The sequence below is a fragment of the Neovison vison genome, chromosome 12 (genome assembly GCF_020171115.1).
Source record: "Neovison vison isolate M4711 chromosome 12, ASM_NN_V1, whole genome shotgun sequence".
NCBI lineage: Eukaryota > Metazoa > Chordata > Mammalia > Carnivora > Mustelidae > Neogale > Neogale vison.
The window spans coordinates 118589837-118878194 of NC_058102.1; the positions used below are offsets into that span (position 1 = coordinate 118589837).

At 45.0% G+C, this 288358-nt stretch overlaps 1 protein-coding gene, 2 long non-coding RNA genes and 1 other non-coding gene across 13 annotated transcripts; 2 read left to right on the top strand and 2 right to left on the bottom strand.

The window, feature by feature from the left end:
- Window positions 1-8749: 8749 nt before the first annotated feature.
- LOC122891369 lies at window positions 8750-12864 on the bottom strand. Its single transcript, XR_006381279.1, has 3 exons — window positions 12828-12864; window positions 9925-10057; window positions 8750-9841 (listed from the first exon to the last, which is right to left on the bottom strand). It is a non-coding gene; the product is annotated as an uncharacterized LOC122891369 (long non-coding RNA).
- Window positions 12865-17501: 4637 nt separating this feature from the next.
- LOC122891751 lies at window positions 17502-41867 on the top strand. Its single transcript, XR_006381322.1, has 3 exons — window positions 17502-17550; window positions 25742-25844; window positions 41795-41867. It is a non-coding gene; the product is annotated as an uncharacterized LOC122891751 (long non-coding RNA).
- Window positions 41868-71228: 29361 nt separating this feature from the next.
- SVIL (supervillin) lies at window positions 71229-193858 on the bottom strand. Of its 10 annotated transcripts, none has more exons than XM_044227666.1 (37): window positions 193787-193858; window positions 170465-170522; window positions 164972-165063; window positions 156655-156712; window positions 156388-156539; window positions 153455-154088; window positions 140744-140824; window positions 137641-138537; window positions 136371-136405; window positions 135745-135806; window positions 135323-135462; window positions 131948-132191; window positions 130749-131322; window positions 129727-129952; window positions 122108-122237; window positions 118248-118295; window positions 107713-107860; window positions 103458-103547; window positions 103281-103367; window positions 101683-101854; window positions 99443-99615; window positions 97512-97667; window positions 96081-96217; window positions 95316-95463; window positions 95050-95195; window positions 93364-93539; window positions 91208-91352; window positions 90573-90849; window positions 84492-84643; window positions 81683-81788; window positions 80856-81063; window positions 78836-78969; window positions 77248-77403; window positions 75710-75853; window positions 74590-74714; window positions 72326-72481; window positions 71229-72228 (listed from the first exon to the last, which is right to left on the bottom strand). In XM_044227666.1, the coding sequence occupies exons 4-37, from the start codon at window positions 156660-156662 to the stop codon at window positions 72142-72144; spliced, it is 6354 nt and encodes a 2117-aa protein (XP_044083601.1). In that variant the 5' UTR covers window positions 156663-156712; window positions 164972-165063; window positions 170465-170522; window positions 193787-193858; the 3' UTR covers window positions 71229-72141. The 10 variants fall into 10 exon arrangements, with proteins under 10 accessions (XP_044083601.1, XP_044083602.1, XP_044083596.1 ...); XM_044227667.1 differs by lacking the exon at window positions 193787-193858 and adding an exon at window positions 191535-191578; XM_044227661.1 differs by lacking the exon at window positions 193787-193858 and adding an exon at window positions 172259-172334 and having other exon boundaries at window positions 129727-129949.
- On the top strand, window positions 114670-114777 carry LOC122892809. The gene has a single exon (XR_006381491.1). It is a non-coding gene; the product is annotated as a U6 spliceosomal RNA (small nuclear RNA).
- Window positions 193859-288358: the final 94500 nt, after the last annotated feature.

Sequence of the window (288358 nt, forward strand, 5' to 3'; positions counted from 1 at the left end):
CAGGGATGCAAGGATGATACAGCATCCACAAATCAATGAATTTGATGCACCACATTAACAAAGAAAAGTATAAAAATCGTATGTGCAGCACAGCATGTGCAGAAAAAGCTTTTGATAGAACTCAACACCTTTTCATAATAAAAGCTCTCAGCAAATTGAGTATAGAAGGAATGTACCTCAACATTTCAAGCCCACATTAACATCATACTCATGGGTGAAAAGCTAAAAGCTTTTCCTCTAAGGTCAGGAACAAGACAAGGATGCTGAATTCTTGCCACTTTTATTCAACATAGTATGAAAGTCCTGGCCAGAGCAATTAGGTAAGAAAAAGAAATAAAAGTCATCCAAATTATAAAGGAATGAATAAAATTGTCTCTGTTTGCAGAGGACATGCTATAACATATAGAAAACCCTAAAGACTTCACCAAAAAAACACAAACCTGTTAGAACTAGTAAATCCACTAAAGTTACAGTATAAAAAATCAATATAGAAAAATCAGTTACATTTCTATGTATTAATAACATATTATCAGATAGATATTAAGAAAATAATCCCATTTATAATTGCATCAAAAGAATAAAATCCTTAGAAATAAATTTAACCAAAGAGGTGGAAGATCTGTACAATAAAAGCCACTGAATCTTGATCCAAGAAATTGAAGAAGACACAAACAAATAGACAATCTGTGTCCACTGATTAGAAGAATTAACACTATAAAAATACTCACAGTACACAAGATGATCTACAAATTCTGTAATATCCCTATCAAATTCCAGTGGCATTTTTTATAAAAATATGAGAAACAATCCTAAAATTCCTGTGAAACAACAAAGGACCTATATAGCCAAAGAAATCTTGAGAAGGAAGAACAATGTGGAAGGCATCATGCTTCCTGATTTCAAACTATATTACAAATCTACAGTGATCAAAACAGTATGGTATCAGCATAAAGATAGATAATAAATCAGTAGAACAGAATAGAAAGCCCAGAAATACAACCATGCATATATGATCAATTAATTTTCAACAACAGAGCCAAGAATATACAATGGGGAAAAGATAGTTTCTTCAATAATGGTGTTAGGAAAGCTGGATATCCGTAAGCTTAAGAGGGAAGTTGGACCCCTGTCTTAACCATATAAAAAATCAACTCAAAATGGCTTAATGAGTTGAATGTAAGACACGAAACTATGAAACTCCTAGAAGAAAACATAGGGTTGAAGTTCCTTAACATTGGTCTTGGCAATGATTTTTTGTATTTTACACCAAAAACAAAGGTAATAAGAGCAAAAATCAACAAGTGTGACTAAGCCAAACTAAACTAAACTAAACTAAACTAAACTAAACTAAACTAAACTCCTTCTGCATAGCTAAGGAAATCATCAATGACAGAAAAGGCAAACTACAGAATGGGGGAAAGTATTTCCAAGCCACATAGATACATATTTTTAAAGATTTTATTTTTTTATTTGACAGAGAGATGGAACACAAGCACGAGGAGGGGCAAAAGGAGAGGGAGAAGCAGCCTTCCCGCCCAAGCAGGGAGCCTGATGCAGGGCTCGATCCCAGGACTATGGGATCATGACCTGAGCCAAAGGCAGAGCTTAACAACTGAGCCACCCAGGAACCCCAACAAGCCATATATTTGATAAAGGTTAAATATCCAAAATATACAATGAACTCATATAACTCAATAGAAAAAAAAAAAAAACCCAAGTAATCCAATGTAAAAATGGGCAGAGGATCTGAATAGACATTTTTCCAGAGAAGACATACAAATGGCCAACAGGTGCATGAAAAGTTGCTCAACATCATTCATCATCAGGAAAATGCAAATTGAAACTACAATGAGCTATTACCTCCCAGCTGCTAGGATGGCTGTTATCACAGGAGATGACAAATGCTGGCAAGGATATGAAAAAATGGGAACCAGGGTACATTGTTGGTGGAAATGTAAGCTGGTATAGCCACTATGAAAACAGTATGGAGGTTCCTGAAAAAGTTAAAAATAGAACTAACATATGATTCAGCAAGCTACATTCTGAGTATATACATCCAAAGGAAAGAAATCATTATCTTAAAGAGGTGTCTTCACTCCCATGTTCACTGAAGTATTATTCACAGTAGCCAATGTATGGAAACAACCCAAGAGTTCATTGGTGGATGCATGGAGAAAGAAAATATTATATCTATAATAGAATGTCATTGCATCTTGAGAAAGAAAGAAATCCTGCCATTTGTGACAACACAGATGAACCTGGCGGACATTGTACTAAGTGAAATAAGACAGACAGAAAAAGACAAATACTGCATAATATCACCTAGATGTAGAATCTAAACAAACAAACAAACAAAAAAACCATTAAACTCATAGAAACAGAGAATGGCCTGGTGGTAGCCAGGGAGGGGAATAGGGAGAGATGGCTTAAAGGATATGAATTTTCACTTATAAGAGCAATGTGGTCTGAGGATCTAATGTATAACGTGGTGACTACAGTTGATAATGCAGGTGATGTCGTTGAAATTTGCTAAGAAAGTAGAACCTAAGTGTCCTCACCAAAACCAGATCATCTGTGAGGTGATGGATGTGTTAATTAACTGGACAGGGGAAGTCCTCTCATAATGTTATTTGTATATATGTATATCCAATCACCACACTGTGCCCTTCAGATAAACTACATTTTTTATCTGTCAATTATACCTCAGTAGAGCTGAAAAAAAATTGAAAGAAGCTTCGTGACATCCAGGGCTTGCCTCAGTCACCTGCTGTAACACTTACTCACAAGCCCTGTGCTTCCGGATGCGAGAATGTGTGGGTCTAGCATCATGGCTCCTTGGCTCAGACGTAAAGATGGATTTCCTGTGCACAGCGCTAATAAGACCTCCATGGATTTGCAGTCCAATCTCCAAAGCTCATCTCAAACATCTTCTCCTTTAAAAATAAAAAATAGTTTCATTGAAATTGAAATCACCATACAATTCTCCTGCTCAGAGTAGATCATTCAGTTCCACGATTCAGAACTGGGCAACCATCACCATGATCTATTTTAGAACACTTCCATCACGGCCCAGGAGGAACCCGGCCCTTAGCCATCAGCCCTCTCCAACCTCCCACCTCTCCTGGTCCTACACAACCCCCACTCGAGTTTCTGTCTCAAAGGAGTTGCCAATTTTAGATCTATTGTATAACCGGGTCATACAATATGTGGTCTTTTGTGAATGGTTTCTTTCACTTATTGTGCTGTCTTCAAGGCTCACCCCTGTTGTAGCACGTGTCGACACTTCATTGATATTCATGGCTGAGTAATATTCTGTTGTGTGGCTATGCCACATTTTACTTCTCCATTCATCAGTCGATGGACACATGGGGTTTTTGCACCTTGGGACTCTGCTGAATAGTGCTGCTATAAAACATTTAAAACACCATCTCCTTTTGAGGGTTTTTTGGGTTTTTTACCCTTCAACCAAATGTGATTCTCCATTATGTGTCCCCCATGGCTCGGTCCCTCTCCCATGATGCTTAGCACTGCCATATTTACACCACAGTTATTCATGGGCTCTTTCTAAGGCCATGCTGGAGGCTCAGTCCCATGAGAGATGCATTGTGTCTCACTCCTCTTGTCTCTTAGCTTGTCTTACTCCCTTTGCCCACTTAGCTTGGCAGCTGGGGATTAGCAGAGGATCCTTTCTCAGGGGCTATTGGAGGGCAACGTTGTCTCTCTAGCTTTGTCTTTGGGAGAGGCAAGTGGCAATGTCTATATGGAGAAACAAAAGCGAGCTGTGTTGCAAGTTACCCTATTCATTTTTTCAAGTTCTTTCCACATCCAAGGAAAAGAGAATCATCCAAATTAAAATCAATGCCATCGAATGTAAAAGATCAGCATTCAAAGAATAGGCAAATATGGTCTCCCCTGGCTCCCTGATGAATTGGGTTAAAATAACCATGGCGTTAAAAGTAGTTCTATTGTTAATCACACAGTCCATAATGCTCAGAAAAATACTGGTTTTAGGCTTAATCAAAATTTTAATGAAGACTTTCAATGTTTAGGTTCTAAAGAAAATCCTCTTTTTTTTGGGATATGATGTAATTGAAATGAATAAGTTGTGAATTATGAATTTTAAACAAGGGCACTTCTGTCCTAGCCTCTGATGAACACTCCAGAATATGCATAGGTCAGAAAAATGTGCTTTTATGGACTTCAGATTTTTCCTTAGTTACCCTTACTCTAAACCTCAGTGACCTTTGCCCCTAGTGGCTCCTCGTGCCTCTGTCTCCCTCCTCCTCCCCAAAGGGGTTGAGAAATAAAGTCACAGTAAGATGTAACTGACACTCAAGGCCATGGTGTCACCACCCTAGGGAGCTGCTTTTTTATAGAGTTGGGATCCCTTGTCACTAGGAGGACCCCCGCCCCCTGCTGCCGTCTCAGCTGTCCTTTCCTTGCCAGGAGCCATCTTATCCCTCTCCTTCCTTTAGGTTGTGTCTTCATTCTAATCTTCTTCTGCCCACTCCCAGCCCAAAATATAGTGGACAGGGGACAGGGGAGTAGATGTGAGGTCAGAGGGCTGAGATTTGGATCTGCCATTTTCCAGCCATGTGATCCTGAGCCAACTGAATGGCTCTGGGCTTTGCACCTTTCGCTGCAAAGCGGGATAACAATGCGCCTGACCAGGTCCTGCTTACACCTGACAGTGGGTGCGGGGCCAGGCACAAAAGAGTCAGGCACGCTGGGTGTCCTCCCTTCCCTGTATTTCTCCCAAACGTGTAATAACCTGTCATTGGAGCTTCCAGGAGACATTCAGTTTATACCCTCTTGCGTTATTGACGATTGTCCCTGCGGGCACAAACCCCTCCTGTGCTGATTACCTGTCTCCCCCCGCTCCTGGCAGAGGTCTGAGCACCCGGAGGATATACAGGGCCCCTGTGCGCACTGGATGACAGATGACTCTCTTTTCTTCTGTCCCAGGGAGGGGGACCACTGCTCAGTGTTACCAAACGTGAAGAGTATTGGTGCGTAATGACCAAAGCCACTGCCTGAATCAATTATTTGAACAGGATCTAACGTCTATGCATTCTTTCCCACCCTCCTGTTATAGCTAGGAGAGGGAAAATTTCCTAATTCATCTGTGTGCCGTTTCGTGCCGCTTCGAGGAGAATGAAATTGATAAACGCACTGCGGTTCCTGTAGAATAAATAGTTCTTGTAAAGCCAAACTAAGTAAGGTGATTTGCAATATGGATTTTTCCCTCCGAGTTATTAGAATATGTTCAGTCAGCACATTCGGCCTCTTGTCTCCAGCGATACATTAAATTAACAGCCCTCACCTCCACCCCCATCTCAGGTTGTGGATGGCGCCCTGCGTTTGTCTTGGCGGGTTGGGCTGAGGGAAGCAGGGACCAGTAGAGCAGGTTCTGCATGTGTGTACTCACGGAGATGCTCATTGGCTTACTGCTCTCTCGAGGGCATGTCCACCAAGAGCTCTGGAAGCCCCTGCAAGGTGCACCCAGGGGTCACTGTGCCTCCCTCCAACCTGCATCTCCCATGGGTGCTGCTCCCATGGGGCCCTACAGGGCTTTTACTGTGCCTTGCACACAGTAGATGCAACTGCCCAACTCCCTCTGTCTAGCAGGTCTACCCAAAGGACCAAGTGACTGTGGGAGAACTCTTACGGGACCTGGCCCAGCTTGGAGGGACACCCGCACACTAGAGTCAGGCTGGGCATCTAAAGCGGTGGGGGTGAATGAGGTGGGCAAGGGGTCAAGTACAGTTTGCAAATGCTTAAACAAGAAAACCTGATGTAGTAGTTCTGCTTAACTCGAAGATAAACCTCTCTGTAGCGAACTATGGAATCTGTAAGATATAAGGAGCCCAGATGCTAAACAAGGGGGTGGGGCGGCGAGGACATGGGAGCTTCTTTCTGGGGTGATTACCCACCCAGCTCCTCATCTCCTGCCTCTCTGAGTGGCCCGAGCTTGGGCTCTGATCCCAATGCATTGATTCACCTAGCTCTTGCCACCTTCTAGCATTACTGTGCTCTGTAATAAATTTTTGGTTCCCCTGGCCAGTCAGGTGCCTTCCTTTGCTTTCGGTGAAATGAGGCAACAGTGATACACTGTGTGACACATCCTGCTGGAACAACCAGCTCTTACTTGAAGGGCCCAGGTTTGAGGTATCCCATTTATTAAAGGATTCAGGGAGCCCAGCTCGTACCTCCTGGGTCCGTGTGGGTTATACTGTGCTCCTGTCCTCAGGATCTAAGAACATGAAAGCGCCCTATAAGCAAGGATATTTTTAGAGTCTTTGGATGTGGTAGTGGGGACCTTTTCCCCCTTGCACCACATCCCCCATTATCACAGCTACTGACTCAACACCCCTGAGCCTTCCGATCGCTTCCTCAATAATATGCAAGGACATAATCCCAAATCTTTCCCTCATTTATGAAATTCTACCATTTACACCCAAACTTCAAGAAGCCTTCTTAGCACTGTGCGGAGTGATTCCAAGTGTCCTTGCCAGGCACTGAATCCCCAGTCCTGAGTGATAGCCCCATATCAATAAATGCTCTCCTTTTCAAGCTATTCTGCCCACGACAGGTGAGAACCATCTTCTTCAATGCCGTCATAGAGGCCCCTCTGTCCTTCACCATGTGCCTTGAGTTGCTACCTGGCTGTCCCGAGCCTATCAGGTAACACCTGGCCAGCTCTGGCGTCCTCACTGTGACCACTGCCTCCACGCTGATGAGATGCCACAGCTTCATGTAACCCCATGCTTCCCTTCCACGCACTTCAGCCAATCAAAGGGAACGATCAGAGTAAGTAGGATGCGATTGCATATCAGACGTTAACACCACCCACTTGCCACATGGCCACCAGTACAGGCCACTGGTCCTCATTCCTGAGAGAACTGTAGCATTTACGAGTGGTAAGGCAGAACTCTCTGCTCGGAGACAAAGGGTAGAAGGCTTTACCCATCAATTCCTGTCCCCTGCCGGGTGAGGATGGACCCATGGGCATTAAGCCCCCACACTTCCAAGTTGCACAAGTGTAAGAGCCAAGCACTTTCCTGCAGGCAGAGGAGACACCAGAATCGGGAATTGAGAGGTGCGCACGCTAGAGGAGCCTGAGGCAAGATAGGGTCTCGCTGTACCTGTCAAGGTCAGTCGGCCTCCATGGAACAGGTCTCTGCAACAGGGGCTGGATCCCAAGGTCGGGGTTGAGAGTATATGAAGTGAGGCTTGAGGGTGTCCTGCACAGCTGCCTGTGCTAAAGGAGGAGGAAAAAACAGACCACACATGTTTGATTTGAGAATATCTTTAATCTTTCTACAGATTCTACCTTTCAAATTTTGTTTAGCTCAAGTTAATGTTGACATTGCTTTCCCCAAGCACCCCTAGCCTGGGATGGCTCCCATCCCAGGGAAGCCCAAACTGTTCCTTGAAATGCCCTGCATGGAAAATCCACATGTGACTCATTTGTTCAGGGGGTAAAAAACTGTTCTAGGCAGTAGAATTACAGTAGTGAACACAACAAAAGAAAAATCTCTTAGGTAGCTTACAATATGAGGGAGGGGGATAAGGCAAGAGGAAGGTAGGGCATACAGGTGACAGGGGAGGGCTTGCTATTTTCAACACGGTGCTCAGAGAGAACCTCCTGGCCAGGCAAAGCATGAGCAGAAACTCAAAGGAGGGAGATGCGTGGATATCCAGACGCAGCATTCCAGGCAGGAGGACTAGCAAACACAGAGGCCTGGTGGGACCATGTCTGCCCACTGGAGAAGGGCCTGGTGGCCAGTGGGCTGGCATGGAGTGGGGGAGTGAGGCTGAGGGCTGGCAGGATGCCTGTGGCTTTTACTTGGAGAGAGGAAGGAGGGGAGTCTTCAGAGGGGTTTTTGAGCAGAGGAGCAAGTGATGCTGATTATATTGCAATTGTGTACAAACTGTCACAGTGATGGGAACACATCCCAGCCTCACCACGGTTCAGGCTGGTATTCTCAGGAAAGGCAGCCAGCAGGTGCAGCGGGTGAGTGGAGTTGCAGGGAAGGCAATACTGAGTGTCACTATCCAGGCACAGAGACAATGGCGGGGCTTTGGTCATAGATGAGACAGGACTGGTGGTGGAGATCAACTTCCAAACTGTAGAGGTGGTCCAGGCTGGAGGACCCAGACCCCTAGAGGTACACGCCAGGGGGAGCCCGGGCAGCACTTCGCATGGGGCTGACGCAGGGGGTTGCCTGTCCTCCCGGGCGGGAGGCTCCTCTGTCTTCCACGGTCCTGTACAGTGAGTCCACTCGTAAACTGCGCCATTGACAAGCATGGCAATAAAACTTCATTGTTCCTGATGGCAGTAGTCTATTTTTTTAACCTTTGGCTTCCCTTTTTCCTGGTACTTTTATACATCTGGTTCTGGTAAAATAAAAAGATTCACTCCATTTACAACTGGACTTCCTGCTCAGGCCTGGGCTTCCCTCCCCATCCCCTCCCCAGCTGAGGTGCAAGTGGGGGTGCTGCTCCTGGAGGGAACCATCTCTGCACCGGACAGTGGCACAAACATCCCCATGGCAATCAGAGGCAGCTCCTCCCTGGGCCTGCCGGAGAGCCTTCTGGAAGTCACCGTCTGGGAAGAGACTCTCCAGGAGACCACTCCGATGCACTCCCAGCGCCCCAGATGGGACTCAGTACCGAGTGGTGGTCCACAGGACAATGACACCTCTTAATTATTTGGATCCTTGGTCCTGGGTGGGTTTTACTTACTACTTTCTACCTCAGCTGTTTTTGCTTGTGTTCAAGCAAGATGAAAACTCTTCAGGGTGCGGGTAGCCTCTTACCTGCACATGCGCCACAGTCTGTTGGAGAGAAGGAGGAAGACAGCTGACACAAGAACAGCGGGCCCCTCTGAGGCCCCTGGTGAAAGCTGCTCAGTGGGGCAGGGCAAGGAAGAGAGAAGTCGAACCCAGGTCCTTATCACCTAACGAGGGGCTCGAAATCAGTCCCTCTAACTGAGAGTGAGTCCAACTTCTCCTCTGGACCGTGAGGAAGGCAGGACAAAGACAAACTCGCCCCCAGCCAGGCCTCAGGTTGTTCTTCAAATCTCACCATGCAACAGCAAATCTCACAGCCAGACATGTGCCCGAGAAGACTCTTGGGGACACCACTACGGAGTACGACCCACGACCAAATATTCACTCTGCCCACAGCAAGCCTCACTGTGAGCAACACTCCGGGCACAGGCTTTGTCATCTGCCCTCATCCTCTGTCAACACGAAAAAGGCTATTTCATTATCTCCAGCTTATGGAGGGAGAAAACACCTCAGAATTTGCTCAAGTTTCCAAAGTTCCTCATGACTCCAGACCCCTATGGCTTCGTGGGTGTAGATGGACAATGGACACAGACCTCCTCACACACCCACACTCCACTCCATACCCGCCACCCGCATACTCCCCATGGGCACAGACACACACACCGCTCACACACACTCCACACACACTCAGACACGCATGTCTACTCACCACACGCACCCACACACACATGCAGACACCACATACCTAAACACATAACCCACGTGACACTGCGCACCGAACACTCCACACACTTCACCACACACGCATGATACGCACATCCAAAAATGTGACAGAAAGGAAAAAAAAAGATTAAAATATTCAGACTTACTAGTGTTCAAGGAAATACAGATTTTAGAAAAATCTGAACTCGGCCACATGAGACCAAACACTGCTCTGGGAGCGGCGAGTTCAGACTTCCTGGGTGGCCGTGTCGTCAGTACAGCTTCTGTGCTAGGTGACAGCGGGTGGGTCACTACACCTGTGTCTCCTCCAGCTCCACAACACTCTGGGGATAATGACGCCTACTTCAGAGTGCTGTTGAGAGAATTTAATAAGTACAACACGGGAAGTGCTTAGAACAGTGCCCACCGTGTCAGAAGAGCCACGCGCATTCCACTGTTACTACTGTTGTCACCGTCACTGATGCCTTTCAGGTGGGAACGCCTCTCTGGAAGGTGGTTTGGTCAAAATCCTTAAAAACTGTCCCAGCAATTCCTTGACCCTGAGAACGGGAACAGAGAAGCTCACACAATCTTCTGGGGAAGGGTGTTCACTGCAGCATTATTCGTAGCCAAAGGGGGAAAAATGGAGACAATCTGAAGTTCTGACACCAGGAGGTTGGTCATGGTGCCCTCTGCCTGGCCACTCTAGCAAGAAGCCTTGAAGCCCTCCTTTGTTCCTCCCTCCCATCGAGTGTTGTCACCACCTCCTCCTCAGAAATCTGACCACTTCCTGCTTACACCCCTCAGAGAAGGCCTGCCACCGCCCTGCCCACCACGGACCACCCCCACTGCCCCGTGTTGACCTGATGTTCTGTCCTTTCCCATGGCGCTCATCACCTCTGTACTGGCCAGCTCCCCACTTCTGCCTCTCCCACTAGATGGTGAGTCTCCTGAGGGCCCCATGTAGCTGTCTTGTTTCCTAAGATATCCCCAAAGCCTACAACAGTGCCTGGTACACATGGTGCTTCCTGACCCAGGAATAAGCAAGCGAAAGAAGGAATGTGAAATGTGATTCAGTCTTTTTTTTTTTTTTGGAGAGAGAGAGAGAGAGAGAGAGAGAGAGAGAGAGTGCAAGGGGCAGAAGGAGAAGCGGGGAGAGTCTTAAGCAGGCTCCATACCCAACGTGGAGCCCAACACAGGGCTCCATCTCATGATCGTGAGATCATGACCTGAGCCGAAATCAAGAGTGAGATGCCTAACTGACTGAGCCAGCCAGACGCCTCAAGAATGTGATTCAGTCTTAAGGCCATATTCTCAATGAATCCATATATCCATATGATACAATATTCAATGAGAAAAAAAGTCTACAAAACTGTATATATCACATGACATTAACCTTATTACATAAAAATATATGTGTAAAGACCCAGGCACTAAGTTGTTAGCTGTGGTTATTCTTAGTCATTTTAATTTTTTCTTTATATTTGCATGTATTTTCAAGATATTTTATAATAAACATCCATTGCCTTTTTTTAATTAGGAAAACAAGGGGTAAGACAGATATTGCAAAGGATCCAGAACTTTTGAAATAAACCATTATAGCGAGCAGGATCTGAATGGTTGAGGCTTCCTGGGAAATACCCACATTTGAACTTGCCCACAGCAATTGTCTATTACAGCTGTCATTTTCAGAGCAGTCTGCCCGGTCACCAGTGACTCCTCTAATAATGGGCTCCTTCCTTTCTCCTGGGGACACATTAGGCCAAGTCCAGCAGAGATGACAGGTAGTGGTTTCAGTAACATGACATACATTTCTTTCTTCTTCCAAACAGAAAAAGTCAGGGTAAACGAGTTTTTTGTTTTTTGTTTTTTTCCGAGTTATCCTACTCACACATTCACAGTAACGTCGTAGAGGCTCTCAGAGAGAACTTGTTTCTATGTTCCCATGGCTGTGTCTTTTACTGATTGTAGGAACTGTTGAAAGGTACCAACGTGACAGCCATCACATGGGGACATCAGAGGGCCACTAGACCAGACCTCCTCCAGCCTGGGAATCCAAGTGAGCCCAGGGTGCCAGAACACAGAGAAGGAGCCCTTGGATGGAACTAGGGAGGCTGTGACCAAGTGGCGACATGCCTGTGGAATTCAGGACAGTGGTTTCAAGTGCTGATCTAGACCCTGGATTTCTTCTATCGCCTGATTTCTCGGTGCCTTAGTTTTCCCATAGGTTAAACTGGAATGTTTATGCACCTCTCTGAGATAGTTTGAAGGACTAGTGAAATTTACAGCACTACCACTGGGGATGCGTCATCCCAAGCTTCTGCCCACAGGCCTCTGTTAAGCAGATAGCCATATGAGGAACCGAATGGAAAGAAGTAGGGCTGCGCAACCTGGAGCAGAGTAAAGAAATTATGGGATGGTGGAACATAAAAATTGCAGCATGCTCGAAAGACAGATTTGTTCCAAGTGGCTTCCCAGCAGCAAAAGTTCTAGAAAGCCAGATTTCTGTGTCACGTAAAAAAAGCTTCTAAGAACAAAAGGTGACCGAAAAGGCTACCTTATAAATACTGAGTTATCCATCACTGTGACTATTTCAGTGGGGCTGAGTGATTGTGGGCAGTTTCGGTAGAAGGGATTTGGAGTAAAGTTGAAGACCAGACAGATAAGTTCTCACATCACTCCCAATTCCCAGAACCTATGTTTTTTCTGCCACTTGGCCTTTTTTGCTTTTGGAGCTATTTGAAAATAATTTACAATTCATCCTCAACACCATGTTATCAAGGTCCAGCCAGAGCACAATCGCCAGGAGGCCTCCCTCCCTTTGCTCCTCTGATGGTGGAGATTTGTCTCCTTCGCGGCTATCTCCTTGTTACAGGAAGAGCTCACAACAGGAGTCCAGCCTTCCGAATGAGAGCCAGAACTCAAATTCCCAGCATCCCTTGAAAGAAGGATGAAGTCTTGGTCCTTCAAATGCTCCCATTCAAGACTTGAATTTGGAAGTCAATAACCTGAAGGGGAAAAACCCAGAGGAGGAAGTTCCACTTACTGGGGTCTAAGACTGGGTCTCAGGGACCTTCCTGGAAGGTCAGCCTCAGCTCTGACTCCCACCTGCGTGTGACTCTCCATGTTTCCTAACATCACTTAAAGAACGGCTAGATATCAACTATTTTCTTTGTCCTTGGACACACACAGAGCTGGACCCGCTTTCCCACTCTTCCTTGCTCTTGTATGAGGCAACATGGCTGAATCCTGAGTAATGGAAAGTGGGCATAAGTGACAGACTTCCGTGCCTGATCCCTAAAACCTATGGCACAATGTTCCATCTCTTACCTTCCAGCGTAGTGCAGAGGATCAAATGCAGGACAAGATCTCTAGAAACACCGTGGAGCCACTGGAAGGAAGAAGTCTGGGCTCTTGAATTCCCCAGCTAGACTGTGATGCAAATGAAAAATAAGCTTCTTATTGCTTAAGTCACTTTGATTTCGGGGTTGTTAAAGTGTTAGCCTTCCCTGGCTAATACACTTATTTTTTTTCCCCCTGAACTAGCCAAAGTTAAATCAATAGTCATATACACAGTAGGCTCCTGTTCCCTCAGAGCTGGAGGCACTGTGCTCCAAATATATCTCTCCCCCTCAAGCAGGATGGAGGGCACCCGCCAGTGCCGTAGCCCAGAAATCCCATCCTTCCTCAGGCCCAGGCCACAGAAGTTTCTCTAAGGAGAGTTGGCTTCTCCTCTTATCTGGGATGGCAGGGCTCCTCACACCCTACTAGATGCTGGGAGAAGTCATGTTCTTCCTAGTGACCCTGAACTCACTTTAAGGAATCCTACCCTTCCTCTCTATTAAAAGGTGAAGCCAGCTTCTGGTCTGGAGCCCAAGAGCTATCGCTAAGGAAATTAACTTGTGTCTAGCAGAAACCAGACTTTGAGTTAGTGCAGTAGCCTTTGGCAGGTCAGGCCGGCTCGCCCCCTAACTCCCCTCCCCTCTCCAGGTGGAACCCTCTGGCAGCCATGTTGTGGCATGTGACTGACCCGCCTCTCATATTTTATCGGACTAAGTCTCGGCACGTGACCCCAGCTGGACCAATTGGAGATTGTGTCTCTGAAATCTGGAAAGGCTCTCTCAGACCAGCGGCCCTTAGCTCATTTCTCAATTGAATGGGGCTCTTGTAAACTGATAGAACAGTGTGGGTGGGACCATCTTCTATGCTACGTGGACAGAGGAACAGGCCTAGGGGAAGCCAGTCGGCTAACAAAACCAAAACAGCAGAAAAAGAGATAAGGTGAGTGAAGGAGAAAGCAGGAGCTTTTTGAATCTGGCTGCATTCTGTGTTGTGCATCCATGGGTCTATCCATAAAAGAAAATTTCTCATGTGGCCTTAAGCTAGGTCCAGTTAGTTTGGAACTGGAATCAGAGGTCTGGGCTGCTACAGGAAGAAGTAGGAAATGTTATCCCGCAGACTGCACCTCAGGGAAACCAAGGCACCTCCTAGCTTGTCATGAGCTGGGAAACCTAAAAATACTCTGAGCAGAAAAATATGGTGCGCGGATAGATCTCTTGGGATTTGTTCCTACGTGAAAAGGATGGGATTGTTTCTCCAGTGCGGCAGCCTCACATCAGAGCAGGGCAAAGGCAGAGAGCCCAGAGAATTGGGGTGACTTACCCACGCTCCCACAGGCAGCCGGAGTTGGGACCAGAATCTTGGCCCAGAGCCTCCAAGCTGCAAAGTCAAGTGAAACCCCAAACCTGAAACCCCCCTTTAGAAAGAGCATCCCTTTCTCACAATCGGCCCGGGCGGGCGCTAGCCGGTTAAGTAAGCACGTGTTGCTAGGCTGGCGACAAATGACGCGGCTAATTCCCCTCGCCCCGCTGGTCCCAGCGCCGCGGTGACGCCGCGCTCCCGGCGCACACGTGCGCACTCGGGCGGGCGCGGGAGCAGCTGCAGAGGCCGGGCTGCGGGGGAAGCTGGCGGGGGGTGGGGGTGGGGGCTCAGGAGGCCCCTGAGCCCCCACCCCACCCCTCTCACCCCTGCGCTGCGGGGAGGGCCCAGCCAGCCGGGCCTTTCAGAGTTAATTAGCCTTCATGAATATGGATGCCACCGCCGATTGAATACGGTTGAGAGGTCATAACCTGACCCCGGCGAGGCATGCATAAAGAAAAGACTACTTTTCCCGGCTCGGTCCCTAATTGAAAGCCGAGTTGTCAGGCGCTGCGCCGTGGGTGTGATCGCCGCCGCCCCGCTTCTCCCGCAGAAGAAACACTTCGCCGGGCCGCTCTCCCCGGCGCCCGGCCCCCATTAGCAGTCCCTCTAATGACCTGCAGGTCCGTGCAGGCCGCCCCGCCACCGTCCCCCTGCAATGTCGCCCTAATGATATCTGCTCTGGGAATTCATTCCGAAGCGTTCCTTTTCCACGATGGTTTTCATTTCCTGTCATTTAGAGCTGGAAGCATTTATGGAATATCACATGGTTTTCGTTTACACAGGAAATCAGCTGCAGTTGTGAGAAGATACCGACTTACTTTTGGTGTTTGTTTTTGGAAATCCACCCCCGAACTGAGGAGGGGGGGTGGAGGAAGAGAGGAAAACTAGCGTGCAGCATTTTCTTTGGGAACAGTTTTCCCTTTTGATCCAGAGTCCCTGTTCTCCCGAGTGGTCTGTGATTATTCAGAAAGCAGCGGTTTATTTCTGACACGTGGTAATCACTTTATGCGAAGAAAGCCCAGCCAGAAGAAGAGACGCTTTTGCTTTTCGCAGAGCGAAGGCGGGAGCTGCGGGCCGGGCGGGCGCGGGGGCGCGCAGCTGTGCCCAAGCCCCGCCCAAGCCCCACCTCCCGGCCGCGGCGCGGGACCCGCCCGGTGGTGGGGGTGGCGGGGGTCAGTGGGCTCTGCTGTCCTCGCAGCGCTGGCCGCACCTTCCGGGCACCACGGCCCTTGCTGCCCCGACCACTCGCTGGCACCGCTCCGCTTGGACCCGAAAAGAGCGGTGTCTTGCGCCCACCCCCTTCACCCCAAGGACCTTTCCGTGTCGGGCCGTTCTTGACCCAGCCGCGACCCATCACCCCAGGAACCAGAGATCTGCAGGAGCTGACAACAGAGATGCGGACTAATGTGGGAGAGTTTGCGATTTGTTCTTTAGGCTCCGCCCTCCGGTGGTCACTGAGTTACAGACTCCAGACTCGCCGCACCCCACAAAGACGGCACTCTCTAGTGACACCCCCCGCCCCGCTTCCTTCCCCAGTGTGGCTCCAGGGACTTCTCCCTCTCCGCCCGGGTTCTGAGGGCAACTAGACGGCCCTGGGCAATAGCGCCACCTTGTGGGCATCTCCTCTGCACACGTCTCCTCCGATCCTTGGCCAGGATGCTGAACAATCCCTGCGTGGAATGGAGACTGCCTTAACAGATCCAGGGGCCCCAAAACGGATCCAGGGCTGCAGAGGAACCCCCACCAGGATTTGTAATGGAAATGGTCTCTATCCCTAGAATGAGCTGCAAACAGGATGACAGGTTCTCCTTTCGTGTCATGTACTAAGACATTCCACAGTAAGAAACCCATTCTTATTTAAGGCTGACCCCCACCCCAACAAAATGGAAAATGTCCTAGTAGAGATAGGATTTAGGCACTTATTTCAGAGTGAACTGGTTTATTACCTTTTCTCAAGGGTAAGAAGGCTTCTAGAGAAGGGAGAAAGCAAAGAGCAGGAGTCCCCCCTTCCCCCTTCCATGTCCAAGAGGGGCAGGAAGCAGCCCTGGGACCACCCTTCGAGGGCAGGGATCACCCATATGGTGAGACCAGGGGGTGATGAGATGGTGTCTGTGGGAGACAGGGTGGGACAGAGTCCTGTGCACATTTCGGGGGTGGTAAGGGAGCCTTCAAAGAATGAGTCCCCCTTGGGCCCCCAGTACCCAGGTGTCCCTCTATGGTTGCTGGTTATCTCTGGCAGCTGAGTCCCATTTAATGGAGACTCTCAGACAGCCTCACTAAGGCCATCCTCTTCCGCTGCTCTCCCCCGCCTCTGTAGCCCGTAAAACCAACAGCCATCTGTGTGAACATGAGCCCCACGTTTTTATAGTCTGTCTACTGGCGGCTGCAGGACAAGTAGGGGACAAAAGCTTCTTGCTCCAGCCCTTTCTGTCTCCAGTATTAAACTGTGTAACACGACCCGTGCTCTGAAACCAAATATTCCAGAGGACACCCAGAAGCCACCTGGCTACCACATCTCTTGATCAGGCGGGTCACTGGTTCTGTGAAAATCCCACCTGGGGAATTTTCTGGGCTTCTTAGAGGTCAGCAGGCAAAGCTCCCTCCCATGGTACAGGGAGCCTGGCCTCCCGGCTGTCACAGGCAAGTTCCAGATCTCGGGGTGTGCAGACTCTGTCTCAGTGCGGCCTGGGAGGGGACTGGGGGAGATGCTGCTCCTTTCCACAGCAGGTGGTTCTGGTCTCCATCTGAGGCTCTCCACTGCTTTCCTCCCAGGAACTGCGTTCACCTCATGTTGCTTGTTACCTAACTGATGAACTATTTGAGTCAGCGTGGTGCTTCTCTGAGGCTCTCCAGCTCTGCACTAGCTCGGCCCCCGAGGAGCTCCTGAGAGCAGCCCATGGCAGGCCCAACGCACTGATCTGGTATATTCTGAGATCCATCTTCTCGCTCTCTTGTCTCTCCCTCTCTGTCTTTCACATGGTGCTCCTCTTTTTTTCTCCTCTCTCTCTGGAAGTATGGAGTTTATTGGCCTCTGCTGGAGGGAAAAACAATCACAAACTTAATTACTGTAAGATCCAAACCCTGCCTGGCTGTTTTTGGTTTCAGGGTTGTTCCCAATGAATCACTAGGGCACACCCTCTCTCAGCTTAGGGCTCTTCTGGGTCCCGTTGGCTTGACCACCTGGAAAATGGGAGGATTTTCTGAAGGAAGGGCAAGTTTTCAAAGGAAAAACCAGATGCCTGAGAGCTTCTCTGTCTCCCAACCCCACAGGGGCCCAAGCCAAGCCCAGTCTCACAGGAGAGGGCTGGCAGGAGGCTGTGGCCTCTCCCAGAGAGCACCTTCCCCTGAAAAGGTGAGTGGCTTCAACTCCCCCCACCCCTACCCCCCCCCAACCTATGGCTTTACAGTCCTGGATTCAATTTTAAATAGATCAGCATTTCAATATGTATGTATTCCTGCTGCATTTACAAAAACCCGAACCCAACCTTCTGGTAACATGCCAGAAGAGATATATAATGATGTTGTTTAGCGGCAACTGTGTTATTCGGTGTTGTTGACAGTAAAATAAATTAACATAATAAACATAATTTGCTCAAAAAACGGCTAAGGAAAAGCAGATGGTTAGCACATTTCGCAGGCCCTGTTGGTCCAAGTTTGCACGGATGTTTAGACGCTGTGCTGCCTGCAACAGATGCTCGCCTGGGTCCCCACGTGATGGGCACAGGCATGGGGGAGGGCCCTGGAAAAGGAGGTACAGGGCAGCCACATGGGGCAGGGTCCCAGCCAGGGCCAGCCCAGGGCAGGAGCGTCCACAGAAGCGCCCAGAGAGGTCTCCCAGTGCCGGGCTATTAGCATTCACGGCCTGTCCCTGCCCAGCGCCCTTCCTTTGTGCGCCTGGAACAAGGAAGCTTTCTTCCGGGGCGGGCTGGCGCTGAAGCCCTCAAGCTGCTGCCTCCCAGTCTCGCAGTGGCTTCCGGGCCAGTGGGCCTTGCCTGGATGCTCAGAGTAGTGCCTAAAAAAGAAGAAAAAGTCATTTTTTTTAGGAGGAGGCCTGGGGAGTGGGGGTTGGGACGGTTCTCTCTCTCCCTAAGTTGGAGGGGAGGGGGCCCACGGGTCACTGTAGTCGAGGTCCTGGTGGTCTGGGGGTACCAGCTTCTCCCCCCTTGCGTTCAGAAGAGCTTGAGAAGCTTCTGAAAGTTCCTCTACTGCCTGGGCACCTGTAGGCAGAACCCTGGGGTTCATACTGGAGATTCTGACAGGATAGAGCTCAGAGCAGGAGGCTCAACCCTGTAGGAGATGACTGGAAAGATGGATGCTTGTCGTAGGATGACCTAGGGGCCCGTAGTGCCCTAGCTTGGCTGTGAACTCTGCAGTGAACCTGAGTCCAGCTTCTTGTTCCCTAAGTGGAATTCTTATGAAGGCCGGATAGAATGGCTGTTACAGCGCGCCCAGCATGCTGCCCTGTGTGCTGTCCCCACGAGTGATCTCCATAAGTGGCAGCCATCTTTAATCCTGATGGCAACAGCTAAGATGGTTTCATGCAAAAAGCAGCATTCCCCCTGGATCCAGAAGATAATGAGGAACCCATGCAGGGGTCTAATGGGCCACTCAAACAGCATGACCAAGACTTAGCTGTCCCCAGCAGCTCCTAGCTGATCTCCAGCTCCCTTTGTGACCCTACATGCCATCTTCCATCCAGCAGTCCCCGAAGCAGAACATGCTGTTCCTCTGGTCCAGACCCGCTGTCAGGCTAGGTTCTCTGGGAAGCAATTGCAAGGCAAGATTAGAAGGCTCGTGGTGGTGGTGGTGGGGGGGATGTGCGAGGGAGAAAGGGGTGAGACAGCAGTAGGAGTCGGAGAGTCTTCAGACCAGGATGCAGGTCTGACAGCTGGGAAAGGAGAGACTGAGGAAGAAAGTGGGTAACAACAGCCTTGGACCACAGTGCTGCTCTAGAAAGCCTGTTCCAGCCCAGCAGGGAGTACACTGTTGGGGTCCCAGCTCCAGTAATCCTATATGGGTCAGTCATGGGGCAGAGCGTGGCCTCAGCTTGAGTGCTGGGTGGATCTTGATGGCATTGCAGCTGGAAGCTGTCTGACCACTGTCCTTCCAGAAGGTTCTATCCTGAAGGGAAAGCAGAGCAACACACCCAGATGATACCGCACTGACATGTGGGTTCCCACCGCACTTGGGACAATATGCCCCCGCTCTCCAAGCGCCTGCCTGGCTGTCACACTCTTCTGTCCTCCACCTCACCCCCATTCCCAGCCACTGTGCTCCAAGCCCTGGATCCTCCGCAAGGCCAGCTTCTCCCAGTGTTGTGGCTTTTAGGGCTGCCCAGTATGCTGAGCTCCTCCTCTTCCCCTGGTGGATTCCTCTTGCAGTCTGAGTTCAGATGTCAACAAGGCTTTCTCGGGACCTGGCGCTCTGAAGTCGCCCCCATCCCCGTCTTCCACAGTTTCTTATTTCAGCTTTGCATAGTCCTTTTCCCTGTCTCTATTCTGTGTGTTTCTTCTTGTTGTTTATGTGTGTGGGGATTGCATCACTTGTGGAGATAAGGGGCCTTCTCTGATTGCTTACCACTGGTTTTCTAGAACAGTGGCTTGCTGCACAGTAGCCATACAATCTGTACATGATGCAGGTGCGAATGCAAGACCCAGAAAGGCTGGGGGCACTAGAATCTGGTAGCTGAGTGCTCTGAGCGAGGCTCTGCCCACTTTTCAGAACAAAAAAAGAATTAGATACTGAGTGTTTGTGGGCCTCAGCTCTGCTCCCCTGGGACTCTTAGACAGGTCTAATAGGAAAATCGAACAGGGAAAGTGCTCCAGAACCAAGGGCATGAGACCCATTGAAGGTATTTATGCTTTACTGAAACCTTTCAGGACTATTAGCATAACAACCACTGTGATGTGCTGACATGGCAGTGAAGGGTGGATCACAACCTCTTCCCCCAAAATCCCTTCTCTCTGAGTTTTGTTTTTTTGTTTTGTTTTGTTTTTTGTTTTTTATCCTTTAACATAAAAGACCTGCTTTTGCCTCTAGCCCAGGAGGCCGGCTCAACTGTTGGCAGTTTAGTTATTACCAGCAGAATGTTCTAGAACATTCCAGTAACTTGCTCTATGATCTTGGGCACTTTTCAAGCACAATTCTTCAGTCATTTTGCAGGGGCCATGGGAGGCTGTAGCTATACCAAGTTCTTCTGGCTGACGTTTATAAACAAATGTTTGCAATTGATACTTCTACACCAAAACCAAGCAAAACGTCCCCCTAGAACCACACCCAATAGCAACCTTAAAAACCCTGAAATTTCCAATTATCCCAAATCCTCTGGACTCACAGAACATAGCCCTCTCAGGACTGTGCGTACTGTGCTAGCGAATCATTCCCAAACTATTACAAAAATCTCCACCAGGGCCATGGCAGCTGCGGCACAGATGTTCCTCAGAGCGGCTTGGGCATTGTTTAGTATCAATAAACACTATCTCTAAGGCATAACACTTGAGCCGTGAGCTAGAAATAGTGATAACAAGAGCCATGCCGACCATTTGCAGGGAAATGGGATCCGACTGGGGACTGAGGGCAGACCCCTCCCTCCCGCATGGAATGCCCAGTTTCAGAGCACACTGTGATTTAGGTGTTGAGCGTTGGCAGGCCTCAGGCTCGGATCTCTGTGCCAAATGGCCAGTTTGCTCCTAGAGATGGACGCCTGGAGTTTGTGCTAAACCTGGACACCCCAAATTTGTGGTTCTCAAGCCCTGGGCCCGCCCTTTGGAGTTTGCCTAGCAGATGTCTCAAAAGATTTAACTCTGCGTGTGCTGATTTCTGAAACCACACAGGTTGTGGTCGGCTCAGCCACCACCGGTTTAAAAGAAGTAACTCCCAGCTAGATGCCATCCCTCTGGGAGAGCCAGCTACTGTGTCCCTGTTCTCATTTCTGCCAGAACAGGCCCCCTGCAGAGATGACAAACCATAGTAGACCTCAGAGCTCTCCAGAGGTCCCTTGAGGTGTAATGCTAAAGCAGTGTGCTTGCCCCCCAGCAGGAGGTGATGAGGCCAAGGCCATGTTCAGGGCATCCCCATATTGAGCCTGGAGGGGACCTTAGAGATGGGCTAGCCTGACCCTCATTCTGCAGATGTGGACCCATGGCCAAATCACTGACATGATTGTTTCAGGTCACATGACCAGGTAGAAGCAGCTAGAACTGGCCCAAGGTGCAGTTTGATGATTGATGTCAATATCTACTTCCATCTAGTCCTTCTGTGGTTGTGCCTCATCTTTTAAGTGCAGATCATTGCGGGGTGATTAGTATACCCTCAGCTAAAGAGAAATTCTTCCATAAATGACATTTTTTTAAAAAGTCGACCAAAGCAGCTTATCAGCCTGAGGATCTGAGTTCAAAGTTTCCTGACCCTGTAATATGGGAAGGACACGGGAGAAGGACATGAGATTTTAGACTGATCCAGCCCAAGGACATTTATTCTTAGTAGGTAAGAGTCTGGGGGTTCTATATGATTCTAAAAGTGCTAAGAAAGGGTGAAGATTCTAGAAAGTCTTGCTTGGGTCTTTTCTAGTCTACACCAGGATAAGTCTGATCAATGTGTGAGTCACAGTGTCACGTGCTGCTCTAAGTGTTAGGGGCAGGTCCGGGGTGGACACCTCCCGAGGACTGTCTGCACCAAGGGACAGCCTTCTCAGACCACCTGGAAAAGACCCCCTTCCACCTACTCTGGTCTGGACCAGGCTACGTGCATGCTCCCCAGCCTGTTACACTGTGACTTGTCTGAACTGACTGTTCCAGGAAAGGAATGAATTTTAGGACCTTTTTGGCTGTTAAGGGGGAGTCTGCCAAGTTCTCCACTAAGTCTCCCTCTCCCTATTTCAGAGGAAGAGTGTTTTTTCCAACGTGGCCTGTAGCGACTGTGGGAGGCAGGGCCTGGTCAGGAACCCAGACCTTCAAATCCTGGCCACCGTCTCTCTGCCCTGGTGAGCCAGCATTAATGAACGAGAACACGCCCCAGCTCGTCGGAGCCTACAGAGCAGCTGGCGAGGGGTGGGAAGAGTGGACAGCTGCACACGGATAGCCTTCCAAGTTCTCCGGGCAGCCCCAGAGTGTCGCAGGCGGGGGCCCCAAACCACGGCAGTGGATGCTAGGCCTCATGGAAGGCAAGTCTGGGAGCATCTGTTATCGGTAGACCAATCTTGGTTGAGCGTCCACCACTTGCCGGGCACTTTGCTGGGCACCAGTGCCACGAGGACTGGGGAGCCAGCTGCCATCCCCAATCTTGGCAGATATAGGAGGGAAGCTATTTCAGGTCCATCAGACAGATGCCCCAGTACAGGGGAGGTGTGTGTGTGCTTGACAGAGAGCACCTCGGGCCAAGAGAGCCACTCCGGTCAGCCCTGGCAACGGTGCTGGAGGCTGGTGGCTGAGCATGTCACATCCATTTCTCTGCTGGTGAGTGTGGGGACAGAAGTCCTGCCCTAGGCTCCTTGTCACTCCATTGTGTGTTTGTACCTGGCTGTTTTTATAGCACTGACTTCAGTAACTGCCCGCAAGATAGGGTCCTGGGAAGGCAGTGGGAGCAGCCAGAGCCCTGCTTCCTCTCTCCGCTCAGGTGAGCTAAGACAGGGTTCGAGTCCCTGCTTCAGCGCCTGTCCCACCTTCCTGAGCTTTTCCTGATGGTGGCTCTGAAGGGCGCCCCAGGTACACCTGTGCCACAGGTCAGGCATGTGCTGGGGGTGCTGGATTTTCAGGCATGTTGGGTTTAAATGGAATTATTAATCAAGCCCTGTGGCTGGGGCAGAGCCCGAAGGGAGATGGGGCTTCAGTGTTGAACAGGGGTTGGCTCAGGCCAGAATCTCCCTCTCCCGGCTCTGCTTTCTGCTCTGGAAATCCAAGTGGGTGCTGTATGGAGCGCCCAGGTTGGACCAAATCTCCGGATGCATCTCAGTGGGGATCCTGAGAGTGGCTGAGGGAACACCCCCCCAACACACACATTGCCCCAAGCATTGTGGATTAATAAACACCATTTAAAAATAATTACAAGTGCTTGATAATTAATTTCAGAAATAGCCTTTGCCAAATAACTCATTAAATGTAATCTCCCCGGATGTCAGCTCTGCTCATCGTCAGGCCTTTGGTGCACACGGAGAGCAATGCAGAGCTTAGCTTAAGTTTCCCTTTGGAATTGTTGCCATCTTTAGCTGTTTTCCTGATTTGTAGCCGGTTGATGTCCCAGCAGAGTCCATCCTGGTTCTCTGCAGTCCAGGACCGTGTTTGTGTGTAGGGGGAAGCGGGGGGTTCTGGCAAGATATTTGGTTGGAGGGCACCTTGGGCTTCTCTCTGAGGCAACCACAGGCAAAGGTGAGAAGTTCTCATTTCTGTACTTAGATCCTCCCTGATCTTTTTTCTGAGATGGACTTACACTGCAATTGCCCAGTGAGTGAGGGTAAAAGAAGGTGGCATGGTGGGCAGCGTATGCCAAGAAGCCTGCCAGGGACCAAACGGTGGTAGCTTGGTGAATGGCATTTTCTTCCCCTCTTTCAATTTAGGTCAGCAGTTGGCTCTGCTTTGACTGTATGGGGGGGATCCGGGCAACAAAGCTGGCCATGACTGGCTAGACACAACAGACCCAAAGAGCTGTGACACAGGCCCTTGCCCTTTGGCGACTCATAGTCTCCTTAGAGGACTGAGACGTGTGTGTATGAGGGATATAAAACCAATGGAACTCTCCATTGATGGTGGAATGTGATGTCAGATGAGGGATTTGGAGAATGATTCCTTTTAGAGGTCCCAAGAGAAGGAGCTAGTCCCTTCTTGGTGATCCTGGGAACCCTTCACAGAGGAAAGGAGATTTAAGTGCTGTCCTGAAAACATGGTAGAATTTGAAAGACATGGGGGTGGCAGCAGAGGACAGCAGACATAAAGGCCCATGGGCAGGACCACACAGGGCACTTTGCTCAATGGGTTCACTGGCCGGGTGGGCTGGGGAGGAGATAAGACAAATCAGGCTGGAGAAGTGGGTTGGGACCAAATTGTTCAGGGCCTTGAATGCTAAATTTTAGTCTGACAGAAAATTTGTTTTGAAAGAGGTGATGAGATCAGGGTGGGAGTTAGAGGTTTTACAGTGGAAGGTATTGTAGGGGAGATTTTGCCAGCCCCCACATGTGGTGTCTCAAGAAACTCTGGCTATGGGTTACAGGATGAATGGTTGAGGTACAAAATATTCACTGTAATCTGCTACTCTGAGAGTAGGTTGTACCCCAAGTGACAGAAAAGCCCCAAAATAACACCAACTTAAAAATGGTTGGGTTCTCTCATATTCTAAAACTTCAGTAGATAGTTCAGGGATTGGATGGTTTTCTATGGTATCAGCAATCCAAGTTGTTTCCAGCTTATGGATCTGCAGCACATGACTTTTCTTCCCAATAGCTTCTCATGGGCCAGTATGGCTGCTGCAACTCCAGCCTTCACATGTCATTCCAGGCAACAGAAAGAAGAATGGAAAACTAAACATGGCCATGAATTCCTTGACAGTTCTCCCACTGAGAAGTGGGGATTATGTCCTCACCCCTTGAGTAGACTACTTTGTGCTCTAGAAGATGACAGAAGTGATGTTACACCAGTTTCCAAGTCTAAGTCTTAAGAAAATGGCAGCTTCCACAGCCTCTAAGAACATTCTGGAAACCTTGGGTTGCCATGTGACACATCTGACTATCCTGATGGCAGTGCTGGAGAGGCCCTGTGTAAGGACTGCCTTTGACAGTTTCTGTTGAACCCAGTCTTCTAGCCTTCTCCACCAAGGTGCCATTATGGCCGCCATTGGCTAGCCCACCCACCAGCTGAACATCACCAACTGACTCTGAGAAGGGAAAAACATACCACCTAGTGGACTGTATCTAAGTTTTAAGGTCACAAAATTGGGAAAGACAATAAAAATGATTATTGTTTTAAGTCACTAAATTTTGGGGTGATTTGTTATTCAACAATAGATAACTAGAACAAAATTTGGTACCCAGAATTGGGTTGCTGCCACAGCAAAAAGCTAACACATGGCCTTGGCTTTGGGATGAGACATTGGGAAAAATCTGGGAGGACCTTGTGAGAATTGTTAATAAAAGTTGGAGGGACTTCAGAAAAACTACTGTGAGAGCCTGGAGGACAGTGAGGAAAATGTTATTGGAGGCTACAAGGAAGTTTGGCACACTGTCGCCTATGGTCACACCAGCTCATGCTCTCTCTCTCTCTCTCTCTCTCTCATAAATAAATAAATAAAAGAATTAAATAAATAAAAATCTTCAAAAACAAAAACAAAAAACAAGAATGTTAAGGGCATTGTCCACAGCAGCTCTTGACCAAGAGCTGCTGGGAGCCACTCTCTGAGAGCAGGACATGGCTCCAACCAGGGAACTAGAGACATGAGCCTGGCTGGATTTCAAATTGCTATGGACCAGTTGCTTACACAGGCTTCCCCTCCTCTCTGCTTTCGAAGGGAGGGTATTAAATGGAGCTTTCCTATCCTGACATCCCCATCATTTGTTGTAGGTGTGGGAGCCATGGAATTCTTTTTCGATTTCGGTCTTCGGAACATGGCGCACTAGACTTGAAGAGCTGCTCCTGAAGAAGCTTCCGGACAGACCTGCCTGAGGTAATGAGAGGCAAGACCTTACATCGGAGCCTCAACTGTGGTGGAAAGAGACCTTTGGGGGTCCTGGAATTTTGTGTTTTGGAACAACTGTAAGTAATCTGCGCTGGAGTGTGGCCTGTGGTGGACTAAATATAGCGCACGTTCTTTGAGGTGTGCCCACCACGCTTTGGGCTTGGGTCACAAACCAGCTGGATTCGAGGACCCGTTCATTTGAGGTAACCTCACAGTCTAGTTTGAATGCAAACAAAAACATTGTAGGTTAATCCTCGGGGTCTACGAATCCTCTGTCAGCACTTCACCTCTGGAAAACCCATGCTGGACTCAGGGATGATACACTAATAGCACCAAATGGGGGGTGGTGTGGAAGGAAGTGGGTGAGAGAGAGAACCACCAAAGAGAAGAGTGACCACACTCCAGGCCCACCAGCATGTGCCCAGTTTTCCACAAGGCTGTGGAGGGTGCCCCTCTTTGGGGGAGGGGAAGCAGTCTAAGAGGCTTCTGGGGGACCCTCCTGTCAGGTCACATGTGGAAGGGCAGAGGCAGTTACTGAAGAACCACACTCGGGCCTCAGGACACCAAGGAGCCTGTGGTGAGACGCCGCTCCCCAGACAGGCGGCCATCGAGGCCCAGTGCTTCATCCGCTCCCTCCCAGAAATTCCCGTTCTCTGCTCTACAGCTGTCAGAAACCTTAACTAACTGAAGGAAATGGATTCTATTGCACACAATCATAATTGCCTCCAGTGAAACAATAAAAAAAAGTTTTACTGCTCCTCTGCAGTTTAGTTGTTAGAAAGTAAAGTGGAGTGTGCCAATTTAAGAGCCCGAAACGTAGTTTCCTTTGGGGACAAAAGCCCGAGCTGTCAAATGCCTGGTGGCTGGTCAAAGCGGAACTTCCGGCGGCGGTAGGAATGTGACAGCAGACGCCGAGAGAGGGAGTGGGCAGAGAGTGGCTCCTGGGAGCCTGGTCCTTCTTTCTCCATAACTTTTTCCTAAATGAGCAAATGCCCTACTATAGAAATGTCCAGCATTTTCCAAATGATGTTCCAGGTAGAGCCAGTTGACTCGCCTATCTGAGGAAGCACTTAAAACCAAGCTTCAGGGGCAGATTCCAGGGCCTCCTGACGCTAGTAAAGGCGCAGGTGGCGACTGGCCCTGGGGAACGGATGGGGCAGGGATTGGCCTTGGCTGGGAGGCAACACCGCTCACCATCCCCTAAAACCACCATCAGGGTGAGGAAGGAAGCCTGGGGAAATGAGACATACACTTGAAAACACACATTTTTATTCCGGATTAGGTGTGTCTTCCCATTATAAGAGGGAACAAATGACCCAGGCTGCTGCTTAGGACTCCTGGTGACAGGACCCCAGACTGGGCCAAAGAGCCTGGGCCTAGGGCTCACCCTTGCCTTGGCCTCACCGACCTTCCAGATGGTGCCCGGGACACACCACATGGATGGCTCCCCCGGATCACTGAGCTGAAGGAGTAGAGCAGCGTGGGCCCCCCGGGTGGGAGCAGAGCCAGTGCCTTGCCCCCCACCCCCAGCATCTCTGTGCATGCTCCCCGTGCTGCCTCAATGAGCCGTCCTGTCCCTGTCCCTCCCACACCACGGTGGCCAACGTGTCGGGCCGGGAGCGAGGGGCCACGCCACAGATCTTGTTTCAGGAAGCAGCGCGGCCTCTGGCCTAATTGTAGGGGTGGGAGCACAGAGGCAGCCACAGGCCTTTCCTCTGCCAACAAAAAGGCTGAAGTTCAGTCCTCCTAGGTTTCATTTCAAAGAAAGCTAAAACCCCCTCATTTCGCCTAAGTGCTGCCTTCACAGAGTGGAAATGGAGACTTTTATTTGTCTCTGCCCACTGCTTTCTGCACCCCACCTGCTTCGGAGGTGGTCTAATGGGTAAATTACTCATGTCCTGCTAATCAGTTCCAGGGCCCGCGACAGGGAAGTGAAGGAGGCCAGTTACCACAAGGGCTCCTCCTCCCCGGGGCCGTGACCCCGGCAAACTCCCTGCTTCCACTTAGGACCCAGGCTCCCTCGGAGCGCCTTCTGGGAGCCCTGATCTGGGTTCAGCTGGGGCTCCTTTGAATGAGAACTCCCAGGAGAGCTTCCTACTCAGGCCTCTTGAAAGGGCCAGCGGGGTCTGACCTGGGGTAGGAGGAAGTTGTTCCTGTCCCCTCAACCCCCCATTCGTTCCCAGGGGGCACAGTAGGGCCCCAGGAATATTTTATTTATTAAAGAAATATTATATTTATTAAAGTTAGAAACGTTAAAAACTCAGTCTTTCTTAAGCTTGTAAGTTCAGCTTCCAGTAAATCTAGCATTCACTTTGAACTTGAAATGTTTGATTCCACTTTTTTTTTTTGAGAGAGAGAGAGAGGAGAACGTGCAGGCGCACAGGGTTGGGGGTGCAGGGGGAGAGAGCAGGAATCTTAAGCAGGCTCCATACCCAGCGCAGTGCCCATCCTGGGGCTTGGTCTTAAGAGCCTGAGCTCATGACCTGAGCCAAAAATCAGGAGTCAGACACTTAAGCAACAGAGCCACCCAGGCAGCCCTGTTTGGTCCCATTTTGAGTTCTCATCTTACCCAGCTGTTATACTTAAAAGCTTGGAGGGCTTCGTGAAATCTTCCATAATAGTCTTAGATTTCCATACAGTTTAGTCCGGCCAGTTTCCCTCTGACCCCCTTCCCATCCAAATGCCCCATCGTCTTAGGGAAAAATATGACCTGGGAATTACTGTTCAAATGGGATGTTTCCTCAGATGTAAATATTGGAGACTTGGTTCTCAGCAGACTCCAGTTGCCCTACGTGCTTTGACCACGTGGCCTATGGTATTTTCGAGACTGGAGCCAACTGCCTCTTTCTCCACATAGACCTGGGTATTTCAGGAAGCCGCCTCTCCCTGTGTCCCTCCTGCTTCTGTCTGGAAGCTTGGGTTGGACCATGCCTGCCTCAGGGTGGGCTGCTGACAGGGCACAGCGTCCCCTCAGCAGGCTGGAAACATCTGGGCGCTCCCCCTCAGTCCTGCCCCGGGCCCGCCTCCATCCCCCACTGCTCCCGTCTCATCCTAGGCCTGGGAGGTAAGCGAGGCCCCTCACTCACCTGGGGCACCACCACGGCCCACCTGGTGAGATACTTGGGCACCTCATCTCTGGACCTCAACTCACAACTGCGATTCAGTCAACAAACATCAGTGGCGAATCGCTAATCTTTCAGGATTTCCCCAGTGGCATATTCTTTATTTTGGAAGATTGGTTTTGTATTAATGAATAATTTCCATGAGAAGTGAACTTTCAGGTGTGACTTGGAAGAGAAAGTCATTGCTGGAAAATTCGAGAGACGTCCCATGTTAAACACACACACACACACACTTTTACAATAATAGATTTTTAACAAAGGACGTCTTTGGAGAGTTTTAAACGAGTCCCCTCCCTGTGTTGTCCCTGGACTATCAGCAAGGGTCATTAACAACGACGGGGGGCACTTGGGTCACCAGTCCTCTCGGCTGTAGCCCCCCGTTCACGGACCCGAGCGGCTCTAACAGCACGGGGCTGGTGTCCAGCAGCCTCGGCCTGGCTTGTTGAAAACCAGTAGTTGTGTAATACTCCGACTAGGTAATTTGAAAGTTGCCCTTGGGGATCCATATATTTTAATTTCAAGGCCTTAATTCACGAGCAAGTCTATTCAATGAGGAACAGGCTTAGGGAATTGCGCAGAGGGAAAGAAAATGTCCACGAGGCCAATTACACCAACTCTGGACCTTTCCCAGCTCTGGGGCCGGGTACGACCCGCCTGTGAGAAAGCATGGGCCGTTTCCCTGGTCTGCGTGTGTTTCAGGGAGTAGGGATTTCTGCTTTTACTCAGGTTGATTTATTTTTCTTTTCCTTGGTAATTGTTGAAAAACAAAATAAAACCTCCTGTGAGCCTTTTAGAACTTCTGGAAAAGTCCCTTCGCTGAGGAGCTGACTCTGAGAATTGTGGAGAGCAGAGCTGGAAACCACTTCTCCGCAGCCCTTTCATTCCTGGGTGTGTCTGGGAGACATGGGGCTCCCCAGGATGCCGTGAGGGAGTGGGTGCTGCCCGGGGAAGTCAGCAAAACTGGGTTTGTGTTGGCTGGAGGCACAAGAAAACCTTGCTGATGGCACAAAAAGATAACTGCACCATAAGGAGAACAAAATTTTCCTCCTCACCTCGAATGAAAAGAAAGAGAAAAAGGTGACCAAAAAAAAAAGAAGCTTTCAATGGCTTCATATAAGAGTCCTTTTAACTCAGAGCTACTGTCTTATGCTTTGAAGGCCACTTTGAGGCGGATTCCACTTGTAACGCCCCTTGAGGGGGGTTTAAAGTGGGGATGCTGGGCATTCTGTTCCAGGGTAAGTGTCCTTCAGGCCTGTGGGATGGTCGCACTTCCTTAGGTGGGCGGATGGCTCTTCCTAAAAACAAGGGAGAGAGTTTGTGGGGTTGGTTCGATCAGGGTAGAAACTGCCATGGGTATCCCTGTCAGGGTCACTGCCAGCAATCCCTTGGCACCTGCGCCGTCCCCTTCCTCAGTGGCCACCTCGCCTGGATCCCAGTGCCTGCCAGACACTGCAAGGGCCATAGGGACATGGGGACTTCTTCCCCACAGCTCTCGGGGTCTTCCTGGGCCATGGAGGGGATGAGGGACCCCTACGTTTTTGGGCACAGTGAGGACTGCTGTGCCCTCCAAAGCCTGCAGACACACTGGGCTCCATGTGAACCCCTGGGATTCGGAAACTTTCCATCCCCACAGAATCCCATCTCCTGTTTTTCTAGGATGACCCCATCACCTGGCCCTCAGCCAGACCCTGGGGAGACCGTGGGTGGCAGGAGAAGGGACTCCCATGGAATCTACAGGTGCTGGGCAGAAGAGGACTCGGGGTCAGTGAGGGTCATTCTTAGGTATTGGCTGAGCCTCTTGAGCAGGTGGGGGACTTTACAGGGTCCCTCATGCAGCTCATTTGCATATCTTTGACATCATCCTGAGCCCCCCAGCCTCTCGTCTTCTACAGTCCTGCCTTGCTGTTGTCATTGCTGCGCATGGTGGCTCAGGTTTCCCTGTGCTGTTTGGGGTCCATGTCACATCTCACTTTGTGACCGTGTCCCGCCCACCTTTGCCTTGCCACCCCAGCCGCCCACAGCGCCTCAGCTCTCCCAGAGAGCTTGTGCTGAATCGCTTTTTCTAGAAAGCACTTAAGGTAACTCAGAAGATACGTAAAAATACAATCCGATGAGAAACATTATTTTCTGACTCAATGAATTTCAGTTCTTTCCAGCCCTGAGAACCTAGGGATTGATGCATCTAAATTTCTTTGATGCAAGGGTTTACCCAGAAATTGCCCCAAAGTAGACACATAAAGAAGCAGTCTTGGGTTTGGAAGGAAGACCCCCCCAGCTGGCTCCTCTCGTTCGGTCATGTGGCGATGGACGATGATTCCAGTTTCATACCTGTAAATCTTTTTTATTTGCTGGAGTGTATGACCCTCAGTGAGAGGCGTGATCAGTCCCCTCCGTGGCTAATGTTTGGGCCCCCAGCGTGTAAGAGAACTTCGGCCTGATTTGAGCCCAGCCCTGAAGATAGTTGTTCATAAAGTCTACGGCCTGTGATAACACATTTTCCTCATCCCCTAACCCCCTCACATGAGGGGAGCAAATCGCTGCCTGCCCTCGAGTCTTTTTAAACCTCTGTAGCATTTAGTGAACTATCCAGTGTCTGTACTGGATTTTTATTTATTTATTTTTTAAATTTTATTTATTTATTTGAGAGCGAGAGAGAGAGAGAGAGAGAGAGAGCGAGCACAAGCAGGGGGAGTGGCAGGCAGAGGGAGATGGAGAAGCAGGCTCCGCACTGAGCAGGGAGCTCAATTGGGAGCTGGATCCCAGAACCCCGGAATCATGACCTGAGCCAAAGGCAGACGCTTAACTGAGCACCCCCCCTACCCCAGGCACCCCTGTACTGGATTTTTAAGCACAGAAACAGACCCTGGGGAGTTTCTTCAGAACAGTGATTTCGTGGAAAATCACAGGTAGCTCACAGAATGTGTGGAAATCCTTGGAGTCTGGAAGTGTCAAGAGCAAGGATAGGGGATGGGTAGCAAGGTGACCCTATCTGGACTTGGTCTCATTGCTGCTGCTGACTTGCCACCACGTGGGTCCTTGCTTTCGCTATCCTGGAGTTGCAAAACTGCCACTCCCACAGCCATTTCTCGGTGGCCTTAGCCCTGTACCTCACTCAAGAATTAAGCCCTGGGGGTTGCAGTCCATGCCTTGAGAGGCAAAACTACTGATTTGACTTAGCTTTCCTCTCTAGCTGTCCAGTTCCATTGTAGATAGCCACTTTGCCCCATAATCCTTGCATCCTTCATGCCCCAAACATCATTCTATGACAGATCCAGCCCCGCCCCCCAAGCTCTGCCCTCAGTGGGCATTCATTTCAGGCAACCTCAAGTAGTAATTTAGCTAGCTATTTTCCCGCTGTGGCTCATGGTCCCATCTCTGAACAATGGAATTGCTCTGCCCTCAGCCAAGTAACAATCTGGTCTAGTCTCCATCTCCCTTGGAGTCAGTTAGTGGCAGTCTGCTTACAGTGAGCAATGCAGTCCCCACTAGACTGTCAACTCCGGGAGGGCAGGAAATTAAGAAATGATTGCCATAGCCCTCTGTAACATAGGGCCATGCTTAGGAAATTCTTCTCTGGAATTCTAAAACCTTCCACTCACAGCCAAGATCAGCCATCAAAGACTGTGTATGTTTCTTCAGGGAACAGCAGCATCGTAGGTGGGAGCCTTGGTCCTCTCTTAAAGGCCAGGGAGGAAGCAACCTGGAGTTGTACTCCTCCAGCCCATCACTGTTTCAAGTCAGCGATGGAGCAACGGGTGGGTTTGATTACCCGGATCCAACCGTGCTAACTTGGGGTGGGGGGCCCAGAGCAGGGGTTCCTTCTTCTTGTTTGCCTCCTCAGTGAAGTGGATTCAGGTGGAAACCCTTAGATCTTCCTGCGGAACTATGACCTCTGGGTGACCACCTGAGATGGAGAGATTCAGGTGTGAGAATATTCGAGAAAGCGATTATTTACCGGCATTGCTTAGAAATTTATTTTAAGATTTTGTTTTGATTTTTTAGAGAGAGCGTGCATGTGCAAGAAGGGGGAGGGGCAGAGAGAGAGAGAGACTCTCAAGCAGACTCCCTGCTGAGCAAGGACCCCCCCCTTCAACCCCGCCCCCCAACTCAGGGCACGATCCCATGACCCTGAGATCCTGACCCGAGCCAAAATCAAGTTAGATGCTAGACTGACTGAGCCACCCAGGTGCCCAGCTTAGAAAGTCTTATAAGTGAATGATGGACTGAAGTGTTTTGAGTCTTTGCTGAGTGACAATTTATAAGAAACCACTTAGAAATTGTGTGGACAAAATTCCCTCAGTTCTGAGCACACCCTTGTTAGTCTCTGTACTAACATGACAAATAGCGTTCATTGGATCCCTTGGTGCCCCCTGCTTTCATTTCCTGGGACGCCTGTGTGTGAGATCTACCCAAGAGGAAACCGTCCTGTGTTAGTGCGTCTCGGAGAAAGCTGCCTATTTGTAAAAGCGTCATTGCCCAGTTGAGCTGCTCTTAGACAGACCCGCCCTGAAAGGGGCCTTCAGCTCTTCCACTCCAGCTTCTGTACCTGAAACAGTACTGAAGGCCCACGCTGGCCTGGAACTCTCCTTTGCCCCTCCTTTTAAGAACCCCAAGACTCTCGATGCCGGTTCTGGCCAAGGAGACGGAGAAGTTAATGACTTGAACCTGAAGGCTGGAGGGTTCTCAGGCCTTTCTGGGGCTCTGTGGCTTTTCCTCTTCTGACTGGACACTTACTTTCCTGAGGGCTTTCCCTCATCGCGAGCTAGGCCTCCTGGTTTTGAGGAGCTATGCAGGCTGGGCCCCCTGGTGCAGAGCCTGTGTCTGGCGGTGACCCACCTGTCCTCCCGCCTGGTTCCCGGATGTCCTGCTCTGGGGGCGGGGGTGGGGGGGGTTGGCGGGCAACTCTGTCCCCTGAGTGGGCGGGAGGCAGCCGGCCGGCCTGAAGCCACACAGCTGGGACTCATTCAGGCCCAGCCCAGCATGGAACCTCGTTCTCTGTCAAGTGCTGGCCAACTCCATCTGCCCCACACCTTCTCCACACGAAACGTTCTCCTGGCTTCTTTGGAAAGTAACTTTACCCGCACCCGTCCAAGCTGAAGCGAGGAGCTGAAATTTTAGCAGAGGCCCATTGGGAAGCAGAAACAAAAATTAAACAGCTCAGGATAGGATCCTTTTTACCCATTCCAACACTGATTACATGGCCTCCAGCTGGAATGTGGAGCGTGTAGCTCAGAGCACACGTGGACACAGCTGGAATTTATCAGAGGACCTCATATTAACCCATTGGCTCCGGGACGTGGGATTTCCTGGACCTAAAGCACGAATTTTTGCACATTTTTTTGGATCTTTCCTTTCTGACTTTTATGGAAGCAGGGGGTATGTGTGAGCAAACAGGCCGACTCGAGAAGCAGCAGGTTGCTGCCCTGTTCGCTTCCCATCGCCGACAGAGGAGCCCGGAGAGAAAGGAAAACGTGTTCTGGAAGGCCATTTGTTTATTGCTCCTCGCAGGTATGCTGAGGTCCCCATGTCCCTGCCCCACGCTGTACCTTTAGCCTGTAGACTTTGGTAAATAAGACCTGACATAACACTGACCCCCATCACCCCTCCCTGCACCGATTCAATAGGCGTGGGAATGTCGGACCGGAGAGGCACAACTCCCCCCTCAGGAGGGGTGCTGACAGTCTCTGAGCCAAGCCCTACACCCCCACTGCCTTTAGCAGGACCCCCAAGGAAGAGTCACGAGAGGCAGTGGTGCCTGGGCTGGAGGGGAGGGGACAGAAACAATGGAAATCCCTAGGCAGCTTCTCGCAGGTGCTCAGAGTTGGCTTGATGCTCCTCTCAGCCCCTCTTCAGAGCTGCTCGGAGCTCACCCCCAGGAGCCTGCCGGGAGCGAGACCCTCATTGGCAGCTAAACTTCAGCTGTACAAGACAATCCCCTCGGACCGGCTTCCCCGAGGGCTGAACAGGTGCAGCCCCTCTAGTGTGCGGGACCTGGGGGAGCTCAGGAGTAGGGAGGCCTCCTCCAGGCACCACCGCTTCCAGTCCATCCGTGGTAGCTCCTGCTGCCCGCTCGGGCTCTTCCACATGTCAGGCTTCTGCAGAAACTTCCCTGCAAAGATCGCCACCCGGTACGTATATGTTGCTCCACCGTCTAGTGGCTGGGGGGTAAACAGCGCCGGCATTTTCCCATGAGTTGCGAACCTTCAGAACTCCGGCGGCCAAGTCTGCACACCGCCGGCACACGCTGGCCCCCCTCGACCACGGCTGCTCCTTTCCCGAACACCCCGACCCTCCCAGGTGGATCCCTGCCTCAGGCCAGCAGATCGGAGGCCTGTTTTCAGTCAGCACACTGGCGGGGTGGGACTGCCCAGAAGACCCTCCAAACATCTCTCCAAGGCCCAGGGCCATGGGGGAGGGGCCCAGCATTGAGAGAATGCAGAAGCCTCCATACTGGCCTTGCAGAGTCAGAGGGGAAGGAATGTTCTCTCAACATGGAGCCTTCCCGAAACTGTGACCTGGCATCTTAGCATGTTAGTACATGTGTGGGAAGGCAAGTCTGGAGCCTGGGACCGAGATAAAAGCAGTGGACACCCCATTTTCAGGCTAACAGGCCAAGGAGATGAAGGGAGGGAGGGCAGCTCAGACAGCAGGAGGTGGGCAGACGTTGCCAGTGGGCCTATAATAGAGGCCTCCAGAATATTCCAAATGCTGTGATGCAAAGGGCCCAGGAAGCAGCGCCACACGGCTCTCCAATCTAGAAGTATCGGTAGCATTTGTGGGAGCTGGGTGGTCTCCTAGACTGTGAAGCGCAAATTCCCCCAGGATGGGTGTACTTTCAAGAGTCTGTGGGCCAGTTTCCTGGAGGACAAAGGGGTGCTGACAAGCAGGAGGAAAGAAAGGAGCAAGGAGAGGAGTGTGGCCATAGTTCATCTCCTTTACAATTAGGCCCTGGGTGGCCCAGACAGCAAATGGTGAAGCAGTCTTTTTAAAAAATAAGGAAAGGACACAAAAATAGTAAGAGACTTGCCCTTAGACTTGACTCTCACAAAAACCCTAGAAGCTAGCGCAGCTTTGTTTGAAAGACCTGGGTGGTGGTTAAACAGGTGGGCGAAGAGGATCTCGGGCAGCTGTGGAGAGGTGATGGAAGACACCGGACCAAACGGCTGCCGGCGGCCCCGGCTTCCGAGCTGTGGGCCTGGGAGTCCTTCCCTGCACTGGGATGGGAGGCCGGGAGGTGGTGGAGGGTGTACCCAGGAAGGCGGAGGGCCGCCAGGCTGACTGCACCCCCACAGTCTCATTCCTGGGCTCAGCACGCTGCAGGGAAAGCGTTTGGATCGTTAATAGAAAAGAAAGGTAGAGAATATTGAGTTTCTGATTAGGCCTGCTGCCTGCTGCTCATCAGATCAGCTCTGAGTCCTCATGGGCCACAGTTCGTTGTTATGACTGGTGAATAAATGATTATTATCTACATAATATCCCAGGCAAAAGCGGCCTAGGCTGCCAAGGCTCCGGTGCCATCCCTTAGGGGTGGGGAAGGGCTGGGCCCGGGCAGCTGTTCTGTGCTCCGTGGCAGCTCCGGGACCTCCCAGTAAAGCTAGACCTGAGAACGCAGTCAGGGCAGACACCCAGGGCCTTGGGGCCAAGCTGGTGGGCTGAGCTCAGGTAGGGGCAGGAAGAGAGATGGGGGTGGCCCGTGTGGCCTGTAACTGGCACCAAGCCCGCTCCAAGCCATCCTGGCTCTGCACACGCTCCCCACACGCATGAAGGAGGCTGCAGGCTCCCAGCCCCTTCTGGAAGGAAGGAACAGAAACCCCATCTGAATGACCTCTCTCTCCAGCAGACCCCAGGTCCTGCTGCGTGCAGGGGTGCAGAGGCAGGGCCTCACCTGAGTTGAGCTGGAGGGTCGAGGGGCTGCTTTAGTGTTTGGTGAGCACCTTCCTAAACGCGAGACTGTCACAGCATTTTCTTGTCCCACTCTCCCTCTGGGCACCGTCTCCAGACCCAAGAGCCATGGAAGCTGCAGGCCCCCTGCTGGGGCCACATAACGCAGGCACGGCTCGGCAGTCACATTTAATTTTCCTAAGCTGTCACATCTCCGCCTCTGGATGGCACGGCTCCCTGGAGAGGGGATCTCAGCCTCGCCTGCATGGTCCCCGCTTCTGTGTACCAAATGGCTCCAGCGCTTCAGGTCTGCAGCAGGCTATCAAGTAGTGCGGGTGGACTGCCAGCCTGCAGGGCCAGCCCTCCTGGAGGCGTCACTCTCCATCCTCTAGAGACCCTTCCAGCTTCAGGATGACCATCCTCAACCCGGTACGAAGACCAGAGCCGGGTCGGAACTTCCGATGGCCAGCGTGAGCCCCGTGGCCTTTGGCACCCGCTCAGATGCCGGCTCTAAGAAAAAGCAGGGCTTCCTGGTCCCCGTGGGCCCCTCCCGCCTGCAGTTTCCTTTCCTCTGGTTTTGTAATCTCTGCTCATTGCCAGGCACTTTCCATTGTAAGTGACTTCATCGTGGACTTAAGTCTCCGTCAGTCCGGCGAGTGGGGACCGAGCCAAATGGTGTTCTGATCAACTCATCCTCTAGTGTGTTCTGGCCTCGCTCAGCAGCACAAACACGCACCTCTGCGTACAGCTGGCTCCCCAGATGGGCCTGAGGCCCCCTCTGCCGGCAGCCGGCCTCCATGGCACCCGGCAAGAGGCCCTGCCTCAGGCGGCCAGCCAGGCCATCTGCACTATAGAAGCAAACTCAGAAAGTCGACAGGCATTTTCCTTAGCACGGTGAGATGACTGATAACCCGCTCTCCTCACTTGACTTAACTAAACTTCTGTGCTTGGGGATCACATCCACGGTTTAGATGCGTGGCCCTTCGTGGCATGTGGCACAACCTCCCACAAGCTCAGGAGAGCTTTATAGGGTTGGGTCTGTGCGCTGTTGGCTTCTTCACTCCGAGATCTCGCTGAGATCCCACGTTGGGCAAAGAACCCTGCTCATGGCAACAGTTAGTATTTCTGCATAAATGTGTGAACCACTCTATGAATGACTCAGTGGGTGGCTTGTTGCTATGTGGGAGAAAGGTCTGGTCACTAAAATAGCAAGAAATGAAAAAGGCCTGTTCTAGAGCTCACGAGGCCAGTCACCAGGTGCTCTCAGAAGCTGCCCAACCTGGTACCCCGCCCCAAGGCTAAGGACCCATTAGCCCATCTGAGCTCTGTCAATAGTCCCCCAGAATTCATAAGCTGGAAGTTCTCAGAACATCTTCCTGAACACACATCATGTTGAAATCCTCACAGGTAGATGGAGGTACAGGCAGATAAGCATCAGGTCAGGCCACATAGAATAAAAATAGACTAATGACCCAATGGGTGTTTTTTGTTTTTTTTTTTCGTTGCCTCTTGGGGCGGATTTCCTGAGGAGTAGGAGTGTGAAGCATTTGCCCCTTGCCTCAGGAAATCCTGACTCCCCAGATGGTGGTTAGAGCAAACACCTCTGTCACCTCCGCCTCAGAACCAGGAAGAGGCCTAAGTAAAGACTTTTCATTTGGCTTTGGAAGGTCAGGGGACAAGGACAATGGCTCCTGTGATAACTGGCCAGTCTTAAGGGAGAAGTCATTTGTCACAGCTTCTGAGCACAGTGAGGCCCAGAACATGGCCTGGGTCCATGTAGGGCAGGCAGGTGGCCCACAGCCCACGTAGTCCTCACTGAAGTTTGAATACACAGCACCTCTCTCTCTGAGGCAGCTTTTGTGGTCCGCTCTGACAGGCTGGAGTTCTGTCAGAACCGCTGGTGGAAGCCAGGGAAGGCCTCTCCTCCAGGTCACAGGGGTCCTTTAGTCCCATCCCGAATAGATGTCCACACCTGAGCCTGTGGGCACACTCTAACCCCCACGCTTGGGACCAGGGACCACCCTGCCAAGACCTGTTTCAGCATTAGCTCCAAACTCTTTGCTGGCTCCCTGAGGCCTGGCTCCATTCCCCTGCCCCCGCCTCTCCCCACAGTAGGTCCCTCTGTCCTCCTGGTACCCCATGGGCCCCCCAACTCCAGCCTTTGCCTTTCATTCTCTCAGCAGCCACACCTCACCGGACTTCCCTCCAGCCTGCAGCTCCCAGGCCACATTCCGTCTCTTTCCCTTGTCCGTCCTCATCTAATAGGAACCCCATCCTGAATGCCCCCTTTTCTCAACTCCCATGGCCCTTGAGTATCAGGCAGAACTTGCTGGTGTTTTTGTCTCTGCGAGTCTATAATAAATCCTTTGAGGGGAGATACTGTGGTGACAGAGGATGGGTCTTTGGCTTTGGCTCTTGGGCTCTGGTCCTGGCTCTGGGCTCCTCTTTAGCTCTCTAACAAATTATCCCACCTCTGTAGCTCCCAACTTGGTGGGGGGGGGGGCATGGTTTTGCCATGTTTGGAGACTTTTGGGGGCATCAAAAAGTGCTGGTCAGCAGCACCATGGGATGGCGCTCCCCATCTCTGTCATGCCAAGGCCGGGGATGATGCCAAACGTCTTACACTGTACAGTCCGGCTCTCTGGCCGAAGATTATCTGGCCCCAAGTGCCAATAGTACCAAAAAGTGAGGACTGCTGCCCGGCCTCCAGTCCCTCACCTGTAAAGGAGGAGGGCTGTGAACAACTCCCCTGAGCCAGCATTGAACGAACACTTCTTAGGGATTATGTTCTTTGATTTTCACGGAAACCAACTTCATGACCATGAGGATGGTCCCTGCTTTCAGTTGAGAAAGTGATGTTTGCAGCCCCGAGGAGGTCGCCAAGAGCACACAGGGGCCCAGCTGGGTCTTCGGAGCTCACACTCTAACCGTTGCTTGTGCCACCTCAAGACAATTTTTGTGAAAGCATTTGGAAACCTAGAAGAACCCTATAAATGGGATCATAGTTCTCTCTCAGTGCAGAGGCAGGCATGCAGCTGGGTTGTGATAAATCCTTGCAAGTTAATTCAATATGGCTTCCTCCAGTGAGTCAGGAGAGGCTGAAAAACTGAGCAAGGCTGCGAGGCCTGCAAGTTAGATTACTAGAAACTTGGAAAGTGCTAGAAGCTGGTAAGAGTCTCAGTGTGGCCCCAAAGGAGACTGAGACCTTGTGAGTAGGACAGTTCACAGCCCACACCCAGCCTGACCTCCATTCAGAGGACACATGGCTGCTATGCATTTTCCCAGGGCACCTGTTCATACAGCTGGCAAACACAACCGGCAGCCAGGGCCCGGGGAAGCCTTCTCTGCAGGGGCAACAAAGCTGTCACCCACAGTTGCCGACCAAGAGTTTGAAGGACTGGGCAGGACAGGGTGATGTCCACAGCATGACTGTCCCCTGCAGTGATGCCTTGTTCTCCATTGAGAAGGGTTTTAATCTCCAGGGAGAGGTTACCATGTTCCTTGTGGGGAGCACATGTCCACAAGGACGGAAGGCTTCGCCACAGCTATAAACTCTTTACCAGTTCATGGCTGACCATTAGTCTTCCTATACGTCACAGCACATGAAGTCATTGTGGCTTGCCTATCCTGACCAGGGCAGCTTTGAAGAGCAAAGGTCCTCATTGCCATTCATCACTTCCTCTTTGTTTTTCCATCTGAGAAGTACAAGACGAAATTCATATCTGGAAATCTCTTTCCTAGGTTCTTCTCTGAAAATAAGTCTGAGCTCAGGAGTGGTTCTTCTCAAGCCCTGGGCGTTAGAGCCTGTAAAACTAATGACATTAACAAAATTCTCTGAGCAACACACAGGAGGCAACATAGTCCTTCTGGTAGGATGAACATCAGTCTAATAAGAAGATGACATATTGCCCCTTCCCCTGTAAATAGAAACGGGCCACATCAATTTCTCTTCTGTCTGTGAATGATGACCAGTTTATCAAGTATACACTGAATAATGATTTCCATGGGGACAACAGCTCTTATGATAAACTATGACTGCTCTAGCTGCATTATTGTAAACAGCATCCAATTTATGGAGTTAGGAAGCAGATACATTTCTCAGAAATGTGTCACCATTATCTAGAACCAGCCATAAAATCTAGGCTGTCATGTATTTTCTGGCTGCAGACTGGAAGCAATGAATATTCCTATAAAACAGTCTTGATCACAAGCCCAATTTAGAAATTAGTTGTTCAATATGATGATTACATTCCAGAGCTGGAACTTCCTATGGCCGAATGTGAGTAGCCAAATGTGACAAATCTTATACAGCTTTTCAGATGGAAGGAACTGTTTGAGACATTGGGGGTTTTGGGTGAATTTCAAATGAGGCACCTTCACCTTAGGAAAGGGCCACAATCTTGCTCGGCCTTCCAGAGGAAGATGAGTCACCGGTATTTTCCTGCATCAAATACCATGGCTGTTCCCTAGGCGTGAGTCAGTGTTCTGGAGGCAGTGCACGCACGCCCAGCTGGACACTGCACCAGGATGGATGGCGGAATTTCAACTCTGCTGTCCCTAGGAGGGCTTAGATGGCATCCCGTCTTCTTCCTTAGCCCAGGGACGCCACACAAGATGAGAACTAGGAGACATGAAATGGTGGGAGAATAGAACTTGGAGTAGTATTTGAAAACACAACCCTCTAGAGTATAGAGCCGATGCTACCAGAAACTAAGTGGAGAGAGTGACAAGCCTTTGGGACATTGTCACTGGCTAATCAGTCATTTTAACTAGATGGACACGGTCATGGTCAGAATTTTAATCCCTAATATGTCAGCAAGAGAGTTTTTTTCTATCATTTATTTTGCAAAACCTAATTCAGCATTCAGTTCACGTTGAGATATGTCATTCGTTTCCCTGGTCATTGCAGAAGGCCTGTCTTTTGTGTATCTGTAGGCTACCCAGGATGGCGATGAATTCCAAAGATGAATTTCGCTGTTAAACATGGCCCGCTGTGTTTAAAATGAAAGAGGCAAGAAGAAACCACCACTGGCTGATGGTAAGTGTTCGGGGGAAATGAACACTCATGCACTCTTGTGAGGGAGCACACTGTAATGTTATGAAATTTGCGAGAAACCATTTGGCAGTAAGTATCAAAAACTGGATCCTTTGACCCAGCCATTTCATTTCCAGGAATTTTTCCTAAGGGAAACCGTTAGTAGGGGAGATCCTGAGGGGAGCACTGCTCATGCTCACAAATGTCCGGCGAAAGAGGATTGGTTAATGAGGGTTGGGACAGCCATGCAATGGAATGATATACAGCCATAAAAATCATGTTATGCAATGTATAATGGAAATATTGTTCAAAGCAAAGAGCCAGTTAAGAAGTAGAATATATCATAAGATCTCAATTTTATATTAAAAAGAATATATTATATATGCTTGAGGAAGAAGAGTCACCAAAACATTAGCATTCTCTGTATGGTGAAAAAGTGAGTGATTTTCAATTTTTCTTCTTTGTGCTTTTCTGAACATTGGGTTTGTTACCAAAGGAAAAGAAATAATGTAATTATTGAAGATTAGGCAAAAATGTGATTGTTGAAAAACATTACCCATCTTATAAAGACCATAATAATTTATATGATATATGATACTATATTCTATTAGACCATGTTATACTATAAAATTCTATTAATCATGAAGGGATGCATTGGGTTGACAATTTTTAAAATTTTATTGAAATATAATTGACACAAATAAAGTGGTATATTTGTTTCGGGGATACAACATAGTGATTCAAGATTTATATAAATTATAATCATAGTAAGTCTAGTTCCCACCCATCACCATACAACATTAATACAATATTTCACCGATTTTGCATACCCCTTTTCAAATCCCTTTTCTCTGGCCACCTTGGGTCTGTTCTGTGTATCTTTGAGTCTGGTTTTGTTTTGTTTGTTCATTTCTTTTGTTTTTTTTTTTTTAGATTCCACATACAAGTGAAATCACATGGTATTTGTCTTTCTCTCTCTGACTTATTTCGGTTAGCGTAATAACCTCCAGGCCCATCCATGTTGTCACAAATGGCAAAATCTCATTCCTTTTTATGGTTGAGTGATGTTCTGTTGTATGTATATATATATATATATATATATACCATGTCTTCTTAATCCATTCATCTATTTATAGTTCTGTTGCTTTCATATTTTGGCTGTTGTCAATAATCCTGCGATGAACATGGGCGTATACAGATCTCTTCAAGTTAGTGTTTTTGTTTTCCTTGTATATACCCAGAAGTGGAATTGCAGGATCATCCAGTTGTTCTATTTTTAATTTTTTGAGGAAACTCCATATTATTTCCTATAATGGCTGTACCAATTTATATTCCACCAAGAGTGCACCAAGATTCCCTTTTGTCCACATCCTCACTGACACTGGTTTTTTATTTTTTTGCTGATAGCTATTCTGACAGGTGTGCTGTGATATAACATTATGGTTTTGATTTGCATTTCCCTGATGATTGCTGATGTTGAATATCTTTTCATTTTGTCCATCTGTATGTATTCTTCTTTCTTTTAAAAGATTTTATTTATTTATTTGACAAACAGAGATCACAAGTAGGCAGAGAGGCAGGCAGAGAGAGGGGGGGAAGCAGGCTCCCTGCTGAGCAGAGAGCCTGATGCGGGGCTCGATCCCAGGACCCTGAGATCATGACCTGAGCCAAAGGCAGAGGCTTACCCCATTGAACCACCCAGGTGCCCCTGTATGTCTTCTTTAGAAAAATGTCTATTTAGATCTTATGCCCAGTTTTAATTGGCTTTTTATTTATGATTATGATTTTGTTATTGAGTTGTATGAGGTCTTTATATATTTTGGATGGTAGCCCTTTATCAGATATATGATTGGTGAATATTTTCTCCCATTCTGTGGGTTGCTGTCTTTTGCTGATCATTCTTTTTGCTCTGCAAAAGCTTTTGAATTTGATACAGGCCTGTTTATTTTTGCTTTTTTTGCTCTTGCCTGTGGAATCCGGTTCAAAAAAAATATCACCGGGACGCCTGGGTGGCTCAGTTGATTAAGCGGCTGCCTTCAGCTCAGGTCATGATCCGAGCGTCCTGGGATCGAGTCCCACATCGGGCTCCTTGCTCAGCAGGGAGCCTGCTTCTCCCTCAGCCTCTGCCTGCCATTCTGTCTGCCTGTGCTCGCTCTCTCTCCCTCTCTCTCTGAGAAATAAATAAAATCTTAAAAAAATATATATCACCAAGGCTGGTATCAAGGTGCTTATTGCCTATGTTTTCTTCTAGTTTTATGGTTTCAAGTCGAATTCATTTTGAGTTTATTTTTATGTACGGTTAAGGAAGTGGTTCAGTTTCATTCTTTTGCATGTGGCTGTCCAGTTTTCCCAGTACCTTTTGTTGAAGATGCTGTCTGTTCCCCATTGTATAGTCTTTCCGCCTTTATTTAGATTAATTGATTATCTACATGTGGGTTTATTTCTGGGCTCTCTATTCTGTTCTCTTGATCTATGTTTCTATTTTTGTGCAATACCATACTGTTTTGATTGCCATAGCTTTGTAGTATAGTTAAAATCAGGGGGTGTGATACCTCCAGTTTTGTTCTTCTTTCTGAAGATTGCTTTGGCTCTTCAGGTTTTTTGTTTTGTTTTGTTTTGGTTTTCTTTTGTTTGTTTTTGTTTTTGTTTTTGTGGTTCCATACACATTTTAATAGTATTTGTTGTGGTTGTGTGAAAAATGTCATTGGTATTTTGATAGGGATTACACTGAATCCATAGGTTGTTTTGGGTAGCATGGACATTTTAACAATATTAATCCTTCCAATAATAAGCATGGAATATCTTTTCATTTGTTTGTGGTTTGTTTGATTTCTTTCATCAGTGCGTACAGGTCTGAGTATAGATCTTTCACCTTCTTGGTTAAATATATTTCTAGGGAATTTTTTTTAATATACAATTGTGAATGGGATTGTCTTCTTAATTCTTTTTCTGACAGTTCCTTTAGTGTATAAAAACGCAGCTGCCTTTGTTTTATATCCTTCAACTTTGCTGAATGAATTTAGAGTCTTTAGAACTTTTTAATATATAGTACCATGTCATCTGCATATAGGGGCAGTTTTACTTCTTCATTACCAATTTGGATGCCTTTTTTTCTTTTTCTTGCCTAATTGCTGTGGTGAACTTCCAATACTGTGTTGAATAAAAGGGGCAAGAGCGGGCATCTTTGCCTTATTCCTGATCTTAGGAAAAACTTTTAGCTTTTCACTGTTGAGTATGATAGTTGTGCATTTGTCATATATAGCCTTTATTATGTTGAGATCTGTTTCCTCTGTAACTACTTGGTTGGGAGTTTTTATCATAAATGGATGTTGAATTTTGTCAAATGCCTTTCTACATATATTACAATGATCATATGATCATCTTCCTTCATTTTGTTAATGTGGTGTATCACATAGATTGATTTGTAGAAGTTAGACCGTCCTTGCATCCCTGGAATAAATCCCACTTGGTCATAGTGTACCATTTTTTTAATGTATTGTTGAATTGATTTGCTATTATCTTATTGATGATTTTTTACATCTATGTTCATCAAGGATATTGGTCTATAATTTTTTGTGTGTAATACTGACCTGGTAAAATGAGTTTGGAAATGGACCCTTCTCTTCATTTACCTTGGAATCATTTGAGAAGGATAGTGTTAACTCTTCTTTGAATGTTTGGTAGAAATCACCAGTGAAGCTGTCTGGACTTTTGTTTGCTGGGAGTTTTTTGATTACTCATTCAATCTCTTTATTGGTAATTGGTCTATTCAGATTTTCTATTTCTTCATAATTAAGTCTCAGAGGACTGTGTGTTTCTAGGAATGTATCCATTTCTTCTAGCTTGCCCAATTTTTTGATGTATAATTTGTTCAAAGTAGTATCTTAGGATTCTTAGTATTTCTATGATATCAGTTATAACTTCTCTTTCATTTTTTATTTTATTTGGGTCCTCCTCTTTTTTTTTTTTCCTTGATGAGTCTGGCTAAATGTGTGTCGACTTTATCTTTTCAAAGAACCAGCTCTTAGTGTCATTAATCTTTTCTATTGTTTGTTTGTTTGTTTGTCTCTGTTTCATTATTTCCACTCTGATCTTTATTATTTCCTTCCCTCTACTAACCCTGGGCGTGGCATTTTTTTTCTAGTTCCTTTAAGTATAAAGTTAGATTGTTTATTCAAGATTTTTTTGTTTATTCCTTGATGTAGGCTCATATTGCTAAGAACTTTCCTCTTAGAACTGTCTTTGTGGTATCCCATAAATTTTGGACTATTGTGTTTCCATTTTTTTTGGTTCAAGATATTTTTTGATTTTACATTTAACTTCTTCATTGACCCATTGGCTATTTAGTCTTCATGTGCTTGTGTTTTTCCCATTTTTCTTCTTCTGATTGATTTCTACTTTCCTGCTGTTGTGATTGGAAAAGATGCTTGATACGACTTCAGTCTTCTTATATTTGCTGAGACTTGGTTTGTGGCCTAACATGTGATCTACCCTGAAGAATGTGTGCACGTGGAGAATGTGTATTCTGCTGCTTTTGAATGGAATCTTATGTAAATATCTGTTAAGTCCACCTGGCCTAATATGTCATTTAAGGCTGATATTTTCTTTTTCATTTATTTTGTCTGGATGAAATATCCATTGACGTAAATGGGGTTTTAAAGTCATCTGCTATGATTGTATTGCTGTCAATTTCTCCCTGTGTATCTGTCAATACTGCTTTATATATTTAGCTGCTCCTCTTTGGGATGCATAAATATTTACAAATGTTATATCCTCCTGTTGGATTCACTCCTTTATCATTATGTAATCCTTTCCTTTTTTTTTTTTTTTTTTACTACAGTCTTTGTTTTAAAGTCTGTTTTGCTTGATATTAAGCAAATCCCAGCGTTTTCATTTCCATTTGCATGGAATTTCTTTTTCCATCCCTTTACTTTCAGTCTGTGTGTCTTTAGCTCTGAAGTGAGTCTCTGGTAGATAGCGTGTGGATGGGTCATATTTTTTTTTTAATTCATTCAGCCACACTATGCCTTTTGATTGGGGAACTTAGTCTATTTATGTTTAAATTACTTATTGATAGGCATATATTTATTGCTATTTTTCTCATTGTTCTCTGGTTGTTCTGTGGCTTTTCTCTGTTCCTTTCTTCTCTAGCTCTCTTCCCTGTGGTTTGATGACATTTTTCAGTGTTATGTTTAGGTTCCTTTCTAATTATTTTTTATGTATCTATTATAAGGTTTTGGTTTATGGTTATCATGAGGTTTGTATGTAATTACCTATTTATATAGCAGCCTACTTTAAGTTGATAGTCACTTCAATTTGGCTGCATTCTAAAAGCACTACATTTTTACTCCCTACTCAGTTTTTATTTTTGACATCTGTAACATATTTTTATTTTGTGTATCCCTTACCTAACTATTGTGTAGTTTTTACCACCTTTTTCTTTGAACTTTCATACTAGCTTTATAAGAAGTTGACCTACTACCTTTACTATATTTTTCTTTACCAGTGAGGTATATTATATTTCTAGTTATGACCTTTTCTTTTTAGCTCAAAGAGGTTCCTTTAACAATTCTTGTAAGGCCAGGTTAGTGATGATAAACTCCCTTAGCTGTTTCTTGTCTGGGCAACTCTTATTCTCTCCTTCAGTTCTGAATGATTACCTTGCCAGAGAGAATATTCTTGGTTGGAAGTCTTTTCCATTTAGCATTTTGAATATCATGTCTCTCTCTCCTAGCCTGCAAAATTTCTGCTGAAAAACCCGATAGTCTTATGGGATTTCCTTGTATGTAACCATTTGTTTTCTGTTGCTGCTTTTAAGATTCTCTCTTTATTTTTAACTTTTGACATTTTTAAAAAAGATTTTACTTATTTATTTGACAGACAGAGATCATAAGTAGGCAGAGAGGCAGGCAGAGAGGGGTGGGGAAAGCAGGCTCCCTGCCAAGCAGAAAGCCCAATGTGGGGCTCCATCCCAGGACCCTGAGATCATAACCTGAGCTGAAGGCAGAAGCTTAACCCACTGAGCCACCCCGTGCCCCAAATTTGACATTTTTAATGATAATTTGTCTTGGTGTGGAACTCATTGGATTCATCTTATTTGGGACTCTGTGCTTCCTGGACTTGCTTGTCTGTTTTTCTCCCCCCCGCCTCAGGTTAGAGAAGTTTTCAGACATTATTTCTTGTAGTAAATATTCTGCCCCTTTCTCTCTTTATTCTCCTTCAGGAGAATGTTAATATGCTTGTTGTTGTCATCCCACAGATGCCTTAAGCTATCCTCATTTTAAAAATTCTTTTTTTTTTTCTTTTTGTTGTTCTGTTTGGATACTTTCCACTACCTTGTCTTCCAGGTCACTGATCTGTTCTGTATCATCTAGTCTGCTGTTAAATGCTTGTAGTGTATTTTTCAGTATAGTTATTGTATTCTTCAGCTCTGTGAGTGTCCTGCTTTGTACTTTCTTAAATTTTCTCTCTTTACTGAAGTTCTCACTATGACCATCTGTTCTCTCAAGTTTGGTGAGCATCTTTATGGCCATTAATTTGAACTCTTTATCAGGTATATTTTCCAGGTAAGTTATCTCCATTTTATTAAGGGTTTTTTTTTTTTCCCTGAGATTTTATCTTGTTCCTTTATTTGGAGCAATTTATTTGTGTCCTCATTTGCTTGACTATGTTTTTTCTGTGTATTATGTGAAACTGCTCTCTTTCCCTGTCTTGACGGGGTACCTCTATGTAGGAGATGAACCTTATTCTTCAACCTCGCCTTAGATCTTGGTTGTGTCTTAAGTTGTCTCTCCAAGTATTCAGACTCTTGGGGTTCAGAAATGCATACCCTGTGTGGCTTGTGGTCCCCATGGTCTCTGGTAGGGTCATGTGACCAGTTCAGGCAGGGCAGGGCTGCTCGGTGCTGGTCTGGGGGTGCAGTGCCAGCAGACATTACAGAATGGGGGTGAGCTGTTTGCCCAGGATTGTTGGGTGGTTAGAATGAGGATGTAAAAATGGCACCACCCGGGCAGCAGCAGCAAAGTAGAAGTAGCTGATAAGAAGGCATCTGCCAGAGAGTGCAGACTTTCCTGAGAGAGTGCCAACAGACTTTTGCTTGGGGGACTTTCTAGCACTTCTATTTTTGAGCTGCTAATCTTGCGGGGAATCAGTGAGAGAGGAGTCCAGGCTGGGGAGCTGGGGGGATCTGCATCCACCCAGCTGGTGGCTCCATGAGGCCCAGTGTTGAGCCTCCAAGTTTACCCAGACAAAAGACATGGCAAGGTAAGGATCAACTGTCCTTGGACCATGCATATCCATCCACATGTGTGTCTGTGTTCACCAGCCAGAGTCTATCCAAGGGCACACGCATGCACATGCTTGCAAGCATGCATGCCAGCCTTAGCCAGGCCTTGAGGGTCCCGCTTTGCTTTGGCACCAGGACTGGTAAAAAAGGAGGAGGCAGCTGTTGCCACAGCTTGGTTCTTTATCTTAATAAACAGTGATTTCCTCTTTTCTTAGTATTGAGTGCTCAGTTTCTTAGAATCGTGGGGCTTGTTTAGGGGGATATGTGATTGTATTATGCCCTCCCCTACCCAAATTCCCTTTGGTATTTCTCAACATAGGTGATGTTGGCATTAGAGCATGAAAAGAGTCTGCAGCATGGGCTTGACTCAACACTGAAGGATTCTTAGTTTCCCTGGCCTTCTAAATGAATACCAGTGGGATGATTTCTGGCCCCGTGATAATCAAGAATGCTCCTGGCACTCTTCCAAAGCTGCTGTGGCAGACTTTCTGAAATCAGAGGTTTAATCTCCAAATAGAATGGGATTAATTCTCAAAGCCTTTGGACCTGACTCTTCTTTTAGCCTGTGACCTTTTCTCTAGGAGAGTGACTTTTAATAACCACACATTTGCATGATGGCTTCCCTATTTGTTGTTCCCAGCTTTACAATCCCCCCTATCTCAGATAAGAACCTATCCCTGTGACAATGTGGAACTTGGGCCCTGACCTATTTTGTGACGTCATAAATCTCGGATCACTAAAGGATGTGTCATTTAACTCATTCATTCATTCAATCATATTTGTTAAGAACCTACTACTGTGTTAAGCTTCTGGGATGCAGAGAAATCAATCAAGCAACCCCATTCATAATATGCAATTGCAAATTGAGATTCATGCTCTGAGGAAGGAAAAGAATAAGGTTCAAGGGGAATTTATTATAAAGGAACCACCTAAACTGAGTAGTCAGAGAAGGTTTTTAGTAAATGATGCTGGAGCAGAGATCCAAGGGTCATGTAGAGGCTAGCTAGATGGAGTGGTAGTTATTGTGGCATTTGATCATTCTAGATGGAAGGAACAGTATGTGCAGAGGTCTTTTTGAGAGGATCACTGGGACATGGGAGAAATTAGACAAGCCAGTATGGCTTGCACAGAGAACAGGGGCCTTTGAATAGAGGCCTTGTAGGCTTGTTAGAGAATTGTTTATTATTTTAAGAGTAATGGGAAGCCCTTGGTAGGCTTTAAGTAGGAACAGCCATGTTTTTTGGGAAAGATCCTTATAGATGCAGTGTGGGAACAAGGTTGGAAGAGAATCTCACTGGATCCAAAGAGGTTGCTACCACAGTCATCCAGGCAAGAGATAAAGACAGTCTGGATTAGGGGGACAGCAGGGAGAGCGCTGAGCACTGGATTTAGAGATATTTGGGAAACAAAATGGTGGCTTCTTGGTGATGGTTTGGTTTGGGTGGTGAGAATAAAGGAAATACAGATGACATTGTTTCTTGCTTGGAAAATGACTGTTGATGCCATTTACTGATGTGGAAATTCAGGAAGGATCAGATGGGGCTGGCAACCAAGGTGGGGAAAAAACCACGAGTTTACTTCTGGATAATTTGGGTTTGAAGTGTCTAAGACGATTTGAAGAGAAACTAAACAGGGAAATGCCTGGTGGGGGGGTGTGGAACAGGGCAAAGACCAGAGAAGATGCTGCAATATTGGGCTTACAAATCTTTGCAAACATTTATTTGTCTTACTTTTCTTTTCTTGAGGGTTCTGTCAGATGCAAGAGTGGCTGTCAGTGTGACAAATACAAATATTTATATTTCAAAGGACAAATATTTGTCCTTTGAACACCTAAGATATAGCATGACATATACCATCTGAGATCTTTTAACAAGCCACCAATATTAATTAAGAATTCAAGTGTTAGGGGGAAAAAAGTGTTTAGAAGTATTCTGACCTGTTAGGATTCCCTAAAGTGCCCTAGAGACCTTGGTTTGGAGGAAAGATGGGGCTGGACTCTTATCCATGGAGGCCTATGTGTGTCTTCAGGAAGGTTCTCAGAGGCCCCTGCTGGGGTCCTTCCTAAATGACACTGTGTCATTTAGGGATGTCTCCCTTACTTCTCAGGGCTCCTGGTCACTGTGAAAGTGTAGATGATGGTGTTTTTATTTTCCAGTGCCAACAATCAGTTTTCTGATTCTCCTGACACAAATGAGTGTTCAACAGTGCAGTTCGATTCTGACACCAACTACCCAGAGTGAGGGCAAATCCTACCACGTAAGGGCTTAGTTCCTCAAGACCACCCCCACTTTAGATACCAGCCACAAGGCCTAGGCTTTGCCATGCTTCTGACCAACCAGCCGTAAGTCCAGCATTCCTGTGACAATTTGCTAAAACACCTCACATAACACAGGAACATGCTTTATATATACTTTTCATTTTGTGTTAAAGGATAATATAAAGGATACAAATGAATAATCCACTGAATCAATACACAAGGCAAGGTCCAGAAGGATCCTGAGCATGGCAGCCTCTATTCCTGTGGGGTTAGCGTGCGCCCCCCTCCTGCCTCACAGATGCATGCCCGAAACTAGAAGTTCCCCAAAACTCCATGCTTCTGGGAATTTTATGGAAGCTTCCTCCCATAGACATGATTGATTATTACCTCATTCTCCAGTCCTATCCCCTTCCCCCCAAGGATGGGCGGGGAAGGGCCAAAAGTTCCAGGCTTCTAATCAAGGTCTAACCTGGCAACCTGCCCCATCCTGAAGCTATCTAGGGCAACAGGGAGAGTTGTCTCCTTAGAACAAAAGATGCGCCAATCAACCAGGAAATTCCAAGAGATACAGGGGCTCTGTTGTCAGGAACCAGGGACAAAGACCAAAGAGTAGAACAAAAGACAATCCTATCACCTCCATCACTCAGGAAATTCCAAGGGTTTGAGGGGCTCTGTGTCAGGAACCGTATCTGTGTCTTATTATACTATAGATGGCTGGTGCACTCTGGAGGTGCTCCTTGGGTGGGGCTGCTCCTGTGGGGTTTCTAGAAGCCACCTGTGGCTAGGCCTCAGCAGCAAGGGCCTCCTGTCCCCTATTCCCTGCCCTGAGCACCATCCTTACTGCCTGGCAGGTGGAACCCATCCCTGATGCACGAACCACCACTGACCTTCCCCAGACTGGAGCAGAAAACCCCAAATCCATTCAGTTGAGGACTTGCGAGCAGGGGAGAGAAAGTGTGGGCTGGGGCGGAGGCCATGTTCATGCTGCAGGTTTGTGTCTCTGGTGTACAGGGGTCCCACAGAAATGGTCACTCTTCCATCACAGGTGTGCTGTCAACCAGAAAAATAAGGTAATGCTCCCCACTCCTGGAGTTTCTGATCTGTGTGAACACTTACCTTATTGCTAATTCTCGAATCCTGGAGGGAGATGTCACTATCCCTCATTTTATTCATAGTAATTGGAGGTTTTTAGAGGTTGGAAAACTCCATGATCACAGTTCAGTGGCAGAGTCTGGATTCGAACCCGCATCTCTCCGGTGCCACTATCTGTTCTGTGACATTCAAGGATGCCTCTAGGTTAAACGTGAGGGGGACGAAAGTCAGACCCAAGAGCCAGTGCCTGGAGGTTGGTCAGGCCCAAACAACAGCTGACCACATACCCCACAAACTCAGTCAGGGAGATGAGAGCCCCCAAGTGTCTGAGAAATCGGATTCAGGGTTAGTGCCATGAGCTGCCCTCCGCGGCTCCTCTGGCAAGATGGAGGTGGATTTCCCAACTCTTTCCAAGCGCTCACTCTGGTGCCTTGGTGATCCTATTTGGAGCCTTGTTGTGTGTCTTCATGAATGCAAACTTTCCAACTGAGAGAGAGCCCAACACAGAGCCAGTCAGGATGCTGGCCCTCGCCAGGCCCCCGATGCCCCATCACACAGGCGAGAACTTGGCGTTAAGTCCATCAGCGGGTGTAGACAAGCCCTGTTGCCTACTATACAAAAATAGCTTTCCTTCTGAGAAAGGGCCCACCCAGTGCTGTTGTACCCACTTCTCATACTGCCGTTAAGAGCATTTAACTCACTTTCTTGGGCCAGAGAGACCGGCAGGGGAGGGGAGTTCCAGCTGGTCCCCTGGGACCACTCAGCTCCTTTATTTGGATCCATAGAGCCTTCCACATTGGCTCAAACCCCATCCTCTCTGGAAGCCTTCCTCATCCCTCTGCCCTGCACACCCCCTTCCCTGCTCTGAATCCTTCTAAGGCTGCCCGGTTGCACCATTATTACTGTTTAAAAACCCCGGGTCCTTAAGCACTTGGGTGTAGGGGATAAGGACTGCGTATTCCACTTTAAAGTACTTCCTTCCCTCCAGATTCCTCCTTGACCTCTGGGGCGGGGTGGGGGGGGTGTTTCCCAGATATTCATCTGTCATGGCCTTTGGTGTGCACATGCCATCTCACGATTTCCTTCCGGAAATGTTGATTTCGGAGGTGCATGTCCATGTATGGACATCGGCGGCACGCCTGCCATTTCCAAGGGTGCAGCAGAGGGCTGGCTGTCCTGTTGTGGAGCCTGGGGGTTTGCTTAGTCATTATGGGCTTGCAGGGCATTTGGGCGGCCTCCAGCCTGCGGCTGGTATAAATAGCATCGTGGCCTCCCTGTCACTTTTGCATTTAATCACCCGTCGGTTGGATGTTTAACTGTTTCCTGGGGTTGGTCCTGCCTCTTCGGAGGTGGGGATGTGGTTTTACTTTTTGTATCCCCCTCACTGCCCCTGAGGCTGCTGGACCTGTGTGGGAGCCTTATAACCAAACTAGCCCTTTCTCACGCCCTTGTCACCTGCCAGACAACGGAGGATGCCCTTGCTGGGCACGAGCTTATTTTCTCAGTGACCCTGTGTGATAGGTGCCAGGGTGCCCCTCATTTGCTGAATGGGAAACCCATGCTTAAAGTGACCTGGTCATTTCCCCAGCACGCAGTAGCCAGTTAGAGATGGGGCATGGATCTGACCTTGACCACCAGACTCCACACGCCCCTGTCTGGCCCATCTCCCTGCATTTGTCTGGCCAAAGCAAACAGACTCCTCTGCACACCTGCCTCGTCCTGGGCTGACGGGCTGCTTGGGAAGAGTCTTCCTTGAGGTTAGGCCCACACAGGAGCACCTGATTGAGAATTCCTCAGGTGCCTGGCCTGCTCATTCCACTAGAAGGCCCCCTGTGAGGGTGTGTCCTGGGACAGCCTGCCTCGTCCTCCAGGACCACAATGGATGGCTGCTACTGTCAAGTTCCTGGGTCCTCAGACTTGTGTTCACAGAAGTTCTTCCTCCAAGTCCTATGAGCAAGGGGAGAGGGAAGGCCAGAAGGGCTGGAGTTCTGCTTGTGGGGTCCTTTGCTCCTCAAATATTTTAGAGGAGAACTGCAGATGTGCCCTCTGCCTGAGAAGCTAAGGCCCAGTGCCCAGTGGTCTGGGGGTGAAGGAGACCTGGCGGGACCACAGCATGAGAGGAAAGGACAGAGCCTGGTCCTTTTTTTTCTGAAACTCCTGCTCAGAGTGGCTCTGGCAGGCGTGGTCAGCCCAGAGCAGCCGCTGCCCTTGACGTGTCCCTCCACTGTCACCTGTTCAGCACGACGTGGAGAAGCACACAGTGTCTGCCATGCTTGTGTCTCCAGTCAGCCAGCCCTAGTCACGTGTGTCTGTACTTTGAGAAAAGTGGCCCCGTGAAGGATCATCAGAGACCAGAAGGCAAGCCTTTCCGGCAGCTCCGGGTCTGGCCACCTGCCAGGTGGGTGAAGATTAGTTATCCCTGTTCTACGGGTGAGACCACCAAGGTCCAGAGAGGGGAACCAACGAGCTCAGTAATGGGGTTGAGGTCTCACATCTCAGAAGCTACCGCTGGGGTGTCACTGATCTATAACACTGGATATATCTTGATCCGCAATTATCAAACCCACTGATTATCAAACATCTTTTTTAAAAAAATATTTTATTCATTCATTTGAGCGAGAGAAAGAGAGAGCACAAGTAGGGGGAGGGGAGAAGGAGAAAGACAAGCAGACCCCCCGCTGAGCGGGGAGCCTGACATGGGGCTCTGTCCCAGGAGCCTGAGATCGTGACCAGACATTTCACCAACAGAGCCACCCAGGTGTCCCTCTCAAGCATCTTTTAAAATAGAATGATTTTTCTTTCTGACTAGAAAAATAGTACATTCTCATTTTAGAAACTGTCAAAAAAGGAAAACCAAAACTGTCCATAATTGTCTCACTTGGAGGCAACCCAATACTCACGCTTCCGTATATTATATTCTCTTCTTTATGTGCATACTTTTTACATCACTGCTCATGTATAACATTTTTTGTAGTCTACTTTCCTCACTTTATAAACATTAATATAATATAATTATTATATTAATTATATATTAATTAATATAAACAAATATATAAACATTATAAATAAGTCATCAAAAAATCTTTGTAGGTGTGCTTTTCCTAACTACATACATTTTGACATCATGTGAAACTTTTCTTAAATATTTCCTTGTATAATATTTGCTCAATTCCAATTTTTGGCTGCTACAAACAATTCTGGGATTAATGTTTTTGATATCAGCTTTTTCTGCATTTTTGTGAGTTTTTATGATCTAGATCACCCAGAATCTCCTCCATGATACTCCTGATCAGTAATTGCTCTCCAGAGGAGTTGTGTTCTTTTTTTTTTTTTTTAAAGATTTTATTTATTTATTTGACAGAGAGAGATCACAAGTAGACAGAGAGGCAGGCAGAGAGAGAGGGAAGCAGGCTCCCCACTGAGCAGAGAGCCCGATGTGGGACTCGATCCCAGGACCCTGAGATCATGACCTGAGCCGAAGGCAGCGGCTCAACCCACTGAGCCACCCAGGCGCCCCGAGTTGTGTTCTTTTATAAACCTACCAGCTCTGCCTGTTCCACACCTCCCTCTCCAGGTTAAATGTTATCAATAAAAATGTGAAAATAATCAAATGATTTAGGCTATCAATAGCTTTAGTCACGATTTTCTCTATGGCTCCCCCTCCTTCAGTCACTTGAGTGATAATGACTACATTTGGGGGAGTGTCCTATAAATCAGACTCTGTGGTAAGCACCCTATGTGCTTTGTCTTGTGTGGTCATCCCAGCTTCCCTGGTCAGGCATTGTTATTACCTTGGCTTTGAAGGTAAGAAAACTCAGACACAGCTTAAGTGAGTGGTCCAAAGTGCACAGTGAGTGAGTGGTAAGATCCTCTTCTGTACCCGGCTCCCACCACCAGGTCCAAGTGCCAGGGCGAGCCTGGGGCCAAGTCTGGGCTATCTGCCCTGCATAGATCCCATTCCACATTCTGAGTGAGGAACCCGTGACCCACTTCCTGCTTGGTTGCATCATGGCGAAGTCAAGGGGTAAACATGACAGGGACAAACCAATGGGCCTCATCTATTCAACCCCACAAAGAGCTGAGTTTCATGATGTGCCTACAGGATTTAAGATCAGCAAAACATCGTCTTTCCCTCAAAAGCTTACAGCTGGTTGAGGAGTGAAGGTAAATACACAGATGACTGTTCTAGAAGGTAGAATACGTAAGGGCCTAAAAAGAAGTACAATGTAGGGGTCTTAGGCATTGAGAGAAGAGAGTGATGATTGGACAAGGTTGGCAACATGGAAGCCCCTACTGGGGGAGGAGAATTTCCTTTGGCAGAGATGGCATGAGGGGACCTCAAGCAGAAGCTCTGAGGCTCCTGTAGGATAGAAGGGTGTTGGAGTGGCGGGCCTTCCATGTGGGAAATGAGGGAAGGGGATTTGAAGGGTTATGGTTGCCAAAGGCAGACGTCTGCACCTGATGTGGGCTGTAGGACCGCAAGTTGTGTCCACAGCCAGGGGGATGATGCCAAATGCCACGGACGTGGAGGATGAGATCTGAACTCAGGAGAGAAATAAAGCATTGAACTGGGGAGCTGGGAAAGGAAGCCAAGTGACGGATTTGAGAGAGTTTATATAATGCAGTTTGCAAGACTGAGTGATGGGCTGAGAGAGTCATTCATGATGGCCTGAATCCCTGACCTCCTTCCCTGTCTACCTCCCCACTCAGTCTAGAAGCTGTCCCACTGGGTCCATCTCTGTAACATCCCAGGGACATCAGTCCCCTCCAGCTGTCCAGGTCCCCACCACAGCTTGTCCACCTGACTGCACTCACTCCCAACCGACTTCCCAGCTGCCACAATGGCTGTCCCTACACCTTTGCCTTCCTGTGGCTGGAGTTGGGGGAAACTTCTGATTTCTGGTCTGAACCTGGACGCTTTGGAAAGTGAAAAGAGGCACTATAAATAATTGCACCATGCGAAAGGCATAAACTGGGAATGTTCTGGGCAAACCCCAACGTAGCCAGAGAGATCATTAGCAAATGTAAGTTACACGGCAACTCTCTCCTGTTTAATGGCGTTCCACGGCAATGAGAAGGAAGCCTGCGTGTCTTTCCCGCCACTCCCCTGCCATCGGCCCGATCTCACCCTCTTCTCTCCCTCTGCCTGGGCTCTGGCCACACATAACTTCTTTTAGTACCAAGACCTTTCACCTGCCAGTCCTAGTGCCTGAGCACCCTAGATCTTCATGAGGCTGCCCCGCCTGCGTTCGTGCCTCTTCACATGCCCTCCCGGCCCCTTCTCATGACCTTGCCGTAACTCCTCTCCGTCCCCAGCTCGTCCTCTAACACTTACCGCTCTCTGAAAGTAAGTTGTTAACGGATTTCCAGGCTTAGCTTCAACTTGTAAAGAGCTTGGAAGTTGTCACTCCCATCCTGACAATGAGAGAAGCTGGACACACTGAAACTTAATGACTATTTTGTACTCATTAGAGAGTCGAGTGAGGTTGCTGGGCCAGCCCCTGCCCTGGAATCTGCAGAGTCAAAGCCAAGAGCAGCCCCATGAACTGGTACAAACATTTTGAAGAATTGCTGAAGGCAGCATGTGGACTAGTGCGAGAGCAACGCATTCCTGAGGATGCCAGCCCTTTGGGGGACCCCACGCTTTCTGGGCTCCAGCTGTAGGAATTCACCATGTTCTCCTGGGAAGGCCTGGGGAAGGTCCCTGGCTCTGGCTGGGTCAAGGAAGAACCATCCTGGTGAATGTACCAGAGCATTCTCCATAACAAAGGCCTGCCTCCAGGGGAACAGCAGTCCTCCCACCCCACCTGCTCTACCTTCCTGCCTCACCATTCCCGAAAGCCAAGCCGCTGACTGGAAGCACAGGCCCACTGGAGGCCCCAGATTGGTTGGAAGATTAGAGCTCCCTCCCCCTTCTCTACACCCACAGAGCTAATAGGCTCCCTACAGGAATGGTAATATAACAACCTTATCTTAACCACCATATCTTAACCTCCTCCTCTCAGGAGGAGTACTTAGGGAAGCCCAAAGTCAAGAGAAAAGACAAAAAACAAACACAAGAACCCAAGAGTCCAGGCGCCTGGGTGGCTCAGTGGGTTAAGCCTCTGCCTTCGGCTCCAGTCATGATCTCAGGGTCCTGCGTTGGAGCCCCACGTCAGGCTCTCTGCTCAGCAGGGAGCCTGCTTCCCTTCCTCTCTCTGCCTGCCTCTCTGACTACTTATGATCTCTGTCTGTCAAATAAATAAGTAAATAAAATCTAAAAAAAAAAAAAAACACAAAACCCTAGAGTCCCCAGCACCTATAGACATAGAAAACATTAGCCAAATCGGCCGTCTCCTAGGCAGAATTATTGGAAATTCGTAAGAGGACAATTGATCTTGGTTCTCACTACCCAGTATAGCATCTCCTGCCTTCAACAACCAAAGAATAACCAGCCCCACCAAAACCCAAGAAAGCACACAGTCTGCAGAGACAAAGCAAGCATCAAAACGGGACTCAGATATAGCACAGATGTTAAGAATGCTCACTGTGGGAATTTAAAGTAACGATGATTAATTTGTGAAGGGCTCTGCTGGAAAAAGTTGACCCACATGCTGGAACAGCTGGGGAATGTAAGCAGAGAGATAAGAAAGCCTCAGAGGAAAGGCTGGACATTGGAGAACACCCTTAATGAGTTCATCAGTAGACTCAACGTAACTGAGTGCGGAATCAGTGAGTTGAAGATCTATCAATATAACTCCAAAAGGGGAAAAAAAAATCCAGAACAGCCAAAAACCATGGGACAATTACAAACGATGTAACAGACGCATGATCAGAATACCAGAAGGAGAAAAGGGAGAGCGGGGAGCAGAACAAATATTTGAAGTAATAATGGCAGACAACCTTCCCAAGATTAATGAGGCACAGCAAACCACAGATGCAGAAAGCTCGTGAAATTACACGAAGTCACTTTGCATTTATGGATTGTCGTGTGCCCCCCACTGGCGGGCAAGCTCCTTGAGAGCATCTGTTCTTATTCTTCTTTGTATCTCTAGAGCCCAGACAGGGCCCGACACACAGTAGGTGAGCAGTAAATATTTACTGAATGGTGGTAGGGTGGTCAGACTAATTTTGATCGCGTGCCCGTGCACAGTTTCCATAGCTGCACAGGACTTTGAGGCCCAGGTGTCTCTTTCTTATCCCTGGCATCCTTCATTTAGCTGACCAAGAGGCCTTCTGAAGAGCGATGGTAACCTGCATGGGTGGAGGGCCAGGTCAGCCCAGCTCACCAAGTGTCCCCATAGCCTGGGTGTGTGACCCAGGATCCAGTAGGTACCCCTAGGGTCACCGCAGTTTGGATCACCATCACGTCCTACCTAGATCATGACAGCCCCTGTCCTACCTGCTATTAAAGCTTCAGTGCCCTCCAACTCCCTTTCTACACTCCAGCCAGAGTGGGCTTTATCAGTAACCTTGACCCTTCAGATGTTTCAGTGTCTCCTCTTCTCGTTCAGGATAAAACCCCAGCTCCTGAGCCTGGCACACAAGACAGTTCATCGTTGTACCTGTGTCCCCGCTAGCTCTCCTGCTTGTTCCAGTCCCAGAACCATCCCCTGGTCAGCCTCAGCCCAATGACCAATTTGTAATTCTCCAAGGCACCCCCCGCTCAGAGCCTTGGTGCTGATTTCTCCTGCTTCTCCCTTCCCACCCAGCCCCTGGCACCCGGTTAACTCTTTCAGCCATCTGGCTCCCGTCATGCACCATTTCCTGGGGAAGCCCTGTGTCCCCACAGTCCAGGCTGAGTCCAGTACCCCTCTTGGGGGCTGGCATTCGTCATGGAATGTTTTACATGTAATGATGTTTCCTTATGTCTTCGTCCCACTACAATGTAAGCTTCCCAAGGAAGTAATGATTAGCCAAAACTTGGAAGTAACGCGCAAAGATGACTTCCTGGCTACTGGCAGCCGGACTGGCCCCCGGTGAAGCCACCAGCCATGGGGCCACTTGAGGCAGTGCCATCCTGTCTGATCACAGCTTCCTATTGATTAGGGCCCAGACTCTAATGGTACATGTTAGCCTGTAGGAAATGGATAAGCTGGAATGATTTTTGTCCACTGGAGGTGCCAATGACTTCTGACTGAAACAAAAGAGGAATCGCCAGTGGTAACAGTTTTACTTCCTGGTGGGACAGTAGCCCGTTTGAAGTCTGATTCACTCCCTCCTTTCCCCACCGTCTCCCCCCTCTGCATAGACAGGAACAGACACGTGTCTGTGTATATGTAGTATATGTAGCTGTTCTCTATTTTTTCTCCTAGTTTTTCCCAAACGGACGTTACTGTCTTGTCTGGTGGTTCCATCATTAACCATCTAATAATAATTGTACTTAAGTCTTTGGTTCAGTGCCCCCCCCCTTCCTCTCGCTCAGCTTCCAGGCTTCTCTGCCTTCAGGCCATGATCAGGTCTGGCCAGCGACCCAGCTCAGGTAGTTTCAGGGCCTGGCCCTTTCTGCCGATGTCCTCAAAAGAGCAGCCTTGGTTCTAGGGCTGCCCACGGGCTGGCCAAAAATCTCTCAGCACTGTCTTTCAGGCTGAAGCTGACTCTCCCATATCCTCCCTCCCTCCCCACTTCCCAGCTGTCCAGCCTCCATCACCAGCAGGAGGCTCCCTCTGCCTCCTCTTGCTCCCCCTCTTTGCATGTCACCAATAAATGTTCCTCCCAGTAAATGTCTTGCATGTCTCACCCTGCCTTGGTGACTGCTTCCTGGAGGCCCCCAAATGTCACCCATGTTCACCATGTATCTGGCTGAGGGTTTTGTTTTTAGTTTTCTGAATATTTCGCTTTAGCAGTAAGTCCAAGGCCATTACTGGTACCATTTCAAGTGTGTGTCTGGGAGAGCCTTTATTCTAGCAGCAGGTGCTCAGTCCGGATGTGCAGGATGAATGAATGTGGGTGGGGGCGGGGGTTTTGCTTTTAGAGGCTTGCGTGCCCAAGTAGAACAGCATGGTCTTGGTGGCCCAGGAGCCCTGATCTGAAAGTAACTGGGCCATGTTGCTGCAAAGCAGTTGGAAATGCCTCTGAGTCACCTTCACTCTCAGCCGGTTTGGTGTCTTTCCTTTGAACTTGCCCACATCTCCTACGTGACCTAATTCCTCCTCACAGAGCCCCTGCCAGGGCAGCAAGGGGAAAGGCATGTGACAGACAGGACGTGAGGGAAGTACCCTGAGTAGGACAGAGAAGGGGACGTGCCAGGACAGAGAGGAGCTCCGGGCTGGAAAGGGAGGTGGGCCCAGTACACGCCCAGGGCCAAGCGTGGCAGGTGGAGGGGCGGTCATATGCACCAGGCCGAATGGAAAGGGAGACTGTCTCCTCAGGACCCTGAGAGCCAGGGCGGAAATGGAGAGCTAATTTGAAAAGTCTCTCCCCTTGTCCTGACAGGCACAGAATCTATGAAAACCTGTATTTAGAATCATTTTTCTGATCGTGCCATTTTCTCTGGTTATTCAGCACATTGAATAGATGATTACAGATCATCCCCCAACGGTGGCTAATTAAATATTTGATAAATAGAATTTAGCACTTTTCATCAGCAGAGAGCTTTCCTGACATTAACTAATTGAGTCTAAGAAAGGTATCACCTTCATCCTACAGATGACAGAAGCGGGGAAGGGAAGACATTTAAAGATGAAAAAAAAATATGTATACGGGGGAGAGGTCCTTAGAGCCAGGCTGTCCCAGCCCCCAGAAGCCCCTGTCTTTGGGAAGTTTCGTGTTTGCGATTTTTCGCTGCTCACTGCTTGTATTCCTGCAATGATGGCCTCTCTGGATTTGCTTCTGGAAATGTTCCTGGAGCCCCAGTCGGAGACAGGTTGAAAAGAGACAGGATAGGGACTCCTCGCTCCAGGTCACCGGACTCAAGTTCTTTGGGGTATAAACACGCCCGTGAGGGAAGGGGGGGGGCTCCTCAGGGTCCACTAGGGTCTTGGGAAGGTCTTATCCCACCCCAGTGCGTAAGGACTGGCTCTAGCTGCCAGGGGAAGGGCGCCAGGGGCGCTCCCCGGGCTCCTCTGAGGCTGATGGTGAGCAACAGCGCCACCTGCTGGTGATACAGCTCGTCCCAGACTGGGCCTGTCCCCGGCTTTGTGCCTCTGTCATTTCCCCATTTCCTTCCCTGGCCAGTCCCAGCTCCCAGTCCTGGCTTCTTCAGCGGGAGGAATGCAGCTGACAGGTTATTTTGGAATCAATATAAATCTATATAAATTTCAGAATCAATATCAATCAAAGGACCATTTGTATATAAACAGCAAACCTCTCACTGGGGTGAAAATCCATGTTATTGAAGAAATTTCCTGCCTGGGTGGGTGGGACTAAGGGAAACGCTCCAGCAGGGGTGGGTTTCGGGACACTTGTCTAGAAGTTGTTTGTGTAGTAAGCACTGTTCTCCCTGAGGCAGTGCACGTGCTTGGGGGTGGTGGGGGCGGGGGGGGGGATGGGTCTGGTGCAGCCACGAAGCCTGGCTTCATGACGACCCCACGTAAGGCATCTGGTCACCTGCTGTGGCACCTACCCGGGTCCCCAAAACAGTGCTGGGGGTGCCATCTGAATATTTTACTCTCTCCAAGAGAACAGAGATGAAAAAAAAAAAATCTCCATCTGCTCTCCCGGATAATGGGAACAAGTTCTGAATTACTTTCCAGGCCTACCCATCCTTTCTCCTAGAATACAGGGTGATTCGGCTTCTCCTTTCCCACCTGCTGCGTCCCTGGAGACCCCAAACAAGAATCGCCCAGTGGGATCAGGCTCAGGAAGCCTGTCCACAGGCACCTAGGGCCATCAGAATCCCAGAGCGAAGTGAGGCAAAACCCTGCTGTGGCTGGAATCAGGGCAAGAGGGCCCCAGTCTTTCTCCCACAACTTGGGAAGTGGCAGAGTTCAGCACATGGGGACGAGGAAACCTCCCTTGCCCCACCCAGCTTTTAGAGGGGAGCCCTTCATACAGAGTCCTGCCTGGGCTGGAAGGGCCCACCTGCATGGCCTGTTTCTCTCCCCACCCCCAACCCTTGCTGGGGTCCTACTGAAGATGACATTAAAACTATTCGAGATGCAGCTTTCAATTTCCAAGATGTGTCTGCCATCCCTCAAGCAAGGGCAGTGTTGGATGTGGGCTGAGCCGCGTAATGCCGTGTCTCCGGTGGAGTTCCTATGCAGTGATGGTCCCCCATCCTCCTGGGGGAGTCCTGGGCCCAGCCTAAGCCCCCGGGGAGCCTGAATGTCGAGGTCGTGCAAGTATCAGTGGTTCCCCGGCTTACTTCTCTAATGAACCTTTCCCACTGGGTGCTCTGGCTGGCATGGGTGATGGCTTTACAACATGGCAACTTTCTCCTGTCATCGACATGTCTGGTGGCCGGATGGCACTTTGCACACATTGTTACTCCAGGCAGCCTTGTGAAGGGTGGTGCCAGGTTCATCAAGCCCATGAACCTGAGGTGCAGGGAGGTTAAGGAACTTGTACAGGCTCATGGGCTGGAAGGGGTGGGGCTGGGGTTGCAAGTCTGGGAGCCTGTGCTCCTCGTTGTGTGACTGGTCCTCCCTCCTGTGTTGTTGTTTGTGGCATCGGCAGCCCCTCCAGTTATCTTCGTTCCCAATGGCCGTGGCAATGGGGAGGAGGGAGCAGGTGGGCAAACTGAGGCACTTTCTAATACTTGAGTCAAACGGTGGGTCAGAGATTGTGAGAACGGGTAGCTGCTTTCTTCTGGTCGTGTGGAGGCAGGGGGTACAGTGGAATCAGGCAGAGTCAAATTCACCCTCTACCATTTCCTGGCAAATGGGAAGACAGGCAGGAACTTGGCTTCTGAGCTACTCATCTGTACCATAGGGATAATGAGCACCTCACGGGGCTGCTTCCCAGGATGGGATGAAATCACCTGGTACAAGACTGAGCATGTGATTACTCTTCCGAGTGCCTCCTAATGGAGATGATAATGGACTTTCATTGGTCTTGATTATTCAACACAATCAGACAGAGATGGAGTGCAGACAACCTCATGTAGGTCTGGTCTTGCTTTGCCTTTGCTGTAGCCAGGTCTTCCTTCGCTGGACTCCTGAAGTTTTCCATGCCTTAGTCTTTTATCTACATTATGCCCAATCTTCCAGGGCTTGATATATATATATGTGTGTGTGTGTGTGTGTGTGTGTGTATCTCATATATATGAGAGACAGAGAGAGAGGGAGGTCTATTTTTTTTTAAGATTTATTTATTTATTTGACAGAGAGAGAGAGATCACAAGTAGATGGAGAGGCAGGCGGTGGTGGGGGGGGGTAAGCGGGCCCCCTGCCGAGCAGAGAGCCCGATGCGGGACTCGATCCCAGGACCCTGAGATCATGACCTGGGCCAAAGGCAGCGGCTTAACCCACTGAGCCACCCAGGCACCCGGGAGGTCTATTTTTTAAAGGACCAAGTGAAGTGTTGCTATATTGTAATGTTGCTATAAAAATTATATAGTTGGTTTTCTAGTAGCAATTTTATGATTGTTGTAAGGTGCCTAGAAGTCATGCATACTTTGATAAAGAGTTTGTTTTAATGGAATAAAATTTAATGGATCTTAAAGCAAAAAAAAAAAAAAAGGACCAATATTTAAACAGCGCTTACATTTAACACTTAAAATAGCAATATAAGGGGCGCCTGGGTGGCTCAGTGGGTTAAAGCCTCTGCCTTCAGCTTGGTCATGATCCCAGGGTTCTGGGATCTAGCTCTGCATCGGGCTCTCTGCTCCATGGAAAGCCTGCTTCCTCCTCTCTCATTGCCTGTCTCCCTGCCTACTTGTGATCTCTGTCAAATAAATAAAATCTTTAAAAAAAATAGCAATATAAGTGCAAGATTCAGAAACTTCAATATTTTTGGTGCAACAGGATCATGTCTCGTCTTCTTGAGTAGCTTCTAAGACTAAAGGAACAGTTGGCAGAGCTCCTTCATGGTCGCAGGATAACTCTAAAAGACGCGCTATTGTGTAAAAACCCTATGCCAGCATTTCCCACATACTGTGTTGTCTGCCAGAGATTTCAGAAATACCTTTATGAGATTAGACTAGAAGGGGATTGAGCAGAGTCAACACCTTTGTGAGAATGTAAAGGTACAAGATAGAAGTGGTAGCACGTGGTGTAAGACAAGACAGTAAGGAGAGACCAACAAGCCCTGGAAACAAGTGCACCAGGTCACTGTGAGAAAGGGACGCTGCCCGCTTGGTCTAACACCTCCTAGAGACCAGAGCAGTCAGTCCCAGGTGGCGTGACCAGATCCTCCCCACATCTGAACGTGTCCTTTGCTGGGTCAGTCAGCTTGTTCATTTCCAGCATCCATCTCCCTTCGTCGCCTGTCGCTGCATCCATGAGACCCTGATATTCTCCCAGCCTGCCCGTGCCGTAGCAGGGAGACTTGTGGGCCCTCCCTCTCTACCTCTCCCTTTCCGAATCTTCCCCTCTGGAGCTGCTGCCTGATGGGTTCATGCCCAGCTGCTGTGAGAAATCCTACCCGCCCTTCCAGTCCTACCCCATGGGACTTCCTCCATGAAGCTACCCTGATTCCTCCCCTCCCACTTCCCTCCAACGGGAAGATCCAGTGTGCGCTCTGTGTCCATTTCCTAGGCCGGCTGTGACACAGGCTGAGTGGCTCAAACAACAGAAACTTAATGTCTCATAGTTTGGGAAGCTAGGAGTCTGAGGTCAAGGTGTCAGCACCTTGGCTTGGTTTCTTCTGAGGCTGTTCTCCTTGGCTTGCAGACGGCTGTCTTCCCTCTATCTCTCCATCCAAATTTCCTCTTCATATAAGGACACTAGTCACATTGGCGTGGGGCCCACCCTAATGATCTCATTTAACTTGATTACTTATAGACTTTCTCCCAAGAAGGTCACATTCTGAGATCCTGGGAGTTAGGATCCTGCGTAGCTTTCTTTTGGGGGGAAAGGGCGCACAGTCCAACCCCTGCCAGACTCCCATTGCATCATTATTGATAATTTGGGGTGAGTTATCATCATTCTCCCCTCCTCTGGAAGGCCCCTTGTGGGATCTAAGCCTTGCTGTAGCTCATATTTATGTTCTCTGTTGAGCCTCTCATGATGCACACACTCCATAAATACTTGAGTGAGCAAGCAGTAAACACATGTGTTCCTGGGGGAATATGGACCGCTGCCAAAGATGACAGGTCTGGAGTAGCCAGTATGTGAGCCTAGAAACGCACCTCGGCAGATGACGTGGCTGCCCCTGCAGTCAGCTCCGCCCTGTGGGAAGACCCCCGCCAACAAGGAGAAACAGTGCTTCCCCCCTGGGGTCCCAAGATGTCACCATTGGCAAGTGGGCTCCATGCTCACTCTTTGTGATTCCTGATTCAAAAACCAGAATGGCCACCTCCTTCAGGATGCACAAGTGTCCAGAAGGGAACTTGCTTATTCCCAGCCGGACGGGAGGCAGGGTGCCTGTTTTATAATCTTCTCCGCAGATGGGCTTGGGCACTAAGCATGTCCAACAGTCCTCAAATGCATTGTTTAGTTGCTTGGGTTTTTTTGTTTTGTTTTTAATATGGAGAAACCACTAACCAAAAAGGACCGCTTAGGCTTGTCTGTCAACCTGCCCCCTTTTCTTTTTCTTTGCTTCCACTTACGCAGAAGGCTCCTTGCTCAGTGGCGGTTTGATATTTCTTTACCTGGATGGAGATAACACAGCCAGTTAGAACCATCTCAGAGTGAATGTTAAAACGGTGTTCGGATGGCAAGGTTGGGCTTAACAATTCAGTGAGATTTAATAACAGGCAATTGATGTCAATTTCCAGATACTGAAAGTCAGTTCCAATCTATCCCTTAAGAGACTTGCAGAGCTCTGTGGCATTCAGCGAAAGAAACATGTCCCGCCGGCGTGGCGAGGCTGTGCAGGTGTTTTGGGGCCTGCCTGTGCTTCAGCTTGCATTTGCTTCTACTTCTGTAGCCTTTTTCTCAAACTCAGCATGAGGGAAAAGCTCAGTAGGGGACAAGTTTGTTGATAGAAACAAGGGATGCTGATCTGTTCCTCTTTCTTTCCCCCAACCCATAAGGATCAAGGTCATGCCGTGTGCATTCGAACGGTGAGCATGGGGGGGTGGTGTTTCAGCACATCCGTGGTGTGCATAAACACATCCGTGGTGTGCATACAGGAACTGAGAACCTCTAATGTTCTCCCCTTGCAAGTGTGTCTTTCTGATCTAACTCTTGGGTTACCTCTAATTGCATCATCTGGAGCAGCCCAGCCTTCCTTTTCTGGTGCAGAAAGAGCAAGTATTTGCAACGCATTTCTTCTTTAGAAGTAAGGTACGGATTTTTCTTTGGGTCCAATGCCATACTGTCTATATTTGATTTCCCATCATTTGCATTTGAATCATTACCTTGATCTGTGATTTTCTATTGTCCCCTTGACACTTCCTAGTCACTCTAGTCATTGCTGTTCAGCAAGGCTCTGTACAGAGGCCCATTTGGAAGCTTCTAGCTCTTACCCTGGATTGGGGATTGAGGAAGGCCCGTGAAAACAAATCCCTAGATGGGTTCTCTGGGCCCCAGCTTTATGCTGCCCATCCTCAGCGAGGACTGGGGAATGCTTGTGGGGTGGTGGAGCTGGGCCCCCGCGATTGCTGGCTTAGGCCTTTGCAGTGTGGCCCAGGTGGCCTCAGCCTCACACACGCTCAGACAGACATCGAAGAATCAGCGTGGGAGCCCTATCGTTAACAGAATAATACGATGGCAGAGAACAAATGTGACTTTTTTCTACAAAAAAAAAAAAAAAAAAAAAAAGAGCATACATCTCTGTTAATAGATGCAAAGAAAAATCTAGAAGAACATAAGCCAAATTATTGAAGTACTTGGATTTGAGAAGTGGGGACGAAGATACTCTCCTTGACCAAACTTTAGTCAGCCTTCTCTGAGCCCAGCTAGGTCCTGTCCCTGGGCGTGTCCTCCAAGAGCACAGTTTTAGCACAAATCCTGTCAGATAGGTTTAGTCAGATCCCCTGCCCTCTCCTCATTATCCCATTGCCCTCGGGATCTGATGGGGTTCGTCATTCTCCACCATCCCCCGGTGCTGTCTGGTCACCCCAGCCCAGCTTCAGCAAGAATCCGGTGAGCTTAGTGGAGCCAGATCTTCCCTTTCCCTCGTGTTTCCTCTTAGTCATTTTCTCTCCACTGACTTTGGCTATAAATTCCCACTCTTCCTTGTATCTGGAGTTGAGCCCAATCTCTCTCCCCTACACCTCATCGCCAGGATCCCTATACCTATTGTGATAGTCCCAATTAGTCTGCCTTACTGCCTTCACGAGCGGCATGAGTGATTATTTAGCCATGGGGACACACCTGTGACTCTCAATTCCTAAATTATATATTAGGTTTGCATCCTGTCATTTGCATCATACTTTCATGTTTGCATTTTTCACATTGATCAAGACTGATCAAACAGTCTCCTTGACCTGTGCATGGCAGAAAACCCACCTGTGTAAGGTGTACAATAGAGTCCTAGGACTTCATTTATAGAGTTGTGGGACCATCACCAAAGTCCAGTTCGAGACGTTTCCATCACGCTCCCCCAGAAGATCCCTGTGCTCCTTTGCAGGCAACCTTCCCTCCCATCTCCTTCCCCAGCCTCTGAATGGATTTTCTGAAATTTCATATACGTGGAATTAAGTAACAGGTGGCCTTTCGTACCGGTTTCTTTGGCTTGATGGTGTTTTTGAGGTTTACCATGTGGAAGTGTGTATCAGTTCGCTCTCCACGTCGTTAGAGAATATTCCTTTGCACGGACACACCATATTTATCCATTTCTAGTCAGTGGACATCTGGGTTTGTGGGCTTGTGCTATTATGAATAATGCTATGAACGTTCATGTGTAAGTCTCTGTATGGACAGAAGTGTTACTTTTATAATCAGGAAAAAAAAATGACAAAAGTAAAGACCAACATGGGTATAGATTGTCAAGCTGTTTCGGAATGCATCTTCTTTTAGCAAAATGGGAGCTCTAGACATGGGGCCAAAGTTTTAAAATAAAGAGGGAAAGATGTGGGTCTTTGAGCCAGATTTCCCTGACCCTGACCTGTGCACGGCCTAAGAGGAACAGGGACAGTGGTCTCTGTCCTCTGGAAACTGATGGCATTCGTGCAGTTCCTCCATCGCCTCGGAACACACGTGGCAGTCTTGAGTCCCACTGCAGCTCTGACAGCAATCCCAACCCAAACAAGCACTCCTCTCTTCTGAAGTCCTTTGGTTCAAAAGTCAAAAATTAAGACAGCTACACGACTCTGCCGTGTTTAATACACGGACCCCAGGGTGGTTTGCTTCTGGAGCGGCTATAGAGAAAGGCCTGGAACGCTGGAGCAACTCATCGGCTGAGTTGCTCAGATTCAGCAATTCCAGTTTTTAGGCTGGGTCCTTCCCGCCGTATGCAAAGTTCCAAAGTTGCCGCTGTGAAGGGAAAAGCAATAGAAAAACCAAGGAAGAGAGGATCCGGGTCTGTAAGCAGGAAAGAGATGCAGGAAATGACTCAGATGAAGAGAGGCAAACAGGAAGTCAGTAGGTATACGAGATGGGCACCCCCGTTACAGAGAAGAGGCAGGAAGCCGATTGCCGGCACCCTGTCTACACCGCTGATGACACCGATCTTATCTGCTGCCTCAGCAGGCTGTCCACTGAAGCCCTCCCAGCAACCTGAGCTGCATCTGTGTACGCAGGGATCTGGGTGACTCTGAACGGTTGCCCTGCCTCTGTCCTTTGGAAACTCGCCCGGTTGGCTTACCTGCTCTGAGCCCCTGTTCCTCTTTGCGTTCTGCCTACGGGACACTAATTCTGAATGTCCCCATCTCCTTTCCCCTCTACTTTGATTTCTTTGGAAGGTTCTACTCATTCTGGGTTAATCTGTAATTCCGCGGTGTGTGACTACACTACTTTACTTCACCACCGAAGCTTTCCTATTTCAGCTCCTGTAATGGAAACATCTAGAAGAAAAATGATGATGGCAGGCATCAGCACTTGAAATATCCAAAGAGCTTCTGCTTGATCCTCCCCAAGAACCAATCCTCAGAAGTGGGCAGGATAGCTAGTAATGACTCTTTTTTCCCCCCCCCAAACTGAGGCAATCAAGGTGAGAAAGTTCAGTGACTGTCCAACATCCCACAGTCTCCAAGCAGTGGGCCGGGGAGCAGGTGATAGGCTGCTGACCTGGAGTCCCAGGGTTAGGACACACAAGCAACGTTAAGTGACAATGTGTAAAGCCAATGTGCTGTTATGCGATGTGTTAAGACTGAGACCAAAACAGGGCTGGGTGGGTAGGACAACAATTCACAGCAGGTTTCTGGTATTCATTCAAAACCACAGTTATGGGATTTTATGAATACAGGAGCCTGTGGGGAGTTTTCTCATTTTTAGATTTCCCATTCTTAAAAAGACACTGAGATCCTAAGTAAGAAATGCAAAAACAGTTTCAGGGTAAAAAGCTTCAGTTGAGGGATGATTTGCAAAAACCTATCTTCAGTCTACTACTCAGAACGAATGTTACAGGTCCAAAATCTATTCAGTTATGTGACCCTATTAAAAAAAAAAATCTGGCCCTAAACTAAATGAAAAGTTATAGTGGTTAATATTTCATAGAAAAATACTGATATTAGGTTAACATTTACAAAGAAAACCCCACATTGTTCAGAAAGGACCATGCCTGGGATCCAATGTGAATCAATCGATTACTGTGTTTATTCTTGAAGCTTTTATTTTGGAGTTCTGTATCGCAAAATGACATGTTTCATGTTTACAACAGGTGTTAGAAATTTGAGATTTTTTTTTTCCTTTCTACTATTTGAGAGTAAAATTGGAGATAATTGTTCCAAACCATCATCAAAAAATGCAGAGCAAACTTTTCTGTATATAAACTGTACATAAAAACAAGGCACTATACATTTTGGGGAGATATTAAGGTAGAGAGGTGGATTCGCACAGAGTCTTCAGAGCCCATGCCAGGAAGTACAAATTCATTTGTTCATTTTAGCACCAGAAGCAGCACTCAGAACAAGTCAGACCTAATGCTGAAGGAGACGTTTCTGAACGTGTGTGAAAATACGGAGGGGTGCCCGAGCTAATGCCACAGAAGCGACTCCATCTACCTTTTAAAATTATTTTGACACCAAAAGAAAAACATATCTTAAGAGTGAATGAATACATACTGCTTTGTTAAATATGTATTTGATTTATATGGTGTTTATATAAATATATATATTTTAGAACCCACAAACTATCAAAATAACGCTTTAGAAAGAGAATTGCTTCCAAAAAAAGGTAGGCAGCCCACAGGACGCGGCGGGCAGCGCGGGAACCGCCGCGCATGTGCACATGGGGGACGCCTTTATTAACATCACCTGCTGAATCATGGAAAGAACGTTTCCAAAGGGCTCGCTTAAACATTTACAAAATGCACAAATCCGGGACAAGCAGTAGAGCTGATCACTTCAGGTTTTGGAAAACTCTGATTTAAAAAATCTTTGTTGTTTTTTTTTTTAAAAATACCAGTCCAAGAAAAAAAAAATACCCATTTCCCTGGTCCAGCGGTATTGAAAGTGACGACAGAGGTCCCTCCAGCATCTCTCCTGCTCAGAACAGACCCTTTGCTTTCTTCAGGTTCACCTGCTTCCAGGCAGGCAGTGTGTTGTACTCCTCTCTCGTCATGTCTAGTGCAAACTGCAAAAGGGGGAGAAACGCCCCGTGGGTGAGGAGGAGCACTCCCAGCCAACCCCTGGGAGTGCTTAAATGCCAGCCCCCGGGAAGACCAGCTTACCTCGAAGTCTTCATCCGTGAGATAAATCTCAAGCTTCAGAGGATCAACTCCCTCGGGCAGTGGCCTGGCCAGCAGATCGGCCAGGGGGTAAATGGTTTTACAGAGCTTGGCTAACACATCTTCCACAAGGGTGATTTGATTGGAAACTTCTGTATCCTAGAGAAGAGGAGGAGGGAGCAGAGAGATCTTCATGCCCTGCCCGTGCACAATGTTCCCGCGCACCTGGGCACACACAGCCTCAGGGGCTCGCTGGGGCGGAAGCAGGCTCTGATATGGAAAGGACTTGCCCAAAGCCTCACAGTCCTCCTGACTTTTAGATGTCTCTTCACCCCTACCAAATAAATCCTGCCTTGGGGCTGCCTCGGAAAAACGTTTAGGGACCCATCACATGAGTGAATTATGGCACAAGATTATTAAATTTGAACTCTGTGAACACTAGAAACATTCAAATAATGGAATTTGTTTAAAAGTCTTTTAAAAATAACCTTAAAAGGAATCATATCCTCTCCTATCAGCCCGATTTCTCAATCTGGAATAGAAAAAGATAAGCAAATGCATCTAGAATATGCTGTTGAATCTAGATTAAAAACAACAACAACAAAAATCGCTCTGTGCATATAATCTGAACAGGTTATTCCATGTAAATGATCTTCTGGTGTTAAACCTGGAATCCCAGATTGGCTGCCCTCCTTCTAAGTGGCGGGAATGAATGACTAACGGCGCTGCCAGATTCACTGATGAAGGCACAGACTAGTGATCACGGAGGGGGTTTTGGAGCAAGCCTGCATCTGAGACCAGGGACAAGCTATGGCAGGTTTCTGGGCCTCGCTCCTTCCCTGGAAAAACAGGGATAACACGAAGATGCATCTTAATAGACTACTGTGAAAATAAATGAGAAAATACACGTCAAGAGCTTGGAGCCGTGCCTGGCGCACAGCAGGCACCTGGCAGTCGGGTTATTACTACAGGTTGGTGTCTGCACACTGCTCCAAGCCCACGACCTCCAGCAGATGCAGGCAAGAGGGGGATTACTGCCTTCAACGCAGACTGTGGGAGGCCATGACCATATGCGTCGTCCCTCGTGTGGACTGCACGTTTATGGTGAATGCAGCCTCTGCCAGGACTGTCAGGCACCTCCCCGTGCGGACCCAGTCCACTTGGTTCTAGAGAGCGATGAGGCTCAGCAGGGCCGCTTGAACAAACATGCCCTTGCACTAAATATCCATTGTTAAACAGCAGTGAATTCTCTTTCTTTAAACCTGTTCAGACCTCCCATAAAATGCCATGACCTCTCCCCTGGAACAGCAGCTTTCCTACACAGTAAGAAAACTGAAATGGAACAAACTGATTTCCTTACCAAAGCAAAACAAAACAAACAAACAACAACAACAACAAAAAAACCCCTTGGAATTCCTACTGCTGGCAATGTAAAAAACTCCTAACTTAAGAATTTCGACAAAGCTGTACTAAGCTTTTTTTTTTCCCTATGTGGTTGGAAATTATGACGTTATAGTTAATAGTATGTTTTAGCAAATAAGGGTTATGATAAATGCTTCATGTGCTAACACCAGCTGGTGTCATTAAAGACTATTAATGGGCTATTAACACTGCTTATCAGGAATGACTCGCGATACATTCATTCACTCTGTTATTTGAGCAGGTTAATCCATCACGGGTTTATTTCATGTCTCCTCTAACACAAGGTTAATGTCTGAAACAAGAGGATTTTGTTGTGCCTTATACAGACCTTGAAAAGCGACAGATTTTTAGCTAATAGAAGGAAAAGATGGCAGCTTTTACTTATGTATATTCTGCACAGTAATTAAGTTCACCTTTGCTGTTTTTTTCTTTAAGATTTTATTTATTTATTTGACAGAGATCACAAGCAGGCAGAGAGGCAGGCAGAGAGAGAGGAGGAAGCAGGCTCCCTGCTGAGCAGAGCCCAATGCGGGGCTCGTTCTCAGGACCCTGAGACCATGACCTGAACCAAAGGCAAAGGCTTTAACCCACTGAGCCACCCAGGCGCCCTCATCTTTGCTTTTAAGTTCTTTTAACTTGAGCACCAAGTATAGAAAATTAAGCAAAATAGTTCAAATGATTTCTTCTATTCCTGAGCAAATTCTATGTAGACTCGTTAATGTGTTGTAAAAGAAAAAATGTTTTCCCATTTCGAAAATGCAATTGATGCTTTTCCCCAAAAGTAGAGTCAACCTACAACCTGTACAGCGGGGAGCTACCTTCACGGGGAGAGAAAGCGCGCTCACCAGTTCTGTGATCTCGGCGATGTCCTCTCTGTGCTCCCAGCTGGGGAACATGTTGGTGAAGGTCAGGGGCTCCAGACCAGCATGGATAAGGTAAGACTTGGGGGGTGGCCTCTTGATGTTTTTTCCTGTAGGTACACAGAAGGCAAGGTCAGGACACCCAGGGTTTGGTCTGAAGAAATGGGCTTTCTTTGATTTTCTTTGAAAGCTTTTCTTGTTTGGCTCCCTTATGGTTAAAATGCAAGTTATGAGTAGTTCATAATAACACATGGATGATGTTTATACAAAATGTCAATTTCATGCATATAATGATGCATAAAACTGCAGGTAATTGACCTGAGTCTGACAAAATGCTTCTAGAACTCTGGATGGGAGAAAGCCTCTCTCCATGGCTTTTGGGTAAGACATTTTCTTTCTCTTGTGCTCACTTGTAGAGAATGCCTCTGCCTTCCTGATGCAGCCTTAGGTTCAATGACAGTTAAACAGCTAATGACAGCATTTTATAAGCCACTCTAACTTAAACATTGGGTGGAAATGTGTTACTTATTACCGACAAGCTTTTCAAGAGAGAATCAGCTGTACAAACTCAGTGAAACTAATCCATGAAACCTGAAAAATTAAGATAAGAAACTAAGGGCATTTTTCACTTCATAAAAAATGCTATAAATTTTAGGTGGATGGTATAGTTAAAAGCCATGAGTTCACTACAGATTTCTTTTTTTAAGATATAACACTAAAAATAATAGTGAATGATAAAAAGGTTGCCATTGGCTCTCCAGCCTGTGTGGGGGAGCTTTCCACTCTCAGACAGTGTGACGCTCCGTGGTGTGTGGGGGGTAGGGATAGGAGGAGGCCCTCATGTCCTCAGCATGGTTCATTCCCAGGGCAAAAGGGTTTTAACCAGTCCAGGGTATTCTATAATGTAGTCTTTGACCTTGAGGGTAGCGACTTAGATGGCCCAGTTATCTAAAAGAGAAAAATGAATTCTCATTTAGGCTGATAGCCAAGAACACACTAATCTCAAAATTAAGAAGCCTTACAAAATTACTTGGCTTCATCACTGTCTGCCAGCCATATCAAGATCCCCACATGCGGTGGTTCAAGCTTGTGCCGTGACCCTCACCTTTGCAGTACCGGAGAACTGTCTCCATGGCGCTCTTCCGGTCGGAGGCCCAGCGAATGCGGGCTGAACCGGTGATCTTGTTCTCAATGGGCCACCAGCCTTGCCAGAGGTACACCTCATGGTGATTGTCAACAAGGAAAAGAGCTGTGAGGGCAAGGGCAGAGCAGACAATCAGGGCCTCCTTGGATGCTTCCAGTTCACTCTTCCCCAAACCCAATGGAGGTCTTCCCTCCCTACTGCTTTTGTCAGGGGGGCAGAATACCTTTGGCACGGGCCAAAGGGTGTTTGTGATGCCTCAGCCCTTTGAACATTTGATCAGAACAAGCCTCTGGGCACAGAGGTGGCATCTGTGACGCTGGCCTCTTCCCTTCCCTCTCCCTGCATCCTCTCTCCTCCTGTCCCTCTTCGGCTGCTGGCCTGCCAGCGGCCCTTCTGGAACTGGCAGTGAGCTGAGCAGAGGAACAGCGCACATGCCACTCGGGGGCCTGTGAGCACTGTGTATCTCCTGAGAGCAGTTTACAAACTGGAGAGTGCATCTCCCTTGCTCTGTAGGTCACTGATGTCCATGCCCCACATGACTGCATCGTAAGCGACCAAGTTCAGGGTTCTTTGTGAGAAAAGTGGGCTGTAAGTAGATGTGCTCTGCCTCTTCCTCCTCGCTTCTTCTCATCCAGTGGTCACGCTCTTACTCCATATGGCCAAGGGGCTCTCGCACTTGCCAGGTCTGCCTGACCTAAGTCCCTCCCTAATGTGCGTTTCAGGATGCTGTGCACATGATGCATGTGAAAAGCCCCAAGAGTTGACTGCAGGAGGGCTGGAGGGTCCATGCATGTAGCCCACTCTCTGGTGACTGTGACTGTCCCAACCAGAACAAGAGCACAGAGGTTCTGTCTTGAGGTTGAGGTCAAGTGGAAACAGCCCTGACCTCGGGATCAGAAGACACGGGCGGGAACCTCAGCCCTACCCTCCAGCCTTGGCAGGCACGGTTCTTTGGCTGACTCAGCTGGTGCTCTGACTCCCTTGCTCCCCAACCACTCACTTTCCCAGGCTCTCTTGCAGCAGAGGGTGGTCATGTGACAGAGCTCTGGCCAATGGGATGTAAGCAGAAGACAGCCGGGGCTTCTGGGAAAGCTTTTGCTTTATCTGATAAAAGGGAGAGACATGGCCATCCCTGCCCTTTTCCCTACGCCTTCTTCCTGTCTTGAACGAAAACTTGACAGCCAATTGCAGACCATGAAGCAACAAGACTGAGGGGAGCCTGGAAGAACAGCATGGATTCCCGACCTCTCAGCTTATTCTTACCTAACCTACCCAAATAGGTCGGTTAACTGGGTCTCAGTTTCTTAGGCTGTAATGTACGGTTGATGTGCCCTTCCTTTGAGGGTAGGTGTGAGGATGAAATGAGGTAACATAAAGTTTCTTGCCAGTGTACTTGGCAAATAAAAACTGTTTACTAAATAAGAGCTTCAAATAAAAAGGCCCTTTGGAAGGTGCATCTTCTGCGGCTCAGGGCACGATGTCCCCTTCCACGGCCATACCTGGCTGTGGGGCACTATAAAGATCTTCCTGCAGGAAGGGCATCGAATTGACCACGGAGGGGTCTCGGGCAGGGTACATGAATTCCGTGGCTGCGAAATCACCAGAGGAACTGCTGAGGATGAACAGGCGGGGTGTGAAGTTAAAATTTCCAGGATCTTTGAAAAGAAAAGAGAACAAAGCTGAAGACAAAATATGCACAGAAGTACATCCTAGATGGATTGGAGAATTAACATAAAACATAAAATAATCCAAAAATTAGTGCGAGGATGGTAAGATTTGTCTGAACTTGGAGGTGGGAAGGCCTTTTTAATCATAATTCTAAAGGAAATAATGAAAGGAGAAAGGAGTTATGTGTTGGCAGTACAAAAATGAAAATTTTCATTGCCAGAAAAAAAAAACCCAAACAAAATGAAAAGGCAGGTGACAACATGAGAAATACAGAAACCTGCTACTATCTTTAGTATATAAAGGAATATAATAAAGATAAATTTCCTAATAAATTGTGCAAAAGGCAAAACTAAAACATTTGCCAAAGTAGAAATACAAATGACTAAAAAAAATTAAAGTATTTCACAGTATTTCCAACTTAAAACACTAAGTTAAAACAGTGCTTAGGTATCAGTTTGCCCCACTAAATTTGGCCAAGAGGAAAAGGTGACCTACTGAGTCTCTGTACTGGAAAATGCACAGTCCGTGTATATGTATATTGTATGTATAATATTGCTGGTGTGAAGGGAACTTGGTGCCAATGTCCTGGGGCACCCTGTTGATATGTACTCTAAATCTTTTCTACCTTTACCATAGCAATTCTGTATCTAGGAAATTAACTAGAAATAAATGCAGATATTTATTTTAAACTTATTCACATTTATTGTATAATGAGGAAAAATTGGAAACAGCTCTCTAATCTAAAATCAAACTAAAAGAGGTTAAGTAGAAAATGGCAATATGCCATTTTCATGGAATACCCTGTGGCCACAGAAGTCTAATGAACACCTTGAGAAATTGTTTATAATAAAGGGGAAAATCAGGGTATAAAACTATATAGTGCTATCCAAAATTTTCTTCAATACAGATATGTATGGATCACACAGAGAAATGTTAATTCTGGTTCTCTTTGAGAGAGGTGATTATAAGGGACTGAGTTTCTTTTTCAACTTCTCTCTGCTGAACTCCATTACATCCCAGTGCTAAGGACGTTGGCCACACCAAAAGCATCTGGTTCCACAGGGTTATGGTGTGTCATTGCTCAGCTGGTTTCTTGGAATCTTCTTCTGCCCTCTCTTCAAGTCATACTTAACCTTCAAGGCTCTGTTTAAATGCCGCGTTTTCTGTGGGACCACGCATAATTTTCCGGGCGGAACCTCTTTTTTCAACTCTCAGCCTCCTTCATTTGTACCTCTTTTAGGACCCACAGAAAGTTTTATTTGGCATTATACCTGTCTTGCATATTATTTAGCATCCTTACTGTTGTAGGCCTGTGAGGACCTAGCCTAGGTCTGATTCATTGGGTGTTGTACATAGTACAGGCTCAATAAACATGTATTGACTAAATTAGTGACGGAAGGCAACAGAACATTCTCTTACCTTGAAGCATACAGTCGTAGGCTTTCCTATCTCTCCTTCCTAAAGCATCCCAGAAGCCCAGGGGCTCAGATCCCTCGTCACACTCATGTATTGTCACTTTGCTGCTACTATGCAGTCCTGCTTCCAGGGGACATCTGCGTGGAGAAAATCTAGTAGGTTTTTTTTTTTTTTAAATTTTTCTTTTATTTATTTTTTAAAAGATTTTATTTATTTATTTGACAGACAGAGCTCACAGGTAGGCAAAGAGGCAGGCAGAGAGAGAGGAGGAAGCAGGTTCCCCGCTGAGCAGAGTGCCCCATGCAGGGCTCGATCCCAGGACCCTGGGATCATGACCTGAGCCAAAGGCAGAGGCTTTAACCCACTGAGCCACCCAGGCGCCCCTGTTTTGTTTTGGTTTAAATAAGCCCTGAAGTGTTGGCAGTGCAAAATTATTCAAGACTAAATCTACAGACAAGTTCACCATCTCTCTTCTTCTAACTTAAAACATTTCTTCCTAACGAATGAAAACGGGCTTTGTGGTTTCTGAGTGTGGGGGAGGGGGGCTTGGGGAGCAATGAGGAGGACTGGCTGGGCCCTCAGAGAAGAATGTATGATTACACGTAAGATGTAATGAAAGTGATACACATTTTGATGTATCAACATACATACTGACTATTCCTTGTCCTCTCCTGCTAGCTTATGATAAGCTTCATGGGGACAGAGACTTGGGTTTGTTCACTAGCCAAGTCCCTGGTCCCTAAATCTGGGCTGGGCACCAAGTACGTTCTCAATGGCACCTACTGAGTGAATGAGTGAGGGAGTTCATTGTTTTGTTTTTTTCTCAGGGGCCCGAGAGGGAAAAGCCGATGGACCAGGGAGGACTCTGACTACCTCACTGAAGGTTGGTTATCGCCCCTCCCTTCTCCCCAGTGCACACAACGGGGTCTGGAGAGATGTGTGGTTTCCCAATAGGCTGCCCGTTGCCAAGGGCACTGGCCTGCGTGCTCCTCTCCACCTGCTCCCGGGGTGCGGGCTTTGTGAGCAGTCCCAAGGGAAACCTGCCCTCCCCACCCCACTTGCCATACTGCCCTGGGGCCCAGAGCACGGACTGGACCCGATGACACTTTGGTGGCATACTGCGGCCCTGGAAACTTTTCACTTTTACCGTTCATATGTTACCACCGTCCTCCCGAGGCTCAGCCTGAGGGAGTACTAGGCAACCCCCGAATGCCGGGGCGAGGCTGGGCTCTCGCTGGTTGTCTGTGGAGCCCACCGAGCTCGGGCTGCACCTCCTCTAGATGGTGACTGCACAGTACGGCCCGCTCCCTTGCAGGCCTTCTCTTCCTGCTTCAGTTTTCCCCCTTCCCCAGCGGCCCTCGCATAATGCCCTGCACTGGGTGCTTCCTCGGCCAGCTGCCCAAGTGTGGGTGCCTGCCTGGGACAGGAACCAAACCCAGACCCTGCTGTGCTGTGTTCCACAACTGGCCCAGGCGGGCCGACCACTCCCTGGCAGGTGGCTGCCTTACAGAAGGCAAAAATGCCGTCGTCCTCTCAAAGGGGGGCATTTGAGAGTCGGGCATGGTTGTGGTCTCCCAAACTCTTTTTCAGCTCCATGCTTTCGAACTTTCCACGGCTCTGGCAGAACTAAAACTCTGAACCCTTAAAAGGTGTTTGAAATTCGCTCTCATTTTTAAGTGACAAAGGATTCCAGGCTTTTCATTCAAAAGCTCAGTTGTACCTACAAAGAAACTAAAGCCCTTATTGGGGTCATTTCCCTCGCTCCTCCCTCTGCTTTTTCTGGAGGCAGGGGAAGCCTCAGAACGCTGGGGAAGCCCTCACGTTGGCAGTATCACGGGAGTCGTGTGTCACATCTGTTTGGAACGTCAGAGACAGCTGACAAGGTTCATAACTACCGCCGCTGAAGTCTCTTTAAGTATACCGGGGCATCAAGGGGCTTCTACTGGGTGGGTCTCCCCTCTGGCCTTAGCCCATGTCCCACAGGGAAGCCCATTCTGGAGAGGCCCTCATGCACAACACTCACTGTTCTTTGATTTTATTTGCTGCAGTCCTTCCAACCTCCTTCGTGTGGGCTTGGGCTTTGCATCCGTGCCACAAGTAAATGAGGGCTTTGTTTACGTTGAGGACAACCATGGAAGTCCTGGACCTCAGGCTACTACAGTGACAGGCCACTTCCAGCAAGTTTCCTTCCATGGGCACTTCTCCTCGCACACAGTACAGCCTCCACTCGCCTGCAGGGGGCACCAGCGGCACGGAGTTAGGCCGGGTGCTGCCGGGACAGCTGCCCTCCTTCCGCAGTCACCAGCCAACACAACCCCCCAGTCCGGCCCAGCCTGGGGGGAGCAGCAGCCAGCCTCCTGGTAGCCCAGAAGATACAACTTTTGGGAGTTAGAAGCGGTTTATGATGTAGAAAGACTATTTTTACAAAATTTGTAAATACCCAAGTAAATCCTATAACCGGCATCGACACTAAGCCCTTTCTTTGTGGGAGGGGAAGGGATGTTGGCTAACAAAAATCTCAGCTTATAATGGACAACCCACTTAACTTTCTTCTCAAGAAGAGACAGAGTCATTGTGAGAATTCAGTTTAAGGTGGAATCATCTTCCAGCCTCCTACATGCAAAGCCGTATCCTGATGAAACTCCACAGGACTGGGGGTGGGGGGTGGGGGGGAGGGGTGGGTTTCCACTATGAGCTCCCCATACAGCTCATTTGCAAGGCCAACGTTAGGAAGCTTTCAGGAGTAAAGACACACCTATATAAAAGGAAATTAACTTTGACCCCACTTTTATATAAAAATATCTTTCAGGGGAGGGAGAAAATACTAATTCCAATAGTAAAGTGACTTACTTTGTGCATTTTCTTCCTCCTCCTCCCGTCTCCCGGAGTGCACGACCATCCCCCCTTGGAAACACTGCAGAAAGCAGGGGGGCTCCTTTCCCTGCAGAACCTGGACCTTCAAGGTAAACATACTCCAATAAGTAACACGTACTGGGTTTTCAGAGTCTTAAAAATAATATAGGCCTATGGTAGAAAATCTGGAAAATATCAAGAAGTGCAAACAAAAGCCAGCGATAATACTATTATCTATCTCCAAATAACCACCATAAAAATTCTAGAGCCTAGCTTTCCTTTCCAAGTATTTTTCAGGTATATGTTTTTCCCAAGCAAAAATAGGACTATTGTTTTATGTCACTTTATATTGATTTTCTTCACTTGATGTTTTTCGGTCACCAAAGGCTCTTGAAACGTGAGTTTTGACGTTTTAATGGTATTCCATGGTGGAGATGTAACATGACTGATTTAAACACATTTTAAACAAAATCTGCTTCTCAGTAAGGAAAACGACTGATCACTTAGTAATTCGGAGGGGAAAGAACAGTCTCTTTTGCCACTGTGCCCAGAGTCCACTCACGGAGCCATGTGCCTGCTGACCCCAGACCACAGCCTGCCTCTCGCCTGTGAACCACCATGTTCCAGCAGGTGGTAGCTGCTTAGTAAACGTGTGGGTTGACTCCACCCACTCTCACTTCTGCTAGACAGTTTCCTTTAATGGGAGACTGCTGACTGAGCCTGGCAGTTGGGGCACCCTGAAAGGTAGGAAGAATTTCCCCACCAACTGTTAACCTGCAAATCTCAGGGCCTGTTCTGTGTAATTAAGTGCCATTTTGCAGCAGTGTTTCATAGGTCCGAAATGTTCTTATATCCACTGGCTTGACCCAAAAAAAAAAAAAAAAAAAAAAAAAAAAAGCGATGCTCAAACTTGAGAGGTTAAGGCTCAAAATTCTAAAGGGGATTTTAAAGGCATGATTAAAACCTGGCCTTTACGAAAATTAAAAAGGCAGTTGAGATGACCCATAATTAAGAATAAATTAAAAGACAGTGGTCTTAATAAATTAAGAGACAGTGGTCTCTAACAATTATTTACAATTATTATATGGTCTACAGGAGGAAAGGTATATCTTTTAGGGAAGAGAAGCGACTCTTAGGAAAAGCTAAGTGAGTGTTAATCTATTTTGGAGAAAATTCCTGTTCTCTTCCCATTTTTTTTTTTTGAATTTTTATTTGTTTAGTGTTCCAAGATGCATTGTTTATGTACCACACCCAGTGTTCCATGCAATACGTGCCCTCCTTAATACCCACCACAGGCTCACCCAACCCCCCAACTCCTCCCCTCCAAAACCCTCAGTTTATTTCCCAGAGTCCACAAACTCTGGTGATTCGTCCCCCCAACCCTGCCTGCCGATTCCCCCAATTCACTTTTCCTTTCCTTCTCCTAATGTCCTCCATGTTATTCCTTATGTTCCACAAGTAAGTGAAACCATATGATAATTGACTTTCTGTGCTTGACTTATTTCACTCAGCATAATCTTCTCCAGTCCTATCCAAGTTGATAAAACTTCATCTTTCTCTTCCCTTGTGCTATCATTAACTACTCATTTAAGACCGTGAAGATATTTGTACATGGTATCATGTTCTCTCAAGACCCCACAGTCAACTCTTAATTCCTAAAGGATGGGACCTGATGCAAAGATAATCTGAACATCAAAAAGAACTGTTCACAAAGTCTTGGCACTGCTATTACACAGGCCCTGAGGTTATAATGGTGGGGAAGAACAGCAGGCACTGTCTCTTCCATGCTTGTAGGAAAAGGCAGATAATAAATAAGTAAACACAGTGTGTTCAAAATGTAAATGAAATGACAAATTGATTATGTGGTTTTAAGTAGTGGTAATAATGTAAGTGCTATAAAACATAGTAACAGGACAGAGAATAGGAAGGGATTTGGATAAAATAGGTGACATTTGAACAGATTTCAATCTTCTGAGGTTGAAAGTTACTATGGATACAGAGGAGATTGTGGGAAGGGGAAACTGTGCAAAGGCCCTGGGGTAGGGAATGGCAAAAAAAGGCTAAAGCAGCCCTGTCCATGGTGAGGGTGAGAGGTGATGTGGGAAGGTGTGCAGGACCAGACACGAAGGTGCTAGCAAACCACCAGGAGAATGCTTTGACTGCAGTCCATTTGTGATGGAGGAAAAGGGAATGACATGATCTGACGTGATCCAAAAACATCACTCAGGCTGCTGTGAGGAATGCAGATGATGGCAATACTAATTTTCATTTTAATCTCTGATATTTCCTTAGGATAGATCTGTGTAAGTAGAAAAAGTGATCAAAGTTTATGAGAATTTCAAGGTCCCTGAGCCAACTTGCTTTCAGGATGGCTGTTTCAAGCTATCCTTCCCAATGGAAGTGTCCTGCTGAATCCTTACCTGCCCTGGATCCATTCTTCACAAAATCTCTACCAGTGGAAAATAGTATCTCTTTGTTCTGTTTACAATTCCTTGAGTATTAGTTAAGCTGAAACTTAAAAAAAAACAAACAAACCCACCACTCACTGGCACTCTGTACTTGATTTATGGATTTACTGTTTACAGATAGATCTCATATAAGAGCACATGACTGATGGCCAGGCGGTGGAGACATGATTACGGAAGCCCACTGGAATCTAGGGGAGCCTGCCAGGACTAAACGTCGCTTGTGTGATGCTGTTTTTGTTCACTGGACTGGCTCTTCAGGGGGCCAGACCACGCCCCCTGGAGCTCCTCAGGAAGGCTAAGACTCTCCTCCATGGGGGCAGCCACTTTCTAGAACTTACCTGGGCACCCCTCTCCTCATCCAGCTCCACGGTCATCAGAGCCGACGTGCCCTTCTCACTCACGGTCGACTGCCGGCCTTGCCAGAAGAAGTAGACACATTTCTCCTTGCCAGCCACCCGCACTGAGTGCTCTCCCTTTTGTCGACTTCCCACTGCAAACATACAGAAACCAAGAGGGTGAGGTAAACAGCTGAGAAGCCAAAAGAAGAGCAAATATATGGCTTTCTTCTCCAGGCTCCGTGAGGACAAACTGTGAAGAAATAGCTTTTGGCCACGGGGCTGAGGAGAAAAACCATCTTTCTTCTAGTTAACTGATCCCAAACCTCCAAGCTGGAGAAAAAAATGATCTTGCCTTCTTGATACCCTGAGAAAAACACCTGTCATCCTACAGGAAGGCAGATAACTCCAAGTGTGTGACAGAAAAATATGGCGGCTGCCAGAGCAGGCCTCCCAAAGACACAAATGCGTTTTCCATATCATGCCATTTTTTTGGCATAAGATTAGCCAGTAGAGAAAAGATATTAAAAACAACAGCTGGGCCAGCTTTAAGCACAAAGGGAAAAATTTAGTCTGTGAAAATGATTCAAGTTAAAAAAAAAAAAAAAACTCTGAAGTTTCCAAGTTCTGTCAGAAATGGAAGAGCTCTATTGCTGACATATCACTTCCATAAACGAATCTGGGATTTCAATTGTATCTGTCCCCAGGATGGCAGCCAGGATGGAGTGCCTGCTGTCCTTACTGTACGACACCTCCCAGGCACATTGGTCAACATTACCAGCACCCAGGACACAGATCTCATGAAAGAGCGGGGGAGGAAAGTTCACTGGTCAAGTAGTTGTTTTAAAATGGCCGCATTTCAGACCTTGCCTCACTACTTTCAGGTTTATACTGCACTCCAGACTCCTCTCATTCATTCATTCATTCATTCATTCAGCAGATAGTCACTGAGCACCTACAGAGGGCCGGGGCCTCTTCACAATACCAGGATAAGCAAGACACACCAACCCCCTGCTTTCATGCTGACCAACAGATGAGCAAGACAGTTTCAGAGAGTCCCAAGTGCTCTGAGGAAGACAGACAAGGGTACGTAACCCAGGGCAGGGTGAATACCGATGGGATTCCCTATTGAGGGAAGGCCTCTCTGAGAAGGCAACCGATGACAAGATGACAGGACGTGCAGGCAGACCATTCTGGAATGAGGTCAGGAGACTAAGCTGTTACCTCAAAATGCCTGCCTGGGTGGTCCCAGATAGTGGTGGTCCACAGGGGGAGAAAACAGTTATAGCCCCCACACTTGTTGAAATTTAAAGATGATAACTGGATTCTCTGTTTCTGTATGAACTCAATTTTTCTCACCTCCGAACCCATTTATAACATCACAGCCGTCTTGGAGTTTGAAGGTAAGAAGAAAGCTCATTTATCTTAAGTTCTTAAGAGACCAGGGCCATATTTATTTGATTTTTTGGCCCTTGAGCAAAGTACTCTATAAACTGTTTTCATAAATGATTATAATATTCCTTATAGCACTTTGCCTAAGCATGGCCTTTAGTGCCATCTTTTGTGGACCTGAACTGGTCAAGCCCATGTATTTCTTTCTTTTCTTTTCTTTTTTTTTTGAAATTTGATTTGTTCATGATTCTTTTTTCTTTTTTTTTTTTTTTTTCAGCGTAACAGTATTCATTGTTTTTGCACCACACCAAGTGCTCCATACAATTCGTGCCCTCTCCAATACTCACCACCTGGTTCTCCCAACCTCCCACCCCCTGCCCCTTCAGAACCTTCAGATTGTTTTCCAGAGTCCATAGTCTCTCATGGTTCACCTCCCCTTCCAATTTTCCTCAACTCCTTTCTCCTCTCCATCTCCCCTTGTCCTCCATGCTATTTGTTATGCTCCACAAGTAAGTGAAACCATATGATAATTGACTCTCTCTGCTTGACTTATTTCACTCAGCATAATCTCTTCCAGTCCCGTCCATGTTGCTACAAAGGTTGGGTATTCATCCTTTCTGATGGAGGCATAATACTCCATAGTGTATATGGATCACATCTTCCTTATCTATACTGCAATCTATACTTTTAATCTATACTTTAGCAATCTATACTTTTAATGCCATTCCGATCAAAATTCTACCAGTATTTTTCAAAGAGCTAGAGCATTTGTATGGAATCAGAAGAGACCCTGCATTGCTAAGGAAATGTTGAAAAACAAAAATAAAACTGGCAGCATCACGCTACCTGATTTCAAGCTTTACTACAAAGCTGTGATCACCAAGACAGCATGGTACTGGCATAAAAACAGACACATAGACCAGTGGAACAGAGTAGAGAGCCCAGATATGGACCCTCAACTCTATGGGTCAAATAATCTTCGACAAAACAGGAAAAAATATACATTGGAAAAAAGTCTCTTCAATAAATGGTGCTGGGAAAACTGGACAGCTATATGCAGAAGAATGAAAACTCGACCATTCTCTTACACCATTCACAAAGATCAACTCAGAATGGATAAAAGACCTCAACGTGAGACAGGAATCCATCAGAATCCTAGAGGAGAACATAGGCAGTAACCTCTTCGATATCAGCCATAGCAACTTCTATCAAAATATGCCTCCAAAGGCAAAGGAAACAAAAGCGAAGATGAACTTTTGGGACTTCATCAAGATCAAAAGCTTCTGCACAGCAAAGGAAACAGTCAACAAAACAAAGAGGCAACCCAAGGAATGGGAGAAGATATTTGCAAATGACAGTACAGACAAAAGGTTGATATCCAGGATCTATAAAGAACTCCTGAAACTCAACACACACAAAACAGAAAATTATATAAAAAAATGGGCAGAAGATATGAACAGATACTTCTCCAATGAAGACATACAAATGGCTATCAGACACATGAAAAAATGTTCATCATCACTAGCCCTCAGGGAGATTTAAATTAAAACCACATTGAGATACCACCTTACACCAGTTAGAATGGCCAAAATTAGCAAGACAGGAAACAACGTGTGTTGGAGAGGATGTGGAGAAAGGGGAACCCTCTTACACTTTTGGTGGGAATGCAAGTTGGTGCAGTCACTTTGAAAAACAGTGTGGAGATTCCTCAAGAAGTTAAAAATAGAACTTCCCCATGACCCTGCAATTGCACTACTGGGCATTTACCCCAAAGATACAGATGTAGTGAAAAGAAGGGTCATCTGTACCCCAATGTTTATAGCAGCAATGGCCATGGTCACCAAACTGTGGATAGAACCAAGATGCCCTTCAACGGATGAATGGATAAGCCCATGTATTTCTAAGTGGACAAAATAAAAGAGAAAATATCAATTAACAGGTCAGGCATTTTCACAGTTAGTTTGCAAGGCACTTCTTTGAAATTTCTGCTACTTTAGATAGGAACAAAACTTTGCCTTTGATTAGCAATCTCACCCTTCAAAGCAGTGAAAATTAGTCCTGTCAGCTGGGGAAAGATATGCTTAAAACAAGTCACAGAAGTTGAGACATATCTTGAAATTTGTTACCACTTAAATACATTGTTTAAGTATATACTCAGGTTTCAGTAAGAATCAATGTTTTACCACCTACCATCTTAATATGGACTTCAGTATCCACACCTAAAACAGAAGTATTTTCTTAAAATAGTTCATAATAGTGTTCAGTACTTTTCCTTGGAGTTTTTGTCAAAATACCCAAATTTCATCCTACACACAACTTAATTTTTAGTTCATTTATTTTTAATTTTAGCCAAGTAGAGACTCAGCTTTCAGCAGTAAGACATGACGGACTGTAACCTTTATAGCCTTGATCAGAGGGCTGATTTAGAGTGTTCACTGTCTCATGCCTCAAAATACTTCCCAGAGTCAATTTGTGACCAGGAGTTTCATTTAGGAGTAACGGAAGACACAAAGAACATCAAGGACTTCTCCTGGTCAGGTGGTCTTCAGGCAGAGTCCTATTTACTGCTCACCTACTTATAGTAGCTCGGCCTGTATCACGCCCCCGAGTTGCCTGACCTGGTTCCGGGTTAGGACCGACCCCACCAAAGCCTTCGGTCTCCCTTCCCTGGATTACACAGTTCACCCCCGCAAGGAGCTTCTCTGTGGGCTCGTGCAGGCTGGCTGGCGTCCGCAAGGAGGACGGCTGTCCTGCCTCTACAGCCTCTGGCTTCTGCTGACCCTGCCCCAGAAGAGCTTCCCAAGCTCCAAGTTCAGTCCTGTTTGCAGGTGTGGCCCTTGTGGGGTACGAGTGATGAGGGGCTGGACTGCAGTCCCCCAGGGGCCACTGTTAATGTCACTGGGCTATGCTTCTCTGCTCCCAGAGGGACCATCTGGAAATCTGAATGCTCCCTGCTCTGACTTAATGCTCTGCAGCTGGACTTGTTCAGAGTTGTGGCTGTGGAGATGCTGCCGGAGCTGGCTGTGAAATGTGCGTGGAGTGTACCGGGAGGAATACTGCGCCAAGTCATTATTTCTTAGGGGCCTCCAAGAGAAGAGGCTGTAAAGGCCTCCTAACTCTTAGATTCACCTGATTCACAATGATCTTGCTTTTGTTGCTCAGGACATCAGTGATGATTATTCCTGTGCCGGGCCCATGCTAAGCATCATCTGTGCCAGATTATAATAATCTGTGAGCTGGGTACCACCTCTGTTTTCTAGGTGAGAACATTGATGCTCGGACAGGCTAAGTCACTTTACCCACCTTGCAGAGCTGGTATGTGGGGCCTGAGAGAAGATGCGGAGCTGGGCTGTGTGGCTCCTGGGCCTGTGGCCTTTCTTCCAAGCCCCAGGGCCTCCTTACAAATGGGTAAAGGCAGTCTTAGAGTTCTAACCTGCTCTCTACTTGCTGTGTGACTTTGGGCAGGTGACTTAAGCGTGTGTCCTCTTTCTCACTGAGCGATTGGCATAACAACAGGGTATATCGCATGAAGCCTGGGGAGGCACTCAGCCAGGGTGCGCTGCAAAGCCGCCAGTGCTGTGCCTCGTGAACTGGGTGGGCCTCCAGGACCAGGGCATACCCAGACAGCTCTGGGCACGGCCTCCTGTTCCACCAGGCGATGCCCAGCCATGGGCCTCCCACACAGCCAGCCTCGGGGAACCCAGCTCCCCTCCCATGGCATGGCACAGCTGATTCTCCCCACACTTGCCTTAGTTATTTATGCCATATGCGTTTAGAAGGTAGGGCCTGACGTCTTTACTTCCCCTTAAAATATATGTCTTATACCCAGAAGAGAAATTAGGTGCTCAGTAAATGCCATCAGTGATTAACAGACTGAATTAGGAAAGAAATACGTGGGTTTTGAGTCTATGGGGTCTGATCAGCAGACCACGGCCTCCACCCCCCCTGGGGCCCTGGGGGAGCCACATCTGGACAGCAGAGAGGCTGTCTGAGAGGTGAGTGAACTCTCGAGAGCTGAATCTCGAGACCACAAGGCTGTGACAAACTCCTAAACGGTGCTGAGAACGGGCTACTTCTTGGCAGGGAATACGGATTCTCCCTCCAAAGTCCACTGGCTCTCCCCACTTACTGCCTCTTGTGCGAAACATACAACTGAGTGTTTTCCTCAAGTGTTTCACTGACAGGAACCGTGAGCAGCTGGACTATGTATTTCTTCTACCAGATCCCCAGAGCAGGCTGGTGCTCTCAGCCTCAGAGGAAATAGCTCCTTTTAGTTCTCATCAATCTCTGGTGTGTTACCACACCATGTGGTTCCAGTTCTAAGCCATCCGGATACACTTCACAAGACTTTAGGCAGCAGACAGCCACATGGTAAGTATCATTTGGAGGCAAATCACCACTTTCCTAGAGAACATCTGGGGACGGAGCTGGGGAGGGAGTGAGGGGAGCAGAGAAACCTTAACGCGCACGTTTAACTTCTCGAGGGAACCATGACATTCACTAGCAACACTGGCTCATTGGGACCCACCTTCAACGTTGACCAAATGGTCCTCAGAGCAAACCATCAGACTGGCGCACTGTCCGCGCGGCTGAGGGAAAGGCAGCGTGCACGGGGACGGGGCTCGAAGACGGGCTCGCCGCCACCCCCAAGCCCCCCAGGTCGGCGCGGAGAAAACGGAAGTGCTCACTAACCTGCGGTGCTCACCATGTACTTCCACTTGACCACATAGGCGTCCCCCTCGTGGAACTGCCCGATGCTCTGTTTGGGAAGCCTGCTGTAGTCGAACTCCAGGATGTGCCAGACATCCACAGACACGCTGGCGATCTCAAACTGCCTCCTGTCGTCCCCTTCCACCAGGCCATAGCCGCGACCCACGTTCACCCCGTCCAGCACTGTGCCCGCTGTCGCCTGGGGCACCGGCACCATCAGCGCCACATCGTACGGCTTGGCTTCGGCCCTAGGATCTTCCTACGAGGGAACGGAAGGATGCTGGTTCAGTGGCCTGTTTCTAAAGCCACTTCTTGTGACACTCACTGCTGTTCCCCTATTAGTGGGACAGCGGAAAAGGCTTTCCAGCTCTGTCTCAGCATTTCACTGCATTTTAGGGTAGGGCTATGGACTCCTAAATAGCCCCCCACAACACTGAATGGGTCGCCTGGAAACCCCGGAGGCACAGGCAGGCCTACTCCGCCTCGGAGAGATGGACTATAATGGGCAACCTGTTATCTGATCTCCCAGAAACCGTAGGAAGGCTTTTAGCATCCAGGCCTCTTCTGCTGGGACCTCGAACAAAGCCCGAGGTTTGAGACTTGCTTCCCAAAACTACCTTTGGCTGGGCAAGTTCGCTGGCGCTCTTCTCATTAGGCCTCTTCAGTTCAGTCCAGTCAAGGAACTTCTCTTTGAACAAAATTGTCTCATTGTGTTCTGTAAGTCTCCCGAATATTGCCCAATCGGGTCGCCCCTGTCCTTTCCTGCAAGGGTGGATGGGAGGGGGAGGAGACAGGAAAAGAATAGAGATTAAGCCACGTGTAAACAAAGGAAAGGGACCGAAAACAGATACACGTGGCTACTGAAAATAACTCAGAATACATTAGTGGTTTGGAGAATGAGTGGTTTGTGTGGTCAGGTAAGTGATATTTTAGTATTTCAGCCTGAGGCCTGGCAAAACTTTGTGTGCGTGGAGTTGAGGTGCCTGAGTGGGATGTGAACCCTGTCAGGAGGGGACTTTTCTAGCAAATTTTATCTGGGACCCGCTGAGGGCGGTGCACTAGTCTGGGAGCCAGGAGAAGGCAGGAGCCACATGCCCCCAGAGTCCCTGGCAGATGCTCACCATGTGTCTGTCACTTTAATGGGTAGATGGGAGGGAGGCCCTGAATTCTCTATTAAGTCATATTACGATGAAGCTCTCTGGCGTCCAGGAACAGATGAAATTCTCCCGTTACTAAAAGGAGCATACTTTCATAGATCATTAAAAGAATTTCTGCATATTTATTTCTAAGCCACCAGACAAGACAGTGGCCCCGGGGGAGCATAAGTGCACAGAAAAGGAAGTGGCACAGCCCAACCTGGAGGCCTGGTTCTGCCTCAGGATCACAGAGCTTGAAACGGCTCTGAACACTGGTAACTCAGAAACCAAGTCAAGGACATGGTGGCTGAAGAGGGCTCAGGAGAGCACTGTTCATCCTTCCACATCAGTCTTTGGTTGTGAACAGAGACTGGGACGCTACACCCTACGAGACTGCTGAGCAGCGCTCCCTGGGGCCCGTGCTCCGTCACTTCCTGTTTCGTCAGGACTCGGCTTCTGACGTCACAGCTAGGGCCCATCAAGGAGGCTGCCGGCCCCTAGGGAGGCTGCTGGGGGACAGCACGGTACACACATGCTCCCGCCGCGTACTCTCGCAGGACTGGGAACCAGGTACCAGCAACTCTGGAAAATGCAGGGCTCCCTTGTGAGGCTGGGGTCTTTCCCGGCAAATGTCTGAATGATCATCCTTCATATAAATTTTACTCTGCAGAGTTCGCTAGGATGCCTATCGGCAGAGTGCTTGCTTTCAGCTTTAGACAATGATTTTTTTATGCTGGGAGTCAAGCAAGCACAAGAGGCAGTGGGGGGCAGGGGCAGGGGGGCAGGGGGGCAGGAGCGCGCGAGCACTTTCCTCCGTGCTGACTTCCATGTTCGAAGTGGGCTAAGTCTGGACACCTCAGTGCTTCAGGCCCCTCATCGGGTAGGAGTGGCTCAGGGCTCACTCTTGGCTGCCCCTTAGGAGGAGGCCCGAGGAGGCTCTTAAGACACACGGACTCAAAAGCCCTACCCCACACGAACTGAGAATACATCCCAGGGGCCGGCGCTGGGGCTGGGCCTGGCACATGCATGGTTTTGAAAGCTTCTCAGGTGATTCTGCTCTGAGATGTGCTGAGAAGCCCCGGGGTAGATGCTCACTCATCTACTCCCAGTGGAAATATTAAAGTTACAGTGATTTCAATACAGTATCCTCCCTAACACTCCCTGTCCCCCAAAAGGCACAGACGTCATCTACTGCCAAATAAATGGTAAATCCTGGCTGGACTTTGGGAGCTATGCTGAGGAGGCGTGAAATGAGAGGAAAATATGTCGCTTTTGCCCCTTCGGATCGATGGCGTTATTCCAGGTCCTGGAGCTTTTCAGATCCGCATGTGATTTGTTTCAACAATTGCTACTCATCTGCCAGGACAGCCCCTGGGAGGCCGCAGGTGGGAACAATTTGTTCACCTCAAGAAAGGAGAGACTGAACACAGCATTGGGAAGATGACGGCATCCGTATTTCCACATCAGTTAGGCAAAAGCTAAAGAAATACTCTTTTTGTGAGTATTCAGGGTACTGCCTGCAGTCAGTGATGAAAAGGAAACCCTAGGAAGAGTGACAGCAGGTGAGCGTGGGGGAACTCAGGCCCGCTGAGGGAACCTGCTTGATCTCCCACACCACTGGCGGCTGACGGAAATACCTGGGAATAAGTGGGTTGCATTCTCCAGGATCCAACGGGTTGATGTCACAGTTCTCATAGTCAAAGGTTCCGTTCCATAAGTGCTTTGCCAGCTGAAAAGCTATTTTCCGTTGTGCTAATGTGACTTCTTTTCCGTGCCACACGTACACTTCACTACCGAAGTCAAACACCAGTACCTGGAAAGGCCGCAGAGAGCAACAGGTTAACTTCAGAGCCCTGCTCCGGTTGAATGAGGTGTGCACTGACCAAGTCTGATGGGGTGACAGCTGGCACTGCTCTGCCACGCTGGCCCCTGGCCTGTGGCTCTGATTTCCGTCTTGTTCTGAACTCACCAGCTTCCATGGCAAGTTATTTAACCGCATTTTCCTACCTGCCTTCTTTCCCTTCTTTCTTCCCTGTCCCCCTGCTCTTTCATTCACTGAGCATATACAGTGGCCACTTCTTAAATGCTAGGCCCTGAGGACCAGTGAGGCAGACTCCCCTCTATACAGTTCCAGCACCCTCCAGGGCAGAGACCATACCGTACTGACATTTACAGGACCTTAGGAAGTGTTTGCTGAGTGAATGCATGAATGTAATGCCATTTCTTATTTCCGTACCTCTGGTTTATCTGACTCTTTCATCCTAGAATAATTTCTTCCTTCCTGTCCGGCAATCCAAATCCTACTCAGCTCCCAGCAAGGCTCAACAGCACCTTCCCTTTAAAATTACTCCTGATTATTTCTTCTCTGTGATTTTGCTTTTCCATTTAAATGCCCACAGGTGTCATACAATCCACCTAGCTCTGGAAGACTTTCTTTCTAATACTCCTCTACCCAATGAAATTTAAGGATCTTTCGTGTCTTCCACTTTTTTCACAAGACGATGGTAATGATGGTGTATGTGATTAGTAAATAATTACTGATATAGGAGAAAAAGCTAGTATATTACTTGGTAAACCCAAATTATATAAACATGCATCTATTATTCCTGAAACTTTGTTTATAGAAAATCAAGAGATAGGGCTAAGGAGTATTTATATCTTATTCCCTGGTTATACTGATATATACTTGCACACAGTGCCATATAAGCGTAAGACAGAAGGCACAATGACTTGATTTACATGTACTGTGAAATGATTACCACAGTTTAGTTCAGTTGACATCCACTACCTCATACAGATAAGAAAAAGAAATACAATAAAAATCCTCCCAAAAAATAAAGAAAAAAATTTACATTTTGCCTAAAACAGAAGGCCTTCAATGACCCATGACTCCTCTGAACAATGTTCTGAATTCTGGGGGCGCCTGGGTGGCTCAGTCATTGAGTGTCAGCTCAGGTCGTGATCCCAGCATTCTGGGATCAAGTCCCGCATCGGGCTCCCTGCTCGGCGGGAAGCCTGTTTCTCCCTCTCCCTCTGCCCCTGCTTGTGTTCCTCTCTCACTGTGTCTTTCTATGTCAAATAAATAAAATCTTTAAAAAAAATCTTAAAAAAAAATCTTTAAAAAAAATATTTTTTGAATTCTATCCTCGTATTTAAGATGGAGTGATGGTTTGCATTCACAAGTAAATATCCTGTAAAAATACGTCACTGTTCCACACCAGGCACGAACGCCGGCCAGCGTTTCTCTGGCACGTGGGGTGGGTGTTACTGGGCAACCCCGTGCCAAGCGCTCTCTTGGCGAGGACGGTGCCCACGCCCTGTACCTCTTTTGACTGCAGAAGGGAGCACTTGGGAATCTTCCCCCAGTAGTCGTCATCAGGGACAAGTTTGTCGTCCATCAGACGGTAAATGCAGTTTGTTTCAATTATGGCTGTTTCATAAAGTTCATCTTCTTTCGGGTCTCCAGCAGCTTTGGGATGAGAACAAGAAGACAGGATGACATTTTACACTGAAAAGTGGCCGGTTTAGAAGAAGGAAGTAGGGGATTAGAAAAGCCTCACGAGGCTCTGAAAATACGGTAAATTCTCACACTGGTAACTGGTTTGGCCGCCCAGAAGCTTCCAGAAGTCTTTGGCCGCATGAGTGTGTGTATTAATTCCTTCTTCAATAGTCTGGACGTAAGTAGCTCTACAACCAAGTTCCCTCTTCGTCTGAATTAAGCTTGCCAGTTCTGAGGCCTGGAAAAAGGAAGGAGCACAATTACCTAGAGAGACCAGCCTGTGGTGAGGCAGCGTGGTGCATACTGAAGCTGGAGGCAAAGACGGCAGGTCTGCAGGGGAGACCATGTGACCACAGGGGCTGCAGGCATGGGGTCTTGGGTATTTTCAGCAAGGTCAGGAGAATGGAACTCAAGGACCAGGGGGCACAACTCTCTAGAGCGACCATTCTTTATTTTTAAATACAAAAGGTCACTCGGGAAGTTTTGGAAAAATACCCATTCTCTGGGCTTTTGCCCATGAGGTTTTTTAATTCAATAAGCCGGTATCAGCATTTCATAGGTACCTGGGATAAACAGCTTTGAAGGGATGTGCCGTTCCTTTTTCACACAGGAGTGGGATACGAGTTAAATACTGGTGGGATAGGTCATAATCCTTCTAAAACTTCCCACTCAAGCACCTAAGGAATGCGTGTTTGAGAGGCATTCAGCAAAAGAAATACTGCCTCTCTCCCTTCTCACTTGCATGAAACATTTGGCATTTGAGAAGCCTTGTAAAGACCTAGCAACTGGTAGAACATTCTATCAGTGCGTAAAGGAGGTGTTTAACTCAACATTTCTTATTTTTCAGATACCAACCTTTGCCTTTTCTATGACATTTGCAAACTCTCCTACCCACACAAAACAGTAATGGGGAGAGAGCAGGAGGAAGCAGTCCCCACTGTTGAGGGACGAAGCTCGAGGTTCAACCAGTCTGGTCTGCACATGTCTTCTTCCTGTAAGGCAGGAGGCAAAGAGTCGCCATCTTGCCAGAGAGGAGAACTCTCCAAGCCACAGGAAGGGCCAGGAAGCACCCCTGCTACAGACTCTTACAGCTCTAAAGATTCTCGTCTACCAACACGGGCTCCATGACAAACAGTGGTAGAAGGGGGTTTCTAATGATGGCCTTCTAGATTACTCTCCCATGTTAGTGCTTTCCTACATGTCATCATGTGTCTTAGGACCGCCACTGGGGTCCTTTTACAGCATGTGTGTGGATTCATTAAGTTCCTTCCTCCAGGAAAGTTAGTAAACATAATCCTTTTTCCTGTTCAACTCCTCCCCGGAGCCTTTTCTCTGTGCCCAGCCCACCTCCTGCATTTCATAGCCCCTGCCAGCCACACTGCAGGCGAGGGCCTGCCTTCCCAAGCATCATCTTCTTGAGGTTTGCACGCTAAACCCAGGACAGTCTTAGAGGCAATCAGCTTGGAGGGAAGAACTGCTTTGTGCTGCTTTCCACAGCTTCTCCTAAAAGACTGTTGATTTAGGCCTTTCCACGGTCACACTGATAGTGTCGTCTCTGGGTCAGAACTTGGGACTAGACATTGGTTATTTGCGCTCATCACTAGTCCTCCGAATGCACTAAAAAGGCCAGTGGTCACGAAGAAACACACGGGACACCCTCCGTGAAGGATATTCCACCAGCCTCCTCTTCATTATTATTCTAGGATTGCCACTCGGAGGACACCAAGGCTCTCCTCACAGCCCACGGTCTCTCTGGTCATCTCCCTTGCTCTTGACAAAGGGGGTGCTGGAGTGGAAATCTAGGTCGGCTTCAGTTGCCTCTGCTTTCCCTGGATTCCCTCTCCAAGAACTTGCCTTTCTGCCTCTGGCCCACACTAACCTTGCTCACCTCAGCGAGGAGAATTGAGTGGAGACAGCCCCCACGAAGACTTCAGGGACTGCTGGAACTACAGGACAGCGTGGTGATGGGGCTCAGAGGGCAAGGGGAGGTGGCCACAGAAGCTGAGCTTCTGGAATGGGAGAGACCTGGGTGCAAATCCACCTCTGCCACTCAAACAGCCACTGTGACCTCAGGTGCATCACTAACCACACCAAGCCTCAGTGGGAATCACATCTGCCACCTCATGGGATTTTGTGAAGCTTAGGTGACTGGAGGTAGCACAGCGCTCTGCCCACAGTAGGTTCTCAAAGAGCATGCACTCCCTCCCCCTGAGGGTCAGGCCTTTCGGTGTTATCAGACTCAAACCCCTGCTCTATGCGTGGTTCCTCCTCACAGCTCCTAAGTACCTTTAATCTGTAGGAGCATCAGCTTCTTGTAGGGCACCGCGCTGTTGTTGGAATTCTGTTCGGTCAAATTGACGCTCCGCAGGCTGATGTTGCTGAAGTTTTCTTTACTGGCTAAACCTGCCAGAGTGACTTCGGAGAAGTTGGAGTTGGCAGACACTGGGAGGGTTGAATAAGGAAACAGTGGGGAAGGGAGAGCAAGACGGGCTGGTGAAATGACATTTGCCACCAGAGATTCATCATCAACTAGCTTTTTCTCAGAAGATTAATCCTGAGGGGGAGACCATCCTCAGGTCTAGGTGACGAGGCGGTACAGGGCTGAACTCCTGTACTCAGGATTTAACTCTGTCCTCAAAGTACCAGCTGCTTGCGGACACACGTCACATCTCACCTTGCAGGGGGACAAGAATCAAGGGACAGTGTGGACCAGCTCTTTTGCTACAAAATCAGGAGCTGGACTCACATGTCCCAATTCCACTGAAAGCGAATATAATCCCTAACAATGTTTGGATGTAAATGTCAACACACTCACAAGGAAGGCTATGAGGTATCTTTCAACAAAGTCTTTATATGTAGAAAAGCAGGCACTCTTGCAGGGATGGGTTAGTCCTAATCTTTCTCCTGGAGGCAAAGTAATCAACTAGATAATCCCTCAAAGCCTTCTGCCCTCAGAATTAAGACCATTATAAGAAGATGCTGGGTTTTCCATGTACACCAACAAATGTGTACGTGTCAGTCATCACAAAGCCATCTCCAAGCCCCCAGAAGTGGAGATAGAGGAAAAATACCTAAAATTTGTGCCAAGAAGCCTTTATTTCTTCAACTGATTGTTTTTTTAAAAATGTCTAGGCTGAAAGAAATCGAGAAAATTATTTTGCCGGGATTAAGGTCTTATACTACTTGACAATTCGTATGGCACAGAGGTTTTGAAGTATCTTCTTAGTCAATCAGTTATAATGAAAAGACCAAATACTTCATGTAAATACTGTATTTCTAAGAAAAACTTTCAGAAGTAGGTTTACAAGTGCTAAAAGAAAATACAAATTATAGCCAGACTATTCAATCTGCAAATGGTGTATACCCAAATTACCTCCACTAAGAAAACCACTGTTTCAGAACAAGGGACCCTACCTCATCAGGCTGAGGAGAGCAGAGCAGCTGAGCCAGAAGTGGGACACAGGGCACAGAGCTACTGCCTCACTCATATTCACCACCTCTACCCCAAAGCCCCAACAGTACCCAATCCACATCCCCAATTTCCAAGGCTCCTGTTAAACGCAATTTGGAAAGCATTGGTTTACGCATTAATTAGTAATATGAAAATCTAGGACTAGGAAAAGCAGCCATTTGGGACATCTTCTCATGAGAAATTTTCTCATTTTCTCATGAGAGATCTAATGATTTGCTCTCAAACAAGATTAAGTGGGGAATTACTGTGTTTGGGCTCTACGGAGCTGAAAATGGGTTGAACTACAAAACCCTTCTCCTCCAATCTCTTGAACAGAAAACTCAGCAAAACAGGGTAACTTAAATATGGGGCGCCTGGGGGGCTCAGTGGATTAAGCATCCACCTTTGGCTCAGGTCTTGATCTCAGGGTCCTGGGATCAAGCCCCACACCGAGCTCCCTGCTCAGGGGGGAGCCTGCTTTTCTCTCTCCCTCTGCCAGAGTACTCTCTCTGTCCCATAAATAAATAAAATCTTTTTTAAAAAATAAGAAAATGAGTTAATGTAGTGAACAGACACTCACGCTCTAAGAAGTTCTGCAAAAAGCCTTTCCATTTCTAGGCAGGTGTGCACGTACGTGTGTGCAATCATTTTTATTTGATGAGTGTCTTTTGAGCACATGACTGACCCCGGCAAGGCAGAAAAAGATTAAAATCACCTAATCGCCAGACGCCCACAGAGAGGTGAAGCAGTGGTTCCATATACTCACTCTTTTCTACTTTCATGCGCTTCGACTCCATGAAGGCAACGTTTAGTCTCTGCTCCGTGTATTCCTGAAGGAGGTCTTCTCTGGCTGCCAGCATTTTCAAGGGGTTTTTGGAAGCCTGGACCCGACGCTTGGGCCTCACTGCACGCTTGTGCTCGGCCACAGAGGAGGTCAACCTGGGGAGCAAAGTGGAGTTGTGGCCTTGGTCTGCCTATTGTCCACGCCTGGGTTATCTGGGGCTCTCTGACGTGAAATAAGTCTCTTATCATTTTATTTTCTGATTTCATGGTCTTACAAGTCCTCCTCCTGTCCGTCACTCCCGGACATGTACACATAGAATCTTGGAGATGGGGGATTCAGGCCCATTTAGTCCAAGATCCTGGAGGCTCCGGGCCCCACACACCACAGCACACCCTGTGGTCTCTGCCTGGCCGAGGATCTGACGCTTTGTGGGGCAGCTCATTCCACTACTAGAATGCTCTGAAGGGTAGAAAGTTCGTTCCTACCCTGATCACACCCATGGACTGGAGTATTAGGCACGTCTACTCCTGTCACTGGTGAGCCCTTCAGGAATTTACAGCCCGTCACTGATTCTCGATTTCTCTTTCCTCCAGACTAAACTTTGTTTTCACACAACTGGTTTTCAGCTGCCTTCGGAACTCCCCCACAACCGGCCTCCTCTCAACTCTTTGCACCTTTCTGAAAAGTAACCACTCTTTGAAGAATATATTGAAATAAGACAGGCCCAAGAAGCCAGCAATAATGGCCACGTACTCACACGACTCTCTGGGGGCAGACCAGACACGGGGAAGGGGGGCGATCCGGTCACATGGTCTCCTGACAGATTCCACTCCTACCTACTCTGTTTCCAACCGCACGTCCTCTGTGCTCTGATACATAATTCTGTCCTCTGTGTGACAGTGTGTGTATAAACATAGCTATAGCTATACCGAGATAGCTACAACAATTTAAGCAATGACATTTGGGTTGGGAGAAGAGGACAAATGTGCAAATACATAACATTTCATTTAAAAAGTTGGGAAATGGCAAACTGTTCATTTTTTTTAAGATAGAAAATTGAGGAAAACTGAACCCCCCTCCGAAATATGCAAAAAATGTATTTGGAGCAGCTTACAGGAAAATGTATGATAACCCCACAGTCTTCTGGAAGAGGGAGTCACTCAGATAAATTTGTGGGGAGGAAAAAAATGTGGTCTGGGGCTGTGGGCGTAGCCTGGCCAGCATATATTCTCCCTGGCTTCTGGTAAGAAAACCTTGACACTGGCTCTGGCTCTGAGGGGCAGGCATCCAGAGACCAGCTCTGGCCAATCCTCACCTTCCATCCCCTTGGCTACAATGACTGCTTTAGAACAGGGCTCGGACCCTAGAAAATCCAGCCTGGAACTTGGGCTGGAGGGAACTGCTGAGGAGAGAAGCTGCCTGTACTGGAGCGGCAAAGCCAGTGGGGAAACAGCCATACCAGGGGGTGGCCATCGTCTGCCACGTGGTTACAGCTTGGCAACAGCAAAGCAGCCCCAAGAAACACCAGTAAGAGAGAGACCTCATTCTGAGGAGCCTCTGGAACCTTATTCACACTCACACTTTCCAGTGAGTGGGCCTATAAATCCCTCCACACCTTTCTTTTGTCAAAGTCCATTTGACTTGGATTTCCTTCTGGCACCTGCAACCAAAGGAATCCCAAAACCACAATGGCTTTCCTGAGGTGCTTTAGTCATGATCCTGCGTGAAGAGCGACCCTTGGTCATCCCTGAGAAGACTCTCAGATCTATTCACTTCATAGATTATTGGAGGATAAGTAGCCTGCTTTATTTATTTTCTAGTCCATTCTGTGAGTCTGAGCCCGTGTGATCCAAATATTTTTCAAGGTTACGAGTATGAGTTCAATGTCAAATGAAAGACAGCATTGAGATTGCTGGCCAAATTTATGTTTGTCTAAAAATCTGCAAAACAATATTCAGTCAAACGCAGTGACCTTACTTTTATGGGCGGGGGCAAACATCCGCGGCGCACACGGTCTTCACCGACCCCCTGCCTAAGCGCATATCCATTCTGGAGCGCGCATGTCACCTACTCTAAGTGTCTGGCTCTAGAGAATAACCCTGTGTCTGTGAGGAAGGTCTGCGGCAGAAGGAGATGGCAGCGAGAGAAGATCCTCATGTCGTGCGAAGGCTGACGACAGAATCATCCCTTCTCCGTGGGTGAAAGAAACAGAAATCACTCACTTAGGGGCATAAGGATCAAAAATGACATCGAAATCCTCGTCCAGCTCCACAGGGCTTCGCGGGATGGTGTCATCCATGCTGCGGTAAAATCTGGCAAAGGTCTCGTCATCGTCCAGCTTCATGACCTCCTTCACAGATTTCCCAGTGACCGTGAGTACGGTCTCTCCGCCAACTATGACAGAAGAAGCGAATACATGACCTTGGATTTGTGTCAAAACACTACCCCAACTATGCTTCACGAGGTCTTCAAAATATTTCCCCCTGAATGCCAAGAGCAGAGAGAACGTGATAGTTTCTGGGCCTTCCGGACGTCTCATGGAAGGACTGTCCATTGCAAAAACCTTGCACCCGGCAGGTGTTAGGAGAGGAGGCGATAAAGGCCCACCGAGCATTTCTGAACCACTGGAGGCAGAAATGGCCTCGGCCTCATTCTAGATCAGAAACCAGTAAAAACTTTTTCTGGAAAAGGTCACATGGCAAACATAGGCTGTGCGTGGGAGGTCATAGGGCCTGTATGGCAAGCACTCACCTCTGCTACTGGGCAAAAGGGACTCTTCACAATACATTAACAAGGGAGCATGACTTCGTTCCAAACAAACGTCATTAACAAAAACAGGTGGAGGGCTGGATTCGTTTCCTGACCCCCTGAGCTAGATCACCGTTATACATATGTAACAGGCTTCAAGATGTTTGAACTCCTTGCCTTGCCAGTTTCGTTATGACCTTACACTTTGATGTTGCTGGTATTAAGCATTTGTCTACATTATCCCCAACCTGTTAGGAGGTCGCAGTCAACAGTAGCGACTCCCAGTGCTTAGTATGTGATTGGTTTCAAGTACTGGACATTTTTATTGAGATGATGCTAGTTCTGCATATTATTCCTTTACTTCATATACTTTAAGGACTTTTATACTGACATGTATATTTCAACATGTATTCAGAAATCACTTGCAATACGTCATCTGCTACCTTATTAGAAACTGACAGATAGGGGTGCCTGTGTGGCTCAGGTCATGAGCCCAGGGTCTTGAGATAGAGCCCTGCATTGGGCTCCGTGCTTCTCCCTCTATCTTTTCCCTGGCTCACGCTCTCTTCCTTACTCTCTATCTCAAATAAATAAATAAAATCCTCAAAAAAAAAAAAAAAAAACCACCTGACATATACAATTTAAACTTCATCCAGTGTGCGATCATGTCAATTTTGTGTAATATCTGCTTTCAAGCATAAAAGCAAAATTACTATGTTCCCAGTCCTGACGGGGTGACATCCCAAGGACTGAGTGGGACTCAGGAACCCATCTTACTGGAGATCCCCGAACTAGTACAGTAAGAAGTGAATCAGACCCGGGTAATCCAATCATTTCTGACTTCCTTTTTCAAACAAATGGTAATGAAGATAATACTTTCACTATGACTTAGTGAAGTCAAACAGAAAGGAGACAATTAGCTGAGGAGAAAAAGCAATCAGAATCACGATTTAGAGACTCAGAGAGAAGCGGGGTTTTCTTTTTAGGTTCCCTTAGCTACTCATTGGACTATGAATCACAGCCGAGCTACAAGCTCAAAACCCAAAACCTCGCTCTGGCTTCCGGTATGTACCTTTGTTATTCAGCCTCCTCAGAAAGGTTTCCAGCCTGTCAAGCTTCAGGTCCGATTCCAACTGCATGTCTGGTCTGGCTTCGATATCTAGGTAGGCGGAAACCATCCATGAGACAGCGCCATGGGAACTCTTCTGGTCTTAGACCCATGGGCATATCAGGTGCCTCGGTGACTTACCTTCCAAGGGCTTAGAAACTGGTGTGGTGCCCCTTGTTTTACTGCAGATGGGAGACGCCACTGGGGTTATGGCTGTGGGTGATGCCAAACCTGCAGAACATCAAAGGAGCTAGTTAGTATCTCAGGACCATTTCTGGAAATTCCAGGGACCCTGCCGGATCTCCAATAGTCGCATTGTAGGCTTTACAACTTACAGACCTCACACACAGGCACACATGTGCACACGTACGTACATTCAGCAGGTATCATTGCTACATAGGACAGCTGCAGATGTGAACAGAGATTTATCGTTTCTAAGCCCTACAGTAGCTGAGAAGCTGCCACTCCAAAAGGAACAATGAAGGCAGGTGAGAAAACGTGCCCGGAACATGTAAGTGGAATAGAAGAGTACATAAAGCATCAGAATATACTAAAACACATGGAGTTTTGAGTCCTGAAGGCCCTTTAGGTGGTGGAGGTAGTTCAAGAGAAAGTATATTTGCACCACATCCCCCAGAGGGGATGGGCCGGGTCATACCAGCTGCCAAGCGGCCCCTGGCACTGGGGTCTTCCTGCAGGATGACCCGAGGTAGGGCAGTTTGGTCTTTGGGGGCATCAGTCAGAGAGTGATTTTACTGAACAATAACCTAAGGAGTACAAACCTTTTAGAAGAAAGACACAGAAGAGGATACATTTAAATTGATTTATGACAGCTGAAGGGTCATTTCTATCTCAGGTGTGGCTGGGAACTAGCTAAATGCTTTCACATACATTTATCAAGGAGCAGAAGGGGGGCGGAATATGCCTGGGCAGTACATTCGGTTAAGAGTCTGCCTTTCGGCTCAGGTCATGATCCCAGGGTATTGGGATCAAGTCCCGAGTCAGGCTCCTTGCTCAGTAAGGAACCTGCTTCTCCCTCTGCCTGCTGCTCCCCCTGCTTGCATACTCTCTCTGCCTGTCTCTCTCTAATAAATAAAATATTTAAAAACAAAAAAAAGCAGAGTGGGGAATTTTTTTTTTTTAAGTGTAAGTGTTAGGGACATATGAAAGAAAGGCATTCAGCATAGAGAGGGTTTCTGGTTGGAATAAGAAACCTTAATAAGGACAAAGATGAGTACCTTTTTCCACACCTAAGTAAAGAGATTGCAAAGGAAAGTAATTAGTGCATTTACAAAGAACAAAATGAGATGTTAATGTTCTTTGTATTCATTTGTAATAAATGTGAAATCATTAGATGACACTGTCCCTTTAAGCATCCCTCAAAGAATAGCATTTGAGGAATATGTAACTCACTATCGCTGACTAGGAAAAATAGATGAATGAATTACTCTCCTCCTGTTCGCTGGAGAGGGATGTATAATAACATAAAACTTTTAATGAAAAAAATACAGAAATGTGGCTTAAAACTTCAGTTTTAGGTGATATTCTAGAAGTACTTCTTAATAGGTACATACATTTGCTTGATGATGTCCATAAAAATCCAAACATTTGTTTCAATGACCAAGCCTGAAAAAGGTTTATGTGAGAAAGCAAACTTTCTTGAAAGATAATAAAGTAATTGAGAGACTATGGACTCTGAAAAACAATCTGAGGGGTTTGCAGTGGCGGGGGGGTGGGAGGTTGGGGTACCAGGTGGTGGGCATTATAGAGGGCACGGCTTGCATGGAGCACTGGGTGTGGTGAAAAAATAATGAATACTGTTTTTCTGAAAATAAATAAATTTGAAAAAAAAAGAAAAAAAAAAAAGAAAGATAATAAAGTAAAATTTGGTAACACAGCCTGTACAGGTGCCGTAAACCATCACCTACTAAAAGGATGCAAGGGAGACTACAGAAGAGTTCCCAAGTTCTGAAGCGCAGAGAACTTGGCCCGCCGGACTGTAGGGGCGCCCCCTGTTGCCCATCCAGCCAGCAGCATGCACAAGAACTCCCAGAGGTGGGACGTTCCCTTTCCCAACTACTGGCAAGGGTCTCTAACTCAACACTGTTAAACAAAGCACTCCCCGCAGCCCTTCTCAGTGAATTCTACCTGCAATAACCAGCCACCTACTCTCTTCAGAGACATCTTCCCAGCTCTCTTATTCAAAGGCATATTTTGAGAACTTTCAGGAGAATTGTCAAATGCCGCAAGAACTAGAGCACTACTCCTTAGGTATAGTCTAGGAACATCAAAACATCTTAATGAAGTAAAAGAAGGGAAGGAAAATCAGGGTTACTATGTAGCAACACTCTGAGCTGAGAAGTCTCTGTGGCTGTGGCGTAGGGACTATGTTATCCTGCAGTGAGCATATTACTGCAAATCAGAAAGAGCTGATGATTCCAGTGAAACATGTAACAGCAGATGGTAAAAATATTAGAAAAACAGGATACAGTTTTTTTCCTTACATGAAAAGTACAAGACATTTATTTCCTGAGCCAGCCATATAGCACCTGTTAAATAAAGACCCTGGATTTGTTCAAGAAATGTGAAAGCAAACTCCTGCACTAAAGGATACGAACGTCTCTGACCTTGTTCTCCAAATCCACTTCCTCTGACATCCCTGTGGACAAGGACAGTGTATTTGGTAATAAGGACCTGGTTACAAATAAATGGTAATTTTTAAGATGGAAGAAGAAAGAAACCAAAGTTCAAAGTTATTGGGATAAAAGTCCAGGCTAAAAGTTGGAAGATGGGAACTCTGGTTCAAGTTCCCAGCTTGAGTTCTTAACCAGCATGGGCCTCAGGGTCTGCTTTTGTTAACACAGGAACAGGGCTCGGGCCAAAGTTGTTCAACATGCGTATACAGGTCTCTGATCTGAGGAAGAAAATACGCAGTTACCACCTCATTCAGTGGGAGCAAATTACCTTCTGTTTTCCTACACCAAGATTTGAGTTAATCACAATTCAGGGTTTCCCCGCCCTTCCTTCTGCAAATATTTATTATGTGCCTACAATGAGTTAGGCACTATTTATAAGTGAGGATCCTGGAAGTTTTCCAGGGAAGAGAAGCATGAACTAAGAAAGCTGATGACAACATACATTACCTCTAAGTGCGTGTGAGCACTTATATCACGAAGTCAGGAAATTTGTTTTCAAACAATACCTTAGGAAATGAAAGTATAGGCATATAGGTGATGAATGGACCCCAGATTTTAACCATTTCCCACAGGATATGGAGGCTCAAAGCCTTACTGACCACATGAGGCAAAAAGTGACTTCACTGACCGTGTGAGGCATTGGTCAATTTCATAAATCTTTCCATACCGACTTCAAATCAGTTTTAAGAGCTCAGCAGCAAAGAAGTGACCATCTGCAGGGAATCCTACTTCCTCAGGATGGCACACGTCTTTTAAAGATCTACTAAAACCTCTCCAGAAATAGGGTTTTGTAAGTCAGCAGACTCTAGTTTGATGGAAAGGGACCTAGGAATTCCTCTAAGAGAAGATGCAAACTCCTTCTTCATTGACAAAGGCTTATTTGGGTTAACTGATTGCCAGGTGGCAAGAAAATGAAAATAATTTTAAAGCAATTATGGGAAAGGACTAAGATTTTTTAGAAGATTTGCCATTGCTTTTTTTTTTTTAAATATTTTTTATTTATTTATTTGACAGAGATCACAAATAGGCAGAGAGAGAGAGGAGGAAGCAGGCTCCCTGCTGAGCAGGGAGCCCGATGCGGGACTCGATCCCAGGACCCCGAGATCATGACCCGAGCCGAAGGCAGCGGCTTAACCCACTGAGCCACCCAGGCACCCAGATTTGCCATTGCTTTTGAAACCTGTGCTCAACTTCCAAATGGCTAAATTCGGGTGGCTCAGTTGGTTAAGCAACTGCTTTTGGCTCAGGTCGTGATCCTGGAGTCCTGGGATCAAGTTCCTCCTCAGGCTCTCTGCTCAGTGGGGAGCCTACTTCTCCCTCTGACCTCCCCCCTTCTCATGTGCTCTCTCATTCTCTCTCTCTCAAATAAATAAAATCTTAAAAAAAAAAAAAGCGCCAACTGGCTAAATTCTGAAATGTAACTAATTGAATTATACTTCTTACATGAAGATGATGCCATTTAGGAAGAAAGGGTTTTCAGTAGGAAGAGCTCCCCAATCTAACCCCCCAAAATCTGTACAACTTCAATAAGAGTAAAAACTAAAAAAGACCATGGCTTGATTTTTTAAATTGGGCTATCACAGGCCATTCTCCCTTCCGTGGGCAACTGAGTTTGTGTGTGTGTGTCCCCACCCCCCAGCATGCACACATGCGTGTGCGCGCACATACACACACACACACAGACACACACAGACTCTGACCTTTCTTCACCATTCTGCCAGCCACTGTAAACTGTGTGGAGTCGTTGGCCGCCCCTTTGCCTTTTGTCTTCCAGGCTTCTTCTCTCACAGAGATGAGATGCTTCCTCTCTTCGATAGTCATCTGGCTCTCTCGACTTTCTGTGACCCGCTGTTTACAAAGCATGCCAGGGAGAAAAGAGGACAGGGAAATGACAGAGCTGTGAATTTCAGCATGTAGCATATTGTGAGCCGAAGAGCAGGCAAACAAACAGGAGGGCTACACTGCCCAAAAAATGTCTGTAACTGTTCTAGCGGAAGTAGTTGGGGCAACCTTACTCCCAGCTTGGGTGAGAGATCACCACCAGCAACACCAAAACTTTAGGTTAAAACACTGATTTTTTTTTTTCCCACTTATTCATTTGGACTACTGGACCACCAAAATGACACCTTGTAAAAATAAACAAAAATAGAGACTCTCTTCCAGGCCATCAATTTAAAAGTTGCTCAACTGTACCGAGCTAGCTAAACTCCACTGATTAGGAAATTTCATCCATCTGTTCTCACAAAAGACATGGTCAATCCAGAAAAATCTTAACCCACTTCAGTTCACAAGGATCACAGTCAAGTATAAAAGAGAGAAAGCTGAGCAGGAATCAGGTGTGCTACAAGAAGGTTTTCTGGAACTCAGCATGTTTCCTAGACAACTCTGGTAGGTGGGCAGTCAGGGAAGCAGGTCAGCCCCCGAAAGGGACTTCTGGGTCCCAACATGTCTGATCACGAAGAATGAATGGTGCTAGGGACATAACCTACATTCAGACCAACATTTCCACCTAAAAACTACTTTCAAAAGCTTCTAATTGGGGTTCTGGAGATACCTGCTTCTTTAGTTTCTAAGGCCTTGGTGAACTCATTTGGCCTGAGAGAAAAAGGCGAACTGAGGGAGGCCGGGAGAGGGGAGGAAAGAGGACAGGACTGGGCTGAGGTGAGAGGTGGAGGAACAAGAAGGGGTGGCAGAAAACTATGGAAAGAACCTAGATGTCCATCAACAGATGCATGGATAAAGATGTGGCATACACACACACACACACACACACACACACACACACACACACACAATGGAATACTATGCAGCCATCAAAAGAAATGAAATCTTGCCATTTGCGACGATGTGGATGGAACTAGAGCGTATCATGCTTAGCAAAATAAGTCGATCAGAGAAAGACAATTACCACATGATCCCTCTGATATGAGGAAGTTGAGAGGCAACATGGGGGGGTTGGAGGGTAGGAAAAGAATAAATGAAACAAGATGGGATCAGAAGGGAGACAAACCATAAGAGACTCTCAATCTCACAAAACAAACTGAGGGTTGCTGGGGGGAGGGATAGTGTGGCTGGGGGATGGACACTGGGGAGGGTATGTGCTATGGTGAGTGCTGTGAAGTGTGTAAACCTGGCGATTCACAGACCTATACCCCTGGAGTTAATAATACATTATATGTTAAATTAAAAAACTGGAAAAAAAAAAAAAAAAGACGAAGACGAAGAAGAAGAGGTGGCAGAGGGGAAGGAGCGTGCCAGGGACAGAGTGTGGATAACGGCGGTGGGCGACACCAGGGCGGGCGGTCCTCGATGCTGGTAGGACAGTTTGCCTTCCCTCGGCCTCCACCCTGTCTCTCCTCTCACTACCGACCCCTCTCAGAGTTACTTGGAATTAGGGTCAAAGTAGGCACAGATCATGAGGGGGAAATGAAAGAGAAGGGCTTTTTAATTGGGGGGGGCATTTTTTGTTTTGGTAAAATTTAAGATTTGCCAAGTGGCAGGGAGCACAGGACAGGGAGAGATGCAGGGGCAGGAGCTGTGGGAGCGAGCGTGGGGAAAGGAAGAGAGGAAAAAGCCTCCCTCCAGAGCATGAGCTTCCCTCGCTCGCTCCGTGGTCCACTGTCTAGGTTGCTCCTGTGACAGGGGCTCTAGCGCTGGTGTGGCCTCCTGGCTATGTGCTTTGAACCTCAGCCCCTTCTCAGACCTGAGGTGCACTGTTCCTGCTGGGGCTTTGCTTTCAAACTATGGATGACCTTGCCTTAACCTCTTTTGGCAGGTTCCCCAGCTCTTATTCTCTTGTTAGTTTTTCCTTGGATAAGAAGCAACAAGGTCAAGGTGATCATAGACCTTCCATGGACTGAAGTCAGAAAACCAGGAGAGCCCTGAGGATACTTCCCTTAACTGACCAAAAGGAAAAACAAACAAACAAACAAACAAAAACAAACAACTTCTAGATTCATTCAGCAAGAAAGCAGAGATCAGCAAGGTTCATCCACGATGGAGGGTAATACAGGAGAGGGGGCCTTCCCTCATTTCCAAGAGAGATGTGCATAAAACCGTATCTGCAACGGCCATGTTCAGGTTAGGCCATGAACAAGGACTTCTCCCTCATCTAGTTCATGAAACCTTTACAGAATTTTTCTACAGAGCAATCACAGCCAGAATGGACTTTGAGATCTTTGGTGATTAAATTAATTTAAGTAAAAACCCTTTTCCTGAAGAGAGAGCGGGGGCTAGAAGGGGCATGGCTGAAGGGGAACGGGCACAGCTGGAAATGGGCTGTGGATTGAACACTGCATCAAGGTTACATTTCCTCATCTCCATCACTGTATTGTGATGAGACCGAACATTTGTGTGCCCCACACAAAAGTTTCCTATGCTGAAACTTCATCCCCAGGGTGATGTCTTAGGAGGTGAGGCCTTCAGTCAGGAAGGTGGAACCCTCCTGAAGAGGACTGACACCCTTATAAAGGACACCTCAGAGAGCTCCTGTGGCTGTCCTACCGTGGGAGGAGGGTCACCATGTGAGGCTGCAGCGAGGAGATGGTCCTCTACAAACAGCAAGTGGGCTCTCAGCAGACATGGAACACACTGGCACCCTGATCTCGAATTTCCGGCCTCCAGAACCGTAAGAAAGCAATTTCTATGGTTTATAAGCCACTCAATCTACAGCGTTCTATTAGGGAGCCCCAATTTTGTATATCATGTATGTGTACATGAGACAGGAGGGGACGGGGTGGAGGGAAGAAATGAGACAGGGCAGGGGTGGCGAGCAAATGCCCACAGTTGGTGGCTCTGGTAAAGGCGATATGAGAGAGCCCTGTCACGGCGCCTTTTTTGTAAGTCTTAAATTTTATCAAAATACAGTATTATCCCAAGGTTAAAAATCCTTTCCCTGCACTTTTCCACATATGGCTGGTGAGATGACCCTCATTCCAAGTAACTCTCCGAATCCAATACCCTTATTAAATAAACTCCGAGGTTGACTTGCCAGTAAGACCTCATCAAAATTCAAAAAGGATAATACATTTTCTTTGAAAATGAAGTTTCAGGAGGGAATTTTAATCAAATCAATGTAGCACTTGGCTTACAATATTCTGAAAAAACATATGAAGTGCCAAGAAAGTTTGCTCCTCCGAAGAGCCAGACATCATCATTCTGCTGAACTTGGGAACACGTCTCCAAAGTCCCGGGTGTGGCGGTGGGGTGTGGTTCATGACTCAAAAAATGGCATCCCCGAGTCCACAACTCCATTTCCCAAAGCAATCAGATGCCCCTGGAGCTCCTACAAGAACATGGAAGCTACCAGCCCAGGAATGATACAGCTGTTAGAGGCTTTCAAGCTTCCAGTAGTTTGCCAGATCTTTGTCAAGGAGTGTTTTTTGTTTTTTTTTTAAACTCCTCTCTCAATGGTACTCTTGAACATAAAACTTTTTGCCTCTCTTTCTTAACATGGCTACTTAGTGAAGTTGGCTTAGGGCCCTTAATTGCTGACTTCAGATGGATCTATAATGTGGGTGAGAAATATACAGCTTTCAATCCACAGAGATGATTAATACAATTTCTCACAAGATACATATTTAAATTTCATTATTGTCTTGTTTTTCCTTTCTAAGTTGTTCTTTCCTTGTTTACAGAAGGACAGGGTCTACATTATAGTAAGTATTGTGCCATTTTGAGGCTCGTCTAGGTTTAGCTGGTGATGGTTTAGGATTGACTGGAATAGTAAGAGAGTTAGGGCAGAATATGAATGGAAGCCCTACCCCATCTGTCCTCCATTCTTTCAAATGCAGATCCCATGAATGTGGCAGAGAGATGGAAACAGCGAGGGGAGAGAATAACCATATATGTGTGTGCATGCACGTGTGTGTGTGTGTGTGTGTGTGTAGAAGGCAGTGAAACAAAGTAGCTGGGGAAGAAGGCAGGTCTTAGGGACAGACAGAGTCTTAATAGAACACAGTTTGAAATTAGGCAAAGGGTCAATCTGCAAGAATGTTTTCAGCTTACTGCATTGTTACGGATGCGTTTGCCTCTGTACACCTACCGGGAATACACAACGTAAATCTTCCCACATGTTGTTGACACAGAGAGGTGATACAAGAAGAGAGAGAAAATCTAACATGTTCTACTAGGATTAGTACAAATTTAAACTGGAGGGCTTCATGAATAGAAAATACTGTGATCTGGATGTCGTGAAAAGAAGGGCCATCTGTACCCCAATGTTTATAGCAGCAATGGCCACAGTCGCCAAACTATGGAAAGAACCAAGATGCCCTTCAACGGATGAATGGATAAGGAAGATGTGGTCTATATACACTATGGAGTATTATGCCTCCATCAGAAAGGATGAATACCCAACTTTTGTAGCAATATGGACGGGACTGGAAGAGATTATGCTGAGTGAAATAAGTCAAGCAGAGAGAGTCAATTATCATATGGTTTCACTTATTTGTGGAGCATAACAAATAGCATGGAGGACAAGGGGTGTTAGAGAGGAGTAGGGAATTTGGGTAAATTGGAAGGGGAGGTGAACCATGAGAGACTATGGACTCTGAAAAACAATCTGAGGGGTTTGAAGTGGCCGGGGGGTGGGAGGTTGGGGTACCAGGTGGTGGGTATTATAGAGGGCACGGCTTGCATGGAGCACTGGATGTGGTGAAAAAATAATGAATACTGTTTTTCTGAAAATAAATAAATAAATAGTAATCAAAAAAAAAAAAAGAAAATACTGTGATCTGGCTTTTAAATTTTTATCTTATTCACATCTAGTTAGGCTAAAGAAATTATAAGAGCACAGATCAAGTAGTAAAAATAAAGTGACAAATCAGTACTGTTAGCTTTTTTGTGTGTAAGAATTGTATGTACTGTTAAAGAATTATGGCTTTGCACCAGCTCCCCCCAACCCTGCCAGTGATTTTAGTCCCTCATCAGTACACACAGCCTTCGATGGCCTGAGCAAAACATGGAGAAAGATCTCAACTAGGCTTAAACCTCAAACTAACCATGGTCTTGCTACCATCTACCAGCAGCTAAGATAAAGGGAGGAGAATACAGGGAAATATTCTTCTGGTGCAGTTGTGAGGCATGTGAGGAAGAAGGAAATGTGTGTTAAAGCCCAACAAAGAGACAAATGGTCCATTTAGACAGAATGTGTGTGCTGTTGTAATGCTCTGTTTTCTTTTCTGAGCCTCTGCATAAGTGAACACAGATACCAACCAGGACCGCAGGAGGTAAGGAGTCTCTGAGACACTGATGAACTCCAACTACAAAGGCTGGTATATAAAATGCTTATCTAGGAAAGCTGTCACGATATAAAAATACAGAATTTTAGGGCTATTTTAATTTTGAAGCAATTAAATATAAATTACTTCTGGTGAGTGGTATTTTTCTTTAAACTTAAATATGTATGGAGAGGTAGTCCATGTTCATGGATTAGAAACTATAACATTGTCAAGACGCCAGTTCTTTCCAACTCTATCTACAGATCTGATGCAATTTCAACCAAAATCTCAGCAAGCTACTTTGCAGATATTGATGAACTAATTCTAAAGTTTATATGGAGAGGGGGAAAGACCCAGAATAGCCAATATAATATTGAAGGAGAAGAATGAAATTGGAGGACTGGCACTACCCGACTTTAAGACTTACTACAAAGCTATAATAATCAAGACAGTGTGGTATTACTGAGAAAAAAAAACAAACAGATTAATAGATCAATAGAACAAAATAGAGAGCCCAGAAATACACTCATACAAATACACTCAACTAACTTTGAAAGGTCCAGGGCAATACAGTGAACATCAGAAAGTCTTTTCAACAAATGGTGCTGGAACAACTAGATACCCACTTGCCAAGGGCGGGGGGAAGAATCTAGACACAGAATTTACACCTTCCCCTAAAAATTAACTCAAGATGGATCATAAGTCTAAATGTAAAATGCCAAACTAAAATTTATAGAAGATAGCATGGCATAAAAATCTAGATTACCTTGAATGCAATAACTTTTTAGATACAACACTAATGAGAGAAAGAACCAATAAACTGAAATTCATTGAAATTAAAAAAGCCTTTGTTCTATGAAAGCACTGTCAAGAGAATGAGAAGACAAGCCCCAGACTGAGAGAAAATATTTGCCAAAGACACATCTGAGAGAGAAATGTTATCCAAAATATATAAAGAACTCTTAAAACTCAACAATAAGAAATAAACAACCAATTGAAAAATGGGCTAAGATCTGAATGGACACCTTACCAAAGATTTTTATTTAATAACATAATTTTATTTATATTTAATAACAACCACATGAACAGGTGGTCCACATTGTATGTCATTAGAGAATTTCAAATCCTGACAACAATGAGATTATCACTATACACCTATTAGAATAGCCAAAATCCAGAACACTGACAACACCAAATGCTGGTGAGGCTGTTCAACAACAGGCAGTCTTATTTTTTGCTGGTGGGAACACAAACTTTGGTGCAGCCACTTCGCAAGACAGTTTGGCAGTTTCTTACAAAACTATACCCTTACCCTGTGGTCCAGAACTGTGCTGCTTGATCCCCAAATGAGTTGAAAATGTTTACACAAAAACCTGCATGTGGGTATTATAGCAACTTTATGTATAACTGCTAAAACTTGGAAGCAATTGAGATGCCCTTCAGTAAGCAAATGGATAAATCAACTAATTGGAATGATACGGAGAAGATCAGCATGGCCCCTTGCATGAGAATGACATGCATATTCATGGAGTGTTCCATTTTTTTTTTAAAGATCCTAATTTATTTATTTGACAGACAGAGATTACAAGTAGGCAGAGAAGCAGGCAGAGAAAGAAGAGGAAGCAGGCTCCCTGCTGAGCAGAGAGCCCGATGCGGGTTCGATCCCAGCACCCTGGGATCATGACCTGAGCCAAAGGCAGAGGCTTTAACCCACTGAGCCACCCAGGTGCTCCAAGTGTTCCATATTTTTAAAACAAATGCACACACACAAACAAACTGATATAACCAGAAAGAGAATATTATTCAGCACTAAAAAGAAAGACGCTATCAAGCCGTGAAAAGGCATGGAGGAACCTTAAAGGCACAGGACACAGTGAAAGAAGCCGATCTGAAAAGGTTACATGCTGCGTGATCCCAACTCTACAACTTTCTGGAAAAAACAATTATGCCTCCCTCATAATTACCCCTCCCGAATACCCAACTTTTTTATCAACGTGGATGGGACTGGAAGAGATTATGCTGAGTGAAATAAGTCAAGCAGAGACAGTCAGTTATCACAGGGTTTCACTTACTTGTGGAGCATAAGGAATAACACAGAGGACATTGGGAGAAGGAGAGGAGAAGTGATTTGGGAGAAATCAGAGGGGGAGATGAACCATGAGAGACTGTGGACTCTGAGGAACAAACTGAGGGTTTTGGAGGGGAGGTGGTGGGGGGTTGGGTGAGCCTGGTGGTGGGTATTAAGGAGGACACGTATTGCATGGAGCACTGGGCGTGGTGCATAAACAATGAATCTTGGAACACTGAAAAAATTAAATTAAATTAAGAAAAAAAGATTGCCAAGGATTCGAGGGAGGGAGGTATAAATAGATGGAGGGCAGGGGGTTTTTAGGACAGTGAAACTAGTCTATATGATACTATAATGATGAATACGTGTCAACATATGTTTGTCAAAATCCAGAGAACATGCACCGGGAGGGAACCCAAGTGTAAACTATGGACATTGGGCTCTAATGATGTGTTAGTGCAGGTTCAACATATTTAATAAATGCACCACTCTGGTGTGGGAAGCTGATGGTGGGGAAAGCTGTGTGTGTGTGTGTGTGTGTGTGTGCGCGCGCTGAGGGGGGCACAGAAGGTATATGGGAAATCTCTATACTTTTGGCTCATGTTTGCTGTGAACCTAAAACTCCTTTAAAAAATAAAGTTGATTTAGGGGCGCCAGGGTGGCTCAGTGGGTTAAAGCCTCTGCCTTCAGTTCAGGTCATGATCTCTCAGGGTCCTGGATCAAGTCCCACATCAGGCTCTCTACTCAGCGGGGAGCCTGCTTCCCCTCTCTCTCTGCCTGTCTCTCTGCCTACTCGTGATCTCTCTCTGTCAAATAAATAAATAAAAATGTTTTAAAAAATAAAGTTGATTTTAAAAAGTATATATATATGTGTGTCTATATATAATAAGTATAATTTGTATTTAAAGAGTTCAATAATGTATCTTTTCTTTTCAAGCTTAATATGACTTATTTAAAAGAAACAACCCCCCTCCTTGCCCCAATCATAGAACAGCAGGTTTGCCCCAGATTTCATCCTGTTTTTTGGGGGTGGACACTGCTGTCTGTGTGGGGCTGGGATCTCACAGACCAGCATTCTTAACTTCAGAGGAACCCAGGAGAGAGGAAGAGGCTGCTTTAGGGGGATTTCCACTACGAAGATAAAAGATGAAGCAGGAGGGCCCAGCAGATACCTCGCTCGGACAGCATTCTGTCAATTTCATATCTGATATAAGGTCTCACTGCCTCTTTGTCAAAGACCTATTTTGTCACCACTTGTCCTAACGGAACACTATAATCATGAAATTTTTAGTTAGAACACACCTTAGAGGTAAGAAAGCCCCAGTTCTGGGGCGCCTGGGTGGCTCAGTCAGCTAAGCCTCTGCCTTCGGCTTGGGTCATGATCCTGGGATCGAGCCCCGCATCAGGCTCTCTGCTCAGTGGGAATTCTGCTTCTCCCTCTGCCTCCCTCTCTGCCTACTTGTGATCTTTCTCTCATAAATAAATAAAATCTTTAAAAAAAAAAAGAAGAAGAAGAAGAAGAAAAAAAAAAGAAAGAAAAAAAATCCCAGTTCTGATGAGAAGACAAAGGCCCTCCAAGGGAAATGACTAGGTTGAGGTCCTTAAGACGGAGGGAGGATAGATTCTGGGATTCATGACAGTGTGGATACAGGCACTTCTCCCAGACACTTTGACTCCAGGGACATTCCAAAGGGAATAAAAAACAATCTCTGGTACTCTGGACTTTAACAGTGATCGTGTGTTTTGCACGAACAGAAAGATTCCACCCAAGCCAGATCTCCTTTCTGGGGTGGGGTTCAGAGGAGGTACAGGGGAGATGGAGTGGAAGGGCCAAGAGGGCTGTGGGCTCTCATCTCAGTAAATCGCTGCGAGGAGGTCCTGTCAGCCCAGCCTCTTCCCTGCTCTACCTTCCCCTCTGGCCCGTCCGCACCCACCTACCTCCACCGCAACTCCACTGTCTTCCTTTATCAAGCCTAGCAAGATAGCACTGTTCCCAACTGGGAGCAGAAAACTTCGGCATAGTCCTTGGGCTTCTGACTTACCTTGGACATTAAAAGGGGAAATTCTTCTCTTAAACTGGTTTCACAATTATAAGGTCAAAGAATGCCATCAAGTCTACCTGAAAGTCTGACCCATGGATGTGATGTGTGTGACTAACTCTAATTATACAAGAACTGCTCTCTCCCTCTCTCTCTCTCTCTCTCTCTCACACACACACACACACACTGAAATGCAGCGAAGGAGTTACGTCCCCAAATGAAACAGGTTCTTCCCTACTGCTCAGAAATTGCAATGAGGCTTAAAATGCATAGGCTTTTCCTCACCTGATTAACAGATACAAAAGACAGGTGTTTATGGGCAGCAGGTATAGTAGGAGAATAAGTAGAAGCATATACAGGTTCCTATAGAGCAAAGCAAGAGGATTAGAGGTGAAAAGAGAAGGTTTATCAGAGCTGGGAGGGGAGGAGTAGAGACAAAAACGAAGTATCTCGACCAGGATGTTCATTTACTCATTGCAATTTCAGTTCTCTTTTCAAGACAGTCCCTTCTATTTGTTTGTTTTCTTAGAGGGCTAACAGAAACCCACACCAGCACAGAAAATATAATCGAGTCAGTTCTGTGCAGTAATTATGTGAGTTAACGACAAGATTACTGCAGTCTCTACGATATTCAGTTACAGAGAGGGGAACCCCAAAGTTCATCGACAGGTTCAGCATTTACCATAAAATCTCTTACTTAAAGTCTTTAAGGTTTGTCATTATACGATTAAAATAAAAATTAAAGAAATAGGATAGCTGTCTTCTCTGGATAGAGGTGGCATCTTCCCTGGGAGCAAGAAACCAAACAGCGAGAGCTTCAAAGGGAAACACCAGTGATGAAAATTATACATGGCAAGGTCGAACTGTGGCTAGAATCTAGAGGACACCTACGTTAAAGTCAGGCTTACCCAAAGCAGATTAGAAATGGCACTATCATCTGCAAATCGTCCTTCTTCCTACAGGTTAAAACAAACAGGAAACATTGCAGGGTGCTGGAAGAGTAGGGTAGGGTTAGGGTGTCACAAGCATTCTCAAGAATTTGGTGCCTGGGCTCACTTGGACGCATGCACAAACATGCTCACACAGTCAGTGACACAAACACCAGGGAAACTCCTATCCCATCAGTGAGATGATAATCTTTCATTTGCAGATCATACCCTCCGCCTTTTTCTCCCTCCTCCCTTAGCTCTTTGAGGCGACTTCTTTCTCCTGAACTGTGATTTGGAATTTCAATGTCAGCAGACAATTAGAACGTGAATGTGGCAGATTTACCTTTGTTGAATTTTCAAGAACATGCTTCGGGACATCACAGATCTTAGCTTGATTCGCTGACCTGATACTACTGAGCACAGCTGGATATTAACTCCACATCTGTGACTCAGACACAGAACTTGTAATGGCACGTTCTATAAAGGGATTTTATTTCCTGGAAAAAAGTCTGATATATTGGATGATTATCTTAAACTGTAGGGGAGTCATGACATACCTTGATGTCAAACATGCCAAAATGAGGTGGAAATTAAAAATAATCACTTGGTTAACAAAATAAATAAATAAATAAATAAATGCAATTGAGTGGTAACGGAGAGACTCCCGCTTTGAAAACTTTGTTTCATTTTTCTTGCTGTTTGGATGGAACAAGTTAGCCTGGAGGGACCGGTCTATGGATAACACTCAAGTGCATGCATTCCGGACAGTGTGGACCTGGCCAAATCCACAAACCACATGGCTTTCCCATCTTCAGAACTAATTATACTTGTTATAAAAGCAGACATGCTTAAATCAGGTTAGCCCTGCCCTGGATTAAGCCAAGAACAGGAGAAAGAAGAGAGAAGAAAAGAAGAGCAGCAAGGGGAGAGAAAGGAAAAGAGAGAGAAGAGAGAGGAAGAACCCAGAATGGTTATTACAGAAAAGGAGGGAGTCCAGTAAACAAATGATTTGTGCTCTGAAGCTCCAAATCATCCATCCCAATGCGGGGGAGGGGGGCGCGCAGAATAAATCTGGAAAGCAGGGAACTGCTGTTAAGTGAGGTGTTCTCTGAAACACAACTAGTCTTTTTGTAGGGAATGGGAAGCTCTTCGTTCCCCAAATCTATTCATGGGCCAAGAGAGATTTTCTTCCCAGGAAGGATCCAGAACGGGATGCCAGTTAGAGCATCAGGAATTTGTTTTTTCTGGGGACAAACTCTCTGACAGAAATAAGACCCTTATAGATTTTTCAAGGCATCGTTCATTGGTTTCTAATGCGGCCACTAGACAATCTAAAATTACTTATGCTGCTCACATTTTATTTTTACTGGACGGCGAGGATTTTCATAGGGGCCACAGGCATGATTTATAGGGAGTCCTGTCTCTATTTCCTGCCTCCTCTGCATTTCCCCAGGCTGCAGCTCACTGGGTTGTGCTTACAACATACAAAAAGCAGGAGGAGGGCGGACGGGCACCACAGTTCTGTGCCTTTGATGAATTCACAAACTATGCTGGAAGTGAAGCCCTGACTGTATAACCAGCTCTCTTCTTCTCTGGGTGGAAAAAAGGGAAGATTCTAGAACTTGCTCCCCTTAGCAGAGCTCTCCATCAGCAAGTCTAGATCCAACCCAGGCAGCCAGATCCCATCTGCATGCACCACATGGCATGAATATCTTTCTTTCTCCGGGCAGCATTCAGACACCCAGGAGCAGAGGCGTCTCTTGAGCACCGCTCAGCTGTTGGGGGACCGTATGAAGACAGATTAGGTTTAAGGCACCTCACATCTGAGCCCAGTGAAGGTGTGATTGAAATATATTGCCAGCCCTTAGGGATGAAAAAAAGCCGAGGGCTTATCAGGAGCCATGTGAAAACCACTTGACCTCAACAGAACCTGAGATTTCCCAATGTCTGTTACAAAAGCCCAAAATAGATCGGCTTATTTTAACTTCAAAGAGCTTACTGTCTCAGGCCCTGGCGAACTAGGTCACTGAGGAGGAGGAGGAGGAAGAGTGCATTCACGATGGCTGCGGCATCTGCAATGTCCCGGAGCACAGAGACATGTCTGCACACTTGGGTCCCAGGCATGCTTAGAGCCCCCGCGCTCCTATGGGCTACGCTCTCCCCCACGGGCAACGACAGTGGGGCGTCGTTCAGATCTGAAAACCTAAGTGGGGCGAAGTTCAGATCTCATCCTCTACTCACAGCTCAAATGATCCCCCCTCACCTTTTAAGGGGTCGGGCGCCTATCCCATTCACTGTTCCCGAGAAGCCCAGCTACCTTTCTGCATGAGAGCTGTATCTGAATTTTTGCCAACCCCATATGGGCCTGTCAGCTCCTATGGCTTCTCTGCATCTTCCAAAATGACCAACAAGAAGGGAGTGTTAAAGTTATTGCTGAATCGATGATTTCAAGACCCTTTTAAATAAAGTGTGTGGGCAACAGAGATACATCAAGGGAGCCCGGTTTTTGTTTTTGTTTTTTCTCCACTTCAAGATCGCATTCTTGAAATCCAGATTTCGCCCACATGCTTTTAAGTCAGCTGTATTAGAGAACTTTACAAATAGCTGAAATGATGTTTTCAGTCATTATCTTTAATATCTTATATGTCTCAAACAAGGAAATTCAAATTGTTGTTATTCAATTCAACCTAAGAGAACACACAAGGACCATATCAAATAGCACCAGAATTCTCGCGGCTGAAATGATGTTTTCAGTCACTATCTTTAATATCTTATATGTCTCAAACAAGAAAATCCAAATTGTTGTTTCAATTCAACCTAAGAGGACTCACAAGGACCATATCAAATAGCACCAGAATTCCCACCTTAGCATCCTACACGGGCACCTCCCTTCCCTGGAAGTTTCTGAATGGCTACCGGCCACATTCACAGTTCCTCTCTTCCATAGATGTTAAGTTGTTTTAGAACTAAAAGAGGTACAGGGGATCATCCTGGTGGAACTGTTGGTTTTTTGGGGTTTTTTGTTTGTTTGTTTCTGTTTGAAGACTTTTGATCCTAGAAGTTGGCCAGTGGACATGTGACAGGTGGCTGCCTTGTCCCCAGCCAGGACATGCATTTGCAAGCGTAGGGCCAAGCGACAGGAAACTCACCATCAGCTCTGAGAGTGCGCACTGACTGGTCCAAAGCTGGTCATCATCACATTAGTAATTTAATAACTTGTCAGTATCGAAACACTTGCCAGTATCGATCACAGAGCATTACTTGGTTTTTTGGTTTTGGTTCTTTTTTTTATTACCTGATTTTAATTTGTAACGAATTTTGCTATACATTCTCAACATGAGGCATACCTGGCTCCTTGTAAAACACGCTCACAATAATAAGTAATAAGAAAATAAGTACTCACTGACCACACATATGTCCTTGTTTTCTATGTTTCAGTTTTTAAATCTTAGCACAGGACATTCAAGACCGCATTGTAAATGCATCTTGTAAATGGCTTGTGGTCAACTAAAGATTGTTACTCTAAAGATTTTAATAACACCGTAATGCCAAAATGACTTCGCTTTGGAAGGTTTTAAACCGAAGTGAAAGTACACACTTCAAAATACAGGAACTTGCTTGCTTCACGCACTATGTACACAGCGCTGTTCACACTTTGATAGCATCTCAAGGCTTGACCTTTTGATCAGTTTCGGCTGCTGCGAGGCAGATGTGCAGTGTGTACCCGAGGCAAGACAGCGCCTCCCAGAGTGGGCATTAGTTAGGGCATGCTTGCCTAGCTGATACACTTCCAAGTGTGATGTTAGTTGAATGCTTTTTCTGAACATAGAGAACGTTACCTTCTTCTTGAGGGACTGTTCCGTTTCTTGTATGTGCAGGCTGCTGGTGACAGACGCCTTGCCATACTCCTGCTTTCTGATGAGTCTGTTTTTCCAATCTTCTTCCCCACTCTTCTTCAACAGTGCTAACCTGGGGGGAAAATAAGCCAACCAAAAGGGGTTCAGCACCAAACTCTACCTTGTAACAGAAGCATAGTTTGGGTAAGTTAGTCTTTGGCCAAAACATGACCACAGCTACCTACTTTCAATCTTTTTGAGTTTCATTTATTCTGAAAAAAGTCCTGTCTGGAAAATTAATACAAGCATCCCCTTTTCTAAGATGTCCTTTCCCCCAAATCTTAGCATCAACATTCCACCAGAGGAATTACCTTTGTGTTTTTTTCCTTGCCCTTCCGCTGAGAACAAGGAGATGAAGGTAAACCATCCCCAGAGAAAAATGTTTTCTAGTGACCCCTTCTGGTCACTTTGTGGAATAACATTTAACAGCTATAGCTGGATGGACAGTACTCCTTTGCAGAAAATTTAGCAGAAATGGCTTTAAAAACTCAAAGTTATAATGAACTGACAATCACTTCATATCTTTCAAGAAGAGGCAAAAGAAGATGTTTAAGATTTTCATCTCTCTGTACTCTAAGCCCTGTTCTTTTCCTCCAAAGGTATGTGGTCTCTCCAATCTATCTTAATATGGAAACTATTCTCTACAAACCTGTTTTAAATGTTTTAAAATGACTCCAACTTTCCTCCTGGGGAATGCCACATACAAAAAAAGAATCTAATTAATTGGGGTTTTTTTACCTAACCTACTTTAGCTCAATCTGATGTGACCTGGTACCAAGCTGCCTGGATGCTACAGCCTGGGAAAAGGCTGTTTCCATGTGCGTAAGGTTTCTCCAGCTTGCTCTCCTATGATGAATGAAGCTGTCTCAGGCACTGAAGTTGGCCAGACATAGGAAAGATGAAAGGAAAAAAACTGATTACTAAACTCATTTCAGCTGCTGTTCAAACAATGTAAAGATGGGGGGGAAAAGGCATTAGACGGCCCCTGCCGTTCTTCTCTGCCGAGCCTGCTGGGTGGAGTTCTTTTGAACATCCTAGTGCATGTCCATAAATGGCATACTTGAAAGCACATCAGCTCTAGCCTGGCCGTGAACTCTGGCCCAGTAGCCTGGCATCCTTTCCTTGTTGGTAATTCTGGGAACTGGACTCAAAGGTCTCTTAGGTCCCTTCTACTCCACTTCCTGACTCCACTAATAAAAGTTTTCCTATGCAGTACTTAAATAAGAATCTACTTCCATCTAAAAATTTGTGCATAATCATACCTTGTCTATTCATTCAAGGAATGGAAAGTAAGCACGAAGAAAAGGAGTCCCCTAAAAGGGAAGGAGCTTCAAGCTCAGGACCTATTCCCTTCTCTTCCTTTTCCTTTCTTTCCTTTCCACTATGTTAGAGCACATAAGACCTCACATGACCATTCTATAAAACGGATACAATGCCACCTTATTGTGATATTGTGATTTATAATAAGAAATTTGTTCTTGGATTTCATCACCCTTCCGGGTCTAGAGCTGCTAAACCCCTTGAAATTTCCTAAATGATGAGAATGACAGAGGTGTCTTTATATTAATCAGGTGACCTTAGGAAAGCCCTTAAGGATGGGGACTGGTTGCCAGGAGAACCAATCATGTGGTTTGTGATTAGAGGAGTGGGATTTACAGTCCTATTCCCTGACTTCTGCAGAGTGGCTGGTGGCTGAATCAGTCACCAATGGCCAATGATCCAATCAACCATGCCTATGGAATGAGGTCTCCATAAATACCCAAAAGGATGGGGCTCAGAGAGGATTGGAAGCTCAACGCGCTTTCTTTATACCTTACCCTATGCATCTCTTCCATCCAGCTATTCCTGTGTTATAACCTTCTATAAGAAGGTTGAGATCTAGTAAGGAGGCTCTAGTAAATCAAACCCAAGGAGGGGGTCACCGGAATCTCTAATCTGTAGCCTATAGGGTCAAAAGTCCAGGAGACAACCTGAACCTTCCTCTAGCATCTGATATGACAGTGTGTGTTAAGGGGGCATCCTTATGCAACAGAGCGCTTAACCTGTGGCATCTGAAGCCATCTCCAAGTAGACAGTGTCAGAATTTGCTGAATTGCAGGACTCCCAGCTGGAGTCAGAGACATGCTTGGTGGTAGAGGAAAATAACCCACTTTGGCAATTAGAGTCAAAATCCTAAGACAGACCCCATTTGGCTGAAGGTGCCATTTAGCCCTGCATTCTATAGTCTGTGATGTTTGACAGTACTCTGCATGCTACCAGGGCCAGTTCATGTACTTGAAAATAAATGCTCAGTGCCTTCAGGTGTTTTCATCAGACTACACAATGATTTCGCTTTTCTCTAATTATTTTGAATGAATCAGTTTTATGCTAATAAGGAAAAATAACCAAATAAAATCAGATCATTAAAAAACAACTAGTATTTGCATAGAGCTTTCAAAGTATCTATGTACTTTCACAGAGTATTTCCAAGCATCTACAAGTGAGATTTTAAGAAAGTGAGCATGCCGGTATTTTTACACCCAAATGAAGAAGTACTTCCAACGTGCCATCTCATGAGAGACATTCATCTCCCCGATATTCTCCTTGCAAACTGGTCTCGGGGCCGGCTTCTGTCTCTTACTTCCCCTTTGACACAGACGGTAGTTCTTCATCTTGACCATCTCTTTTTGTCTACCTTTTTAATCGGATTTGATCCCAAGTGAGCTGAGAGAATCTAAAAAGTCGAAGTTCATCCCCGTGAGCTGAGCTTATGGGAAATCCTGTGCTACAGTCTTTGAGGACATTCTTGAAACAAAGCTCCTGGGTGTCTGGAGCAATGAAAACATAACCCAAATAACCATACGGTTTCCTTGATGGCTGCCCTGAGTGCACGTAAACCGGACGTAGAAAAAACAAACTGTGGACTCTACAATCACTTTATGGCCCACCTCATGCTCTACTGGTTCCAAAGAAACTGAAGATTATTCTGAGGAGACAGATGAGGCATGAGTGCACACACAGACGAAGGATTTCACTGACTGAGGTCACACTGCATGTCAGGTAGTGGTGGCGGTGGGGGGGGGGCGGTTTGCAGTTAGAGGGGAGGGGCAGGGAGATGCCGTGCCCAGGGAGGGGTGCCCTGCCTCCCAGAGCATGGCTTGTCTGTCTCCATTAGTGTGTTAGCTGACCAGACCCATTTGTGTCCGAATGTTTTAGAGACTGCATAGTATTCTGGGTTTCTTATAATGTTGGCTTTTTTCTCCCCTGTAATGGCCTTCATTTCAGGCCCCAAACCTGAAATCTTGCTTCTGGATGTGCTGGCAGGGTCTCATCAGGCACTTCCAAGGACTACAGGGTCAGCAGAATCACGTGGAGCAACTGGTATTTTAACTTAGGCCACACAGGACTGGGACCCTGCCCTGGCTTACTGAGTGCCAATGACGGCAAACTTAACGAATAACACGCGCTGAAACTTACATGCATTATGGTTTTCCTACTTGGTGATCCGCAGGCCGGGAAGGGCAGGAGACCTTTCCAAACCCTCCTCCTGTGATTCCATGACCCACTGGTGGGGGCCAAGGAGCGAAAGGTCTGCTCCCACACACGACATAAATTACTGCCTATGCAATTCAAACAACTGTCAGCGCTTTTCACATCCGCCAAGTCCGAGCGCTATTTACAGGGCTGTGATGCTGACAGCCTGGGCATCTGCTTGGTCTGAGGCGGGGAGCCCTGTGAGTGGCACTGGGTTAGCCTATTAACCCCAAGGCCTGGCTGGGGGCCATAGCGTGCTGTGTGCTTCCAAGGCCGCCCAGGGAAATGTCTGCCTCTCTCGCCAAGGCCCACACTTTCTCAGCAGGGAATGCTGGCCTGACAGGCCTGTGTTCAGCCCCGTCTAAGAGGCCAGCCTGATTAGAACGGGTTTTGCAGGCTCCCTGTCGATGGGGCTGGGTCAAATGTGGGACAGGCAAACCATGTGCCCCTAATCTTAAGTATGTTTTTTTTTTCTTCCCCCTTTGAATCACTGGCACCCCACAGATTTCAGATAGGACAGAGCAGCACAGATCAGTACTCCTATCAGATCTTGGTCTTGGCTGGTTTGCAGGCTGCTGGAGTAAGCTCTTGTGTCTTTTAAATGAGGACACATCAAAGATCAGAGAAGACTCCTGGGGCCCGAATTCTTACGTAAATCTGGGGGCCCTCCGGTGGCTGAAATCTTGAAATCTTGAGCAAGAGCCTCCAGTCCCTGTTGGGGGAGCATGGATGCAGTCTGGTGGGGTCGGAAGCAGGGGAATGGGGGGGAATGCAGGGGCCAGAGCGGGCCTCTGCAGGGCGGACTGCTAGGCTGGTGAGGGCCAAGGATCACATTCTTTGCCATTCTGGGAGTTCACCTAAGCCCTCACACTCCACCAGTTGCCAGTGAGAGGATGGCTTTCTTTGTTGCCTTGTTTAGGAATCTTTTCCTGAATCCCAAAGCACAGCTACAGTTGCTTTGGTAACTGTGGATAAGGTTCCTAATAGCCTAGTATACTTCTAAAGAGGTCTCAAGGGTCTTACCCCTAAAGAACACACAATTTATTTGACTTAGAATAAGAAGTACCCAAACAGGGGTGCCTGGGTGACTCAGTGGGTTTAAGCCTCTGCCTTTGGCTCAGGTCATGATCCCAGGGTCCTGGGATCAAGCCCTGCATCAGGCTCTCTGCTCAGCGGGGAGCCTGCTTCTCCCTCTCTCTCTGCCTGCCTCTCTGCCTGCTTGTAATCTCTGTCTGTCAAATATAAATAAATAAATAAATAAATAAAATGAAGTACCCGAACAGGGTCAATTTAAACCCAAATCATTTAGGCAGTTATGAAACAGCTGATTTTACTAATCCAGTGCAAAATGCCAATGGGTAGCCTGAGTGGTGCTAGTTATGGTTCAAACTTGACATTGCGGACATTAGAAAAGAGGAAGAAAGAAAAGGAGCCTTTAGGGACATCTCCTTGAACGACCAGCTTCCCCCCAAAGAGGAGCATACTGAAGCTTTCCTGTGATTTCTTAGTTACACTCTGAGTTACACTCTGACACTCTTCCAAGTCCGAGTTATCAGAGTATAAAATGGGGACAGCATTGCCTCCCTGCAAGGGCTGCCTTCAGTACTAAGTGAGGTGGTCCATAAGAAATTCCAAGCGGGGGGAGGGTGGATGACCCCTGGTGTCCCTCAGGACTCAACAGGCCCACCTCCCAGGCAGGAAAGAGATGGATGCACAAGGCTAAGGAAGTGAAAGCTGCAGCTTTCTAAAAACAATGAAGGACATCTGCGAAGTCCAGTCTCCACCTCTTACTAAGAGTCAGATGTGAAGGAGGAATTGGAAATAAGCCATGCAAAGAACACATGAATTGAGAAAATCCGTTCAGGAGGAGGGCGAAATCTTTTTCCCACCCCTGTCTCGCTGACATTTCAGTCCTCCGTTCAGTTTCCTAGTTGGAACACAGGTGAGCGGCTAACCCAGCAGCGTGAGCATATGACAGTCTCACCCCAGCTACCCAGGGGAGGTCGGAGGCCAGCCCCTGGGGTCGGTCCCTTCGCCCCCGTTGGGCCTTAGTGGCCCTTGGAACCGAACTCCTTCTTTGGTGAGACAGGGCAGTCAGAAGTTAAGATAAAGTTTGAAAGTTCCACGTGATATGTTACATCACAAAAGGAAAAAAAAGGCCAAATAATATACAAAGAGCATTCTTATTTTAAATAGGTCAAGCTTCATTCTTTCTTTCTGAACAGAAGGGAGGGGTCAGAGCCCTGCTTCAGGAAAAACTACCACAGATGGACTGTAAAGATAACACCGTTTGTGTTTTCAGCAAAGTACAAATAAAAATACTATCAACATAAGGGGGGGAGATCGCTGGCGATATATTTTCTAAGAGAAGTGTCTCTCATCCTTTATTAGCAGCTAAGCTTGTCAATAAATTATGCTAATAGAAAATATACCAAATTTACCATAAACAGGCAGGTAAACCAAGAATTACTGCACAGTGGAGAGACATAAAACTTCTTCCTCGAAGGTCCAAAATCCTAACAGACAGATTATACCCAAAGATGAGGATTCTCCTTTAAGAGCCTGTGAAAGAAGGGGGCATACTTTTTTTTTTTACCCCAGTGAAATATTTTACCAATGAAACACCTGAACTTGTGTGTAAGTGGTTATTAGTCATTAATTCCCTTAAATGATGTCTCTTCCTTCTCACCCAACCGATGATGAGGAGTAGGATCTCTGGGATCAAACTCTCCCTGGGCCAGGTTTTGGTGGAGGAGGAATTCACACCAGCACAGGCCAGTGTCTCTGACTCAAGACCTCACTCCCATTTAGCTGATGGGGTATTATCTTCCCCTTCATCTAAGCCCCAGTCCGGCAGTCTCATCTACTGTGAATTTGAAAACAAGTGAAGGCAAAAGTACGTTAAGATTGAATAACCTTACTAATTTGTCGGTTGAGAAAGTCCCCATCTATCTAACCTTTTTAAGCATGGGGCTCAAAAAACTTGGACTTGGAAAGCAGAATGAGGAATTTTCATCGTGGTTTGATGTATAGTCTTAGGCAGTGCAAAATGTATCCAGAAACATCAGAGTGGCCACTGTCTGGCAAAGGAAGAAAGCTTCCGAATGGCGGGACGTGCGAAGGAAGGGTGCCGGCAGAGCGGATGGCAGACACAGCTGTGCTGGGCACCCTAGAAGGATAGAGATCTTTCTGCATCTAGTCTTTTTATCGCTATGACATTTTTTGCTGTGTAATTCCACAGTGGCTAAAGGCTAACAAGGAAAACACAGCCTGAAATATTTAGCCCTGGTTCCTTGTCCCTGTCCCATTTAAATATACCCTTCTCAATTCTCCACTCGATTTTTGGAAACGAGGTTACAGTGTTACTGGATATTCCAATGTCATCTTTCACAGCTATTACCTGACATAAAACTTCTGGGGCGCCTGGGTGGCTCAGTGGGTTAAGCCACTGCCTTCGGCCCAGGTCATGATCCCAGGGTCCTGGGATCGAGCCCCGCGTCGGGCTCTCTGCTCAGTGGGGAGCCTGCTTCCCTCTCTCTCTGTCTGCCTCTCTGCCTACTTGTGATCTCTGTCTGTCAAATAAATAAAATATTAAAAAAAAAATTCTAAACCCAGTTCACAAGAGTCCTCCATTTCCCTTTCTGTAGGACAAATAAAACTTAGGTTCTAATCCCAAAGACGTCTGTCCCAAATATGGATTTATCCTCATTCCATCTGCATACACGTTACATAGACAGTCATGAAGGCTTAAGTGCATTCAATTTGAAGCCACATGTCTGATGGGGAAAGAGCCAAGATCATTGCTTCCATCACGGGACAGTGCAAGAATTCCATAGGAAAGAGAGAAAACAGAACCCCAAACAAGTAAGTAAGCACAAGTCAGCATCCGCTCGCGCCCGTCCCTGAGTCCAAAACTGGCACTGCTCCAGCGTCACCGCCCCCCGTGTGGTCATGACGTCATCTCTGCCCATCACTCGGAGCTTTTCCTACCAGCAACATGTAAGCTCCACCCCCAGGAGAATTACTCTGCCATCATTCAATCACGTTACCTCTCTTTAATGGACATGGTTTTGCCGGCTGAATCGAGGATGCCCTCCACCGCAGGCACTTTGATCTCTCCGGCAGCGAACATCGCACACGGGCTCCTGGAGTATTTCTCCTGCCCTGGTTCTGCAGGATCTTGCTGCCTCCAGGACACGGGGGCTGCAGTGGGGGCCACAGGCTTCCCGGCAGCCAGACCCGTCTGCTCAGAAGGGGGCTCCCCGATCTCCGCTGCTGGGAAGAGAGGAGCCACGTCAGCATTCCCTTCTCCAGGCAGACATTCCTCCAGCTATCTACCCCGAGCGGCCCCACACACGGAGTAAGATCTGGGGGCGTGGGGGGTGTCACTCAATCCGCATGGATTCACACCAATCTGTAGCACGCCATCCTCTGCGAGGAAACCAGTCTGCCCGGGAGGTTACTGCACGCAGCAGGTTTTGTGACAACTGGTCTTTTCCTGTGTGCAGGACACAGGAAGAGAGCTTTCACTACACACTATGGAATGCTTCTCCTCCTCCAAAACAATCCTTTTCACATTGCCAGTGGCCAGAATCACATGCTAAAACCACCAACGTAACGTACACGCCATCATTTTCTATAAATGCAGAAGGAAAATGAAAGCCCCAAGTAGCGGAGCTTACCAGTCTGCGTACCAGGACCGTGGAAGGAGTCTGGAAATCCACGGTCCTGGGTTCAAGTCCTCATTCCCTGTGCTTAGCGCAGCCCTTTGGGGTCACCAAGTCACAAAAGGGGCCCACAGGGCTAGCATTTCACAAGACTTATGTGAGTGAATCCTCATGCGTGAGAGCTCCTGCACTCCTATTGTTGGAAACTGATCCATCCACTGAACAGGTCATATTCAAGGGGAAGAGAGGTCTGGAGAAGAGTGGGATTCACTTGTGATTTGTCATCGATACGAGTTATAAACTGTCCTCCTACTTTAAATAAAAATAATCACGGACACACACAACCAATCAAGCCAATACCAAAAACCCAGGTGGTTTCTAAAACTTCCGGAGCAGTAACCTACCTCTTAGTGAAAACTTCCTTCTTGGAACGTTCTCCATGTCGACCTTCTCTTCAAAGTGCTGCCTGTCCTTCAAGTCTGGGCTCCCCTGTGCGAGGCTTTTACCCATGGAGAATTCCTTCAGCTCGTCACCAAGGTGGGCAACGGGAGGATGGCCTAGCTCCAGGCTGCCCTTTCTCGGAACGGCATATTTGGGTTCCTTATGGCTGTCTCCTTCCCGGACTCTGTTAAAGGTAGAGCAGGGCGGCTCTGCTTCCTCGAAGGACCCGTACTTTTTACCACCATCTCCACCTGTAAAAACTCTCTTGCTTTCGGCCTCTCCAAACTCTCTCAACATTCCTCTGCTCCCACTACTCTCTGCTGAAGGCTGCCAGGCTTGGGACTTCAGGATGCTTCTAACCGGAGAATCTGAATTTTCTATCGAAGAAGGAAACTTATAGTCAGTGGCACTCGTGTTGTCATCCACAGACAGCTTTGTCCGAAGATCCCCCGCGTACATCGGCGTGACCAGAGATGCCACAGTGGACACAGAGGTGTTAACAGTCGGTGAGAAAGGAATGAGCTTTCCACTTTGCACCTGGAAGGACATAAAGTGCAAAAAAGCAGATTCAAAAATACTATCTATATGAACCTCAGTAGGGATTGACATAGAATGAATGACTACATTGGGGGCAGTTTCACGGCTTGTCTTAGCAGGAAGATGTATTTTCCTTTTTTTTTTTTTTTTTAATATTTTATTTATTTATTTGACAGAGAGAGACCACAAGCAGGCAGAGAGGCAGGCAGAGAGAGAGAGGAAGGAAGCAGGCTCCCTGCTAAGTAGAGAGCCCGACGTGGGGCTCAATCCCAGGACCCTGAGATCATGACTTGAGCAGAAGGCAGAGGCTTTAACCCACTGAGCCACCCAGGCGCCCCAGGAAGATGTATTTTCTTAATCAAAATTAATCATTAATCAAAATCATCTGGGTGAAAAGCAGATTTCTCATCCTATTCTTTTCTCCATAATGGATTCATTCCAGATGATTTCGGCAAGCAAATCATGAAAAAGGTACTCGGCATGGCTATCCTTCTGAGGAAAGAAATTATTACCAGACTCCCGACAGGTAATAGTTTATCAACTTAATTCCATCTAGGAGCCAACATCACGATCCTGTATTTTAAGAACATACCCGCACACTGGATTAGATTTACAGTGCACCCACCTGTTCCACCTCCCCGAGCGTGACCGGCTGAGTCTGATAGCGAGCGTTCATTCTCCTCTGTCTCATGTCTATTCTGTTTCGGGTAGAAATAGCTTTTGAGACTGGCTGAGACAATTTGTTAAACAAGGCCAACTTCTCTGCTAAGCTTAGAGTGGAGGAGTCAGGTTCACCTTGTTCAGCAGAATCTTTGCCCTCATTTGCCTGGTCTCTGGCTAAAGCTTTGTGGTGAGCAGATGCCTGTAATCTGAAAGGGATAAACATTAAAAAAAAAAAAAATCAGTGACAGAGATCAACACAGACAAAAGGCCCTAAATTTTGAATATTAACTCTCTTCCAAGTGTCACTTAATTTTGAAAAGGACTGATTTCTCCCTGTTGAAGTCAGGTGTAGGCACTGTTTAGCTATTAACAAGCCCGCGAATAGCAGAGGCTATTACCAATGTCATGAAGGCAGAACTTTATCTCTAAAATTATTTCTAAAAAGCGAATTTCCTCTTTAAGAGACTGAAGTCAGCTTGGATATACCTTATCGTAGAGAGACGATGTATCAGTGGTATCAACAACAAATAAGGCTAAAAGAGAATCCCAAGGCATTATCTATGGCATGCCTAGACACTATCTAAATATGTGGTTCGGGGGTGACTCAGTGGCTTAGTCAGTTGAGCATCCGACTCTTGGTTTCAGCTCAGGTCACGACCTCAGGATGGTGAGATCGAACCCCGAGTCGGGATCCGCACTCAGCCCAGAGTCTGCCTGAGACTCTCTTTCTCCGTCTCCCTCTGCCTTTTCCCCTCTACCCCTGTTCTCTCTCTCTTCCTCTCAATTAATCTTTTTTAAAAATAAACATGTAGTTCAGAGGTATTCTTTTCTTTTTATAGGAGTAGGAAATAATCCAGTCATTCTGTCAATAATATATCTGGAACAAGGAGTTTCGATTTTCACTTGCTAAACACAAATAGATCCATTTTAAAGATTCCTTCTCTCCTTCAGTGCCTCATTTTCTCTCATAGCTTCCTACCGGTTTTCTGAAAGGTATAGAGATCTGTAACTCCCAGCAACTTGAAAAAGGACATTTCAGGTGCTGCAAAATCCCTCCAGCTTCTGGGTGGGGGAGAAGGCTCCTATTACCTGGTCATGGTGAATCTTGGAATGTTGATGACAATATAGGTTGAGGCCACTGGCAAATCCAGTTCTCAAACCCAGTGGACAGCATATTCTCTCTGAACACCAGTGAATCACCAGTTCATAAGTTGCCCCAGACTAAAGAGCAGTAGACCCCTGCCTCTGGGTGGGGCCAGAACTATTTCTGCACTGTCATCTGACTTCCTTTAAACTTATTTTTGGCCCTTGTGTTTTGGTCCCTCAAAACAGGGGACACCTATGTGCCATAAGGACATACTTTCAAAACATAATTCAAAACTTAGTAGTATTCATGACTACAAGTGTTTACAAAAACCAGGGTATTACTAGAATTTCAACATTCATGTCGAGTCCTCATTTTCGTATTAACCTTTATTAAGTGCTAGTAATTTAGATGGAGGATGAAATTTCTTAGAGAAGACCGTGATTATGAAAAACAGAAACAAAACAAATGGATGAGTGAGTTAGTGTGATCCTAGTTCCAATACATGATGTAAGCAGGGAGATGAAAGGTTTCCTCATGCAGGCCTACAGGAAGTTAGCAGCGTCTCGCACTACGACAAAACAAAATGGCACCCATCCCCAAAGGCAACTCCTTGCATTGACTTGTTTCTCAAACACATGAAAGACATTCAGGATAATGAGATGCATCTGCTGTCTAGGACCTTTGGCCTGAGGGCCGCATGCAGCTACTTCTGTCCAGTACCTGGCAGGCTGCACAGTGCTCTTAGCTACACTGGGACTAGGAAGTCTCGCCATTACAGGCTGGGTGGCCCCAGAGCACGAAGCAGGGATAGGTTCACTTTAAAGGCAATTGCCAAAGAAGGAACATTCATGAGGAGAGAGAAGAAAAGAAGCGTTAAAGGAAAACATAGTTTTAAATTTCAGAAACCGTATATAAATATTTTAACAAAATTATTTATTTATAAGTCCTCTGGGGGAAATTACCAAAGAACTTGAAAAGCAATTACAAACTGAGGAACTAAGAGACAGAGATGATGCAAAGTAAATGGAATAAGATTAGGTTTTTAAAGCTTGGAAAGGATTTACCCTGACTTCAGAGTAACATTAAAAAACAAAAGAGCTAGGGCACCTGAGTGGCTCAGTCACTAAGTATCTGCCTTTGGCTCAGGTCATGATCCCAGAGTCCTGGGATCAAGCCCCGCATCGAGCCCCACATGGGGGGTTCGGTGGGAAGCCTGCTTCTCCCTCTCCCACTCCCCATGCTTGTGTTCCCCCTCTCGCTGTGTCTTTCTCTGTCAAATAAATAAATCTTTTTTAAAAAATTTTTTAAATTTTAAAATTTAAAAAGATAAGAAAAAATAGAAAACCAAAAGAGCTGATCTGCTCAGAGTTCCTAATGAACACAAGAAGTGCTCCTCCACAGACACACCAGGAAGCTGGGGAACAGCTGGGGAAGGACGTGAGCAGCTGCTATAACAGCAGGCCCACAGCTGTGGGCTGCAACACAGATGCCTCTTGGGGTGCCCATGCCCTGAATGAGATGAACATACTTTCTTCAGGAAGGCTGCGTGTGGGTCCGGGGCAGAAGCATGAAAACCATTTCTAAAAACCCAATAAAAGTTTTCGCTTGATTGAAGCAATTATCTCTGAATGAATTAGTTTGGGAAATTCATTCTGAACATATTGGAGTGGACTGCTCAAGTACTGGAAAGTCCTCAAACCTCCAAGGAATTGTTTACGGTTTTTTGGTGACTATTTAAAAACACATTTAAAAAACAAAACAAAAAACCCTCCAACCCCTTATCTTTTTGAGGCAGCTGCTGAAATGATATCTGGGGTTTGCCTGAAAATGAGGCAGGAGGACAGGTGAAGTGGATGGAGTTTTGGGAGAGCCAAGACTGGCCGGGCTGCTAACTGTTGAAACTCGGTGGTCAGTACACTCGGGTTCATTATGTTAATCTCATGGTTTAAGTCTTCCACTGTGAAAAAGATTAAGAGAAAGGCACAGACCAAAAAAATTAAAATTTGTCTTGAGGTTTTTCTAGGAGATACAACAGGCAACACACCCTGTTACAAAGCTCAGAGACACCACAGGAAGGAAAATCCCGGAGTGTGAACATCTCTTGTGGAGTCTAACCAAACCATCTCCTGATCGCTTCATTTTTACTTAAGTCTTTAAATCTTTTTCTTTCTCTCTCTCTCTCTCTCTCTTTTTTTTTTTTTCCAAGAAAACTTTTCAGCCAAGGCCCAGAGGTCAGGAGGGGGTACTTACGTGGCTGCAATGGCCACCTCCTCGGTGGTAACGGGCTGGGTGTGGGATCGGTCCTGGAGCCGCCGCAGCCTTTGCTCCACCGCCGCGTTTCTGGAGCGTCGCTTAGGAACGTTTTTCTCATCAAATGATTTTTCCATTTCCTGAGATCAGAAACGATGCGGAATCCTTAAATGTTTGTGGAAAGGGCACTGGGGCTGCAGGGTCTCTGCTCTGTTCCCTGACAGGGCACCCCGGGAGGGACCCTCTGTGAGGCAGGTGTCATTCTCAGGAGAGTGCACCTATGCAGTGTGGGGTGGGGGGCGGGGGTAGGGAGGTCTCACCAGCCAGGCGCTGAGAGGCATGTGGGCCAGGCCAGGTGGGCCAGAGGGCCCCATGCAGGGAGCAGGGGACGGTTTCACTTCAGGCACCTCAGTACACCTTACCCTGAAAAGCAGCCTCTTGGCAGCGACACTCAGCTTGGCTCGTTCGTCTACCTTCTCTTCATCTGTAAGAGGCCACAAAATAAAAACTGAACATTTTTAGAAATATGTAGGTGAAGTCTCTGAAAAGTTTCCCAAGCCTGACCCTGGAAATCCTTTGAATGTAAGAATGGATGTACCAAAGATTATAATTGGCAATATTTTCCCCCTGGAGGGATCCCATTCTTCTGCTCAGTAAAAAGGTGCTAATTTCCTTTGCAATTAACCAGACAAAACTCGGTCTGGACAGGAATTCTCTATGACAATATTTGAAAAATTGAGGTTTAAGAATAGATTTTATGAAAGGAATTCTTTATTGTTACACAGTAACAAGTAATTAACAACAAAAAGCTGCTGCTTTAGTAAATCAGTTATTTTGGTATTATTCATTCCACAGTTCTAACGCTCTTAAAAGGAAGGAAAAGCTCACCCCAGAATCTTAACTAGGTTTTTAGAGTCACAGAAAGAAAACCTGCAGCGAAGAAATCAGTAGACTCCAAAACCCCATCCTCTCAAAAAAAGCAGAATCTTACAGAAACCTAATCTGGGTGAGATGACAGAGAAGTGACAAAAGGAAAACAGATACTTGCCTTCCGTGGCCGGCATTTCTGAATGCGAAGCAGACCTAGGAAAGACATTAGGCAAATAATAATAACAAAAAATTAGCTGGTGGGAATAGAAGATCCAAATAAAACATCAGATGAAAAGTTAAAGCAAAAGTAAAAATTCAATCGAACTCTCTTAAAGAATATCATCCTGCTAGCAATCTTCATTGTGAATACACAGATACAGGTGTTAACGGACACAGTGCAGTGTGTGTGCACACAACCCAGCCTGGTGCACACCTCGTGGAGACAAATGAGAACCGAGTGTGACTCATTAAACACAACTGGTCAGTTTGTACACAAACCTCATTGTCTCTACGTAGAAGCATAGGACCGTGTAAAACTCAGATACGACAAGCAGACAGACATTTAGAAAGTGAGTGTAAAATCCCTAGTTCTTTGCATGGGAAAATCTGGGGAATACTCACTGTGGTTTCTAATTTAACGAGGGCATAAGAAATGAAAAACAGTAAACGAAGAAAAATAACATGTCTCACTTCTTACCAACCGAACGCAACGTAAAACTGTACTGCGATACTGTTGCCACAGGCAGCATTCTTTAAAAATACATGTATACAAGCCACATAAATATTCCTTATAGATTAGATGGAGGAACGATGGAATCACCACAACCCATTTAAACATCTCCAGGACCGTCCCTGCGGGCAGATCCCATACGATGGCTTTTACACTCCTGGACTACAGAACTACACATCCCGCGTGCCTACCTATCCGATTCCTTTCGTTCGGCTGAGGTTATAGGTTGAGTTCTAAATCTCTCGGAAGTTTTTCTACTTTCACCAGGAGAAAAATAGCGTCTTGGTTTCCGGGACCCTCTTTCCCGTTCCACACCGGTAGGCAAGCCAACGCCTTCGGTTGACCTCTCCACCCGGGGTTGGCTTTTAGAATCATTGGGAGGGAGTGCACAGAAGGGAAACGAGAGACAGAGAGAGAGAATAAAGCAAAGGTTTATGCATCTCAGTGAGGCAAGGCCCAGACACCGCCAAATCCCGCCGCATGCCCCAACCATGCACTTGAAGGAGGGGGAGCAGTGCAGCGACCCAGTACTGTAGCTCCCTATTAGTAGCCAGAAGCAGAATGGTAGTTTTCAAGCCATTTCCTGTACGGTCTGCCCTGCACCCTGGTGAGGAAGCTAATAGGACCCAATGCGGGACACACCGCAAGTGGCAAAGTGAATAATTCTGCCAAGGGCGTGCAAGTGACACATCGGGAGGGTGCGTGAAACGTCACCTACAGTTCAGGTTTCTTGCTGGCATGGACAGACTCCAGAAACGCATTTCGGAGCTGGGCGACAGAGACCTTCGTGTCCAGCACGCCGACTTCTGGGGGGGGCCCTTCAGCTTTGGAACTCTGTGGCTCCGGCTCTTGCCTGGACGCGGGGTCCTTACCCTTCAGGGCCTGCAGCTGAGGGGGGCCCGTGTAGTCAGACAGGGAGCGGGTGAGGACCTTGCGTTTCTTCACCAAGGCTTCCTGTCTGTGGCCTGTCGCCCTGGCATCTTGTGACACGGGCTGGCTCTGAACGTACAAGACCATCTCCCGTCTGCTTATCCTCTCAGCGGGCGGTTGCTGAGAGGGAGGCGGGTGTGACAGGCTCTCTGGTTCCTTCTGATGTTCTGAGGGCACTGGGCTCCCAGCAGGCTTGCTGACGTCATCGTTTCCAGAGGGGTCTTCGTGGCTTCGCGTAAGCCCGTGGTCCTCCAACGCCAAAAGTGATTTCCTGCTTTTCTCGAGAGCTTCGGTGAAGAGCATATCTTCCTCGGCTTTTGATTCACAAATATGGAGCACGGGGGTATCCCTTCTCTCGCTTTCTAGAACCTTCGAGGTGGGAGGCTTTCTGACATTCTGGGTGGCGGACCCCCCCCAGCTGCATTCAGACACGTTTTCTGGGATCTCTGAGGTCACCAGCGTGGCCGTGTGAATGGGGTCCGCCGGCTGGACGTAGCCTCGGATCGGCTGTCCCGCGGAGCTGGCTGCCTTGCTCAAGACCCTATCAAAGGCCGAATTTTCTGACTGAAAGGACGAGCAATGGATGGGCACTGGCTGATGTCTCCTCTGAGTGAAGGGCTCGGAGGCCACCTCAGGGCTGCTGCGAGCACTCTCCTCTTTCACCATTTTTTCTCTAACCTTAACTCTTTAAGAAAGAAAAAGGATTTAAGTTTGCAAAGTGCAGTAACCGCTTCATGGGGAGAAAGCATGCGTGGATCCCAGACTGCCCGTGGGTGGAAATCCACCCAAAGGCAGAACCCCCGGTGACAAGGCACTTCTGGTGGTTCACGTCAGAAACTCACTGGCGGCCCGGTGAAGGATTTCGAGTTTCCAGATGTGAGTAGGCCAGTGTGGCACCAAACTCACTCTGCCCTCCATAAAGCTGAGACGGCTCAGATGCCGTCCTGGGGGAGAATGGCTGCCTTCGGACTAAACAAATGACCAGAAGCCAGAGAAAAATCCATTAATATACATCAGCAGTATGCATGAGGGCACATCGAGGCTGTTGGTGGGACTCTGTGAACACTACACATATAGGCCTGGTGTGTGGACTCGGGGTGGGGGACGTTTCCAAGTATGCACACACCTATGGACCAAATGTAATAATTTCACTGTCTCCTGGAAATGTAAGAACATTTGTGATTTTTAAAAAATTTTTAAATGGAGCTCAAGACACAACACACAATCACCCCTTTCAAGCACTCAGCTAAACATTCCCAAGCGTTTTCATGCAATGCAGACTGTATTCATTCATTCCTAAGACATGTGACCAGTTTGGACATCATTACCACTAAGCATTGTAGCACCAAGAAGACTGTTAGAGAAAAGATATTTGTTGAGAGTATAGACTGAACGTTTTCTCCCCTTCGGAATTGCTAGTAGCCCTTAGCTAAAAACTAAAGTGAAAAGAGATCGTTTTCCTTTCTGGAGCAATTTAAATATCTGAGAGCTAAAGTGAAATCCAGTTGAAAAGCTACAAAATCTTATTCTATTGCTGCAGAAGCAAAGTAGCCAAGAACTCTGGCTGGGGCACCTAGGAGACCTCGGTTCAAAACTGGCTTAGCCAGTTCTAGCTGTGTGGTCTGAGGCAACTTACCTGGCTCAGTTCTTTGCTTTTAAATGGAAATCCTAGTGACAAAATGTAATGTGATGTTGGCAAAGCACTTGGAGAGCTTAGTACTAAGTACTCTTAGCGAAGAGTAACCATTTAATAGTGTTAGCTAGTACTTCTCTCTGCTTTCTGAAATGCCACATAGTGAGAGAGGAGAAACCACGGAAGCTGTTCAAGAATGGATTATTAATTGGCAATAATCCTTAGAAAGTAAAACACATTTTTGGAGCGGGAAAAGTGATTTCTTGGGGGACTATAAACACTCATGTACTGAAGATCAGTCAGCAAAAATACTTATTTATACTTTTGGAAGAGAATATTTCCTTAAATGACAAACATACCCTGCTAAATTTGATATCAACTCCTACGTGTATTTCAACAAGAGATGCAGGATATCTACATATATTTCGTTAACAAAAAATTAAACACACACAAAAGGCAGTTACCATGAACAATCCAGGAAGGGAAAAAAAAAGCATTCTAAGTAATTTTTTTTTTCCCCAGAGACTAGCCAGTGTTGGAGGTTTTCATATTTATAAGCTTTGTTAATCAAAAGAAGACTGAAATGTGGTTCAAGTTCTCCTGTGGAATGTGTCCTTCTAATCAGAGACAATCTGAATGTTGTCCTCAGCTGAGAACAAAGTGACTGTTAGAAACTCAGTATATGGGTGCTTTGTCCTGCCAGAGACTTATTCATTCTCCCTCCTTCCGCCTCTCCCTGCCCCCAACCTTAAAAATGAAATGATAGGGGGGTTTTTGTCTGCCTTTAAAAGCACATGCCCTAAGGGAAGCTGATAAAAATTAACTATTGGTTTAGAGGCCAGGAGACGTGAAAAGGAGAAGGCTGGAAGCACTTGCTCAGATGGGACACTCCCTGGTTAGTTAGTGAGAATCAAGAGGAGAGAAACCAGGAGGAGCCTCACTACTGCCCCCACTTGGCGGTATGCAGGTTGGTGAGAAAGGAGAAAAGCAAGAAGTGTCATCAAGAAGCTTTTCAAAAAGAGGAAAAAACGAGGAGGGGGAAATACGATGAGCAGGGATTAGGGCAATGGGAGGAGAAAAGCAAACGTTCAGAAAGAAACTTCCAGCAGCCCCTGTGAACACATCATTGTCAAACGCACTGCCATGAACAGAGGGCAAGAAGAGAGTTAGCGTTGGGTAATGTGTGGAACAGCAAGGCAAGTCAGCAGGGAAGCAGCACTCACTACAAGGAAGCCAAGAGGTTCAGCTCGGCATATACCTGGAAGGCCAGTTGATAAGAGAAGGTGTGTCCCCTTCGGAATCTTTCTGGAGAAACCACTCATGTTTGGGTTTCCCGGTACTATTGTGTACAAAAGACAAAACTTCAGATAATTTCTACTTGAACATCAACACAGGTATAGACAATTATAATCTGAAACCCGAAGGCTGATTTCTGTTAAGTCAAGACTAATCCTGGCTTTTGGAAAATGTATAAGCGTGTTTTGTCACAGGGCTTACATTCATGTCATGAAATTCACAAGGACATGTGGCCCGTTACTAAACTTAAGAGATAGAAATAAATCTATTCAAAGCCACCACATAAAGTGTTTTCCAAGTAACCTGAACGTATTAGGAGTCTGTTATAGTCCCACTCTCCCCACAAATACCAGACAATTTTCTTGTAAGAAGTTGGATTAAATGTCAACTCATCCTCTATTAAGTTTTGCCAAGGGACATTGGTAAATAACCAAATACAAAGATAGCGTCCGTGCAAAACAACACATACCAAATAAAGGAAATCAATAAAAAGAAATTCAATGAGATCATATCTTTAATTGCTCTTATACATTTTCCTTTTCCATTTGTCACTGAATAACGCAACCAACCTAACAATGTCATAACCAATACCAATTCAGGGCAATTCGATAAATGTTGAGTTCCTACTGTATGAAACCCTGAACTAGACTTGGAGAAGTAACAAAGGGGACTCGGGCATCACCCCAGCCATTAAAAAACTTATACTGTGGCAGGCCAGATAACATAGGATTTATACATTCATCCCTCCACACACGATCGGATATTACGCAAAGTTGGATGTGAGGAAGCAATTATGCTAGGCTGAAGATATTTTAGAACGGGCCAGAAAAAGCCTGTGGCAACCATGTAAAGCAGGACACAGGAGAAACAAACCACTAATGTGTATCATTTTACAATGCAGAAAGAGAATGTTTACCAGCTCAGAACCATACCACCTTATTTGTAAGAGTTTTTCAATATAAGGCTAGAAACACATTTTAGCTCAAAGCAGTATCCAAAAAAAATAGAACGATAACTGCAATAAAATAATCTGAATTTTCTAAAAATCATTTTAGTTCAAGTTTTAGCTGAAGCTGATAGGTAAGAGCCAGTCTGTAACCAATGCCCTACCTTTTGCTGTGACCACCGAAATCTGTCACATTCTAGCCTTGGTTATCCACCCGCCTTTCTACACGGGAACCTGTCCACCCCCCGCCGTACCCCAGCATCACAGCAATTCAGTCTGGTGAACAAAAAATTCAGATGTACGGAAAGCCGTTTTATTTCCAACCATAAAAGGTCTAATTTCTCAACACCCATTTCAGCCTAGGACTAGTTAGCCTACCATCAGCAGCTAAGAAAGAAGGGGATTCCTCTAGCACGGGATACAGTGGAAGGAGAGGGAGCAGCTGGTACTTGCTACTGAAAACCACCCAGTTCATATAACGAATATGCCCACCTCACAAAATTATTTTAAGACTCAAATGCGGGGGCACCTGGGTGGCTCAGTGGGTTAAAGCCTCTGCCTTCAGCTCAGGTCATGATCTCAGGGTTCTGGGATCGAGCCCCACATTGGGCTCTCTGTTCAGCAGGGAGCCTGCTTCCCCCTCTCTCTCTGCCTGCCTCTGCCTACTTGTGATCTCTCTCTCTGTCAAATAAATAAATAAATAAATATTTAAAATAAAATCAGCTCTGTATGAATTATCTTATACGTTTAAATCTCAACCAAGTAAGAGGGATTTGTTTTCTAAGATGGTATTATAAATGGTCGACATTATGAACATTTCTCCTATGATTTAAAAAAAATAACTTCATCCAATTCTTACAGGACTTGTTTGAAATCAACAAGAACAAAATACTCAAGGAATCTGATTTTTATATATTCAAAAATCTAAAACTGTAGTGCAGAAGATAGATGATTGGTTGGTGGGACCTGGTGGCGGAAGCCAGGGTTGACCGCAAAGGCACACAAAGGAATCTTTGGGCTGATGGAACAGGTGTCTATCCTGACTGTAGTGATAGCTACATGACTTGTGTATTTGACAGAATTCACAGAATTTCACTAGCACGAGTGCATTGTACTGTGCGTAAGTTATACTTCAATATAAATATCTTAAAAACTTAAGACTTCTAAAAATTGTAATTCTGGGGGCACATGGGTGGCTCAGTGGGTTAAGCCTCTGCCTTTGGCTCAGGTCATGATCTCAGGTTCCTGGGATCGAGCCCCACATTGGGCTCTCTGCTCAGCGGGAAGCCTGCTTCCCCTTCTCTCTCTGCCTGCCTCTCTGCCTACTTGTGATCTCTCTCTCTCTGTTAAATAAAAAAAGAAAATCTTTTTTAAAAATTGTAATTCAGTGTACCTTCATAACTGATCTAGACAACAGTCACACTAAGGGATTTACTTGGACATAGATGTTTAGTGCAGTTAATGGAATTTTTAAATTCAAGTATCTCTTTTCACTCTTTAAAAGCAAAAACTCGTAAAAATACATAAATAACAAACGAAAATGTGGGTCAAACACAGTCAATGCCATAAAATCCATTTGAATATTTTTCTTTCTCTCCTTCAAATTCTCCCCCCAAAGCCCAAAGACACTGAAAAACCCAAGGAGAGAGCAGAAAACAACCCAGAGAGGTCGCTCTTAAGTGTTGACATTGGTGAGAAACCAAATTCTACCTTTTGCATTAAATGCGTGGGTCCCCAAATGGTGGGTCAAGGTCTAAAAATGATCTCGCCAATTCACAGGCATTCCAAAACAATGGGATATAATGGAACTTTGTGGACCAAGTTCTCCATACACTCTGACTCTGAGACTGATAGGTGGCTAAGGGATGTCCAAACTCCGATTAAAACATCTATCATTTTGTAAGAGTACAAAATTTATATCTGGGGCCTAGGAGCCATAGTTTTTTGGAGAAACAGTATAATAGCAGGTAAGCTTTTAAAAACAGAGCTCTTAAAAAAGAGATCACATCTGAATAATGGCAAATAATGCCTTGGATTTGTTTTCTTTCTTTAAATATTAAATTGATGCTGCTATTTATTGCAGCGTGCCTTACTGTTATGCATAACTATTTTTAATAATTAAAACTTAGTTTAAAAAAAAAGAACCAGGGGCACCTGGGTGGCTCAGTGAGTTAAGCCTCTGCCTTCAGCTCAGGTCATGATCCCACGGTCCTGGGATCGAGCCCCACATCGGGCTCTCTGCTCAGCAGGGAGCCTGCTTTCCTTCCTCTCTCTGCCTACTTGTGATCTCTGTCAAATAAATAAATAAAATCTTAAAAAAAGAAAAAAAAAGAACCAAGTGGGAAGGGTTGGTTTGGTACGACAGAACAAGTTGAGAGCAATGGTTACATGTTTCACAAAACTCCCTAACCTGCATTCTTAAAATACGTGCATTTTGATGTGAATTATGCCTCAATTAACAAATACACCACTGCTGGATTAAAGTGAGGATTTCTTGGGGCGCCTGTGTAGCTCAGTCAGTTAAGTGTCTGACTTTTGATTTCAGCTCAACTCACGATCTCAGCGTCGGGAAATCCAGCCCCGTGTTGGGCTCACACTCTGGGTATGGAGGTGCTTGGGATTCTCTCTCCTTCTCCCTCTCCCCACCCAAGGGAAGCAGGCAGGCAGACAGGAAGAGAGAGAGAGAGAGAGAGAGAGAGAAAGAGTGGAAGGAAGGAAAGAAAGAAAAAAAAAAGGGAGAGAGGGAAACAAATAATGAGGACTTCTTGAGTAACGAAAGTCTACAAATACAGTCTTCTTGGAGCGGAAGCAGGATAAACATGTGAAATAACCAATTTCTTCCAGGTTCCCTCTGAACTAATCTCAGTACTGAATGGCTAAATGCTAAGCCTCAGATGAGAAAGCACAAAGACAGAAAGTGTGTGTATACAGATGAACTGTCTAGAAAAGTACTGGAGTCTCAGGAAGGTGCCATAGGGGCCCTCCCAAAGTGGCTCCAGTTTCTAGCTCCCAGCTGGATTTGGATCGCCACATCTCCGGCTTGGATGTTAACCAGCCCCACTAGAACAAAGTGATCCGGGAACTTGGCTGCGTTAGTCGTGAGACTAACCTAGACTCAGCCATTCAGGACTGGAGACCAAGTTCACAAGATCCCAAAAGCAGCCTCCCCTCAACCAGGATGCTCATTCATAGTTTCATAATATTTATGAGCACATGGGACTCAGGCTCACATCCAAGCACTCTAACTTCAGACAGAGTGGAAAGAGACTCGCCACACGTACGTGCCAATCGGAGTGTGTTCTGCTGACCGGGGTCCCTGGCCCATGATGAGATCAAAGACCCACACCGGAGTGGAGATGAACAATGTCCCTAAGCCCACTGTTGAGTTCAGCTGACATTTTGCTCATAGCAAGATATTCTTGATGAAGGAAAGGACCCATGATTCACATTCAGCTGCAACCCTCACGGGCAATGGGCTGATAAACTGTTTGCAGACCGGCTCTTTCAAGTAGCACTGTTACAGTTTGGTAACACTTCCAAGAAAATCCAGAAAACAACCGAACGTTCACCCCAGAATGACTGACTGAGCTACTCGGTATGCACTAGATACTGGTAGGAGTGGGGAAGGAAACAGAAAATGACCCAGGGCAAGTACCCTCTGCAGAAGGCCTGTACTGAAGAAATGCTATCATTGGGATCGTCCTTCCCAGTCTCACACGTTGGCATAACACCAAATCCACGTTGCCATGTTCAGCCACCTTGACCAGCATCCCTCCATCTGGGGAAGTCAGCCCCATGTGCAGGTAGGAAGGCATTTGAATGTCTCTCTTCCCAAGACAGGAGGTACAGGTGAAATGGCATGTGTGACACACCTCATGAACTCATGATCTCTTTCCCCCCTCCCCTTCGAGCAGAATCCTCATCAATGAGAGGCCAGGTTGGTAACCTTAGGGCTCCATATCCCAAGCCAAACTTTAGCCTTATAACTGCGCAGGGGAAACAACCATCTGATAATGAGAAGAACGGATTAGTGTGACAGACTAAGCACCAGAGAACATGCAAGAGACCAAAAATGATTCTAGTTTCTCTTAAGATGGGGGGGGTTGGTTATAAAAACTTGGAAAGGTCAAGAAAGCAGGGCACACAGGAAAGTAGACCCTCTGGATAGGTTCTCCTTGGTCAACAGCTCAGTTACAAGGAAATACCCAGATGTTATCTGAGCATCGCAGAACAGGGCTAGACCAGTACTATTTGGCTATTAACAGTTCACTTTCAGTCCTGTACCCCAAGATTGGACCAGTCATTTTGGCAGTCACATAAAGAATTTGCTATCAACTAAAACTGCTAGGTCTGTTTCCCATGAACTGCTGTTAAATCAGGTTTCCCCAATCCTGAACTTGTACACAGATTTTCTCCCCCATCTAGGTAGAAGACGTTATTAAATTTCACCTTGTTAGTTTCTAACCCTAGTGCACATACATGTGCTCTCTTCTCTCTCATCTCCCTTCCTGCTCCATCCCTCCTCCCACTCTCTACCTCACCATCACCAAACTGATCAACCTATCACTAATATCCTCTCTAATGAAATGCCAAACAGGACCAAGTTAATGATGAAGGCCAACTTAGAAGCACAGACTTCACTATCTCAGGCTGGGTAACTGCAGCCAACATGTCCATGGTCTTCCTGATTGGAATCAACTCACCTTCAGATCAACCTTCCATACTCCTCCAGAGCAATCTTTCTAAAACACAGAATCAATCATCCTTGCTTTAAAATGCTTCAGAGGGCACCTGGGTGGCTCAGTTGGTTAAGCAACTGCCTTCAGCTCAGGTCATGATCCCAGAGTTCCAGGATCGAGTCCCACACCGGGCTCCCAGCTCCATGGGGAGTCTGCTACTCCCCCTCTGACCTTCTCGGGGTGCCTGGGTGGCTCAGTGAGTTAAAGCCTCTGCCTTCGGCTCAGGTCATGATCCCAGGGTCCTGGTCCTGGTCTCTGCTCAGCAGGGAGCCTGCTTCCTCCTCTCTCTCTGCCTGCTAGTGATCTCTGTCTCCCTCTGACCTTCTCGCCTCTCATGCTCTCTCTCACTCTCTCTCAAATAAATAAATAAAAACTTTAAAAAATAAATAAATAAAATTCAGAAACTTCCCGTTATCCACAAGACAAAGGCTAAATGCCTTGATATGTCATCTGAGGCGCTCTACGACTGCTCGGCACTCTACGACAGCTCGGCTCTACAACTCCCCCCGGCACTCAGCCTCATCCCACCTCCTCCTCAGTCTTCACTGGGCATTGGTGCCTTCGTGCTGGGAGGAGCCTCCCTTCCACAGCTAGCAAACTCACCACCACATCCTTAAGGACTTGGTTCCACTGTGACCATTTCTCCATGGAGGAAAAGTTAATACTCCATCTTGGTACTCCCCTGGCACCCAACCTTGATCTCTAGAAACTTATTTACCCTATCATGTTATAGTTATTTCCTACACTTTTTTTTTATACCCAGCTAAAAGCACAGTGCCTCGCAGACCAGAGACCCAATATAATCTTCTTCAGTGATTAGCTAAACTATCTCAGAGCTGAAACTAATCCATAAATCAATACCTATGAGGTATGCATAGATATATGGATGCCTACTGTATTCGAACTCTCTTAAATTACAAGTTTTCATTTTGCTTATAAGGGCCAAGTTGTTAAGGACCTTATGTAAATCCACATATGCTGTTTCTCGAATACTTCTAGTCTTCTTTCCTAAAGATCTCTAATCTTCAAAGGGCAAAACCAGCCAACTCCCTTTTTCAGTGTGTTGGATAATAGAACTGACGTATGTAAGAGGAGCAGAGCACAATGGGAAGAACGGGCAGATGCAAGGGAACTTGACTGAATGAATGAATGGGTGATGGATGATGGCCTCAATGTTGTCAAAGCAGCCTTATGGTTTTAAATCAATTCTTTAATCTTTAGTTTTGGCACATATAAAATCCATTTTTAAATAATCTCCAGGATTATTTTTGTTTCTAAGAATTTAACATTTTTTAACATTGAGATCTGTTCTTGTGAGGGCTTGGGGAGAGCCAGCTCCCCATAAGGCAGAGGTCACTCCTCTGGGAGAGGACCACAGGGTTACTGGGGACAAGAGAACAGTGAGAGGCTGACCCTTGGGTATAATAGAACTTTCTAACGATGTGGCAATTGGCTAGCAGAGAATTATGTTACCAGGAAATAAGAACTCAACCCTAAGTCATCACAGAGGTCGGAAGCTGCTCTTGGTCTCTATCCCTAAGTCTGTAATGATGGGCTTTAACTCCCTGTAACTCCTAAGAGTCAACAGACTTAAAAGTGCTTCCCGCTGTCACAGTGAAGTCAAATCCAGCCCAGGAGAATCAGTTTCACCCTGTGGGTGCCCAGCTCTAATTATATAACAGCTTCTAATTATAAAACAGTATTCAGCTGAAGAAGAATGCTTATTAACTAGGCATCCTATTAAAACCAACAGTTTATATGCTTCAAGTTGCTTGTTTGGAAAACGTGCTAAGGATTGCCTTGTGGGTCCGTGCAGGCGTGCGAACATGCGAGGGCACGCACACACCGCTCAGTTCCTTACAATCTGGCAGGTGTCTAAATTTTTGGACATGCTAGCTAGGGCTCTTGGTGATCTATTCATATTTAGTTCAGTGAGCAGAAATTGATAACTTGCCAGTGAGAACAGAAGAAAAAGGAAAAAAAAAGAAAACATGGGAATGAACTAACCATATTTTAACAGGCAAAAGCTAGTAGAGAGGGTAAAAAGATATTTGGGGGTACAGGGGCTAAAAGGTGAAAAGAGTTCCATCCCATTAAAAGATCTGTGAGTGTACAGGGAAGTCTCTTCTTTAGAGACCTAGGTTTTCCAGGACACCTGCCCTGAGCCGAGCCTGTGTTAGGACACTCCTGCCCTGGGGGAACAGGCACTGAGACAGGAATGCCTACGACCAGAGGCAGCTTTCTCTCTCTTTATCACTCCCCTGTGGACATTTCTTTCAGGCAGGTTAACAGACCTTTAACAAGAAAAACAATGAGCCTGAGGCTCTGAAGACAGTTTTTAGACTTAACCTCTCCCTAGGAGCTGAGTAAGTATCATCAGAGACAAACTACAAGAACATAGTCTAAGCTCCCTTCCTTCTCAGTTGGCTGAGTCTGCTTGTCACCATGTCTCCGAAAAGGCTCACTGTGGAGGGTGCCCCAGGAAGATCCAGTCCACAGGTCTGATGTCACCAGAGCCCTGTCCGAAGCTTGACTGACCAATGGTAGCTCTCCCTAGCTCAAATTTCAGGGAGGGCTCTATATACCATAATCATTTTCTAATGATACAATTTGCTAAGTGGGAGTTGGAGGGGCGGGGACAGAAGTGGAGAGATGAAACACAGAGGGCGTTTTCTAGAGTGGATCACCACTGGGAAATTTTCCTCTGCCCAATACACAGGTCACTGAGAACAGGGAGTCACAGTGGACGCTCAGGAAAACAGCAGGTGTGGAACTCAGGTCCTGAGATTCTCCACTCACAGAAGTAACAAATATGGTGCATTTTCTCTTCTTTCTTTCTTTCTTTTTTTTTTTTTAATTAACTAAGAAATACAAATTCTGCATTCCGGATTTCCATTAGTAACAGCTCAGATTTTTAAAAATCTGAATAACCCACAGGCCCCAGATCTCTTTAAATTTTATCCTAAAATTCACAATGGCTTAATTAACAAAGAATGGTTCCTATCAGCAAAACTCCCTCTCTAGAAAACACAATTCTGAAATTCTAAATTGAAGGGGCTTGGCAGAAATCGGGGGTTGGGGTTAAGAGGTATCTTAGGCTCTCTTCTGTGAATATATATATTCTCCATTTCTTTCAGAAGGACGTGTTCTCCTGAACTTCCAAGCAGCTACAGGATTTCTTGAGCTAAAGACCCTGTGACATATGTATTTTCTTAATCATACAAATGTTCAAATAAACATTAACAAATTCTAATAAATTTAAATGTACTGTTCAGCCCTCAAGACTGTTAGGAGCTTAGAATGCTCTTAATGGTTCCATCTGTACATGTGTTCGTGTATAAGAACACACACAAAAACTGTGCATTTGAAGTCTGGCTCAAGGTGGATACCATAGGAAGTCTTTGATGGTATATTCATGAGTGACATTCGTATTTAATTAATGATAAAAAAACAGCCTCTAGCTAGTGAGCACAAAATAAAATGATGACATGGGAATGAGTTAATTCAGACATTAATAGCCCCAATACTTGGCAGAGCTAGGTGATGAGAGAGTATAGTACAGCAGGAGAAAAACAGTCCATCTCAATGCTGGGATATATCCACAAAAACATGCGGAATAAAATAATTTCATTATCTGTAGATGGTTTTCTTAGCTCCTCCTTCATCTCCCTCAACATTTCTGTTTCTTATTTCCATACTGGATGACAAGCATTTTCATTTATGGTTATTAAGACACTGAGATTTCCTTGGTTATTGTTATAATTCACAAAGTATTTTTTGTCTTTCTTCCCCCCAAATGGAAATCAGACAACAATGGTTTTCAGACACCCAAATATCCGGGCTCTAGAGAAAGGATATCTAAGAAGAATATTAATTCATTTAAATCCATCTTTGCAAGATGAATTGCTGTAGTCATTATGAAATAAATCCTTTTTAAAAAAACATACAGTGCTGTGTTAGTTTCGGCTATACAACACCATGATTCAACGGTTCCATACATGACTCAGTGCTCATCATGGTAAGTGTACTCTTAATCTCCTTCACCTGTTTCACCCATCCCCCCACGCCCTCCCCTCTGGTAAACATCAGTTTATTCTCTTATCATTTCTATAGTTAAAGAGTCTGTTTCTTGGTTTGCCCATCCCCTCTCTTTTCCTTTGCTCTTTTGAAATCATAAGATACTTGCCTTTCTCTGACTTATTTCACTTAGCGTTATACTCCCTAGCTCCATCCATGTTGTTGCAAATGGTAAGATTTCATTCCTTTTTCATGGCTGAATAGCATCGATAGATAGATAGATAGACAGATTGATTGATCGATCACATTTTCTTTATCAACAGACACTTGGGCTGCTTCCATAATCTGGCTATTATAAATAATGCTGCTATAAATGTAGGGATATACACATTCCTCTGAGTTAGTGTTTTTGTATTTTGGGGGGTAAATATCCAGTAGTGCAATTACTGGACTATAGAGTATTTGTAACTTTCTGAAGAACCTCCATGCTGTTTCTTGTATCTTTGTTTATCTTTTACTGTCATACTTGTCATACATTATGTTCCATCCCTTTTAATGTAAATATATCTCAGTATTTTCCTAATATATATATATATATATATATGAAATGATTTGTGCTTCTCTGCCTCTAAATCACAGAATTGTAGGTCTTGAATGGCTTTTAAAAAAGAATATGCCTTTTTTAAATTAAAAAAATATATAAAGCATGTGCTTTTTTTAAAATTGAAAAATACATAAACAAAGCATGTGCCTCAAGAATTTATAATTTCTTAATCTTTTTAATCCTCTCTTTGTGAAAGTCAAGTAAGTGCTAAGAGGCTGGGATTAGGCTTATGGAAACTTCCAAGTAATATGCCTCTTCAAATAATTGAGAAAGAAATACCTCTTAAGATTTTACATTATAGACTTTTTTAATACTAAGATTTTAACACAAAACAATTAAATATCCTAGCTTTTGACCTGGAGCACACAACCAAGGTTTAGTTATTATTACAACTGATTCAGGATCTCACTGAGGATCTATCATATGAGATCTAGACGACTAACCCAGATGCCATGTTAACAACCCAAGTTTTCATAATATAGCAATCAGAAATTTGGCTCTGAATTTTCTCCAAACCCATGTAAGCGTAAATCTCGAATTTCCTTTCTAAATTAGACACCGCGTTAAATTGCTTTGACCTGTTTACAAAGCACGTGAAGAGTTCACTTTGATAGACACTAAGGCAAGAACACATTTTCTGCTACGAAATGAAGGTTTCTCAAACAACAGACTTTCATTTCAAAATAAGAGAAAACAGGTCACAGTCCCAAAATTTCAAAAAGCCCAAAGGCTTTGGGGTGTCTGGGTGGCTCAGTGGATTAAGCCTCTGCCTTCAGCCCAGGTCATGATCTCAGGGTCCTGGGATGGAGCCCTACATCGGGCTCTCTGCTTAGCAGGGAGCCTGTTTCCCTTCCTCTCTCTGCCTGCCTCTCTGCCTACTTGTGATCGATCTCTCTCTCTCTCTCTCTCTCTCTCTGTCAAATAAATAAATAAATAAATAAGCCCAAAGGCCAAAACCCCATATCAGTTTTTACAGTACTGACTTCTCTAAGAAGTTAACTTCTCTAAATATTTTAGTGTGAATGATCAACTACGTAGGGGAAGTTCTTTGACTCCATAAACAATAAGTAAAATGATCTGTTTTAGCTGTATTATTGCCACTTAGAGAGGACCACATTTACTGCTCTGTCCCAGTGTGAAATATATAGGAGTATTTCCCAATACTTCTTCCTCCCCCACACCTTTTTTTTTCCCCTCAAAATAAATTTATTGATCCTCACTTCTCCTCAATTTACCTGGGAAGCTAATGCCTATTTGGACCGAAAAACACACATAAAAGTCTACCTAGACAATTGTCCCAAACTTTAAACTAGGATGTTTAAGTAAAGTGCCTTTTGAATATGGTCATCACACTTACTGAATTTAAATATTTAAATTTTGCTTAAATTTGAATATTTAAATTTTACTTAGATTTAAATATTTGAATTTTAATTCAATTTAAATATTTAAATCTTACTCAAATTTAGAAATTTCAATTTGATTTAAATTTGGAAACTTAAATCAAATTTAATTTAAATTTGGAAATTTAAGTTTAGGAACAAATATTCTCTTCTGGCATTTGAGTTTCTGATTTTACCCTTTTTCTGATTTTCCCAAATGGGCGCTGTTGTCTCTGTGTATGACAATTACTCTTAATGACTGACCTTTTTAATGAGGTGCTCTTCTACACAGCTGTTTCTCAGCATGTTGATATACTTGCATAGCTATAGGAGACGATTATATTCAAGCTATACTGCAGTCATTCATCATACCCTAAACTGAGACCCTTCCACTGTGTTAGTGGTGGTCCTTCTGCTTTGTGATTTTACATGATAGCAACAAAAACAATCACTAAGAAGTGTGGGGTATAATGGGTCACCTGGGTGGCTCAGTCGTTAAATGTCTGCCTTTGGCTCAGGTCATGATCCCAGGGTCCTGGGATCGAGCCTGGCATCGGGCACCCCCCTTGGTAGGAAGCCTGCTTCTTCCTCTCCCACTCCCCCTGCTTGTGTTCCCTCATTGTGTCTCTCTCTGTCAAATAAAACCTTGAAAAAAAAAAAGGTTTTGGATATAATTCTAGAGAAACACATAAAGGAAAAGACAATTATTAAAAGCATGTAAGAAACCCATAAAAAGAAGGATCCGTAAGTGAGACTCCCATGAAAGTGTCCCCATGACACCTGTTCAGTTGATCATTTTTGTAAAAAAGAACTGAAGCTTCTTGCTTGGGCAGAACCTGTTTTGATACTGCAGAAATTTAGAAAACCCTATCTTACCTATTTCTGCCATCAGCGGAACCCTCAATAGAAGACCAAGGACACCCAGACCCTGACGCAGAGGAGGCAAAGCAAAGATGGTAATACAGCCCAGAGCGGGCTCAATGCTTACCTGGCTCGGGCCTCAGGAGGGAGTGGCGGGTCACCAGCAGAGTGGCTCGGGGAGGCCGGTGGCCGAGGCGAGGAGAGGGACACGCTGTGCATTTGCTTTGGGGACCTTGGCACTTCACTGAAGGCACAGTCTCGCCCAGGGAACGGGAAGGATGAGGAACTCTCAACCGTGGGGGCCAGGTCACGGGCCTGCCCGGTGGTGCTAGGCTCCTGACCCCGTCTTTGGTTTTCCACGTTGAGCAGCACCTCGGTGTCCGAAAGCCCATCGCCCCCGGAGAGAGCATAGTCCTTGGAGTACAGAGAGCATGAATCTTTGCCTGGCTCGGCCTGTCTGTCACCTTTCCCTCCCCTCTTGTCAGCAGCATCGGCGTCCTTCCTGGACTTGGTGTATCGGGACGGCGATTCCGAGTCCGCTTCGGAATCCAGCGCTATCCCGTATTTCTCGGCCAGCTGCCGTCTCCTTTCCGCTTTGTACCGTGCGATTCTCTCCGCTTTGGACTCCAGAGCCTGGGTGTCCATGAGACCTGAACCACAGGAGGGGTCAGCATGGATGCCCGAGGTTTCGGTGCAAAGTTTGGAACGGGTCTGTTTCTCCACCGAGGAATCCGAAGTATCCTCCTCTTCATTGGACCGGCCTGCAAGGGACCACACGGGGGACACGAACAGAGTTCAAGAACAGAGGCGCACTGACTGCACTCTTTTCTGTGCACAGAAGTGAATTTTTCCAACTGCAGCCACATGCTTGGTACAGAAAATGTCTAACATTGAAAAGATAGGAAGGTAAAACTCCGAATCACCAATAATCATTAATACATAATAATGAATAATAAGTTGATGATTTGCCAAACATTTCTATATATTCCTTCTAGTCTTTTATAAAATTGATTTCTTTTCTCCCATATAAAATAATTTATGTTTTGGGGCACCTGGGTGGCTCAGTGGGTTAAGCCGCTGCCTTCGGCTCAGGTCATGATCTCAGGGTCCTGGGATCGAGTCCCGCATCGGGCTCTCTGCTCAGCGGGGAGCCTGCTTCCTCCTCTCTCTCTCTGCCTGCCTCTCTGCCTACTTGTGATCTCTCTCTGTCAAATAAATAAATAAAATCTTTAAAAAAAATTTATGTTTTATATACCACTGATGTACTGTATAAAACATTTTCTTATATTTGGAAGTCTTTTTTTGAAGACATTCTTTAAAGCTTTGTAATATTCTATTCAACAGGCATTCCATAGCTAATTTAACCCTTCTTATATTCCTGGGCATTTGCATTGTTGCCAATATTTTTTTCATTGTTTCTAACTTTTAATCAGTCTGATTGACTACTATCACAACAGATAATGGTTAATTGCTTTATCAAAAAGTGTATCATTTTAAGAGACTTGCTAGACTGTCAAGTTGATTTCTATAAAGTTTGCGTCAATTTATACTTGAACCTGCAAGATATGTTTGCTTGCAAACATTAAATGTTCATTTAAAAAATTTCCTTTGATTACTAGAAAGAGAGAATTTCTGCATTTTTCAATTATTAGCATTTGTATTACTTTTTTCTTTTCTGGAATATCTGATGAAGCTTATTTAAGCTCTATATACTATTAGTTCATAGTGTCACTTTTATTGGTTTGCATGCATTTTTTTTTTCTGAGACCGTGAACCTTAATCTCATTCATGAATACTTCAAACTTGTTTAATATTCTGTGACATCCACATGGAAGATTTTCTTTGGTGTCAATTGACCTGGTCATTTGTGATTTCTCAAGCTGTTTCTGTGTCCTTTCCCATTCAATGTGCATGAAATATTCACCTGTTTTCATGTTTTTAATTATTTTCTTAAAGTTAATCATGTGATTAATTGGGACTTATTTTTGTGTTTCGTGTAAGTGAGAAGAGGTCTATGACCCCTTCCCTACTGCACAATAACCTATTTTCCCAGTACTATTTTATTAAACAGTCTTCCCTTTTCATGAATATGTGATGCTTAAATTATAATACATAGATTCACATTTTACATACATGAGGGTTTATTTCTGGCTACAAATTTTGATACTCTATTCTTGATTCTCAAGTAATTTTTAAAAATCTTACTTCTCTAGCTTTCTGGCCATAGAAGATCAGGAACTCTAGGTAAGTGACATGATCACATCACAAAGTGAGATCAACAGCCCTAAGGAAGAAACCAGAAAACACTGGCCATAAAAAGCAGCAGCAGGGAGCTGCAGAGCCAGGGACGGTTTGAGAAGAACAGCCCTGTATGGGTCATCCACTTCCAAGCCCAAGTTGAATATTTCATATTCCTAACGTTGACAGTTACCAAAAAAAGTTAAGTCACATTTGAAATATGGTTTAATATGAAATACACATGCAATACATTTAAAATGACATGTAAATTATTTACATTAAAATAATTTAAGTAGAATGTTTGTTGCATTAACACATAGACTAAGAACCCTAACCACTCAAAGGTCCAGGTTCATTTTAAATTGCTCCCTGCTGCGAGCGACCAGGCTCTGTGCTGGGCACCTGGGTATTCTATTTAAAGGAGTCGCATTCAGTCCTCTAAGAACTCTTACTGAAAAGAGGACAGCAGGTCCTGTGCCAGCACCCTGAGAGGGCCAGGAGGGAGATATTGTTCCTGCCCTCTAGGGGTCCCAGGCGGGGAGGAGGAGTGAAATGATGTCATCAATTTCCCAACAGTGTGCCAAGAGGAACCATTTCTTCCTGCTATGATCCCAGAGAACCACACCTGTGAGATGGGGCAGAGTTGACATACATGTCATTGCAGTGTTTCACAAATAACGTGTATTTAATAAGTAAGTACACCTCCACAATTCACTTTTGTGGACTATCTCATTTTCCTTCCAATGCCACTGGGTACAGAAGGCAGCATGAACCATCTCCGGCAGTCTGCATGATGGCAGGCCACCAGACAAGCACGCTCACCGGTGTGGGCGCTGGCCGGGTCTGTGGCGCGCATGTATCTGGGCGTGTCTTCCTCCAGCAGGCGATGAGTCACTAAGCCCGTGCAGCTCTGCAGCAGGATGGGCTGAGTGTCCGTTTCGATTCCTTCGAGGCGCCGGGCAATTCTTTCTTTTCTGTGCAGGGCACCAAAGACAGGCCTCGTGAGCCATGGAAAGCGGTTCTCAGGGAAAGTGAATACTGCTTCACCAAGTTCTTCTACTTTGTAACGAGGTGCATTCAATTTCTTACCTTTTCATTTCTAAAAATTCTTTCCTCTTTGGTTCAAAGATTTTTCTTAATTCTGCAACTAAAATAAAACAGAAGAATAAAAAGATACTTCAGTGTTCAGTATCATGCATTCATTCATGAGACATGTATCTATTGAACTTCTATATTATCGAACTTATATGTTAATATTGAACTTACATATTACATATTATTGAACATATGTATATAACTTATGTTATAGAACGTTCAATTACATATATTCTTGAACTTATGTTTCTGTTCTTAGATCCCGTGCAGTGTTTTCCTGGAGACTGTCTTCTAGTGTGAAAGGGCAGATGCCACAAGGGATGACACACACACACACACACACACACATATCACAGGCTGAGCTAAGAAGTAATACCATGAGTTCGGTTTCATCTAGGGGAGTCAGAGAAGGCCTGAACATCAAGATCTCTCCAGCAAGCAGATATCTCACTATCTGTCTTTGATTCTTACTACGTTCAACAAAGTATTCCGAGTTTTTCCACTATGGCAAACTTCTAATGTTGGCAGAAGCAGAGACCAGTACTAGAGCCCCCACATGCCCATCAACAAGCCACAACCCCCATGTTTCCCCACACTCCTATTTCACCCTATCATTGAACCTGTAAAAATCTGTGACTAGCTGATCGTGTTTCCAGCCATCCCTAATGGAGCTTTATGGACATTTACCGCGGTTTAGGTTAACACAGTTCTAAGCATCCCCTTACCGGCTTTCGCTGCCGGGAAATGTTAACATTTGTTTCCCTGCTCTAATTTGGGTGGATAGATAAACTAACAACCCTAATTCTCCTGGTAACACCGGATGGATGGACAAATGTCTGGCTGACACTGGGAGGGTCTCATGTGATACTGATGCCAAATAACTGTTTCTTTGGAGAAATGGCCCAATTTGGTGGAGAATAAAGGTCTCTCTTCTCACCCACCTCCTCAACCACGTGATTTCACAAAGGCTCATCTGAGTGGCTCCTGTTGGGGACCCGGGAATACCAGGCAGAATTGTCACTAACAGCCCTGGGGGTCCAAGGAACTTTGAAAGGTTGAGTCAAAGAAGAAACTCAATGGAGGCATACAAGAATGCTGGAATATTTTTAATTTTTTTTTTTAAGATTTATTTGTTTATTTGAGAGAGAAAGAGAGAGAACACAAGCAGGGGGAGCAGTAGGCAGAGGCAAAGAAGCAGGCTCCCCACCCAGCAGGGAGCCTGATGAGGGACTTGATCCCAGGACCCTGGGATCATGACCTACGCTGAAGGCTGATGCTTAACTGAGCCACCCAGGTGTCCCTTTTTCAATTTTCTTTTTTATTTTAAAGTAAATTCTACATCTTGGGCCACCTGGGTGACTCAGTTAGCTAAGAGTCCCACTCTTGACTATGGCTTAGGTCATGATCTCAGGGTTGTAAGATCCGGCCCTAGGTCAAGCTCCACACTAGACAGAGAACCTGCTTAAGATTCTCCCTCTCTCTCTGCCCTTCCTCTCCCCAACTCTCTAAAATAATAACAATAAAATAAAGTGAACTCTGTGTCCAACGTGGGGCTCAAACTCGTGGCCTTGAGATCGAGGGTCACATGCTCTTCTGACTAAGCCAGCCAGGTGCCCCTCAATTCTGGAATTCAACTTCCAACTGCTTTCATTTCTATTTTTTTTTTTATTATTTTTTTTTCTAAAGATTTTATTTATTTATTTGACAGAGCGAGATCACAAGCAGGTAGAGAGGCAGGCAGAGAGAGAGGAGGAAGCAGGCTCCCTGCTGAGCAGAGAGCCCGATGTGGGCCTCGATCCCAGGACCCTGAGATCATGACCTGAGCCGAAGGCAGCGGCTTAACCCACTGAGCCACCCAGGCGCCCTTATTTTATTTTTTTAAAGCTGTCATATTTAGTAATGAATCAGAACCACACACACATAAATACATACACACACACTCCCCTTTTATATTGCCCTTTGACCATCTTTGGAGACACAAACCTTGTTTTTATTTATTTTTAAATGATAGCTGCCCTACAATTTTAGTTTGACTTCTGTTGAGATAGTTACACACAACTAATGAATCACTGAACACTACACCGAATCGAATTAAAAAAAAAAAAGATAGTTGGCTTTAAAAAAGTCTCTCCCTCAGGTGGCTTTCCCAGGAACCAGAGTAGCTGGAGGCAGAGGTATACTTGCTCTGTACTGTCAATTACAGCTCTGCTTGGAAGACAAGGGTGTAATGGTAATGGTGCATCTGCCATGTTACCTTTCGAGGAAGCTTGACTAATACTAGCTTCCCAGTTAATCAAATTAGCTCCAGCAAGAGTATGGCGATAAAACTTTAATGACTGGTAGTGCATATTTTGAAAATATTTCCAAGAATGAGATAAACCAAAGTGTATCAATTAACTATTTAAACCCCAAGAAGAGCAAGGGGCCATATTTTTCCCTAAGAGTGTGCCAGAAGCTACTGGAACCAAATTCCAAGTGCTCTGAAAGGTAGGGTGCTTGGGATGGGGAGTTCCGGCCCCACGCTGGGTGTAGAGATTACTTTAAAATTAAATAAATAAATGTACCAGCAAGTTTATTCATTCTTAGTGGAGACCCACAATGAATCTTTCAGGGGGGAAAAAAAATCCCTTAAACAAACAAATTACCTCTCAGTCAATTCTTTGTAACTAATCTATTTTTCAGTTACCAAGATTTGCTTCATTCCTATAGACATGAGATTACAGGGGAAAAAAAATGATGTGGAAGACAAAAGAAGTCACAGAGAAGCTTCCTTTCCCAAGTCTATAATTTAAAAGTAAAATTAGGAAAACAAACATGCAATATAATTACTTTAGTATCTCTAGTCCATGGGAAAACACTTCCGTTGTATAAAAGAGAATAGTTTTATTTGAATTGCTGATGTGTGCATATTTTTTTGGACCTTTCCAGGAAAAAAAACAAAACCAACAACCTCTTCTGGGCTCTTGCAGTCCTCCTTCGGCCCTTTGGTTGGAAGTTTTGGTCAGGTTTATCATAAAGCATAAAAGGGGCTGATACTAAGAAATCACAGAAGTCATCCCAGCTGTGGAAATCTATGTTGCCCTCCATTCTTTCAGTCATAAAGCACTACCACAGTTATGGTCTGGAAGATAGTGCTGAATACAATTAATTGGTTACTGTTCATGATCTACCAAAAGCGGTCTTGTCTTACTATGATTATGTAATTTCAGACTTACAGAAAAATCGACACATGCTTCATAATGTGTTTACAGTTTACTACATTTATTTTTATCCTTTTCCATAGGCATATTTACATGTGTTATGTGTGTATACACATGCATGAATGTACACATATGTGCATACAATTTTTTAAAGACTTATTTATTTTAGAGAAAGTATGAGGGTACGAGTGTGGGGGCGGGGCTGGAGGGAGATAGAGAGAGAGAATCCCAATCAGGCTCCACACCCTGTGCAGAGCTGGCCATGGGGCTCCATCCCATGACTCTGAGATCATGACCCGAGCCAAATCCAAGCGTCAGATGCTCAACCGACTGAGCTACCCAGGCCCACCTACATATTAATTTTTCTGAACTATTCAAGAGTAAGTGGCAGCACGATATCCCTTTATCTCTAAATTTATCAGTGTATATTTCCTAAAAACAGGAAATAAGAATGTTTTTTTAATTGGATAAAGCTGAGACGCCTGGGTGGCTCCGTTAAAAGCAGCTGTCTTCAGCTCGGGTCGTGATTCCGGGGTGCTGGGATCGAGCTCTGCATGGGGCTCCTTGCTCAGTGGGGAGCCTGCTTCTCCCTCTCCTTCTGCCACTCCCCCTGCTCGTGCTGTCAAATAAATAAATAAAACATTTTAAAAAAATAAAACAAAATTGGATTAAGCAGCTATAATTCAGCTGATTGTATACTGTGGTATAATGCATACCACTCATAAATGGTTCAGGTAACAGTAATAGCAATCATTGTATAATACAGATCGAAATAGGTGCTATTGATCTAACTTCCATTGTAATGAATTTTTTACTTCGCCTTCAAGTACATTAAAACTGTGACATATACTAAATTATTCCTCATTGCACCTGCTATCTTAGCCTGCTGCCCTCCTCTGAGTAATTCCAAACAGTGCTTCTGTGCCAACAAAGATTCTATTAATCTATTTCTTTAGACAGTCATTTTCTGAGTCAGGTAACTGAAAGGCAATTGACATCAGGGCTATCATACTTTACAAAGTTCTTTAACGGGGCGCCTGGGTGGCTCAGTGGATTAAGCCGCTGCCTTCGGCTCAGGTCATGATCTCAGTGTCCTGGGATCGAGCCCTGCATCGGGCTCTTTGCTTGGCAGGAGCCTGCTTCTCTCTCTCTCTCTCTCTGCCTGACTCTCCGCCTGCTTGTAATCTCTCTCTCTCTGTCAAATAAATAAATAAAATCTTTAAAAAAAAAAAAAAAGATTTCAAAGTTCTTTAACTTGCCTAACATGCTTTATCATAATATATAATGCCAATACCCAGCATAATGTGGTCAACTGGGTAGTTTTCTTGGGCAACACTGTTTCTTTAATTAGCCCTGAGAAACAGGCTTTCTGGTAAAATTATTGTTGAATTCAGGCATCCAAACCCAAGTACAGTAGAATCTTCCAAAGAAATATAAGTGGCAGAGGACTGCCAAGAACACCTCCCTCCCACCCTGCACTTGACAAGCTAAGAGCACAGCCCAGACCCAGAAAGTCCTGAAAAGGGATCGGACTTCCTGCACTTTAATTTTCACACTTGGATGGCAGCCACTAATACAAAGACAAGCAGCTTATAAAATCAGAGATTACAAAACTAGAGGACTAAGGGGGGGCGGTGAGGGCTGAGAAGTGTGGGATTTCTTTTTGGGGATAAGGACAGTGTTCCAAAGCGGACTATGGTGATGGGTGCACAGCTCTATGGATATGCTAAAAGCCACTGACCTGTATACTTTGGATGGATGGATTATAGATTGCTTGAATTATATTTCAAGAAAGCTATTAAGAAAGTAGATTAATATATTTGGTCCATTTCATAATGCATAAGTGGAAAACTATTTTAATATCATCATCTTCACAGAGGTAAAGATTTTTAACCCTTGGATAACTTGCTTGTGATACACAGTTAAAGGAAGCCCTCTTAGAGAAAAAGTCAATGATCATTTTAATGCTCAATTTAACAAAAGCAAGAATTCCTCACTAAATGACCAGAAACTTCTATAAATGTATAAACAGACATAAAACACTATGCCATGAAAATGGTTGTAATCAACTCCGACTTTCACCATTATATCGCCAAGAGCTGACAGAATCATTAAAATATTTAAGATGGAGAAGTGAGATTAGAGGTCATACGTGGGTCTTTTCAAATTCGGGTCTTTCCCGAATTCATAAAGTACAGAATGTAAAATAAGACTCTGCAGAATTTACATGAAATTCAGGAGGGGAGGGGTTCGGATACTTTTTAAGCACGTTTTAAAGATCTTGTGAATTTAGAAACAAAAATCTCATTAATACATGGTATTATCTCTGATTTGTGAAAAAGTACATTTTCATCACCAACTATGATACATTTTTTCTTTTCTTTTTTTTTTTTTTTTACGATTTTATTTATTTATTTGAGAGAGAGAGAGGGACAAGCAGGGGAAGAAGCAGAGGGAGAAGGAGAAGCCGGCTCCCTGCTGAGCGGGGAGCCCAAGATGGGTCTTGATCCCAGGACCCCAGGATCATGACCTGAGCCAAAGGCACGCTTAATTGGCTGAGCCACCCAGGTGCCCCTATGATACATTTTCTAATGAAACTGGTAAATCAACTTAAGTTGTTCTTAAATTTTGGCACATATGGAGTTACAAGCTGTTGAACCTGAAAGGAACCTTGCATCTCATATACCGTTTCTAATTTTTCTGACCCTAATATTTCATGTGCTGTTGCTCATCAAGGAAAGGACCACGGCAGACAAAGAGGATGAGTGAAACAGCTTTTGCTACAGAACTTTGCCCAATCAGTCCAATCTTCTAGTTCCTGCTCAGATCAATCTGTTCACCCTTGAACTTTGCTTGGACCATCTTCCCAGATTGTAAGCTTGGCTCAGATTCACCAGAGCTGCTTTGTCTTTCACAAAGAGTCTAAAAAATCGGAAGGCCCTTTCCATGTCATGCCATCCAGGTGGGAACCCGCAGCATGTCTCCTTCCCATGGAAGCCCATGACCTTCCTTGGACAGCCAATGGGAGTGAATGAGATGGCAATGCAGCCCAACAGGTCCCATGAACTATCAGAACGGTCTCTCTCCTATGACATCTCATCTACTTCTGTGTAATTCAACACAGTATTCTCACCCGGGGCCTCCGGGACAACATGGAGTAAGTCTATATTTCAGTTGACAGTTTTCTAAGTGCTTGAAAATTGCAAAATGTCTCTGTTTAAATTGTCTCCACAAGGCCGAATCTCTGGGGTGCTTCAAATACCCATCCTCATCAGACTATGTCTAAGCACATCACCTATTCAATTCCTCAGGCTGTACACCCATGTATCAGTGGGCCTTTTAAACTAGATTTAGTTTCTATTAAAAGAATATTTTTCAAACTCAACCCACACGAAACAGACAAACACATCAAAAAATGGGCAGAAGATATGAACAGACACTTCTCCAATCAAGAAATACAAATGGCTATCAGGCACATGAAAAAATGCTCATCATCATTAGCCCTCAGGGAGATTCAAATTAAAACCACATTGAGATATCACCTTACACCAGTTAGAATGGCCAAAATTAACAAAACAGGAAACAACATGTGTTGGAGAGGATGTGGAGAAAGGGGAACCCTCTTCCACTGTTGGTGGGAATGCAAGTTGGTGCAGCCTCTTTGTAGAACAGTGTGGAGATTCCTCAAGAAATTAAAAATAGAGCTTCCCTACAACCCTGCAATTGCACTCCTGGGTATTTACCCCAAAGATACAGATGTCGTGAAAAGAAGGGCCATCTGTACCCCAATGTTTATAGCAGCAATGGCCACAGTCGCCAAACTATGGAAAGAACCAAGATGCCCTTCAACGGATGAATGGATAAGGAAGATGTGGTCCATATACACTATGGAGTATTATGCCTCCATCAGAAAGGACGAATATCCAACTTTTGTAGCAACATGGACGGGACTGGAAGAGATTATGCTGAGTGAAATCAGTCAAGCAGAGAGAGCCAATTATCATATGGTTTCACTCATTTGTGGAGCATAACCAATAGCATGGAGGACAAGGGGCGTTAGAGAGGAGTAGGGAATTTGGGTAAATTGGAAGGGGAGGTGAACCATGAGAGACTATGGACTCTGAAAAACAGTCTGAGGGGTTTGAAGTGGCGGGGGGGTAGGAGGTTGGGGTACCAGGTGGTGGGTATTATAGAGGGCACAGCTTGCATGGAGCACTGGGTGTGGTGAAAAAATAATGAATACTGTTTTTCTGAAAATAAATAAATTGGGGAAAAAAAAAAAAAAGAATATTTTTCCTGGTCTTATCTCTTTTGGGTTTGATCTCATGTTTGTTTGTTTGTTTTTTTCTTTCAGAGGACAAAATAGGAAAAAAAAAAAAAATCTGACCTTCCACCAAAACCTGTTTCTTCTGAAGTAATGGTTACACAGTGGATTTAGCATGAAAGCAGTTTGAGAGCTGGTATGCCCCTCTCCCAGTATTAGAGTTGGGGGACACAAAGATCTGGTTAACATTTACATCATTTCTCAGGCAAAACACAGGAAGTAGTGGGCTCATGGCAGCTGCGAATGTTTTACTGAGCTTGTATCTTTACCAATGAAAAAACGAATTCACAGAACACGTGAGTGCCTACCTGGGGAAAGAGATGCAGGAGCTATGGGGTGTCCTGGAAACCCAGTGTGCTGCCTGGCAGGGAGCTCTAAGATACTCAGTGCAAAGGCACCAGCAAAGCACCAAGAGGCAGAGGGAGTGGACAGAGTGGACGGAGTAGATAAGGGCTTATGAACAACACTCACTGCCCCTGGAGAAGGTGAGAGGTAGGAGTGATGATGTGGGTGGATTCTATACTGGCTCTTTCTGTCACCTTCCCCACCCCGCCTGCAGGGAATTCCTGAAGACGGCTAAAATGACAAGAAAGGACACAGAGAAAGGTGCAGATGAAACGCGCAAGAAGAGAGGTAGCTTCATTAAGGTTAATTCTTGCAACAGGCAGAAAGGAACACAAAGGAGGGTATACACTGGAGCTTTGGAATGAATTCCCCTCAGAGAAAATCAGGTGACACAATACTTATGTGCCCGGGACACTGGTCAACCATTTAGAGAAAGTCTCACCTTTCGGAAGTGCAGTTAAAATCTTAGCATCGATTCTTCTTCTGTGGTTAGCAAGCTGTTCTTTCTCTTCAAGCCAGAACTCTTTCTGAAAGCTAAAAATTAAATTATGCCATTAATAATGTTTAAATTCAATGTGAATCAAGATATATGATGTTAAGTGAAAAAAAAAGCAAAACAAGAGTTACGTGACTGTTATACATAGTGAAATACATGTATATGGATTACAAGTAAAGAGTTTTATTTCTGGGAGTTAAATGCTAGCTTTTTTCATTTATTTATAGTCATGTCACTAAAACTTTTTTGTGTAACGGAAGAATTACGTCAGCACAGGCAGGTGGCATGGCGTCAGGGGTAACAACATGGCCGAGCCGCAAGTCGGACGCCTGGGTTGGGACAGCCACTCTCTTCTACAGCCATCCACCAAGAGCTGGGGAAGCTTGGATTAATTGCTCAACCTTTCTGTGTTCATCTCTTCCTCAGAAAATCAGCAACTTGTCTAGGATATGTACATGCTTTCCTCCAGGGCTGAAATTACGGTAAAGTAACAAATGCCTTCAAACAACTAAGAAATCAAAGCATGGTGAGTAGGTCTGAAAGGCTCATGAAGACCTGTCTTGGGATACAGGAGGAAATGAAGGGGGAAAGAATACGGAATTAAGCACTATGTACTTTTCTTCTCTAATGAGGCATATTGTGGGTATAATCTTAATTATCTTCAAAAGACTCGGTGAGGCCTGAGCTGCTCAGGGCTGTGCTGGGAAAGGTTTAACAGTGGGCTCTTTCCTCTTGCTCTCCCACCTGCTTCCCCTGAGCATGTGCTTTGCAGTCTTTGCTGACGATGTCAATACTCCCACTATGGCCGATCTGCAAGCTTCGCATAAGACTTTCTGGAAAGAGACACATGCACTCGCTCTCACGAGGCAGTGCAAGCCAGCTCCGGCACACTGGCACTATCATCATCCCTGGTTTGCAGATTAGGAAGCTGTTACATGGTTTGCCCAAAGACGACACACCAATCTAGGGGGCCTAGGCGGCACGCACCAACACCACGGGCCTCCGTGGGAGCATGTCTGGGGTGGTGCAAGACCACAGAGCCGCCACGCAACAGGAAGAAAACTTAGCATGAAAACAGGAGAACTAATATTCTTCAGTGATAGGATCACCTCCAGAAAGGTGACTGACAGCCTTGCCAAGGCTGAACATCAGTGCAAAGGTGAACCTCCCGAAGGGCTTGTCCTCCATTTGCATTTCCGCTCTGCAGGGGTGCCTGCCCATAGGGATCCCAGGGGGACTGGACTGAGGAAAGTTCTGTGCATACCAGGTACGTGGGACACACAAATCATCTACACCCCACCCATCAATTCAATGTCAAGGAGCTGGCGCAAGATCCAAGATAGGGGACAGATCTATCTTCTAGAACCAAGTTCATCTGAAATCTTTCTTTTTGCTGATAAATGTGGTAGGGCTTATATTCATAAATATGACTGCCATATATTCATATTATTTCATAAAAAGTCTTGAGAATAAGTAGTCATTATAAACCACACTCCAAATGGTTTAAAGACTCTAGGACACCTGCTTAGGTCAGAAATGTGGACTTGGCGCTGACTTCTAAACAGCGATCATGATGCAGTGGTAATTTTTTTTTTCAGTGTTTTACTCAGATTTACGACTTAGTATAAACCAACAGAATCACGTAACTGTAGAAGAGAAGTACAGCCCACGGAAAGAATGGCATGCTATTGTCACTGGTTATTCAGCTACTTGTGTAAACATCTGGATCAAGTGCTGTACTTTCTACGGGAAACTAAAATCTCAGGAAAAGAATTCTCTACAAAAACAAAAATGGTCCAATCCTGGAAATATTCAGTTTCTCAGGCCACTGATCTTAGGGGAAAAAGACTATCTCGTTTTTTCAAACATAAATATCTGCATGCTTCTATTTACCCCTTTTTTTGTGTGCTTATCAAAAAGCCGCTAATGAAGACTGAGAAACTCCTCCCCAGTTAAACGTTTTTCTGAACTTCTACAGTGGGGTTTCCAAGTCAGCCCCTGACAGCTCCTGCACTTACCTTCTTCAAACAAGCTTTGAGAGTGTCAGTACCCATAAGAAGGGCAGCCTTTTCCCAGTTGCTCAGAAACCAGTGGGAAACCCAAGCACTGTCAGGAAAAGCTCTCGTGGCTCCTAACACGGCTTACTGTAAATGCGATTTACTCTACCCAGGTTCCCTCCTCTCCAGCCTGCCTGAGTCCTGCTCTGTTCAAGGTCAGTTCCTCAAGGAAGAAAGTCCTTGACCCCATGCCTGTCCCACCGCACACCAAATCTATATTATGCACCTCTGTTGTTTTCTCTCATGGTATCCTGGTTTCTTACTTGTAGAACATGTGGCAAGCATCTTATTTCAAATTATTGATTTATAGGGGTGCCTGGGCAGCTCAGTCAGTTAAGCCTCTGACTCTTGGTTTCAGCTCAGATCATGATCTCAGGGTCTACCACAGGAGAGCCCATACTCTCCCTCTCAAAAAAAAAAAGATTCTGGAACATTTGTGAATGAGTAATCCCTTCCCATCATCTTCTAATGGCTAATAAAACACAAATACCCTGGGGCACCTGGGTAGCTCAGTCCTTAAGCATCCTGCCTTCAGCTCAGGTCATGATCCCAGGGTTCTGGAATCAAGCCCCACATGGGCTCCCTGCTCAGCAGGAAGCCTGCTTTCCCTCTCTCACTCACCCTGCTTATGTTCCTGCTCTCTGTCAAATAAATAAATAAAATCTTAAAAAAAAACCCAAAACCCACAAATACACCAAAAAGCCCAAACATCACCCTCCTTTAATTTTTTTGAGTCAGAGGCACCAAGCAGGGTGACTGGTGGAGCCCAATCCTACCTCACACAATGGGGGCCTCCAAAGCACTGAGCTCCGCGCGCTCCGTGGCGCTCTCTTCGTGGACCATCACCCCTGGGACACGGGCTCTCTGCCTGACAAGCTCTGTAGGCACGGGTGGGTTGCCACAGCTCAACCAAAAGGACAAGTCTGTATTTCAGAATAAAACATATAACCCTCCATATATAGCTAACATAAATGCTACGGTCTTGACTTTTGACTTTTGCCATTAAGCTGCACCTTTTGTATTTTTTATATATCTTCATCTCCTCTGAAATAGTGCTCTCTCAGGAGAGACTCCTTCCCTCTGCTTCAATAATCTAAGAAGACATTGCTCTCTGCCTCCACATTTTTTTTTAATGTGTCCCATTAACCTACTTAAATGCCAACAGTAGAAACAAGGGGAAACTTCAGGAGAGTGAGGACAGGATTTTCTGTGGTTACTAGCGTCTGTCTTTGACAAAATGGGGCTGCACCATGACTGATCAGTCAGCACCCACGCTGGGAAAGGCTCCCTCCGATCTGTTCACTATTCTACTGTTGTTCACATTACAATACACAAGAGATCAAAGTCTACTACCTCCTCTTTGTACTTTGGCGTCTAGTTGATCTGAATGCTCTGAAGGAGGCAAGTGCCTCCATCTCCAGCCAGTTTTACTCTAGTTCCATGGGCAGGAGGTCGTCATTTGCATGGATCCAGAGGACCTACCGCCCACCAGTTTAGAGCGGCTGTGTCCCTCTGAATCTGCTCTCGCTGAAACGTCTGACCTCCTAGTTCATGCTGCTGCTGTTCTTAAATAAGCAACGCTTTCCTCTTCTTCCTCTTGCACAGTCACTTACTAGCTCTACCACAGCTCTACCAACCTGCCAGGAACATACTGGGAACTAAGCTACTCTGGTCTGAACATCTGTATTCCCCCAAATTCAGATGTTGATATCCTAACCCCCAAATGTGATTCGATGAGGAGGTGGGAACTTTGGAAAGCGGAAGATCATGAGGTAAAGACTTCATGAATGAGAACGGTGTCTTTATCTTATAAAAAGAGACTCAGAGATCAACTGTACTTCAATTAAAATAAAAAACTCCTCTGAGAGACCCAGCGATCTCTCTAGCCCATTCCACCAAATGAGGACACAAGAAGTTGGCCGTCTCCAACCTTAAAGAGGGCCCTCATCCCATTATGCTGGCCCTCTGATCTCAGACTTCCAGTCTCCAGAATTGTGAGAAAGAAATTTGTGCTGTTTATAAGCCATCCAGTCTCGAGTATTTTGCTATAGTAGCTGGAACTCACAAAAGTGTAAGCCTTAGATTCTATCAAAAACATGGCAAAGATGAGAAATACGGGAAGCTGTGTGAAGCCCCAGAAATATAAGATTTCCTGAGTTCAATAAGACAGACAACCTTACCGATGACCCTGGCTCATTACTGCTCTAGTTGGCCCGATACTAAGACATGGATCAAATCCACCAAGGCTTTATCTCATCTAATGTGCTCACAAGATCGATTTTGCCATTTTCAGGGCAGGGCAGGACCAGGCTCAGCCTGATGAGAACAGCTGTTTATTCAATGCCATTGAAATGCAAACCCTTTATAGCAAAGAAACAATGTCATACATGATACATTAGGAACGAAAGCGTCTGAGTGGAATGCGGGGTAAATCAGGGTTGGGTCCTTCTACCATCACCAAGTGTAGACTGGGATTGATGCCTACATGTCTTAGGGATAATAACTTTGTGTCTCCATTTGAAAATCTCAAATTCTATCAGGGACAGTGATCTACTAAGAAACATCTGGGATACAGCTATCTGTATCCCAGTTTGGCACAAACTTTAATTTTTACGAGAGCTTAAATGAATGATTATGTACCACAGCGTCTCAGCATGTTAGGTATATTGAATCAGTGCCCATAACACCTTACAGTCAAGGGAAATGAAATGCAGAATGATTAAAAGACCTCACTGGGGGACACCTGGGTGGCTCAGTCGGTTAAGCGTCTACCTTTGACTTGGGTCATGATCTCAGGGTCCTGGGATCGAGTCCTGCATTGGGGGTCCCCCTGCTCTGTGGAAAACCTACTCTCCCTCCCCCTCTCTCTCTCTGCCTCTTATGCTCACTGGCTCTGTCCAATTAAAAAACTTTTTTTAAATCTTAAGGAAAAAAAAAAGAAAAGACCTCACTGGACAGATGGATTGGTTGGGGGTGGGGAGAGAAGGAGGGAAGAAGGGAGGATGGAAAGAAAGAACAAGGCTAAAGTTTCTCTTAAAAAATCAAAAGCTTTCTTACCCAATGGGCAGACTGCAAAAGAATATCCCACACTTAGAGTCAGGTACAAGAAAGAAAAGATAATAGCCCTTCACAGGTTCAAAATTTTATCTGATCTGCAAATAGATCATGTTCCCATAAACAGCATTAATGAATACAAAAAGAATCTTTTTTGGCTGAACGTACTATTAGGTCAGTTTGCTTCAGACATTTTAATAAATCAAACTCTGGGGAGAAAACATACCGCCAAACATTCAAACTCATGAATTAGGAATTTAGGAGAATAATTCTAAAAGCTACCACAGATCTTCAAAATTTAAGATTCCTTGAGCGAAGATCACTTTACCTTGAAACTCTTCTTTGACTTGGTAATCCAATGAAGCTTAAGTTTTTCTGGTTGAAATCTAAGGAGAAAGAAATGATGTAACATTGAAATAGCTATACAGTAAGTTAAAAAAAAAAAACCTCCAATGGAAAACAAAATTCTCCAAAGCCCCTTTAAACATATCACTTAAGGAAAAGGAAACCATTAACCAGACAAGACATAAGAATACAAAAATGACACCTTTTAGGAATCAAATTCCACAACATGCATTTTACACAGGCAAAGTTTCCTCCTCTCCTGAAATTTAGCCAACATAGCTCTGCAGGTGGGGATGGGGGGAATCGGACATAGTTCAATGCTATCATTGAAGTTTGTTATAGCTATAAGAATACTCAAAGCAATTAAATACTGACTAGCACAGTTATGTACTCAGGGGAAAAGAAGACAAAAAAAAAATTAAACAATTCCAGTCCTGATAAACAGAAACAATGAAACTCATCACTGCCTGATATATTCAAGATGCTTTTAAAAGAATGTGTGCATGGAAGGGTTGGTGAAGAGCCAGGGAACAGGTCCATTGTTTTTATTGCCTTCCTTAAAATCTAAGTAATAACAAATCATCAAATTAACTATTTCTTTATTTTTGAAGACGAGATATGTATTATGTAAAGACAGGTGGTAACAATCCCACGCAGCAAAAATACACATCCGGCTGGACCAGTTAATCAAAACCAGGCAGAGACAAATTTATACCAGTCTGATGGCAAGTAAGGTTTTACAACTTTTGGCACAGTAATCGTTTGTCCACCAAGAAAACCACAAGCAGACCACTTATACAGACTTCTAAGCAAGTGCCTTTTACTGTTTAATATTTGGGGGCAGAAGCCTGAGGAAAAGGAGGTACAAAATGCACCAGATGCTGACATGTCATTAGCCAGTAAAACACATCCAGGAGCCTCCTGGCATTTTGAAATTCTGACCAACTAGAGAAATACAGTAAAATGAAAGGTGTAAGTCCAATTCAAGACCTGAGCTTTTTTCCTAATTATACAAATATCGTGCTATATATTTAAAAAGAGAGAGAGAGAGAGAGAGAGAACTCAGTTCAAAAAGCTAGCAAATGTTGTAGAAGGAAATTCCCGAAGCTGAGGCCTGTTCGAATCACCTCCTAAGAGTGCATCTGTGCTGAAAAAGACTTTGACACAGAGTGCCAGAATTTCACATGGGACAGTCAAAATAACTTCAGCATTTCAGCCCTGTTCAATCAGTGATCGGAATCCGCGGGGCCACTCCAGGGGTTCCATGGAAAGCATGCATTTTCCTCTGCACTCAAAGGAAGCCACTACAAAAACAACATTTTGTTCCAAACAGTATCACATGAAGATTTCATAAAAAAGACAAACACCCCTGTCTACTGGAAATAATTTAGTATATATAGCCCTCGCTTTAGAAAACTATTTTAGCTAATGCACAGCACATCCAGAACAGGATTTAAAGTTTGGGCATTGGAACTGAATCTGCAATTTTTCCTGCATAAAGGCTTTTGTGGTTCAGCAGTATCTCTAACTTACAATAGGAAAAAAAAAAGGAAAGAAAGAAAAAACAAAAGGCAACAACAACAACCAAACAAAAACCACCTCACATATTTCAGCCACAAAATAAGCTAATTTATAAATGCAATTAGATCTTTCAAGTGTCCTTTGAGGAAACGATAACGGGACACAGGAGAATACAAGGAAAGAAATGGAGGATACGAGGCATTCATCCTGTTACAAAATAAACCCACAAGTGCAATTCCTATTTTTCCTGCCTTACCTTGTTTCTCAGGGAACCTGAGAGCTCCCAGGCAGCCGGCAAGCTCTGGGTTTCTGAACATGTTGCACACAGAACGTTCAGTCACACAGTGCGGCCCAGAGCCCAGTGCAACCGGCCGCGGCCTGCCGCCCGTCTAAGCAAAACTGGGTTGAGATTTTTCACAGCACAGGGCTGGAGCAATCGGGCCCTCGTGTCCTTGAAAGTATAGTAAACGCAGAGCAGGAGACTGCAGGCTGGAACAGCTCAGACCCCGTAATCAGATTACAGGCAGAAATCAGGCCTGTGGCTGCCGAACCAGGCTGCTCTCCACCGATGGACCATTCCTGATGTTGCCACTTCAAAGCAGGGGCCGAAGCCCAGCTTATGATCCCGCCACACACACGATACTGCAGCCTAACCCCCACCATGGGGGAGTCCAAAACAACTCCTCCTCGCCCTAAAAATAAACAAAAAGGAGCCATACACAGACTCCTGATGGACTGGGAAGCGGGGAAGCCGCCTAACGATTCCCAGGCTGCTCCGGGTCTGGCTTTGGCGAAGTTAAATGAAATATTTCACCTAACGGGGAGCCAAAACCCCATCGTTAAGAGTTAAGATTTATGAACAACATATGAGCGAAATTGTGGGAAAAGAAAAGGCAGATATTACTGGAGGCTCAAAAATTTTAATTTGAGACAGAGGCTTTCCGGTTAGGCCTTACCTCTTGGGTTGCCCCCTTTTTATTCCGTTATTTCTTAGAGGGACTTCATTTTTATAAAGCAGGTCCGGGTTTACTACAAGATGGAGGGGAAGGCTCCCTAAAAATCCTCTGTGCTCTGCCTACTCGCCCCACCAAGTCCTCCCCCAACAACTACTGCTCTCCTTCCATCTCCCTTGTTGCGCCTTTCCTAGAATGTCACATAGCTGGAGTCACATAGCATGTGGCCTTTTCCGATGGGCTTCTTTCACTGGTAATATGCACCAAAGGGTCCTCCATGTCTTTTCCTGGCTTGACGGCTCATGCCTTTGTCAGTGGTGAATAATATTCCACTGTCTGCGCGGACCATACTCTGTTTACCCATTCACTGCCAAATGCTTGCTTCCTTGTTTGGGCAACTATGAAGGAAGCCGTCATAAACATCCACGTGCAGGTTTCTGCAGGGACAGAAGTCTTCAACTCCTCTGGGTAAAGACCAGCTCCTTTGGGTCAAGTCAGGATGCGTGACAGCCGCATCATATGGCAAATAAGTTTAGTTATGCAAGGAAGGGCCAAACGGTCTTGGAAAGTGGCTGTATCATTTTGCATTCTCACCAGCAATGTATGAAAGTTCATGCTGTTCCACATCTTTGCCAGCATTTGGTGACGTCCATGTTGGGGACTTTTGTCATTCTGATAGATGCACAGTGGTACTTTACGGTTCTGAGTTTCCCTGATGACTTATGACATGGAACATCTTGTCTTATGCTTATTTGCCATCTGTGTATCTTCTTTGGTGAGGTGTCTGCTAAGAGCTTTGGCCCATTTTTTCACTCCATTGTTTCCATTGTTGAGTTTTAAGAATTCTATGTATATTTTGGATAATAGTCCTTCATCAGATGTGTCTTTTGCAAATATTTTTGCCCAGCCTGTGGGTTTTCTAATTCTCTTGAAATCGTCTTTTGCAGGAGTTTTATAATTTTAAGAAGGAACCAACTTGTCATTTCTTTCTTCCACAGATTGTGCCTTTGGTGTCTTACCTAAAAAGGCATCACCGGGGGCGCTTGGGTGGCTCGGTCTGTTAAGAGTCTGACTCTCGATTTCCGCTCAGGTCATGATCTCAGGGCTGTGAAATCAAGCACCACGTTGAGCTCCATGCTGAGTGTAGAGCCTGCTTGAAATTCTCTCTCCCTCTCCCTCCGCCACTTCACCCCCTCTCCCTGCTCCTGCTCTTTCTCTCTAAAAAGTAAATAAATTAAAAAAAAGAGGCATTGCCATTCCCAAGGTCATCTGGCCTTTCTCCTATGTCCTCACCTAGGTGTTGTACAGTTTTGTGTTTTACATTCAGGTTTAGGATCCATTTGGAACTAAGTTTTGTGAAGGGTATAAGGTCTGTGTCTAGATTCATTTTTTCTTTCATGTAGCCATCCAGTCGTTCCGGCAGCGTTTGTGGAAGAGACTATCTTTGCTCCCTTGCATTGCCTGAGGGTCTCTACTCCCTATAGAGAGCCCGACTCCCTGTACTGGCCTGTTTGAGTCTCTCATCTCAGGAGTGGTGGTTTGCCCTGGGACAGCCTAAGGATCCAAGAAGAGTTGTTGATCTCGGTCCTTGCGGCTTCTTTCTTGTTGTTGGGATAAAGTGGGGACTTCCCAAGCTTTTTACATGCAAGACTGGAAACCCTGGAGTCCCCCCGTTTATGTTTAACTACAACATGAAGGCAGTGAGACCAAGCAGTAACAATGCAATTCCAAGAAAAATATGCAATGATTGGAGGTCGGTAATTTTACAGCTAAAAGGAGCATTAAAGGGAACCTAAGAAAATGGTCTCATTTACAAGATGAGGAAACAGGGCTAGAGGAGTAACTCGCTCATGTGTAAACACTCGGTTCGTGATGGAGCCATAGGATCTGGCGAAGGTGGTGGGCTCCAGACCATGATTCGCCCCATTCACCCACAGGGAGGCAGGGAGTGTGAGTATGTCCGTCTTTGAGCTGGGGCACAGCAGGCTCCCAGAGAATGTGTGCTGAGTGACCATATGAAATCATGCAATAATCTTTCCTGAAGGCTCGAGGTCGCACTCTGAAATGACTTTCATTGACTTTACATCCTGATTTCAAACCAGAAGGACTTAAACTGATCTCCAAACTACAAACAGAACTTGAAAAGGAAGAAATTAATCAAAGTGCGCCCACAGAAGGTACCCCAGCACTGGTTACTGCGTGGGTCCGCGATGGCATCGGACGTTCTCTCTATACAGCTGGTCACTGCAACTCTGATGAAGCTGGGGAGAAATAGGGCAAATGGGGCAGTTTAAAAAAACTCAGCAAGGAACAACATGCAAAGCTGTTGGCAACTGTAGTGGACATTTTATTGTAAGGTCCAGACTAACTGGGAAGAAAGAAGGAAGTGTCAGAAGGTGAAGAGAAAGGGAGGAAATTGCACAAGCAACTGATTCTGGAAATGAATAATAACAGGAGATGAAATAATATTTATATTTACAAATAATCTTTATAAAGAATTTAGTTTATAAAACACAGTGTCGGGACGCCTGGGTGGCTCAGTTGGTTAAGCAGCTGCCTTCGGCTCAGGTCATGATCCCAGCGTCCTGGGATCGAGTCCCACATCGGGCTCCTTGCTCGGCAGGGAGCCTGCTTCTCCCTCTGCCTCTGCCTGCCATTCTGTCTGCCTGTGCTCACTCTCTCCCCCTCTTTCTCTCTGATAAATAAATAAAATCTTTAAAAAAAAAAAAACCACAGTGTCACCTGCTCATAACCATTTATATTCCTGAAAACTACTCTTCTTGGAGAATAGTTCAATAGAATTATCCCAAGTATATCTAAATGTTTATTTTTAATTGTTACTGAGAAACATCTCTAGTTTGAGTTTTTAAAATGAAATTCTGATAGCAACTAAAAAGAATTTGGATATTCTCTATAAGTTGGTAATGGAATCTAACCAGAACTATTTGCCTTGCTCACCCATTATGGAAAAAAGCAAACAGATTTAAATATGGCTTCACTGTTGAAAAGAAAAAGCACAGCGTTCTTTATTAAATTACGGATATATAAGTTAATTTCCTATTTAATTATCCCATCCCCATGAGATCGTAAAGATGAAAGAAATCTGTATTTTATCAGTAGAAAGTATGAGGCTTTTAAGTCTACTCTCCAATAATTAGAAATAATAACAATAAATAATTTTCTTATTTTAAGGTGGCTCATTCACACTGAAGAGTGACCAAAACAGACAGACATTTCCTCACATCGTTCTGTGGGTTAGCATGTTTTATTTCTCTGCAGAGAAAATTCTAAGTTGTGGTTGTGATGTTCTTAAATTTCAGGGAGAAGATAGCTCAATTTAAAGCAGAGATACTGTCGTACTCGCTGTCCAACATCACTTAACCGCCAGCTCAGTGCAAAGAAAGGAGATACACTAGAGACACAAAATTCTCTGCCACTGTGTCCAGTTAGAAACACAGATCTTTTCCATTTTCAAAGCACCATAGCCTTCTCAATGCTCAGAATTAATGTTTTATGGAAGTATTTTATGGAATGTTTTTGAACTTTTGTTCTTGAAATTAAAAAGAAAGCAAAGGGGGCGCCTGTGTGGCTCAGTGGGTTAAGCCGCTGCCTTCGACTCGGGTCATGATCTCAGGGTCCTGGGATTCAGTCCCGCATCGAGCTCTCTGCTCGGCAGGGAGCCTGCTTCCTCCTCTCTTCTCTGCCTGCCTCTCTGCCTACTTTTGATCTCTCTCTGTCAAATAAATAAATAAAATCTTTAAAAAAAAAAAAAAGAAAGCAAATGTTTACATTTCCTCTAGATGGGCACACAAAAAAAATGCTTCAGTAGAAGGAACATAAATGTGTGAATGGAAGGGTAAGAGGAAGGTCACTGTCATGGGCATGTCAATGTCATGATCTGTGGGTGGTGGATGACCAAGAAGGATCTATGAATGGACCACGGAGATGCTGACATCCCAAAGTGAAATCACTCGGACAACTGCATCAGGTCTTGGTAAATCCAAAGCCATGGACTTTGGGAAAACTAGAGGAAGGGGCCTTTCTGATCACCTGGTCTTCATTTTACTAAGAGTTGGACAACCTCCCCCAACAAGGTCACAGAGCATATGGCGTGGCAGTGCCAGGCTAGAAATAAACTCACATTCTCTCGCTCTCCCCAGGACAACTCCCACATTCCTGATCAGTCTGGACACAAACTAACAGGGGCCATAGCTGTATATGTGTCCTGGCTTGTTGTCATAGGGTCCCCAGCCCTCTGGCCTGTGTTGGTTTCATCGGTAAAGGGGACAATCTGGCCCTGGGAGGAGTCAAGTCAACTTCTTACAAATCTCATAGGACTCCTTGGTCTGGTTTTTGTTCCCGAGATGCTCCTCAAACCAAAGATGGTTCCACATGGTCCTCAAACCCTCAGTGACTCCAGACAGAAGTGAATAGGACATATCTAAGGTCCTCAGGCAAAGACAGAAATCGGGGCCTTTGGGAGGGGGGATTATGCAAAAAAGAAAGCAACTTACAATTCTTCCTTCCCTTTCCAAGGTCTCCACCTTATCGGAGATAGACAAGATAAGGATGTTACTATCAACTTTTAAGAATGTATAAAGCAATGACTCAGTAATTCCACTTCTAGAAAGGTACTAAGGAAATTACTTTGAATAAGTACAAGGATGTTTACCACAGTTTTGTTTAAAAATGTATAAAAATGGAAAGAGTCTACATAAAGAAACACACAGAAGAATGGAAAGTTATACATGAAAACCAGGTTGGAAACTTACTTGATGATTTGAAAAAATTTTCATCATGTATTAGAGATAGACACCCACCTTATCAGAAAGACAGTAAACAGACCAAACATTATTATGTCACCACCCAGACATAACTCTGTTCCTGTTTTTCCTCCTTTATTCAAAGTTCCAACAATAAGCATGAATTACTTCTATGGTTACCAAAACAGTTAACTACAAATAAAGACAAAGGTAATCGATTCTTTTAAAATCCCAAGGTTTAGATTTGGCCTAAACATCCAGGAGAAAACCATGAATGGAATTGTGTCTGTGGGCCTATGCACAACATCAACCAGCCTTTCTCCCCTGAACGTACGCATTTCTTGGCTATAGGGGCATTGGCCCAGAAAATCACCAAAGCTCTTGATAACGTGCAACCCAGTGTTTCTCAAACTCCACCCCGCATGGGCCACAATCTTATGGGGAAGTTCTGGGCTAACTTCCCCTGCCAACCAAGAGTGAACTCACCTGTTAAGTCCCTTCCATAGATTTTCTTCTCTCTCAGCATCTCTCTATTACCAAGTACACTTTTCCTGCTCAAAAGCCATTCTTTTGGGACTACCAAGCTTGTGGGGCAACACCTGAGACACATTCCTAGCACAGTGCCTGGCTCAGAACAATGAACTATTAAATACTGGAGGAATGAGTGAATGAAGCAAGCAAGCCGACCAGCAGCGGGCTCACTTCCGCTCTTCCTCATTCCTAGATTCTGGCTCATTCTCAGCCAACTCTATTTCTTTTCTAGGAGGCATAAAGCAGAAGTACTACTACTCCTTCCTGAACTTGACACAGGATCCTAGGAATGTTTTCTTGTCTTTCCTACAAGGTGAAGCAAGGATATGGCACCTAAGTATTTGTGTAGAGGGAGAAACAGGAAGAAATGCTAAAGATGTGCCAGGGGTATGAATTAATGGGGAAAATGGGAGTGGATTTCTGCAGTCCAGCTGTGGACAGTGTCAGTGTGAGTCCAGGTAAGAAGGGTCACCTCCTAAAGGGGCAAGGTCAACAGGTAAGGCATCAGATGACAAAGGGTCAAGGTATTAACTCCTCAGGGACTGTGGTTCATAGCTGTTCACAGGATTACACTGAGGCTTTATGGAGGGGCCACTGTCTATGACCCAACTCCTGTCTGCTGTCTGGCTGACATTTATGTACCCATGCAATGTGAGAGGACGCTGTCCTCTGGGAGTCATCATCATAGAGGAGAAAATGGGAACAAAGCCAAATGAAAAGGAAAACAGCCCAATACCTGCACATTTTCTACCACATCTACTGTGATGATTTAAAGAATAGCATAGAACTGGGTCCCTTACTGACCTTTCACCAAGAGGGGGGACACAATGCTAAGTGCTCTGGAGCATTAAATTCATTCAGTTCTCTCCAGCATCTTCAGAGAGATGCTGCTACTATCCCCATTGGCAGAAGGGAAAACAGAGATACTGGGTGTTCTAGGATAAACCCTTGGGCCTGGACAGGCTGCTTAAAATGTAGCTCTAAAGGCAGAAAGACCACTTCCTGGTCAATTATAATGAAATCAAAGAGGTAAATATGAAGGTGAGGCCATGATTAAATCAGGAATATACAGCTGAACGTTGAACCACGAAGGGGCTGGGGCACCGACCCCCTGCACCATTGAAAATCGGAGTAGAATTTTGACTCTCCCAAAGCTGAACTGAAAATAGCCCATTGATCGAAAGCCTTACCAAGAACATACGGTCGATTAACGATATTTGGTATGTGTACTATAACCTGTATTCTTATAATCAACTAAGTAAAGACAATGTTCTTAAAATCTTAAGGAAAATACAAAACACATTTACATGTACCGTCCTGTATTTATTAGGAAAAAAAAATCCACAGAGACATCAACCCGCTCTTGTTGAAACCCGTGTTGTTCGAGGGCCAACTGCGTGGGGAAGAGCTCCAGGAACTGGAGGGCATCCTCCAATCCCTGCGTGGATCTTCATATGGGAAAGAGATGCGGGTGTGTGTGACACTCCTCCCAGGCCTGCCGCCTCCTCACTGGGCTCCCTGGATAGTGCCTGAAGCCTCCCAGTCCATAGGAAAGAGAGAGGACATTGACACGTGCAACACCTGACTACATCCTGTTGTGAGTTACTTATACATTTCAATGATTTTAACAAGTGCCGCAGAACCATTGTAATGAAATCTACTATAAGCTACTACAGGCCACGACTGAAAATTCCAAAGCGAGGGCTGTGTTTTTATAGCCTAGTAAAGTAGGGGTATTTTGTATGCTAGAAGCAGCTGGAAATGGTATTCACATTTTCTGGGGTGGATTTTATTTCTGTGTGCAGACTCTGAATGTGGGCAGAACTGCCTGACGGGAGGGAGTCCCACCAGTAGGAAGCCTGGTGAGTCCTTTTTGCTTCCCTTTTATCACAAACTGGTTTATTCAGATATTCCAGATTCCTTATTTAGAGTAATTCTCCTCCCGTGTGCGTTGTAAATGTTTTGTGAATTTGGGTTTGTGGTAATAATTAGAAGTCTCAAATAAAATTTTGTGTTACAGGATTTGTTATGGTAATTTTAAACAGGCCAAGTATGTAGCCATGAAAAGATGTAAGTACTTTCAATGATAAGAAATATTGTAACTCAGACATTTCTGTATCAGATGTGTTGAAAGAACCATGCCCATCTTGCCATAGAAAAGATCTTTAAAAAAAAAAAAAAAAAGGCTTACAGCAAATCCTTAAGGACTTATTCATGTCTTTAAATGTCCAAAAGAAGAATGTTAACATATGAAGTGAAAATTATCTCTAATCATTTTAGCTTCTGTCCAGTTCTGAATCTGTAGCTAATGGTTCTTGGGGAAAATAACCCAGGTAGCTTGCAGGAGGAAAGGACAGTCAACCATTTCTCAGAGCAAGAAAAAAACAAAACAAAGGTCACTTTCACGTTTAAAATATACACTGCAATATACCTACAATGGACTACTATTCAGCCTTAAGGATTGGCATTCTGACACTTACAACAATATGGATGAACCCTGAAGACCTTATGTTCAATGACTAAGCCAGACACAAAGGACAAATATTGCGTGATTTCACATATAGGAGGTATGTTGAGGAGTGAAATTCACAGCGACAGAAAACAGAACAGTCGTTACCAGGAGCTGGGGAGCAGGGGGAATGGGGAGCTACTGCGGAATGGGAACAGTTTTAGTTGGAGGACATGAGAAAGTTCTGGAGATGGATGTTGAGGTCGGTTGCAAAATAATGTAAATGTACTTAATGCATTTTCGGCTCAGGTCATGGTCCCGGCGTCCTGGGATCGAGTCCCGCATCGGGCTCCTTGCTCGGCAGGGAGCCTGCTTCTCCCTCTGCCTCTGCCTGCCTCTCTGTCTGCCTGTGCTCGCTCTCTCTCCCTCTGTCTCTGACAAATAAATAAATAAAATCTTTAAAAATGGTTACAATGGTATTATATTTTAGCACATTTTTTTTTTAAATAAAGTACACTAAAGGTAAAGCACAAAGTGACACAAGTTACAGGCATGTGCTGGGAATCCGGGCACAGATCTCCTGACAGGCGCTGGACCAAAGGCGGATGCTGGCTTGCACACACCCACTACTCCCTTCCAGGTCAAGGAGGCACCAAGAACATTTCTGACCTATTTGAAGACCAATACACTAAGGGTGGTCCTTCAAGAATGATCTGACAAATAAGTAATATACTTAGGTATTTAGTGTGTAAAATCTGAAAGGGCATGGGGTGCAGAACACTGTTCTTGAGAGCTGCAGGGGGCCAAGCCCCACTGGGCTCGCTCACAGAGGGCGGAACCCCAGCTGAGGAGAAGGGGGCTAGCAGAATTCCACTTGTCCAGGGAGCGTGCACAAGGCTTCTGCCAACTCCAGTCATTCAATACTCACTATTTGATGGTTTTAACATGAAAAGAAAGCAAGGAAATACTGAATCATCAGATATGAGAATGTTTTATGAGTCTAAAAATCCAGATGGTAGACCAGTAAATGTATAATATTACTGTTGATACCTCATAGATTATAGCCTTTCCACAGCTATGCTTGAACGATTGGAAAAGGCTTTGAATAAAATAATTTCTGGCCTTCCTTGTCCTCAGAAAAGCATCTTCATAAAAACAACCACCACCACCTCACAAAACTAATTTGTACGGAAACTTAAGAAAAATCCAGCAACCTGCCTCCCCAGCATCTCTACTGTTTGTGAGAGATGTAGGTTAGCTGGTACCCAGGACCTTCACTAGAGTCTCAGAGCTGGTCCCCAGTGCATTTGCTGACTGATGAGGGGTTGGGGGTGGATGTTGCTAAGATTAGACATGTTCTCAAGAGCTTTCTCCATGTGCAGGGATCTCCAGGAAAGCAGTCTGTACTCAAAGACCGAATAGCACAGGAAGGTTATGACATGGAAGCTGAAGATATATTCTACTCTACCTGAAATGACAAAAAGATAAACACACACTTATGAGTCATTTTAACATCTGATAAAAAGGCAAATGATAGCAAAGTTTGGTACCCCTCAGAGTCACGTGGGGTGCTTGTTAAAAATGAAGGTCCCCCTACCCCAAATAAGGATATGCTCCCAAAAGTAAGAAATCATGAGTATAAGCCATTTAAGATGATGTCTGGGAAGAAGCAGGAAAATCAAACCAAATGGATGAGTTTGATGAAGGAACGCTTCCTGGAGGAGGTGATGGTGAGCCTAGTTGGGAATGGAGGAAAGGATGGGTAGGAAGAAAGGGTCATGTGAGTGTGACAGATGGAGGAGAGCAATGCTTTACTAAAGGAGGTGTGAGCTGGAACGGGAGTCCACATTCAGGTGAAATGGTAGAGGCCAGGCCATGCAAAAGTGGGAAGGCAGGTATCTACCAGAACACGGAGATTCACCTGCTATGAAGAAAATGAAACCCAGTACTTAAGTCCAAACAGAAGAAGGAATTTCAGATTCTCTCATGCCTTAACATCACACTCAAACAGTGTACTGTATGGTTTTTAGGCGGCGAGAAAAGTTTTCAGGAGCACAGATGTACTAGCCCAGTCGCTTTCTCTCTATGGCTTGCATGCCTCTTACCCTTAAACAGGTTGGCAGACAGCAAAATAAAAAAGCTTTAAAAGGGCAGCCTCAGGGCGCCTGGGTGGCTCAGTGGGTTAAGCCACTGCCTTCGGCTCAGGTCATGGTTCCAGGGTCCTGGGATCGAGTCCCGCATCGGGCTCTCTGCTCAGCAGGGAGCCCGCTTCCCTTCCTCTCTCTCTGCCTGCCTCTCTGCCTACTTGTGATCTCTCTCTGTCAAATAAATAAATAAAATCTTAAAAAAAAAAAAAAAGGGCAGCCTCTTTGATAAACTCATTACTGTGATCCCTCCACAGGTCACAGCCCCAGCCACGGCTGGCCACATTGCTGCTGGGCTTTGGTCTCTGTCACCAGACACGACTGGCTGACCAGCACATCAGACACCCGAAGCCAGTGAGACAGACTGACTGCCCGGGATGTAAGTTACAGGGCAGTTCAGTGTTAAGAGTAAGATGTCATTTGAAAGCTGATTATTTCTCGTTATCTGCCTGGAATTTCCAGTTAGATGCTCAGCCACGGACCTGAACCCAATAAGCAAAAGATAAACGTCAAAGATTTTGCCCCTCCCTCCTCGCTCCTTGCCCCAGACCTCTGCTAGCAGAAGCTGTTCCTTCCTACCCAACAGGATTCCCCGAGCAACTACCAGAGGTCAGGAACCAGGGGGGCTGGAACGCTGAAAGGACCGACCACCCCCAAGGAGTTCACAGTCTAGATGAAGAGATCCACTAAAGGATGCAGAACTGGTTTTTTTTTTAAAGATTTTATTTGTTCATTTGACAGATAGAGATCACAAGTAGACAGAGAGGCAGGCAGAGAGAGAGGAGGAAGCAGGCTCCCTGCTGAGCAGAAAGCCCGATGCGGGACTCGATCCTAGGACCCTGAGATCATGACCTGTGCCGAAGGCAGCGGCTTAACCCACTGAGCCACCCAGGTGCCCCAGAACTGGTTTTGACCCATTCGGTCCTCTTCCACCTTGTTCTCCCTGACCCTTTTGAAGTTTCCCTACCTCTTCCGTTATTCCTGTCAAGTGCACCTGTTTGTCTTCCCCATACACAATCGGTTCTTCCCGGGGATCATGAGAGACTGTGCCCTCCAGCCCCAGAACGACCAAGGGGCCAACAGCGTGGGGCAAACGGGCGGGACAACCGCAAGTCCCCACTTCCCAGAACAGAGAACACGCCGTGCTTCCTTCGCATTCGGACCTTCAAAACACCCAGCGATAGCAGCGGAGGCATTTTAACCGTGACAATGTGGAAGTTAAGTATGTAAACTGTGGAGTCCTAGTTTTGTAAATCATGTGATGTTTTACACTCATACTGATCTGCAGTCAAGCAGTCATCATTGCTCCATTGTAGCTAATCACTCATTGAAGTAATTATGGAATCATCAAAACAACTGATGAAAACCATGTAATTCATGGGAGTCCGTGACCCTTCCCCTTAAAAAGGCAGTTCTTTTAACTTCCCAGGAACAGGGACTATACCTTTAAACCAAATCATTGCTTATTAGTAAAGTTTTATATATATATATATATATATATATATATTTAAAAACCAAACTGGAAAACTCAGTACCCACCTACTAGAATCCTAACTTCCTCATTCCAGACACCTCGAAGTAAAAAATTCAAGCAATAGTTTTGGAATTTACAATGCAGTAGACTTTGCGTCTTCTCATTCGGGGACTCCAAGTTTATTCTAACAAGAAGCCTCTTCCATCCCCTGACGTCTTTGTGATGCATAAAGAAAATGTACCCCGCCTCCAGAGAGTTCTCTGCTCTTTCCTGTCCTGCACACAATATTTTTCTCTTTATAATTCGACATGCAGCAATGTTCCCTCCAGCCAACATACTTTGCACAGAGTTTCAGGAGTTTTCTAAAGTCCTAGGGGAGCTCAGCACCGAGCTAACAAATTCCTTTTTGTACAGGTCAAAGGTACATGTGTTAAGAACCAGTAACCCCAAGTTACAGCCCATGCCATGGGGTGCCATTAGGCAAGCTGGTCAACGAAGATGGAAACAGATATTTAAAACAAACGAACAAAAAAAGGATTTCTTTAAAAGGAGGGGTAAGACCCACCCTTTCCCTGAATGATAAGCAGCCGACAGGAGTCAATCAAAGGAAGACAATGAGGTGAAAACAGGGCCCAGGGACGCCTGGGTGGCTCAGTTGGTTGAGCGGCTGCCTTGGGCTCGGGTCATGATCCCGACGTCCTTGTCCTGGGATCGAGTCCCGCATCGGGCTCCTTGCTTGGCAGGGAGCCTGCTTCTTCCTCTGCCTCTGCCTGTCACTCTGTCTGCCTGTGCTTGCTCTCACTTCTCTATGACAAATAAATAAAAACAAAAAACAAAAAAAAACAGGGCCCAGCAGGAGGGCACCTGTCCACTCCCCTAGGTCCACCCTAACCCTGGGGATGGGGGGGGCTGTCTGGTGGCAAAAAGAGTTGGATAGCTTTGCTGCTAGGAGATTTCTGGGGTAAGAGGAGAGCCTCACGGTGACCTGGCACTTGGAAGGAGCTGCCACTTGCTCTTTCGATCTCAGTAGGCTGTCCAGAGCCTGCACCCGGTACAGAAATGAAGAAGAAATCACTTAGACAAGGGGGTGCCAGGGTAGCTTAGTCAATCGGACAGCCAGCTCTTGATTTCAACTCAGGTCAGGTCCCAGGGTCCTAGGATCGAGCCCTGTGCCAGCCTCCATGGTCGGCAGAAGTCTGAAATTCTCTCTCCCTCTGCCCCTGCACACTAATAGATAAATAAATTTTGGAAGGGAGGGAGGGAGGAGGGAATCACTTAGAGAAGTGACATGAACTTGAAGTGTCTCCGTGCCATGGAATTAACTTAGGCTCCTTCTCCGTGTACTCTGTGTCTCACGTGCGGCTTTGGCTCATGAGCCATAACTGATCATTGCAAGAATTTGAGAAGTCCAAACAAAAATTTTGGTCCAGAGAAGTGCCATCCTCCCTAGTTTCCAGCCACTGCATCAATTTTGAAAAAACAGACAAGAAAAGAGGAATTCTGCCTTAAAGGCTTATTCGCTAAGATATTTCCCTCAGATGCAGGGTTTTTGGCTATTAACCACCAACACCGAGGAGACCTTATTGCTGAAGAGAACAATAAAGCAGATGCCATAATGTAATGAATGTAATTTCAGAAGAGAAGTTTAGGGGCGCCTGAGTGGCCCAGTGGGTTAAGCCTCTGCCTTCGGCTCAGGTTATGATCTCAGGGTCCTGGGATCGAGTCCCGCATCGGGCTCTCTGCTCAGCAGGGAGCCTGCTTCCTCCTCTCTCTGCCTGCCTCTCTGCCTACTTGTGATCTCTGTCTGTCAAGTAAATAAATAAATCTTCAAAAAAAAAAAAAAAAAGAAGAAGAAAAGTTTAAAATGGAGAGGTCATTTTACCCTACATTTTAGAGAAAACAATGGAAGTGACTTGACCAAGGTCACTTAGCCCATCCATGACAGCCTTCGAGCCCGGGTCTCCTGGCTCCTGGACTCTGTTCTCTCCACTGTCCCACCTTGCCACCTGGTGACATCTCCTCCCTACCACACACAGGACCTCACCACCAGCAACACTCTACTAGAAAACCCAATGAAGATACCAAGAGTCTCCAAAATAGCTTGGGTTAACAGGAAACCAACATTTCCTGATTGAGTCCACACTCCACAGAGTAAGTCCTAACACAGTACAAGCTACACAGTGAGTAAAACCCTAGCAAAAGGAGATCCGACCACTTTGTCCTTTGGGAAGCCACCTCCTGTTTTCCACCCATAGCATAAAGTATGTCTGCCAAGGACAGTGTATATTCCTGTCATCACAGTGGACTAGAATTAATTGAGCAGTACTAGGCCATGTCTCCAGGGTCTGGGCTCTCTGGCTCCTTGCAGAACACCAGCCCGCTGCCCCCAGCTCTGCCAGCCTGTCGCCAGACGCCAGCCCTCTTGGCCCGCCAGCCTACCTAATAAGGCAACATGCAAGTTGACTGGCTGGCTTGTAGGTCACGCACTGTTTACTGTGCAAACTCTGGGCTCACAAGCAAAAGGAGCGCCTACCTTTTGGCAGACAAAGGGTTACCCTTTGCCAAAACCTCTTAAAAGGCAGCACTGTTGGGCCATTTACATAATAATACATACTGGTCAGCAAACCGGGACTCTAAAACCCAGGGTGGCTGCTGAGTTCTAGGACCTTACCACCAGCAGGCTGGAGTAGTTAGTTAGGCTTCAGGGGAAACTTCCCTGCCTTGGCCTCCCCCAATCCCCCTTCCCACATCCCTCAGAGAACTCACACTCAGTCTTTGGAACAACTTATTCAGCGTGCATCCTGACTCCTTGAGGCGCCCACCTTCAAAAATAGCCACCAACGGTCTCCAAATAGATGGCATGTCCTGGGTACTTAAAAGGGAGTCACCGGGTCAAGTGCGGGAAGGATCCTTAGCATTCCACAAAATATGCGCCGGCAAAAACCAAACTTCTATCGTTTCAAATAAGGAGGCTGTGCTGTGGGCCAGACCGTGCCTGAACACAAACACCCATTATTTTTCCTGCTGTTAAGGTCTGGGCTCAGACTCTTCCCACCCCCGGCTCCCGAGACTTCTCCGCTACATATAAGGGCAAGGATACACCCGTAATGAACTGCGGCCCGTTCATCACGGCACAAATTTCCTTCAGCTCTTTGCCATCAGTCTCGGTGTCCTTCAGAAGCCATCCGGCCCCCGGTCCACCAAACTGGGTACCTCCCAGCAGAACTCAGAGCACTCAGCGGCCGAGCTGTTGGCGAGAGGCTGGCCTGGAGCAAGGCCAGGAAGGGTCAGGGAGCACGAGAGGGCCAACCCTGAGGAAGGCATTCAGCAAAAGTGTCAGTGTGCCTGTGAAGTCCAGTACACAGCCCAAATCTGTACTTATGGCCAATGGAAACCAATCTGGAGGCCCCGTCCGTCCGTCTACCCTTCCCCCTGTGCTAGCACCCAGTGCTAACTTTTTTTGTAAACACAGGCTTCCTTCAGAATCTCTCAGAGCCCTAACAGCTACCATGAAGCAGCCTTCCTTTCTTCTCAGAGGAAAGGAGTTCAGAGGATCTGAAACCACTGTCAGGAAAAACAGATGCCTACGCTTTGCTGATAGGTTGGGGAATCCAGAGTTTACCTATTCAGTCCCTAGGGGAATCTCCCAAGAGGCATTCAGAAATTCCAGTCTAGATATTCATAACAGAGAAAACAAGGGATGTGGGACCCTCAAACCAAAAGCTTGTCCTTTAGCTTCGTGGAAAGCTGCCTTGGAAAACTGAGTTTAAAAAACAAACACCAACCCCCATATTGTCCTAACAGGGCTTTGCCCTCACAGCTTCAACCCTACAGGAATGGGCTTGCACTCTCCTTTATGGCCTCTAAATTAGGCAAAGCAGAAGAGGAACCACAGGGGTGGGGGGTGGGGGGTGGGTGCGGTGGGGGGGTGGGGGTGGGGGTGGGCAGAGTCCCAGAGGGCGGTGGGGAGAAGTGTGGAGCTGCTCTGGGTCCCTGTGGCCCCTCAGCAGGCAGGGAGAGTTCCCAGGCCCTCCCTGGCAGGCACCCACCAGCCTGGCTGGCTTCTGTATTTATTTTACTCCCAAACAGCTAATTTCCCATTGTTCAAGGCCAAGTTAGAGAGCACTGAAGCATTATTATTCCCCTTTCTCCAACGGCCAGCCAGCTCCAGGTGGCTGTTTGATTCCTAATTAGCAGGGCCAGGGAGCCTAGGCCAGGAAAAGGACAGGAGACCCAGAGCTCCTGGCTACCAACCCCAGGCAGCAGAGCAACCAGGATCGCCTGAGCAGGAGGAGGAGGAGGCAGCAGCTGCCAAAGGGAAGGAAAGGCCTGGCATCACATGGTGACCTGGATCTACCTTGGAATTCCAATGTGGCCAAATCTCAGGATTCTAGAGACTGAAGACAGGAAAAAGAAGAATAAGTTCATTTCTCCAATAATCGGCAGTGACTACTGAGCTAATATTAAACTTATTCTAATTAAATATTGTTTTAAAAAAAAAATGTTCTCTCTTTCAGTCCCTGTGACTCTCTCCTTAACAATAAAGATGGGGCTGTGTTCACCCTCCTACTGGCATTTCCATCTTAAGCAAGGTTGTCCAACAGGTTTCCAGGACAAGAGATGTATTCATGGACCTGATCATAGCAAACCAGCAGCTGCCCATCAGTCTGAAGGTATATGCATGTCATCAACATCCAGTCAGCAGAGCTAGACCCACTCCACTGTCCCCCTGAAATCAGAACTCTGCCATCTGCACGGGAACAGTGGGTTTTATCAGATCTTTGCCTGTTCCAAAGAGGAGTGTTCTCTTTAATATGTACATTCTACCTTTTTTGGCTATTTGGCCCTAGAAGCTATTGGACTGGGTGGCAGAAAGTGACTTTAATGTTATTAAGGACTAAATCTTCATTTGCTACCTATTTATAGAATCCTTTGTTTTTAAGCATGTTGTCAGGCTAATTTTATGGATATATTTTTAACCCGGACACATGCTTACCCTGTGTTAAGCTTAAAATATGCTGATACAGCTTGAAACTGCCTCCTGTAACACTGATTTGACTTAGTTCCAGCTCTCCACGTCTAAAGGGTATTAGCTCAAGAACCCACCTTTCTTTCAAAAAGAATTAAAAACGCCAATCCTAAACTGCACTATGTCGTCCCCTAGTGGCAGAAAGGAGTTGATGCATCTTCCAAAGTCGATTTTAGGAACACCGTCTTAAAGGGAAAGCCTGAAGTCAGGACCTTTGTGCTTAGGCGGAGAGCTTTAGTATCTCTGAGATATATAGGGGAGCTGAAATGTTAGCAAATGACTTCATTCGTTTACTCCACAAATATGCACTACATGTCCCTGTCCTGGGACTTGGGAAACAGAATCAGTAAAGGTGTAAGAGAAAATTCCATTCCGGTAATCAACGATCAAGTATAATGTAATGTCCCACATGCCCAGTGGCCTTTTAAGGTATGTCACAGGGGTTAAGTATAGATACTCTGGAAGCAGGAGTGATTTTGTATTGCTGGTCTCGCTCCTCAACACCTTATCTGTCACTGTCCCCTCCCTTTCCCCTTTCCCTTCCTCTGGGCAGACCCCGGAGCTGGCTGCCAGTGCCCCCAGCAAGCAATCTGCTAAATAAAGTGACCCACGAAATCCAAACTAATGAGATTTTTAGTATGAGCTACATAAAAGGGCTTTGGTGGTTTTCAACCCTCCGTATTCTGAACTAAAATACCAAGAGTTATCAAAGTCGGGCAGTCTCATAAAAAAGGAACAGGTCTCTCTTTAGCCATATACACTGATGCAAGAACACACCACGATACTATATTCTTTCGTGTATAAACATTACAGTGCTGTGAACGTTTTATTCAGAAGCTCACATCTGACGACGCCATCATAAATTCCATAGCCATAGAACGCTATTGTCTTACACTCCCGTTCCCCATCTGCTTTCAAGGCTGGCAGTGGTGCAACCGGGATCATTCCTGTGTGAGTCCTTACGGGACGTCAGGTGCTAGAAGCACCAGGCAGCACACGGCCCCGTGACACCAGCTCGGAGCACCAGCCTCAGCTGCGGGATGCTCCGTGCCCAGCGGGGCTCTGACCCACCCCTCTTGGGGAAGCCCAAGTGCCCTGGGTGGTTGCTGTCTGCTCTGGGCTCAGACCAAGGAAGGACAGCGGCTGGGATCGTTCACAAGACAAAGGACAAGAGCGCCTCTCGGGAGAACATTTCAGGAGCACAAACACAAAAACTGAACACATGCAGTTAAAACGGCACCTCGCCTGCCCAGGTGCTGTTCAGTCTCTTGCTGCTGAGATTTTTCCACTCCAAGGTGAGCGCTCCATGAGGGAGATTTAAATGACCGCAGCCACAGGTGTCCGTTAATTATGGAGGAAAGGGGAGGCAGCACATTACAATGCGTACTGTGTGATCCAAACACACAACACACACAACTTCTGTTAAAATATGCGAAATGAGCTTTGTGAGGGGAAAGGTTAAATTGGAAAAGAAAGCCTCACTGATTTTTAAGCAGAATCAGTGGGACTGGTCGCTGGTAAGTATAAAGAAAATTCAAATAATTTCCCCCACATGTTTCTATCCACTCCTGTTCCACCTCATTTTTTAGGGCCAGAGAAAGGGCGGTGGCGATGATGTTTAATTTCAAAAGTCACCAACAATGGTGCCCCAGGCTGAACACACCTCAGAGGTCATGGCCCTAATCTCTGGCTTACTCTTAAAACTTTTGACAGCAGTCTTGTTAATATTTGGAGAGTTAGAGGGCACCTGTGAAAAGAAGAGGGGGTCTACAATTTTACACCCAAACTGTAAAGTCATGTTTTCTTAAAATTCATACAATGTTTTATACAAATTTCACACTACTTTCACAGTGCAAACAAGACACAAATTGTCCCAGAGTCCTTTGCAGACTCCGACAGGAGCAGACCTTTGGAAGTAAGTGGGTGAGTGCCTGAAGCTTGCCCTAAAACCTTCACATGAAGGATAGAAGAATATTCTCGTAAGGATATAAGCCAGTGTCCCTGAAGTTCCCAGAATACTGCAGCTGGGAAATAGAAGGGGCCAATTCTCATTCTCCATCTGTTGTCCAGGAAGATTCTAAGCCAAGGGACCTGGTTAGCTTTCCATCAGACTCGGGTCCTCAGAAACCAGGTTGTTTTCACTAAACTCTGATCAGGTTGGTTATCAAAATCCAAAAATGTCAAAATACCTGCTACTCCTGACTTGCCTGCTCCTCCTTTATCGCACACAGGAATTCACGGTGCTTGGGCAGTTTACCTCTAGCCCACACCCTCTAAGGAAAAGAATGATATTATTATAGAAGTCCCCAAATTAGCAATATATTTTATAATTACAAAAACAGAATTTCTATAATTATAAATATACATAATATAGGATATTTTGAATGTGTCAGATTTTATTAAGAAAATTTAACACTATATACATATTAAGCTATAGTCAATACACAAATCTCAATTTTTTTAAAAAAACAGCTTTGTTTTTTCAAGATTTTGGTTTTCATTTGAGAGAGAGTGCAAGAGAGAACACAAGTTGGGGGTAGAGGGACAAGCAAATTCCCCACTAAGCTGGGAGCCCAGTGTGGGGCTCACTCGATCCCAGGACCCTGAGATCATGAGCTGAGCTGAAGGCAGAGCCCCACAGGCACCCCAAGACAGTATGTTGTTAAATGTACAGACTCCAACTCCTATTCTTGGAGATTCAATAAGCCCTTTTATTCTATTCACCCAGTTCTAAAGAGTTTGATTGTCTGATTCCCAAGACCTTGACAAGATGCCCAGAAGCTTCCAGAAGGTTAAGAATGCTAAGAAAAGAGAGGAGGAAGAGCTGGTCCGGGGGGTGGAGGACTCCTTAGAGGGTGGAGGACATATCCTTAGGTCTGCCTTTGCTACCTGATATCTGTTAAGCGGGGAAGCAAAAGTCCAAGCTAGACTGGCCTCCTTCATGGAATTCGGGGTTCTTGCAGATGGGGCCCTGGAAGTGGCCACCTCTGTGTTTCCAGGATGGCACAGGTGTGCACAGCCACCTCGGGGAGCAGCAAAAGGAGGTTCACCTGGAAAGCTGTGTTCCCAGCAAGCCTGCCAAAGCCCAGGTGCAGGGCCCCACGGGACACAGCGTGGACAGCGCACCTGGATTCCAGCCCTGTGCACACTGGGGGCCAAGTGGCCTGACAGCAACCACACTTTTTACATTGGGTCAGCTATTTGGTTGAGTAACTAAGAAAAGTCATTTCATTCATCCTGCTAATTAGTTTCTTGACGGGGAAAGAACTAATAAGATAAACACAGAACAAAACACCCTTTGGACAGGCAAATCTTTTAAACTCAGTTTGCAAGACATAAATATATATTATAGGGAAGAAGTCTACAGCTCATCCTTGTTCTTGATTTCTACCTGTTTCTACCCCACAGGCTGGCTCCACACCTACTGTCACACACCTTCTTCAAATGCCTCCTTGCCCGTGATCATGCTTCATTTTCTGTGGCCCTCGCCACACACCCAGGGGGACCAGGCCATCAGTCATGGCGCATAGAGGAAGCGACCCATTCAGGAAGCTGTCCTCACCCCACTGGGGTTTGTGGCCTCTGGGGGAAGAGCTGCTGTCCTTCTAGCCTCTGGGCTCCTCACTCCCCAGGCCGGGCTCTGAGACTATTCCAGAATCTCTTTCCTGAAGCGGTGCCTGCCCTGGTTCTCACATCTGAGAACACTGTGCCCCATGCCTCTTCCCCTTGGGGGACCTCCCCATCCAGTGAGAGCTCGGCTGCGCCAGGCAGAGCCAGGTTTGAGAAATCATGCCCATAATTAGTGAGGCATCCAGCCAGAGGGGTCAGCCTACCCTCTGTTGCACCCTCCCCTTTCCTGCCCTCTTACTGTGCCGACCAAGTTCTGGCCCAGTGCCAAGTATAGGCAGAAGTTTTCCAAAGCAAACATGAATCAACACTAAGTCTTTCCAGATCTACAGTCCTTAATGGCATACAACATGCTTTCAGTATCTCATTTAATCTTTACTTCACAAACACAGACATTGTAGAAGTGTTTTATAACCTATACAGCAATTTAGGCAACGTGGCATCACGGGATCCTGCTGGCATGCAGGAGAGAATCCCAGTCCCCATCTCACAGATGAGGAAACTGACCTCCAACGGGGCTAAAGCAGAGTTAGGGAGAGGTGGGGAAAGCACACAGTTAACCTGTGGGTCCCTTGCAAGGGTGTGAGACCTAGGAAGGGCTCTCCATCAGAAAGCTACACAAAGCCCTGGATTCCTGCTAGAGGCTTTAAAGCGAATGTGATCATCCTAAATCACAAATTCAAGTGCACAGTCCCGGCTGATCCCAGTTCTGGTTCCCTTTCCCTCCTTCCTTCTCTGCTCTCTAATTTCAGTGGAGACTTGAAGATATTATGAAAAGGATTATCCCCATGTTGTAAAACTCAGCAGCACCTACCTCTCGGGTGAGCTGGGAAAGGAGATGTGTGTCTGGGGCTACTGGGAGAAGTGCCTCCATTTCTTCTTACGAATCGTGTAAAAAGCCTGTTAGGTTTTATTCAAAACTGCTGTTCTTAAGTCTTGGCGATCCTGGCTATTCTGGACTCTGCCTAAGCGTGAAGAGTGAGGAAGAAAAGATTCAAACAAGATTCTCGCTACATTCTTCGAGTGACAGATTTGGAACATGAGCTAATGCATACACCAGCCCAGCCAAAGCGGAACAAAAACAATGCTATCTACAGCTGCCCTGGGGCATCTTTCTGAGCACCAAAGAGCCTCTCCCCACTCCCTCCCAGGGCAGCTTCAGTTTTTTTTTAACTGATGCAAGGGTGTGGATAATCTTTGTAAGCCAATATATCATTTGGTTTAGCTTTAGAAATATTTGATCATGCTGATTTGGCAAAGAAAAAAAAAGCGCTCTCTAGCATAACAGTTCATTTCTGTAGTAACTAGTTTGAGCAAGTCAGTAACTAGTTTGAGACAGGGACAGAAGGCGAGTCTCAGGGGGAATGAGGGGTTGATCCTGACCCTGGGGCTTAATACTGGACTCCTGAGCTGGACTTTGGCCTTCAGGCAAACTCACAGGCTAACAGCTGCAGCTTCCTGTGGCCTGGAAAATTTAGCACAGTTCTAAGTCACGAGACACTTTTTCTTTAATTTCTTTCTCCAGTTTTTGTCCGCTCTTATATGTTTTAAAGTTTTTTTGTAGTCTTCCAGTGGGAAGCACAAAAACCAGAATCAATTCCTAGATGGTCCCATAAACCAGATCTGGGCTCCTCATGAGCTGCGAGAACCAAAGCCGATGGGGCAAATGCAATTTACAGAAAACATGAACGATGCCCGTGAGGCTATGTATATTAACTAGAGTTTTGCCCTAGTCTGCGTGGTTCGCTATTCCGAATGCCAGTCCTTCCTAACGGACAACATGCACATAGAGAGAAAGTATCATGTCCACGTAGCCCACTAATGAATGGAGAAAATACGCTACAAGTAGGAAAGAAAAAGATGCCCTAGTATTTAGCACTTTGGGCGAGATGAGATTATTACAAAAATCTAATGGGATTCTCATCATTAGTTATATATGACACAGACTGGGAATTTGGAAGCCAAGTTCATTGGGGACCTTGTGGTAGAATTAGTCATCTTTAGGGTTGGAAAGGGCTTTGGAAATCCTCTGGTTTAGCAGTTTTCCATTGTAGTCAAGTGTCAGCCTCTCTCAAGGAGCCTGAAACCCTCTCTGTTCCCCGGCCATACCCCAGACCATGGGCACCAAGATCCAACTCCCATCCTAGGGGATCTTGCAAGAGCTTCCCCAGAGTGAGGATTCAGGGGGCCGTCCGAGGCGAGAACCACAGCTCCCTGCTCCTTCCCACCTGAAGAAGGAACACGCAGGTGGGCCAAGGTGGGGCAGCAGCAGAAAGGCAAGACTGTGAGAACTCAACTGTTTCTTTCCTAAACACGCGGCAAAGTGGCGTATTTAAATAACCATTACTAGAGAACATGTAACTCAAATGTTACCAGTCCCTGACCTTGGGGCAGAAAGGATTCCACTCAAACTCACGGAATAGAATCGGGATAAAAAGCCAGCCAAGAAAGTTCTCAGTGAACCAGGGAAAGGAGGAAAGGAGGCAACGAAAGGTCACTGTCACTGAAGTCCCTCTGTTGCACTAGAGAGCCTGCCCAAGGCCCCATGCTAGGGGATCCCTTTTGTAGGAGATGGTAGTTAGAAGGATGGCCGGACCCAAGCTATATTGGTAGATACTGTGATTAAGTGACAGTTCGCTTCCACCATTCGCAGGGCGAGCAGCACACGTCTAGAAATCAGATACAACTGAGGGACTCGGGCACTCCCCCCATACACCCTTCAGCGTTCTTTCTTCAAAACCCTCTTTCCTGGCTTCCAAAGCTCTTGGTCATTCATCTCCATTATTCATGTGCTAACTTGAAAGTTTTATATTCTGTTGTGCTTCTCATCCTCTGTATCTCTGAAACATGTTACTACAATTATACAAGTTTGTCATCCAAGGAAAACAGCTCACAATTACCAGCGTAAACAAGTTTCCAGAGAAAAGACAGTTAAAAAAAAAAAACACAAACCCAGAGTTTTAATTGTTCACTTTGTTTTCCAAAATACCACACGCCATGTTTTAATCTAAAAACCCACGCGCTCATCAAATTCACTGAAGCCCCAGAGTTAGAGCTGAAAAGGGTGATGAAGATAGAAACGTCCTCTTTCACTTGTGAGAAAGCTTCCTAATCGGTACCCGGGAGCACTTCGTTCTAATGTAGTTCTCTGAAAGAGGAAATGTGTTCAGGCGGGTGAGCTATGCCCCCTTCAGCCCAGCGCCCCGCAACATCGGGCCCCAGGTTCGGGAGGGGTGAAGGTACCAGCTACAGCTAAATCATGCAGGTCTTACCTGAGGCTCATTTCAGGATCGAACTGTGGCTTTCAGCTCTGATACCCTCGCAGACAACTAATGACCGGCCCTAGACTATACTTAACACAAACAGCTGCCCAGAGGTCAGTGGTGGGGGCTCTTCAGAGAGACAGGAGTTCAAACCCCAGCACTGGGTTTTTTTTTAGCTCTGTGGCTCTGAGGCCAATTATGCCCCACTTAATAAAATTTTTAAAATAATAATAAAATAAAATAGTCAGCCAAAAACAAAATGGAGGTTAGAAGATCATTCTAAGGCCGAGGACACTCCCATCTATAATAAAGCTCTCTGCTCCAGCAGGTTTTTGTTTGTTTATTTGTTTTAAGATTTTATTCCTTTATTTGAAAGAGAGGGAGTGAGAAAGCACAAGCAGGGGGAGCAGCAGAGGGAGAGGGAGAAGCAGGCTCCGCACTGAGCAGGGAAATTGACACAGAGCTCAATCCCAGGACCCGAACCCCGAGATCGTGACCTGAGCCAAAGACAGACCCTTAACCGACAGAGCCCCCCAGGCGCCCCTCAAGCAGGCTTCTATAGTTCCATTCATTGGCCCATCACCTGTGGTTCCCCACCACACCCACTCCCCTCTTGCTTTTCTCTCCGTCTGTTCGTCTGCCTGGCACCCCTTCCCAGCACACATACACACAGATCCCTTCCCAACTCATCACCTGACTGTTCTGCGCTCTTGGATCATTCTCCAGTTTTGCTCTCCTGATTGTTTCTCTTTTGACCAGTCTGCTGCCTGCTAGGATCCCTGTAAATTCCCCTTCGATCAAATCACTGCATGTTCACTATCTTTGTGGGCGATTGGGTAGCGTTCTTTCAAAACACCACGCCCTGGGTGATTAGGTTATATTTTGATCTTTTTGCTATTAGCCAACCTAAAACAGTATCCATGCCAATGCGGTTTGACTATTTTGCAGTAATTCACAGGCAAGAAGAATGTGTTGGGATGTTTCATGAAGTGCCCCCTGCTGTGGTCCATCTTTCAGTCACTGGCCTGCCTGTCCCCCCACACCCTCCGCTCGCTGCCCCGGGGCAGGCACATTCTGGGCTCCACAAGCCAGAAAGACTATACTCTCCTGCCAAGAGGCTGGTGCAGGGTAAGTGCTCCCCAGCAGAAAGATTTCTGGAAGAAAGAACTCACAAACGTCCCCACTCAGAATACAACATAAATGTGTGTTGGCTCCTACCTCCTGAGCAAATACCTGTACACTGTGTGAACTTGTGAACTGTGCTTTTCATGGTTTTGCAATGTCATGTTTAAAGTTGAAAACTGTCAAGTTCAAAAGACGACTAAATCTAATGTTAAAAAAGAAAGACCTCTTTAAAATCATTCCATCCCCACTAAGATGATGAGGAAGGACTTCTGAAGCCCTGGAGGCTCAGAGCTCCTTCTTCCCCTGTTTTTGGAGTTAAATGAAAGCAAGTGTGGAACAGGACACAGCTGATGCCGTGAAGAGCACTTGGTCCCAGGTGAGGGTGTAATGCTGGGAGCCCCACAAACTCATCCTCTTACCCAATACACACAGTGGAAATGCAAAGAATCCTTCTTTCTTCCTTTAAAGAACCTAAGAGTGGAGGAGACAAGTGAGCACTTCTGCTTCCTGAAAGATGTTTGAAACGTAGCAATTTATCCTTCGCAGAAAGAGTTCTGTGGTACATGGTGTGAAGCAAACATGCAGCTTTTAGAACAAAAAAAAATGAGGGGCACCTGGGTTGCTCAGGGGGTTAAGTAAGCCTCTGTCTTCAGCTCAGGTCATGATCTCAGGTCCCGGGATCGAGACCCACATCGGGCTCTCTGCTCAGCGGGGAGCCTGCTTACCTTCCTCTCTCTCTGCCTGCCTCTCTGCCTACTTGTGATCTCTCTGTCAAATAAGTGAAATCTTAAAAAAAAAAACCAAAACATGAGGGACACCAGGATGGCTCAGTCGGTTGGGCGCCCAACTCTTGATTTTGGCTCAGGTCATGATCTCAGGGTCACGGGATGAACCCCACCAGGCTCTGAGCTGAGCGTGGAGCTTGCTTAAGATTCTCTCTCTTCCTCACATGCACACCAACCCCCCCACCACTTGCATGCTCTAAAAAATAATAATAAAGTAAAAATTGACAAAAAAGAAAAGAAAAATCATGCAGCAAGCAAATGCCTGAAATCCCAAACACAAGTAAAGCAGCTCTGGCTCCAGACTAAAAACATAATTTATGGCTAGACAGTTCATGTAATTTCTTCACCTGTAGGTTTGAAACATACCACATATTCACATTTAATAGTGCAGCTGGCTGGAGCAGGAGGAAGGCGGTGGAATGACAGAGGATGGCCGAAGGGAGCCTTCCTCCTCACCATACTCGAAAGACCTTACTTAATCCAACTGCCCACCTAGGGCTGGTCAGGCCACATTTTGAACAAAACGTATATTGAAAGGCACATTTAATGGGCACCTGGGGCATATGTTTTCAAATGACCTAACTGTTATTTTTGGATTTTTACTCAATGCATATAAAAATTATACTGCTAATAGACATAATACATAAAGCCAGAACTTGATCTGCGAAGGTGACTTAAGTACTGAGCCCACAATACATTCTTTTAAGACCCAGCTTACTTGTGTGATTTCTTGATTCATGTGAATCCTCCAAAGTAGGAGAAGGTCCGCAGGGAACCATTCCAGCCCTCTCCCTTGTTTCCTAGTGGCCAGCGATTAACGTTTTGTCTGTCCTTACAGAGTCTCTTTATGCAAGAAAACCTCAATGAATGCCTCTCTTCCCTTTTATAGCCCAATGCGGAGTACCTTGAGCACTGTTCCCTGGACATCGGTCCCTACGGGGACACAGACAGCACCTTCCCCCATGGCCCTCATCTGTCACAGGTGCACAGTATTCCTTAATTTATCCCCCAGCCCCCTGGTGATGGGAAATCAAAGTTTCTAGTCTGCTATGTGACACCAAGCTACAGTGTACAGCCTGCAATGGGGGTGCTAGGTCCACATTGCTCCTCTCAGTTATGCTGCCATTGTCATTCCCTCCAGCAATGGTTCTCGGCTCCCAGCTCACAATGGACTTCTGGATTCTCCCTCTTCTGAGGCCTCCTCCTGCTCACAGCACATTTTGATTTCCCTTACTCTGAATGCACTGGAGCATTTTTTCACATGTGTAAGATCTATGTAAAAGTCCTTTCTCTTTTGGGTGTGCAATCCATTTAGATAGTTTGCCAATTTTCCTACAGTGATTTTTGTTTTGTGTTTTGTTTTCTTAGAATTTCTAGAAGTTTACATATTAATATATTAACCATGTATCCTGTGATATGAGTCACAGGTAGTTTTCTAGTTTTTCCTTTCTCTTTCATGGCATTTTTTTTTTCCTCCCCCAGTGGGAAAGTGATAGTGTTCTGTAAATACAGTTAATTTTTATCAATCTTTTATTTCATGGGTTCTGCACGGTCAATCAGCAGGAAATGTCTGCCAAACACAGAGCTCTGAAGAAATTTTTCCTGTTTCATTCTGGTACTTAATTTTTTTTTAATGTACACCTATAGAAAGTAGAGACAATGCTACAAGGAACTCCCCCATGCCCATCACTAGATTCAATTATCAAGTTTTTGCCATACTTGCTGCTTCTAGTCCTTCTCTCTCTTACAACATTACTTTAAAGCAAACCCAAGATCTCAAATCATTTTACCTCTGTATACTTCAATATGTATTTTAAAATAGCACAGAGGAGTGCCTGGTGGCTCAGTTGTTCAGCGTCTGTCTGCCTTTGGCTCAGGTCATGATCCCAGGGTCCTGGGATTGAGCCCTATGTCCGGCTTCCTGCTCAGTGGGGAGCCTGCTTCTCCCTTCCCCACTTCCCCCTGCTTGTTACCTCTCTCACTGTCTCCTTCTGTCAAATAAATAAAGAAAATATTTTTAAAAATTAAAAAATTTAGAAAAACAGCATAGATCTTTTTTTTCATAGCTACCATGCTACTGTCATATGTAACAAAATTAACAAGCTATTTGATATCATCTAATACTTGGTCGACATTTAATTTTCTCCAATTGCCTCAATGATGTCTCTATAGAGTTGGTTTGTTAGAATCAGAATGTATTTGTGGTTTAGTTTTTCTTTAAATATGTAACTATTTAACTATGTGATCTATTAAAAATTTATCCTGGTATATGATACAACTTACTTATTTTTCTACTTGGTTATGCAGTTGCCTGAACATTTAGTGGTCTAATTTTCCCCCATTAATTTTAAATCACACTTCTCCCCACTTATTTCCATATATATTTTGGACTGTTTCTAGACTTCTAATCTTTTCCACTGTTCTGTTTATTCATTCTTTAGGACAACATTTTCATTACTAAGGCTATGCTCCCAATATGGGAGCAGCCAATTACTTAAGAAAACTGTTAATCAAGATAAAGAGTCATATTGATATGAATACACTAATCGTAGGTGATCTTAACACGCCTGTTTCAGAATTAGACAGATCATCGAAGCAGAAAATCAATAAAGAAACAAGAGCATTGAACGACACATTGGACCAGATGGACCTCATAGATATATACAGAACATTCCACCCTAAAACAGCAGAATACTCATTCTTCTCAAGTGCACACGGAACCTTCTCCAGAATAGACCACATACTGGGTCACAAATCAGGACTCAGCCGATACCAAAAGACTGAGATTATTCCCTGCATATTCTCAGATCACAATGCTTTGAAACTGGAGCTCAATCACAAGGAAAAGTTCCGAAGGAACTCAAACACCTGGAAGCTAAAGACCACCTTGCTTAAGGCTTTACAATGTACGAAGTGCTAGATCTTATTTATTTATCCACATGAAATTTAGAATCCACTTATCTACTTTTTATAAAATATTATCAGTGGGTATTTTATTGGTAATGTTAAACTGAGGAAGAATTGATATATTCATGATCTTAAATTTTTCCATTCTAGAACATGAGGTATTCTTTTCTTTTTTTTTTTTTTTCAAATTCTTTAGGGACGTTTAACAGGTTTCTACACATAGATTTCACATATTTCATGTTAAATTATTTCTTGCTACTGGGCGCCTGGGTGGCTCAGTGGGTTGAGCCGCTGCCTTCGGCTCGGGTCATGATCTCAGGGTCCTGGGATCGAGTCCCGCATCAGGCTCTCTGCTCAGCGGGGAGCCTGCTTCCTCCTCCTCTCTCTCTCTCTCTGCCTGCCTCTCTGCCTACTTGTGATCTTTCCCTGTCTAATAGATAAATAAAATCTTTTTAAAAAAATTATTTCTTGCTACGTTATCCATTTTATTACTTTAGTAAACGTGGTCTTCTCTTTCCCTAAGTCTTTGAGTAGGCTGTTTGAAGGTTCAGCTTTTAACACGGTCAACTTTCCGCCCCCCCCCCACCTCAAAAGATGCGCGGTGGCCCACGTTCACCTGTGCGTGCTCCAGGCCGCATCCCCGAAGCAGAGCTGGGAGCCTTCCCACCCCATTCATGCATTAGGCTCAAGGAGCTGGAGATTTGGAACAGCAAGAAGATGTAACAAAGCACACTTTGGGAGCTGTGGGACTCCTGGCCTTTTGTCAAGCTTTTATAGAACAAATAATTTGTGACTGTACTGCAAGAGAGGTTTGGATTTCTAAGGAAGATCATAAAAAGGCCCTCGGTGATCATGCCTTGCAGCCCAGCAGGACTGGCTCTCTACTGGGAGAGAGAGCTGGAGATCGCCAAGGGGAGGACGGCCATCACCTCTGCCGCAAATCCCTCTCTCACTGGGGACACCGTGCTATGCCCACGTTCCTGCTGACCCTCCTGACCTTCAGCATGATGAACCAGTGAGGACAAAGCAAGCTCAGCGCTACAAGTGGTGGCAAGCCTCCCCCGCTCTCACTTCCTCCCTGCGGCCCGAGTGCTCCCACCGTGTCTCCTCCACTCTGACACATGCCTACGTCCAATCCACCCCTCCGGTGATTCTGCCCACACCACTCTGGCCCCTTTCCTTCTCTTCCTACAGCAGTCAGTGGGCTTCAAGACTTGTATAATCCCAGCTTCTTAACTACCTCGTGCCTCCTGCTCCATCCCGAACACCCTCAAGTTTCCTGTGGCCAAGAAACTCACACCATCCAGCTGTCCTTCAAGGCTCTCCTTGCCTGAAAGACATCCATTCATTCCACCTTTGTCTGCCCTCCCCTCCTGCCCACCCACCTCCGTCCTTCCACTTATCAATATCCCAACCATCTTTTACTCCTGTCAAGTCTCCCAGACTCCTTCTTGCTCCTCAACTCTGATATCTGATGACGCGCTCCACCAAACTGTGAACGTCTGTGTGTGTACTCACCTCCGAGCTTCTGGGCTGCCTGGGCTCTCCAGCACCCAAAGCACTGCTTGCTTTTACCCATTTCCTAGTTGCATCCATGACCAGAGCGATACACTATTTTAGATTTGCTATGCGCATCGATCTACTCTACTCTGCCCTTTCAACAGGTAACATCTTGGCTTTCTTTTTGCCTTCATGGATAATAGCAATGCTTCTACAACACCCACAACATGCCGGAGAGGAGTGCTGCCTTTTCCTTCCTCAGGTCAGCGTCTGCGCTGATTACAATCTTTACCATTCAAAGGACCCCACCAATGCCTCACCTAAGTCCCTCTTAATGTAATTCTTGGTTTACTTTTGTTTGATGGGAAGACCTGGCTCGCAGTCTTGAGCACATTGTGCCTTCAAATTTTTATTGTCCCAAAGCGCTCAGAAGCCCCTCTTTTTAAAAGCCTTCACCGTTTCAGATGCACAGGGCCGACCGTGGTACAGGCATGGCCCTGGTTCATCTCAGATAGGAACGACAGCCGGGAGAACCACCCGTAAAGTGACAAGTGGTTTACTCATCCCCAGCTCCTCCCGAGCCAGGACAGGATGTGATAAGTGCCTCTTTTTAGCTCTGGCAGGCGTGTCCCAATGACATATGATGGGGCTCAAATGCCACCCCTTGTTTAAGATAAAAATTACTTGACATTTTACAACATCCTGGGATATTCTGGAGGGGAATGGGGAACAGACCAATGCCAGAGGTAGAGAGGTTCTTGAATTTAAGAGGCACCCAGGAGGTGGGGCTGACTACTGTTAGATGTGGCTACAAAGCGGACAGGTCCTCAGCTCTGCAGTATCCCACAGCTGTGGGAGAGAAGGATCTCGAAGGACAGCAACGACCTGGAGAACACCTAGTCTCAATCACCCAGAGCTCAGTGGATTCTTCAAGGTGACTAGAGCCAGCTGGTTCCCTGGGACCCCAACACCGGAGTAGCCTTGGTGTTCAAGATTATGGAAAAAGGAGCCATGCCAGCAACAAGAGAGAGAATCTATCATTCCAGACATGAAGCTACAGGAGATACAAAATGCCAGAGTGGGAGGGCTGAGCTGTGGAATGGTGTCAAACCCGTTAGCAAAATGTTGCCTCGTTTTTCATAGAAATACTCTATCTGCCCGAGGGGACGGCCCAGATGTTGGTGGGACTCACCTCCCCAGCTATCTCAGGAAATATCAATTCTCAGCCCTATTCCCATTACAAGTAAGAAGAGAATGTGTCTGGACTTGGGAGGCATGTGTGTGCCAGCAGGGCGCTGAGGTCATCCGAGCAAAGGTCCTGGGAATCCGGAGAAACCCGGGCAGTTACAACTGGCCACAGGTTCTTAATGGCCAATGGAAATTTAATCCCCTCATTCTAGTTACTCTCAGGGAAAACTTTTTAGAGTGTTCTGCTGTCCTTTTACCCCTCTTCTAGCTTCTCAGATGTTGCAAATGACATCAAGTGACAGAATGACTAAGCATTCTTTACATCCATGCATGATGGCAGTGATGGGATTGGAACTGATCTCTACTCTGGGCTGGGCAGAATTATAGTTGAATCATTTACAAACTGATACTTGATCTCCTTACTGTGAGAACTCAGGGTTTCAGAGTAGTGCCGTCTTCCCCTAAGTGTTCTGCCCATGTACACTGCAGTTAACATTAACAAATTATATTATTACTATTATTATTATAAATATTAACAAATGATTTATACTTCAAAGAAATAGCTCTGGAGGCACCTGGAGGGATCAATCGGTTAGGCATCTGCCTTCACCTTAGGTCATGATCTTAGGGTCCTGGGATTGAGGCCTGCATCAGGCTCCCTGCTCGGTGGGGAACCTGCTTCCCCCTCTCCCTCTGCTGTTCCCACCCGCTCATGCTCTCTCTCTGGCTCTCTCTCTCACATAAATAAAATATAAAGAAAGAAAAGAAAACAAAACAAAATGAAACAGCTCTGGAGCTTTGGATCTGGTAAAATAAGAGGATATCATGAGTTCTCTTGATCTTAAATGTGATTTTTCTAAGAAATGTTACATTGCTTAAAAAGCATAGAAACTAGCAAATGTAAATTCGATTTTCAAAATATCCTTAGATCCTCCCAAGTATTCTTTTCCTGGTCACATATGTCCTGACTGTAGAGCTCATTAGAACAATGTCCACAAAGCCCCAGTGAGGGTTAATAATAATAATCTCTGAAACAAGACTGGCCCCAGCAAATGTTGCTTTAAGAGGTTTGATGGTTTACATGTATCAGCCCATTTAGTCCTCAGAACAATTCTATGTACTATTATCGTGCCCATTTTACAGATAAGGAAATGGAGACAGAAGTTGAGTTTCCTGCCTGTGCTAACACAAGTAATAACGGACAGTGTTGGAATTTGAACCCATTGAGTCCAGCTCTAGGGTCCCCAGGGAAAGCCTGAAGTCACACACCAAGTTTGAACTTAAATAAGTGAATCACAGTAGCAAATCCTTTAAGGCAAAAAGACAATGTCTCTGTAAGAAACACAGTAATTTTCAATTGCTACTATGAAAATGATATCCCAATGATCTTTCCTCATTTGCTTTAAATTTAATTAAACAGTTTTCTAGACATTTGCTACCTTGTTTTTAAACCTTTTAGAAACATCCTAATTCTCTCAGTTATTTAAAAAAACAAAAACAAAAACAAAAACCCCAAACCTCGCCGGTTTTTAACATTGTTTCCCATCAATACACAAAGCAAATTCAACACAGAACTGGATTCATGACGGATTTTACTTCAATTTTATTGGCAGTCCCTTCTGTGTTTAATTACTCATTTCGTTAAAAGCTAAAAACTAGTTGCCCCTCACTTGTCACCTGCAGTACAAAAATGGAACTGCTTAAAACAAAACATTTAATTACTTTCCTTCGGGAGAAGGCTTGAATGAATCAGAAGTGTTACAAAGCACATTTTCACCAAGGAGCTTGGCAGATGAGAACATCAAACAGGCTTTCAGCTCCTACTGCTTTTGGCTACTTCCTGTGTTTGGGTGTGTCTGTGGGTATGTCTCTGTGTGTCTGGGTGTGTGTGCACATGTATGTTCCTTCAATTTGTCAATTTCTTCATTGCACAACTATTTACTGAACACTGGTTATGTACCAATTACCGGAGCAGTGATGGTTACAAGTCCTAAATATCACACATACCAATATAAGTATCAGTACAAAAATACTTCCTAAATCCTGTTTAGGGGCATGTGGGTGGCTCAGTCAGCTAAGCGTCTGCCTTCGCCCCAGGTCATGAGGAGTCCTGGGATCCAGTCCCACATCAGGGTCCTTGCTCAGTGGGGAGCCTGCCTCTTCCTCTGTCTGCCGTTCCCCCTGCTTGTGCTCTCTCTCTCTCTGACAAATAAATAAACAAAATCTTTTTAAAAAAGAAGAAGAAATGAGTAAGGGAGGTAAGAAAAAAATGCATAAAAATAGTATTTGAAAAAAATCCTGTTTAGAGACACTTAAAAATATCTACCACCTTGAAATACCCAGTTTTCAGAATATTAAGAGTTCACCATGCTTCAAACTTCGTCCTGACTTCCTCACCTTCATTTCTACAACTCTGAACTGAAGTTGATGCTTTTCCTGCACAATTGCAAGAACTCACATAATACCCCACCTAAATAACATACATGTGAAGAAGACCAAGTTTAGTTTTTAAATACTTATCAACTCAAGTTTCTTTCAACATATAACTGAGTGGCTTACGAAATCATTGCTCCTGGAGGAAATTCCATTTCTAGCTTTGGGATTAAAACCTGTAAACCTGTTCTGTAACTCTGACACTCGGGCAATTAGGATACAGACATGCAAGTTGTTCCAAAATCAAATAAAATCGACAATAAAATGACATGGAGGACAGAACCCAGATAAATAATACCTCACACAGAAAACTTGTTAATTTGACATTAGGATTTACTATACTGCATCCATATATTCTAGGTAAAGTATATGGCTGGTCATTATCTTAACAACAACAGGTTTCAATTTCAAAAATATATGAATTCTTTTGCCCAATCCTAAGGGGACAGAATAGAGACTGTAGCCAGAGTCCACTCCAGCAAAGCTGTTCTGCCCAGGCCCAGGTCCACACAGAGGCCAGTGCTGGGTGGTTCTAGAATATTCTGTTGAGTGCCCAAGTTAACTACAGGAAGGGCCGGGTGTGTGTGGGGGGGGTGTGTTCTTCATGCTATGACCTGGTTATTTAAATCTAAGTCAACTAGAAAACCATCAAATCACATTAAGAAATTCTGTCCACTTAATTAAAAAACTCCATAAAGTATATGAAAGGAAACCACGTCTGGAGAAGGTCCTTGGAAGGATCCTCCAGGTGACCATGACAGGCTTCTGTGTACCCTCCGAGGTATACAGTCTACTTATTGCTGGTGGTTTTATACTTCAAAGAAGGATTAGACTTTCTCGAGTTCATTTCTGTGCGGCCCTTCTTGGACAAGGAGGGAAGATTTAGAAGACAGATGCCTGCTTGAATATTCCACAGTGGGGCTATGTTGAGGTTTTCAAGTCCTAAAACACAGCCAATGTCATGGGCCCTAAGGAACTGCCCTAGGAACAGCTCATCGCATGACCCAGTAACTGTGGAGTAAGACCACTTCCAAGCATCTCGCGTGAGCAGAAGGGAGAGGCGTGTTCTTACGAGAGGCTGGTGAATCCAGTCCTCTTCGGGGTGGGAGGATGCTAAATAAATTTGATTTTACACAAAGCTCTACAATCAGCCAAAAGCCCAACAGCTGCACACAGTTCATTTTAAGAATCAAGACCTCAACACAGGACTCTTAGGGAGGGGAAGATTTGCAGTAGAGTTTGTCGACTTCAAGTTTTCCTTCATGTCCATACTGCTGTGGAAAAGAAAATGCTGTTTCTTTCTTACTACAACAGTCTGCTTGCAACTCCTTAACAAAACAAGACCCTGCTGTAGAGAGAGGCCTGGCCTCTGGGGCCTCAGGCGGAATGCTTCTGGATTAGTGGTCACACAAAGCCAAAGTCAGAGCCCGGTCAGACCCAAGCCTTCCTCAGCTCCACTTCTCACACAGACCCCCATACCTGGTGCAGTCTGGAGCTTCTCAACCACTGACAAAACCCAAATGTCTTCATTTTACTCATGTGTGACTGTCCATGAGAATCTCCAGTTGCTTTCAGAGGCCACAGGTCTCTGCCTCAAAGCCCCACTGCCCCCATTTCCCAGGTAGAGGAGTGGCCTTTCAGCAGACACTGAAGTGCAGAGCTCTGCTGTGGCTTTCGAGCTCCTGAAGACTCCAGAAGCACATGGCAGTGGACCTGTGCCCAAGGCGGCCACTCAAGATCCTTGCCGTCACCTGAGTAGCCCACAATGACAACAGTCAAATCCCCCAGCGGAAAGAGAAACAGAGGAGGAGCAATGGCCATGGCCTCCAGAATCTAAACAGAACCTCGAAGAATGATCCTCTTTGATCTCCTCAGGAGGACAGACAGAAGACATGAAGCTGCAAATCATGCTTTTTTTTTTTTTTTCCAGTCACCCAATGTTTAAGTTCTTTCCTACACCTCATTTGCTCAAGGATGTATATTTATGGAGATCTGCAATACCAGAGAAGAAATGTTTTCAAAGGGACGGTGAGTCACAGTCAAAGCCTGTGTGAGAAAAACAAGGGATTCTGTAGAATTTGTCAGGCTGTCAGACTTAAGGACTCTGCTGCCAGAATGATTTTGGTCAGTGAAAACGAAAACTAACCAGACGTATGACAAATGTTTACAATCAGGGTCAAGAGTGTTTACTCGTCAGCAGTTAGCTTTTAAAACACCAGAGCTTTGACCAAAGATGAACCAAATGCAGCCGAAGCCGGGAGATTTAATGCTCCTGGGAAGAGTTGAGAACTCCCAGTGAACGGCTGACAGAGCCCACCGGTTAATCCACAGGCCTCACCATGACTGCAGCCAAGTGGGCTCATCTCCTTGCGGGATGAGATCTATTTTTAAAGGCCAGCACATTGACACATACGCTATGATATGGTTTCCCTTAGAAAGTCAAAACTGCCAAATAATGACCACATTTCTAATTTTACATTTGAGTTAACGAACACAGAAGCAGACATGGAGATCTGATTTTTCACTTTTGCTCTACTAAAATTAAACTACAATGTCCAGTACTCACTTTCTCCTTATTGCTAGCGGCATATTACATACTGAAACAGGTAAGTAGGAAAAAAAAAATGTAAGCAGATATTTTTTGGTTGTTATTCACACATATCCACATGTAGACGTATAAGATACACACAAGCAAAGATAGCATGAAGGAGAGATAACCAGTTTGCTCTAGCAAGAAACAAGTCTCTTTCCACAAAAGAGAAGAATGCCTAAAGATCAGATTCCATGTGGCAGAATATAGTAATTTTTAGAAAATTAAAATTTTTTAATTAAAAGATCATTTTAAAAGATCATTTACAGTATTACTCGCATGACAAAAGGTATCAGAACTGTATAAAGGGAGATTTTAGGTCTCTATAGAGATGTCCTATATATAAACTTACAGATATCCATGGCCATGTTGCTTAGGTCTGGACTTAGCTGAAAATAAGAGAAGCAGCAAGAGAAAAGAAAACAGAAGAAAAACAGGAAGCAGAAAGAGGAAAAGAAAGGAAGGGAAGAGGGAGAGAAAGACAGAAGAGGAGGGGGAGGGAAAGGAAGGAAGAGGAAAGGGGAGAAGAGAAGAAAAGGAAGACAGAGGAGGAAGCAGAGAAGGCTGACTCGCCTTATATTACCCCTAAATACGCCCCCACCCCTCTAACAAACCAAAAAAGGTTTGGTAACGAGGAGCGTCAACTCTGTTGGTTATTTTAAAAACATCTATTCAGCCCAACAGCTGAGCTGCATTGTTTTTGCTATATGGTCACCTAATCTAATTAGCCACATTTATTCATGCACACTGGAGGCAAGGGTTACTGGGGCTGTGCGGAACTGTCCCAGACTCTGCATACTGGGTATTTAATAAAGGATCACTGCCTTCTTTTTGGGCAGAAAGTTAAGTTTTCGGTGAGCTGCTGCACCGGTCGAGGAAAGCATCTCTCTAGTCTAGACTATAGACGGGGAGCAGTAGCACGCGCAATGATCAGACCAGCTGGTGTCATTCTATGCGTGAGGACACCAAGCCCTTCTCTGGGCTTACCTAGTCCAGCCAGTGGCTGGGGGGAGCTGAAAGGTGCCCCAAGGAGAGTCTCCCGGGGGAAGGCAGTAAGCTCCCGGGAGCTGGAAGGCTCGGAGGGCTGGCGAGGAGAAGCATTCCACCCCCCGGGAGCGAGGCGTGCAGAAGCACAGGTAAGAACAGGGGGGATGTCCCCGCAGTCTGAGCCCGGGGTGCAGAAGGAAGGGTCACGGTCTCCGGAGCAATTCACGGGGCCTCCAAAGGACACCCCCCAGCAACCCCCTGGACTGTGGGCTCCCAGGCAGGGGTGAGGGCCACGACCCTGGATGTCAGCGGGCCCCTTCTCAACCCTAACACATCCCATCACCCTGCATTTCCTTCAGTGCCCACGACTTCCTGTTCTCCTCTGCTTATGGGCTCATTTTAATAGTAAAGATTCTGAGGAAAAGCTGCACACACACACACACACACACACACACAAGCCCCAGAGGCTTGAGAGAAGCCATCGGAGACAGGGTGGGTCAACACCTCATCGTTTCGATGTGCAAAGGGACTGGGGCAGGTTGGCAGGGCTCTCCCTATGCCCCCCAGCACGCTGCCTGACACTGCCTTCTCTACTCTCCGAGGTTCGCCAGCCACGGACACTTGGGGGAAATCTGCAGGATCGTTAGTCACCCCAGCAAGTACCCAAAAATAACCAGGATGAAGGAATGGGTGTTCCGTATGCTTGTGAACCAGAGCCCGTCACGTGAGCCCCATCACAGAAAAGTCTCCTCATTTCCAGCCCAGGTTCCCAAAGGACAGCTTTAGTTTGTAGCCCTAAGTGTAAGAAAACTAAGCACAAAAATAAGTGAGAAATCACATAAACTAATATCTCACAGAATTGCATCGCTTGACGTCAAGACACAAATTTAGGAAAAAAAAATAAAGTGGTTAACAGACGAGCTGGTAACCTATCCGATTAGGACCCCAGCCCCGCACTGGCCCAGACCACTTTGCTTCCCTCCCTGCTGACCATCAGGCAGGCGCTGGCCATGATGCCGGACTGAAGGCTCCAGCTCACGGGACTAGCGGTGGTGAGACTAGAAAGCCCCTATCTTCGGATACGCAATCAAAATGCAGAAATGAACAGACTGTGTTCGGGACCACAGAGCATCTACAGAATGGCATACTACGTGTGTGTGCGTGCCTGTGCACACACGCGTGTGCTTGCACTGTGGATATCTGTGGACCAGTGAGAGGAAGGGGGAATCCCACTCGCTGAGATTCGGTACATTTTCAACTTCTTTTGAAAACCACAGTAGTTGCTACTCTCCCCCAGTCATCCGAGCATCATCCCTGATGTAACTGTGCAACAGGTCCCAGCTCCTACCGGCAGATGCAGAAAGCACAAAGCCATTTCCCCTGGACCTGCAACTTCCAACAACAGAAAGCTAATGCAGTTTAGACTAAGCAGAAGAAATTTAAAAGTTCCGTTCCTCGGTTGCACTTGCCATGTTTTCAAGTGCTAACAGCCACGGCTGGTGGGCGCCTGAGAGCACAGCACCGACCGGAGAGCTTGTCCACCAGTGCAGGAGGTCCTCCTGGGCAGCGATGACCCCGACCAGCTGGCTGCCCCGACTCGGTCTCAGCAGGTGGATGCTGAAACGTAACACAGTCCGGGGCTGTGTGCCCCGCTGAGGTCACCCAGACCTCCAGGCACTCCCTAGACACTGGCTTCTATACAAATAATTAGAACTTGAGCTTCTCATGGGAGCCACAGCCCCTTTAGCAAAAAATGGAAAACAATGGCTCTTTTCTGTTAAATGAGCTTTCAAAAAAGGGCACCTTTTTCATACAGCTTTTGGGAGATATTGTCGCCTTTCTACAGACTGTTCATGGACCTGTTTAAAACAAACCCTCAGGGCACTTGGGTGGCTCCCTTGACACTTCCTCAGCTCTGGTCATGACTCAGGGTCCCTGGATCGAGCCCCGCATCTGGCTCCTTGCTCAGTCGGGAATCTGCTTGTCCCCCTGCTTTTTTTTTTTCTCTCTCTCTCAAATAAATAAACAAAATCTTCAATAACAACAACAAAATTCACTCAACAAGGGCACCTTTCACAGTGATTGCCTAAACACAACTCCCCTGCAATAACAGTTCTGACTTCATGCTGCCCGAAGTTATCTTCCTGTTAGTCTTTTTTTTCCCCCAAACTTGAGCTCATTAATTACAGAGATCATCATCAGCCCTCGCATTAGCCAGAGAGATGCTATGAATAAAAATTAGCTCAGAAAACTCTATTAAAACACCAAGGTAATTTGTTCTCCTTAAATCTTAGCGCATCCATTTACCAGGTGATGAGCATTTTTATCTGGAGCTACTCAAAACACTGTAATTTATTTTTAATGAAATAATTACTTTGTGAAGGAAAAAGGTTGAAATGTTTACAGCCCCATGAACCAAGAATGCCCTTTACAACTTGTGCAAAATTAAACATAAAAAACTCACATACACTAGAAGCAGGATAGCAGCTAATGTTTTACTTAGTATAAAACCAGCTTCCCAGGGCACCTGGGTGGCTAAGTGGGTTGAAGCCTTTGCCTTCAGCTCAGGTCATAATCCCAGGGTCCTGGGATCGAGCCCCACATCAGGCTCTCTCCTCCATGGGGAGCCTGCTTCCTCCTCTCTCTCTTTCTGCCTGCCTCTCTGCCTACTTGTGATCTCTGTCAAATGAATAAATAAAATCGTAAAAAAAAAAAAAAAAACAGCTTCCCCTGGTAATAAAGGTGACCAGGCAAATAATCTTCAAAAGAAAAAAATACACAGAATGACAGATTATGGAGTCCAAAGTTTCTGTCCTAAGACACTTCTCTGGCACTTCAAGTGATACGCAATAGTTGAACCGATGGGACTCCGGTCTTCTCACTCACTTCAAAGTCTTCAGGTAAAACTGCCTTTATTTTTTAATTTTTGCTAAGTTTAAAAATAGTTTCAAAACAGATAAAGTCTGAAAGTAAGAAAGAAGCTGATTCAATGAGTTATTTCTAGAGTATCTTGATTGAATGATATAAATGTCAACCTTCACCTGGACAATGAATCAATATTTTATAGATAGCACTTTGTGAGAGCTAAGAGAACATGAATCAGAAAATTGAGGGAAAGGCACCTGGCTGGCTCAGTCAGTGGCACAAGTCACTTTTGATCTCAGGGTTGCAGGTTCGAGCCCCATGTTGTGTGTAGAGAATACTTAAAAATAAAATCTTTAAAAAAAAAAAATTTGAGGAGGGCACCTGGGAGGCTCAGTGGGTTAAGCTGCTGCCTTTGGCTCAGGTCATGATCTCAGGGTCCTGGGATCCAGCCCCGCATCAGGCTCTCTGCTCAGTTGGGAACCTGCCTCTCCCTCTCTCTCTGCCTGCCTCTCTGCCTACTTGTGATCTGTCTCTTTGTCAAATAAATAAATAAAATCTTAAAAAATAAAAATTTGAGGGAGATGGGTATCTGACCTCAACTTGCCTAACTCAAAGAGAATTTTTTTTTGTTTCAAAAAAACCTTATGATCTTCATCAGTATTAATAATAGGGGAAGAGAGAGTTTCAGAAAATAATGCCAACTGTTGATAGACAGTAAACATGACAAGCACCTCCTTTGGGTTAGGAATCATGACAGCTATTTTAAATTCTGTCATTTAAGCACATTAGAGACATACGGTTAAAAAAGAAGAATCATTCTTGAGTGCATTAGAGATCAAACACCACCGGGGGCAGGGATTTGATCACTGTTCTTTCCCCAGAAGCAATACTGGTCCTGGGTACACAGTCAGTGCTCGGAAAATAACTGTTGATAAAGAATGACTGTCTGGCAGTAAACAGGAAGGGATGAAAGGAAGAAGGGAGGAGAGAGGGAAAGGAAGGGAAGGGACAAGGGAAGAGAAAGAAAAAGAAAGTCAAGCACACTCCAGTTCTGAACAGGAAAATTTTGTCTCAGACCCTCCTAGGGTCTGCCGCGACCACCCTGGGGTTTCACATCAGGAGAAAAAGCCAAAGTGCAGGAGAAGAATAAATTAGGCTACAGGAAAGAAAATTTAAGTATTTGAATGAACACAAAAGAAACAATGGGAGTTCCGTCTGAAGAGAGGGCAGAAACTTCCAAAAGACAAAGAACTTTCCGAAGACAAAGTTGGTCTTTCCGAAGACCAAGCTAAACAAGAAGGAAGAACAGGCTGCACATTTCAACAGAAGCATGTCAGTTCAATGAGAAAACATTTTAAAATATTTATGTATTCTTGCTTAAGACACTTCTAACTTGGTCCTGCTCTGCTGTCTTGAACCACATCTTTTAGATGCAGGGTCTCCTTTTCAGGAGAGGCAAGAATATTTTTCAAGTTCTTAAGTCTTTGAATCCTAATAGGTAGAAGGGACCTTAGAAATCCTCCATTCCAATGCTCAATTTAATGAATGAGGCTCAGAGAGGGTAAGAATTCACCCAAAGTCACACAGCTGGTTATTAAGACCAGGGCTGCTCCCACTTACTCTGCCATTGCTCCAAGTATTCCTCGGGATTAAACACCCTCAATTTCCAAATGAAATTTTCTTCCTCCCCCAAGAGCAAGGGAAACCGTTCTTTCTTGGGGAGCTTTGAGAGGGGGGCCAAGACGGGTGGGGCACAAAACTTACTTACTATCATAGCTTTCACATTATTTTCCTCCCTATTGCTCCCCATTCCACCTTCTTACTGAAATTCTTTTTTGAAATATTTAAGGACTGTTAGATGTCTGCAAGCTCTCTGAAGCCTCTAGAGAGAAGAACTGATACAAATCCAACTAAATAAATTCCATCTTAAATGGGAGGATCCCACGTTGGGGCAGAAGACATTACACGAAGCTTACTCATTCCCTACAACCGCATCACGACAATATTTATCAAGTCACAGAATTTTAAAATATTCAACACTTTCAATCAAAAATGCATGAAATAAGAAAGCCAAATGATTATGTGCATCTGGCTAAAATGAACATCTGGTGGAAATTAATACCATGAGCATGATTTTGGAGAGCCATGTACCTCTGAACAGCATGGCTGAGTTTATTTTTCTAACCTGGCTCAAACCTATAGAGCCATTAGCTGTGTAAGGTACCAGAAGGGAGACTTGCAAACGAATCATAGACATTAAAATGTCATTTGTTCTTGGCTTTCATAACAGCAACTGTTACAGGCATGAAGTAATTGTAAAATAAACAAATATTACTAATCTTGTGACCATCCTGTCCATGGGAATCTGAAATCACAGCTTAAATTAAAAATACTTTTCTAAGAAAATCTACATGAAACAATACTAAAAATTTCAAAGGCTATTTTACCTTGAATTGCCTACTTTTTTTTTTTAGAAGATTTTATTTATATATTTGACAGAGATCCCAAGTAGGCAGGGAGTCAGGCAGAGAAAGGAGGAAGCAGGCTCCCTGCTGAGCAGAGAGCAGGATGCGAGGCTCGATCCCAGCACCCTGGGATCATGACCTGAGCCGAAGGCAGAGGCTTTAACCCACTCAGCCACTTAGGCACCCCCTAATTGCCTACTTTTTAAAAAATATTTTATTTATTTGACAGAGAGACGCAGTGAGAAAGAGAACACAAGCAAGGGCAGACAGAGGGAGAGAGAGAAGCAGGCTTCCCGCTGAGGGGCTGGATTCCAGGATCCTGGGATAATGACCTGAGCCGAGGGCAGATGCTTAACAACAGAGCCACTCAGGTGCCCCCACTGCCTACTTTTTAATTCAACATCTTTTAAGGAGAAATGCTACTGCTTTCCTATGCCTGTTTTGGCTGGAGTGCCTATTTTGTTGAGCATGTAACATGTGTGCAAGTGCATGTGTATATTTTTTAAAAATTTTGGTTAAATGGGGTATAATTAGGTAGTGTTTTTAGAACATATGAAAAGCCTAGGGCTTGAAATATTTAAAATATCCGATATCTCAAAAAATCTGAAAGTACCAATAGGATTTTTTCCGTCCAATGACAGCTCTACGTCCAAAGTTATTTGGCAACTTTCGGTACTCAGAACATAACTGAAAATCCAGAAACATGAGGCCTTTGATTAACGAAAATAGTTTGCAAATTATAGGCGCATTACGTATGAAAGCCCTTTGAGTCTTCACTCAGAAACGAACTGTTCTTTCTTAATGCATTAATTCTATCAATGCTGGTTATTTAGGATACAGATGGTAACCTTGCTGATTGGAAGTGAACAACTCTTCATTAAAGACAGAAAACAGACCATAAAACCCAAATGAATATATTTCACCTGGAATGGACAGATCATGTAATTCACCATAGAGAGAGCAGCACAAGAATTTTTACCCTAACCCTAAGAAGGTAAGCCAGAGCAGTGAGGAGACGGAGCAGGATTTAGAAAATACAGGTGTTAGGAGAACTCAAGAATACAGCCGTCAGTGTAGACCAGAGGCAGGATCCTCCTAAGAGGTACTCAGAGGTAATGCAATCCGGAGATCACGTGGGCCTGGGAGAGCGACAGCTCCACAGAGCCCTGGGTGCTGAGAAGTGAACGCTGGTGAAAGAAACAGCCCATCGCCGGAGGTCAAGGGGAGCTTTATTTAGGATGGAGGAAACTTGAGTATGTTTGCAACGTGAGGAGGAGGAGCCAGGAGAAAGGCAGCCGTCAGAAGAGAAGTGGGGGACAGACAACAGGTGAGCAAACAGTGGGAAGGGCTGACATGAAAAACGCACAGGAGCAGATTAACCTGGAAGACCACTTCTCCTGCGGGAAGCCCCTGCATGTCCCTCCAACCTGACTGCTTCCTTCTTTGGTTTCCCAAGAAAGCAAGGTACTTTAAGACAGTGCTACTCGACATCAGTGCTGGCCAGAGGCATCAGGATCTTCTTGGTGGCCCTACCCCAGACCTACAGAATCAGAATCGGTACATTAACAAGACCTCACGGGATGCTTATTACAGCTGAGAAGCACTGGTTTCAAGCAGGGGTTATGGAGCCAGGCATCAAAATCCAAAAAAGACCTGTTCAAATCCAGTTCTACCTTGACCCCGTGGTATGTGCCCTCGGGCAAGCCTCTTGAAACCTCATTTTTTTTTTTCCCATGTAGAATAAGGACAATGAAAGTAATATTTCTTGGGGACCACTGTACAAATTAAATGAGATAATGTAGGCTAAGTGAGCATGGATGGCATGTTATTAGTGTTCGTCCCTCCCAGCCCATTTGTTTTTTTTTTTTTAAGAGGTTTTAATTTTTATTTGTCAGAGACAGTGAGAGAGCACAAGCAGGGAACGCTGCAGGCAGAGCAGGCAGAGGGAGAAGCAGGTTCCCCACTGAGCAGAGAGCCCAAAGCAGGACTCAATTCCAGGACCTTGGGATCATGACCTGAGACGAAGGCAGATGCATAATGGACTGAGCCCCCCAGGTGCCCCCCCTTCCAGCCCTACTTGTGTAACAGCTTCGTTAAACCCCCTGTCTGAACCGCTCTAGGAAATGACTTCACTAAGGAAGGGAATAGCTTCATTACCTTCATCCACAGCATCCGACCCTGAGACCCGTACCCAGACGTGTCATATTGAAGTGAAACGTTCAGTATATTTGTGCAGAAATGATTCCAGCACCGTGGCATGGGCGAACCAACTGTCCCAAGGCAAATAATAAAGCTCTTTCTTTGACCGTATTCATACAAAAGCCAATTGGAAATGGGCTATGAACTTGTTTGGGATTAAAGGGTCAAATTTCAGAAGAAAATAAGCAAATTCCTCTTTCAAAACCTCCTGCAACTAGGAGGTGGATACAAGACAGTGAGTCTCTGAACCAGGCACTAGGGTGCTACATTCTGGTCCAAGGTCAGCAGGGCAAACCACCCCGAGATGCTGCATCTAAGGGATAAAGTTTGATGTATGTAAGAAGAGTACATGAGTCAAATCACACCCCTAGAGGAGTTTCTTCATTTTAGGCAAGGCTCCAAAAATGAGGTGGCTGACTTCATCGAATGCACCGTAATTTCCTGTGTTGGCAAAAGCATACGTACATAAGCCCCATCACACTTGGACTCGGTAAGACAAATCTGCTTGCATTATTAGATGTAGAAGAAAAAAACCCAGAACTTATTACACAGAACACCTACTTCTGTAGGGAATAACACTAAATAACAATGGCAAAAGCATTTCATCAACAGTTAAATTTTGATATGAAGAATCCACAAGTCACCCCAATGCATTTAGTTCAGTTAACGCACCCACTATACAATGGGCACTGGGCTACATCCTGGGGGGCAAGAGAGCTATGACCCAGGTGCCTTGTTGGGTAACCCCCTACAGAGGAAGGGGGGCACAAGGACATAGAGCCAGGAACCCGCATTACAGGCAGGAGTCAAGGCCCTAGAGCCCAGAGGCAGATCAGTGGAAGCTTCTGGAAAGATTTCATTTGATACCACTTCCCTGGCATGCAAAGGAAGGCAGAACGTTTCAGGGATGGGTGCCAGCCAGCAAGAGAGTGAAAGACCCTGAAGGGGAAGCGAAGTCAGGCTCTCACCTTTAATCGGTGAGAAACCATGAAAAGTTTGACTTTTGAAGAGTGACAAGATCACATCTTGTGTGTGTTGGGGGGGGGGGTCATTCTGAGAAGGGAATGGGCAGCAAGGAACTTGGGGGCAAAGGGACAAGTTAAGGGCAATGCACTTATCCAGGTAAGGGACCAGGAGGCTTAGGAGGAAGTAATGGGCACAAACATCATTTCAGAGTCAGACATAGGGGCCTTGGTGACGTCTAGGGAGAGGAGTCAAGGGTGACCACATGGCTTCTGGTTCAGAGTTACAAATTAATGAAACCCAGAACTACAGGAAAGCTCTAGACTGGGAATTCTCCTTGTCCTAGGGAGGCCATGGTGACTGCCACTGTAACGAGTGTCCCAGGGCACCGCTCAGGAAGCCCTACAGTGAGGAGAGGGCTTCCTTTGTGCCCAAAAATAAAAACGAGCCTATGGAGGTTCCCCCCGCCCCCCCAACAGCTCTCCTCACAGCCTGTGCGCCTTGAACAGCCGCTCTCGGGACATCCCTGGGAAGGCCAGTGGCCCTTTTCTTTGGATTCAAATCCTCAACTGGATGATTTTAAATGACCCCAGGTGTCAACAAAGAGGTTCATTCCAAACTGAAATTCCCAATCTCCCAGAGGCGGGGTTACCTAGAAAAAGCAGGTGTCCAGAGTACAAAGATAGCTGGGTCTGCTGAATGAAAGCGATGCTTGAACCAAATTTCACTTGGAAAGTTAAGCTCCTGGCACCACAGTTGGTTGATTTCAAAAAAGCACTTCCTTGAGGGCTAACAAGCATCGCCCCACTCTCAACAGAAGGAGACTTGGTGAGCGGGAGACACGGTCACCTCCCTGCGCCCCCTCCCCCAGGAGCAGCAGCACCGATGAGCCGCTCCTGGCAGGACACCCAGCTGCTTGGTGCCTCACAAGTTCCCCTGGTTTGTGGAGAAGAGGCAGCCGGTATGCACAGCCCGTTGTCCCTCCTCTCTGGAACAGGGAGAGCATTTATGCCTTGCAGCTTTTCTCAGCAGGGAATACCACCCACATTTTGGCCAGAGCCATGCTTCACCTGATGGGACTGTCCCACATTACAGGGCATTTCTAATTCTTAACCACATTGCCCCAAACGCCAGCCACAATTATCAGGAGAACCAGAAATGCCCCCCAGCATTTCCAAATGCCCGCTAAAACTGTGGTACTACCTCTGGTTTGCAAACCACAGCAGTATTCATCGATGAAACTTATCTCTATAAATATTCTGTTTTTCTACCTGGTAAAAATAATTACTGCTCCTACTGGTCCATCTGATACGGTATTAAAAAAAAAAAAAAAAGCTGTCCTGTCTTTTTTTTTTTTTTTTAAAGGACCAGTATGTCAAGTAAACCATCAGTGTTCTCTAGTTCTTTGCTACTTTTTAGTGGAGCAAATCTAGTACTTAAAAAGACTAATATAGCATTTTTTTCTTGGATGATTTAAAAATGAAATACAGTTCAAAATCCTAGGAACTAAAGCTTGCAGGTTTTTGTTTTCTTAATTCTGCAACACCAGAGTTGAAGAATCAGAGCACCAACATAAAGATCCTTCAAAACAAAGATTATACAAAAGGATCACCGCCAGTTTACATTTCCGCATGTATTCATAACAAGAGTGAAATAAAACGTGCCCTTCTGAATTCTAACCCAGACTTGTGATACCAGTATGGAAGTACTCTGTTTTGTGGATAGGCTTTTAATTCCAAGGCTTCAAGAGCTCACATTCAGACCGAATGTATTTGCTTAATAATATTGTTAGTACAAGCTTCTCTGTACCACAAAGTTCTTTTGTTTTTAAGGAAAAGAAATCCCATCATTCCCAAACCAAAAAACATGCCCAAGGATACACAGAGGAGTAACAGTAGTAACTAACACATAGGGGCAGGAACATTCCAGAGCTTGAAGTCAGCAAACCTCAGGAAGCATGCTCAGACAGATGGCACTTCACAAACAACTACACTTACATTTATAGGAAGATTTTTCACTTACTTCAAATTTCTGTTTAATCGTTGTTCCTCTAAGTTAAGGGGGGGGGCAAAAATCACACTGTGATTCCTTATTTTTCTAAATAAAAAATAAAACACGGCTCTGGGTGTCCTCACGTAATTTCTCTGCGTCTCCTTTCAATGAACGCTACTTTCAAATTCTAAACAAAAAGCAAAATATCAAAAGTTAGCCCAAGGAACACTGTACAAAATCAAGTATCACAGCGCACACCAGGCAACGGCATCTATCAGGAGTGATGATTCAGAACAGGATAAATTTAGAACGGGGCTTTCCAAAAGGCGTTTGGATGGCAAAAGCAATAAAGAGGTGAAGGCTACATCCCAAAAGTTTCTCGGAAAAAAGATCGCCAAAATATTAAAAAGAGTCTTCTTCTCGAAGTTTTCAGTGCCCTGGTGTCCTTGACGCTGAACTTCCCCGATCTGCCCTTGGTGTGGCCATCCATTACTGGGTAAATCCACGTGAAACCTGAGGACGCTTCAGCCTCGGAGCGCGTCGTCGGGAGCAGTGGGGCAACTCCACATGGGACGGGCCTTTTATGGCCTGAACTGGAGAGCCCTGATCCCAGCTAATCTACCATAAATAGCTCTTGAAACTCAGAGGAGCCCATCAGCTGTTGCAACAAGCCTGGCCAGCAGCTCCTTCAAAAGCAATTAGATCTTTCGCATTGTCTCTCAGCTTGTTTTATGCAGAAATTAAAAATGCAACAGCGGTCTACTCAACAGGCTGCAACCATAGAGAATTGAATGGGCAAACGTTTCTTGGATTCTGGTGTTTGCCTTCCAAAAGGGCACACAAACGCTGATAAAGCTCAGATACCGAACGCCAGAAAGTAAGGGACAGGCTGACACACCTATAGACGTTAAATGGCACATTACAATGGCACAGGTCTAGTTACGGGTTCACAATTTGTGTGGACCTCTGTGGATTTCTTCCCACGTCCGCTAATTGTAGAAAAGGAGCCATTGGAAGAAAGGATGGTGCTGCAAATACTTTCTCTAAAACACACCAAGATTTTTGTCTTAAAATCAAAGACAGAGCTCCCAACTAGCAAGATCTGCCTTCCAAGGGACTACAGGTCACTCATCTGGCAAACCAGAGGAACCCTAACTTCTAGAAAAAACAAAAACAAAAACAAAAAAAACAAAACAAAAACTACCACACAGAATTACTTCTTAAAAGGCTTTTTACATTTTAAAGATATTAAAATAAGTATGACCACCCTGCTTACAAAAATACTTACAATTGTAGGTGTCCGTGCTGTTCCCCAAAAGAACAAAGTCTTAATTGTTCATCCTAACTTCCATATGAATCAGAAAACCAGCAATAGGACTGGAGCAAAGGCTGCCGACTGCCAGGCCCTGGGCAGTGAGCCTCTCGGGGTGTGGGCTCTTGGACCACCAGCTGCAACAGACAGCAGAGGCCTCCGGAGTGGGATGTGAATTCCTGTTATTACTTAACCCTGCAGGGCAATGCCTCCCCCGGAACAGTCCCCGGGGGGCCCACAAGAAGGTGGCAGATAAGGCTGGACAGAGTAATAATTCAATACCAGCTTCGGGACTATGTGAGCAAGGGTTAAAAATAATCTGTCCAAACCAGATTGTTTACCCATTTCAAGATGACAAACAAAACCTCACCACTTGACTTCTGCTTCCAAATCCCAGTCATGATCACGGCCCTCATCTTATTTTTCCCTTTAACCAGTTCTGCTTTTCCTCCACTTAACATTTTACTTCATCTTGTTTTATATCTTCACATAGGCTGCTTTAAACTCCTCCTGGAGCAAAGCAGGGTAAAAATAAATAAAAACTTACGTAAAATAGTCGACTATCTGGGTCTTTCAAGAAAGGATAGGAGGAGACAATGAATCACTGTTACCACAATCATGCAGTTTTGTTTTGTTTTTTCCTTCTCCTAAAAAAGATGCTCTCCCACAAAACAAACATTTAACTTTTGAATGTTTCCTAAATCGTGGCTCCCTGCTTCCTGTAGCCACCAAACCCGCCTAGATGAATACAATGGAATCTAACCGAATAATTCCTCCCATCCCCCTCTTCTAGCCACCCTTTTTGTCTTTGTTCAAACCCCACTTAATTCTACCTGAGCAATCTGTTTAAATACGTTCTTAAATATTTTTGCTATCTGAACTCAGGAAACCCCTGTGACATGCGCCTTTTTCCAAAAAGTGACAATAGTAGATCTGATGTGCGTGAGAGTAGATTTCATGATCTATCCATAGAGAAGAAGGAAAATCACGTTATGATCCAAAAGAGAAACTACACTTATACTAGACATTTCCAAGATGAGCTATTTCATACAGCTACTATTTAATGCTAGTATTATAAGCAATGTGGAGGTCTACCCTTGTTTCTAGAAATTGTCCATTAAATCTGGCTTTCTTATGCATTTTTATCTGGCTTTTGTGTGTTAATCCAGGAACCCTATCTATTTATGATACCACTTCTAAGAAAGATGATACTCTATCTCTCTAACACCTATTTTATAACAATCACCATGTGGAAACAGAAATGAGAAACACCAAAACATTTACCATCATTCCAAAGAAGATAAACTATTTAGATATAAACTTAACTAAACAAATACAGGAGCTATATGCTAAAAATTACAAAATGCTGATTTAAAAAAAAAAAACACCCAAAGAGCAATGTAAATAAATATACATATACTCTATTCATGGGTCAACACAGTAAATGTCAGTTCTCCCTAAAACGATGTATACATTTAATGCAATTCCTATCAGCATCCAGCAAGAATTTTTGATACAGACAAGCTTATTCTAAAATTTATATATGGAAACATAGAGCTTAGAAGAATTTAAACAATCTTCAAAAAGAATAAAGTTAGAATAATCAAGATATCCCATATTAAGTTTGACTATATAACTACAGGAATAGAATAGACAACCCAGAAACAGACCCACACAAATACAGCCAACAGATTTTTGACAAAAGTTACCTCTTCCACAATCATGTTGGAGCAAGTGGACACCCACTGGCAAAAAGAAAGTATAGAGAGGAGGGGAGGGGGGATGCAAGGGGAAGGAAAGGGAAAAAAAATTCTCATACAAAAATGAACTAAAATGGATCACAAAGTTAAATGTAAAATATAAAACTATAAAAACACAGGAACCAACTACTGACACATGCAAAAACCTGGATGCATGTCTAGGAAATTATGCTGAGTAAAAGAAAACTAATCCCAAAATCTTACAAGCTATAGGATTCCATTTATATAAATTCCCCAAATGATAACATTGTAGAAAGGGAGAACGGATTAGTGGTTATCAGACATCAGGGATGGGGCAGTGGGGTGGGGGAGTGGCTATAAAGGGATCCTTGTTATGGACCCTTCCACTGTTCTATGGACTCTATCAGTGCTAACATCCTGGTTGTGGTATTCATAGTTTCACAAGATGTTAACCACTAGGGAAAACTGCATTAAAAAGTAGATAGGATCTCTCTGTATCATTTCTCTTTTTTTTTTTTTTTTTTTTTTAAGATTTATTTATTTTAGAGAAAGAGAGAGAACATGCACAGGGGGAGAAGGAGGGAGAATCCCAAGCTGACTCCACACTGAGCACAGAGCCTGATCCAGGGCTTATTCCCATGACCCTGAGATCATAACCAGAGTTGAAACCAAGAGTCAGATAACTGTGCCATTCAGGTGCCCCTCTGTATTATTTCTTAAAACTGCAATCGAATCTCTAATTATCTCCAAATTAAAAGTCGAATTAAATATTTTTTAACATTTAAAAAAAAAAAACTTCAAATAAAATTTCCAAATGCATGCTGTTTATATAAGTGAGCTACTGACTAGAATTGTAATTTACATAAATCTACACAGATTTGCCAGTCATCAGTGCCATCTTAAGAAATTCAAATTGGTGGGGCACGGGGGTCACTCTGTTGTTTGAGCCTCCAACTCTTGTTTTCAGCTCAGCTCATGATCTCAGGGTCCTGGGATTGAGCCGTATGTTGGGAAGGGGGTGGTCCATGCTCAGTGGGGAATCCACTTGAGGATTCTTTCTCCCCCCCGCCCCCCGTGGGCCTTTTCTCTCTCTCTCTCTCTAAAATAAATAAATAAATAAATAAATCTTTTAAGAGAGAGAGAGAGAGACAGAAGAAATTTGAATTGGAAAAGTTTCTTTTTCCCTACAAGAATGGAAGTCATTGATCCAAAGTAAAATATTGGATACAGAAGTAAAGGAAAGCACTACTTTTCAACTAAATATGCATCTTTGGCAGGTTGTATGAATACTTCATTCAAGACAATCTCTAATACCTAGGAGGCTCCCCAATAAAAAAACAGGATACCACCAAATAATTTTCAGAATTTCAAGCCACTGCCCAAGATGATTTCTTTCTTTCTGAAACCTGTATATACTGGAGAAATAGCAAGAAAACGCTTTAGAAGAGGAGGAGACGGCGTCCTCTCAAAATCTAATGCTACTGGGGCACCTGGGTGGCTCAGTGGGTTAAGCCTCTGCCTTCGGCCCAGGTCATGATCTCAGGGTCCTGGGATCAAGCCCGCATCAGGTTCTCTGCTCAGCAGGGAGCTTGCTTCCCCCACCCCCTCTTCCTGCCTCTCTGCCTACTTGTAATCTCTGTGTGTGTGTGTCAAATAAATAAATAAAATCTTTAAAAAAAAAATCTAATGCAACTATAACTATCATAGGAAACAAGTTTTCAGACTCCAGGGTTCTACAGTCTTGAAGTTTCATTCTTGAAAATAAAAAGGCAAGACACAAGTGACAGGGTGCGCAGATGGAGAATGCACCGTGTCCCTCATCCTCTCAGACTCGGTGACATCACACCTAGACACAAACATCGGAAACAGTTCCTCCCGAGGGCCAAACTACATTCCACCGGACTTTGATTCCAGGAAAGGTTAGCTTGAGGCAGGCCATGTAATGCACAGATGACAAGAGGTGGAATTTCTTCTCAGTTCATGGAAGGAGTGTGTTGCTAGTCCGTGAGCCTGCTGTGGCTTCGGTCTCCTACCCGCAGAGTTCCCTTGCCCATCTGTTTCCTCTTCTCCCTCCACAACCAAGTTTCCCTCTCCCACATGGCTCCCCCATCGTTGTGCAGCTGGGTTCTAGCTCCTTCCACACTCCAGGAATGGCTTCCCCCCTCCCCCACAGGACCCTCCCAGTGCCCCATCTGGACTTGGCCTCTCTGTTGTCACTTTCTGCCCACTTCCACCTCCACAGAGCATCCTTTTCTTAGGAATGTCTTTGACATCATGGTCTGGTCCTTTCCATGCCTTGACAATGACGCTCTTCTGTCCCTTCACTGCCCCTCTTCCTTCCTGCCCCACAACCATCTGCGTGTGGCCCCGGGGCTGACCCAGGAGTCTTGTGCCTCCCTGCTCCCACTGTACCTGCAGCAGAATTCAGGACACGGTCGGGGGCGGGGGGGAGGGTGTCCCTGAGACCAGAATACCAGGCTAGCTCACAGGAACAAGAAGCCCTCGTCCTCTACCATCACGACATCTGCTCCTGGGGTTCCCCGCTGGACAGGCTCACACCAGCTCCTCCTCAGCCCCTCAGCCTCCCTCTCTGCAGCCACTTCCCTTGTAGGTGCTCTCACTGCCTCTTGGCAGGACTGCCGCTGCAAGCGCCTCCAAAGTCTTCTTCCCTCCCCCACCGACCCCTCCCCAAACCCAACCTCTCCCCTGCTTACAGGCCATTCTCGCCAGCCATCACCTCCGCACTGGCTTCGGCAGCCCTTCTCCTGGGCAGCCAGTGACCACTCATTGATGGGACCTCGTGCAACAACTTGTTCAATGAAATGTTCTCGAGGAATACATATAAAACTGCCCTTGCCCAAGCATCACTTTCACCCTCCTGCATTTAGGGATTCATCAGTAGGAGGAAAAAGGAATCAAGGCATACATAAATACTTTGGAAACCACATTTAACCCTAAGAGGATCTCATAGAGACCAAGATCTGCGGGATGCGCTTTAAGGAATATACGGCTCACAGTCGCCTGGTGATTACAGGGGACGTTAATGTCTTGCTTCATTACAAACATCCTATCTGGACACACCCAGGAGGTGACCCAGGTGGATATATTCCAGCATACATGTGCTAGAGGAACACGGAAGGTCAAGACTGGCTGGCCTGGTGGATAAATTCCCAAGTCCCCAGCTTCTGCGACCTGCCCCTTCCCTACCTCATGAGCCATAAGTACCACCACCTTACCGCCGAGTAGGTAACCATGAGAAACCACACTGACCATCGTTGCTCTGTCAAGGCTGTTTCCTGTGCTCAGAATGCTTTTCCTTCCTTCTGATTTAGAAGACCCCTCAGCATCCTTCAAGACTCCGTTGACTTCATTTCTCCTGTGAACCCCTTCCTGACATGGTCTAGAAGGCAGGAACTCTGTCTCTCTCTGTATTGCTAGAACTCTATAAATGGAATAAATGTTTGTGATATGAAGACTGAAAACCACAATCAAAATGTCTTAAGATATTTTTTTTTTCTCTCACTTCAATGCAGGGACAACATTCTCCTCCTTTATTCAGGATTGACTAGTTAATGCCTAATGTCCCTCCGAAGCCAGAGAATGACAAAAGGAACACACTGGCTCCTCAGTTTGTAGGCAGCAAATAAAATAGCAAGCCAGCACAGCACCTTGCTGGCCACTCTCCCTTCCACGAAGCACCCATTTCTGAAGGAAGGATGATATCAGCTCGTTAGCAAAACTGTATGTGTGCGGAGAGCAAGGTTAACAGAGCTCTCCATCTAACAATGTCTGCCTTCTGGAAGGGTCTGCTTTCTAAATGGCAATGAACTTGAAGGATCAGGAGAAGTACTTTTTCAAGCTGCTCATTTCCAGGGCATGAATAGAAGGCAACCAGATTCAGATTCTGTCCTAATTTCCGCTCTAATAGGACCAGATATGGAACTATTTCTTTTTTTTTTTGCCCATTTTTGCAGTAAGCTTAGAATTTTGACAACAATGAGCGAAGACAGGGCGGTGCCTTAGTTTCCTAACATCTCCACTGACACACTGCTAGGAGTCTCAGATTGTGGCCTTCTGTAACATGGACAATTTTGTTTTGGTGTAGATTTTTTAAAAGGGGGAAATTATTTTGGGGTAACATTTGTCTTTCAACCACCCTATCTCCCTCTCCCAGATGACCTAAATCAATCAATAACTGAATATCTGTCTCTCTGTCTCACTCCCTCAAAGCTTATGGAGACTTTGCCAGCTTTGGCTGACAGCCTTTCAAGCTCCAAGGTCGAGTGTAGGTCACTGGCTTGAACAACAGATGAGCGAGCCAACTCTTCTCTCCCAGGCTGCTGCTTCAAGAGCAAAGGGCGTGGAGTAATGCTCAGCGTGCACAGAGCTGCTGGCCTCCTGGTCAAAATGAAATGTGAGTTTGCCTGGGGTTGGGGGTTGGGGGGAAACCTGGACCGGGTCTTCTGAATTTTGGCTCCAGGGACACAGCCTCTCACGTGGCTGGCGGGACCAACACCACATTCCTGGACACCAGGCTTGACTCCTGAGGGCATTCAGAGATCTACAAACTAGGACAGACTCCTTCTGGCCAACATCTATCTAAAACTATGGGATCTTGGTCCATGTATTCATGGCAGAACCCCAGAAGTCACTTCTCAAGTGGAAACATGAGCCCAGAGTTGTACAGCTGACACAGTAAGGACCTCCTATACCAGAGCCAGAGAAGACCCTGGGGGCTTGTTCCTTTTCGTGTTCCTGTGGCTGCTGATGCCAAACACCAAAAGAGAATGGACAGTTGTTCCTCTTGAATGACAAACACAAAGAACTCACGTTTCTCCCTAAGGTGCATTGTGAAAATTCAAACATCCATACCATGTTACAAAGGAGAACACCCAGGTGCCAGAGACGCCCTGGGGATGGGGAGTACTTGGTCCCCTTTCTCTGCACCCATGATGACCTCCAGCCTCCACAAACCATGAGACTCCACACCCCCTGATTGGAAGCGCAAGTGTGTCTGCATCTCCAGCTCAGTAAGCTTCATATTGTAGAAGTACGTTCTCATGTTCCTCCAGAAACGGTTATAAGGGATGGCTGCACCCTTGGCCAACCCAAACACGTCTGATAAACCGGTAATAAAGTAGAACCACAGTACCAATAATCCCATAAAACTGAACCACTGCGTGTTGTAGCTTAAAATGTATCCGTGTCTCCAATGGGGGATCCTAAAACCCAGCTCCCTGACAATCCAAATGGTGACTTCCTACCCTAAGGTTTAGGCACGGACTCTGATTTTAGGGTCAGGAGCTACAAAATCGAAGGGGACACCAGCTGAAAACCAGAGTGTGAATGAAGAGGGTAGGGAGTAGGAGTCAACGGATGGACAGGGGCAGAGTTCAGGATGATGGATAATTTTCAGGATAAGTGGAAAATACTAAAAACCAAAAAGTCCGAGGGAATGTGATGGAAAGATACAGGAATCGAACACTGAAGCTTAGCTTCATGAAACATTTACTTCATTTTCTTAGATTTCTCATGTCACTGCATCGGGTGAACTTGTTTTTAGGCCGGGGACCAAAAATTGCTAGTTTAGACAAAGACGCCCAGGGTCCCGTCCAGTTCCAGAAAAACAGATTCTATAATTCTGAGGCAAAGCGCCATCTCAGAGTTGCCAAAGAAGAATGGAGAGGATTAAGAGAGAAAAGAGGGACCAAAGGAAGGAGATCCAGGGAGAGAGAACACATGTCAACACAAGGCATTCTGAAGTCAAGGTCACTCCATAGTAGGACTTAGAAACAAAGATATTTGAGGGGCGCCTGGGTGGCTCAGTGGGTTAAAGCCTCTGCCTTCGGTTCAGGTCATGATTCCAGGGTCCTGGGATCGAGCCCTACATCGGGCTCTCTGCTTAGCAGGGAGCCTGCTTCCTCCTCCCTCTCTCTCTGCCTGCCTCTCTGCCTACTTGTGATCTCTATCTGTCAAATAAAATAAATAAAATCTTTAGAAAAAAAAAGGTATTTGATCACAAGGCAGCTCCCCTCCAGCAGAAGCTCGGTCTGCAGCAGACGTTCCCCAGCCGGTCATGGGCTGGCCTCATTATACCAGAGCAGACCGCGTGTTAGCATGCATGAAGTCCCATCAGGGACTCCGCTAAAGATGGTGCAGCCTTATTAGTGGGACAGAAGGCACAATGTCCATAGAGGGAAGAGAAGAGAGCATATACATGCAAACACATCTCCAAATGACCTTGCTTGTTTAGTTGTACCAGGAGCTCCTAAGGCCTGGCTACAGCATTCTTCCGCTCACATTCCTACCCGCCCCCCCCCACCCCAGGGTCATGGCCTTGAGAACGTGACCTCTACCAAGTCCGAGACTTTGTCTGTTTTGTAGACTACTATTGACCCTGGGTGCCCATGGTTGTGCCTAATATACAGTAAGTGCTCAATAAATATTTGAAAGGACAGAATCACACGTATGTGACAGGGAGACCGCCAAAACAGAGTTATTCCCAAAGGTTAGTTTACCCTCATTGCTCCCACCGCCACCCCCTCTACCCTCTGCAGTCCGTGATTGTGATCCCTGCTGGCTTTGGGTAGACTATTCCACAAATCTGAATGAGTCTACCTCCTTCCCAAACGTTTCTCTGGGCAAGATTTTGCCTCATGAAGCAGTGCCTGGGATCTGTAGAGGATTCCTTGCAAAGCTCTCCGTGCATTCTGATCCTTGAGGCATGGCGTCATGCATGCAAATCCACTGCACCTGGGCCAAGGGCACGCCAATGCCCCACTTGCAGGCCTTTACGGTGAACTAATTGATAAGGTAATGAGTCCTGAAGCTGGGATTACCTTCCAGAGTGAGACTCACAACAGGCCCTCCCTGAATGTTTTCTGATGGTGGCCAAGTAGGCAAGCTCAGTCCTTTCTCCCCAGAAACACGATACTGCTTTCTGTACCAACAAGGATTAATTCAAATCCCTAGTGAACAGTCCAGGATATGAAAATTACGGTAATCTAATCTTGTAGAGGAAGAAGTATGAATCATCATTACACGGTCTGACAAAAAGCAAAATGATCAACCCCAGGCTGGACCAGAGAGGTTAGGGGCCAAGGCCACGACTCCTTGGGGGGGCTAGAATCCAAACAGCGGGACCCACCAGGCCCACATCAGACAGGCAACATGGCAGTTTTCATCCCAAAGGCGGAAAAGCAAGGAACGACAGAGCTAGGTTCCCAGGACCACACTTCAAAGCTTTTTATTCTCAAAAGGCAGAGGAGAGGGACTCTGGGACCCCAAATCCTTGTGTATTCTGTCTTCTGACTCTGGTGTAAACTTCAAGCTCTGGGGTTTCCTTCTAGGTAGGAACCGAAAGGCCTGCAGAATCACAGCATCTCAAAAGTTATCCGAAACCCCCATCGTCCCCAGCGGATAGCAACAGGATGCACTTAGGACAAGCAGGGCGACAAGTCACAACGCCTCACAGAACACTCTTCTGACGACAACAGAAGAAACTACAGTTTTGAAGGAAGGTCTTGGCCGTTTCCTGAAACTTGCAAAAAAAAAAGAGCAAGGAAGGTCTCCATCAAGAAACTACAGCCCCAGGGCACTGGGGAAGCTGGTCAGCGTGCCCGCAGGCCTGAACCATCACTGGAGTTCTTGCTTTTTTTCTTTTGCACAGCTGTGTTCAATTTTCTGTCCTTGGGGTTTTAAAGGAACATTTCTTCTAGGGCCAGGATTCTCAAGTTTTATGGTTATACAACTCCCTCCCAGGGCCAAAGAATGTTTGAAAAGCCTAAACCCAGCCAAGAGAATTAGTAAAAGGATCTAAATGAAAGTGAAATAAAAAGTTAGGACTCTTTCCAATTTACATTCAACCTCTTACTTAATCCTATCATACCTTCTGTTTGTCCTTCAAGACGTTTGCTATATTTCTCATGCAAATATAGGTGTGCATGTGTCTGTGAGTAAGAAACAGAAGACCAAAGGTGTATTTACATTCCCCCCGTTTCTGTTTCCTATTTTATGGCAAATTTTATTTTTAATAAGGCCTACATCTTACTTACACTGGGTTTAAGAAAAGATCACAAAAAAGATTCCTTTAGGATTTTTATGTGCTTGTTTGTTTTTCCTATTTGGAGAGCTGCATACCTCCTAGTTTTGGGTAGTCGGACAACAGTTTAAGAACTTACATATTTTTACTTAAAACGTCAAACCGGTGGGGGGGGGTCCCTGGGTGGCTCAGTGGGTTAAAGCCTTCGGCTCAGGTCATGGTCCTAGGATGGAGCCCCACATTGGCCTCTCTGCTCAGCAGGGAGCCTGCTTCCCCCCTCTCCCTGCCTCTCTGCCTACTTGTGATCTGTCAAATAAATAATCCTTAAAAAAAAAAAAGTCAAACCGGTGGCATTCATCACTGTTAATACTCTAAGCTAAGTATATTATCAACATTCAAAAATCATTGCTCCCCAGCATGCCCCAAAAGAGAGCATAAGGCCCTCCCCAGCCCATGAAATGCTAACTATGTTTCTGAATGCAGCCATATAAGGTTATTTCGGAAAATCCAGAAGTCCCTTACCTGTCTTCTTCTGTTCTTCTCTCTTCCTGTCACCTCCATTCCCACATCTCAAAGAAAACTGCCCAAGTCTCTGTCTACACCGGATCACAAACATCACTTTTATGTTTGCCTCCCTGCGTCTCCCAAAGGCTAGTCATCTGCTTCATACACTCGTCTGATCTGACAAAGCCAAATTCAGGCTTTGGGGCCTGAGGTTGGTGACACAGCCCACACCACCCACATTAGAGGCCTGGCCGCCTCCCAAGACAAACAAGACGTTTTTGAGAAACAAAGTAATGTGCACAGATCCACCCCGAGCAGGAAGAAACGGAATCAGTCCCCCTCCGTAAAATGATCTGAAACGTGGTCAGCAGCACCTGCTTAATACAGTCCAATTCTCCAAAAACCATTAAAAACACAGTCAACTGACCTTGTCTGCCCCGAGTCATGGTGATCACCCAAGGCCAACTTCTCTCAAGAAGCAGTCAGGATGGGCGCCTGGGTGGCTCAGTGGGTTAAGCCACTGCCTTCGGCTCAGGTCATGATCTCAGGGTCCTGGGATCGAGTCCTGCCATCAGGCTCTCTGCTCAGCAGAAGCCTGCTTCCTCCTCTCTCTCTCTGCCTGCCTCTCTGCCTACTTGTGATCTCTGTCTGTCAAATAAATAAATAAAATCTTTAAAAAAAAAAAAAAAAAGCAGTCGGGAGGAGAGGAGACCAAACCTTCTCTTTGCAGTCACTCTCTCCTGCTCTTTTTAAAATCAAGATTATCAAAGTGCCTGGTAGGGACACCTGGGTGACGCAGTCAGTTAAGCATCCAACTCTTGGTTTCAGCCCAGGTCCTGATCTCCGGGTCACGGGACTAAGCCCTAAATCGGGCTCTGTGCTGAGCACGGAGTCTGCGTGTAATACTCTCCCTCCCTCTCCTTCTGCACCTCCCTGCGGAGCACCCGCGCATTCTCTCCCTCTCTAAAATGAATAAATACATCTCAAAGGAAAAAAAAAAAAAAGCTTCTGTTAGCATGGCCCTGCAGGCAAAAGTATAGGTTGAAGTTCAAATGATTCCTCTCAGATCAGCACTCTAATTCTCCCGGTGATTGGAAATTGCCGTAAGTCAGTAAAATCTCTACACCTGGATGGGGAGCCGCTGAAAAGACAGGCTTGTCAAGTCAGGGTTTCTCTGAAGCAGCTGATTTCCTCATGGAGGAAAATCCACTTCTAACCAAGTAGGACCCACACCACTATGTTGTTTTCTTGTAATCTTGATTGAAAAACCCTGTGCTCCGGAATAAATTAAGATGTTTCTTTCCGGGGCACCTGGGTGGCTCAGTTGTAAGCGTCTGCCTTCCTCCTGTCATGATCCCAGGGTCCTGGTAGAATCGTCCCGCATCGGGCTCCCTGCTCAGCAGGAAGCCTGCTTCTCCCTCTCTCACTCCCCCAGCTTGTGTTCCCTTTCTTGCTGTGTCTCTGTCAAATAAATAAAATCTTGGGGGAAAAAAAAAAAAAAAAGATGTTTCTTTCAGAACAAGAATGTTTGAATAAAAGTAATACTGAAATGTTCTGCCTTCAAAATCTCCCAGAGCCTGTCCCCTACATACAGAATGAAACACAACCAAACAAGAAGGACCATATTAAAGTTTCTTTAAAACTCACACACACACACACACACACACACACACACATACACACACACAGGGCTCAGTCAGTTGAGTGACCAACTCTTGGTTTCCTTTGGGTCAGGATCTCAGGGTTATCAGATCAAACCCCGCAACAGGCTTCCTGCTGAGTGCGGGGTCTGCTTGGGTTTCTCTCCCTGTCCCTCTCCCTCATGCTCACTCTCTCAAAGAAATAAAATATTTTTAGAATATAAGTAAATAAATAAATAACCACATACAAAAGTAATCCTTGGAGGGAGCTTTCAATCAGGGCTTGAAAAGTTTTCTTGTTTGTTTGATAGAGAGAGAGAGAGAGAGAAAGAGCGAGAGGGGGAACGTAAGCAGGGGGAGTGAGAGAGGGAGAAGCGGGCTCCCCACTGAGCATGGAGGCCCACGTGGGCCTTGATTCCAGGACCCTGGGATCGTGACCTGAGCGGAAGGTAGATGCTTAACGACTGAACCACCCAGGTGCCCTGAAAAGTTTTCTAATTCCTAATGTTTTCTAATTTCATGCCAAGCCAGTTAGAACACACTGGATTTCAAATACATAGTTTTCTGTTAGGTCATTTATATTCCACATAAGAAAAGACAGAAAGTGAACTAAGAACACTTGCACACGCATTCCACAGGTACGCATGAGCGCGCGCGCACACAGACACACACACACGCACATCTTGTGAAAGAAAAACAAACAGCACCATTTGGCCTCAACCAAAATGCACCTGGGTGGTTCAGTGGTTTAAGCCTCTGCCTTCGGCTCAGGTCATGATCTTAGGATCCTGGGATCGAGCCCCACATCAGGCTCTCTGCTCAGCGGGGAGCCTGCTTCCCCCTTTCTCTCTCTGCCTGCCTCTCTGCCTACTTGTGATCTCTGTCTGTCAAATAAATAAATAAAATCTTAAAAAAAAAAAAGTCATGTGCTTAAAACATGTGTTTGCTCAAAACATTAAATGGGCTTTATTGCCTAATAGCAGCTGGTTTTCTCAAGAGAAGGTGAAGACTGAGTTGTTGCTCTGTAACATGTTATAGAACATGTATCTTTCAAAAGTGCTTTTCCACAATCTTGACTAGGCATGGAGGCATGGAGGAAGAACACGCTAAAGTCAATGCATTTTTTTTTTTAAAGATTTTATTTATTTATTTGACAGAGAGAGATCACAAGTAGGCAGAGAGGCAGGCAGAGGGAGAGAGAGGAGGAAGCAGGCTCCCCGCTGAGCAGAGAGCCCGATGCGGGACTCGATCCCAGGACCCTGAGATCACGACCTGAGCCGAAGGCAGCGGCCCAACCCACTGAGCACCCAGGCGCCCAAGTCAATGCACTTTTGAGGTTTACAAAGCACAACTTCCTCAGGCACTGGTATGGGGACCTTTTGAGAAAGTTCCCATGTTTCTTCCCACCTCGCATAGTCTCAGAGGTACCAGCACTGAATTCCCCCATGTCTGAAGACACACAAAGCAGCAATGTATAGAGAGCCCGAACCTTCGCTGCATCTAAAACCATGGACTGCCTTTTCTCTCTATTCTGACGTCAAATGATGATTTTTAAATGATTCACTCCAAACTTCAAAAAAGCCCAATATTAGTAAAATTCTCCTCTCAGATTTCTCCCAATGGAAATAAAAGAAAATCAAAACCATCAGAGAACAAAGCAAAGAATGACACTCTTCCCTGGACCCCAGCCTTGCTCTACTCTCCTGCCCCACCCCAACCTACACGCTGGCCGCTTCCTGGATGCAGAATTTACACCTGAAGTTACTGGCTCCAAGGGAAGAGATGGCCTTCAAACCCTACCAGCACTCCGGCGATTCAGTGGAGCAGGAAAGGATCCCAGAGCAATTTTAGCCAGAGTGCAGTTCCAGCCAAGCTTCTAAGAACAGTTGCCCCACCTCTCTTAACTCTAGCATTTCACATTCCCTCTTCAACCCACTTTCTGGAATCACCCCTACTGAGCTACTCTTGCCAAGGTCATCGACAGCATCCATCTTGGCAATTCCAATCGACACCTCCGTCCTCCTCTCCCTGATTATCCAGCAGCACCAGCTCTGTGTACACCACCCTCCTTACATTCACCTGAGCTTCATGACCTTCTACCCCTCCACTTTCCTTCCTCCCTGCTGACCCCTTCTCGGGTTTCTTTTTGGCTATCTTCCATCTCATTCTGGGCCTCATTTGTGCATACACACACACACACACACACAAAGGCACGCGCGCACACAGAGTTTTCATCCTTTCTTACAGATGTACCTATCATCTAAATGCTACCTACATTCAGGATTGCTCCTCGGAGTTCCAGACTCAAGTTCAATTATCTACCTAAGATCTCTACCAGGATATTTACCAAGTACCTCAAACTTAGTACATCTATAACAGAACTCTTGACTCTCAAAGCTGGCCCTTCCCATTCGAACAAAACAAAACAAAACCTCCTCCCCAGTTTTTACTCCCTTCAGACGTTGCCAGGGCCAAATTCTGGGAATCATTCTTAATTCCTCCCTTGGCCTCACTCTCTATCTCAGCTACCACCAAGTGCAGATGGTTACACCTCTAAACTATCCCTTTTTATATATACAACAGCTTTATTGATATATCATTCATGTACCATACAATCCACCCATTTAAAGTATATCAGTTAATGGTTTTAGAATATTATAGACCTGTACGACCACTATCAAAGCAATTTTAGGTATTTTCATCACCCCAAAAAGAAACCATGTTTCCATTAGTAGTCATTTTCAATTTTCCCCTAGATACTCCAGTGCTGGGCAACTATTAATCTTTCTGTCTCTCTAGAACTTTCTAGAACTTTCATATAAGTGGAATTATGCATTATGGTCTTTGTGTCTGGCTTTTTCGACTGAGCGTATTTTCAAGATTCATCCATCCACTTCATAATCTTTTACAGTTGAATAACATCTTATCACATGGATATACAATATTTTATCTGTCAGGTGACAGACATTGGGTTTTGTCCATTCTTCAGCAATTATGAATGATACCGCCATGAATATTTGTGTTTTTATCTAGACATATGTTTTCATTTACCTTAAAAATATATGCAGGATCATAAGGCAACTCTGTTTAACTGGACGAAGAATTGCCAGACTGTTTTCCAAAGCAGCTGCTTTGGAAAGATTTTGCATTATCACCAAGAGTGTAGGAGACTTCCAATTTCTCCACATCTTTACCAACACTCGTTACTGTCTTTCATAGTGGCCATGAAGTAATGTCACATTATGGTTTTGATTGCATTTCACCAATGGCTAGTGATATTGAGGATCTTCTCATGTGCTTACTAGCCATTTGCCTATCTTCTTTGGAGAAATGTCTACTCAGATCTGTGCCTATTTTTTAATTTGGTTATCTTTTTATTACTGAGGTGAAAGAGTTCTTTATATATGCGACATATAAGTCCCATATCACATGATATGATCTGCAAACACTTCTTCCCATTCTGTGAGTTGTCTTTTCATTGTCTTAATAGCATCTTTTGATTAATTTTGTTGATGTCCAAGTTATCTATTTTTCACTTGTGCTTTTGGTGTTGTATCTTAAAAAAAAAAAAAAATTGCCTAAAACAAGGTCATGAAGATTAATACCCATGTTGTCTTCTAAGAGTGTTATAGTTTTAGGTCTTACATTAAGGCCATTGATCCACTTTGAATTAATTTTTGTATACTGTGTGAGGTAGTGATCCAACTTTATTCCTTTTCATGTTGATATCCAGTGTCCCAGACCATTTGTCGAAGAGAATATTTCCCAAAGAATTGTCTTGGCACAACTGTCAAATATCAGTTACCATAAATGTATGGGTTTATTTCTGATCTATAAATTCTATTACAAAAATCTGTATGTCCATCCTTATGCCAGTTCCACACTGGCCTGATTATTGTGGCTTTACGTTAAGTTTTGAAATCAGGAATTCCAATTCTTCTTAGAAGAATTCCAATTCTTCTAAGATATTTTGGCTATTCCAGATCCCTTAAATGCCTATGTGAATTTTAGGGCCTGTCTGTCAATTTCTGCAGAGAATCCATCTGAGATTTTAATAGGGATTGCATTGAATCTATAGACCAATTTAGGGAGTACTGCTATTTTAACAATAGTAAATCTTCCAATCCATAGACACGAGATGTTTTATCATTTGTTTAAATTTTCTTTAATTTTTCTCAATAATGTTTTGTAGTTTTAAGAGTAAGTTTTATACTTCTGTTTACATTTATTCCTAAGTATTTTACTTTTTTTCATACTATTAGAGGAGGAAATATTTTTTGAACTTGTTTATTAGTTCTGATACTGTAGTGCATCACTTAGCTGTTTCCATATCCATGATCATGTCATTGCAAAGAGAGTTAGTTTCACTTCTTCCTCTCCAATCCAGGAGCCTTTTATTCCATATCCTTTCCTAGCTGCCCTGGCTAGAACTTCAGTACAATACTGCATAGAAATTCGATGAGAGTGGCCATCTTTGCCTTGTTCCCAGTCTTAGGGGGAAAGCTTTCAGTACTTCATATTAAGTGTGATGTTAACTGTGGGTTTCTCATAGATGCCCTTTCAGGTTGAAGGACGTCCCTTCAATTCCTACTTTGTTGTTATTCTTTGTTGTTGTTGTTGTTGTTTTCATCTTAAAGGGGTGTTAGAATTGTCAAATGCTTTCTCTCCATAAGACATATCTTTTCACACTTATGTTTCCTGCTGTATACACTCTGTACACCATCTCCAAGGCTTAGTATTTCTCATCTTTACAGGTGTCTACTTCAGGAAGTCCTGGACCATCCTATTCAAAAGTCTCTATCCGTCACTATCTCTTCTCCTAGCATATAAACCTCAAAGCACTCAGCCATTATTATTATAAGTGCAAATTCTGATAACCCTCGTATAAAGTTCAGTATTTGCCAGCATGTGTTTATCATCTTAATCCTCACAACAACCTTACTAGGTAGAATGTTATTATCACCATTTTATATACATGGAAGTTGAAAGAAGAGTTTAAGTGTCTTGTTCAAGGTTATACAGTTTTTAAGTGGCCGAGTCAGGTTGAAAACCCAGGTCCCCTAGCTCCTAAGACCATTCTCTTAAACATTTGCTATCATTTGCTATCCTATCTAGCAGTAACTGCTCTTACTTATTTCTTACCTTATTTGCCAATCTCATTTATTGATATATTTTTAGTATCTAATACCATGCATGACTGGTGTTCATTAACTATTTAATGAACAAACGGAACCCTGGTCTCCAGATGCCCCACAAGAGAGGACTCTGTTAAGTACTGCTGACTATACACACCCAGGAGATTCACAAGGCTCCTTTGTTTTTGAGATCCTTCAGTAAGAAAGGTTGCTTAACTTTAATTCAGTGTTTTCTAAACTCGTATGAGCACAGACCCATCTTCTCACCACCTCTGAATGGTGAGAATCACCTACACTGAATTAACAGTGTAGGGAACTGTGTTCCATGGAACACAATTCGAGAACCACTGCCCCAAAGAGGCAGTCCAGAAAGTACACTTCCCAGAAGGATGCTTCTGTTCCCCTTCCTGTGTCCAGCTCCACTGTCATCTAAAATGTCTCTGCCATAGCCTCAGCTCAGCACAAAAAGAAAACCCCCAAATTAAGTTTTCCTTGTCTTTCCTGGCACTCCTAAAGGGCCCATAGGACACTAAGGAGAAATAAAGATTTTTCCAACTATCAAAAAGGTTCATCTTCTGTGTATATTTGTGGTCCTGTAATTTACCACAGAGAGAGCTTTAATTTTCTCAGAGCTCTGGTTTCTCGAATGTGATTCAAACAAATTCACCCTGCATGATGTACTTTAATCTACATTCTCAGGATGTAAGCAAAGCCAATGATGTGTTAACCACAAAACTGTATTTCTTTCCTAAATACTTACTATAATGCTGATATTTAAATCATAGCTTATGTAGAATGACTTCAAAATCTTTGTATCTCAGCTCTGTAAGTCTTCAAAGTCTTCTATTCGAACTCTCTCTGAAAAGAAGAAAAGAAAGAAAAATTTCAATGTTGAAATCTACGGAAGAAAATAGCAAACAATATAAGACACCACACGTAGGAGCAAAGCAGGATACACTGCTGTGATTCATTTTCTGCTTCTAAAGAGCTTTGACTCTTTCAATTAGTCATCTACATCAGCTACAACAAATCACAGGCAGTGGTTAGAGTATCTTTCAAAACCTCTTATAAGAAATACTCAATAAAAATCTGTTTTCCTTCATCTTAAACCTGGTGAATAAAGTCATTTCTACGCAATGGTTCTCCAAAGCCCTAATTTTTCCAAAGTGACTGAAATTTTATGCATTTGGTCTAACAACAAGAATTATCTTGAGTAAACATGAGCACTTTCTAAAATACAAATTTACAACAGCTCCAAATGAGGGGATTTGGGAAAGAGGTCTTGTAACAAAGGGAGACTTGAGAAAACAGAGAAGGATGGGTTGGAATTCATCAAGGAGTTGGATATGTAGAGCCTGAAGGAACTGACAAAGGCCAATTCCTTAAAAAAAGAGATACTGAATAAAGAAGCTAGAGACTAGTGTAACCCTTCTAGGGCATCCAGAGTGAATGACTAGGCTAGAACTTGGTCTATGGCCATTAATCCAAGCAGGGAAAATCTTCTACATCTGTTTTCCTCACAGGCTTGGGAACAAGCAAAAACCCCACTCACACTGGAAGTACAACAGAGGAGGACTGCGGCATATGCACATTTTTCCATCTGATTCTCCTAGCTGCATACAAGATAACTCACTTGGTTCGTTCCTTACACTCAAAATGGCTGACTGCCTGTGTGGCATCCCAATGACTCAGCCTGGGAGAGGGATACCAAACACAAGCAAGACTTCAGCCCGGAGATCCCAGACTAAAGAGGAAAGCCCCTAGATGTATTAGTTTTTTAGGGGTCAGTGTTAGTGGTCAAACAGCATTGACTTCGGAAAACCTTTTGTTTCAGACTACTAAGGCACTTCCTCCTAGCTCCTCCTAGTGTCTGTTCAGCACTTCTTCGTAATACATTCTGAAAAAGTCATCTTAGCAAAGAATTCACTCAAGCACGGAAGGCACTGGATGGGACAGGAGACAATGACACACCAGCATTGTAAAGGACCAGACCTGGCATCAGTCCTCAGTTTTTAGAAACACAGGGGAGACATGGTGTCTGATCCTATCTTACTTATCTCGTGTGGAGAGAACGGGGATCATCTCCAGAAGTTCATGCTGAGACAACTTGTAAGGCAATCATCTTGTAGTGACGAGGGGACACAGGGGAGCCAACTCATGTGAAGTTCCCCCAAAGCAAAAAAAAACATTACTGTCACCCCTGCCCAGTAAAATTCAGACAGCTATGAACTCATTACTTAAAGCCACAAAGACGGTTGTGGTAAACACAGACAAACTATGGGGTTTAAGTAGACTGTTTTTCATGCCAAAAAAAAAAAAATCTTTTTCCCTTCTCCCCCACAAATCTGTTTATTACTAAAAAGCTTTGGAGCCTTGTGAACTGGGCTAGACCAATTTAGGCCTGCCTTTCCCCCGGGGCCCCTCCTTAGTATACTAAACTGAGGAGGAATTTGCCTGCTTCAGAAAAGGAGACCCACTTTCTGTCCTGGCCACAGAGAATGAAAAATGAAATTATTCCAAAGGAAAAGGGCCAAGAGAACCAAAAGAAGCCAAGAGGTAAGGACAGGAGAAGAAATCCTCATCTCTCAATCTTAGAGAGCCCAACTCTCTCCCCAGACTCCCATGTCTGTTCTGCCCTAGGCTCATGTCCCTCAAGCACCCTATAGAGCAGGGGTTCTCAAGCTTGAGAGGGCAAAAGGGTCCCCTTGGAATTCTACACCTGCAGTTCAAGAAGAAAGAGACTCTACATGGAGATCATGAACCCGAGGACCAAGAAGGAGTCTGAAAGGCGTGGACCTGCATCACTAGTTTCAGGAATCTGCTTCGCCCAAAGACCAAGGGATAGTCACTTAGGTACTAAAACTTCGTAATATAGCAACTGACAGGAAGACAAAATAAGAAATCAGCTTTCATGCACTCGAGATAACCTGGGGAAAGAAAAGAGCAAAACCACAATCAGGAAAAGGTCCAAATTAAGTGACAGGCTCATGTTTAGTAAACTAGTCAAACCTGCAGAAGAGCAGCAAAACTTCCAGAGGAAAACAGGGCAATGGGGAAAGGAGAATCAGTGTGCAGCAGGCAGAGGAACCCAAGTCAAGGTCTCAGCTCGTCTTGCCAGGGCTCACTCCATCCTTCTAAAGTATTCTTTCCCGGTCAAAAACCAACTTTCGCCTGGCTTTCGGACGAGTATCAACCCCTGTGCAAAACCTCTCACATGACTTTGTGACCAATTCTCAACCAACTGTGTCTAGAGGGAAGACATACCAGAGAAAACCATACTTTTACCTTACGTTTCAAAAGAGAGGTTTAACAGAACATGCCGATGGAGGTGTCCACAGTGAAGGGACACTTCTGGTGAGTTTTATTCACGTACTACTTTACTACAGTGTCAGGTGCCTCAAGGTCCAGAGAATTTATCTCGGTCTTCCTCCCCTCCCCCTCCAGTAGGCATCCAACAGTGGCTCCCTAATTATGGATCCTAGGGATGAGGCTTCCATGAGACCCACTTCCGCCCTGGTTACTTTCTCCCATCTTTCTTTTCCTGGATGCCTACAGCAAGGGAAGGAGGCTCTTTAAGATCTTTTCAGGAGCAGGGCGTCTGGAATCTGCTTCAGATTCTCTCTCCCTCTCCCTCCTGCTCACCCTCTCTTTCTTTCTCTCTCCCTCTCTCAAATAAATAAAATCTTAAAAAAAAAAAAAAGATATTTTCAGGAACCATGGGCATTTCCTCCTTACCCCCATACAAATCTCAAGATACCTTTCAGGATTCAGCTTCAATGCTTCCATTTCCATGAGACCCTTCTCCAACTGTCTTACTCCTTCCTCAGTAAGCTTCCTGTCTCTTCACTTCCTGTCAATTATCTAATTATAGATGACCACTATAGTGAATTCTAAACCACCTAGGATTTGATTAGCCAGAGCAGCAATAATATAACAAAATAATAATAATAATAATCATTGTTATTATTGGAACATTATAAATAATAAAATATCTCCAAATCAACAAAACCGTGTACTTATTAGAAGGCACCCACTGACTGGAACTACACAATAACCTGTAGACTTCACCACGGGTCTATAGCTGTGTGGGGACAGTCCCATTCCCTCCCAGATATGTACTTACTATATTGGTGTCTGAGGTGTCATTCTGCTAGCATTAATTCCAGGACCACACAAGTTCATGGAAAAAACCATTAGTAAGTGACTGGACTGGTCATGCGCAGGAGCCAAGGTTAGAGGCAATTGAGCAATGACAACAGGAGGAAGGTGACACAGGAGAGAGGGCAGCAGGGACACTGCGGGGGGAGGGGTATTCCCTTCAAAGATCACTGGGCCCACTGACATGACATTAGAAAGAAGAAAGGACAGGTATTGAAGACACACTCAGACCATCTAGGTTTCCATTTAATATAGGGGAAGGCATACAAAAATCTTGGTTAAAGAACAAAAAATAGACCATTTTAATAGTACTAATCATTGGCCCCTTTTATTTGTCAAGTAATTTATAGGAGAGTTTGTCATCCTGAACTATGATGCTTGCACTACTTTTGCACATTAGGATAATAGCCACAGAATGGGGAAAGTTTTCCTAAATATTGGATCCTTCAAGAACTAAATGCTGGTAGTCTTTGCTGAGTAATGGTATACTAAATGCGTCGCAAAGTATAATTCAACTGTAGATATCTTCTGTACTCCTCTTGATCAAGAGAGATGTCTTTTATATGTTTATGCATTTTTCCCTCTAAAATGAGACTGTGAGTTTTTATCTTACATGTTTTTAGTATTTCATAGGCATGAAATACTCATCCCATTATGAAGGCTCATCCCATTAGTATTTCATAGGCATGAAGCCAGTGCTCAAACAATAGATTCTCAAAGAGTGACGGGAGGGCCAGTGCGCACAGGGCAGCTCATTCCCCTGCAAGCGCTCTGGCAGTCAGCACACCACCAGCTGCAGAAGGATGCTCACCATCGAAATAGCAACTGACGTGGGGACACATGAAAGAGAGGGAGCTAAAATAAGCATCTCAATCCTCCCCAGTGAGATCCAGAAACTCCACCACCCTGCTGTCCTTGGGGCTCTCTTCCTAGGGGGACACGTTTCCCACTTGATGGGCTTTCTGCTGCTACTTCAGTAGACTTCCTATTACACCATACATCCCATTATAGCAACAGATCTTAAAAGAGAGCATCCGGGGGCACCTGGGTGGCTCAGTGGGTTGAGCCGCTGCCTTCGGCTCAGGTCATGATCTCAGGGTCCTGGGATCGAGTCCCGCATCGGGCTCTCTGCTCGGCGGGGAGCCTGCTTCCTCCTCTCTCTCTGCCTGCCTCTCTGTCTGCTGTGATCTCTCTCTGTGAAATAAATAAATAAAATCTTTAAAAAAAGAGAGAGAGAGAGAGCATCCGGTCCACTTATGTTCTCAAACATGCTCCTACAAAACCTTGGGAGGTGTTACGCTTCAAAATCCAAAGGATGTGGGTATACCTAAAATCACCCGTACAAAAATTAAGTTAAGGGGCACAATTCTCAATTTTACCTTCTGTCATGTATTTTTTTCAAACTCATTGGTGCCTTCTACTACTTGCCTTGTAGCAACCACAAAATGCATAAACAAGTAGCAAACAAACATTAAAGAAAAGTTCAGCTTGCTATTTGATGGACACATGTACTTGTGAATATAATCTTATGTTGTTTATAGCTCCCAAATATAGTCCTGTGGACCACATGTTTGTGTCCCCTGAAGTGAATACATTGAAGTTCTAGTCCCTAAGGTGATGGTATTTGCTGTGGGGGCGTTTGGGAGGTGATTAGGTCATGAAGGTGGAGCCTTCATAATGGGATGAGTGCTTTTATAAGAACAAACAGAGAGAGCTTGCTTCTTCTCTCTGCTCTCCACCCTATGAGGACACAGCAAGAAGGTGCTGTCCCCAAACCAGGAAGAGGGCCCACACAAGGCACTGAACCTGCCACCACCTTGATCTTGCTAGCCTCCAGAACTGTGAGAGAAAAGTGTCTATCATTTAAGACAACCAGTCTATAGTACTCTTGTTGCAAGAGCGCAAACTAAGATATATGGTAAGAGTCAGCTTTAAATCTAGTAATTAAATATATATGTGTGTACATCTGTGTATACATATACACTACATAATTGTGTATATAATGACAAAACACATAATGTGCCAAATTGAAAAACAGAAAAAAAGGATGCAACATATCGACATTTCAAAGTTTGCTTCAAAAAGCATCATGACTTTCTCCAAGGTGTCCAAGTCCTTCAACGTGAACAGTCTGAAAACCACCATCTGGGTATATTTCCATAGGCTGCTGCAGGAGGCACTCTAGAGGTACTAAGGCCCTTCACAGAACCAAGCACTCACTGTTTCTCCTGTCAGGGGTACATGGGGCTTCCCAGCAGATTGTAGTGGACTCAAAGCAACCACATTATCATGACCCTCCTTTGGACTCCTAGACACTTACAGTTGATCTGTATGATTTAGCACTCAGTGAAGACAAATTTTTCCTATTGCTCTCCACTGACTTCATAGGTGCATGTCTTCACTAAAAAAGATTATTATGCTAGGTTTTGCTCTTTTTTCCCCAAATAAAAAGCCTACTAATATGTAAGCTGCATCTGATAAGAAAAATATGCACTATGGGCTGGAGTTCACTGTCTGGATACTTGGCTTATAACCCCTCATAATAGGGAGGGAAGTGATGGGTCCCAACTTACCCTGGGTCACAGTCTCATCCTGGGTGCATGTCACCGTGGTGGGTCTAAGAATTTCATGTATAAGAAGCCCCTTTTTCTTGTACCTGCCCCCTGTCATCAGTTGCACGGCTAATAAGACAATGTCAAAAGGCTACTATGAATGTCTCACAGATTTATATCTTATAAGTCACAGCCACTTAGGAGCATTTAAAGTAATGGTGTTTCTGTTGATGGGAATGCAAATGGGTGCCGCTACTGTGGGAAACAGTACAGAGGTTCCTCAAAAAATTAAAATTAGAACTACCATATGGTCCAGTAACTCCACTACTTGGTATTTGTCCAAAGAATACAAAAACACTAATTTGAAAAGACATGTGCTCCCCTATGTTTATTGAAGCATTACTGACAATATCCAAAATATGGAAGCAGCCCAAGTGTCCAATGATAGATAAATGGATAAAAACAATGAGACAATGTGGTGCACACGTGTGTGCGCGCGCACACACACACACACACACACACACAGAGGAATATTACTCAGCCATAAAAAATGAATGAAAACTTCCCATTTGCAACAACATGGATAGCTCTAGAGTTTAATGCTGAGTGAAATAAGTCAGAGAAAGACATACCATATGATTTTACCCATATGTGGATTTTAGGAAACAAAACAAAGAAAAGATTAAAAAAAAAAAAAAAAAGAAAGAAAGAGAGAAAGGAGCAACCAAAAAACAGACTCTTAACTACGGAGAACAAAGTGACCCAGAGGGGAGGTGGGTAGGAGGATGGGTGAAACAGGTGATGGGGATTATAATCACAATTACCTTAACTGACAAGCACTGATTAACATATAGAATTGTTGAATTACTATACCATATACCTGAAACCAATATAACAATGCATGTTAACCATATGGGGATTTAAAATATAAATAAATACATAGATACATACATACGTCAATTAAGAGTGCATGTGTGAGGCATGACGTAGCCTGCAGACAATGCTTACAATGACATAAATTCCTTCACCCCCCATGGTAAGTCTGAAGTTCATGAGCAAAGCAGGGCTCTGTCAGAGCCGGGCGCACACCTGGGCAGACCTAACCCATTCCTGAGTGGGCACAGATGGACCTACTTGCTGGCTGTGTGCATGCTCACTGGCTCCCAGGACCACATGCTCTGGCCCTGCGGTGTGGCCCCCAAACACAGAGGTAATGTAGTGGACTCCCACAAACCCCAGGTCCTAAATGGGAAAACCAGGTCAGGTCTGCTCCTTGGGAGAAAGGTCCACTATTAGGAAACATCAGGGAAGATGTTGCTCAGCAGTGCTAAAAGAAACCTTTAAAAAAAAAAAAAACAGTTATGTATTTACTTTAGAGAGAGAGAGCATGAGCAGGAGAGGCAGAGAGACAGGGAGAGAGAATCTCAAACAGACTGCACTGAGCGGGCAGAGCCCAATGCAGGGCTCGATCTCACAACCCTGAGATCAGGACCTGAGCAGAAATCAAGAGTCAGTTGCTTAATGACTGCACCACCCAGGCACCTCTGAGAGAAACCATTTTTTTTTTCTTCTTTCATTATTTTTTTTTCAATTTATTTATTTTCAGAAAAACAGTATTCATTATTTTTTCACCACACCCAGTGCTCCATGCAAGCCGTGCCCTCTATAATACCCACCACCTGGTACCCCAACCTCCCACCCCCCCGAGAGAGCAACCATTTCTGAATGGAGATAGCAACCAAAAGAAATAGGAAGAGAGAGAGGACTATCTTGTACTGGAACTTCTAACTGACCTAACTATGGTGGGCTCAACCCTTCCAACGGGGGAAGCAGGGACGTCCTGTCTGATGGAGGAGGACAGTGTACTTGGGAAATCACAACTTCCTCCTGAGCCTCCAAAGGTAAAATAAACAAGCGAGACTTGCTTTAAAGTGTGACCTGAGTCAACAGACACAAGTATAAATCCCACATGTGAGGATAATAGGGACTGGGTATTACTCAGCATGACGTCAGAAAACTCTGGTCCTCACTGTTAACAGAATTTTAAGCATTCTTTGAACAGTATCCCATATCTAACACCTGTGGAAGCATGAAAAATATGTCAAAAACACCCGTTTTTCAGAGTACTGGGGGGGGTAGTTTAGTTAATAACAATGACAACAGCAACTAATACAGAGCACTCGGTACTTACTAGGCACTGTTCTGAGCACTACCTCTATACCAACTACTTCATCACCACTACCAGCTTCTATTAGTGCCCCCATTCTACAAATCAAGAAACTAAGGAGTAGAAAAGTCATCCAAGGTCACACAGGTGGCTAGTAGCATTTTGGGCTCCAGAGTTCACTTTTTTTTTTTTTATTTTAACCGGAAGTCACTTATTGAGTCCTTACTCTTACTCACCAGGCTTTGCTGCATCCCTGATCAGAAAGTAATTTAAAAAGCTTTAAGAGAGATTAAAAACCTTTCACAAGATTCTGCCCACTTTATAGTCAGTATCTCCATGATAAATCTAACAAGGGTTAGTAGAAATTACTAGAAATATAATATAAATTACTCTAAAAACTTGAATAACACAGATTAGTTTCTGACTTCTCTACCTATGGCAAAACGGATCTTCACCACGAGTTGTCCAGACGCACGTCTGTATCCCACACCTGACAGTGGTGCCTTATTGCCAAAATAGACACGAAAGGACCCTCTCCCCAGATCTTGGGATAGGGTTCTGCCTGTCCTGTACCATCTGTCCTGCAGATACCCCGCAACCCCTCCACACTTGCACCAAGGTCCCTCGAAGGGCACTCCTTACCTTTGAGATCAGTATAATTTGGTTTACGGCAACCAAATCAGACAGACGCGAACTTAGCATCTACTGGATATAAGGTCCTGTGACATGTGCAGTGAAGGAAAAAAAAAAAAAAAAAAAAAAGAAACTCAGGCAACAGTGAAGAACGGAAAGACTGTTAAATAAAAGTAATTTAAAGGTCCAAGTAGAAGAGATTGGAATATAAAATTGAAAGGGTATAAAGGGAAAGGATAAAACCTGAGGTCCCTCTTTAAGAAAGAAAAACCACTCGGACATCAGCACCTGAGGCTGAAAAAGCAGCTCATGAAACCCGCCTACCCTAGTGGTGGGACTAGAAAATGGTACAGCCACTCTGGAGATCAGTTTGGTTGTTTTCCTTAGAAAGTTTAAACATATACTTTACCATCTGACCCAGTAATCCCAGTCCGAGGTACTGATCCAAGAGAAAATGAAAACTTACGATCCCATAAAAACCCGTATGTGAATGTTATGGGAGTTTTATTCATAATTAACCTAAACTGGACATGACCCACGTGCCTTTAATTGGTACATGGAGAAGCAAACTCTCTACACAAGGGAATACTAGTCAGCAACAAAGAAACAAATCACTGATCAACAAGACTGTATTTCGGGTGCCTTAAGCTAAGTGGGAGAAGCCAGACTCACAAAGCTATAGACTGAATGATTCCATTTCTACGACATTTGGAAAAGCCAGAACTGTAAGGACAGAAAACAGACCAAGGGTTGCCAGGGGTGAGAACTGAGTGGAGAGACTGATTACGTGGGCAGGGGCGGGGGGGGGATACAATGGAAATTTAGGGTGATGGAAATTTATATTGTGGTGGTTACACAACTTTGTACTTATCAAGACACATCGCTGTATGCTTTTTAAAAGACTGAAACTTAGTGTGTGTATTTTATACATCAATAAATCTGACTTTAAAAAAAAAACCGCTCAGCAATTACGCCAACAACATTTTCTCATGGAATGGGGCTATTTCTTATCTTCTACAAAGTTCTACAAATCACTTATTGAACGTCCTCTATTAACTCCCTTCCCAATTTCTTCTCATTTATAAGAAGATTATTAGTTGCTCATCTGTAGGAGAAAAAGCTCCTTTCGGCATATAAAATATCTTAAAGTAACCTCTGAGTCTTTAGGTAAATTATGGGAACTCTCCTGTATTAAAAATAGACTTGGATAAGTGCCTCTTCATCCTCATGCTAAATATGTGTCTGCTGATCACCGAGGGAAAACAGGCAGGTGAGACTCCAATGGCTCTGTCCATCTACACAGATGGTCACTATAAAAGCATTAAATCACCAGGAAGTTCAAGTACTACGTCCCTTACACACTGAACTATACTGAAGGTAAACCAAGGTTTCTGCTAAAGTCTTTAGGCAAGAAGCAAATCTAAAATACATCTTGACTTTCACTGCAAACCTTTAGTAAGGTAGGAAAATCACAAAAATCACAGTCCTATGAACTATGTCACTGTACTACATATGCAGACTAAAAACAGTATGCACGATTCTGGTTCTTTCCTTCATCCAATACCCAGCACATACATGGTGACCATCTGTGTGTGCTAGACACAACAGATACAATGACAAACAAACACCCCCGTCATTAAGCAGCTCACATTCACTCAGGAGTAATAGACAAATTATAAGGACATGAATGGACAAACAGACCACCCAATCAGTTGATAATAGACTATAGGTTTATAAACACTTGCGGGGAGCAGGGTAAGAGAAAGGGCGACTACTACTTTAGTTGAGGAGGTGTCTCTGGGGAGACCTAGAAGAACTGGGCGAAGCAAGATGGTGAGCCTGGGAAAGGAGAATGGCCAGGCAGGGGAGAGGAGAAAACAGTGCAAAACCTCAAGTTTTGAGATGGAGTGTGTCTCGGTGTCCAAGAGACAAGTGAGGGAGGTGGCTGGTATGGCTGGAGGGGAGTGAGGGAGAGGGGGAGCAGCGGCAGGAAATGCTGCTCGGAGACCGTCGGTGCCGATCAGACAGGCTCTGTGCCAAAGAAGGACTTTGAGTTTGTTCAGAGTTACCATAGGCCACCGTTGGGTGTGGGAAAGGAATGACATGATCTTGATTTAGTTTTAAAGATTAACTGTAGTTACACTAAGGAAAATGGGCTCTAGGGGCAGGCAGATGGGGAAGTGGACCAGAAGGAGGAGATGGGAGAAACTGATAGGAGGCCACCCCAGCCATCCAGGCAGGGGTGGACAAGGGGGGAACAGTGGAGGAGGTGAGAAGAAACCACATGGGCAACCAGGAGCATGACTTGCCACAGACCGAGATGCAAGGTGCCAAGATGGTATCCTCAGTAGCAGCCAAGCGAGTCCATAGAAAATGTGTATGACATTCCTACCAGGGAGTGAGAGAGGCAAATTCAGACAAAGGAAAGGTGACTTTAACCCAAAACTCATTAGTCCCTAAGAGGTTAAAAGCTTTATTGGGTTAAGAATGGACTCAGGAGGGACGCCTGGGTGGCTCAGTGGATTAAAGCCTCTGCCTTTGGTTCAGGTTATGGTCCCGGGGTCCTGGGATGAAGTCCTGCATCGGGCTCTCTGCTCAGCAGGGAGCCTGCTTCCCTTCCTCTCTCTCTCTGCCTGCCTCTCTGCCTACTTGTGATCTCTCTCTGTCAAATGAATAAATAAAAAATCTTAAAAAAAAAAAAAGAATGGACTCAGGACCAGTTTATATATTAATTTTATCTTGCAATAGCATCCCCACTGACGAGGTTATTTACTATACACAGCTAAGAAATGGATTTCTGTAAGAGACTATATATTCCATTAGTGAACTTTCCAGGAAACAAAGATTTCCAGCGAAGCTAATAAAAACTTCAAAGTTTTACCAAACATATCCACAACGCTTTGAAGAGCCCCTGTATCTAATCCTCACTAAAAGAAAAGAATGTCGGCCAGATTGAAGAATATGGTTATTCTTGACCACACTCACAGTATAAAAGAGCTCCATCCGATGGGAAGCAGAAGTCAAATTAGAAGACTCTAATTAGTTTACATGTTAAGGCCCTTTATATAAACACTGTTTGTTTGACATAACCCACATAAAAGCATTTATCTGCTTCACCAATTATGTTCTTCAGCTGCCCCAAGATTTTTCTTTCTTTCTTTCTTTCTTTTTTAACGATTATGTATTTATTTGAGAGAGAGAGAGAACATGAGCAGGGGAGAGCGGTGGACTGACCCCCCCACCACCACCGAGCAGGGAGCCAGATGCAGGGCTCAATCCCAGGAGCCTGGGATCATGACTTGAGCCGAAGGCAGACACTTAATGGCCTGAGCCACCCAGACACACCCTGCCCTAAGAGCTCTAAGTTGAGGAAGCTCTTGCTGAGTTTGCCAAAACTGGATCTAACCTAGGAAGAGGCCAGGAACAGAAATGTACAACGGGATCCAGGTTGGTATCCACAAGTCGGAGTGAGGTGCCGTGGCAGGAAGACCCATGAGGCTCAGCTCCCATGTTACGGGACCCTGCGCACGTCTCAGATCCCATCTGTTTCATCCAACACGAGGTTCCTGCCCGGGATCCAAAACACAAGGAAAAGTTTAAATTGTTTTGATTGGCCTAACTGTAGCCTGCTAATATACACAAGGTCTTCCAGGAAGATATCACTCCCATATTTTCCATCTTTTCCTCCTCCTTACCCCTAATTCAACAGCACAGAGCCTGATGAGAAACCAGATCAAAACACACTTAGGGACGCCAAGCACAGGAACCTCTGCAGACACCAGGCATAGACTTCACTTTCAATCTGTTGCTGTTGGTGAGAAAATATTTCAGTCCATTGGAACCATCTGAGTTTGAAACCATCTTATAAACGTAGTCCGCTTTTGGTTTTTTAAAGGTTTTACTCAAAAGAAATAAGCTCCCGAAAAAGTCACCATAACCTCTTCAGCTTCATCAGTAGCCAAGAGAAAAATGTCCTTTCTGGAGGGCCCAGGACACACAGGAGCCAGACAGGGGACTTCATAGTTCCCTAGTGTCTCCTCTTGGTAACATTCTGGAAAGTCCTTTCATGGTTTTCCAGATGTCTTCCTAGATCCTTATATCTCTTCAGATATATCCTTGGAAAGATCTGTTCTAAAACAATCCACTGTTTTGCTCTACAATATTTTTTTTACTCAAATCTCTGAATTTAGTGATTTTTCCCACAGTATCAGCTCTTAAAGACAGATTTTTTTCCTGGCTTGTTGCTTTAAGATGTCAAGATGTATTCCGCTTTTCTAATCTTGACTTAGGACGTCCTTCACAAAGCCCCTCACTGTTACAATAACCAGATGTTTCTGCCTCTTTCCAGAAGACAGCAGCAGTGAGCCTTTAGCCTAACCCTAACCCTAACCCCAGGTCATCCATTCAGATATGTACCTTATTTCTTCCCGATGGTTCCAGACATATCTTCTCTATCTCTGTTTTTTAAAAATCTCAGAGCTAAAACACACACATACCCACACAATGTCAAATCCTCTGCCAAGAATGAATTAGTGTGGTTTTCTCTTTGGATTCATCTGTAATGACCTAAAGATGTATCATATCTGGACTCTCAGAGGTCTGCTAAGTATTAACCACAATGATGTGAAATGTTAGAAAACTGGGTCAGTCTGTACCTCCATTATTAATCCAGTCTGCTATCAATTCTTGGTGAGATTCTATTAACACGTTCTGAAACTGTCACTGACCCACTTGAGAAACTAATGGAACTTAGAAGCTCCCTCTCTAGAAATATTGCAAAACAAAATGGTGGCTATAATTGCCTTTCTAGAACATGAGTCCACAAACCGCAGCCCATGGACTAGCTCAGGACCAATGTCTATTTTTCTAGGCAAAGTTGTCTTGGAACACAGCCCTATTCATTCATTTCCCTATTATTGATAGCTGTTTCCATGCTACAGTGTAAAATTGAATATTTTTGACAGGAACCCATAGAGCCTGAAATGTTTATTTCTGGTTGTGTACAGAAAGTTTGTCCACCTCAGCTTTTAAAACCAATGACTTTTTTTTTTAATGACTTTGAAGACAATGCATGTAAATCCCACCTGTGTGGTGTTGCAAAGTTACTTATCTAGATTATCATTTTCCTCGGTTAAAATGACAGAGTTACATGCAAAAGTGCCTGTTACAGTGCCTGAGATTCAGTAGGCAATTAATATATGTCCCCTTCTTCTACTGACCAACCACCTCCCAGTCCTTCAGTTCCTGGTTCAAATGTCTCCTCCTCGCTGTGGTGTTCTCCTTCAGAGTTGAAAGTTCCCTCCTCTTAGCACCGTAAGCTATTTTAACACCAAATATCCCATATGCTCATTACTTACTTGCCTTTCCTCCCATTCTAGAATATGAATCGTCGTATCTTATTTACTTTTTTTCTCCGGGGCCTCGCACACAGCAAAATCCTAGCAAAGATTTTTTTCAAACAGTGGGTAAAGGAATAGCAAAATCAACACTAGAAATAGTCTTAATTCTAACAGATGCTATGCAAAGATCATTAAGGTATCATTAGCAAATAATACCATACTCTGGGGCACCTGGGTGGCTTATTTGTCAGGTGTCTGCCTTCTGCTCATGTCATGATTCCAAGATCCTGGGATCGAGCCCCACATTGGGCTCCCTGGTCCTCAGGAAGCCTGCTTCTCCCTCTCTCATTCCCCCTACTTGTGTTCTCTCTCTGTCAAATAAACAAATAAAATCTTTTTAGAAAATAATAATAATAACACCAAATTCTACAAACTGAGTTTCATAAAAAATGAGCACATTTTGGGGGAGGCATCAACTTAAGGTCACAACATGCTACATATTACAGCAGTTTTACTGAATATGTAACAATTAACACTCCAACCATGTGTAGGTACAAAGAAGTCCTAGAAGCCAAGAAAGAAATAATGAATCTTGCTTAAATCCAACAACTTAAAAATATATATTGCTACTCAAGCATCTCATTTGGTTTTTAAGATTTTATTTATTTGAGAAAGAGTGCACAAGTGGGGGGGGAGGGGCACAGGGAGAAGGAGAAGCAGGCTCCCCACTGAGCAGGCTCCCCCCTGACTTGGGGCTCAATTCCAGGACCTCGAGATCATGACCTGAGCTGAAGGCATACACTTAACCCACTGAGCCACCCTGGCGCCCCTCCAGCCTCACATCTTTAAATGGCAATGTAAAGTATGATTTTCTTTGTCTATAACAAGAGCCTGAATTTAGATTTCTAATATTAGTAACATACTTTAGCATAAAATGATGTCTTTGAAAAGATAGTCATTTTGGTTTTTCGTGGATTTAGTTAAAAAACACCCACTCATTTGAAGATTTATGAGTCAGGCCCTGAACTCAGCAGTGAAGATAGAGAACAGGAATGAACTAAAGTTTTGGCCCTCACTCTAATAGAACAAAATGAGCTTAAAGAGATCTTAGAATTTTGACAAGATTCTTCTTTGAGTAACTTATATTCCATTATTTTTCCATTATATTATATTCCATAAATAACTAAAAGGGTTTCCAAAATACAGACAGGTCTCCATATTGGATGGTTTCCTGGTGCTGCTACAACAGATTACTATTTATCTGGTGACTTGAGACAACACAAATTTATTACCTTATAGTTCTAGAGGTTAGAAACCTAAAGTGGGTCTCAGTCAGCTAAAATCAAGGCGTTGGCAGGCCCGTATTCCTCTGGGGGCTCTATGGACAGAATCCATTTCTTTGCTCACCTGCATTCTTTGGCTTGTGGCCCCTTCCTCCATCTTTAAAGCAGCAAAGACACTGCAGAATTTATCACATGACATTACTCTGACACTGATTCTCCTGCCTTCCTCCTTCACTTCAGAGGACCCTGTGATTACATCGGACCCACCTCGACCGCCACGGTAATCTTCCCCTCTCAACATCAGTTGACCAGCAGCCTAATTCCTATTTGCGATGTCACCTAACACCGTCACGGCTTCCGGGGATTCAGACAGGATTCTTGAGGGAGCCCTGAGATTCTTCCCACCACGCGCTGCCTTTTAGCAATCAGGTCAATGAAGCCAGCTCACCTGTAGGACCCCGTGTGAAACCTGGAGCACCATCACTCCTAGACACCGGTCCTCCCACCCGCTGGAATGTGGCTTCTCCCAGCAGCTCCCAGAAGCACATGGCCTCTGTCCTTCCACATGAGCCACTGTACAAAGTTGTCATTCCCACTCATCAAACGAGGTTCCAACCACCCCCTCAATTGTTTTAATAATAAAGTTAATGAGCTTTCTCCGGTCTGCCTCGCGCTCCCCCAAATGGAGAGAAAGCCACGCCCTGTCTTCCATCCCTCTATTCTAGTGAGGGAGAAAACCCCCCTTTGCCCACACGTTACCCTAAGATTTGTTAATTACAGTCAAGACGTGTTCATCTATGTCCTGCTGCTGTGTTACTTCTGTTACCTCAACATACACACATTCGTTCACTGTTTTTAAAGTCCAAAGAACAGTGGGGGCACCTGGGTGGCTTAGTCAGTTAAGCCTCTGCCTTCGGCTCAGGTCATGATCCCAGGGTCCTGGGATCGAGCACCGCATTGGCCTCCCTGCTCAGTGGGGAGCCTGCTTCTCCTTCTCCCTCTGCCTGCTGCTCCCCCTGCTTGTGCTCACTCTCTCTCTCTGTGTCAAATAAATATTTTTTAAAATAAAGTTTAAAGTTCGAAGGACAGAGGGGTGTGTGCATGTGGAGGTATGCGTCCGTGTGCATATCAGAAACCCCTTGAGAGCAAAGACTGCCTCACCTGCTAAACACAAATGCTTAGTAGACACTCAGTAGACACTGAGCAGTCTTTGACCATGAGAGTAAAACAACAGACATGTTCCTGTCATCCTGGAGAGATTTCCTGTCATAGAAGGTAAGTGGAAAGAACTGGGCAGTGTGGCTGGCTCAAGTGGGGCAAAGGAGGTCATTCTGGGCCCTGAGATGTTACCTTAGGGGGCCACAGCAGCTGGCTCTTCGGATACCGAGCTGCCTTCTGGCTGGGGAGAGTCAGAGCCAGCTCTTCTGTTTTTGACAACAGCATCTGGCCACACAGGGGGCTCCATTCCAACTGGCATCCACCTAGAACGGAGTGCCCATTTGGCTGTAATGGAGCAGATTTTCCAACTCCGTGTTTTCCTATCGGCGCACGGTTGTGACCTTCGGGTACTGGAAGCGTCTACTGAGAATCAGATCGAGCCACTTGCACAGGAGTTCATCCCAGGCCGTCGGAACCCGTTTGTCCACTAGGCTAGAGATCGCTTACCTTAAGAATACTTCTGAACAAAGGGTTATAGAATACTTGATCAATGGGGTGTTTAACAATTGCTATTTAACTGTGATCATTTTGACAATGTCAGAGCTAACCAATGTGAGCTTGAGAGACAGAACTGTACTGACCCTCTCTATGTGTCTCAGATACCCAGCATCCTGTTCCACAAATTCTCCCTCTCCCTTTCGGGACACCCTGAGGTGTCAAAGTTGTCACCCTGAGGACACAGATGTCAAAAAATATGTTCACTTTCCAGCCCCTCGGCACTCTTCTAGGCACAAGAAGTGAAAACTACCGTAAGATGTCCATTTCTCTTGCTCCTCTTCTCTGCCACGCACCGCAAAATCCCCAAACCAAAGAAAAGAAAATTCTATCAGGCGAACCATGCTTGCCCAGCCCCTTACACCGAGCAACACCTGGGACACAGCTTCATTAGGAATTTATGGTCAACTGCCCAGATTCCATGAAGACAGAGGGAACAGAACAGCGCTTCCCGTTCCAACAACATTCCCGTTGTTACTTATGCCCTCGGGTGACATCTGCCAGAAGCTCAGTCATGCTGTCTACCCGTGCCCACCTTCATTTCTTAATGCTCCACCTTTAATCTGGAGAACCCCCAAATGCACAACAAGAAAACACCCTGGAGATCATCCCGCCTGGGCCCCTCAGTCTATGGGAGAAGACGTGCTTCTGAGAAACAGGTTAACGCCCCGGAAACGCTTTATTTAGTCATCCTTACGGGACAGATGCCCCATCGGAAGCCAGAGCCTGCCCCGTATGGAAGACCACAGGTCTGAGATCTTGCTGGAGACCTGCATTTGTGCGTGACAGTCGCACGGTGAGGGGAAGCTAGAGGAGTTCCGGGCAGCACAATGTAGCACACTAACCCGGAGTACAGACAACGAGCTTTTGTCCGAACAAAAATAACTGAATGTAGTAGAAGCCTCAAGAGCTTGGTGAATGTTGAAACCCCAGCGCCCTCTTTGCCCTCCTTTGTTTCTCCTGCGGTTCTCCTTCTGCATCTTGGGACGAAGGGACCGTGAGTTGACTGAGGCTGAATGCGGGCCATCTCCTGCCTGTGGTTTCCGTGCAGCGGCCCATGCGTGAAATCAGAAACCCTGGGTTTACAGCTGTTTGTAGGCAATGGAGGGATTCTCTTGCTGGGCTGACTTTTACGGGATTCTCAAACATAGCGGTGAATACATATCCTCAATGAGCATAGGACCAGCTATTAAGGCCACTGAGGCCATGCTTTAAGAAAGAGTGGAGACCACAATCTATGTGCTCTGTTCCTCTCTGCAGTCCGAAAAAAGATGGGACTTTTTCACTAAGTATTTTGTTAGAAAAACAATAACCTCAAATAAGAAGCGTTGAGTATATAGGTGGGAAGGTCTAAGGACGCGTGAGGAGAAAGCCAGACATTTTCTAGACAACTGTGTGTTGGGTGCAATGCTCCAGGCCAGGGGTCCAGACCCATTAGTCTAGAAGTCTGCTACCTGAGGAGAGACCAGCTTCTAAAATACAGTCTGACACACGCTGGAACACAGGTTTTGTCCAGTGGGGCCCAGAAGCCCTCTCCCACTCAAGCAAGTGCACCTGACCCAGCTGGCTTCTTGGAGGAGGCACCTGAAAGACCCCTTCAGTGACCAGTCAGGGTTATCCCTTTGGAAAGAAAGGGGAAATGCATCCCAGGTAGCAGGAAAGGCATGTACGAAGCCACAAGGTTGAAACTGAGCCTGGGATTTCCAGAAGGCTGAGAGTAATTAGGCATCACTAGAACATGGTACAACGAGGCGGGAGATGGAAGCCTGCATCCCCAGGCCCTCTATCCCACGCTGGAACTCTAGATGTTAGCCCTGAGGTTACAGCCAAAGATTTCAACTCTATCAAATACCCCAGGCCTTTCAGAAGGGTGATGCATTTCCAGATCAAGAACAGCAAGGCAAGGAAAAGAGGTTAGAGGCCCCTGACTGGGCTGGGATGCTAAGACATCACCTGCCGGTTCCCTCACCGGAGCTGTCACAGGGCAGGAGGCAGGGCTGAGAGGGGAGCAGAGGACCACGGGGCCGGAAGCAGGTGGTGGTAAAACCAGAAAGGGGATGGCATGGTAAGAATGGAACTGGTGGGAAAAAAAAAAAAAAAGAATGGAACTGGTGGAATCCGCCAGCATGGATTCCACCAAGAGGACAGGCTGTGGGGCGGGGGGAGAGGGGGGCTTCAGGCACGTGCAGGAAGGCAGGGAAGACAGTTGGCAGCAAGTGTGTGACACAGAATGACAGCTTCCTAAGCACTTAGTGATGGGGAGGTAGACTCTAGCTGCTTCAGCACAAAAAAATCTGACAGGCAAAAGCAGGACAATTTCTAGAGTCAGAATGGTGTCCATGCATGCTTACATGAGAGAGAGAAAGAGAAAGACAGATAGACAGAAAAGAAGATAGGGAGCCTAAGTCCACAGTTTCGTTAAATGAATATCTCACAATTGTCTCAAAATCATTCATCAGTTGACCAAAAGGTTAACTACAACTGTGCTTCAAAGTTAAAACCCTTGTACCTAAAATTTCCTTTCTGGATCATTTCCCTCAGCATCACGGTTCTGGAAAAGTCTGCCTACCTCCCTCTTCCCTAGGATCACCTTGGGAGGGGAAAGCCACAAACCCAAAACTTACCCTCAGGGCACCTACTCAAAGATATTATTAGATCACTGGAATTGGATTTGATTCTCCCATCAGCCGGACTCTGTGGCTGCTATAAATCAAATTGGACGCTTTGCAATAAAGCTTCTCCTCTCTGTGCTCCTTTGAGTTCATCCGTTTATTTCAAAAGAGGCAGGCTCCCTAAGCCAGACGTTCTGCCTCCACATGACTTACCGCTCACTTCCTCTCAGACTTGACCAGAGGGGAAGACTCTGGTGACAACCAGCACACGCCCTTCCTGCTGTCCCCCCCCCACCCCTGCCCCCACCCCACAGCCTATCAGAGATGTTTCCTGGGAGGGGCGGGTGAACCCAGCAAGTAAAAAACTCTTGCCATGGACATGAACGATGGTCTTGGCTTTTGCATTTCTTCCGTGTTTATTTGGAAAGAATCTCTGAATCTTTCAGTAGATAGCTTAACCTGTGGTCCTCGCTACTGACCATACAACACACCCTGTCTCACCTTCCAAGACTGGGGTATGACAGCCCACAAACCACTACGTCAGTACACCAGAGACTAATCCTATCACCAAGGAGCTTCTGCTTCGGTCAGGGAGATGCATTTATCATATTATTAAGTCAACTTTATGGAACGCCTACTGTGTACTAGGCACTGTTCTAGGCTCTCGGCAGTAAGTAGCCAATGAAACAAAAATAAATCCTTTGCCTCATGGAGCCAACATTCCAGTGCTAAGTGAGGACACAACTTTTCAACACATAATTAATAAAAGGAACTAAACCAGTGGCCTAAGGTAGGGACAACATGATGCTGCCTTTAGAAAAACGGAGGAGGAAATGTTTCTTGCTGGAGTAAGGGATGTTCCAAGAGGTAACAGGAGTCTAAAAACTTCATTAAAACTCAATATGCCTTTACAGGCTCAAGTATGTATTATTATCTCCAGGTATGGTCATGGGCCATTCAGATATTTTTCAAAGAAGGTCCCCACGTTGTGTTTTATCTCATGTTTGATGACTATCTCCACTTCTGTCCCCAGGGTATGGTGAGGAAGCTTGGCTATGGGAGGTAGACGCTAGGGTTTCAAGAGTGCCAGAGAACGTGGGGTCCAAAATTCCTGTTGAGATCCCTAACACTCGGGTTTATAATCAACTCATGGTTATCTTATCCCTCCCAACCTAGTAAAACACATACCGCCCACTTCAGACAGCTTTTTATCACACTGTCCCCCTGGGTCACTCCCAGTTATCAGGTGAAATCCCTGATTCATCTGCACTAAGACCTCCCCTGGGAGCCAAAGGCAGAGTGTTGTTTGCCTGGTCAGGCCCTCTCCGTCCAAGGCCCACTGCTCTGAAAGCACCCTGAGCACCTCACCACTGTGGAAAGCACAAAACCACAAAAACCTCCGCTCTCAAGAGCGCCCCCCAAGAACAGGAGGGCTAAGAGTGAACCATTTAGGAAACAGGTTTGAGAATGAGAGTTTAAAGAAAGTTACCCCCCAAACCATAACAAATGCACCCTAAATTCCAGGTGCAATAATCAAGCTGAATATCTTTGCTTAATTTTTTAAATGTGTGTAAAGAAAATAAGCAAAATAAACACTTCACTTCCTTTGGGACATCAACTGCAAGACTGTAGCATCAATCCCTTTTTGGTTTGAATGAACCTAGAAAACCTTCTTCCCGGTTCAGCCAGGCTCCCCTTCCAAAATGTCCTTGTCAGACAGGTGTGCAGTTTCTACTGAAGTATCTCCATTAGTGAAGATCTTCCTCAAGGCCAGCAACCTGTCCATTAGACAGACAGGGGTTTCAACAATTTTCCAGATGTTTTCTCTCTACCCTTTCTTACAGAGAGCAATGGGTGGGGCAGAGAGAGAGAACCTTGGGCAGGCTCACACCCCGTGCAGAGCTCACAACCCTGAGATCATGCCCTGAGTCCAAAACAGAGTCAGATTATTAATCCAATGAGCCACCCAGGCGTCCCTCCAGATGTTTCTTTATATCCTCAGCGCATTGGCCCTAGGACTGATAGGACTTAAAAAGTACATCAGTATGAATTTAAACATGCCTCCTTTTCAACTGAAAATCCAATAATTTTGAGAAGATAGGATACATAAAATGAGAATTGGCAAGCAGGAATTGTGACTGTCCCTAAGAACAAAATATGGTGAATGGACTTTGGAAAGATAATCTGTAGGAAGGCAGTAAATGAGAAAAGAGCCTCAGAAAGAACGAGTCTCATTGGGGTGAGGCCATTGCTTGTCCTGGGGCTTCCAAGGAGTCAGGACCAGGAAAGGGGCTAAGGCAGCTGAGTATTATGTTCTATCAAATTTATGTGTGATAAAAAGCAGTCCCTGTACTTTAGCAAGCATTTGTAACACATCTTGAAAATTCCAACGTTCTCTCTCTACACATGGGGTTCTCGCACAGAATGGCCAAGGAACACACAGGCGGTCCAAGAAAAGGAGTAAAGGCTTAGCTGGTTCACACATTCGTCCACAAGTATGCCCATCTGGAAAAGCAGATCCAAGAAGATTATGCTGAGGGTTTTTTTCTTTTTAAAAATCACATATCTACCTTAGTACAGTACCAGTTATTTTTTGTGTGGGAGAGAAAATACCCACAATTCTCAGTTTTTTGTTTGCTGCTTTTGCTCCTGACCTGCACAGTACTAACCAGTACTGCAAACACGTTCTGAAATCATCAATAATGACCTTTAATTGTGGTACTCGAAACTCAAAAAGAATTCACCATTCCTTCTGGTCTCCGGTGAACTTACACTAAGGCTAGGGGGTGGGTAGTTTTAAAAAATTATAGGATGCAGGGGCGCCTGGGTGGCTCAGTGGGTTAAGCCTCTGCCTTCGGCTCAGGTCGTGATCTCAGGGTTCTGGGATGGAGCCCTGCATCGGGCTCTCTGCTCAGCAGGGAGCCTGCTTCCTCCTCTCTCTCTGCCTGCCTCTCTGCCTACTTGTGGTCTCTGTCTGTCAAATAAATAAATAAAATCTTAAAAAAAAATTATAGGATGCAATTTCCAAAACTGAGATACATATACACATGAGGGATCGAATAAGCCAGTTTACAATCATATTAACCTCTGAAAATACTGGACCACACTCTACTTTACCAATATCCCTCATTCCCATGTGACCTTGCACAGAAGAACTTGAAATTGACACACAGTTTCTATAATCCTCTAGGTTTTTTTTTTACCTTGGTAATTTCAATCATGACCAAAATCGTCTTGATTGAACCTACTTTAAGCTGACTTAACTTGAAACATTTGTGAAGAGCTACCGCCAGCAACCAAGGTAACCCCAATTACAGCACACAGTTTCCTTTCTTGCCCAATAACCAGCTCAGTACTGTTGCAAAGTTACGTCACACAAGCATTGCAAACAGTTCACCCACATCTGCAGAGGAAGCGACAACATCCCCAGACCAAAGCAGATCTTTCCAGTGCCTTTATCTTGATAAGGAGGCAGCAAATCGAATGATAACAGACAAACAAGCTATTACCACCCAAGGATGCACTGAAAATTTCTAAGATCTTGTAAAATGAAAAGTGCTGTGATTTTTAATACTGTGGGATTAGCTAGTTCCATTTGTGGGTGCTTTACTGCTGTGAGCACATCTGCCCCTTGGAGACTGTGTCCCCTCCGGTGACAACTGGACAGCCCTGTTCTCTGGGCCAGAAAGAGAGCAGCTTCAAGAAGCCAGAAATCATCAGCCTTCCCAGGTGATCCAACACTAGGTGTAGTGTGGGATGGCTGCCCCTGCCGCAGCCTGGAATCTGAAGATGCTATTCAGAACCCGGGTTTCCGTCTCTTCCACCTGCTTCCTTTATCTGATGCCAGACTCCCCAGGATCTCCGTTTGCCCTGCTTGGCAGACGCAGAAGACAATGCTTTCCCGGTGTTCCTCATTTCACACCAGACCCTGCTTCACGTAAGCCAGATGCTTTGCCTTAGTTTGTTTCTTCCCGTTTACAGCAGCAGCAAAGGGCACTTAGGTACGGAAATGCACACAGAAGTGTGCTACACGTGAGAGAAGCCCTTTTTACTAGGCTACAGAGATGTCCATGGTGACATGGCCCCAAACACTCCCCCTCTCCCACCAAACTCTAGCCTCAGGAGAAGGTCAATTGAGCCCAATGGTCAGGATATACCTAAGTATATTAACACACTTTTACTCCATGGACTATCAGGCAGCCATCAGAACAGGAAAACATGAAAAAGAGAAATATTAAGATTACAATATATACATGAACGCTGAGAAGAGAGAAAACTACTGAAAGGAACAGAATTTCACATTGTTGCTGATTACAGAGTTGCTGATCACAACTTTACACAAAGTTTACCAAACTTTACCCTACATATGGATGTGGGCATGGAAATTCTGAAAGCAGAAGATACATACGTATATAGTGCAAATAAACTGAAAGAAGATGATCACTGACTATTACATTCTAGGAGTCTATGGGAACAGTGGCAGAGCTCTTGCCAACCTGAAAACGCCTGACACTTTAGGGGTGCCTGAGTGGCTCAGTCGGTTAAGCAACTGACTCTTGATTTCAGCTCAGGTCATGTTCTCAGGGTCCTGGGATGGAACTCCACACTGGGGACTCTAAGCTCAGCAGGGAGTCTGCTGGAGACCCTCTCTCTCCTTCTCCCTCTGCCCCTCCCCCAACTCAGGTGCACACACACTTTCTCTCTAAAATAAATAAATAAATCTGAAAAAAAAAAAAAACCTGACACTTTAGAATCACATAATGTTGTCACTAGAAGGAAGCTTCACCCAACCTTCTGATTTTACAGATTAGTAAATTCATAACAAAAGTAATTGACTTGTGCATTCATCGGCAGGACGGAGATGAGCCCGGGGACCCGTGATTCACTCATGAATTTGTCCTCTTTTCTACCCAGCACATTGCAAGGGGGCTCATGCAAATAAATCAGGGATCCTCCTTCTCTGAGTAGTCACCATCCAAATCCCTACGAGGTTATGAGCTCTTTTAGGGAAGCATGCTTTCCAAACACTGAAATACTTCCTAATAACCATTTCGTGACTTGAGTCCCCACTCAGAATTCCATCCTTGTCCACAGTCAGTGTCTACGCCTGGTCCTGCCTGTGAGTAAGCATCTTGTACCTGCCACCGAAGGAAATGCGTCTGCTGCAAAGTTTGCAAATCTTGCCCCACAAATCCAGAATTTCATGAGGTTAATCCAAATGACATCAGAGAACTTTTGCAGTAACACGAAAAACAATGGAAAGTGGCGACTGAACGTTCGATGAGGAAACAGTCATTTCAGAGAAAAATTTTTAAGTTGCTGGTAAGATAGGAATTTTAATACAGAGGGAGTTTAATATTAAAGAATCTAAAAGGCCCAAAGGAAAATGACTAAGACCTCAAGTATTTTTGTAAAACTAGCCATCTTGAAGATGTGATGTAAGTGTCAAATGTGATTTAAAAGTACCACAATATGCAGTCATACAATTCTGTCCAAGAATTTACTCCTCTCAAAACACTCAATATTTGAGTTTTGCATTGTTCATTCTAAGAGATAGCCATGGTCAAATGATAATCTAAATTTTGTTAAATATAAACTGAAATAAATCTATTTTCATATTTTTCAGGGTTTTTGTTTTTGTAAAATAAAATCCCAAAGCTTCTTTTCATTAAATTATGAAATATTGGTCCCCACTTAACTGGATTCACTTTAAATGGCCTTTTTCTGGTTCTAATTATCCTTGGATAACAAGAACCTGCTGTAGAATCTTCAGAAAGAATTTCTTAAATATAAATCGGTAATGTGAAGGATATTTATATCATTTCAAGCCAAGCGTTACATTTTAGAAGCAAGAAGCTCAGATCCAGAATATGAAATACTAGGGGTCACTATGTTTTTACTTTGCCCCCTCTCATCAAAAATAAAGTATTTCATATCTTATTTTATACAAAATGAAAACAAAAGTTACAAAATCACCAATGCGTGATGACTACATCCATCACAATTCTCCTAAAAATGTGTGAAAATACAACGATGTATTTACCATCCTGAATTAATAATTAAGTTTCTAGTTTTACATCTTATTTTACTTGAACAAAACCATGGAAAAACCTTCATAAGTTTCTTAATAGCAGCTTATTTGCATATTGTGATTAGTTCTATCACCTGCAATTATCTGTAGGGCTGCATAATTTGTGGTCCAAACTTCACCTGAGAACAATCAAGTTAGCTGAGTTTTCCTATGTTCAAAATATTTATTACATGAAAATAGTTAATATTCAGGGCTGCCTAACATTCACTTAGATAATGAAAGCTATTCTGGTCTCATAAAAACACAAGGCTTTATTTTAGAAGCATCAATTATTCAGTGGAACATTTTCTTCTAGAAGAATAAGAAAAGTAAGAGAATATTTCTCCCATTAAATAAAATTGCAACATTCTTTAACAGAAAAGTATTTTTTTCTTTTACTTTTTAAATCTGTAACAATAGTACAATCTAAAAAATCGATGAGGAACAAGTTAAAATACGTGGGATGATAAGTTCAAAACTCACTTACTAGGGACTTTCCAGCTTCTGTGACCAAAACAATAAACAATTTATGATTCAGTTTGTTTACTAATCTTGTCTCAAAGGTCAAGACCAAGATTATCAACTCCTTAAATGTGCTTATCTCTCAAATGAGCACCAATGAACAGCTCAGATTAAGATTGCAACTAAAGTTCCTTCCGGGAAGAACAACAAAGTCCCAGCTCCCAATGCCACCGAGGCTGAAGAGGGAAGCTGTGGAAAGCCTGCCACGCTCTACTGAAGACACAGGAATTAACATCATGACTGTGATCTAAGAATGTGAAGCATAAGCTCAAAATCACCTCTGATATTGAGACTCCCATGTCACACATCAGATGAACCTTCGGCAGGGGTTCCTGCCAGGAATGGAGGGAGCGAGCAGTGGGAAGTGTGTTGGCCAATGTACAACTGGAAATTCAAGGGCCAGAGGAGTCCATGCTCTATAGTAACTTGCCCTCAGGCAAGTTACTATGAACGTTTGGGAAGAACTTCAGTTGTTCTATGGGTCTAATGGGGGGTAGGGGGAGGGCAGCTTGTGCAGGGGTGGGGGGGGGGAGGTGGCTTGTGCAGGGAGGGCTTGATCAAATCACAGGAAACAAGAAAACAGGAATTTGGCTCCTTAATTTCGCCAGCTCACTTGGAGCCAGATGTTCATCAACATGAAGGCTGCCTTTAAAAGGAAGTATATTATTAGACTTACTATCAGCCCTAAGAGATGATGTGATTAAGATGAGAAGAAACCAGACTCGCTATCCCCTGCTCTGCTGGGCAGTGTTCCAAGACACAAGGGAGACAGAGCCTTCCCGGCCATGGTAGCAGGTGGGCTCAGGAATCTGCCAGACATCCTCAGCCGCTTCCCAACCAGGAAAAAACACTCACCTCTCCAAACCACTTTATTCTTTTGTAAAAAGGGTATAGGAACAAACTCATACAATTCTTACAGCATTAAGCGTCAAGCATGCAGCACAGCGCTTGTCAGAAACAAAACATCCAGATGGTTAGTTACCATATTTTCCTGCTACGTACAGAGTATAATAACTTTCTACTTTTGCTGAGATTTCAGGGAAGCTGCATTAGATGTTTTCCCTAATTACAGCTGATCTTTTCCACCTAGAACTGTGATGAGGAATTCTTTGTTTTTCTGTGAAAATATAGAAAACATAATACTTCAGAATGTAGCATTCCAAAGTCCTTTTTCCTAACAGTTATCCAGAATAGATATGACCCATCAGGTTTGGGTTTAATGATTACTAACACTGACCTAGTCCCAGGCAACTGAAGTGTTTTCTGTATGTTAATGCATTTAAAATTCGTAATAACCTTCTGAGGTAGAACTGTCCTTATCTGCATTTTACACATCAGGAAACTGAAACACAGAGCCGTTTAGCAACTTGTCCAGGCATCAGAGCCAAGCCAGGATTCAGGTAAGGCAGGGAGGCTCCAGAGCCCACATGGGACCTCTGTTTTGTGAATTTATTTGGGAGATGCGGAGAGGAAATGCAGAGAAGGTAGAGGGGGAAACACACACACACACACACACACACACACACACACACACCTCCTAGGAGTCTGCTGGCCCACACACACATACACTTGGAAGAAAATTTCAGTTGTGAACACATCAACGAGTCCATTCTCACTGGCTGGTTCTTCAAATAAAAATGTTCAATTTCTTATTAAAAGGGCAGTCTTTTTCTAGAGCTACTTGGAGAAGGAGGGGAGACAAGAGGAGCCTGGGCACCAAACGAGAATGGCGTCGTCAGGCAGTAGCAAAGAAAGATGAGACTGGGCAGAGCTGTCTTTAGAGAGAAGGGTGGTCTAGACCTTGCTGCAGTCTAGACCCTGTGAATTCCAGACTTAGCGCCCTCTGTAGGAACCATCCTCAGAGTATTCTTCTTCAATACATCTTCATTCGTGAGGAAAGCCAGAAGAGCAGGGGCGGCTATGGAAGCGCATACGGAGATGCATGCGCTTGGGCTGCACAAGGTCATTACCAACATTCATCAAATCCTCATTCATCACTCCATACTATGCCCTTTTCAGAGGCAAGTCTACGACACAGAGTGCTTTGCCTCAAGCCACAGAATTATATAATTGAATTTATTATATAATTGAAATTCCAGTTTCTAGATGTTATGATAGGTTAAGGAGTCCAGTGAGGTCCCTGAAAGACATTCATCTCCCCTGTTGCATAGAGAGACCCTTGAGAGTTGTGATGGGTCACCACTGCACCCAGGCAAGAAGATGCATACCTGTGTACACAAGGAGTATTTACTGTTGGGGTTATGTTGCAGCTGTTTTGGAAGTGGTTCCCAAAACATCATTTTTTAAATTTTTTTTTAAGATTTTATTTATTCATGAAAGAAAGAGCACATGTGCAAGAGAGACAAGCACAGGGAGGAGCAGGGGAAGGGGCAGAGGGGGAAGCAGTCTCCCCAGAGAGCAAGCAGCCAGAGGACTGATGCGGGGCGGGATCTCAGGACCCCGAGATCACAACCTGAGCTGACACCCAGGCGCCCCCCACAAAACACAATTTAATGCTTTCTTCCTATAACCCAAAGAAAAAAGGAAAACTGAAGAAGAATTTGGAATCTGTGGAAAACCTGGATGTGAAAAATTGACATGCTAACCAATGTGTAACTTGGGAAGGTGAATAATCTCGACGTCTCCCATGAAAAAACCCTGTGGCCTCGATCACATTACTTCAAAAAGGGAGTTTTTTTGTTTTTTTTTTTTTAAGATTTTATTTATTTATTTGACAGAGAGAGATCACAAGTAGGCAGAGAGGCAGACAGAGAGAGAGGAGGAAGCAGGCTCCCCGCTGAGCAGAGAGCCCGATGCGGGACTCGATCCCAGGACCCTGAGATCATGACCTGAGCCGAAGGCAGCGGCTTAACCCACTGAGCCACCCAGGCGCCCCCAAAAAGGGAGTTTTGAAGGAAAATAAATTTTGAAGAAAAATAAATTTTGAAGGAAAACAAATTTTGAAGAAAAATAAAATTGTATTTTAAAAAAAGGAAAATAAATTTTGAAGAAAAATAAATTTTGAAGGAAAATAAATTTTGAAGAAAAATAAAATTGTATTTAAAAAAAAAAGTCTAGGTGGCTAGATGTAAAGAGTGGGAAGCTCATTCATCCAAACAAATTAAAAATTGCTTAAAGTTTTCTTCAAGCTCTGTTTCAGAATCAAGAAACGGCTTAAGGGGTGACAAGGTGGTAAAACTCCATGTGATGTGGCCACACCTGTTCAAGCAAAGAGGAGACAGACAGGCCAGCAGGGAAAGCGCTCTCATCAAATGACACCGTAAAACTCTGTATTTTAATGTGCCGGAAAGACAAATTTGAGCAACTGGTCGACAGGCTGGATTTAACTCGGCCCTTTCTCTTTGTCTGATAGCTGAATAAAAGAATGGATTTTAATAATTGAACCACTGCTGTTCAGTTACTCTATTTTTCATGATAGCTCAGGACATGCTGAGGCCAAACTGACAGATTTTTTTTCAGCAAGATTTGCTAAATTTTTTAGGGGGTGGTACTGGGGAGCTCAGGGGGGACACTGGATGTGAAGTGTCCACTCTTTGGACATCTCCAGGCAGGACAGTGGGAGGCGGCTCAGGTCCAGGCTCCAGCTCACCTGAGGGTCCCCGCAGGCCACGTCATCAGGGCACTACGGGCTGGTGAAAATGGTAAGTTCTGGGAAAAACAAAGCAAACCTGGTTTGGATTCTAAACCCTCCCTTTAGACAAATGTGTGAGGAACTGGAAAATGATTTTCAAGCCTTAATCAACACCCCTGGGCTCTGGCTTACCAAGGGAAGATGAAGGAAGGAAAGGAAGTTTCCAAACTCATGGTGGGATTTGCTATTTTCCTTCAAAAAGAAGAAAGATGATGCAACGAAGAGTAAAAATATACATAAAGTAAATGAATTCACCTAAAATAAAGAGGAGGGGGCGCCTCAGTGGCTCAGTTGTTAAGCGTCTGCCTTTAGCTGGGGTCCTTGAGCCCCAGGTCTGGCTCCTTGCTCAGCAGGGGGCCTGCTTCTCCCTGTCCCACTCTCCCCACTTGTGTTCTCTCGCTGTGTCTCTCTCTGTGTCAAATAAATAAATAAAATCTTTAAAAATAAAATAAAATAGAGACTCCAAACGCAGGCTTCTTCAGCAGATATTTGGGCAATACAGATCTGTTCAGTGCCTAAGACAAAACTGTTGAGATAAAAGAGGGAGCTTGAGAGTGAGACAAAGACCGTGCTCCCGAGAAGGCTGAGATTCTAGCTTTGTTCGTGTGTGATGGAAACTCAAGATAAAACCAAGATCATCATCAGCCAGTTGTTCACTGAGAAAGTCCTTTGATGAGTATTTCCCCGAAAACACTCTAAGCTACCAGGCAATCCCAGGGTCACCCTCTCACCAAGAAGACACACTTACAAAATCTTTCCACCATCAAGAGCCTGAAAATGTCACAGGAAGAATTCTGGGCTTCCCCCTCTCTCTTGGTGAATCCCCTCCCACAGCTTAGGAAGTAGTGAAGAAAGTCATTTCCTCTCCATTATTCGTGTGAGACGCCGATTGCTCACCCCAGCCCCCACAACCCCAGCCTAAGTTCATTCTTCTTGGCCACTAGGTACTTGAATAAAACCAAGATTGAGAAGTGCTGAGTTTAACCCATAACCTCAAGGTGCATTTGAATACCACCAAGAGGAGGAAGGAGACGAGCAGGGGACACTGTTGGTACCACTACTTCCTGTTGTGCTTACTATATGCTGGCCTCAGCCTGAACATAAGGCCCCTCCCCCAACAACAGAAGGCCCATCAGCTTGGCCCACCCTTTCTCCGGGAGAAGAGGCCCAGCATGGTGCCCACTCCCCTGTCCACAGCACTGAGCATGTGACCCAGGCCAAAGGAATGCCTAAGACGTGATTTAGCAACAATAGGAAAAAGAGGGTCTCCTTTCTGGCTGGGTCCACACTGTAAGGGCTGCTGTAGCCATCTTTCAGACCCAAAAGAAAATGAGGCCAATATACAGAGCACACTCAAGTCCCCACAGAAGCCAGCTTTCCCCTTGGATTCCCTACTATGTAAGTCAACAAATCCCATGTTTGGCTCAAGCTACTTTGAGTTGGGGGGCTGGGAGGGAGATGAGCAAGCCCCAATTTTCTTCAAGAATACTGTTGCTTTTTTTTAAAACAGAAGTAAGAAAAACTTTACATCTAATAATATACTCAGATACCATTTCCAGTAAAAAAAAGATTCCTCTTTGGACAGGAATTGGTCACAAATACATTCATAAAACAGCCACTTATGTTTGGCAGAAAACTATTCTAACTTGATACTTAAAATCTTATAAGTAAATGGTTTAATTATAAAGTTCCAAGGTATCCTTTTATATACTGTAATGCTTCAATGCCTCTGAAGGATCACATCAAATACGTATTAAAGAATTACATCCTGTCAGACAGGACATGGTAGCATTAAAGAAATAATAATGATAACCACCAGAAATGTTTCACAGCAATCCTGTTCCCAGGCTTAAGCCTCATAAAGACTTGTAGAAAGGACAGAGGAGGTCCAACTCTGAATAAATGTTCCATCAGAATAAGAAAAGCTACTTAAAGCGTAAACTCCACACCCAACTGCACAACCAAAGGTCCAAATGAAGCATGTGTCCCTGGGGGGATGGAAGCCAAAACCCTCTCTGGAGACCAGTCACTGGGATGCTGACTTCCCTGCTGGCTTCTACACTGAGCTAAGCTCTGCCCAGGTCCAACAAGCAGCAACCAGCCCCCCCCAACCCCGCCCCGCCACTGCAGGCAGGGGGCTTCTGCACCTGCTCCCTGGGGGCTATTCGTGCAGCCGCAGCCAGAACCGGCAAGTTAGCTCAGGCCACACAGCTGAGGTTCATCAGCTGTGGAAGAAATGATCAATGAGGTTATGCCATTCATAAATATGGCAACCCGGACAGGGATCAGTTCAAAACGTATAGTGGAGACAGAGAAAATACATCCTTAAGCCAACAAAGCTCACAGACCTTTGATCTCACCTGACTTTCAAACCTACTGCCTGAGGCTAATCTGCTCTCCACATCGCCTCAACTCCTCATGGAGCTGCCTCTGGGCTGCTCCACTTCCTGGTACAAACCCCCCCACCTTCCGCCTGACCACTTGACGCCTTCCTTTTTGCAAATCTGCCTCCTAGGGTGGGCCTCAAATTCTAGAAGAACAGGAATGGAACCTTACTGGCCTCAATTCCTGGCCTGGATTCTAATGGAACGTGACAGGTTGCCAAACAAATAAATATTCGTTCAATGGATAAATCATATTTCCTGTCACTTCGTTGTAAAAACAAACAAAAGGAAGGATAAAAAAAAAAAAATCCTTGCCTACTAGGATCTCAAGAAAGACATTCTAAAAATGTGAGGGAGCCTAATGTAGGCTGAGGGGCAATATAAAATAATCTAGGCATTTGTTCTTGATACAAGAGAAAGAGAGAGCTTAGTTTTTGATAGAAGGAAAACAGTCTAACTTTAACCCATCCTGATTCTCCACCCCATCTTCATGGTTTTTCGTCGGCATTTTAAAAACTGCTCTGGGTTCAGTTATTGGAGGTTCCCTCCTAACACTGGATATGAAGGTAACTCAACTCAGGTTAACTCAGATCAGTTCGGGGTCAAATACCAGGTAGGGAGCCTGTCTGCTCTTCCTCCGCATACGCTGGCCTCGCTGAGATGGAGCTGTCACCCTCCGGCCATCTCTGCCACCTGTTGTCAGAAACCTGCCTCTTGAAAATCACATCTTCAAGCCCAAACACATTCCTTTTCTCCACTCATGCGCTGTTCATTCATGACAAGTGAAGCGGGGAACGAGCAGGAGGACAGAACACAGGCCCCTCTGTCAGCCAGTCCTCCACCCCGCACTCCAGCAGCCCCTGGGGCTCTGGGCTCAGAACAAAGACCCCAGCTGGGGCCTGTGGGGGCAGACACATGGGCCCGGCAGCCAGGCAGGCGACTTCTGCTAAGTCAGTGGTCTCCAACTGGTGAGGAAACACAGTGGGAAAACCCTGCAACACTGGCTTTCTCGTCCCACCAGGATTCCCCAGTACCCCAAGAAATCCAGAAAAGGCAGAGCACCCCTCCCCCACCCGAGGGAACTGTCAGGCGTGTTCAAGGACTGTGTATTTACTGCTGTTTCCTGAGTGTTTGTGTCATCCCACATCCACGTGTTGCAGCCTAATCCCCAGTGTGACCGTATTCAGAGGTGCGGCCTGTAGAGGAAATTCATTCATAAGGGTAGAACCACGAGGTTTCTAAGGAGCCGACACTCATCCCTCCATGCACAACATTTCCCGCGTGTGTGTTCACGTCGCAACAAAGCACGCGCAGGACGTGTAACGTGAACAGACTGTCCTACAATACTTTTGAAGCGTTCACCCCATGCCTCTCTCAATAGCAGAGATTCCATTTTCTCACATCCTCTTTTTTTTTTTTTTTTAATCTCCCCAAGCATCTGACATAGGTCCTCAAGTAGCAGGTTCTCCATTATCGGTCCACCAAATTCCTTTTCAAGTTTAATTGCTCAGGTTATTGCTCATTTCCCTCCATTGTCCCCTTCATCGTGACCAAGACAGTCATATACTGGCAAAACCAAAAAGTGAACTGCTGATTACTTTTACGTGAGGGACTGTGGGAAGGATGATCCTCGAACAAAGCTCTTCAAATGAGAAAGCCAGGAGAAGGTGCAAGAACTAAACATTACTCTGGGGATTTCATCCTGCGGTCACAAAACACACTCCGCTTTGGAGGGACAATGACGAAGGCATCACCTCTGTCCCCAAGGACTCAAAATAAACCGAGGAGAGAGAATGCATGAATAGAAAGGCAGAACTGAAGTCCCAGGCGAGCTGTGGATGTAAAACCACGTGGGCTCCCACACACACGGCTGGTGGCGCCGCTCGGCCAATGTCAAATTCAGCTTTAAGTAGGCATCTCTCCCAGCACCTCCCTCTTTCCGCGCAGCACACTTCTGAGCATTTGTGATCCTGAGTTTCTTGGTTCCCTGCTCATGTCTGTCTTTCTAGAACAGAGGCTCCATGAAACAGGCCTATTCTCTGTTCCCCTTTATAGCTAAGTGTCCTGCACAGAACGTGTGTGTGAACCAATCAATGCCAGGAGGGCCAGTCCCACCACCACGGTCGGAGGTGGATGAAGGCAGAAAAGCTGTCCTACATCAAAGGAAGTTCGTGGGAGCAAACAGCCACCCAGAGGGACAGAAGAAGAGTCAGCCCCACCCCAGTGGTTCATCCTGCTCCCTCCTTTCACTTGCATAAAATACGGAGAGCTGCCACTGGATGGGGTCACTGTCAATGTCCTAGTACGGTCCCTGGTACTCAGTGCCTGAGCAATTACCACCACCTCCTCCCCTCTCCTCTTGAGCCAGGTGAGCTAGAGAACAGACACATGAGAAGCATAAAATCCTCCTCAGCACAATCCAATGGGCCCAGGTCACCAAGGAGGGTGGGAACAGAGGGAGCGGGGGTGGCAGGAAAGGAGGGAGGGGGAGTCCATGAACAGAATGTAAGCTCCAGCTTATACCAAATCAGGGCAGAACAGGGAGCTGTGGTGCTTTCCACACTTAACCTCCCACTGGCCATTCAAGTAATTATTCCATTTCACTGCTCTGTTCATCAATTCACCATCATTTCCTCCATCAGGGAGAAAAATCCAGAGGAATTTAAGACCTAACCTCCAAAAACGAAAGACATACATAAGCACCTCTCTGGAGTCCTGGGGCGGGAGTAGGGTGTAATACATTTTTTTTAAAAAATATTACCACTCACTTATGCATAGATTTAACACTTGAACGGAGATGCCTGCTGTGGATCTGTTTAAACCATGTAAATGTGGTGCTGATTTTTAATGTATTATTATCTTTTGAAATGCAAAGGGAGTAGAAATGACAACCCCACAATTTTATTTTTGATACAAATCACAAAATCACAAATCACAAAATGCTCGAAGTTCTTTATCCCTGGATATTGGTAATTGAAGGAAAATTGGCGGGGGGGGGGGTAGGAGGGAATTTTCTCCTTCAATTTGCAACTCTCCCAAAGAGATTTTGCAGTACAGTCAAAGATAACATAATCTGCATAAATATTCATGGTCAAAAGGAAAAAGGGATGCATGGCAGCTACAAATGTCCCCCCAAAGATATTCACGTCTCCATCCCTGGTACCTGTGAACATCATCTAATATGGCAAGGACTTCACCAATGTTGTAAACTTGAGGATCTTGAGATGCGGAAATGATCCTGCATTATTTGGATGAACCCAACATTATCTCCAGTGTCCTTAAAGGAGGGAGGCCAAGGGAGACTGACTCCAGAGGAAAAGGTGCGGTGAGGGTGAGAACAGACACTGAAGTGACATGTTTTGAAAATGGAACACAAGCCAAGGAATGCAGGCAGACACTAGAAGCTGAAGAAGACAAGGAAACAGATTCCTCCTAGGAGCCTCCAGGAGGAATGGGCCTGGCTGGCATCTTGATTTCAGTCCCCCTGAAATTCATTTTGGACTTCTGATTTCCAGGACTGTAAGAGATGAAAACTATTGGAGTCTATAGCAATTTGTTACAATGGCAACAATAAACTGTAATATGAGGGTCTGATTAAATTGCTTGGTCATACAGCTAGTTGAAAATGAGTAATTATAGGGGCACCTGGGTGGCTCAGTGGGTTAAGCTTCTGCCTTCAGCTCAGGTCATGATCTCAGGGTCCTGGGATTGAGCCCCACATTGGGCTCTCTGCTCAGCAGGACGCCTGCTTCCCCCTCTCCCTCTCTGCCTACTTGTGATCTCTCTGTCAAATAAATAAATAAAATCTTTTTTTAAAAAATGAGTAATTATAAATTCTCATACTCAACCATGTAAACTTCTAAGTCTGACCTAATGTGTGCTGTGTGCCTTTTCTCTTTGAGAAAGCTAGAGCTCTGGTTCCATTTCAGCCCAAGACCCTCCGTCATTATTATATTCAAGATGGAATGGAAATCTATATTGTACTTTTATTCTATTATAAAAGCATGTTTTCTTGAATCTTATAGTGTGTTTAGTTCATAGATATAATTCTTATTACATATTAGGATTCAAAATATCCTTTGGGGAGTGCCTGGGTGGCTCAGTCAATTATATATCTGACTCTTGATTTCAGCTCAGGTCATGATCTCAGGTCCTGAGCTCGACCCCTCATTGGGCCCCCAGCTCAACCAAGAGTCGGCTTGAGTGTCTCTCCCTCTTCCCCCGCCCACATGTATGCTCTCGCTGTCTCTCAAATAAATAAATCTTAAAAAAAAATATATCTTTCAGAATTGACTCCACTATAATTTTAAAATAGGAATAAAAAACACAGCAATTCATCACACCAAACTTTAAAGAACACATTCCGTCTATGATCTACTCTGTGCCTCGGGCTGTATTTGTTGGCTGATTAATATACGCTGAAGTCTGAAGGAGAACTCAAAGTTAATTAACTTTATTAACTGTATACCCATTGCTTTCTCTCCACTTCTAGAAACTGTTTCAGTAATAACAAACCAATGTTTGATCAATAAAGAGATGTTTGATCAATTGAGAGAATGGGTAAACACGTTAGCTCCCCCAACTTACCCAGGACCTTAAACTGTGATTTATCCTGAAAATATCCGAAGCAATTACAAAAAGAGTAATAAAAAAGCTAAAGAGAATAGCCCCATGTTTGCTTAATCAGAATAATATGTGACAACTTGAAATTCTAAGAAAGAAAAGAGAGAATAAATTCAAGTAACTTTATAGCAGAATGCTTTTTGATTATACACCTTGAGTAGATCTACCGATTATTAAAAAACTACAAGAAATGGTTACTCATACTTCCTAGTCTGCTGGTGGTGGCACCACTGGTGTTGAAATTCAGATGCTCTTTTATGTGTCTGTAGGTAGCGTAAAGCAAATGCCTGAACATTCACTTCCTCTTGGCAACCCAGGTTTTCAACATGGGAAAGGGAGATATAAATGCAGTATTAGGGAAACGTGAGGAAGGGCCCGGTGAAGGTGGATTTGAATGGGATAGTATCGGTATGAACTAGTAACTTTTTTCTTAAATTCATCTCCTAGACCTGTCTACAGAAAAGGCCTCGAAACGAGGACACCACATCAGCAAAGAGCAAACATGGTACCCAGATCCTGATATCTAAGCACCATTCCCACAAAAAGGAACTAGGGTCCAGAAGAAATGCCGGGTTCCAAATTTGTGGCAAAGAAAGCCCATGAATCTGGAAATTATAAAGCCCCTTTAAAAATAGAGAGATGTTGGGGCACCTGGGTGGCTCAGCGGGTTAGGTTAGGCCTCTGCCTTCGGCTCAGGTCATTATCTCAGGGTCCTGGGATCGAGCCCCGCATCAGGCTCTCTGCTCGGCAGGGAGCCTGCTTCCCCCCCTCTCTCTGCCTGCTTGTGAGCTCTCTCTCTGTCAAATAAATAAATATAAATAAATAAAATCTTTTTTAAAAAAAGAGAGAGATATTAAGATTTTCACCCAAGTGACCAAACTTGGAGGTAACCAAGGAGAAATGACCTAATTCTACCTGCTTCCTGATGCGAGTAACTACATGCACAACATCACTTCTGGACAAAGGTATTCAACCTGAATCTAATCATTAGGAGACAAGGAGACAAACCCAGAATGTGGGACATAGGTCATGACTACTATTCCAGAGTTTGGAAAGAAAGGACAGTTTCCTGAAAAACAGAAAGCTGCAAAAGCTCTATTCTTGAGCAGCAGAGACTGAAGAAGCATTAACCAAAAGAAATGCATGAACACTAAATGGACAGGGAGAGGATAAAAAAATATTTTTGGACAACTGGAAAAATTTGTAAAGGGACTGTATGTTAGATAATATTGTTGAATAAATGTCAATTTTCAGCAGGCTGATACTGGCATTGTGGTTAAGAGGGAGCTGTCTTTATTCTTAAAAAATGCCTGACATGTTTAGGGATAAATTTCATGGTATCTGCAACTTACATTGAAATGGCGCTACATGGAAAAAACTATATGTAATAATGGAGAGTCAGTCTAGGTGAATGAAAAGGAAGCGTACAATTCACTGAACTGTTCTTCCCATTTTTCTGTCAGCTTACCCATTATCAAAATTTTAAAAGTTGGGAAAAAAATCCAAGGAAAGGGAATTTTAAATGCCTTCAAAACCCCATGTCATTATTTTGTCCTAAATTGATTTCTGCTAATTACTATGTCTGCTTGAAGATATCTATGGTGGCAGTAGCAGCAACAGTAGCTGTATTAAAGAATCAAAGAAAGTGGGGCTCCTAAGTGGAACAGTCTGATCAGCTCAGGTCATGATCTCAGGGTCGCTAGTCTAGTCCCACTGCCAGGCTCCACACTCAGTGGGGAGTCTGCTTGATTCTCTCACTCCCTCTTCCTTGTGCCCCTCCCCCAACTCACATTCGCATGCTCTCTCTCTCTATAGTAAATAAATAAAGTCTTTTTTAAAAAAATAATAAGAGTATTTTACAGATCATAAGTGATTTTAAAGCAATAATTAAATGGGTTATGACCAGTTTAAAATAACATGGCATATTTATAAATAATAATAGCCAAAGCCACTGTGCTAAATTCTTTTCATGTCTTATCTCACTTAATGCTTGAGATAGATACTATCATAATTCCCACCTTATAGATGCAGAAGTTCAGGCTTAAAACAGTCACATAACTACTATATTATCAGGGCTGTGATTTGAACTCAGGTAGTCTGACCCAACTTTTTCAAATGTATAAACTTATATTCATGAAAAGAGGCAATCAGTCATCAGGAAACAAAAGATTTGCACACATTTTGAGAGGATGAATATAAGCAGAACAACATGCAACCAGAAAAAGAACAGAATGCAGAATGCCTAAAAAATACACAATCCGAAAACAAACAAACAAAAAGAGCTACTGGTATTTAAAAATATAGTTGCTAAGTAAAAACTGCAATAGGAGAGTTAGAAGTTAAAATTATGGAAATCTCTCAGAACCCAGGAACAGGAAAAAATATACAGTGGAAAAAAGACAGTCTCTTCAATAAATGGTGCTGGGAAAACTGTAGAAGAATGAAACTCGACCATTCTCTTACACCGTACACAAAGATAAACTCAAAATGGATAAAAGACCTCAATGTGAGACAGGAATCCATCAGAATCCTAGAGGAGAACATAGGCAGTAATCTCTTTGATATCAGCCACAGCAACTTCTTTCAAGATATGTCTCCAAAGGCAAAGGAAACAAAAGCGAAAATAAACTTTTGGGACTTCATCAAAATCAAAAGCTTCTACACAGCAAAGGAAACAGTCAAAAAAACAAAGAGGCAACCCACGGAATGGGAGAAGATATTTGCAAATGACAGTACAGACAAAAGGTTGATATCCAGGATCTATAATGAACTCCTCAAACTCAACACACACGAAACAGGCAAACATATCACAAAATGGGAAGAAGATATGAACAGACACTTCTCCAATCAAGACATACAAATGGCTATCAGACACATGAAAAATGTTCATCATCATTAGCCCTCAGGGAGATTCAAATTAAAACCACATTGAGATATCACCTTACACCAGTTAGAATGGCCAAAATTAACAAAACAGGAAACAACATGTGTTGGAGAGGATGTGGAAAAAGGGGAACCCTCTTACACTGTTGGTGGGAATGCAAGTTGGTGCAGCCTCTTTGGAGAACAGTGTGGAGATTCCTCAAGAAATTAAAAATAGAACTTCCCGGGGCGCCTGGGTGGCTCAGTGGGTTAAGCCACTGCCTTCGGCTCAGGTCATGATCTCAGGGTCCTGAGATCGAGTCCCACATAGGGCTCTCTAATCAGCAGGGAGCCTGCTTCCCTCTCTCTCTCTCTCTGACTGCCTCTCTCTCCATCTACTTGTGATCTCTCTCTGTCAAATAAATAAATAAAATATCTTAAAAAAAAAATAGAACTTCCCTATGACCCTGCAATTGCACTGCTGGGTATTTACCCCAAAGATACAGATGTCATGAAAAGAAGGGCCATCTGTACCTCAATGTTTATAGCAGCAATGGCCACGGTCACCAAACTGTGGAAAGAACCAAGATGCCCTTCAACGGACGAATGGATAAGGAAGATGTGGTCCATATACACTATGGAGTATTATGCCTCCATCAGAAAGGATGAATACCCGACTTTTGTAGCAACATGGACGGGACTGGAAGAGATTATGCTGAGTGAAATAAGTCAAGCAGAGAGAGTCAATTATCATATGGTTTCACTTATTTGTGGAGCATAACAAATATCATGGAGGACAAGGGGTGTTAGAGAGGAGAAGGGAGTCGGGGTAAACTGGAAGGGGAGGTGAATCATGAGAGACTATGGACTCTGAAAAACAATCTGAGGGGTTTGAAGTGGCAGGGGTGTGGGAGGTTGGGGTACCAGGTGGTGGGTATTATGGAGGGCACGGATTGCATGGAGCACTGGGTGTGGTGAAAAAATAATGAATACTGTTTTTCTGAAAATAAATAAATTGAAAAAAATTTTTTAAAAAAAGAACACAGAGCAAAAGGACAAAGAGATGAAAAATGAAAGACATGATTAAAAAGATGAAGGATTAATTCAAGAAGCTTAACATCTGACTAAGAGAAGTTCTGAAGACCACAGAAAAGTGAGGAAAGAAAGGAAAAGAAGCTGGGGTGCCTGGGTGGCTCAGTGGGTTAGGCCTCTGCCCTTGGCTCCAGTCATGATCTCAGGGTCCTGGGATCAAGACCCGCATTGGCCTCTCTGCTCAGAAGGGAGTCTTCTCCCCCGCCCCCTCACCTGCCTCTCTGCCTACTTGTGATCTCTTTCTCTCTGTCAAATAAATAAAATCTTTAAAGAAAGAAAGAAAGAAAGTCTCCAAGGGATGACTCTCAGCTTTGTTTGGGGAGAAGCAAGGGGCAGTGACTTGTCAATCTGATCTTGCATTAGTCCTAGAGGGAGCAGCTGTTCCCTGTGTCTGCCACTCCTGTATTCTTTACTGATTCTCATTTCCCCCTAGTAGCTAATCCCCTGCTAACCCCTTAGTAGTAAATCCCTCACTACTAATTAATACTTCTTTACACTTCCCCTGCCCAAATTCCTATTTGATTTTTGTCTCCCAAAAAGAACCTGATACCACTGACAACCAAATACAATAAATGAGAAAAAGCTCATACCCAGACAAATACAATAAATGAGAAAAAGCTCATACCTGACTATAAAATCGCAGAGTATTAAGGAATGAAGAAAAAAAAAGAGAGAACTGTAGGAGCTTCCAAAAGGAAAAAAGAATCATTAAAAAAGATTAAAAAAAAAATCAGACCAGACGGGGCTTTTCACATCAGCAAAATTTTTGACATTTAAAAAAAAAATTATTTCAAACATCTAAGTCCATACCAATCATAGTAAAGAGCATTTTCAACCATACAAGACTCAGAAAATTTACTTCAATCTGAGGAAGTCATGTGAGATTATATTCCACCAAAATGAGAGTAAAAAACAAGAAAGGGGAAATATAGCATATAAGAATGATAGAACAGGGGCACCTGGGTGGCTCAGTGGTTTGAGCCTCTGCCTTCAGCTCGGGTCGTGATCTCGGGGTCCTGGGATCAAGCCCCGTATCGGGCTCTCTGCTCGGCGGGGAGCCTGCTTCCCCCTCCCTCTCTGCCTGCCTCTCTGCCTACTTGTGATCTCTCTCTGTCTATCAAATAAATAAATAAAAAATCTTTAAAAAAAATAATGATAGAACAAAGCCCAGCATTCCAGGAAGATGAGCAGGAGCAGATCTAGGAAGCATCTTTGAGACAAATGTATTTATTTTGAGCAACAAACAAATGAGTTAAAACCTAGTGATTATTAGGGATACAGTAAAGGAAATGTGGGTCTTCCCTCAAAAGGGAGGGGGAAAAAGTCAGATCAATTAAAAACTCCGGGACAACTGCCAACAACAAAATGTGATGTGATCCAAATGAGCCATGATTCTAAGCACTTGGTGAAACTTATCAGAGGAAACCATTTGAAATAAACATTAGAAATTTCCTCCTTTGAGTGATGCTATAGTTGTGAGATTGGAATTACAGTGTGGAAAGTACAATTATAGTACCCTACTTGGCTCTGACACAAACAGTATTTACATGAACACACTCATTGGCTTGTAACCTTGAGACTCAACCTAGGAAATAAGAAAAGCAAATTGTGCCAGTCAGAGAAGGCAGATGTTATCAACGTCAACACTTAAAAGTAAAGACATAGCTGAGAAAGTTGAAAGACGGACAAGTGGAAAAAAAAAGAGGCAGATAAAAGGGTAGCAGTACTTAGTATCCACATGTCACAAAATTTGAGATAAAAGGTGGTAAATAGGTGGAACAAAATATAGAGATTTATTAATGTTACAATTGCAATAGTAAAGAATAGAGTTCATACCGTGATAAAATTAAGAAGTTACACATGCCCCCTTGTGTGTGCGCTTCATCTATATATAGCAGACAGGGTCAACCCAAAGCAGATACATCAAAACAGCTGAGCAAATATGCTATTAATGAGTTACAGAAGTAATACCCACTAACAGAATTAACAGGAACCATTAAAAATGTGTTGCATCAGTGGGTTAAAGCCTCTGCCTTCAGTCTCAGGTCATGATCTCGGGGTCCTGGGATCGAGGCCCGCATCGGGCTCTCTGTTCAGCGGGGAGCCTGCTTCTTCCTCTCTCTCTGCCTGCCTCTCTGCCTACTTGTGATCTCTGTCTGTCAAATAAATAAATAAAATCTTTTAAAAAAAAAATGTGTTGCATCTGGAAAACAAAACTCTTTTTTTCATTATCAGCACTTATCTACCATCTGATTTGTTTCAGCCATGTTCATCAATCACTGTGATGTTTAAAAAATAATCATCTAGTGCCAGAGTTGGCAGGTGGCAACCGATGGCAAATATTTGAGATATTGTGAGCCACTGAGTTCTCTGGCAGCTAACTTTGCCACTGTAATGTGAACCATCTGTAAATGAATAGGTGGGACTGTTTCAATAAAACTTTATTTACACAAACAGGTGGCAAGCTAGCCTCCGCCTTCAGGCTATAGTTTGCGAACCCTGATTTATTCCACTGTTTCCCAACCTACATACTACACGGAACTCCAATATATTTAAGAGTGTTCCTCCAAAAAAAGGGAGAGAGATTCCATGATCAAAGACTTTAGAAAATGCTAGGTTAGATAAGCCTAATCAGTCTTCTTTACTCCACATGGACAGCCCCAAATGTGCTGATGAGCTTTAAATACCCAACATGGAAGTAATCTAGAGTACACAACATTCCTCCAACTTATCTGAATACACTGGAGGAACATCAAAGGCCACGGGGAACGGTCTAGGAAATAGTGTCATAATCTAATTCCTATCCTGATAAACAAATAAGACTGGGCAAGTGGCCTGTGACTTGCCCAAGGCTACGTGACCAGATGGTGTCAGAATGGGACAGGGGCCAGCCAGCTCAGGGTGCTTGCTGCCTCTCCACAAGGCTGGCCATCGGGTGCCTACAGAAGAAATCAGTGCAAAGCTAGTAACATCTCTATCCTGTGTGACTTCAGGGGACACACTTCAAAACAATGTAACCACCTCAATGCAACAATACTTACACCTCAAAAAGCTGAAGACTTTGGGGCTAGATTTTATTACTTTCTTTCGAACCATCATGAGGTGAGCTGAAGTGTATGATGAGTTTCATTCACTATGAATCTGTTTCTTCATCTCCAACATGGGGGGAGGGGAATAGAAATGATAGAAAATAAAAATAAACTCTTCTCTCAACTTTTTTGCGATTCCAGCATGTCATTTGGTGATACTGAGTGTACCTGTTAGGTCATGTAAGTAACACGTTCTGTTGATTAAGCCCTATCTCAATGTACAGCACCATACAAAGCCCACAGCATGCTGATGAGGGTCGGGGAAATCCTAACTTCTGTGATGATAGTACTGAAATAGAAAATAGAGCCAACCCACTCCCAAACAGAGATGTTCAGGATATAAACTGAAAAAACAAAACCAAAAACAAAACAAAACAAAAAACCCAAAAAAAAAACAAAAAGAGGAGAACTGCAGCATTTAGCCAGTTGGTGCTAGCAAGGTGGGCTCCAGCAGCCTCGGGTCTCCCTGCTCTGAGAAGAACATCCTGGTTCACAAGGTGGTTTCTGACTCTTAGAATGTCCTACGTCATCTTCTAATTCATGAATCAACCATTCCATTTCCTTCCTGTTTTTCAGGGGTCCTTTCATAGCCCGTGATCACTCATGCGGATGGAGCTGTGAAAACATGCTTAGCCCACTTAGCAAAGGGCAAGCTTCCCCTATCCACTCTCACTCATGGTAGGAAAATGCAACCGTTCCTTCCAGAACCATGGGAAAGCGACCTCTGCTGACAGAATTCCCGTCCAACCACGTCCAGGCCAGATTGCTCCAGGGGTCATCAGTCAGTAGCCCACGGGAAGCGGAAGACCAATTCAGCTGACCTACAAATCTCACCCTGGCCCTGGCCCAACATTACAACTCACAGACTGTCCCTGAGGTCACAATTCCCGCTCTGAGACTTGTTCTAATGGCCTCACACGGTGGGAGGCTGTCCAACCCTTGGGGTATGGTCATCAAATCCTTTGGAGACCACTAGTTATCCAAGATTTCCTTTGCTACACTCCTAAAGTGCCCAGTGCCATGGGGCCAGATAAGGAGGAAGCAGCTGCAGTGCAAGAAAGTTGAGAGCCCATCTAGGTGTTGCTACAAGGTCTCTAGATTTAAATGCAAACCAGCCCCTGGCCTGCCCTGTCCTGTATAATCTGTTTAAAATGTGTCAAGAACCACTAAGGAACTGAACATTTTAATCAACTTTGTTTTAAAAAACTGAAGTAGTATAAAATGTTTCTGCATTAAGCACAAATGTATCACCTTAATAAGATTTCATTTGACTTTTAATGCTCTATTGCCTAAGATGGTATTGGTCTATTGCCCTGTGTGAGTCTACCCGTAAGCACATCGCTGATCTACCTGGTGTTAAGATGACTGATGATTCCATTTAAATGATTTTTTTCTTATATACTTCTATACACTGTAATGTGTCTATGTGAATATTTTATACAGACAGCACAAGTTACAGTGATAATTATGTAACTCCTAATTAGTAAGTAAATTAAAATGTGTTTTAATGAAATGTATAATTTACTTTTCTAGCTTATAAGGTAAATATCAAATTTTCAAATTTAAAACAAGAACAATTTAAATCAAATTTTCTATTGATTAAAAAATCAAGTGGAGATACAAAAGCTAGGACTATAATTAGAACAGTAAGGGAAAAAAGGGACTGGAAGAAATAAAAAATGTCATGATCAATACCAACTGCAATTTTTTGTAGCAGAGAAAAATGAAAAAGGCTGTTAATTGTATCAATCAAAGATGATAAAGCAGACAATTTAGTAGATAATTAAGCAGATTGTTAAAGGACAATTTCAGCAAAGACACAGTGGATGTGATACAAAATTTCCTTTCAATAGTCAAAAGGGAGCAGTGAAATTAGTCTCCTGAAATCAGAATTAAATGACCAACAAAAAAATTTTAAAGGATTAACAAAATCTGAGCTTATAACTTTGGCTAGCTATAAAATATCTCAGATTCTTAAACAATAACAACAAATACACACACACACACACACACACGGAGAGATGGTAAAAAAATTATTTAGTTATGGAAATTCTGTTGGAAAATTATGAGGAAAAAATTAAAAAAGGATACTGCACAAAAAGTGAAAGATTTTAAATTAAACAACCAAGTAACTGCCCAGAGAAAACAAGATCTTTCTAATAATATCAAAGATAAATAAAATCAAAATTTAAAAAATCACAAGAAGTTTTCTGTAGCTTTGGATGAGTCATGCAATCTAAGAGAGATTGCCAAATTAGTACTTTGGGTGCATTTTTGTCTCAAAAAGACTTCCAACTTATAAAAAATGTTGTCAGTTCATAGCTGAAAAAAACTGAACTCATGGCATAGATACTTTTGAATCTTTTCCATCTGTCAAAGAAGAATTTTCACTAGATACGAAAACATAAAGCTTCTATCATAAAAGTGCTCCAGCTATGTTGGGTCAAAAATCCAAACTTACTAACCTTTTAAAATAGCAGACTGGTATTTTTCTCTTAGTGCTTCATTCTACTATTTGATATTAACTTGTAGCTAGTTTCCCAAAGCACAGCCTATGAAAACTGTCATGGATATCATTGGTAAAGTTGTTTAGTATATACACAAAAATGTAATGAATTACCATAAGTTTATAGAATTGCTGAAAGAAATGGAAAATAATTAATGCAATAATCATGTTTTCTCTGCAAGAAGATCTTTGGTTGGGTCATGGAAAAGTTCTACTAAGATTTACCCTGTAGTTAATGCCAGTTCAAGATTTTCTTTTAACAAAAAGAATCTTGCCAAACACTCAATAAAAACAAAGAAAATAAAAAAGCAGCATGATTTTTGTTTTCTTAAGTGATATCACGCTGCATATGAACAAGCTAAACTGGAAGATCCAATAAAAGGAAAAGCTTATTTATGACCTTGCCAAAGAAGTATGAAAATGTAAATCAAAATTGATACTTTTCATAAATCAAAAATAATGTTTTATATATCTTTCTAACTTGCATCAATATGCAGAAGATCTATTGAAAGCAAAAGTGTTATATAAATTGTCTTCAAAATCCATAAGAAAAACTTGAAGAACACTTTATGAAGATTTTTAAATTTAGAGTTCATTTTTTACAATATCTCTTTGAATTTAATGTTAACAATTCTGAGTTGGCATAAAAGTTAATGAATTTATATAGCTTAAACAGACACAGGTTGGGGCACCTGGGTGGCTCAGTGGGTTAAGGCCTCTGCCTTCGGCTCAGGTCATGGGTCTTAGGGTCCTGGGATTGAACCCTACATCAGGCTCTCTGCTCGGCAGGGAGTCTGCTTCCTCCTCTCTCTCTGCCTGCCTCTCCCCTACTTGTAATCTCTGTCTGTCAAATAAATAAAAATAAAATCTTTTAAAAAAAAATAGACACAGGTTTAAAACTGATAACTTTTGTTTCAAAAAAATGACATCAATTTTTCTAAAAAACATTAATTAGTCAATTAAAATGGCAAATATTAAAGGAAAATGGTTTTTGGCACCTGATTAAGTTACTGGAAAACTTAAGTATGTTTGGAACTTTGTTACACAAATCTACTTTTTCAACTATGAATTTTATGAAATCTAAATACAGACCAAGTATTTCAGATGAAAATGTGGCATCTGAATTTAGATCTCCTATAACTCTAACATACCCACAAAATTTTAAGACTCAGTGCAATAAAAAAAAGTCTCACAAATATTTTTATTTGATTACATGTTGAAATGATAGCATTTGGGGTTGAAGGGTTAAGAAAATATATTATTGAAATTAACTTCCCCTGGTTTCTTTTAATTTTTTCAATGTGACTACTAGAAAATGTAAAATTGGCTATGTGGCTCAAATTATATTTCTGTTGAATAGTTAGAGACTGACTACTCAAGTAGTCTTTTCCCAGAAGCATCAATATCATTGGAAAATCTCTTAGAAACGCAGACTCTCAGGCCCCAACCAAAACCTACTGAATAGAATCGAAATTTTATTAAAAATTCCAGGTTTGGCCAAGATGAAGTAATAGAAAACAGATTTGTGCTTTTGCCTGAGACAATAAAAGAAAGGAAGAAGAAAATATATGTGAAAAAAATGGTTTTTAGGAGACAGGACATCAGAAAGTAAATGAGGCAAACCTAGGATTGTCTCATCTTATTGTCTTAAGAGATTTCCTGGCAATGACATAGGAGAAAAAACAGAGGAAGAGCCCAGTGACTTTCTGAGTTGAGGATACAGAGCTGAGAGAGTTGGAAGACAAAGAGTTTGGAGGGCAGAAGGGAACTGCACACAGAGAGAACTTCAGAATCCTCAGTCACCCCTGAGAACTTAGCTGAGTACTGATCAGTGCATGTGTGAGTAAACTACCAGTGGCTAGGGGAAAAAATACCTGAAAGGATTAGAGGTAATACTGACTGGTGTTCACACAGGGCCAAGAACAATACCTGTTTCTACCAAACAGACTAGAAAACCTCATAATTCAGAGGCATTCAGTCCTCAGGAAGATCTTGCCTCTTTAGTGAGGAATAATTAGCCCCACACTGAGCATTAATCCAGTCCCACCTAACAAGACTTAAAAAGCAAGACACAAAAGAATCAACTGTCTCCATCTAATTTAGCTATGTCCCAAAATAAAACTTAAGAATATTTGTATTAATACAAAAATATCCAGCACTCAAGAATGTAACATCACAATATCTACAATTCAGTCAAAAAGTTCCAGGCACAGGCAGTAAAATTCAATCCCTAATGAGGAGAAATGACAATTGAAACTGACCCAGAATTAAGACAGATAGTAGAATGAGCAGACAAGGATGGGTACTCACAGTTTTAGCAGAGACATGAATATATAAAAACACAAATTCAGTTAATAGAGATGAATCTCCAATGTGTGAGATGAACAGATATTAGATGGAATTAATGACAGGCATACATCACATACAAAAAAAATAGTGAACTTGAAGACATAGCATTATTTTATTCAAAATAAAAAAATAAAAAAGGAATTTAAAAAAAAAAAAAAAAAACCA

Excerpts from the sequence above, each read along its gene's own strand:
- SVIL (XM_044227660.1), bottom strand. The coding sequence starts at position 172,319 with ATGTTCAGAAACCCAGAGCTTGCCGGCTGCCTGGGAGCTCTCAGGTTC. Across the intron at positions 131,323-131,947 it reads CGCTCGGGGAGGTGGAACAG|GTGCAAAGTGGAAAGCTCAT; the intron begins GTGGGTGCACTG and ends ATGTCCTTCCAG. Across the intron at positions 93,540-95,049 it reads CCCTTCTGCAGTCAAAAGAG|GTACTGGTGTTTGACTTCGG; the intron begins GTACAGGGCGTG and ends CGGCCTTTCCAG.